Consider the following 288,358-nt stretch of genomic DNA (forward strand, 5'->3'; position numbering starts at 1 on the left):
ATTCAGCTCACTCATTTAATATGCTGTAAAAACTGAAAGCACTGGGGGTTGAGGCAGGAGGATCAAAAGTCTAATGTCAGCTGAGCTACATGAGGTCTTACTAAAAGCAAAAATACGAACAAAAATGTTTCTCATAATTTAGGATCAAATATGTTCTGTTCTTTGAACCAGGAATTTGCTCTATTTTATTCTAGCACGCTAATCAGAAATGCAGGGGTGTAGTCAAACACGACCGTGCACACCTGTTGTCTCGGCACTCGGGAGGCTACGGCAGGATGATACAGAATTTGAGGCCAGGACTTAAAGGCATGGCTTAGCAGCTTAAGTCTCTTGCTATTCTTTCGGAGGTCCTGGGTTCAGTTCCCAGCACCCACATGGCAGCTCACAACCATCGGGTACTCCTGTTCCAAAGTATCCGGTGACACCTTCTGGTCTTTGCAGACACCAGGTACATTCATACATAATAAATTCCAGGCCAACCTAGGTTACATAGTAGAGACCTGCCTCAAAAAATTATTTTTGACAGGCGAACCTACATGTCTGGCCACATTCCCACTTAGACCTGTGAACCTTGGACAGGGTATGTAACCTGAGTTAACTGAAAAACAGTAAAACTGAAAATGAGAAGTGTTTTTTATGACCTTGTTTTTCTCTCCCTCTCCTCTCCTGTCCCTCTCCAGTTCCCTCTCTCCCACTCTCTTCCTCCCCCCTCCCTTTATCCCTCCCTCTTCTCTCCTTTCTTCCCCTACCCCCCATACAGAACGTTAGCAATTAAGAATGCTGGCTGCTCTCACGGAGTACCCGAGTTCTGTTCCTAGGACCCATGTTAGCGTACTCTCAACCACCTGTAATTCCAGCTCCCGGGAAATCTAACCTCTGGCCATCGTGGGTATATACACATATAAAATAAATAAAACCTCTTTTAAAAGGAAAAGAATGGCTGGGCGGTGGTGGCGCACGCCTTTGATCCCATCACTCGGGAGGCAGAGCCAGGTGGATCTCTGTGAGTTCGAGGCCAGCCTGGTCTACAGAGTGAGATCCAGGACAGGCTCCAAAGCTACACAGAGAAACCCTGTCTCGAAAAACCAAGAATAAATAAAGTAAAAGAACAAATAAAAGAAATTGGAAGTTTTATCTACATGATACTAAAAATTCAACATATTGGGCTGGAGAGATGGCTCAGAGGTTAAGAGCACTGACTGCTCTTTCAGAGGTTCTGAGTTCAATTCCCAGCAACCACGTGGTGGCTCACAACCATCTGTAATGAGATCTGGCGCCCTCTTCTGGTGTGCAGACATACCTGCAGGAAGAACACTGTATACAATAAATAAATCTTCAAAAAAATTCAGTATATCAAAAAGTCCAAGCCAGGCGGTGGTGGCGCACGCCTTTAATCCCAGCACTCGGGAGGCAGAGGCAGGCGGATCTCTGTGAGTTCGAGGCCAGCCTGGTCTCCAAAGTGAGTTCCAGGAAAGGCACAAAGCTACACAGAGAAACCCTGTCTCGAAAAACAAAAACAAACAAACAAACAAAAGTCCATACTATAGCCAACTCACTGCTTTAGAACTAATTTATAGACTTAATCACTTGTATCAGGAAAAAAAATAAAAGCTAAATGTTCTACCTCAAGAAGCATAAATGCAAGCATTACCCAAAACAAGCAGAAACCAAGGGAACAGAGTTCAAGATGGAAATCAATGAAACAGAAATCAGGAAATGAGTTAGAAAAATCAATTAAATAAAAAGTTGACTTACTGTATCAATAAAACTGGTGGATGGATGGACAGACAGAATATGAAATCAAAGACATCACTAACCTTACAGTAACAAGTTGTTGGGATTGCCACAGCCAACACTGTTCCAGTAAGAAGAATAAAATGGAGTGAGCAAGTGTCATGGAAGGCACAAACTAACTTAAGAGAAAGAATTGCCCATGTGCGTTTCTCTTACAACTATAACAAACTACCTCAAATTTAGTGACTTAAAACAATATGAACATAGCAGATTTCAGTCGTAAGGTTGGAAGTCCAGTCTCCTGAAAGGTTTGGCATTCCACTAGAGTGGGCAGAACTGCATTGCCCTGGTAGGCTGCAGGACCCATGTTTCCTTGCCTCCAGCTTCTGGGGGACGGGGTGTCTGCATTCCTTGGCTCATAAACACCTCCAGCTACAGAGCAAGCCAAGGCAGGCCACATCACTCTGACTATGCTCCATCTTTCATTTGGCAGGATCTCCTGAATAGTTCAGGATATCCTTTCATTCAAAGTCCTTGATTTAATTAACATCTGCCAAATCTCTTGCTAGATAGAGGAATATTTGTGGTCTCTAGAAAGTAGGACATGAATCTCTGTAGGAGGTCATTATTTTCCCGACCACATCTTACAACATGAATTAACATTTTCAAAACCTAGGGTTCAGCTTGTACCTCAGAGGTAAAAGTATATGTTTGGTAGGCACAAGGCCTTGCTTTTAGTCCCCTGCATCGAAGAAACAATTTTTCTAATTATCTATACACAAAGGAAATGTGTATAGAGGACTTGTGGATTCTTCCAAACATTTAATAAGAAATAGGGGACTGGAAAGATTGCTTAGTGTGGTTAGGAGCATTGACTGCTCTTCCAAAGGACCCAGGTTCAATTCCCAGCACCCTCATGGAAGCTTACAACTGTCTAGAACTCCAATTCCAGGGGATCCAACACAGACAGACAGACATGCAGGCAAACCACTAATGTACATAAAATAAAAAGAAATAGGACCAACCTTCCATGATTATTTCTGGAAATGGAAAAGGAAGGAACACTTGACGTCATCTATAAGGCTATTAGCATCCTAACACTAATACCAGACAGGGACCATAAGAATGCTACAGGACAAATATGATTCTTTTGAATATAGGCACAAAATACAGACCAAAAACCAAACCTGACTTACAGCAGTATACAAGATTGGTTTGACATTTTCAAAGTAAGTTAGCATGTCATTTTATTAGAGTAAAGGGTTAAACACAAATTTGATAGAAGAAAATAGTATCTAATCACACAGACACATAGACACAAATAAATAACTATTAAACTCCAAACACAGAGAATGAGTCTCCAATAATGTGACTGCTGCTAGAACAAAACTCAGCACTGCTTATAGGATGATGTCAGAGCTCATAAATGTTGCATGTTATCCATGGCATCAGCTAGCACGGGAAGTTATTAGACATATGAAGAAACTGATGAAATCACCAAATTGATGCCAGTCATGAGCGCTTTGGATTTTTTTTTCTCACCAAAACATATAAATATCAAGTTTTGGATGGTCAAGGTAAAGAGCAGAATAAATTCCTAACTGAGTGTTGGGGTGCCTGCCCATAATCTTAGCACTTGGGAAGCAGAGGCACAAGTATTGTGAGTTTGAGGTCAGCCTGCGCTACATCATGAGACTCTGTCTCAGAAAGAGAAGGCAGGTAGGTCTTGCTGTGTAGTTCTGGCTGGACTAGTAGCCCAACATTCCCTGAACATGCAGCAATCCTCTTTGGTCTCTGTACTGCTGGGGTGACAGGCATGTGCCATCTTATCCACCCCACTTGTCTAAGCCTAAAAACTGTAAACTGGAAACCATACCATAAACTGCCTTCTATGGTGCACTGAACTCCTCTGAGTGTTTTTCAAGACACAGCTCCTACCTGTTAATGCTTTCTTGGTTCTAAAAACTCAAAAGTTTCTACCTTAATGTTAGAGTCTTAAGAAAGATCAGAGAGTTTTCTAATAGTAAATTTTAGAGGGCTGAAGATATACCTCAGCTGGTAGAATATTTTCCCAGTGTCTATAAGGCCCTCGGTTCAATCCTTGATATCACATAAACCTGTGCACACCTGTAATTCTGGTACTAGTGAAGTGGAGACAGGAGGATCAGAAATGTAAAGCAATCCTTGGCTACAGAGCAAATTTAAGGCCAGATCGGGCAAAAGACCCTGTCTTAAAATTAAATGAATACGTGTATCAAATAAACCAATAAATAAATGTAGAGTAAAATGTTTAAAATTCTAAATATCCTTTCTCTTCTTGGACCAAGCCTAGAGTCTGAATGAGAGCAGGTAAACTATTACTAGAAACCCATTCTCTTTTTTTGGACCAGGGCTCAAACTCACTATGTACCAGAACTCCTGATATGTTTGCCTCTACCTCCTAACTGCTGAGCTTACAGGCAGATGTGTGACACCATGCCCAGCCACATTCTATTTCATTTCAACTCATTATTTGTCATGATAATCCCTTTTTCTACATGAGCAGTATACGACCTAGGAATTAAGAAACTTCGCAGTACTACCATGATTTACCATCTCTTCAGTTACTTCTCTCACACTTAACATGGAATACTTACCCTCTCAAAATGAATTTTCAAAGTAAACTAAAGTAAATTCAGGTTGGTTCACAGCCCATCCCCTGTCTCATTCCTTAAGGAACAAATGGGAAAGGGTTGTGATAAATGCTGCTTATAAGGCCAAATGATCCAAGATATTTGTACAGAAGTGTGCGTGTGTTCAGTTATACATAGACATAGGATGAATGTAGTTCTGTATTTAAGTAACACTTTTGGAGAATACTACAGTCAGAGTCCTCACATGGACCAAAGTTATGATCAGAAGTACAGTAAGGTGTTAATGTTGTAGGTAGGACCTGAGCGTTGGGACTCAAGTAAAGCCCAAGGAAACAGTTTACACCTGGAAAGGAAACTGCTTTGGCTCCAAAGATGAGAGCAGAAGGCAGTCATTTATGTGACCTGGTCTGACACATCTGTCTACTACTACATCTGTCCACTGAATGGACAGTAGCTTGAGTGGACCAACTTCAACCAGGATGGATTGCTCTTTAGAACAAGACATGTAGAGGAGGTCATTGCTGCTAATGTGTACTTGAGTGATTTTTTTCTTTCTTTTTGATACAGGGTTTCTCAGTGTAGCCCTGGCTGTCGTACAACTCACTCTGTAGACCAGGCTGGCCTCGAACTCCAGATATATACCTGCCTCTGCCTTACAATTAAAGGCATGCACCATAGCTGCCTGAATAATTTTTTTCAATGACCAAAATCCTATTTTGAAATTTTATCCCTTCTTTCAGAAGCCTACCGTTATGATCTATGGTATGTCTTATTTTCTGAATGCTTCCCTTTCTCTTAACTCTCAGGCTTAAAGTTTATATAAAATATTTTTTAATAAGTGGGGTGTGGTGGTGCACACTTGAGAGACAGAATCGGATGAATCTTTGTGAGTTAAATCCCAGCCTGGTCTGTATAGTGAGTTTCAGGACCACCAGGACTACACAATGAGAGCTCAGTGTATACTGATTTTAAAAACAAAAAGCAAACAAGCAACAACAGAAACTCAACTCTGCTTCATACTGACGAGTCCTGAAATTCTTCGCTGCATCAAGCCAAGGGGCCAGTTTTCCCTGAGTTGAGGTCCGTAAGAGACAAGCGAACCCAGGCTGTGACCCAACTACACGGAGCTTTGTCGCTGTCTGTTTCCAAAGCTGACACCTCTTTCAAGCTCATCCAGGGTCCTTCGGAAGCATTGTTGCCTCGGGAGCCCCTTACAGATAAGGCTATTTATACTTGTGAACCATTAAATAAATCAAATGTTCTCTTCAAACAACAAAAAAGACACCTTCTTAAATGCAAAGGTAAGCTCCATTAAATACCTATTAGTGGTGGTACCTTTGTTTGCTTTCTTGTTTTTAAAGGCAATGTTAGTATAATATATACTTGGTGATTATAATCTTATACTATTTTCCTTTTAATTTGTTCCCTTTCTTAAAACTGTTCCTTTATGGTTTGCTATACTATCAGTATGTAACTGTCAGTATATTCTTACAGTCTTTAGGATCTCATTCGTAAACTCGAAAGTTAAAATGATGAAGGAAGCCATCATACAAAAATAGACAGCCTTTGACACACTAACAGCACAAGGAGGAGCTTGGGACATTGTTAAAGGGTCGGACAACGCAGGCAATATATCCTCAGCCCTCTAAAATGTACATATTCAAACTAAACCTACGTCAGGCTCTTGCTTAAACTTGGTTGCTTTCTAACAGCACGGTCAAAAACAGCTCTCCTACTTTTGACATTAAATCTGGCACTAGCCAAACCTTCTGTCTGATGTAGCATCTAGTGGTTGGATGTCCAGAGTAATGACATCCTTTCTTACAGATTCCCATCAATGAGGACTGTTGACCAGCCCCCTGGCCAGGAAGGCTAAGTCTCTGAGGGTTGAAGGATATTCCAAAGACCTGCGTGGAGTACCAGCGGACTCCAGGCTTTGAGCTCAAGTACAGTGAAAACTGTTTACCATCTAGAGGTGGTGGGACCCAGGAGAACAGAGCCTAAAAAGGAGGCAGACTAAAGTCTCATGCAATAGCCACATTTATTCAGAAATCAGGCAATTTATACTCTAAGGGTCATGAAAATTCACCTAAGTTCTCATGAGCTCAAGCTCTATACAATCACAAGGACAAGCTGCACATGGCAAAACATGTTTTTCCATACAGCCATGGACACAAATGACACCCCTGTCTGCTATACCTGGGAGGGGCACGGAAGGACATTCCAAGGACAATTCCACGTTCCTGAAGATCACAAGACTCTTGTCTTTTTTTAGGGGGGAAGGGGGCGCAGTTCTCAACAAGCACTGAGAATTCCCCTCACACAACTCCATTCCTACATAAACAAAACACTTCTCGTTTTTATTAGCAAAGCAAACAAAACATGAGGTGACGTTTACAGTTAGCTTACGCACACACAAGTACAGTGAGGAAAGACACCTAGTGTTATGTCTTAGCATTTTTGGTCACGTGGAAGAGCCAAGAAGAATACTCCCCCCAGGCCCCCAGGCCTTTGCCTTTCCGAGGTGATGTGACATGCCAGGACACTCCCTTCATGCACTTGTTTTCATTATGTAATTAGCTTATGTAATTCTTTCTAGAAAGCCACCACGTGAGAAGAACATTCTTTACACTGCCCAACCATAGTTCACAGTAAGTTCACAGCTTTCTTATACTCACTTCCACAGAGGACCCTCTCATTTCCAAGCTCTTCATTTGTAAGCGTCACAGCTCTGGAGAGGAAAGTGTACTGGCCATCAGAAGCCAGGCTATTCCTATAGCTCAGAAGGGAAAGGTATCCTGGCCGTCGGAAGCCAGGCTATACCTGTAAGTGTCACAGCTCTGGGGAGAACGGTATCCTGGCACACCTGTGTGACTTTCATAGTAAAAGTAAACCAAGCAGGGAGCTCCGTAGTGACACTTACCCAGTAGACGAGGAGAGACAGGTGGTTAGAGCAGGTAGAGGAGAAAATAGCTGGAGAAGTGCAAGTGTCATGGTAAGTAGATCTGCACATGAGGTGGACCCTGAAAGGCATTGTGGGAGCATGCCCACACGGGGCGGGGGGGGGCAGCCTAAAGGGCATAGAAGATTCTTCCTTAAGTCCCCTGAAGCTGTGGAGAGTGTGGGTATTAAGCCTGGGTGATATATTTGGTGGGGGTTGATGAGGCTGGTAAGGCTGTCACCCTACCCTGACAATAGGGGGAACAAGAAGCTGTAGGTCCCTAAAACTCCATCAGGACTAAATAGGTGGCCCCAGTGTCCAGAAGGAGAGAGATGGATCTCCCTGATTCTGTGATGTCTACCTGAGACTCCCAGTGAGAGATGGCAGTGGTCAGGCCAAAGGAGCCCGGGCCCACTCAGTCATCCATGGTCAGATCTAGTAAGTCAGCTGACAGGCCATCTGGGCTTGATGTCCTCACACCACGAGGGACATAGGGACAGTCAACACCCCAATGTCCTTCTTGATGGCATCTTGGACATGGTCTAGGTGGTTTATGAGGGATCAGACAGGCCTGGACCCATTGAACCTCCTGACTGCATTTTAAACAAGGACCCGGAGGTTCTCAGGCTTTAGGAGGTCAAGGAACCTGGGAAGTTGCTGTGGCCACTCAAAAGGCCTTCACTAGCATCGGGTATTTTTGTTTTCAGGCTTTTTCATCTCTCCCATGGTACACCTTAAAGGCACCACTAAGCCTTCTCTAGGTGTTTAAGTTTGGTCCTAATATTAGGGAAACTCTGGGAGAAGAAGTAGGTCATAAGGAGTTGTTTTCCATCTGGGTCTCAGGATCCAGACTGGTATACTGTAAGAAGGCCTTTGTAAGGTGGTGTAAGAATTGAGTTGAAGCCGGGCGGTGGTGGCACATGCCTTTAATCCCAGCACTCGGGAGGCAGAGCCAGGCGGATCTCTGTGAGTTCGAGGCCAGCCTGGGCTACCAAGTGAGTCCCAGGAAAGGCGCAAAGCTACGCAGAGAAACCCTGTCTCGGGGAAAAAAAAAAAAAAGAATTGAGTTGGGTTTTCATGTTTGTCCTGGGTGACTGCTGTGGGATGTTCTGTATGGCAAATGCGTTGCTCTGATTGGTCAATAAATAAAACACTGATTGGCCAGTGGCTAGGCAGGAAGTATAGGCGGGACTAACAGAGAGGAGAAAAGAAAGAACAGGAAAGCAGAAGGAGTCACTGCCAGCCACCGCCAGGACAAGCAGCATGTGAAGATGCCGGTAAGCCACAAGCCACGTGGCAAGGTATAGATTTATGGAAATGGATTAATTTAAGCTATAAGAACAGTTAGCAAGAAGCCTGCTACGGCCATACAGTTTGTAAGCAATGTAAGTCTCTGTGTTTACTTGGTTGGGTCTGAGCGGCTGTGGGAATGGCGGGTGACACAGATTCATCCTGACTGTGGGCCAGGCAGGAAAACTCTAGTTACAGGTAACCCTCTTGGATTTTTTCATAATTTACCTCTGTAAGGGTGGCCAGCCAGGAAGCCAGTTGCAAACTGATCCCTAGCAAGGCTGCCCCCCCTGAGGTACTGTAATTTCATTCAGAGTCCTGGTCAGGGGCTGACTCAGCGCTGACTGGGTGGGCAGCCTGTTGCTGAGAAGGGAGAAAGAAAGAGAAACCAGAGAGGATAGAGAGGAAGAGAAGGGACTGTGGGTTGGGGCGTGTTGGTGTGATCAAAAGTAGTGGGAGAATCATCTGGTTTGGGCCTCACAGCCAGGAGGAGTTATTACCGATGTATAGATTTTTAACTATCAATCCTGGTTTTATGAGTTTTACATTAACCCCTTTGCTTTTTGTTTGTTTGTTTTTCGAGACAGGGTTTCTCTGTGTAGCTTTGCGCCTTCCCTGGAACTCACTTTGTAGACCAGGCTGGCCTTGAACTCACAGAGATCTGCCTGCCTCTGCCTCCGGAGTGCTGGGATTAAAGGCATGCGCCACCATCCAGCTAAATTAACCCCTTTGTTACAGATTTTACAAGGTTTTAATCATACCCAATATGCTTACAAATCTTGAGGTACAGGAAGTTTACATAATAGTTTTACAAATCTTGAGATAAGATTTATACCCTAGCAAAAGTTTTAGAGAGTTAAACCAAAGCCCGAAGCCTATGAGATGTGTAGCAGTGGTCCCCACTGGGAATGGTCTGTCCCTTTGTTTTGTTTTGCTCTCCTTTCTCTGTCACACAGCAGATGGCATGCCTGATAAGGGAAAGAGATTTTGGAAGAAACCTTTAAACAAGCATGCTTGGGTCTAAGGAAGGAGAACCATACCCTTACTCAAGTGGGACAGCTTAAAACAGCAGTCTAATGCCACTCATACCTAAAAGACACCCGAGTCCCTGTAAAACTGAATCTGGTAAGCTGAGAACAAAGAAGGCTTAGAGTTAGGAAACTTTTGAGTCCTGGCTATAGACAGAGGATGCTGCAGGAGGAAACAGAGAGAAGCCCCAGCCAGTGAAGAGTGTGAGCATTGTCAGTGCATGCTGCCGCTGGCCTACTCCTTCGCTTTCTCTTCCTCCTGCTAGGTCTCGCTCCTAGCTCCCGCTTTTGCAACAAACTTACAGATCCATCTGCGGTAACTTAAAGGAAAGGACATTTACACGGTGTGCATGGGGACGGGGTGGTGTGGGGGTGGTGTGGAGTAGACAAAACAAACAGGGCTTAGAGCTGACAAATAGGAAATGTGGAATCTCTTTCCATTTCACACACAGTATTTATAAAGGTCCCAAATAATATTAGGATCTAAGATGCCATTAGGTGGCCCTTTGGACTGATTATCTAAGGGGTACTGAAGCCGAAATTGGCTGTTAAAGTGAATAGATTTGGGGCCCTTCAGGTAGCATGTCAGGTGGACATGCTGGAGGTTTTCCAGGAGGCATCTCAAGAGGGAATGAGAAGGTATGGAAGACACGTTCCCATGGATGAGAGAGGGGAAGGAAAATGTCACTGCGGCCTGTAGTGGTGGGCCTCCCCAGGACTCAGGGAGGAATGAAGAAGGACCAAGCCAATCAGTGGGTCCTCACCACACTCAACAGGGGTCAGGGGCTTAGCCTGGCTAAGTCAGCAGAGAGACTTGGTGCCTGGTACCAGGGCTTTTGTAGAGGTGAGAAGGTGAGAACGAATGCCCCTCTGGGAGAGGGCCTCCTCCGCAGGAAAGGGTCGGGGAATGGGGGTCACAAAAGCCACAAGGGCCTAAAGGAGCTGTGGGATTAGAGGCAGCTCCTGGGGGAGGGTAGGAGAAGAGGGCAGGAAGGGGCGCGATAGCCTGGTTCGGCCTAAGGAAATTGCAGGATTGCAGCTCCAAGGGGTGATGGGATGGGGTCAGGTGAAGAGGGCCAGCCGTAGCCCTCAAGACCGTGGCTGGGGTTACCTCCACCTCCAATAGTACCAGAGGGGTGCAGACACTCAATGTTCACTTCTTCAGACTCAGGGCAACATTGACACTGACCAAAGGGGAGACTTACCTAATTGCTGCTGGTGGACAGGGTGCTGAGCTACAGGTGAGCCAGGTGAGTCTGTCGCAGGTGGACTGGAGATGTGGGATAGGGTCCCAGTACAGCTTAGACCATCAGCAGGAACACAGGCACTGGGAGAGCCCATCCAAGTCACAGCATCAACTGTAAGCATTACAGCTCAGGTGGGAAGGTATCCTGGCAGCCGGGAGCCAAGGAATACCACAAAGTCACACCACAAAACAAACCTCACGCAAGAGATTTATTGGGAGGGAAAACCAGGACGGTGGCTGCCTCTGCTTGGGTGAGGAACAGGAGCAAACTGAACAGGATACAGGGCTTATATAGAGTTTCTTGGGGAGGGGGGTGGGGTGGAGCTTTCCAGGATGGAGAGTGGTGGGATTTCACACCCAGAGACTGGGCTTTTAACTCTGTAGAGTGGGGGCGGGGACCAGCAGTTAGGGCAGTTAGAGTGTTCTGTGGGTGGAACCTGACAGTTAGAGGTCCTCAGGGGAGGGGCCTGGTCACTCATGTGGCTCAAGGGGCTTATAATTCATCCTTTGTCACATCTCCCTTAGACCAAGCAGGTTGAGACATTTGATTCTTGGAACGCAGTAAAGAAAAGGGGCCGACAGAATCCCATCAACAGAGCAAAAGACTTGGTAATAGAGCAAGGCCTGAGTGTGTGTGTGTGCACAGGTGGGTGTGTATGGGGAAGAGTAGCAGCTGAATGACTATGTAGAAACAGCCCTTGTCCCTAAAACATCCATGCCAGCTTACCCCTCAAATGTCAACATCCAGTACTACATGTTTGAAATAATAAGGATTTATTACATTTAAAAATTTTGCATGTGTATATGTATGTATGTGGGCACATGCCACAGGGCCCAAGTGGAAGTCAAAGCATAACTAGTCCACCATGTGAGTCGCAGCAATCAAATTTACTTCATCGTGCATGGCAACAAGCACCTTTACCCAATGAGATATCTCACTGGCCCCAAAATAAGGAGAAATTATTTTCGAGTTAGATAGAGACGCATCAAGATGGATTTCAGGTGAAATGTTAGTAACAGCCACCCATAACAGGAAAAGCTGGGACAGGCAATCTAGAAACAATCTAAGGAACAAAGGAAAGTCTTTATAAACTTTTAAAGGAGAGAGTCTCGCATTCGAGACAGAGCCTTACTACAAAGCGAACAGGCTTTGGGACTAGTACACTTTGTGGCTAGTATATGCTAGGTACTGGGTAACATATAAGGTCAGAAGTCAGGGTGCCTGGGATCTGGTTGGCAGATAGCTGATCCTGATGCCCTGTTCTGTTTGAAAGTCTGTCCGCTATATATGAGGTCAGAATCTTCCCAGGGGTGTGGCAGGTCCCCTCTACAACAGCAACATCTGTGATCTGAAAGTTTCTCGATGCATCCTAGATCCTATCAAGATAACAGTCAATACTAGCCATCACAGAACGCTAATGAATACAGATTAACAAAACACCCAACAGGGCTGGGGATGAAGCGTACTATGGTGCTTGCCTAGCCTTGAGGAAGCTCTAAGTTCTATCCTTATAGCAATATATGGAGGTTCTAGGTTCTCTACTTATTGTCTGTGACGTTTTTTGTTGTTCTCAGTTCTGAGATCAAACCCAGGGTCTTTTATATGCCAGGTAAGTGCTATACTTCTGAACTGCATCCCAAGCCCATCTATCTCCTTGTAGGTAAGCCCCTCTGTGGGAGCCCGTTCTGGGGTTCCTCGTGGCTTTACCCAGCAGGTCTGCATAGAGAGGATGATTGGACCACAGGCCTGAGTGCAGGTGTCTGAGATGGTCTGCACTCAGCTGTGCTGGGGGAGGTCTTTTGCTCCACCCCTTGGCGTCTCTATAAATACCTTGGGGCAGAGATGGTCGGGGCCCAATGGAAAATGTTCCAGGCCCTCTCGAGGCTATCTTTTATTTTCTATCTGTTTATCTCCACATTCTAAATCCTTCTATCTAATATCTCCTGCTGTTCGCACTCAAGAAAATTCTGGGGAACTGTGGGGTTGGTGGGTAAACGCCCACACCCCTCCAGCCACACAAGTGGCCAGGCCCCTTCCCCGAGGACCTCTAACTGCCAGGTTTCATCCACACAACATTCTAACTGATGGATCTTGCCCCCACCCTACAGAGTAAAAAGCCCAACTTCTGGACCTGGAATCCCACCACTCTCCACCCTGGAAAGTTCCACCCTGAAAAGTCCCACCCCACCCCCTCCCCAAGAAACTCTATAATCAACCCTGCCTTCTGCTCACTTCCCTGCTGTTTCTTGTCCCAGCAGAGGCAGCCACCGTCCTGGTTTTCCCTCCCAATAAATCTCTTGTGTGAGGTTTGTTGTGTGGTGCAACTTTGTAGTATTCCTTGGCTCCCCGGCTGCCAGGATACTTTTCCACCTGAGCTGTAATGCTTACAAACTTGCTGTGTCTCTACTTTCCAAATGACTCACGATATGGAACATCCTTTCATGAACACATAGGGGATTCATATATGCTCTCATTTGCTTTCCCATTCTTTTCTTTTCTTTAATTTTTTTAAAAAAGATTTATTTGTTATGCATACAGTGTTCTGTCTGCACGTATGCATGCAGGCCAGAAGAGGGCACCAGATCTCATTACACATGCTTGTGAGCCACCATGTAGTTGCTGGGAATTGAACTCAGGAGCTCTGGAAGAACAGCTAGTGCTCTTAACCATCGAGCCATCTCTCCAGCCCCCTTTTCTTTATTTTTTTTAATTTGAGACAGGGTTTCTCTGTGTAGTTTCGGTGCCTGTCCTGGATCTTGCTCTATAGATCAGGCTGGCCTCGAACTCACAGAAATCTGCCCGGCTCTGCCTCCTGAGTGCTGGGATTAAAAGTGTGTGCCACTGCCGCCCTGGCCTCATTTTTTTTCTTATCCTTAAGTTGTAACAGTTTTTTGTATATTCTAGGTATGAGTCCCTTATCAGATATATAATTTATAAATATTTCTCCAATTTGTGATTTTACTTTTGACTTTATTTCTGTGTCCTTTAAAGGATAAGTTTTTAATTTTGATGAAATACAAATTAACACTTCCTTCCCTTTTATCATTTGTGCTTTTGATGTCTTATCTAAGACTTTTTTCTTTACTCTATGGATAAGGTGAAGTTCTTTTCTATTTTCAGTGGTTCTGTAGCTCCAGTCTTACATTTCTGTCTACAATCCATTTGGGGTTGACTTTCCTGAAGGGTGTGAAGTATCTAACTGCTCTGTATGTGGGCAGCCAACTGTTCCAGCACCACTGCTTGAAGAAGAAAAAACAAAAAAAACCCTCCTTGTGCCAGTGAGATGACTCAGGGAGAAAGGCTCTTTGCCAGGTCTCGATGACCTGAGTTTGATCCTGAGGACTCATACCATGGAAGTAGAAAACTGACTCCTTCAAGTTGTCCTCCGACTACCTCATACCATTGCACATATACAACCACACAGGCACACACAGAGAGACACAAGATAGATAGATAGATAGATAGATAGATAGATAGATAGATAGATGATAGATAGATACATACATACATAGATGATAGATAGATAGATAGATAGATAGATGACAGATGGATAAACGATAGATGATAGATGGATAAATGATAGATGATAGATGGATGGACAGATGGATAGATGGATAATAGATGGATAGATGGATGGACAGATGGATAATAGATGGATAGATGATAGATAGATAGATAGATAGATAGATAGATAGATAGATAGATAACTGTAAAGCAACAACAACTATCCTTTTCCTCGTTGAATCACCTCAGCATCTTTGTTGGAAATCAGTTTACAATAACCACAATGGTTTATGCTGTGGGATGTTCTGTATGTCCTGTGGGAGCCCTTCTTGGGTTCTTTGTGGCGTTACCCAGCAGGTCCGCATAGAGGATGATTAGGACCATGGGCCTGAGTGCAGGTGTCTGAGATGGTCTGCACTTGGCTGTGCTGGGGGATGGTCTGTATGTCGAATTGCTCTGATAGGTCAATAAATAAAACCTGATTGGCCGTGGCTAGGCAGGAAGTATAGGTGGGACTAACAGAGAGGAGAAATAAAAGGACAGGAAGGCAGAAGGACTGACAGCCAGATGCCGCCAGCACAAGAAGCATGTGAAGATGCTGGTAAGCCACAAGCCACGTGGCAAGGTATAGATTTCTAGAAATGGGTTACTTTAAGATATAAGAAAAGTTAGCAAGAAGCCTGCCACGGCCATACAGTTTGTATGCAATATAAGTCTCTGTGTTTACTTGGTTGGGTCTGAGCGGCTGTGGGACTGGCGGGTGACAAAGATTTGTCCTGACTGTGAGCAAGGCAGGAAAACTCTGGCAACAGGTTTATATTTGGATTTGACCTAGCACATTCTGATAATTAGTACTTTATCTTTGTTGGTTTGTCTACTAACATTACCATACATTACATTTGCTGTTTATTTGAATATCATCAGAAACTGTTACTCTTGGATTATACAGTCTGTGTTTATTTAGGTTTACAATCACCATGCTTGTGCTCTCTTAATACCTTCTTGTATTTGAGAACTTCTAGTACTGCAGTGTGTGTGTGAATGCCTGCCCGTGCACGCACCGAGAGCACACGGGGGACAACTTTCTGGAGTTGGGTCTCTCCTTCCACAATGTGGATTCCTAGATGGAACTAACTCAGTTTATCAGACTGTAAGTGCCTGTACCCACTGAGCCATGTCATAGGCCCTGTTTCTTGAGGACTTCTATCTAGAATAATTTCCTTCCTTCCTTCCTTCCTTCCTTCCTTCCTTCCTTCCTTCCTTCCTTCCTTCCTTCCTTCCTTCCCTTTCTTTTTGTCTAGAGGACACAGTTGAGTATTTTTATAACAGGCACCTACAAATTGCTTTTGCTAAACACCACCGACTTTCCACTTGGGCCCTCAAACTAACTGAAGGCAGAAGGAAAGCTTGGCTTCTTGGTCATCATTTTGTTTCTGTCTCCCTTATCTTGAGTTTGTTCCCCTCAGCATTTCATGTAGGCACGTTAATCGTTTTGAGATCATCTAGTTAAGGCTGGTTAGTCCTAACTTGACCTAACCTGTCTCAGTTACTGCTCTATTACTGTGAAGAGACACCATGACAAAGGCAACTTACAAAACCAAGCGTTACATTGGGGGCCTGCTCACGGTGTCAGAGGGTGAGTCCAATACCATAGTGCTGGCGAGTGTGGCAGCTGGCAGGCAGGCATGGTGCTGGAGCAGCAGCTGAGAGCTCACATCTGATCTGCAAGTTGAAGGCAGAGAGAGAGAGAGAGAGAGAGAGAGAGAGAGAGAGAGAGAGAGAGAGAGAGAGAGAATGAAACTGAACCTGGCCCAGGCTTTTGAAACCTCTAAGTCCACCCCCAGTGACACATTTCCTCCAGCAAGGCCACACCTCCTAATTTTTCCCAAACAGATCCACTGACTAGGGATAAGCATAGAAACGTATGAGCCTAAGGGGGTCATTCTTATTCAGACCACCACACCTTCCCAAAGGCAAATGTCTGGAGCCTAAGTTGGGAACCACATAGTATCAAAGAATGAATATTAGGCCATCAAGATGGCTCAGTGTAGGTAGAGGCACTTGCTACCAAAACAAAAGACTTGAGTTTGACCCTATATATGCACTTGATGGAAGGAGAGAACTGACTCCCACAAGTTGTCTTCTGACCTCTGCACTTGGGCCGTGGTATGTGCACACGCACGTGTACATGCAAGCACACATACAAAAATAACTGTTAAAAAAAAACTTAAAAAGAGGGGCTGGAGAGTTGGCTGGAAAGTTACAAGTACTGGCTGCTCTTCCAGAGGACCTGGGTTTGACTCCCAGTATCCACATGGTAGCCCACAATCATCTGTAACTCCAGTTTCAAGGGATCCACTGTCCTCTTCTGGCCTCTGTGAACACTAGCCATGCATATGGTTCACAGATACACATGTAGACAAAACGCTTCTACAGATAAAATTTAAAAAGATATGATATTTATTTGTTCTTTTTGAAAAACTTATGAATGTATGCTCTAGTTCTTAGGGAATCTTTTTTTTTTTTTTTTTTTTTTTTTGTGGGGGAGGTGGTTTCAAGACAGGGTCTCTCTTTGTAGTTTTGGTGCCTGTCCTGGATCTCGCTCTGTAGACCAGGCTGGCCTCAAACTCACATAGATCTGCCTGGCTCTGCCTCCCGAGTGCTGGGATTAAAGGCACGCTCTACCACCACCTGGTGAGAATTTAATTTTTAGTGTTTCACTAGAAATATTTTCCATGGTAATAATTCTTTCCAGTCAAGTCCTGAGACCATAACATTGGCCAACAGAAGAATAGAGTCTTTTAACTCATCCATCCTTCAATGGCCACACCTACAGCATTTTTTTTTTTAAACTGGCCTGTTAAGCATCCTTGAAACCTTATCAACCTCAGTCATGCTCTCCTGAGTGGGCCTCCCTGCCTCGGCACCAATGATGCCAGTTCTGGTGGTCCATTTCCACAACTCCAGGTCCACCATCTCACCTGGTGTATTCTGCACATCCAGGCTGTGCCAACTGCCTCCGTTTTCATGCATGAGGGAAGGACGCAGCGTGGCATCCCACAGTAGCAGTGCTGGTCCGCTGATTTCAAGGGGCCAGCGCCTACATGGATGGAAGCCAAGAAAGGACAAAGCTGGAAAACTCAGGAGTCCCTCTCTGCTTCCTGGTTGCAAAGGCTCTGCTCTGCCACATGTTCACCACCACGATAGACCAACACTGATGAAACTGAACTAAAACACCTCTAATTCCCCTTTGTCTTCTTTTGGGGGGCTGGAGATCAAGCTGCCATTTTTCCTATTTAGTTTTCTCAGGCATGTTGGGACAGTGACACTACATACAACCGATTAGCATATGGAGGAAGAGTTGTACCTCTTCTAGCTTTATACTTCATTTCCTTCTCAGGGAAGCATTTGACTCACAGTTTAACCAAAGAATAGAGCTGGGTGTGTATAGCTCATTGGTAGAATGTGAATTTAACAGGCACAGGTCTTGGGTGTTGCATTAGGACAAAGTATCGTTTTCAGAAGAACTGTTTTTGAAGATGTATACAAAAAGTATTAACAAAGTATCGTCTGCTGGAGTTTTTTAAAATAATTTATTTGTTTTTATTTTATGTGCTTTGGTGTTTAGACTGCATGTGTGTCTGTGTCCAATCTTGGAATTATAGCCAGTTGCGAGCTGCCATGTGGTTGCTGGGAACTGAACCCCAGTCCTCTGGAAGAACAGTCTGTGCTCTTAACCACTAAGCCCCTCTGTTGGAGTTTTAACAGACTAATAATCTATAGTGGAAGGCCTGCTGGTCTCAGGATTTGAGAAAAATTAAAAACAAATTGATAATAATCAGTACACTATATATTGTATTACATTTTCAGTTTATTATATTTTACTTTTTATACTTAAAGGGCCATAATTATACACTCTAAGTGTTCATTAAATATAAATTTAATGCTGCATAGTTCTCAGAAATCTTATTGTTACTGTTTAGGAAATATAAAAAGGTCTGCTTATTTACTTTATATAACTATATGATAAGTCCTTATTCCCCTTGGGAATTTGGTTTGCTTTGGATAAAGGTCCATGTGTCCTTAGACTTAAGAATACATTCTAAAGCTGAATTGTGATGTCGAACACCTTTAATCCCAGCACTCGGGAGGCAGAGGCAGGCAGATGTCTGTGAGTTCCAGGCCAGCCTGGTCTACAGAGTGTGTTCCAGGACAGGCTCCAAAGCTACACAGAGAAACCCTGTCTTGGAAAAAAAAAAAAAAAAAAACAGCAACAAAAAAGAATGCAGTCTACATTTTTCACTCACCTCTTTAGATTTTACATTAGGGTTGAAGCCAAAGGTTAGCAAACAGTGAAGTATTGTTTGTCCTGTTTGGTCCAGTTGTACATGTAGCTTCCAATGCCATCACAGACAGGGATAACAGGCCCAACCCAACAGCAAACTCAGACAATCCTGACTAAATATCATTAGCACCAATATGATACTAATCCATTTATTTATTTATTTATTAGTTTTTCAAGACAGGGTTTCTCAGTATATAGCTCTGGTTGTCCTGGAACTCGCTCTGTAGACCAGGCTGGCCTTGAACTCACGGAGATCTGCCTGTCTTTGCCTCCCGAGTGCTGGGAATAAAGGCATGCACCACCACCATCTGTCAATCCTTTTTATTTTTAAAATAAATTTTATTAAATTATAAGAGCAAGTTTTTGTTATGTGTTCTTCTGTGTTTAAATTAATTTAATCATGCTAAACACATTGTTTCTGAAATGCAACAATCCATCAATAATTGGAAAAAACACTATATATATATATACTAAATATCAGCAATAATCAAAGTTAAAACATATAACACTAATATGTAGTATATACTTCCTTAGTGCTGATATGAACAATTTTATCTCTTAGCTGCAAAAAACCTGAAAATCACAAAACAAACAAACAAAACACCCAGACATAAGTATGATCATTAATTACTCGAGGAATTATATTGAGATTTTTTTTTCTTTCCTGGATTTTAATCTACAATTAGTAGGGGTGTCGTTCCATATTTATTTTTATGAAATAACAAATTAGTTTTAAGAGCATGCTTCAGCTTGGATTTGTTTGGCAGATTAAGTACTTTCTCCCACGAAGACTCATTATTCATGCTACAAATGGGAAGGTTAGGAGGCGAGGAAGAACGTTTACTGTCTATTTGACCATATCAAAGCTTTCTTTCTTGAAGGTTGTAATCCAAGGCTATCAGGCAGCTTCAGCTAAACAGCCCACAAGTGAAAGCGTTTCAGTAGACAGGTCACAGGGCGAACAGAACCTCTCCTGCTGTCTAATGCATCTCTCATCTTGTGAAGTGAGGTAGATCAAGGTTTCCACAGACTGTTAGGCAAGAGCTAAGATAAAAGCCGGCCACAAGTTGGAGCGCGATCCAGCCGGTGACACAAGCAGGTCAACCAGGCCTAGGAAAGTAAAGCAGAAGCAGAAGCAGGGTGACGGAAACCATGTTTTCCAAAGACTGTGAAAACTGATCGAGATGGATAGAAAAGAGAGTCCTACAAAAATTCTGATTAAATCAGTTGGAGCTAAAAGAATCACACCAAGGGAAAACATAAGAGACCTTTGTAGAATCCAATAAAGAAGTGCTGTGTAGTCTGATTTCTAGTGATCTCAAAGACATGTTGCACTCTGTGTGTGTGTGTGTGTGTGTGTGTGTGTGTGTGTGTGTGTGTGTGTAATGTGAAATGCCTTGCTCATGCTAGGAAAATGCTCTACCACTGATCTACATCTCTAGCCCTTTTGATAGAGGCTAACATTAGATCCTGTGGTCAGGTCCTTTGATTCTCTTCCTTAAATATATGCACCACCCATCAGTACCTTAAATGCACTCAGGTATTTGCACAAGTGCTCAGCCAGAAAGCATGAGAATGGGTGTAAATCTGTCTCTATTATCAGGAAACAACCCAGGGCACATGACCTGCCAGCAATAAATCAGCAGAACCCTATTTGTCTCCACTCAGGAACAGCAGGAATCAGCCCATTCGCAAAGGCTCTACCTATGGCTCTTTCTACGCGTAGGAAAACATTCATCACCTTTCTTGGGACCAGTGGGATTACCAGCCTTGACTTCTGATAAATGAATAAACAAACCTTAGCCCTAGTGGAAACTGTTTCTTCCACAGCTAATTTTACCTGGGAACTTCTAATGGATTACCCATACTTGCTTATTTGTTTTTTTTTTTCTCACGTGTCTGTCTTCTCATAGATCAGGGCTAATGAGGAGCTCCTAAGAGTGTTCTCCATGAAGGCATTTCAAATACTATTTGCCTTGTTAGTTGGGACTAATACCTCACTTGCAGAGAGGCTTGTCAGTGGGTTTGGTTATTGCTTTGTTAGGACAAGGGATCGAATATCTCATGACAGCTACTGTCTTAGTTAGGGTTTCTGTTGCTGTGAAGAGACACCCTGACCATGGCAACTCTTATAAAGAAAACATTGAACTGAGGTGGCAGCTTACAGTTCAGAGGTTCAGTCCATTATCATGGTGGGGAGCATGGCAGCATGCAGGCAGACATGGTGCTGGAGTAGCTAAGAGTCCTACATCTTGCCGGTGATAGGAAGTCGACTGAGACACTGGGCGGCATCCTGAGCATAGGAAACCTCAAAGCCCGCCCCTTCATACTCACTTCGACACAGCCACATCTACTTACAGTGCCACTCCCTATGAGATGGGGGCGGGGTCAGTTACATTCAAACTACCACGACTCGTGTAGGAGGGGGAATAAAGGACAAGTTATGACTATGCCAAGAGATACAATTTCTTGTGATCTTACTACTAAATGTCATAACATTGGCAGTAAAAACCACTGGTATTTTTTGTATTTCTACTTCATGATTATGCACAATTCTACACAATTTTTGAGAACGCAGTGATATTGAAATAAGAAAATAAAACTCAAGAAAATGGCATGCATAAGGAAGACATTTGTAATTTATGCATATTTAAGTCCTAGAGTATTGAATTGCAAATAGACTAGTTTCACCACATACGATCTATATATAAAGCTCATACAGATATTATGTTTTATTCCTGTATAATTATATACCCCATTAATCTAAAAGGTATTCATCTGAAAGCCTTCTTGCAATATAACCAAGAAATAGGAAGTGTACATGTAGGGGATCTGTGACAAATAAAATGAAAAGGTGTAATATTAGTGGTAATGATAATAAACTTGACCCAGAAGACATTTACCTTTCAGATTTTCAGTCAGTTCCCGTCTTCCTTGTGCTCAACAGCATGGAAACACCACTGTACGAAGAAAGGCAAGCAGCTGGTAACAAGTGTGACATTAGCAGAAGGGGGCCGGGGAGATGGCCCAGCAGTTAAGAGCACTGGCCGGCTCTTTCAAAGGACCTGCATTTAATTCCCAGCATCCACACCGCAGTTCACAACTGTCTGTAACTCCAATTCCAGAGGAATCTCATACAGATATACATGCAGGCAAAACCCCAATGCATATTAAATAAATAAACAAATCTTAAAAAAGAGAGAGACTTGAGTTTGAATCCCCCCCGAACGCAGTCGAGCTGGAGGTGGTAGTGTGTAATCCCAGCGCTCCTATGGTGAGAGGAGGGTGAGATGGCAGTATCCCCAAAAGCCTGTGGGTCAGCTAGCCTGGTGTAGGCAGCAGCAAACAAAAAAGAAACCCTGTCTCCAACAAGGTGAGAGGCAGAGGGCCAACGACACCAGAGCTAGCTTCTGCCTCCGCATGTTCGGTGTGGTAACGCCCGCCACCCCCCCGACACACACACACACGTAAAAAAATAAAATCTTTAAAAAAAGGTCTTGATCCCATCCTGCTCACCATTTCTTGTTCAGCTGGTTCATTCTGGTGGGAGCCAGCTGCCGCATCTGGAACCGCTCTATAAAGAGATCCATGTGGCTGCTGAAGACTTCTAGACAACAGCTAGGCCCGCAGTCCCAACAGCCTCCAAGGAACAGAATAGGCTCCGGAAAGTGATGAGTGTCCTCAGTCACCCTCGGAGATGACGTCTGCCCTGATATATGGGTTGTGGTCTTGTGATACACCAAGCCACAATACTCAGCCCGGGCCTGCCCAGATTCTGGGTCCACGGTCAAGTCAATGATCTTTAGCTACTAAGCTCTGTTGTCATTTGCAATACAGCAATGGAAAATCAATACAGAAGGTGAGGTGTAAAACAGATGGATGACTTAAGAAGAAAGGATTTTGGAAAGGACTTTTGCTGTTTATAGGTCATAGAAATTTGAGTGTTTTATATGCTGAGGAAAGCAAGGAAAATTTGAAAACAAAGCAAAAAGAAACGATCTTTGGAAGAGCAGAAGGAGACAAGAGGGATCCATCACTCTTCTCCCAGAAGTGTGCTCTGTGGCTGCACTGTCCATAGCCTGAGAGGCCCAGCTTCCGAAGCCAGCTGGGCAGAGCATGCCTGTGACCTCAGCGAGTGGGATCCTGGCACTTGAAGAGGTGGGATTACAAGTTGGAGACCATCCTGGGTGTCATAGTGAGACCTTGTTGGGAGGAAAGGGAGGCAGGGAAGGAAAGAAGGATGGATGGACAGATAGACTTACTTCAGGTTCCTCCTCAGAGTAACTGAATTGGAACCTGGCAACTCACATGTACTGACCCAGAGCCCAAGAGAACAGAATAGATTCAGCCAGCAGAAAGGGAATTTCTGTCTGAGACTATATGAACTAGGAAAGGAGGTAGAGATTGTCGCTGTTTGACTTTTTACTCTTTTTTGAGGGCCCATCACCCAGCTCCCACGTAAACCACACACAGGGCTTATACTTAATTATAAATGCCCACTCTTAGTTTGGCTTAGTTTCTGCCAGCTTTACTTATCTTAACTTATCTTGTTTACCTTTTGCCTCTGGGCTTTTCCCATTCTCTTACTTCTGTAAATCTTACTCTTACTCCGTGGCTTGCTGTGTAGCTGGGTGGCTGGCCCCTGGAGTCCACATCCTTCTTTAGCTCCTAGATCTCTTTCCCCCCAGATTTCTTTTTTCTTTTTTGAACATAAAAACAGGTTATAATTCAAAAGTCCAGGGTTATTTGAAACTGGAAAATATTTTCTCTGTAGAAAATAGTGAAAATGATAACATTCCCAATAAGCCCTTTTAAACCAAATAATAGCTGAATTATACATAAATATTGATTAAATTCTGGGATACAGAAGTGACCTATCTTCATCTGTTCAGAGAGCTATGTTTTACTTAAGATTTGTAAGTGAGATTCCTATTCATCTTCCCCTTCACTGTTTGATATACGGCAGACATTTTTCTATAGGCTAATCCATAATCTAAAAAGATTTTAGCCTCCCCTCCTGAAAGTACAGCCAGCATATTCTTTCATCAGCTTGATACAGTACAAATTCTTATCTTAATAGTGAAATGTTTCACTAAAGCTTGTCCAGTGACTGGGCAAAACCAAAACTTATTATAAGCCACAGTCATCCTAGGGTCCTTCCTGCTAGGTAGCCTCCATGGATCTGTGGGTTGCAGTCTGATTGTCCTTTGCTTTATGTCTAGTAGCCACTTATGAGTGAGTACATACCATGTTTGTCCTTCTGAGTCTGGGTTATTTCACCCAGGATGCTATTTTCTAGCTCCATCCATTTGCCTGCAAATTTCATGATGTCACTGTTTTTCTCTGCTGAGTAGTACTCCATTGTGTATATGTACCACATTTTCTTAATCCATTCTTCAGTTGACGGGCATCTAGGTTGTTTCCAGGTTCTGGCTATTATGAATAATGCTATAAACATAGTTGAGCATGTATTTTTGTGGTATGATTGAGCATTCTTTGGGTATATGCCCAAGAGTGGTATGGCTTGGTCTTGAGGTAGATCGATTCCCAATTTTCTGAGAAAGCACCATACTGATTTCCACGATGGTTGTACAAGTTTGCACTCCCACCAACAGTGGAGGAGTGTTCTCCCTTGCTCCACATCCTCTCCAACATTGACTGTCACTAGTGTTTTTAATCATAGCCATTCTAACAGGTGTAAGGTAATATCTCAGAGTCGTTTTGATTTGCATTTCTCTGATGATTAAGGATGTTGAGCATTTCCTTAAATGTCTTTCAGTCATTTGAGATTCTTCTTTTGAGAATTCTCTGTTTAGCTCTGTAGCCCATTTTTAATTGGATTGTTCAGTATTTTGATGTCTAGTTTCTTGAGTTCTTTATATACTTTGGAGATCAGTCCTCTGTCAGATGTGGGTTGGTGAAGATCTTTTTCCATTCTGTAGGCTGTCTTTTTGTATTATTGACCGTGTCTCTTTTTTTTAAGATTTATTTATTTATTCATTCATTCATTCATTCATTCCTTTATTTATTATGTATACAGTGTTCTGCCTGCATGCCAGAAGAGGGTGCCCTATCTCACTACAGATGGTTGTGAACCACCATGTGGTTGCTGGGAATTGAACTCAGTACCTCTGGAAGAACAGCCAGTGCTCTTAACCACTGAGCCATCTCTCCAGCCCCGACCATGATTTCTGCCCTCCCTACAAAAGTGTCTCAGTTTCAAGAGGTCCCATTTATTAATTGTTGCTCTCAGTGTCTGTGCTACTGGTGTTATATTTAGGAAGTGATCTCCGGTGCCAATTAGTTGAAGAGTACTTTCTACTTTCTCTTCTATCAAGTTCAGTGTAACTGGATTTATGTCGAGGTCTTTGATCCACGTGGACTTGAGTTTTGTGCACAGTGACATATATGGATCTATTTTCAATCTTCTATGTGTTGACATCCAGTAATGTTAGCACCATTTGTTGAAGATATTTTCTTTTTTACATTGTATAGTTTTGGCTTCTTTGTCAAAAATCAGGTGTTCATATGTGTGCAGATTAATGTCAGGGCCTTCAATTCGATTCCATTGGTCCATATGTCAGTTTTTATACCAATACCAAGCTCTTTTTATTACTATAGCTCTATAGTAGAGCTGGAGGTCAGGGATGGTGATGCTTCCAGAGGTTGCTTTATTGTATGGGATTCTTTCTGCTATCCTGGGTTTTTGGTTTTTCCATATGAAGTTGAGTATTTTTCTTTCCGAGTCTGTGAAGAATTGTGTTGGTATTTTGATGGGGATTGCATTGAACCTGTAGATTGCTTTTGGTAAGATTGCCATTTTTTACTATGTTAATCCTACCTATCCATAAGCATGGGAGATCTTTCCATTTTCTGATATCTTCTTCAATTACTTTCTTCAGAGACTTAGTAAGTTCTTGTCATAAAAATCCTTCACTTGTTTAGTTAGTGTTACCCCAAGGTATTTTATACTATATGTGGCTATTGTAAAGGGTGGTGTTTCCCTGATTTCTTTCTTAGCCCTTTTATCATTTTTATATAGGAGGGCTACTTATTTATTTATTTTTTTTTAGTTGATCTTGTATCCTGCCACTTTACTGAAAGAGTTTATCAGCTGTAGGAGTTCCCTGGTAGAATTTTTGAGGTCACTTATGTATACTATCATATCATCTGTAAATAGTGAAAGTTTGACTTCTTCCTTTCCAATTTCTATCCTTTTGATCTCCTTTTGTTGTCTTATTGCTCTAGCTAGAACTTCAAGTACTATATTGAATAAATATGGGGAGAGTGGACAGCCTTGTCTTGTCCTGATTTTTGTGGAATCACTTTGAGTTTCTCTCTGTTTAATTTGATGGTGGCTGTTGGCTTACTGTAAATTGCCTTTATTATGTTTAGGTATGTTCCTTGCATTCCTGATCTAAGACCTTTATCATGAAGGGGTGTTGGATTTTGTCAAAGACTTTTTAAGCATCTAATGAGATGATTATGTGTTTTTTTCTTTCAGTTTGTTTATATGGTATATTACATTGACAGATTTTCATATGTTAAACATACTTGCATCCCTGGGATAAAGTCTACTTGGTCATGGTAGATAATTTTTTTTTTGATGTGTTCTTGGATTCAGTTTGTAAATATTTTGTTGAGTATTTTTGCATCAATGCTCATGAGGGAGATTGGTCTGTAATTCTCTTTCTTTGTTGCATCTTTGTGTAGTTTGGGTATCAGGGTAACTGTAGCCTCATAAAAAGAGTCCTTCCCCCTCAGATTTCTCCCTCAGTATATTCTCTCTGCCTGCCAGCCCCTGTAGATGTAACCAACCATCTTATTAAAATAAGAAACACAGAACCAATGTAAAAGAGAAAGCCGAGAAGTCAGAGCTCAGAGCTAAAATCTTACCTCCTGCAGTGTTCCTAGCTTCCCTGAAAGAGAGCTACTTCCTGTGTGTCTGTCTTTAAATAGTCTTTCTGTTCTGCCTTCTCATTGGTTGTAAACCCAAACACATGACTGCCTGTAAGTACCGCCCTCCAGGTCTTAAAGGCGTATGTCTCCAATGCTGGCTGTATCCCTGAACACACAGAGATCTACCTAGCTCTTCTATCAAGTGCTGGGATTAAAGGCATGCACCACTACTACCACCACCACCACCACCACCACCACCACCACACTCTTGCTATGGCTCTAATAGCTCTGACCCCCGGGCAACTTTATTTATTAACATACAATGAAAATCACATTTCAGTACAAATAAAATACCACCATATTTCCCCTTTTCTATTTTAATAAAAAGAAAAAAGGCAAAAGGTCACAACTAAAGAAAAACTATATACAAAAGTACAATAACTATATATAATATATACAAGTAACAAATACCTAAATGATGTCTAGTCCATTTGTATTTGACAAATCAGAGAAAATAATTCCCTTATCTATCCTATTTTGGTAAGTCCAAAATGTATCTAATTCACTTTCTATCCTAATTAATCTTCAACTATAACTAACTAATCTTCAAGTCCCTCAGAGTCCCATCCTTAACCTTCATTCTCCTAAAAGATAAAAACAAAAACCTTTCCCCAAGACTAATTTGGTGACCACTCAAAATAATGCCTTCTAATATTTCTCTCAGAAACATGTGCTAGTTTATGATTTGTTTCTGAGATTGGAGGGATATTAATCTGAGTATTCCATTGTTGCAACAAGTCTCGACCCCACAGGTTCATTGGGGATGTTCCTTTTTGGCAAGTTATTATCTGATTAAATGAAAAGGCATGTGTTACTGGTACAAGTTAGTTTAAATTGGATGTTCATGCTGGTTGATGAACTATCACCTCCTCTAATTAAGAGGTCTCTCTTGTTCAAATCTCTTTATCAATTTTGATGGTACCCACAGCTTATCTTCTCCTGTAGAAACAAAAGCAAAACCTCGTCCCCAATGTAATAAACCGCACCTATCTTTTCTCCTGCCTTGCTATTGGCCGTTCAGTTCTTTTTTAGAACATCAGGTGTTTTAGACAGGCACAGTAATACAGCTTCACAGAGTTAAACAAATGCAACATAAACAGAAGTAACACATCTTAAAATAATGTTCCCCAACAAGAGATATTAATAAATCAATTCCTTGGGCTGGAGAGACGGCTCAGCGGTTAAGAGTACTGGATGCTCTTCCAGAGGTCCTGAGTTCAATTCTCAGAAACCACGTGGTGACTCACAACCATCTGTAATGAGATCTGGCACCCTCTTCTGGCAGACAGGCATACATGCAGACAGGACATTGTATACATAATAAATAAATAAGAGGAAAAAGGAGAGAACTTGGCCACAGAGATGCTTCCATTCTGTATGAAATGTGAATTCATTTAGCATCCAAAGCTTGAAATGGGTGGCAATGAGTTACAATAGCTACTAGAGTGAAAGAGGGAAATGATGTAAGAAGATAAATAAATACTTTACAAAAAATGTCATGGAAGCCCATTTGGTCTGAAGCTGGGACTTGCTAGGTACTGTTAGGTGCTTTTGCTTTGCTTTGGTGTTGCTCAGTAGTCTGGGTTTTTTTTTGTTTTTTGTTTTTGTTTTTTTTTTTTTTAAGGAAAGGTGAATAGTAGAATTACAACAAGGGTGAGATATTAGAGAAATAGAAAGCTATTTTCAGAAACTAGAATAAAAGGAAACTGGGTTCCAGAGGCAAGGGACAACTACTCCAGCATGTCTTTCTTTTACAGCCTAGAAAGAGCCCAAACCAAGGGCTGGGGCAAGAGCTAACTTCATAAAATTGACCACCAACTGTCCAGTTGCTTCCTGAGAGGAAAACAAATTGCTCTCTGCCCCCTGAGCCCCAGGAGGCCCCACAACTCTTAGAAAAAGGCAGTCCTCTGTTCTCTTGAAGTCACAACACACAAGCAGAATATTAGTGTGGCCATGTCTTTGTGAGCATCCTGTCAAACCAGGTTGGAAGGGAACCCTCTCCCCTGCTTCCTGTAGCTCCAACCTGCCCGGGGCTGCTCTCACATACCTCCAACAGGGACTGCGCTCGCTTCCATTCACTTCTCTTTCACAGTTTGAGACCTGAGGTTCTGGACCCTGAGAGCTTGGGCCCAGGAGGAGAAGAAAGGAAAGAGAGGACACACAGTTCTGATGTGACCTACACCGAAGTCAATGTCAGCAGCTCTTTGGCTTTGCGAGGGCCAAGGTCAGCTCGGCCGTGGGGCTTCTTCAGGTCTGAGGCTGTTTACCCAGCTGCTTAGACTGTGCTCACTCATTTTCCTCACCAGCAACTGCTTCTCCTCCATTCACACAAACCCTCCCTGTGCGGGGCGAGCGGTCTCTAACCAATGGCAGAAATCCTCTAAGGTTGACGGGGGCTGATGTCCCCCGCCTGGGGCTTCATGCTTCATCTATGACGGCCTTGCACTTGGACTGGTTTCAGAGGACACAGTCCCTTCAAGGCAGAAGCATCTCTCTTGCTTGACACCCGCTCTGTGACCACTGGTTCCTGGGTGCCAGTGCCCAGAAGCTCCATTCTTCTCTTACCACTGCAACACCCACGGGCATCAGGTCGTTCCCTTTGGTCTCGCAACACAGATATACCAGGAACACTCCGGGGAGCTTCCCTCCTCCAGCACTGCACTGGGACTGCAGAGGCCTCCTGAACAAACCGCCTCTCCTGTGTGCACACGGCCACTGTTGGATTTATAGACTCCCATCATGTCATCCGGTCAACCCCACTATGTATTTATATGTGAACATACATGCACGTCTGTTCCTCTTGAGAACCTTGACAACAAAAATACCACCTCTTTGTCGACATAAAATATTATACTAAATTTTGGATTAGGGCATAAAATTGCATATAAAATATCATCATCATCATTATTTTTCCCTAGAACTCATTACGTAGACCAGGATAGTGGAAGGCACACCTGGCTCATTTTCTTACAAACTCCATAGAAAAACTATTTCCAGGACTAAGTATTTTCACGTATGATCTTTTTGAATAGTAATTGTGGTGGTTTGAATAAGAATGGCTCCTAAAGGCTGACATAAATACTTGGTCCCCCCATTGGTGGCACTGTTAGGGAAAGATTAAGAGGTGTGTCTTTGTTGGAGAAGGTGTGTGACAGGAGGGTGGGGGGTGGGGTTTGAGCTTTCAAATGCCCACACCATTCTTAGGTACCTCTACCTCGTGCTTGTGGATCAGACGTAAGCTCTCAGCTACTGCTCCATTGCCTTGCCTGACAGCAAGCTGCCATGATGGTCATGGACTCACCCTCAGAAACTGTGATCCCCCAGTAAACTCTTCCTTTTATAAGCTGTCCTGATCATGGTGTCTTCACAGCAATAGAAGAGTAACTGAGTCAGTAATAAAATAAGCATTCAAAATTTTAGATGCTCCAGGCGGTGGTGGTGGTGGCGGCGGCGGCGGCGGCGGCGGCGGCGGCGGCGGCGGCGGCGGCGGCGGCGGCGGCGGCGGCGCACGCCTTTAATTCCAGCACTCGGGAGGCAGAGGCAGGCGGATATTTGTGAGTTTGAGGCCAGCCTGGTCTACAAAGTGAGTTCCAGGAAAGGCACAAAGCTACACAGTGAAACCCTGTTTTAAAAAACCAACCAAAAAAAAAAAATAGATGCTGAATATACACCTCTAACATTAGAATTTTAAAAGCAAATAACAAGTGACTGGAGAGATGGCTTAATGGTTAAGAAAGAGCATTTATTGCTCAATCACGAGGACCTGGGTTTGGGTCCCAATACCCATGTAAGGTGGCTTACAGATTCCTGTAACCCAGCTCTGAAGTATCCCATGCCTTCTTCTGGCCTCTGCAGGCACTCACATGCACTTACAAAGACACATACATATGCGCATATATGTATAAATTCAATTAAAAAAACTCCTTTATAAAGCAAATAATGACCCAAGAAACGTATGAGATCTTTAATACTAAAATTCATAGAAAAGTCGGAATCTTCCTCAGCTGCCCTTTCTGGCCCTTCCCACCACCTATAATATTGTCCACTAATATCAAAAATCCATCTTCTTTTTCTATATCATCTCTATAAGTCTATCATTCATGTAAAAATCAATGTTAAATAACCACATCATTCCTTGAAGTCTATCATCTGTTGGTATATCAGTTCTTTAAAAATTAAATGGGGCTGGAGAGATGGCTCAGCTGTTAAAGGCTAGGCTCACAACCAAAATATAAAAATTAAATGTAGAATTAATATATAATCCAATAAATTCTACTCCAGTGACACACCCAAGAGGATTGAAATCAATGACTTAAAATGATTTAAATACTCATGCTCACAACATCACCTTTCAAAACACCCTAAATGGGGAAGCAACCTAAGCGCCACCGAGATGAATGGGTGAGAAGGTAGTCTGGGAGGATGGTCATCTTCATTAGCTACTCTATGAGGTTTTGAACCACTATCCAAACTCGCCTCTCTGAGTGTCAGTGTTGAGTGTCTCCAGAAGGTTTAACGAGCAAGGAAGACCTGCCCTGCAAGTGGGCAGCACCATTCCTTCAGCTTTGGTCACTCCCCTCTGTTTTCCAACCGTGGGCAGAGTATGAGCAGCTCCCACGAGTGCCTGCTGGTATGTCCTTCCGGCCATGATGGACTGTGGCCTTAAACTGCGAGAAAACAAGCCATTCCTCTCTACTGGTGCTTCTGTCATGTCCTTTCATAGGTGTGAGGAAAATTATAGTATCTGTTATAATACAATGGGATATGACTCCACAGTAAAGAGGAAGGACATTCTCATACAGTTTCAACCTCAAAGACAGAAGTGAAACAAGTCAGGCATGCAGGACACTCTGCGGCTGAAGGTACACGGTAGTCAGATTCCTAAAGACGGAAGTGAAACATGTCAGGCATGCAAGGCATTGTGTAACTGTAGATACACAGCAGTCAGATTCCTTCCCCCCCCCCCCCCCCCCCCGAGACAGGGTTTCTCTGTGTAGCTTTGCGCCTTTCCTGGAACTCACTCTGTAGCCCAGGCTGGCCTCAAATTCACAGGAATCCACCTGCCTCTGCCTCCCTAGTGCTGGGATTAAAGGCATGGGCCACCACTGCCCGGCAGCAGTCAGATTCCTAAAGACAGAAGTGAAATGGTGGTTGCCAGAGGCTGAGACGAGGAGTGTTAGTCACTGTTCAGCACTTCACCTTTGAAAGCTGAAAGTGTGTGGAAATGGTGGTGGTGCTTATATAACCTAACAATGTGAATATACTTCACGATGCTGAATCGGACACCTAAAAGTAGTTAAAATCGCGAATTTTAGTTACTTGTATTTCACAGTAAGTAAGCATATCAAAACCAGTTCATGAGGGCTTTGGGATGTGGCACACTGGTAGAGTGCGTGGACATGCACAAAGTCCTGGGTTCAGTCACCACAGCAAGGGGGAAAAAGACTGCTCATGTAAAGCTCTAACAGTTTCCCAGTCAAGGGAAACTATCACCGTTTTATGTATAACTAATAAATACAACTGAAACTTAATAACCTGGAGGGCACAGTGGTCCATTCCTGCAACCCCAGCACGGGGGAGAGCGAGGCAAGAGGATCATAAATTTGATGTCTGTCTGGGCTACGCAGAGCGACATCAACACAAAACCCAAAGTCCGACACCTTTCAGCAACAACAAAAGTCCCAACCTCTCAAATAAAACCTTAACAGCAGAAATTGACCCACTTTATAAAACCACTTACAAATAATACAAGAACTTCATTTACCAAATGTCTGTTAGATTGGACTTAAAGATTAACTATTAATTTATAATGCTTAAGTCAGCATGGGCTGGATGAAAGGAACAGACACGCTGACCAATAGAAAATAACAGAGTTGTGCAACAGACCCTTCAAAACATGGTCAATTGATTCTGAACAATCGTGTGAGGGCAATTCAACAGGAAAGGGCTAATCATCTCAGTTAATAGTTCTGGAGCAACTGGATCCAACGTGAAACATGTACCTTCCTCCGAGTTCTAATCTTCATAAGAAAGTTTGCTTAAGCCAATGCCACGTTGAATGCAAACTTTAAAATCTTAAAAGAGGGGGCCGAGGAGATGGCTAATGGTTAAAGTGCTTGCTGCACAAACGTGAGTTCAATTTCAAGAACTCACATATAAAAGCTCAGTGTGGTGCACATGCTTATAATTCCGGCACCAAGGAGGCAGAGGCAGGCAGATTCCTAGGGTTTCCTGGCCCTTTACCCTAGCTTATTCTGCTTGGCAATTTCCACACTAATGAGGAACCATGGATCAAAACAACCACAAAAACAACTCAAAAGATAGATAGAATTGATTAATAGATACATAGATGATAGATTGCTGTGGAATATTCTTTTGCACCGTGTGAAGATATGTCGCTGTGATTGGTTTAATCCAAAGCTAAATGGCCAATACCTAGGTAGGATTTTTGGGGCAGAGAGAATGCTGGGAAGAAGAAGGGAGGAGTTGTCAGCCAGATGGAGAGGGGGCAAGACATGAAGGAAGACAAGTCAATGTCATGAGTCATGTGGCAACAAATAGATGAATAGAAATGAGTTAATTTAAGTTATATGAACTAGTGGGACAAGCCTAAGCTATTGGCCGAGGTTTTATGATTAATAGTAAGTCTCTGTGTCGTGATTTGGTAGCTGACTGGTGGGACAGAAACATCCACCTACAATAGATAGATAGATAGATAGATAGATAGATAGATAGATAGATGAAAAATCCACCTACGATACATAGATAGACAGAAAAAAGAAAAGAAAATAGCTCCCGAGGAAAGAAAACTAATATTGCATTCATCCTATGCCTCTACACATGCATGAATGCTCACTAACACATATAAGCATGTGTATATACAAGAATGAACACACATACACAAATACACTATTCTATGCGACAGGTTCCAGATTAAAAGGAATATAATGTTTGATTTTATTTACATGACATTATGTTGTGTGATGAAACTTTTCCTGGGAAGATGCAGTACGCATGTACATACTCCAGATAGGGAACTCATGACAGACAAAAGTACAGATACCATCAAAATAAAACCCAATGAGTTTTATTAGGGTTACTTACAGACATATGGGTGAGGGGTTACTTATAGGAGCAGAAATGACTCAAAGACAGCTGCAGTACCAAAGCCCACCCCACAAAGCTGGGAACATGGAGCCTACTGCACAGCCTGCAGGCAGCCCAGCTCGTTTGAGAGCGTCCACTTGTCTCGGTTGGTCTGATCCTCTCTCCCAGACAGCTCAGCTGGTTTCTGCTTCTTCCAGGCAGCTGGTCTGGTCTCAGAATCTTCACTGCAACTCAGCTTTCTGAGTCTTGGCAGTTTGGCTCATCAGAAGTTAAAATTATCTTCCATTGGAGGGGACTCTCAGCTTCTGTTGCTTGCTCTGGCAGGGGAATCTGGTCAGTTTCAGGGACTTCCCGAAATTCTTTTCAGTTGTTACCTTCCTGCCTAAGGAACTTCCAGCAGCATAGGATGTTTCAACCTTAGAGGAAATTGTTATACAACACACTCCAGGAAATGTGATTTAAGGTGGAAAACAGATCAGTAGCTGCCAGAGGTTAAATTTAGGGGAGGAAACAACCATATTGGACAGCAGGTGGCAAGTTTGGGGTTGATGAAACTACTCTACATCTTGACTGTAGATCATGATTCCATGACTACACATTATCCAAAATTCATAAAATTAATTTCACTGTATTGTGCATATATATGTACACACACATATACACACTCACACACACAGAGACAGTTTTGTTTTTGAGAAAGGGTCTCACTATGTAACCTGGTTGGCCTGGAACTCACTATTTAGACCAGGCTGGCCTTCAACTGAGAGATCTGCCTGCCCCTGCCTCTGGAATTAAAGGTATGTGCCACCACACCTGACACTATAGAGAATTTCTGTATACGTATTTGTCTTCCCATTTAAACTTAAAATTAATAATTAGACTTGCAAATTTTTAGATAGCTTCAAATTCATAAAATTCTATTATTTCAAAGGAGTTCAGGAATTTATCAGTTCAACAATTTAGAAATATAGACTAAGTATGGTAGTTCACACCCATAATCTCTGAACTGGTGGGGCAGAGAAAGACTGTCATAAATTTGGGGCCAGTCTGGTCTTCAGTGTGAGATCCTGCAGGTTTTAAGTCCTGGAAAAATCTCCAATGCTAGAGGGTAGAGATAGGTGGATCCTTGGAGCTTGATGGCCATTTATCCTAGCTGAATTGGTTAGCTCCTGTTTTAGTAAAAGACCCCATCTCCAAAAAAAGATGAAGAGTGATTGAGGATGGTATCCAACTTCAATTCACACACACACACACACACACACACACACACACACACACACCATACAGATGAACACACACAAAGAAAAACATATCACATTACAGGCAAGGTGCCTGTAATTCCAGCCCTTAGAGTCTGAGGTAGGAAGATCATGAATTCAAGCATAGGCTGCTTTGAATTGTGAGGCCTGGTCTTAAAATATTAAAAAACAAAATAAAACATACGTCTGTTAAGATTATCATTTATCTTTTCCCTCAAATAATTACAACGATAGGATCTGTTGGGACCTGTAGTGCCGGCAGCTGTCCCCAGCAGTGTTATGTGAGCCATGTCCTTGATTCAAACAGAAACTACAATCTAAGCTGTGGGTGGTGGCCTGCACACCCCCCCCCCCAAAAAAAAAAAACTGCACTCAAAAGGCCGAGGCTGGAGGATTACCAACTTGAGACAGTCCTGGGCTACCAGGTGAGACCCAGCTTCAAAAACTAAGAGGGGTTCTGGCAGGATGCTCAGTGGGGAAGGCAGCGTGGGCAAGCATGGCACCCTGAGTTTGATCCCTGGGGTCCTCACATACAAGCAGAGGACCTGTCCACACAGGCTGCCATCTGGCTTCCACAGGTGCATCGTAACTCAATAAATTTGTGTTTAAAAAGCACACAAAACAACAACAAATTCCAACCAACCAATGCCTGGCAGGGCACTAGTGGCCCTTAGCCAGGTGTCTTGTTAAGTAGCCATGATACCCCATAGGAGCACTCACTGGGCTGAGGGGCGGTGGGCTCCCTAACAATCCCATTAAGATCCCTGGGCTCTCTAACTTGAGGACAGATTCAGTGCCATCCCACCTCCATTCCTTTTTTCCTCAAGCCTCCCTGTAAGTTACACCAAGGACTACTGGAAAAGCAAATGTTTGTAAGAATACACTGGGTGCCAGCCATGGTTCTTCATGTATATCAACCCAAAGATTACCCGAGTCAACTATTCCCATTTTATAGGTGGGGAAATTGAGGTACAGAAATGCAAGTAACTCGCCCAGTATTTTCCAATCCGTAAGTGGTGGAGCTTATGTTCAAGAGTCTATCTTCCTCTGGAGTCCAGCCATTCTAATGAACTATCTCAGAAAAGAAGTGTTTAACAATCACAATAATCCTAAATATGTATATTATTACCCTGTTTTTTTTTGTTGTTGTTTTTGTTTGTTTGTTTGTTTTTTGAGACAGGGTTTCTCTGCGTAGCTTTGCGCCTTTCCTGGAGCTCACTTGGTAGCCCAGCCTGGCCTCAAACTCACAGAGATCCGCCTGGCTCTGCCTCCCGAGTGCTGGGATTAAAGGCGTGCGCCACCACCTCCCGGCCATTATTACCCTGTTTTAAAGACATGAACACTGAGGCACAGGGTAAATACCCAAGGTTACATGGCTAGTACGTTTCAGAGCCAGGATTTACATGTTTCCTTCTGAGATAAGTAACTGAGACCGGCTACAAATTGGAGATCATCCTGCTTCAGCTTCCTGAGGGCTGGGATCACCAAGTTTGATGGCAGCCTGAGCTACAGAGAGGGACCGTGTCTCTAAAAACTACAGTGCACCTCCTGCGCAACCTCAGCATAGGGCTTCTGCTCCAGACACGGTGTCCCAGGCCTGCCACAGGGAGGATGATCCGGGCACTGAGGTTTTCTTAAGTGCCCTTCTGAGGGATCAGGGAGTAATGAAAAGGGAATGGGACCGAATCCCGGGAAGGAAAGTGCACCCCAAGAGCCCCCGGAGCCCGCTGACACCACCTACAGAGACCTCCGGCACCAGAGGACAGCACATGCACCTTGCTAGACCTGAACAGCAGCCTCTGCAAGTTCAGGACATTGCAGCCTTCTTCCAGACAAGAGTCTGTCTCCTGTGCACAGAGCTCAGCTCAGCTAACCACATGTTGGACCCATGAACTGCTGCCTGTGAGAATAAAAGTCAGGGTCACAGCAACAAAAAACAAATATCCAATATAATTAACCTAAGAAATGTCAAGTAATATTTAAAATATTCTAACACACACTATATAAAATGTCATTGGATATATTATTTATATATGTTTGCTTCTAGAATATATTAATGAAGTGTGCTATTTAGGGAAATTTGAATGTTTTCATTAGCATATATCAATTATTCATAAAGAGTTTCATGATGATATTTCTTGCATGTATGTACTATATTATGGTCATATTAAAAATATGGACTCCTTCATGGATTGTGTACATCCTTGTGCAGGGGCCATGTTACTCTTATTTGTTGTTTGAATTTTAGTATTTGTACTTCTGAAGCAGGCACAGCACTATTTCTGCCATATTTATACATATATGCCATTTTCCTTTGTTCTTATCACCCTCTCCCCAGCATCCCTTCCCCATCCTCCACGCCCTCTTGCTGGTCCCCTCCCTCCCCGCACACAGTTCCTCTTTCTGCTCTGATGGCAAAGGTGTTATTCTGCTCACAGATACACAGACACTGTCCCAATCACTTTCTTTTTTCTTTTTGAGAAAGGGTTATGTAGTCTTGGCTATCCTGGAGTTCACTATGTAGACCAGGCTGGTCTCGAACTCACAGAGGTCCACCTGCCTTTACCTCCTGAGCACTGGGATTAAAATCGTGTGCTACCACATTTGGCCTCCAGTCATTTTCTTAGGAAATTTTTAGAACAAAAGATTGAAAATCTCCCTTAAATATTATTCTCCATGTCTGAGGAAAAAAAATACTTCTCCACTGAGAAATTTATTAGTGTAGCTGTATTCATGCTTTTTTTTTTTAGGTACTTCTAAATTTTTCAGATGTCATATCAGAAATTTCTGGGTCAAATATATTAATGGGAGGATATTTAAAATATATTTGACCTTACCAGGGGTTCTAAGTATAGCTACAACGTATTTCACACTGAAAGCTCATAAACTAGTTTAGTAAGTGGCTGGGGTGAAATCTTTACTGAGTTTATTACCATGCTGTTTGTTAGTACATTCAACATCATGAACGCTCTGTGCTGTGGGGTACACATGGGGCTGCTTCTCTGTACTCCTTCAATAACTGCAGTGCTAACGGGCAAGAACACACCAAGAAACAAGTGTGTTGTAACTGCAGAGAACCAAGAGCTTTTCATCTTGAGACCCTGTTTGCTTTTAGTGATACTGACCCTAAAACTTTCCCCGTAAACAAGACACTTAGCTGCATTTTCAGAAATGCACATACACCAAGTAACTCCTTCTAGTGAAACCAGCTTCTCTTTTATACTCCTGGACATTCCACAAGGACACATATGAACATCTTATCCCAGGGCATTTGTTAAGCACCTTGAATGGCTCGGAGAAGAACTGGGATATATAAAATGTTATCATGAAGAAAATACAGGGATAGGGGCTGGAAACATGGCCCAGCAGGTAAGAGCACCCGCCGCTCTTACAGAGGACCTGAGTTCAAATCCCAGCAGCCTGTCAGGTGGCTCACAATTGCCTGTTAAAGCCAGCCCTCGGGGATTTGAGACGCTACACAGGAACTGCATGCATGTGCACATGCTTGCATGTGAACACACACACACACACACACATTAAAAAGAAAAGCAAAACTCAGCAGCACACATTTGTAATCTCAGTGCTAGGGAGGTAGAGGCAGGAGGATCAGGAGTTCAAAGTCAGCCTTGGCTACATTGTGAGGATAGCCTGTTCTTACATAAGATCCTGTCTAAAAAAAAAAAACAAAACCAAGTAAAATAAGCAAAAAGAGATGAGAGAAAATAAGAAATCTTTGAAGAAGAAATGTGTCAGAAACCAACAAAGGCGATGAAAAGTTGGGAGAGATAAAATTGAAAAGGCAGTATCTGTAGAAAACAAGGTGAAAATAGAACAAAATATAATTGGAAAGCAAGAGAAATTTATTATAAACTGAGAATAACAGATGCTAATAGAGAATTTTTGGACATGACCAGAAGATAAAATATCATTTTATTTTTTTAGATATGGTCTTGCTATGTTGCCCAGGCTATTGTTTAACTAGAGGTCCTTCTCCCTCTCCCTCTTGAGTGCTGAGATATCAGGTATGTGCCGGCACACCTAGATGAAAAGAGCATACTCAAGAAATTCAGTAATATCAAAACAAGCACCAGTGAGAATGAATATATATATATATAGTCTACTCTATAGCACACCAAGCAGATATCCTTTGTACCAAAAAAAAAAAAAAAAAAGAAAAGAAAAAGAAAAAAAAAAAGAAAGAAAGAAAGAAAAGAAAATCACAGTTTGGACCTCTACAGCTTTGGAGCAAACCTATGCCTCTGTGTAAGATGCAATGGCTGATCATGACCTAACACTAAATGACTACATGGAGTTTCTTTTTTTTTTGGAATGGACCAAGCCCAAAATTTACATGTATAAACACAGCAACAACCACACCATTGAAATAGTGTGTAGGATGTTGTACATAAGCAAGAATAAAGAGAAACACACAACAGGAATTCTCTCAGTCCACATCTGCAGCTTTATAAGGAGGTTCATACTACAGATGGAGTCGGGAAGGAAAAATTCAAGGCCTGGTTTACAAATGGTTCTGTATGATATGATGGCGCCAGCCGAGGGAGACCGCTATGTTACCACAACCCTCAGGAGAGGTGGCAGTAGAGAGAAATTCTGCTAAGGAGAATTTGACTGTCCCCATTGTCAGGAGTAAAGCATGGTCAGAGTGTGGATGTGTGTCGATTCATGGGTAGTTTCTAACCTTCAAGCTACATGATCAGGAACTCAGAGGAGATTGGAAAACTGATGCAAGAAGTTAAGAACCAGGTATTGGATGGATCTTCTAAGAACGGGCAGGGGAGAGGGTTATAAAGCAACTCCACCTAGAGCATCATATGAAGGGGAAGCTTGTAAGGAGAGAACAAAGCAGATGTCATTCACTTTCTTCAGTCACCCTGGGGCTTTCTCGGTGGACTCATGTGCAAAGAGGTCACATCGTCTGAAGCAGAGACTTTGCATGGGCTCAGTCACATGATCCTCTCACCAAGGATAACCTTGTAGCTTTGTGAGATACATTACGAGATACATTACTAGAGCTGGACCTCTAACCGGCCAACAGCACAAACAACACTGGGTATGGCATGTTTCCTTGGATGAGCAAGCCAGCTGCCTCAAGAGAGTTTGATTATATCAACCATTTCCTCCCAGCATGGAAGGAAGATATTTTCAGGGAAATGGGCACACAGTCTGGAAATGCGTTTGCCTTCACTGCATCATAGAACACCTCCGTTGGTAGCACTCCCCATGGACTCATTGTTAGCATTTTCACTGTATTCTGAACAACAGTGCTTCGGATTAATAAACCGATCTCATGTCAAAAGGAAAGTAGCAATCTACTCATCAGTCGTGGAATCCACTAATCAGACAACATCCTTCATCTCTAGGAAGCAACTGCCCTAACAGAATAGTACGATGCTTATGGAGACCTGGTTCCCTCAGAAAACATCTTGAAAGAGTAGGATGCTTACAGTTGGTTTGTCTATTGAGATAAGATCTTACTCTATAGGCCAGGCTGGCCTTTAACTCACAGTAGTAATCCCGCTGCAGCCTCCTGAGTGGTGGGATTATCCATGTGAATCACCATGCCTGGCTGGGCATGATGCTGCCTTGCAAGATGCACTGGACGTTTTAAAACACGGGTCAAACTATGGTGCAGTCCTTCCCATTGCCAGAATATAGGAATCAAGAGAAAAGGGAGAGGAGTGGGGGGAAAGTTCTAGCTGTGAGACCATACAGACCCGGAACATTTCCCAGGAACACACGCATACAGCAGGATGCAGAGGTATGAGCCTGGTACCCCAGCACCAGAGGGACAAAGGATTCATTGGCCAGTCGGTCTAAGAGCTGAATCAGAGAGCTCCAGGTTCAGTGGGAGACCTTATCTCAAAAAAGGTGACGAGCGATTGAGGAGGGCACCCGATGTTGACCTCTGGTCTCTATAAGCATGCGCACACAAGAACAGAGCCCACGTGCCCACACAGAGAGGGGGCGGGGGTCGCGACCCACAGGTTGAGAACCACCGGTGTGGGTTTTCGTCCAACGAATGGCACCCTTCTAAGAAGAGACTGGGGGCGTAGGCACAGACATAAGAAGAGATTAGGATACCGGCACACACGCATACAAAGATGGCCCTGTGGAGGTGGGACCAAAAGAGATGGCTATCTGCAAGCAAAGAGCACAGGCCTCCCAAGGACCAGCCCTGCCGACAGCCCCGTCTTTACTTGGAGCCTCCAGTATTATGGGAAAATACATTTCTACTCTGTAAAACACAGAGCCTCTAACACTTACCTTGAAAAATCAATGCAACTGCTAACATATAACATTTATACTCATCTAAATTAGAATCTCCATGTTGCAAACATAAAGTAAGGTAACCGACCAAGCAAAACCCCACATAAATCAACATTTTAAATGTTTTTTTCAGATCTTGTGTAATCCAGAGCCTTGTGCACGCTACGCAAGTGCCCCACCTCTTAGCTATAAATACCCCACAGCCCGTTCTGCTGTACTTTGAATCCCTTCTCTCAGAGGCTTGTAGCCTATCTCCCTCTGAATTACCCCAATTAATCTCTAATTCCCAATGATAAAAAAGATGGCGTTTCCCATTTCGGTTATTAGCTTATTAGCTCTTGTTGCTTAGTAAGTAATACATCAATACAAGAGTCTCCCCTTAGCTGGGGTTTTTCTTTCTTATTTCAATTACCCTCAGACAATAGAGTTCAATATATTAAGGATTTCATGAACAATTATCTCATAAGTTTTCAGTTGCTGTCCCACTCTGAGCATTATGATAAAAATTTGCTTCTTCCTGCTCTGTCCCAGCTGGGTAGAGATTTCCCAAACAGTCTTACAGGACACCCCAACTGCAAGTCATAGAGCTAGCTGTCCTAGCTTCAGATCAACTGTTCTAAGTACGAAGTGCCCGAACTCGGATCCTCTTTACTTAAGCCTGACGCTAAGCTTCTATGGCCCCATCAGTCCACCCAAGTAAGGCAGAAGGCAGGGCTCTGTGAAGGGATGAATTTCCTCTACTACTCTCTGCAGGGTGCAGCTTTACTGATGGCGATTCACCGACTGCCATGCTAGGGTGGTCTCTTGATCAGAGCGATGGCATGCTAACTCTGGTTGTGGGGTACCGGCTCGATTGATCGGGGAGGTGGGACCAGAACTTAAAGGACCAGTGTCAGGATCTAGCACGGGATGCATGTCTCCAGCAGGCTGGAGGAAATAAACGAGACCTGGGGGGAAATGGTGTTCAGGGCAGAAGCAAGCTCGTTCGCCCTGAGCAGCATCCGTTTTATAACAAGCCACTGCAGAGCCCCGGTGAGGCCCAGAGCACGCCTCTGGAATGAAAACACCATCAGACCCTGCAAAGGTTTCGTCACGTCGGAATTATGTAAGCCAGAGCAGGGCACCGAACCTTCCCGGAGGTTCCGTCGTCTCGCTTCCCCTAGCAGGGAAGGGTGACAGTCCCCGCTGCGCGCTGGGGCGGGAGGGGCGCGTGCCCGAGCGCCCAGGCGTTTTTGCAGGCGCGGGCCATCGCGTGCCCTCCGGGATTCCCGGCCGCGGCCTGGGGAGTCGGGGGAAAGCTCCGGGCTGGGGAGGCGGCGGCGGCGGCGGCGGCGGCGGCCGTGCCGCGAACTCGCCACCGGTGGCCGGGCCGCGCGCTCCCCGCGTTTGAAGTCTCCGGCGCGGCCGCTGGTTGGCCGGCGCGGGTCACGTGCGCGCGGGGCAAGGAGTTTCCCCGACAGCTGGAGGCTGCGTGGGATCCGGCGGCGGCGGCGGCGGCGGCGGCAGCAGCGGTGGCGGCGGCGGCGGCGGCGGCGGCTGCAGCTCGCGGCGCGCGGCGCGGCCTTCCCGCCCCCTCGCCTCCGCGCTTCCGCCGGCCCCCTTCTCACCGCGGCGCTGACAGACCGGCCGGCCGCGGCTCCGCGCGCGCTGTCGGCAGCGAGCATGGGCGACAAGAAGAGCCCGACCCGGTACGAGCTCCCGCCGGCGGGGGCGGCCGCGGCCGGAGGCTGGATGGCTGGGGGTGGGTGGGGGTGGGTGGTGGGGGTGGTGGACGGACAGGGTAGCCGGGGGTGGGTGGAGGGGACGGCGCCGCGCGCTCGGCTGCCCACAATGGGCCGCGATGGCGGCCGGGGTCAGCGGCCGCGCTCCCCTCCCCCGCGCGGCGCTGGGCGGGCGGGCGAGCGAGCGAGCCGAGCGGGCGGGCGGGGAGGGGAGAGGAGAGAGGAGGGGGGGGAGAGGCGGGGGTCGCGGGCCGGGCGGGGCGGGGCACGGGGCCGGGCGCGGCCTGCCGCTGACCCCGCGCTGCGTCGTGTCCGGTTGTGTCCTGCAGGCCGAAGCGGCAGCCGAAGCCCGCCTCGGATGAGGGCTACTGGGACTGCAGCGTCTGCACCTTCCGGAACAGCGCCGAGGCCTTCAAGTGCATGATGTGCGATGTGCGGAAGGGCACCTCCACCCGGTGAGTCCCGCGCGCCCGCGGACGGCGACACCCCCCCACCCCTTACCCCACCCCGCGCCCGCTTCCCCAACCTCCCCCCATCCCATCCCACCCCATCCCACCCCCGCGTCACGCGGGGGACATCGGGGCGCCCCAGCCGGGCGGCGGCCGCGGTTGGGGCGCGACCCAGCTTCAAGCCGTGGCTTGGCGGCGAGGGGTCGGCGGTGGCGGTGGTGGTGGCGGCGCCCGCTACGCCCGCTGCGGGCTGGGGTGGGGTGGGGGGGAATGAATTATTCAAGGGGGTCGCTGGCGGCGGCGGCTGCTGCTGCTGCTGCTGCTGCTGCTGCTGCGATTCTTGTGCGTGGCCGGTGCGGTGTCCCCTTCCCCAGCCTGGCACGAAGACGTTGGCCGCATTGTTGTTAGTGTGCGGGTGTGGGTGTGTGTGGAGGGGGATGGGGGTGTGGAGGAAAGGCTACGATGTCTGTCATTCGACCCTCCGGGGTGGGGAGGGGGGAAAGAAAGTGTCTCGTTGTCCGATCGTAAGAGGTTAAACTTTCTTAGGAATGGATGTCCGGAAGGATCCAGGCCAAGGTTTTGCGTCTTGGTTTTTTTTTTTTGTTTGTTTGTTTTGTTCCATTTCTGTAATAGTTTACAGTGAAGTAGTTGGGAGGCGAACCCGGGACCACATTTTTACTTCCGAGGAGCTGAATAGCTGGGGGCAAACGTGATTACATGATCTTTGCCTGTTTGGAGCCCTAAATTTGTTGTATGGTAGACATAAGAGTATTATAGTTGTCTTTAAAAAAAAAAAACAAACACCTAAAATCTAGGAAATTCCAGTGGCATTCTTGATCTGTCTGTACTTGGTCATAGGTCCTTTGCAGGAGGGTAGCCTTTGAATTCACTTCTTAGAGTCTTGTGATTTGTAGCAATATTAGGTAAGGTATTTATTTTGATACTATGAAGCCTATTAAAATACACATTACCACAATAAGAATACTTGGAAGTTTCTTGTTGCTTGAAAAAGAGGGCCTATATAATTTTGACATACTCTGAGTAGTCAGTTCAAGTTATTTCTAAAAGTGAGGTATCTTGGTTTTGGATGCGATTTATAAAATTTAATTAAAATTTTAAGTGTAGAGGCATGTCAGAATTTTATTGTCTCCACAATATGAGTTGCTTTTGACATACCTGCCTTGTAAATCTCAATAGGCTTTTACTGTGAACTCATTTGTATTAGATACAATATTTTCACCATTTCATGATGTTTATTAAAAAGCAAGTTTTAAAATACCTTGTAAGTTAAAAGAAAGATTCTAAAACGAGAAACTGTTTGCTGTTTTTGAACTCACGTTTTAAGTGTTGTAAAACGCAGGGTGTATCTTTATGTCTATATAAGGACGGGAACGGCTTAGCATGGGATTGTATATCCACATATTTGTAAATAAGCGATATGTAGAACATTTGACTTTCCTTGGAAATAGTGACAGTGACTATAATCCTGATCTCAGCCACGCTGTTGCTGCTTTTTGGTTTGTTTCCCCTCTATTCTTTTGTAGCTGTTAGAACAATACTGGAATTAGAAGAGCCTGTTTGTTTATTTGCAGAGACAGTAAGGAAGGGGGGAAGTTGGTGTCCTTCTTGCACAGCTCGTCTTGGGGTTAGAGGAACCCTGAGAAATTAGAGTAGGTTGGGACACTCAGAAGAGAGGCAGCAGGCTGAATCCCTGGCTTCTGGAAGAAGAGACTAGCACACAGGGCAGCTGGCCCAGGACAGAGGAGTGGCCTACGTTAGAAGAGGCCTGAGGCCAACCTGGGGGCCCCTGACTTTTTTTTTTTTTTACACCAGTATATCTGAGTTCTTGTAGATCCACTTTTTAGTGGTGGAAACATTACTTGAGGAGGACTCACTGAAGTGTTGTCATGTGGATTGAAACTGAAGAGGCTCTGGGCAACTCACCAGAAGTCTAAGGGACACTCTGTTCCCAAAAGTAAGTGCTCTGCACTGTGACCCTCTCAGCTTCCGCCTTCCTCATTGTCTCTTCTCTTTTGGCTCTGGCCCTAAGATGACTCTTAAGAGCTCTCATTTCTCTGTTATCGGTTACCTGTCCTTCTGCTGTTTCTGAAACTGAGAGTGGAATCCACGTTTGGATAGAACAGTAGAACAGGGCGTCGTTAATAAGTAGATACTGATTTCATGCAGAGTATTTCCTTGTCGGAACAATAGGAAAACATGATTCAAGGACTGCAGAACACAGATGAAAAGCCACCGTTTCAGTGGTTGGGAGGAGTTGTCCCCCCCCCAATTAGCATGTTTATTAGCAGTTAGAGTAATTTAAAGAATAAGGCTGGCGAGAAGCAGGAGTGGGTAGCTCCAGAGCATAGGGATGCAACTTGGTAACAACTTGTTTGTGTGACCTTAGCCAGTACTTGGATCCCTTGGGTCAGAAAGACCTCTGAACTGAATCTGTCTTAGTTGCCAGATGTGAGGCCAAGCCTAAGCCATTCTAGACATCTGAAACATCTTTTTTTTTTTTTTTAAAGTGGGAAGATGGGTTCGTAGTGTTTCTTTAAAGATTTTACTGGAATGGATATATACTTATATATGTAGTTAGATATATTTTTTGTTTTGTTTGGAGATAGGTTTTTTCTGTGTAGCCCTGGCTGTCCTGAAACTCCCTCTGTAGACCAGGCTGGCCTCAAACTCAGAGATCCACCTGGCTCTGCCTCCAGAGTGCTGGGATTAAAGGCATAAGCCACCACTGCCGGGCTAATATGTAATTTTTTTAAGCAACTGATTCAGATGAGTATTTTCTTTGGCTCCATCTTTGGTAGGTTGCATCATTCTACAGAATGTGTTATATACATAGCAAGTATGTCAGAATAAAATGGGATTGGACATAGCTTATGCCGTTTCTATCCTTGAATTGCATTTTGTATTTGATGGCTTTAGTTTAAATTTGTTTAGTCCTTTAACAAAAATCTAGACTGAACAAGAAGATAGTGCAAGGATCGTAAACTTCTGTATTATGCTTTTATCTAAACAGTGATAGATGTCAGAAAGACAGGGTTCTTTTGAGTAAGCCTTGCCCTGTAGTTCAGGCTAACCTTGAACCCACAGCATTCCTCTTCCCTCAGCCTCCTTAGTACTGGGATTACAGGTCTGAGCCATCCCAGACAGACAGGGAATATTTTAAAGGAAACAAACCCCCAAAACAGGCGAGGTGCCGCCTAGTCTCCTGTATAGCTGGCTCTTGTTTGGAAGTAAGTATCCTAAATAAGAGCATGTGAGACTTTAGGAAATGAACTGTTCAGTGTTGTAGAAGGGAAAGTATTTCGTATTGCTTATGAAGGTATTAATTGCTTGCTGGATGATTGAATGAAGATGAGTATCTTCATGTGGGAATGGAAAATTCTTTCCTTCCTTCCTTCCTTCCTTCCTTCCTTCCTTCCTTTCGAAAGGGGAAGTGGGTGTTGAACTTCAGGCCTCAGGCATGGTACTTCAGTACTCTTGATTTGAAGCCACACACCCAGTCTTGGAAAATTACTTTCTCGATTAATTTGGATAGCAGATAGTTACAAATAAAAGTGACAAAGTTGTTTGCTTTGGTTTTGAGCTGTTGTCTGAACGATAGCTGGTAAGTCATCCTAGCCCTACATGGCATTCAAGCATAACCGGTAACATAAATTTTCAGGATAGGTGTCTGCTTGGGCTCATTTTGGGGAGTAAATTTTCAGGATAGGTGTCTGCTTGGTCTCATTTTGGGGAGATGTGGGAAAGGTGGTGTAGTGGAAAAACTGCTAATCCTTATGGTGGGCAGGCAGGAGTCTGGTAACTTCATGTCTCATCTGAACCACGTCGGCATTCAGCAAAGTTTCTTTAGAGTCTTTGGTTATACAGAATCTCAGTGAGGTACTCACTCTAGTGAGGAGATTTTAGTCTTTTGTTAGTGTTTTTGTGGATGGGAAACACTTTGGGCTATATATAATTTTATAAGTGAGGGACGGGAGAGGTGGTTCATCAATTAAGAGCACTGAGTGCTCTTCCAAAGGACCTGCGTTCCATTCCCAGAACTCACTTGGCAGCTCACAACCATCTGTAACTCCAGTCCTAGAAGCTCTGATGGTCTCTTCTGGTTTTTGTCAGTAACAGGTACATGTATGATATATAGACATAAATGCAGGCAAAACACTCATACACATAAAATAAATGAATAATTAAAATAAATTCTTTATGTGAGGTCATATTAATAATATCTTTCGTGTGAACTAAAGAGATGAAAATTACCTATTAAAATGTATTTATACTTTATAGCTAACACAGTATTATGGTTAGAATTTCACTGTTGGTAAAAAGTTATTTCAGCTTCTATGAAGTAGGAATAAATTGTAAAGTACAGATTTTGAAGAAACTAAAGCAGCCAACTATTACCAGGTCAAAATCTTTAAGTGTACCTATTATCTGTCACTGGCTTTCTATTCATTACTTTGAGGTTTGGTACCAATTTTTCTAGACACTTGGTGTAGAGATAAGGGAAGCAAAACAAGGGCCATCTAATTGTCTAGGTTTTCTTTTGAAATACAGTTCCTGATCCTCCACAACTTGATGAACACGTCTACTTATTATTTAGGGACTTAGTCTCAAGGGTTTATCCTCTGTTTATCTTGGGTTAAAGAACTCATACAAGTTCATTGTTTATAGGGAGATTGTGAAGGGGATTAAGTGTTTGGATTGTACCTAGTAATGATTTTCAGAGTGGAAGGAGGAACCTTCTTGTTCTAAAAGTGCTCTTTACAGTAGTTCATCTGTGACGTCCAAGGTGTTTTCACAACAGCACTGAGCTGTGTTCTTTTCCCTGTTAACTGTGTGGTGAGCAGTGCAGAGACAGTGGTATGTGTGGGTACTCACTTTAGTGTGAGTCAGAGCAGAAGAACTGCCTGCCATTGTATTCGGGGTACCCTTCCCCACCAGCCACTGGAAATCGCCCTGCTTCACCTGAGAGTGTCCTTGCTGAAGCAGGGTAACAGGCCAGTTCTGCTAAGTTTTTCCTCTTAGTAGTCTAACAAAATGGGAAGTACGCATATAGCACTTGTGCTCCAGGCCAAGTGTGGTGGTTGGAGACAAAGGGGAGACACTTGTGTTGTTTCCACTTGAAAGGCTACCCGGAAGACCAGAATTAGTTAGATGTGAGTCTTTGACGGGTATTTTCTGAAAGTAAATGCAGTGAGTCTGTCACATTCAAGAGAAAAATTGGTGGTATTTGCATCAGTGATATAAACCACGTGAAAACTATACTTTTAAAACCCATAATCAAAATAATGAGCTTTGGTGCTCTGAACACTTAGAAGTTTTTGTATATCTCCCTTTTACTTTTTGCTTTTCTCCGTATGTTTTTTTCTGGTAAAATTGGTGATGATATCAGTGAATGTAATTTCTGACATTTTCATGAACTATCTCCACATTTGGAAGATCTGTATAACTTAGTGAGCCGTTATTTCCTGATAACCAATGCAGCGTGTGGCGTTAAAGAGCCATGCATGGATAATCAAAGTACAAGGTAGAAAGGTCTTGAAGGAAATATCTTGAAAACTTAGTTGATATGGTTTTAGGCTTTCCATTGCAACTAAACTTTAAGAAACAACTACGGGGGCTGGAGAGATGGCTCAGGGCTTAGGAACATGGACTGTTCTTCCAGAGGACCCAGGTTCAATTCCCAGCACCTATATGGCAGCTCACAACTCTGTAACTTCAGTTGCAGGGGATCTGATATCCTCACACAGACATGGGGGCAAAACACCAATCCTTGCTCCCCCCCCAAAAAAAAAAATAAAAAAATAAAAAGGGAAAAGAAACAGCTGCTTGGAAAGAAGACTCTCCACAACTGCTTGAAAGAGCAGAGTTGAGGCTGGGTGTGGTGGTCCATGCTGGCACTTCTGTGTCTGGGGGGTAGCAGTAGAACCAGGAACATGGCAGGTTTGAGGTCAGCCTGGGCTATGAAGGAAGGCACTTTTTTTTTTTTTAAGAAAAGAAACAATTCTTTTTCTTCTTTTACATACCTGTTAGAGCCTAAGTATATTTCATGTTCTTGGACCAAGATAACATAGTACTAGAAATTAAATGCATAAATAGGTACGACAGAACACTTCGGTTAGGCAGGTGTGGGAATCTTGCCAAAAAGAGCACTGTACATAAACTTATCTTTATTTTGGAAAATGCAGAGATTCTTTGCCCTTATAAAGAATATGTCATTTAATTAAAATGTGATGTGTTTTAAGATGAACTAGCAAACACGCATTTGTGTGTTTTCTGAACATGGAAAGCAAGCTGTCATGGGTGGTAAAGCCAGGGCTCCGTCACCGAGCTTGCTCTGTTTTTATTGCTAGTACGATATACATAGACGAGAACACAGAAACAGGGCGAAAGAGATGGCCCAGAGCTTAGGAGAACTTGGCTGATCTTCCAGAGGATCATGGTTCGACTTCCAGCACCAGTGTGGCTGCTTGTCAGGGATCCACTGACCTCTTCTGATCTCTTTGGGCATTGCCTGCTTGTGGTGCATATATGTTCATGCAGGCCAACACCGATACACATAAAATAAAAATAAATACATCTTGACAAAATCCACAGAAACATAGCTTTTGAGAGCTTGAAGAGATCCGGAGACAAAAAAACAGAACTGCTGGTCCACAGCTTTACAGGCCTGTGTTACTCTGCATAGAGTAGGCTGACTTGAGCAGGTACTCTTTCTGCTTCCTAGTTAGTCTGATAACTGATGATCTCTTATTGCTAAAACTTGCTAACGACTTCAGTCTTTTAAGTGTCACCTTCTTGGTCTTTGGTGCTGGTGCTTTTGCTTTTGAATTAAAATATTCCTTCTTTGATATCACCAACACTCCTTTTTCCTAGTAATTCTCTGAAATTAATTTTTGCCCAGTCACATCTGACTTTTCTGTATTCCTTACCTTGTATGTGGCATAAACGTTTTCTAGTACCTAAGCTCGAAACCAGCATCATCTAACTTGCTGTTCCTCCTCACATACAACCTTCATGGGTTGTCTCTCAGATCCTTTTTCCGGTTTCTGTCATTACAGTTTAGAATCCTGTACCATTTCTTTCATGAAATAACGAGAGAGCAGGCTAATTGATCTCTTCCTCCAAATGCTGCATACGTCTTTTAGAAAACCTACATAATACTGGTTCTTGTATGCTAAAAAAAAATAGTGCTCAGGGTCTGTGCTGTTCTTGGGCAATCCTATTTCTAGTCGCCTCAGATAGAGACGGTGACTGACCATAGAAGCAGTTCTACAGCAACCAGCTTGGTGAACCAGTGAGTTTAATTGGGGTTACTTAGAAGAGGAGCATGCACCACCCACGAAGAATCTCCCTTCCGCAAGTTGTTTGTTTATTTTCACAGAGGAGAAGGGGGCCTTGTGTACCTTCTTAAATGCCTGTACTGTCTCTCCCACCGATTTCAAGATGGCACTGGCTGCAGAACAGAGTTCCTCAGCATTCTACTTTGTCCTCTGGCTCTTTCTCACTCGTTGTGGCCCCTTTTCCACATGTCCCTGAGCCAACATCTAAGATTATTTTCTCTTATTTAGGGTGGAGCGTGGTGCTGTTATGCATGGTAAGAGTCCCTTGTCCTCAGCACTTTGCCTGGTTATGAGTCTCTAGTAATCTCTGACCTTACAAAAAGAAGTTTTTCTGACCAAGGCCAACAGCAGTCATAATCCACAGGCATAAACATAAAAGGCGGTTTGATGGGGGCACATAATACTCATTTAGCCAAAACCACAGTGCTAACTTCCCCAGTCGGCTCTATGACCTCCCCAGCCCTGGGCTCTTAGCCTGACAATAAATAAATAGTTCCTTCCAATGGAGCAGGCCTTGGAAGGTGTCAAGTGTGCTATCAGTCAGGACACTATTGCATCAGTGGGCACGTCTTGCATGGCATACTCAGGGTGTTAACATGAAGGGTACGTTGCTGAGTAAGACCATTGGCAACAATTCTTCAGCCTTTGTAGTACCTTTCTGTACTACAAATCATAGCTAGCAGGGAGTATGCTTTGAGCTCAGCTTATCCTGATTTCTCCTTGTCCTGCAACCGAAGTTCATTGTTGTTGGTTTTTTACTGATTTTTTTTTGGGGGGGGCCCTGCCACCCAGCTCCCAAGTAAATCACACACAGAGGCTTAGTCTTACTTATAAATGCCCAGCCTTAGCTTGGCTTAGTTTCTTGCCAGCTTTCCTTAACTTACCCTGTCTAACTTTTGCCTCTGGGCTTTTCCCGTTCTCTTACATCTGTAAATCTTACTCTGTTGCTGGTTGTGTAGCTGGGTGACTGGCCCTGATGCCCTCCTCCTCCTCTGGCTCCTCCTAGATTTCCCTCTCCAGATTTCTCCCTCTATATATCCTCTCTGCCTGCCAGCCCCGCCTATCCTCTCTCCTACCTTGCTATTGGTCATTCAGTTCTTTGTTAGACCATCAGGTGTTTTACACAGGCACAGTATCACGGCTTCACAGAGTTAAACAAATGCAACATAAACAAAGGAACACACCTTGAAATAATATTCTACTACAGTTCATGATATCTTCACTAAGAGTCTTACCATCTAGTTTAGCGTACAACCTACAGAACCAGCACTACCCTTTTTGGTTTGTGTAGCCTCAGTGATCTTCCTAGCCAACTCTTGAAGAGGCAATTCATTCTTGGCACTGGAATTTTCATTCAGTAACCTTATGGCTTCCACAGGCTTTTTGTTTTGTTTTTGTTTTTCATTCATACAGAGTACCTTCATGCAAATTCATAACCATTGTTTTAACATTTATAGGCACGGGCAGTTGTAGGATTTTTTCTAGTCACCTTGTTGGCTGTTATTGGCACCTGACCCAGCCATAAAACTCAAGAATTTTACAGTGTCCCTGGCCTGTGTACCTTATGTGAATTGGTTTTCTCATTCATGCTCTTTTAGTTGCTCTTACATGTTTTCAGGATTCTGTTCTGAATCTGTGTGACATTCAGGGTTAGCTTTCTGTCATGGAAGTAAGGCAAGTGCCAGTGGGTTTCCAGCAGCAGAAGAATACTCCAACTAGGAAGAAAACATTGGCAGCAGGGTTCAGTGCAGTATGAAAGGTCCCATCACTTCAATGGTTGTTTTCCCCAAAGAGTAGTTTTGGATAGAGCAGCTTCATAGATAACATGACTTATTTTTCTCTGATCCACGGTTACGGATGAGCTTCCTGTGCCTTGTGCATCCCATGGCTTGCCCAGCCTGCTTTCTTACAGAACACAGGACCATCAGCCCGGGATAGTCCCGCTCACAATGGGCTGGGCCCTCCCTCATCCATCACAAATTAAGAACATGCCCCACAGGTTTGCCTACAGCCCAATCTTATGGAAGCATTTTCTCATTTGAGGCTCCCTCCTCTCCAGTGACTCTAGCTTGTGTCAAGTTGCCCTAAAACTAGTTAGTGCAAACATCCTAATCAATCCTTGGAGGTGTCACTGAAGAATTATCAGCTGGCACAGCTAAAGAACACTTTCCCCTCTCCCCACTCTGACTCCCATACTGAAACTCGTGAGTGTGTGCTTGTGCTGTGTAATTATTCCCAGTGAATCATCAAAATGCAGGAAAATTCTTGAGATGTTTATCTGCTCTGTAGGGCAGAGATTGTTTTATTTACTTCAACCCTTTCAAGCTAGGAAAGTACCTGGAGCATTGTAGATATTTAAATGTTTCCAATTAACATTCCTTTAATTTTTTTTATTTCTTGTTGCCTGATGAGTTTTCCAAAAAATTTTAAGATCATATTTGAAAAGGTTTTAACAGATTATTTTGTCCATAAATTTCTATTGTCTTGTAATTATTTTAAGGATAACATTGTATAGAATACCTTTGTGTTTAAAAAATTATTTGAGTCAGGCGGTGGTGGAGCACGCCTTTAATCCCAGCACTTGGAAGGCAGAGCCAGACGGATCTCTGTGAGTTTGAGGCCAGCCTGGTCTACAAAGCGAGTTCCAGGAGAGGCGCAAAGCTACACAGAGAAACCCTGTCTCGAAAAACCAAAAAAATAAAAATAAAAATAAAAAAATAAATTATTTGACTTATTGGTGTGTGCTCGCACACACACACACACACACACACACACACACACACACACACACACACACTGCCCACACGGAGGTTAGAGAAGACCCTTGAGAACTGGTTCTTTCTGACACTTGCTGAGCCATCCTGCAGGTTCCCCTAGCGTTTGAAGGGAGCTGTGGAAAGTTATGGCTTTTTATGATCTCATTGGCAATTTCTTGGGTCTTATTACTCAGTTATTGAAAATTATGTAGTCTAGAGCGTGACAGCACACGCCTTTAATCCTAGCACCTGGAAGGCAGAGGCAGAAGGCTCCGTAAGTTTGAGGCCAGCCTGGTCTACATAGCATGTTCCAGGTCAGCCAGAGCTACATGGAGAGACCCTGTCTCAAACAACAACAAACAAGTAACCGGTCCCAAACCTAACAACCAAACAAAAAATCATGTAGTCTAAAAATGATGAGCTTTTATTGACAACAGTAAATTGATGAGATTTTATGAAATGGATTATGTTCCTTGACTAAATTTTAAGTTCTTTGTTGAGTGGCTTCTTCAGTTTAAGATATTTGTCCACTGGGGGGATGAGGGTGTTGATGAAAAGCTAAAATGTGGAACTGGAGAGATGGCAGCAGTTAAGAGCGCTTGTTGCCCTTGCAGAGGACCCGGGTTCCATTCCAGGCACCCACATGGCGGTTCACAGCCATCCGTGGCTCCAGTTCCAGGGGCTCTGAGGTCCTTCGCTGACCTTCTTGGCACTAAGCCCTTACGAGGTGCAGCTACGCACATGCTGGCCAAACACACAGCCTGAGCAGTGAGTGGAGGCTTGCACTGCTCAGGGAGCCCGGGCAGCAGCTTCTTGTGGCCAGGTAAGTCTTTAAACCATTCCTTCTGCAGGAGGAGTTAGTTCAGTCAAAGCATTTCTCCTCCTAATTGGTGCTTTACTGTGGCCACAGCCCTTCCCAGGTAGCTTCCATCTGCCTCTGTCTAGGCTCTGTGGCTGGGAAGGAGGAGTCACAGCATGGCACTGGAAGTCTGACTGCTGCTTGGTCTCTCCATTCTCTCTTCTTTGGTAGAGTCTCCAAAACCAGCTGAGACTTCACACGTGCTCTTTCCTTCAGGGTTCGATAGAGTGCCCTTACACTTGGTGGGGTGCAGCGCTGGGGTGTCACGCTGTCGTCATTCAAAGCTTTTTTCCCCGTTTTTGAGACAGGGTTTCTCTGTGTAGCCCTGGCTCTCCCGGATCTCGCTCTGTAGACCAGGCTGGCCTCGAACTCACAGAGATCTGCCTGACTCTCCGAAGTACTTGGATTAAAGGCATACACTGCTACCACCCTGCTCATTCAAAGATTTTAAACCAAAAGTTTCATCTAAATCCTTGAATGAAACGTTTGGTTTAAAACTTAAACTTCCCTTAAATTATTCCATTTAAAGCTTGTAATGAAATATGTCATTGTGATTTTTAAATAAAGTATTCACTTAACCAAATATTTGTTGAACATCTAGTGTTTTATTTGATTCTTACAATTTCTGTTCTTATTGTTACATAAGCTGTTCTGTGATTGACAATCATCTGCTTTAAAAGATTCTGCAGACATTTGATGATACTGTTTACTTTGGAAAATTGTAGAACTATAATTTTAGGGTTGGAAGGGATCTTTCAAGAGCCTTGAGTGCATGTAAATACTAGTGGTTGCTTGATAGCCTAGGAGGGCTCAAGTCTTCAGAGTGAAGGTTGTCAGAGGTTTGTGGTAGGATTTTGGTGTTTGAGTTCTTAAATGAGTTCAGGCCCCTGTTGTGCCCAGGCCCTTTTTGGGATTTTCAGCTACATTTGTAGTGTTTGTAGTGTTGTCCTAAAGAACTGATTGGCAGTCTTTGGAACCTGGTAGAATGAAGTCTTCAGTGTTGATGTTTATTTGTGTTGTGTTTGCACTTGAGGCTCCAGTCTACGGTGGTAGAGGAGGAGGTGATGGTGGGGAGGTAGGCCAGGCCAATAGCTCTTTCATTTGAGATTAAAGTATCTGGAGCTTCGGGGCCTTTTCTAGCTAGTCATGGTAAAATGTAAACTCCCTAGCAAGCATCTTAAGGGTTTCTTCTTGTAATTTTGCTCATACCTAGATGTAGCTGTATTTCTTGGTAACTTCTAACACAAAACGTGCTTCCTATAAATAGGAAACAAAGAGCAGGACGTGAATGTATGTGTCTGTAATACTAGCTCATGGGAAGCTGAGGGCAGATTGCTTTGGACCAATCACAGCCACCTAGTTTAGATAAAACATGACCACTTGTTTGGGTTATGTCAGTGACTGACAGACACATAATGCTTTTGATTTTTCAAGATGGTTTCTTTATGTAGCCTGGCTGTCTCTCTGTAGACCAGGCTGGTCTCAAATTCAGAGATCACTGCCTCTGCTGGGATTAAAGGCCTGTGCCTCCATGCTCAGCTCACTTAAGAAATTCTTGTCTCTTAGCAGAAGTTTTAGCAAGTCTTTGAATCAGCAGGGGAGTGTTTCTGATCTGGCCGAGGTGGAAAATGTCAAAGGCTTTTCAAAGGTCACTGGGGCTTGTGGTAGGATGCATACTTGTTTTTAATTTTTACATGTCTCCAATATAATAACAAAAAGCAAAAATTCAGAGGACTTGAATTTTCAGAGTTCCCTGCAGTTAGCACATGGTGTTTAAGTTATAAACTCTTGGGCTCTACTCTGGGATGTGAAAGTTTTTGTTGTTGTTTTGTTTTTGCTTTTTCCTGTTGTAAGCTTTTTAAATTTGTTTTCATTTTTACCATTTTTTTTTTTTTTTTACTTTTTTAGTATCAGTTTTTCTCAGTTTTGAAATGGAGATTATAAAAATACTCTCCTCGGTTTTAAATGAAAGTAATCACTGTAAAGTTCTTAGCTCAGTGCCTGTTCTGAAAAGTGTTAGCTAAAGCAGCCGGAGATGCAAGTGCTGATACATTAGATCCTGATATCAGACACTTAGATTCCAGTGTGCTCAAGGACAATATTGGAACGTCAGAGTTTAGTGGTTCCTAATAAAATCATTTCCCATAAATTGCTTCAGTGATTTTTTTTTAATCCACCTGCCTACCTTCCTCCTTTGCTTATACTTCCTTTTCTCCTTCCTCCCACTTGGGTGTGTTTGGGGGGGGGGATTAGAGTAAGAATATATGAATATCTGAATAAATGCGTTTTCTGTATAGTGATGTCGATTGTCACAGAAGCATCCTGACCAGAACAGAAAATTTAACATTTTACTCTCTACCCAGTACTCCAGTACTGCATGTGATAAACAGTGTGTGCTGAAGTATTGAGCAGCTAATGGGAAAGCATTGTCTGCTAAAATGATAATTGTGTTCTGGAGGATGTGGGGTTTGTTTTACTCTACTTTCCTAGACTGTTTTCTTCTTAAGGGAGTCATTGGTCCAAGAGTCACGTTTGGTATAAATCCCTCCTTGCCGTTTATCTCCTAAGACGTCTTGGTGTTGAGTAAAGGTGGTAAGTGGTGTAGTGTAATCAATTTAGTAAGTGTTGGTCACTAATGATTGTAGTGTTAATTGAAATTCTCACCGCCTGGCTGTGTCTTACCTAGAAACTGAAAATGCTTAACTGAACTGTAGAGACCTTAGTTATTTATCTGATTGTAGTATCATAACCTTAAACTGCTTTCCACTTTCTAAGGAACATTTCTTTCATTTTGAGTCACGTGAGATACCTTTTATTTCCCCCATTTTACTGGGTAAAAGAACTTAATTTTTTGTGGTTTATTTTTCAGCACTTTATGTTTTCTTTCACCGTCAATACAGTGTTTGGTTCTTGTTTCATCACACGTGTTTGTTGACTCCTAACTCCCGAGGACCATTAGGGGAAGTGATTGCAGCAATCTAGGCAGGAGTTAGACTACTGCGTGAACAAAGGCTGCTAGTGCAGAGGGAAGTGAACGGCTCTTACGTACATTCAGGGGAACTTACAGGACTGGGTTGTTAACTGGGTGTGGTTATAGGGCAGAAAATTGGGTTATGTGGAAGGAGGAGTCTCAAATGTACTCTGGCTTACTTATGCTATTGGATAAGTAGACTTTTCCATACAAGAAGTGTCATGAAGGTAATAGTTTACTCTGAGCTTCATTAAATCTAGGTGCCTAGAGGAAGTCTGAACAGGTAGCTCTTCAGTACAGTTAGATATGTGGAGAAAAGCTTAGCAAAGAGAAGCTATCAATACATATTTATTAATCATTGGCATGCATGACGGAGTAGAAGCCGAGGAAGTGGATGAGGAAGCTGCGAGAGAGTAGACTGCGTGAGTGAGAAAAGAGCCGTAGGAAAACCTTGGAGAACCGTCCGTCACTAGTCCTCTCCCTCCAGTGGGAGAAGATGAGCATTGTACAGAGAAGCACAAAAGAACTGGAGGGGGGAAGAACTAACGAGGAAGACACTCTTGAGGATGTCGTGTTGCGGAAGCAGGGAAAAGAGCGTTTCCCCTGAAGTTTTATGTGTTATATACATATATAACATAGTGATATCGATTTTTAAAACCATACTAATTTTGGAGGAGGGAAAACCCGATATTTTTAAATGTAGTTTTTACTTGTAGTTACAGAATGTAATGTAATTAAAATCTCCCAAACTTTGGGTTGACTCTGGTGTCAAGGATTTTTTTTTAAATTGTAAAGAATGTATGGGAACTTTGAAATGCATGGACAGTTGTGTCGCTAATTGTGAGGGGAGCGTATATGGCTGGAGGAAGCTCCCCCGTCATCTTTTTTAGGAGGGCGATTCAGCACCCTGTTGATGAGCTCACCAAATAGATAATCACACTGTTTATAAGTGTGTCCATCTGTAGAGTTCCAGCTGTCTTGGAGGGACATTGGGTTTGATTCAGGTTCTTCGAGTGCTGAGTAACAGTTACTTAGAGCATAAGCAGTATAGAAAACAGCTTTAGATCTGAAGATGAGTGAGTTCCTGGTAAGGTCTGAAAATGCTGAAGTTTTGAAATGCTGTTGTGAGGCTAATGGCAGAGTTGGGAAGAGGAGTAAGGTATACCTTACACTCCTGGACCTAAGCTGAAATAATCATAGATACGATATGCGATAACAAGGGACAGTATTGGGAACATAAAGATAAAGGAGAGGAAGCTTCTTTTGAGATGGCTTTTTAATTTTTTTTTTCAGTGCTGGGTCTTGAACCCGGACTTGAACAAAACAGGCAAATTCTCTGCAAATGAATTAAATTCTCAGTCTTATGTGCACCTTTACTGCACTTGTGTGTTTATTTGTCTCTGTGTGGGGTTTAGAGAACAATTTTCGGGAGTTGGTTTTCTTCTACTGCTGAGTTCTTGGGATGCAATTCCAATCATCGGACTTAGCAGTACATGGCTTTAGTGGGCCATCTCCGCAGTCTTTATATGCACTTTTAAAGTGAGAGTGGAGTTACCTTAAACTTGAATGATTAGAATGAGCCTGGAAAAATGTAAAAGGAATTACTACTTAAGCCACGCTCATTGCTAATAAAGAAAGAACTGCTTCCCTTTCAAAAGAAGGAAAAGGAGGTGCTCAGAACCACTCTTCAGCTGTCAAAGTAGCTAATACTTTTAACTTAAGACTATGCTGAATTCGTGGTAGCAAAATTTGCCACTGTTTTATAAAGTCATTTTTACACAGGAAATGTGCAGTTGTATTTTATAGGTTGTTATTAATTGCTCAGTGGTTAAGAGCACTTGTTGCTCTTAGACCAGAGTTTGATTTCCAGCACCCACGTGGCACCTCACTCGTGTCTGTAACTCCAGGTTCAGGGACCAGGCACACGCTCAGTGCACTATGTACATGCAGGCAAAGCACGAATGCACATAAAATAAAAATAACACAAATCATTAAAACAGGAATTGATGTGAAAAACTTTGCACAATTGAGATTGATCAGAATAGTTTTAATATTATAACTGCTATTTTTCTCTTCTTTCTTGTCACAAAGCTGTAATCAAGTTGTCGGCTAGAGTTGCAGTCATTTCAGGGCCCACCACAGTTTGCAGTGAGAATCAGTTGTTGTTGGCAGGATTTCTATTCAAAGGGAAGCTCATTAGGGAAACCCAGAGTGTCCGGAAGGAAAGGCAGTTGTCAGGCTAGAGCAGGAGCCCGGGGACCGGGGCGAACCAGCCCTTTTAACAACAACTTGCTCACGTGTTAGCTGTGAAATGTCACTCAAGAGAATGGACTTAGATTGACCTCATATTTTCACTTCAGGATTTGTTGGCAACTGCTGTTATAAGATCCTGTCTTATAAATTAGGCATTGGGATATGAAAACAGCTTGCAACAATGTTTCTGGCAACCTTTAATGTCTGAATAGCTTCCATTACTAAGGCAAATGTAATGTAATGTCTTGTAGTTGTGTATTGGAATGATATTGATAGTGATTTATGTAGTAAAAATTCAGTGTGTGTGTGTGTGTGTGTGTGTGTGTGTGTGTGTGTGTGTGTGTGTGAGAGAGAGAGAGAGAGAGAGAGAGAGACAGACAGACAGACAGACAGACAGACAGACATAGAGACAGTGCTGGCGATGGAACCCAAGGCATCACACATAATAGGCAAGTGCTCCAGCACGGAGCTGTAGCCTGCTGCCCTTACCCTACGGAGCCTCTTACTCTGACTGCTGGACATTGACTCCAGGCGTGTGTGCACATTAGGCAAGTACTCTACAACTGAACTACGTACACCACCACTCAGCCTCATTTTCTTTCCCATATAGAGTCTTATTGTGTAGCCCAGAATGACTTTAAACTCACTGTAGCCCAAGGTGGCTCAAACCAATGGTGATCCTTCTGCCTCAGCTTCAAGAGTGCTGGGATTACAGGTGCAAACCAACCATGCCTGGGGCTTATGTTACTTGAGACAGTCATTTGTTTAGTCCAGATGGCCCCAAACTCAGGATCCTCCTGCCTCCGCCCCTTGATTATTGTTATTACAAATGTGCTTCACCCTGTCCAGCTGGCTACCACATTCTTTTTTTGTGGGTTTGTTTTGTTTTGAGGCAGGGTCTCTCTACATAGCTAGGGCTGTCCTGGAACTCACTATGTAGACCAGGCTGGCCTTGAACTCAGAGATTGGTGTGTCTCTGCCTCTGCCTCTGAGTACTGAGATTAAAGGCCTGTACTACTATGCCCAGCTTTAACTACCACATTCTAATCTAGACTTCTTTTTTAAGTTCAGGTTGATTCTATGAGGTAACTGTTGCTGGAGGGCTTTTCTCCAGGCTCCACCAAGCCCCGCGGTCCCATAATCCACGTATAAAATAATCACTCAGACGCTTATATTACTTATAAACTGTATGGCCGTGGCAGGCTTTTTGCTAACTATTCTTTTATCTTAAATTAACCCATTTCTATAAATCTGTACCTTGCCACGTGGCTGGTGGCTTACCAGCATCTTTACATGCTGATTTTCCTGGCGGTGGCTGCAGTGTCTCCCCTCCTTCTTCCTGTTTCCCCAATTCTCCTCTCTCTTTGTCCTGCCTATACTTCCTGCCTGATCACTGGCCATCAGTGTCTTATTTATATAGAGTGATATCCACAGCAGGTAACTTTTACTGATGAAATGTTTGGTTCTGTTTTGAATACTAAGAAATAACTTTTGGTTGATGCACATTATAATCACAAGAGTTCCAACAGACTAATTTTGAGTAGCGTATCCTGATCTCTAGAATTAAAAACAAAATCTGCTTGAAGGCATAGAGCTCAGTGGTAAAACACTGGCCTAGTGTGGGAGGTCCTGGGTTCAAGTCCCATTGCCACACACACAAAAGTAATCCATTGTAGTTGAGTTTGTGGAATAACAACAATAAAATGTGCTTTCACTCCCAATGTGCAAATCACCCTTTTGGTTATATTAAAATATTTTGAATGTGCCTTAATTCTTTTATTTTAAAAATGTATTTAATTATATTTTAAGCTCATAAGACTTAAGTTTAAATGGAGACAATATTTTCTTTAAATAAAAATTGGATAATATTTGATTTGGAACGATATATTCTAACTCATTCTGTTAAGGAAAAAATTTAGATAATTGCTCCTGTAATCGAAATGAATACATGCAAACTCCTTGTGCTGTATACTGCCCAGTGTGATTTGAAGTTAAGTGAGAGTGCAGGTATCTAAAAATGTTGATTTAGATGGCTTTTAAAAATACTAACCTGAGCTGGGTGTGATAGCGCACGCCTTTAATCCCAGTACTTGGGAGGCAAAGACAGGTGGATCTCTGAGTTCAAGGCCAGCCTGGTCTACAGACAGCCAGGGCTACACAGAGAAACCCTGACTCGAAAACAAACAAAGAAGTCTTTATATTATAAATCAAAATGGAGCTCTGCTGTCTGTGTCATTACTAAATATATGAAGCTGGGTACTTGAAAAAGAGAAGAGGTTTGCTGGGCTCACAGTGTGGTAGACTGTCCAGCCTCTGGGGAGGGCACCGTGGTGATGGGACAGACGCGGAGAGGGCAGCTGGCAAGGCAGGGAAGGAGCACTCAGGCGCAGGCGTCCTGCTTCGCCCACGGCCTGCCCCGGAGCAGCCTTCCTCTCTCTCTCTGTCTCGTGACTGCTGAAGGCTCTACAGCACTCGGTGTCACCACACTGAAGGGGGATGTTTGGGGGGGACACTCAGACTATATCCACACTGGCAGTGTAGATATCCCATGCCTATGATACCCAATTTGAATGGATTAGTCATTTAAAAAAATCATTCATAATTATTGTACTTTAGACTTAGATTTGTAGAAAATGGATATAATTTACCCAGAGAAATGTGCATGTTAAAATAAAATGTGAATCTAGCAAAAAATCTTAGCAAGGTGCTATCAGACTTTGATATTTGTGCCGTGTACGAAATACTTCATAACAATATTGAAATGTAAGCTCTTCATATTCCAGATTTGTTTCTGTGGAGAAATGATTTTATATTATAATTTTACAGATGAAACAGGAGAAACCTGTACAGTTTCTTTAGTTTATTTCCATGGAAGGAAGGACAGTGAAGCCACAAGACTCCATCTAGAAGACGGACTGGTGTAGGAAGCTCAGTGGGTAGAATGCTTGCCTAGCATTCATGAACCCCTGGGTTCCGTCTTCCAACATGGCGCACACCTGTAATTCCAACATTTTGGAGGTGAAGGCAGGCATATCAGAAGTTCAAGCCTAACCTGGGCTATACAAAATCTTATTTCAAAAAGGAACTTTAGAAAGACCTGGAAGGTAGGGATGGATTGTCAGTAGTACAATGGTAAGAGTGCTGAAGTGCATCCGGATCTAGTGCTACTGGTGTAGGGCTTGAGTCCGTCTCTGCCGTAACAAGTTACAGAAGGAGTGTGTGCAGTTAAAGGCAGCAGCACACCCTTGCATACATTTGCGAGTGAGATAAAATTCTCACTGGAGGTCTCGTTGCTTTGCGTTTGCAGTTTGTACATGGCCTTAGGTGTTTTCTTTTTCTCCCTCCCTCCCTCCCTCCCTCCCTCCCTCCCTTCCTCCCTCCTTGGAACTGAGGACTAACTCAGGGCAAGCACTTTAGCACTGAGCTAAATCCCCAACCCTAGTCTTTTTGAGGCAGGGTCTCTCACTGGCCTGGCACTTTCCACGTAAGCTAGGGTAGCTAGCCATCAAACTCAAGAGTCCACCTGTCTCTGCCTCCCTGCCACCAGGACTCCAGTGCGAACCACCACAAGCAGATTTTTAAACGTTGAGACAGGGTCCCACTGTATCCCTGGTGTCCTGGAACTGACTGTATAAACCAGGCTGGTCTTGAACTCAGATCCACCTGACACTGCCTCCAAGTGCTGGGATTAAAGGTGTGCATCACCTTTAGCGACAGCCAGCTGTTTTACATGGATTATACAGATTGAACTCAGATCCTTATATTTGTAAGGCAAGCATGTTAACTACTAAGGACTTTCTTCTTCCTTTTGATTAGAATTTTTCTTTAAATGACAGACATGTTGGTACAAGTATTTAAGCCCCCTCAAAAAGAAACAACAACAACAACAAAAGTAAAAAAAATTGTTGTTTTTCAATGACTACTTTTATGCTTGCTTATAGGTACCAATAGTAATTTTAATCTGAAGTCTAATGATTGCTGTCCACCCATGACAGCTGTGTAAATTTTAGTATAAACGCAAACATGGTGGCCTGATAATCCTAAGAAATAGCAGATTTTGATCAACTGTTTATTGTTATGCTGGCATTGCAAAAGGATGGTGGTGGTTCAGTGAAACGCAAGTTTCATAGCTAGTTTTTTTTTGAGTTGTTAAAATAAAGCTGCCATTATAGTGGACATTTAAAAATGAAATCATTTAAATATTTGTATTTTCCTTGTATTTATGACTTTGCCAAACAGTCAAATACTGTTTTTGATTTGTTTTTACTTCGGTGAGTACATGTTTAGCTCTGTGGTGCATTTACATCTGTTTCTCCTGTAGCTCTACATGAGTTAATAATCTCAAATAAAATTAAATAATCTTCTTATTCTGCTAGAGAAGAAAAAAACTGGATCACTTACCAGTAACTGGAGTTCTCCTATTGGGTAATCTCCACAGATCCACATTCTGTGAAGCTCTTGTGAATGCCTCGAGGACCAAGGGACCGTTGCAATCCCATCTCGGGAAGGTAAGTGAGTGCCTGCAGCATGTCTCTAGTCTCTAAGCCTGCCCCAGCTTTCTTCCATATGTATGCGTCTGTGCTGCATGCCCTCAGTTCCCGTGGACGCGCTTCACGAGGACCTCGAGATGGACAGAAGGAAGGGGTGGATCTGTGAGGGAAAAGACCCAATAGGATAGCTCAAGTTACTGGTAAGTAATCCGGTTTTCACAAACTTGAGATTTTTGTCTCTTGAATTTCTTCTCTTTAAGAGATTAATAGAAAGGGAGTTGTTTTGGATAACGTTTTTTGTATGTTATGAAAGCTCTTATGGATAATATGGCAAACTATTAATAGATATATGCATAAGTATGGCAGTGGTTCCAAAGTGTTATTTATGTAACTTTCTAAAAATTATATGTTTTAGGTAAATAGTGTAATCTAAAGTAATACAGGAAGCTGCATATTGAGTTCTTTCATGAATTCATTTTAGTATTGCTTTTAGTGAAATACTTGAACTGTATACTTTTACACAAATAATTTGGTCAAGTTGTTTTGGCACAGTATTTCAGAATAGATTGTGTTTGTTTGTTTGAGATAGGTGCTCACTGTATAGACTAGGCAGACTTTGATCTCACAGATATCTACCTCTCTGTGTCTCTCAGGTGCTGAGATTAAAAGTTTGTGCCCCTATGACTGACATTAAGTTGTAATCAACTAGCACTTACCCTTTTTTTCTTTCTTAACTTTGTATACACCAAGTAGACTCTGAACCACTGAGCTACATCTCCAGTCTGACCAGCACTTTTAAAAAAGAAGTTTTTAAGCTTTAGTATTTGTTGTTGAAACTGACTCTTGGATAGACCAGGCTGGCTTCAAACTTCCTGGGTAGCTGAAGCTAACCTTGAACTCCTGATTCTTCTGGTTCCACCTCTGGAGTGTGAGGATAGCACAGGTGTACCACCATGCCTGGCTGACCAGCACATATTAAATGACAAAGTTTTCATTGGGTCTCTTGATTTCATTCAAGGTACATCTGAAGCATGATCTTGGGAATGCTGCAGTTACCTTTCCATGTCCTTGTCTGTAATTAAGACCTCTGTCTGTTTACACACGTGCATGCACACACACACACACGCACACTCACGCGCACGCACACGCACACACGCACAGACAGACACACAGACACACAGGCAGACCTACAGGCAGTCAGACAGACACACAGCTTTAGGGCAACTTAACAGTACAATTATTTTTGGTCTCTTTTGTTTTGCACTATTCTCTAAGGGCATTTTTAGAGTCTGAGTAATGTGTTGCATGAATTCCTAAATTGTCTTATAATAAAAATCTGGAGCCAGATATTGGGGTAAATGCTGAAAGATCAGAGAGAGAAAGGAACAAGCCACTAGAGAAACTTCTCACCACTACTGAATCCTCAGGCTGAGTAGAAAGCGAGATCCTATCTCGACAAATTCTCAGACTGTATGCCTCTGAGTCTTCAGCGGAAAAGACTCTAGTTCCTGTCTCTGATCCTCAGGCAAGCTTTATTTGATACACAATATACTTCTATAGCTGTTTTATAAATTTTCATTTATTTCTGGGTATTTAAAGGCCTGCCCTAATTCCATTTCATTCTCTTCATGTAGTCTTAATTTCTTCAATTGGAAACTTTGCTCATTGCTCTCATTTGGAAAGTTTCAAGGTTTTGGCCAGTACTGTTCCAGTTCTCTTCCCTACTCTTCCTTCTGTGCTTGAAAGCTGAAACACTTCTGCCCCTTACCAGTCTTTATTGGCACATGCGGGCCTTCTCTGTCACTCATTCCTCCACAGGTAATATACCTTGACATTTAGAGGCCTGCTCTCTCACTGGGTCTTGGGGCACACTGATTAGGTTAGGATGACCAGCATGTATTGGTGTAATTATTAAGGCCACTCCACGTAGTTAAAAGGAAGATTTATTTAGTGGGTGACTTACAAATGAAGGAATAGGTAGATTGTGGGGGTCTGGGGAAGGTGTATCGCAGTCCAGCGGTGTTCTCTGGAGCTCTGCTCAGTCAACCTCCACCATCTAGGGTCCAGGAACAAAAGGAGCGCTCGCCCATCCAGGTCTCGGGTCTCCAGACGCCTCCCTTGCCCTGCCTTGTAGGCATGACAGTTGCCAGAGTCTCAATGGGGGTTGGAACTTCCAGATCCAAGCTGGAATGGCTACCCACTACATCTCCCCCTTTTTGTCTAAATAAGAAGGTTCTAAGCTAGTACAAGACTATATACAAAGGAATGGTTATCAAATATTGTCCAGGAATAATGAGGGATAATGACCTAGATAAGATGGAACTACAACCAATGCAAACTATCAAGCAAGAAACACATACTAACATCCAGAGTATAGAGCATAGGTAAACGGCATGTTATAAAGATCCTTCCAAAAGGTGTCCTATCCTAAAGAACCTGAATCTAATACTTAATATGTTCTATCTAAGATATTATATATACTAAGTTGTAACTATAACTGCTAGTCTTCAATCCCATCAAAGACCTGAGAAGGAGCATAATGGTACCTGAGAAATGGAAGATGGATTCAAGCAACTTTAGGGAGTCTTGCAAGAGTAGACAGAGACAGCTGGCAGCCTGGACAGTCACCTAATGTTTCTCAGCATTGTTGGTGCATTCAAAATGGCTACAGGCCTAGAGTATCTGACAGACCATCTTCAGAAGCAGGAATTCTGAAAGACCATCTTACCCTGTCTTGGCAGAGTACAGTGGTCGCTTTCTTTGTGTCCCGCTTGTCCAGGAAGGACAGCATTGCATTCGTACTGTCAGCCGTCAAGGCAAGGGCAGTTCTTTGCCCAGTAGGCCATTTTGTGCCAAGAAGACAAACTTCCAAATAGAAATGTCTTAGAAGCCCAACATTCTCTCGGGATCAAATTGGCGCAGCCAGGAGCACTTGTGTCTCATGTCAACAGAATTCTAAGTTATTTAAATGCCATATTCTCTAGGTCTATGAAGTGTTTGAAGATTACCTGTCCATCTGACCTATGTATCTGTAATAACAGATAAAATAAAAATCTGGATAACCTAACTAATGTAAATATAGAGATGACAGGCATAGGTGACTATAAATCTATAAGTCTTATCTACTGAAATAACCTAAGAACTAAGGCTTCATGTAAACAAGGTAAACAGTCTATAAGCAAATGTATGGTGAAGAACAATGACTTCAAAATTGTGACAATACACAAGATATTTATAACAGAGGTAGGAATATATAGTGCGATATGCAATATGACAATAATCTTAAATATATATCAATATACCGAATATCCTAAACAGAAGTAGAACATACATAAAGTATGACAGATATAAATTTACATTTGTATCAATATAAAAATATTTCAAATAAGAGTAGAAATATATGTACATTATAACAAATATAGTTCTGTATTTGTATCAATATACAAATTATCTTAAACAGGAATATAAAAATAGTTTACATTTGTATCAACATATAAGAATCCATAATAGTACAAGTTACAGTGAAATTTATCTAAGGTTGCTATGTTACTAAATTTGTTTACTAGTATATACAATGATCTACCATAATATCTTATACCTATCTTCCGGTCTCTCTGTCTGTCCAGTAGTAGGCTGACAAGTGTGAGCCTCTCTGCCAGCTTTTTGTGTGGGTGTCAGGGATCGAACTCAAGGCCTCATGCTTTCGCGGCAAGCACTTTATCAGCTGAGCTCTCTCCCCAGTCCGTGATAGCATCAATTTTTACCTGTGTTTTCTCTGTGGCAGAGTGGAAACTTGGTGATACTGTCTTTACTTTTTGGAATGTGTTTAGTGAAGGACCAGGAGCACATAGTAGACACTCTAATCAGTAGCTAATGTTAGACTGTAGATTGAGCTGAATCATTTCTGTGGTTGCAGTTACCTGTATCACACTGTTTAGCCCTTATCACATGTTAACTCTTGGCTGATGATTATTATGTGTCTGTGTAGCCTGGGCTGACCTTGAAAACACAAAGTTCCTGCTTCCTTCTGCTTCCTAAATGCTAGGATTACAGCTGGGCTGTCACGTGCAACACTTTTTTTAAATACTTACAACTTTGTTGAATGCTTTTTGAGATCAAGGGTAAGATTTTACCATCATCTCATGTGATTCCTAAAATCAGTAACTAATACAAAAATACCCACTGAAAAAATGAGTTTTCTACATAAATGTATTATGGCGGACCAGTCCCTACACTTATTTACCCCAGGAGCTCTTGGGGATTGAGGGATAAGAAACATGGATAGAAATAGAGAGTGGAGAGAAAACACAGGATATCCTCTGATGGGCCTGGATCCTTATTCACTGGCCCAGAACTTTATTCCAAAGGTCTGTTTATAACAATGCCAAGGGGTGGAGCAAAAGACCTCCCCTTTGCTAGTTACAGTAACCTGGCACCAGGCCCATGGTCTAATCAACCTCTTATGAGTCCTGCTGGGTACAGCCACAATGTATGAATGTATTTACCAGTTTTTTGTATATGAAACATTTGTTTATTGGCCGTATAAGTCCTGTGTGAAATATATCTTTCTCTGGAAAACACTTTTTTTCCTTTAAAAACTGGTACACTGAAATTCTCTCCAGTATAATATTAACTTCTATGGCATATTAAAAAAAGAGAATATGGGCCGGGCGGTGGTGGCACACGCCTTTAATCTTAGCACTTGGGAGGCAGAGGTAGGTGGATTTCTGAGTTTAAGGCCAGCCTGGTCTACAAAGCGAGTTCCAGGACAGCTAGGACTGTTACACAGAGAAACCCTGTCTCGAAAAACCAACACACAGAAAGAAAGAAAGAAAGAAAGAGAGAGAGAGAGAGAGAGAGAGAGAGAGAGAGAGAGAGAGAGAGAGAGAAAGAGAAAGAGAGAAAGAGAGAAAGAATGTGGCTTCCTGTCATGGCATCATTGAATAGCAGTAGGCCATGATTCTGTGCTACTTCATGGCTGAGTTTTAACAAGACCACAAAGGTGATGACGACCACCAGCAAGTTGAGGCCCGGGTGGCATGATGGACGCCTCATCAAACAGACGTGTGGGCCATGATTCCAGAGTATGGGGAGCCTCTATGAGGTGCGCACCAAGGAGCTACTAAAGGTGTCCAAGGATACGTGAGCACACGAGTCGGATGGACATGCTCACTGGTGCCAGGAGGAAACAGGAGGAGCTGAGGAACCGCTGGCAGCCAAGAGGAAAGGTGCTGCTAAGAAGGACCCATCACACTTTGTCCCCTCCCTCAAAACAGTTATGCTACAAAGGAGAGAGGGAGAGGGGCCAGGCATGGTGCACACCTTTAACCCAGCACTGTGGAGGAAGAGGCAGGTGATCTTTGAGTTTGAGGCCAGCCTGGTCTACATGGCAATTTCCAGGCTAGCTAGGAAATTAACAGAATGTATAATTTTGAGAATATTTATTATAGGACTTTAACTGTAAGACTGAACTAAGTTACAGAGGCAGTATACGTCATTTCTGAGGTTTACATGTCTTAGAGGAGTATTGCTTGACTTGCTGAAATGCTTACTTTTTAAAAATACCAGTTCAATTAAGAAGTAAGTGAAGGCTGGAGAGATGGCTCAGTGCTTAAGAGCACTGGCTGCTCTTCCAGAGGTCCTGAATTCAATTCTCAGCAACCACATGGTGGCTCACAACCATCTGTAATAAGATCTAGTGCCTTCTTCTGGCCTGCAGACAGAATACTGTATACATAATAAATAAGTTTTTTTTTTTAAAAAAAAGTAAATGAAATTTCATTTTGAGGACACTAAAGGATGAAATGTTTTTTGGCAGATTTGAGTGTCTCCTTTAAATGATCATGAGAGAACCAGTTCAGATTCAGTTATTAGATGAGACAAGATGAAGAACAGTCAGATGACCTGATTATGATTTTGAATTTGCTGCAACACATCTGTGTAAAATCCTGTTGAATCTCAGCGTGACATGGTGAAAGCGTAGTGGTTATACCGACAGCATCTTTCTTAGAAGACATGTCAAAGTACTTGAATGTGAGGCAGATACTGGGCAGGATATATGGGAGGGCCAGGGAGGACCAGGAAGAGCAGAGAAAGAACAGGTGTTCATTTGAATCCCCATCTAAACAGTGGGAAGTTCACTTGACTTTCAACACATATCTGGCTTTGAAATTAAAACGAAACTTGAGAAGAAAATATTTTAATAAGAATCTTACTGTGCTATAGCTTCTGTAATCTTAAAATGGGGCAATAGAACATATTCTCTGCATGCCTTGATGCGGACACACACAATGAGGCGACATGTGGCTGGAAAGTCAGGGAGCCGCTTAACAAGTGACACTTTTGTTGCTGTTAAAGAAGAGCATTGTAATGGAGACCTTTTCAAAGAACATTTTTACTTAAATGTTTATTAAAATATACCAACTCGGTTTTTTTTTAATTAACATTGCAGCATATGTTATGTAAGAAACAATTAATAGAATCAGCATGTAAAGAATTAGAATCTTGAGACTGATGACAAGAGTGTAAAATACCTACATAAATAAGCAAGTTAGACACAAATGAAGAGAGAAGTTGTACATTTCAACTCCAAACAGCACGGGGAGGTGGAGGTAAAATATGCCAAAGGAAAGCTAAGGTACTGTGGAGGGAAGAGACACTCCAACTCTTACCTCATTGGACTCTAAGAAGAAAGAGTGGAAATGATAGAAAGGCAGTATTGAAAATTTGCTGAAAATTTCAAGAAGTAAAAAGAATAGTGTGGGAAGTTGAGTCAGGATGATAGTGTGAATCTCAAGATTTTTAGACCAGCATGGGCAACATAGAGTGAAAAAAGAAAAAAATGTGGAAATTATAAAATACTTGTGAAATGATATACCAGATCTATGTCAAAACTTGAAGACTGCAAGAAAAATAGTATTTGGAGGTAGTTATACCTGTAAATACATGAATTAAAATATTGAAAACAAACAAGATAGCTATTCAACTAAAAAAACCCTACAAAATCTCATACAATAAAAAGAAAGGAGAGGAAGTAATAGGAGAATAGTTTGATGAAGTAGGGGATTATCAGCAAGAATAAAAACAGCCTCATGATCCATCAGATTCTGGAAATAGTCTAGAAACACCGATAAGACATTACTAGTAAGGTTTAAAAAGAATATCACTACACGTGTAACAGGCTTTATATATAAGAAACGGCTACTAAATTACATGTGTATACATTTTATTTTTATTTAATCTTATCTATTTGTTTTTTTCACCATGTGGACCAGGCTAGTCTCAGAGTCACAGAACTCTACCTGCCACACACCTGGCTTTTTTATTTTTTTAATTTTGTGTATATGCGCCGGGCAGTGGTGGCACTCGCCTTTAATCCCAGCACTTGGGAGGCAGAGGCAGGCAGATCTGTGTGAGTTTGAGGCCAGCCTGGACTACAGAGTGAGTTCCAGGAAAGGTGCAAAGCTACATAGAGAAACCCTGTCTTGAAAAAAAAGGAAAAAATTTGTGTGTATGGGTATTTCCCATGCATGCCTGTATGTATGCCTGCATGCATGTTTGTGCAGCATGTATGGGCAGTGCCTTTGCAGGCTAGAAGAGTTCATAGGATCCCACAGAACTGGTTACAGATGCTTGTCAGTTGCTGTGTGTGTGCTGGGAATTGGACCCGAGTTCTCTGAAAAATCAGTCAGTGCTCTTAACAACTGAGCCGTCTCTGAAGCCCTTAATTTTTTTTTTTTTTATTAAGTTTTGAAGATCAACATTCAAAGCAATGAGTTTTATTTTTGCATTTCCATATCTGTGTATCTTTATTTATTTGGTTTTTAGAGACTGGGTCTCATCGATAGCCCAGACTCTGGTATGGAACTTGTTGTATATCAGAGGCTGGCCCCTCAGGTTTGCAGCAGTCTTTCTGTTGGAGTCTTTCTGCTGGAGCCCTCTGAATGCCGAAGTTGGTAGTGTTTTTGTTTCTTGTTTTGTTTTATTCAGTCAGTCCAAGGGAGGAGAAGAGTCACCATATTACAAGATAGTTAGAAAACAGGAAAGTAAGTGCCTGAGGATGGCATAGCATTTCAGTGGGGGGCCCCCAACTCTTAACTCTGTAAGGATTACAGATGGGTAGGCTGTACCCACTCAAACACAGCGGTGTCGTGGTTGGCAAGAGGTACATAAGGAAGGGTCTTGGCTGCAAGTGGTGGCCACCCCTGTAGTCCTTCGGAGGTAGAAGGTCACCCTTCCCCAGTGGGAGGTGTCCTGCGTTGACCCTGTCTCCAACAACAACAACAAACAAGCAAGGATGAAGGTCTTGCTAGCCATGGTAACTCACCCCTGTAATTCCGAGTGCTTCCTTTATAGACATGGGCCGCTACACCCAGACTGTGCATAAATTTTAAATTGAAGGTGAATTCATATTGAAGGACAAGTCTTTACAAAGTAGACTTTATATTGAAAAAGACAAAGAAATTGAAAACCTTTCAATCAGTAGAAGCTGTCGTGCATTTCCCCAAGAGAAAGGTTTAAAAACAAGATAACTTTTACATATGATACTGTTATGACAAGATAAACTGGTCAATCCCGTGGGTTTTACTGTCTTTAAGCCATTTTGTCATGATGTCGTTTCCATAAGCCACACAGCCTTAGAAGGCCAATCTGCTTTCTGTCTGTAGATAGGCTCGCCTTGTCTAGACAGTTGGCTCAGTCACACTATTTGTTGGCTCTTCTGTGGGAGCCTGTTCTCGGGTTCCTCGTGGCTTCACCCAGCAGGTCCACATGGAGGATGATTAGGACCACGGGCCTGAGTGCAGGTGTCTGAAATGGTCTGCACTTGGCTGTGCTGGAGGAGGAGGTCTTTTGCTCCACCCCTTGGCATCTCTATAAAAACCCTGGGGCAGAGACAGTCAGGGCTCGTTGGAAAAGGTTCCAGGCCCTCTCGAGGCTATCCTTTATTTTCTCTCTGTTTATCTCCGTAAGATTCTCTGCAATAAATCCTTCTATCTAATATTTCCTGCTGCTCGCACTCAAGAAAACTCTGGGGAGCTGTGGGGTTGGTGGGTAAACGCCCCACACTCTTCCTAACATATGAGCCATCTATGTTGTACATGTCAGTACATGTACAACATAGTCCTTTTTATTGTTGTGCAGAAAGGTCTTGCTGTGTTTTAGTAGGCTAGCCTGGAGCCTGCAGCCATCCTGCCTCTCAGCCTTTTGAATCATGAACTCAAGCTTATACCCAGCTATTTTGGTTACTTTTTCCCCCACCAAATAATACTATCAGTTATATGTGGATATCGCCATATATTGTTTATTCATCAGTTGACAGATACTTGGACTGTTTTTACTTCATGACTATTGTAAATAGTCATGCTAGGAACATTGTATGCAGTTTTGTTTGAGGGGGTTATGTAGTGTGTGTGTGTGTGTGTGTGTGTGTGTGTGTGTGAGAGAGAGAGAGAGAGAGAGAGAGAGAGAGAGAGAGAGAGAGATAGTCAGTCTCATGTTGCCCAGACTAGTCTGTAACTCCTTACCCCCCTGCCCCCACCTCCTTAGCGCTGAAATCCCAGGCATGTGTTACCACACCTGGCTTTGGGCTTTTATTCTGATTGTGTTACTGGAGATCAAACCTAGGACCTTGTGTTTGCTAAGTAAGCACTCTATTAGGGAGTGACATCTCAGACCTTGTATGTTAGCTTTTGAATGTTTACATGGAATGGAATTTCTAGGCTGCATTAAGAGCTCCAGCCTTAACCTTTTGTGGAACTGCTTAGATGTTTTCCAAAGCAGCAACTCCATTTTGCTCCCTACCAATAATGTGTGAGAGCTAGTTTGTGTGAAGTAGTACTGGAAAGAATGGGGTTGTTGTTGTTTAGCAAAGCAGAGTTGGAATTTATTATACATTTCAAACATATATTTTACAAACGTTAATAGAGGGTGCTGAGGAAGAAAGGGAGACACAGTGAAAGCATGGACATGGGCTCCTGAGAAGGAGTGTGTGTGCCTTGTTGGCTTTACCCTGGTCACATGTTATTCTGGTGGGCTCTGAAGCTCTTAGCTTTAAAGGAAACCAAAAGGAGGTTTCCATTATAATAGGATTACTGTTGATAGGTTAAATAGTAGATGACAGGGTACTGTATTTATACCATTTCTGTCCTCCCTTTCCTCTCTCCAATTCCTCCTGTGTGTGTCCTCCCAACTCCCCTGAAATTCATGGCCTTCTAGTCTCTAATTATTGTTCGTACGCACACATGCACAGGCACACACACACACATTTATAAATTCAACCTTGCTGAGTCTCTTTATTATTGCTCATATGTACATGTGTTTAGGGATGACCACTTGGGATGAAGTCACATGTTAGGAGGCTTATCAGTGGAGAATGCTAAATCTCCCTCTTTCAGCAGCCATCAATTGCTTATAGCTCTTTATATGGGGGTCAGGCCTCGTGAGATTTCCCTATCCACGATGGAGTGTCAGCTGGTGGTATTATTTTTCAGGTCTTGTTTAGGTGACTATATATCTATATATAGTGGGTACAGCTTCCATGTCATAGAAGATGCTGTTTTCAGCAGACATTCTTGTTCTTTGGCTCTAGAACCTCTTTGCCCCACTTTCCATTATGATCCATGAGCCTTAGCTACATGTTGGAGACTTATTATTGGGGCTTAGTACTCCACCCACTGTCAGTCACTCTCTGCGTTCTGATCAGCTCTGGCTTTCTGTAATGCTCTTCATCTTGTGCACAGAGAAGCTGCTTTGATGAGGGTGGGGTGAGGGCTACACTTCTCTTCAGGGATAAGGATTAGTGTTTAGAATGCAGTTAGCAATTACATTGGTTTAGGAAAGTAGTACCTCATAGGGAGTGGGCTGGGTTTACCCAGGCATTAATAGGTTTTTTGTTTGTTTTGGTTGTTGTTGTTTGTTTTAAACAATCTCACTGTGTAACTCTGACTGACCTGGAACTTGTGTAGACCAGACTGGTCTCAAAGTCACAGAGCCCTGTCTGCGTCCTGAATGCTGAGATTAAATGCATGTGCCACCATGCCTGGCCCAGAAAGCACAGTTTTGATACTGGTGTCTGTACTGTGTCCTGGAGTTCATCTAGGTCATTCTCATTGGCAGCTATTTCTATAGGACGAGTAGGTTTGGAGAGAAGAACCTGTCTTGATCTTTTATATTGGTGGTGATTTTGCAGTTAGATCTGGGCATGGACTTACCTGAGTGTGATATGGACAGAGCAGGTTAGGACCGAGAGAGGATGTGCAAACAGGCTGGGTCTGGAGCTGGAGATGGCTTGGGTGGTATGGAAGTCAAGTAGACGGAGGGAGCTGGGCTGGGGTACAGGATATGATACAGCTTGTGCTTCCTGGTCCATGCCTTGGGTATGGGGTAGATCTGCCTGGGTGGAAAGGTTGGATGTGGTGTGGGAGAGTCCTGTGGTTTGGGGGATAGTTAGGGAGGATTCTGCCCTAAGACTAGAATTCCTTTTTGATGTAGGCAAAGAAGTCTCGACTAGACTAGACTGGTGCAGTGCTTGTGGGACCTAGTCTAGATCTGATGGGTTGCTTAAAAGTAGTGGGTGGGGAGGTCAGGAGAACTTACCTGCTTAGTTAGACCTTGGAGGAAATTGTAGGAAGTCTGGTTTCCAAGTGGGGTGGTTGGAAGCTGAGCAGAAGGGACCTGTGGGATATTGCTTGGCTGTGGTGCAGATGAGGGGTAGTCAGACTAAGCACCAGATGTAGGATCCAGGCTGGACCCTGCTTGAGAACATGGGAAGACAATGGGGTCAATAAGCATAATTTCAGATACCTTTAAAGAACAAAACCCAGTTTTGTACAGACTGATTCAGAGAACAGAGGGGATCAGCCTTTGTTTAATAAAACAAATATTACCCTGAAACCTAGGCTAAAAAGAACACCCAAAGGGAACTACATTATGTCCAAACTCACTTATGGACACACATGAAATTTTAAATGTAATAAGAATGTAAGGATTGTTTAACATTTGAAAATTACTTATGTAACTTTTAAGAAAACAAAAATTCTAAGTTTAGTAAAAGCATATTATAAAGATTTAATACTCTCATACTAGATGTTAATATATACAAGTTACTTCCGAGAACTGGTTGGACAGTGCGATCCCAGCTATTAACACTGTGACTAGACTGCAGGTGCCTGCAGGAGCCCATTGTCACTTCATAGTACGTTCTCCTGAGGGGACCTAGAATTGGTGGTACAGGTAAGTGAATATGTATTTCAAAGTTTAAAAAGATAACCGTTACAAACTAAAGCAGTGAGCCTTTTGTAATCAGTGAAGAGTGCTTTCAGAGTCAAAGGCCAGGCGTCATGAGGTCCAGTGGAATCTAAACTCGCTCCTGCTAGAGTGGGACGTCTGACAGACGTGCTGTGGAGGAGCGGGAAGTTCCGGGCACAGCTGGTGGGACGGGTGCCAGGCCTTCGCCCCGGGCAGTCTCGCTGGCACTCTAGAGCAGTGGGCTCAACCTCTGGGGTCTCAGCCCTTTTGGGGGTTAAATGACCCTTTCATAGTCACCTTAGACCATCGGAGAACACAGATTTATTTACAGTATGATTCATAACAGTAGCAAAATTGCAGTTATGAAGTAGCAGTGAAAATAATGTTATGGTTGGGGTCACCACAAGATGAGGAGCTGCATATTAAACGGTCGCAGCATTAGGAAGGTGAGAACCCCTGCCCTTAAATTTTTCAGAGAAATGAACATGTTATTTATATCAATAAGAGATTCAATCTCCTAGATAGAAGGCCCTCATTTAAACCAGCAACATCCATTTAGAAAATAGAACTATCTTCATTATAGAAAGTTTTATCAAGCTCCCCAAATTTCATTAAAGAATATAAAATTAGACAGGAATAAAAGAATATATCATTTCTATAGGTAGGAACTTTATTTAAGGTTTATATGAAAACAAATTTTACTGAAATTACTTCTGAATTGTGTATACGTAGCTTCAGATAGTAATCATACGTTGTTTTTTTTTTTCTAGTGCTGTTCGTAAAATGACTTTTCTGTGAAAAATGTATGGCACAAAAATGATCATGACAGTTCTGGAAACAGAGTGGGACTCACAATGTTAGTTTAAGCCGAAACTGGTGGTCCTCTATAGTCCCAGCACCTTAGGGGGGTGCAAGAATGTTCTCGGGAATACTGGAGATGGTGTCTCAAAACCAAAATTGTGTAGCCGGGTGGTGGTGGCGCACGCCTTTAGTCCCAGCACTTGGGAGGCAGAGGCAGGCGGATCTGTGTGAGTTCGAGGCCAGCCTGGTCTACCAATTTGAGTTCCAGGAAAAGCGCAAAACTGCACAGAGAAACCCTGTCTCGAAAAACAAAAAAAAAAAAACCAAAAACCAAAATTGTGGCTTTTAAGCTGAACTGCTACAGAGCAATAAAAATAAATAATGCAACAAATGATGAATGTTTTACACAATGTTGAATAAAAGCATAAATTACCCAATTTCATTTTTAGGAAGTTCATGGATGGTATGAATGATAAGATTTTTTTTAACAATTCTTATCTTGGAAACATGGTACTGATGAGGAAAGATCACCAGGGAATGTTATGGTGTATGAGAAATGTCAATAACCTGGTATGAAGTAAGTCATATAGGGTGTGTGTATGTGTTTAAAAATCAAGCTGCAAAATATGTACTTTATGTAAGCTATGCCCCAATTAAAATAATTACAATATTTGAAATAGTTAATATTTATAGAGAAAAAAATCAGAATAGAGGCCAGAAATGGTTTCATTAATATTAAGAAGTTGACAAATGACAGAAATGGTATTTCCTGCTAATGAGAAAAGAAAAAAAATAGACTATTAAATTATCTTTACATATGGAGGGAAACCAGGTCTGTACTTCAGACTACATAAAAATAGATTCCAGTTGAATTCAGTAACAATCACCAAAAACTCCTTTTTTCTTTCTTTTTTCTGTGTTGCCCTGACTGTCCTGAGACTTGCTTCATGGAACAGTCTGGCCTCAAACTCAGAGAGCTGCCTGCCTCTGCCTCCCAGTGCTGGGATTAAAGGCATGTGCCACCACCGCCTGTCTTTCTTATTTTAGTTTGAAACAGTATCTTACTAGATTTCAGGCTGCTATGGACTTGCTTGTAGCCCTGGCTGACTCTTATCCTCCTGGTTTATCTTACTGAGTACTGGGTTTAAACACTGTGTGTGTATGTGTGCAGGCATGTGTATACACGTGCCAGAGGTTAACATGGGGAAGCTATTTTGATCACTCTTCACCTCAGCCTTTGAGAGTTTCTTACTGATCTGGAAGCTCACTGATTCTGTGAGGCTGGCTGGCTGTGAGCTCCCTGTCTCCCCTGCCTCTAACTCTGGGTGACAGCTGCACTTGGATATGCCCAACCTTTGGAATCCTGTGGAGGCCCACAGAGGTTTCCTAGTGAGATCTGAGCTTACTTTACCCAGCAGGGCTGCATTAGAGGATTGCTTGGCCATGTGTGTGGTTACTAGGTGATTGGAAAGGGTCTGCACTTGGTTGTGCTAGGGGGAGGTCTTTTGCTTTACCCCTTGGCATTCCTATAAAAAGAAGAGACAGAAGGGGGCCGGTGGATAATGATCCAGGCCCTCCCGAGGCTATCCTGTGTTTCTGTTTCTCTCCCCTCTATCTTTCTGTCTAAATAAATATTTCTCACTCTTCCTTTCTCAAAAGCACCCTGGGGAAAAAATGGGAGTGGGCACCCCACAGAGAAATGGAAAGGCCTCCCACAGAATCCAAACTCAGGTCAGAATCCAATTGAACTATCTCCCCAGCCCCCCACCCCAGACATTGTTAAAAAGGGGCGTATAACAAGGAATATGTTATTTTGAGATATGGTAAGTCTACTTTAACAAGTCAAAACAATAAGGAACCATTCAGGATAAGTGATTTTGCTCCCCCAGAAGAGAAAACAAAGACATCATAAAGCCAAATGAAATGCACTGGCCAGCTGGGAGCAGCCCTGCATGTGGTCCTTAGTAGTTGGTGGGTTTACCTGCCAACAGCAGGTGAGAGGTCCGTTACTGTCTTTCCTTTGGAGCATTGCTGAGAGAACAACTGAAGGAGTCGTTTGGATTCCTGATTTCTGAGTGGTTAATGCATGGCTGCCAGGGCCAGGTGCTTGTGCAGCATCGTGGTAGTCCAGGCTAGCCTTAAACATGCACGCTGCTCCCACCTGAGCTGCTTGGGATGCAGGCCTGAGACACGAGTGTGTTATTTTAAAGGAGCTCTGTTTAGTTCACAGGGGGGTTGGAGGTTGAATGTGTGTGATCAGATGGCCCCATCTATTCTTTTGGGGAGGGCTTCATGTCAGGTAGCGCAATAATGGTAGGGACATGAACAGAAGCCATCATGTGGCAAAATCAAAAGTCAGTGCAGGAAAGACTGGCCTTGACTGGCCTTGGTCTCTTTTTAAACCCACCTCTCACCGTGTGTGTGTGTGTGTGTGTGTGTGTGTGTGTGTGTGTGTGTGTGTGTATGTATGTGTATGCGTGCGTGCGTGTGCCTGCCTATATAGATTCATGTATGTACAGGTACTTGTGGGAGTTTGGAGGTCTGACATTACTCGCTGATGTTTTTCCTCAGGAGCTATCTACTTCGTTTCTTTGAGGAAACAGGTCTTTTTTTAAAAAAATTATTTATTTATTTATTTATTTTTAATGCCAAATGCTGTTTATTGAAGGAGGGAGGAGGTCTTAAATACAGGCTTATAGCACAATGGGAGAACCCTGGAGGGCAGAAGTTCACTACCAATGTTTTACAATCTTGCATCTAAGCTATTAACACCCATTATGCAGGATACACAGACAAGGCACTTCCCTTCAGCATTCAGTGTGGGGCGTTTACCCACCACCCCCACAGCTTCCCAGAGTTTTCTTGAGTGCGAGCAGCAGGAAATATTAGATAGAAGGATTTATAGCGGAGAATCTTGCGGAGAGAAACAGATAGAAAATAAAGGATAGCCTCGAGAGGGCCTGGAACCTATTCCAACGGGCCCCGACTGTCTCTGGCCCAGGGTTTTTATAGGGACGCCAAGGGGTGGAGCAAAAGACCTCCTCCCCCAGCACAGCCAAGTGCAGGCCATCTCAGACACCTGCACTCAGGCCCGTGGTCCTGATCATCCTCTATTCAGACCTGCTGGGTAAAGCCACGAGGAACCCCAGAACGGGCTCCCACAGGTCCCCCCTTCTTAATATATAAAAAAATAACTATTAATGGCTTACAGCAATCTCCATAGCTGTTACACCTCCCAGTATGGGAGTAGAGGATGATACAGATGGCATTTCTCTTTTGAATTAGGTCCAAGGTGACCACAGCAGTCTTAGCTGCCTCAAGCCCTTTCTAAACCAAAACTCTTAAGGCGACTACAAACTTAAAGAATCCCTTAGCTTCATCATTACCATTAACAGGTTAACATAAATATTGCTATACATAGTCACAATTCTCTCAATCTTACAACTCAAAGCAAACTCTTAACAGAACCATTAGAATTAGCATATATGGTGCTATATATAGTTAACAATTTTCTCCGTCTTACAACTTTAACTCAGTCATTTGAATTTTCTTGTTAACAGAACATAGGAAAAACTTCGATGTATTCACATCAAACTTAAACATTTCCTCAATTCCACAAAGCCAGGGTGCATTAATATCAATAGGTTTCTGCAAACATAATTCAATCTCATAGCTCCTCCTTTTCTTTATAATTTTTAAGCAAAATCTCAAGTCTAGTTAGAAAACCCAAACTTTTCTGTTTAAACAGTTCCATTTGTAACACAAAACCAGTTCCATAAGTAATTCCATTTTTACATAAACAGTTCCACAAAACAATTCATAAATCTCCAGTTAATAAAGCATATATGCATACACAAAATTGCATCTTGATTCTAAGTAGAAATACATTTCTTCATTTAAACAGTTCCATTTTTAACCCAATTCCAGAAAACCGTTCCTAGGTCATTACTATAAGTAAGCTCAAAATTGTCCCATTGCAATGAAATCTCTATTGTTCATTTCACTTAAGTACCAAAATTCAAATGATAAATATTGGTACTAGCCTTCCAAATTTGAAGAAATCCATAACCAAAATGTTTTTGTAATTTTATCTCATTTTAAGTTCAAAAAGTTCAAACAAGAAATAAATTCTGGTATCAGGCTTTCACTTCCAAATATGAAGAGACGTTTTTCAACCAAAACTTTTTGCAGTTAATTTTTGTTCAAACAAGCGTCTCTGCAACTTTTGTTCTCAAAGACAGACCTTTTTAGTATAGTATTATTTTAAACCGCACCGTTTTTGCTGTTAGCTCAGGTTTTTCTGTGCTGCGTTGATATTCCATGGATCTCAGCTGCAGATGCCTTGTGCTGGTTCTGGCGTCCACCATTCTTAGCTTCTTAGCGGCTTCTGGATCTTTTGAAACCATTCAGACTGCCTACCTTGCAGTCTACTAGGACACTATCTCCTGTGTCTCAGGTGTTTTCACCATATACATTAATAGACTCACACTTAACATTTACACTTTACAAACCCACATAAAACATGTGCTTAAGCATAAACTCACTCAACATTTACACATTTTTACAAACTCACATATTAACATCTACTTATTTATACTTTAAGGAAACTACAGAACTACTTTAGCAAATATATTTCTTATTCTCATATACTTATATTCATTCCATCTTATTTCTATTTAAACTTACATTTACAACTAGCATCTTACAAGCTTATTACTACATGTCTTAAGACTACCTTAGATACTTCTTACAAGCTTATATTCTTAAAGGAACTCTATAGATCTATTTTACAAACTTATATAGGCTACCATTAGCATATATCTAACTTAGCAAACACCTAAAGATTTCTTAACACAGATATAACAAGACAGAATTTCTACAAACTCACATATCTTATTTTTCTACTTCTTACTCTTAATTATTATCACTATCTCTATTATAAAAATTCTCTTAACTAGACAGGAAGTATGTACATCATTTCTAAAGTTTACAGTTTATAGTCAGTTTTGTTATAAAGCACTGGGATTTAGTGAGTGTTGTCATTATAGAGTTGTGATACTTGTTGCTAGGGTACTGTAACATTCTCCGGACAAAGCCACACCCCAAAGTTTCGAGTCGGCCTTTTCGAACCGGCAGAGATGCACTGTCAGTGGTAAATGGTTTTTAACTAGAGACTGTCCCTTCACCCAAATTCATAATAGCTCTCCTAAGAACTTCAATTCAAACAAACGTTTCTATCACAGCAGTACTTTTGGTTTGTTCTACCGAAAAACTTTACGCTGAGGGTGAAATTACTGTATTTAGCTTCTGTAAAGCTCTTCGCCAATACTGCACAGCTATTAGGTGATATAAGGTATTTTTCTAAAGCTAGTAAAGCCAAAAGCAGCACAGCTCTGAACTCTTATTTCCTCACTGTTTGCATTAAACCAGTGACAAAACCTCAGAAGCACTAATCGAGCCACTTTCATTCTGGTTCCTTTATAGGAACGTCATTGGAGCTGACTTTTCTTAGTTCCACACTCCTTACCAAACGCTGCGGTAACCACCGAGCTTCATTCTCCTCTTGCGAAAAAACACAAACATGTCCTCAACCCCATATTAACACAGGATCGGGACCCTTCCATAATCCTGAGCAGGGATCTTTCCATTTCACTTGAGTTTCAGGATTTAGTATTTTCACTTCATTAGCTTTAACTCCTGATGTTATTAGCAGCGGTGATATTTAGCATTGATTTCTTATAAGGAACTTTCAGGTAAAGCAACTCTTTTGTAAGACAGCTAGATTTTCTGAAGTTTGTTTCCCATCTATAAAGCAGTCATTTCTTTTCTGAATGCCTGTTTTCCTTGTCTCCTTATTAGATTTGCAAAGGAATTACTCATTGCAGGCAGTTTGTTCAAAAGACAAAGAACTTTAATTTCAATAAGTTTTTTCATATCTAAGACAACGTTCAGTGTATAAACTGCTTTCCCTTGTTTTAAGGATTTTAAAGTGGCTTATTTGCTCTTATAGGTAGCTTTTTGTCATCCAACTACCATAAAAACTTTTCACAGCTATTAGGGTAAATAAGGCATTTTACCAATGGAGCCCCAAACTGCAAAGCGCCTAGTTCTGTATCCTTTCAGTTTTTCATTGCAACTGACACTTAAGCTCTTAGATGACTTTCCTCCTTATTCTTTTAAAGGCTGTATTTTAAGTTTACCATGAACGTATTTTTGAGCTGACAAAAGTGTTTCAGGGCAATGTCGCCATCTTTAGCGAAAAAACTACCTTTCCCAGAATGTATTTCCCTTATATCATGGAATAATATCAGTCCCTTATATCAGTTTCTTATATCATTTCCCATATATCATTCATTTCCCATAGTTCTTTTAGTCAACTGGTTCTCTTTTACTAGACTTGCTTACAAATTCTTGCCCGGGAGGTTTGAACAAAGTTTTTTGCTTTTGCAATGGGAGATTTGAACAAGCATTTTACATTTTCAGCTATGGCACATTGGGAGGTTTCTATTCTCTCCTTTCAGCTGGCTTTAACAGGTGTTTCAACTTCATCAGACACTGGCCCCCGAATCAGAACCACACCTGCCTCGTTAGCCGGCATTGAGGCTGGCATTTCTGATAGCAACTTTGCTTGTGCTTGCCTTAGCCAGTCAGTGGAAAAACAAGATCATTTACAACAGCTTTTCCATAGCTCTTTCAGAGAGATTTTCTCCCACTGATCTTATTCTCATTTTGCTTGTTCCTTCCCCTCCAGATGCAGAGCTTCAGGTATCTGTCTGCGGCTCTGTACCTCTGCTAGCTGCTTTTGGAGGTAGGGGCTTTTTTTTTCTCCCCCTGAATCTGCCTCAAATTCTAGCAGCTTTGTCAGGTCATGCATTTCCTGGGGAGGTATCTGTCCCTTCTGTTTCTTCAGAGTCTTTCTCCCAGACAGTTCCCAGTTTGGTCTCACTTTATCCCCTCTTCCCCAGAAACAGTTTCCGACACTACAGTGGCGGCTTTCCCTGCTACTGAAGGTAGGGGCTTTAGTCCGTTTCTGTTTTCGGGGTCTGTGGGGTTTGCGTACAGACTGAAAATCCAACAAGGGAGGTTTTTGCCATCTCTAAACTCCCATTAGAACAGGTGCTTTGCCTCATCAGGCCTTCACCTGGCCCAGTCCCCCAGTGGGTTTTTGCTTGTCTGGGTGCTCAAGGACAGAGTTTATGCCAGAGGCAATCACCCCTCAGGGCTACACTCCCTCATCTCAGGGAGTCAGTTGAAACAAAGCTTTCTCAAAGAGGTGCTTTTTCTGACAGAAAAGAAAGCTTTACTCCTGGACAGTTCTGTTCTGCCCTGGCTGGGCTCTTTTTCCAGACAGCGTTCTGACTCGGCAGCACGACTGCTTCAGACAGTTCAGCTTTACTGTTTGCCCAGAAAGGTCCTTTCTCTGATAGGAAAGCTTTTCCAGATTCCTTTTTGCATTTGTGGACCTATCAACCCCGGGACTTGTAGGAAAGCAGTTAACTGTGCCATTCCCACCGGCTTTAGCTTTTTTTGTTCATTAGCAATCTTCCCCTGGGTCCTGCACCTTCCTGCCTCAGCTCTGTGCTCCAGGAAGTTTACAACTGCAGGAACCCTAGTATCACTGAAATGCACTCCAACTCAGAGACGCTGGCCAATCGCCTCTGGGTTTTTGCTCAGAAGCGAGGATACAATGCTAACAGTTTCAGGGAATCTTTGCATAGGACGATTAGGAGCACCTTTTCATTCTGAAATGCTCACTCAGACAAAACCTTTGATGCCTCAGCCCGGCTGTAACTGTGAAGCTTGGCTTTTTGCTTTTCTCTGGTAAAGTTTCCTGCCCTTTTGGGCGCTCTCTAGCTCTTCACCCTTGCTCTCCCCAAGCGTTTCCCTCAGGGTACTCTGACCCACTGTCTTTTACTAGCTTGAAGAGACAGAGCTTAGAAGAGGTTTTTAGGAACTTGTTCCAGCCTCCTGCATTGCAGGGAGGATTGTTAAAGCTTGAAAACTTAGAGAGGTTTTGCGGTCTTAAATTTGTTGTTTTCCCTTAGAGCTAATCACAGGTGGTCCCCATACTAATATCTTCAGGTGATTCTAATTTTTGTCCTTTCTCAGAAGGACAAATTTAGTTTTTAAGTTTAAGAGCTTTTGAGAAAGATTAAGGCTTTTTAGAGATTTTTCCCCCCAAATTTTCCAAGAAAAGCTTTATAGTTTAAGAGAAAGATTTTTTTTTCCCCAGGAGAAAGACCAACTTTTCCCAAAACTTCCCAACTTTAAACTTTGACTTCTTACACCCCCATTTTTGCCTCAGGGAGAAATTACTTTCTCCTGCCACTTGGACTTAACATTTCAGCTGTCCCCAGGTCAAAAGCTTCCATAGGAAACTTTTTCTTCTCCATAAGCTTAAAGAAGAGTTTTTTTACTACCCGTAAAGCCCAAAGAAAGATTTTTTCCCCAGTTTGCTTTCAAAGCCCCCAAAGTTAGAAAATTGAAGAGCTTTTCTGTCTAGTTGCCTTACTTATTTTTTCCTACACAATCTTACACTTCTAAGTTTTTCCTAAACTATATTACTACCCTATTCCTTATACTTATCACAGATAGAAATTGAGAAAGGGATAGAAGATAGAAAATTGACAGAAGAGAATTTCGCTGCAGCATCGGACATCCTTCCAGTCCGCTTTCCTTTTCTCTCGAGGATAAAACCCCTGCCTCACCAAAAAATATATAAAAATATATTTTTTTTCATAACACCGGCATGCCTTTCCACTGGCAGGGCTGACTCAGCACTTTCACCAAAAACTCTGTATTAAAACTATTATTTTCCTTTATCTTTAGTCCCTATTACTTTGTCTTAAGTCCCTGTTCATTTGTCTTTAGTCCCCCCTTTTTTTGTTCCCCTTTTTTTCTTCAGTCCCTTTTTTCCCCTTTCTTTAGTCCCTTTTCCCCTTTCTTTAGTCCCTTTTTCCCTTTCTTTAGTCCCTTTTTTTCTTTAGTCCCTTTTTTTTTTCTTTAGTCCCTTTTTTCCCCTTTTTCTTTAGTTCCTTTTTTCTTTAGTCCCTGTTCACGGCGCCATTCTGTGGGGCGTTTACCCACCACCCCCACAGCTTCCCAGAGTTTTCTTGAGTGCGAGCAGCAGGAAATATTAGATAGAAGGATTTATAGCGGAGAATCTTGCGGAGAGAAACAGATAGAAAATAAAGGATAGCCTCGAGAGGGCCTGGAACCTATTCCAACGGGCCCCGACTGTCTCTGGCCCAGGGTTTTTATAGGGACGCCAAGGGGTGGAGCAAAAGACCTCCTCCCCCAGCACAGCCAAGTGCAGGCCATCTCAGACACCTGCACTCAGGCCCGTGGTCCTGATCATCCTCTATTCAGACCTGCTGGGTAAAGCCACGAGGAACCCCAGAACGGGCTCCCACAATTCAGGAGGGTGGAACCCGGCAGAGAATTAGCATAGGGAGGATATCAAGGTCAAGGTCAGCAAGCAAGGCAACAGTTACCCAAAACGGGGGCCAGGGCCCTACAGGTCCCCCTTTTACTAAAAAATGAGCTTCTGACTTGAGTTGCATGGGACGTCAGCAGGTCACCTTACCCGTCATGGAGACGCCTGCCCAGGCCACACAGGCGCTCTGTCTTAGGTTGGTGAGCGCCCCCCAGGCATTAGAGACAGGTCTTATTAGGACATGGGGGTTTGCTGATTAGATTAGGCTAGCTGGCCAGTGAGCCACAGCATCTGCCTGTCTCTTCAGTGCTGGGATTGCAAATGTAAACACCACACCAGGCTTTTTATGTCGGTGTCAGGATTTGAACTCAGAGCCTCATGCTTGTGTAGTAAATAATTTACTGAGTTAATTTCCCAGTTACACTCATTTGTGCGAGAACTAAGTCTCCCTGAGTGACCAACGTTAATCTCTGTAGAGGGTGGTGGCTCAATGACCTAATCACCTTCCACTCTGCCCCACTTAGTGTTTCTAACCCCTCCTAAGGTGACGACATTGTGGACTGAGTTTCTAACACAGGAACCTTGGGGTACACTATCTTATGTTTGAGATGGTCTCATGTATCTCATGTAATATACAGACCTTAACCTTTTTTTTTTTTAAATTAAAAAAAATTTTTTTGAGACAAGGTCTCATTTGTAGCCCTGGCTGAGCTCTGTGTTGGCCAGGCTGGTGTAACTCACATTCATCTGCCTACGTCATGAGTGCTGAGATCAAAGGTGTATGCCGTCATGCCTAGTTGACCTCATTTTCTATGAAGATGACTCCGCAGTTTTGATCCTCTAGCCTCCATTTCTCAAGTGCTGGCGTGACCATCAGCTTCTGCTGACATTCTGAAGCCATATCAAAGCGACACTAACATACCTTAACATTCTTACAGCCAGCAGACAGGGAGTTGAGATTCAGAACCGACACTCCAGGGTTCACTCTGCCCCTTGCCCTTCAGTGCTTAGCAAATGGAGAAGGCTATTAATGCAAGAAAAGGGGAGCTGCAGAATGAAGAATACACTGGTGTAATTTACCACAGCAAAGGTACGGTAATGATCACCTCTGGGTGGATTTGAGAAGTGAGGGAGATCTGGGAAGGGAAACTAGTTTTGTAGACAGCATGTTTTCTCCTCTAAAAATTTAGTTTATTTTTGAAAAAGAAACACAACAAAGATTGCGCTTTATAGTTCTAATTTTCATTTATCCTCAATATTGGTCTATGGTAGAAAAATAAAGCAACACCCTGGTGTATCACTTTAGATTAGCCTAGTTCTGAGAGAGCAGCAGGCAGGCACTCAAAGCTCCAGAAAAGAACCGAGTCGGTCCAGCCTCTCTTTAAATGCCTGAGCATTTTATAGAGAGGAAGGTGACACAGGGGATTCACTCCTTTGCCAGATGTAGACCTCCCTTTTCCCTCCTGTTTCTCGGTCCCTGCCTCTTTTCTTGCAAATACAAACTGTAGCAGTAACTCACTCATGCCTCTGTAGAGTGGTAGTGGTAGATGTCAGGATTTGAGGTTTGGGAAACAGGCAATAACATATCGATAGTGATTTCACTTTCTAGTCTTTTACAAAACACCAAAGAATAAGTTCTGTAGTGACCAGAGATTGTACTTGATCTGCCATTGTATCTCCAAAAACTATCACATATTTTAATTTGTAAGATGGAGTCTCACTGTGTAGTCCAGGCTTGCGTCAGACTCTGGTATATTCTAAACTAACCTCAAGTATGGGGTCCTCTTGTCTCATCACCTTGAGTGCATTGACGATAAATGTGTGCTATCATAGCTAACTGCAGCCTAGTGTCTTGTGCTTATTAGAGCCTTAGATATTTGCATGAATACTGATACAGTTTCATACTTCACTCTGAAATTAACTATCACCTCTGGTCAAAGATCTCCTTAAGCTCTTTGGAACATTTTCTATTGGTTTCCTTTTTCTTTTGATGGCTGAGTCTAAGGTAGTTTTACATAAATCCTTGACTTGTTTTGTGTCAAAACACTGACAAGTAATATTTTAATCTATAAGAATTTCTGGTTCTCAAAAATTCATTTTATTTTTACTTTTCTGAGTTGGATTTGTTTGTTTGTTTATCGTATTTCAGCTTTTGAGACAAGGTCTCCCTATATATCTCTGACTGTACTGGAACTCACTCTGTAGACCAGGCTACCCTCAAACTTATACAAATCCACCTGTCTCTTCCTTCCAAGTGTTGGTATTAAAAAAGCATTTACCACCACACCCAGCTGAATTCATTTTTAAAAATTAGTAGAATTTTTGGATAGTTGAATTGTTTCATTGTTATGTGTCCACTGTCTTTGAATCAGTGCAGTCTTATAAAACTGCCTGTGTCCTGTATTTGATAGTGAAATTGATTCCTACAGGCCACGTTCTTTTCAAGTTGTCAAGTGGACCATGAACTATTTCCAGATGATATTAACATTTATAATATGAGAAATAAGCTCCTTTCAAATCTGTCATTGTGTCTTATAAAAACAATGCTATTATTTTTGTTTTTATAGGTAGAACAGTGTGGGTTTGGTTGTTTTGTTTTGTTTTTTGTTTCTTGTGTTTTGTTTTTCGAGACAGGGTTTCTCTGTGTCATTTTGGTGCCTGTCCTGGATCTTGCTCTGTAGACCAGGCCGACCTCGAACTCACAGAGATCTGCCTGGCTCTGCCTCCCGAGTGCTGGGATTAAAGGCATGTACCACCACCGCCCAGCAGAAGGTTGTATTTTTATGGGTGGTGAACAAGAGCTAAAAGATGTAAAATCCTCAAAAGAACAAAATTTATCTAAAAGTTAAAAGCTAAGGAGGGGTAAATTGAATAAATCCTAATGAACAGTGTTTACCTCATTTTGTGAGGATTAACCCTGGACTTTCAGTTGAGAAGATCCCAAGTAAAGCGTAGGGTGATGCTAGGTAGATACAGTTAGGTAGATGTAGTTAAACTTGGCAACCCTCTTGCATGTGTACATAGTGCTTCTTTATTCCTGTCGTTACTGTCTTGAGTGTGTGCAGGAAGCCAGCAGTTCACTTTGAGTGCCTTACTCTATCACTCTGCACCCTGGTTTTTCAAGGGTCTCACTGAACCAGCTGATTCGGCTAGCTGGCCAGCAAGAGCCAGGGGTCCTGTCTGCCTTCCAGCTGCTGGGTTACTGGTGTGCACCACTACCCCAGGCTTTTCACAGTAGGTTCTGGGGATCAAATTCAGGTCCTCATGCTTACCTGGCAGGCACTTTACTGACTGCACCATCTCTCCAGGTCTGTTATTGTTGTTACTGTTAGTAGTTTTTTAAAGAATTGTAAATTTTTCGGGGGGCAGAGGCAGGAGGATCTCTGTGAGTTCGAGGCCGGCCTGGACTACAGAGCGAGTTCTAGGAAAGGCACAAAGCTACAAAGAGAAACCCTGTCTCAAAAAACAAAACAAAAAAAGGTAAATTTTAATTAAAAAATTATCTTCATGACACATGAAAAATCTATAGAAACCCTTGATCTCACCCAAAGCATTAATAAATATAGATATGTCCCAAGTTTTTCATTTTAAAAGATTCCATTAAAAATGGTAAAAAAAAAATGAGGACCACAAGCATTAATATTGCTCTTGAGAGGCAGCAAAATCCTCACACCACCAGAGCATAGGTGTTATAAGGTTCCTACTCTATCCAGAATTTATAGCTTAATTCCTACACCAAACAGGAAAGAATGAGACTTTAATGGACCAGCCATGGTAAACGGTCCATAGACAGTACTCCTGAGTGGTTTCCACATCAAGTTCAGGTGACAGTGAATGCTTCTGTCCCATTGGCCTTCTGGAGTCATACCTGTTTTCCCTTTCTGTCCTTTTCATCACATCCGGCATATTTAGATTTCAATATGTCATATTTTATACAAAATATTTGTTCACTCTTACTCTGCTTTGAGTCTCTTAGAGTGTTGAGATGAGATGGAGAAATGAGCAGCACCATTGTGTGCATGTTGCTAATGCTTTGTTTACCATTATATTCTCTAAGCATGTTTCTCAAGCAGTAGGTTCTCCATAAATATTTGCTTAATCTATGAATTGATTATATCACAGAAGGAAAAAAAGGTGAAAAATGTGAAAGGGAAAAATTAAAGAAAACATAAAAACCAGGCTGAATGTGCTTGTTAAAAATATCAATGTCTACCATACAAGCTTAGCTATTAGCCAAGATTCAAAATTAAATTAAACACTAAAATGCAGCTATACGCTTGGTGTTTATAATAGAAAAACTCTAGAGAAAAATTGCTGAGGTATTTGAAAGTTAAATTCATAGTTAAAATACAACACTAAGCAAATAAAAACAAAAAAGTAATTAGAATTGTTAGAAAAAGCTAAATTAAAAGCATTAAACGTGAGATGAGATAAAGAAGCACTTTTTAATCATCAGGCATGTAGTTGGTAATATGGAGAACTACTAATGCTTATCTTTATGTTTGAGTCGTTTACACTCCGTTTCCTTTGGAAATGGGGTCTCGAAATGTCATCAGGCTGGGTTCAGACTTGGGAGTTGGAGTGCTCCTCTCACTACTGCATCCCCGTGCAGTGTCACAGTCCCACAGTAGTGGACCTGCAAACACACCCTCTTCACTTTTGTTTATTTATCTGTCATTTAGATATGATTGAGTGCTTCATCTACATATATGTCTGCGCACAATTAGTGCCTGCTATCTCTGGATGTCAGAAGAAGCATCAGATTACCTCTGATGGTATAGTTGAGAGCCACCATATGGATGCTGGCAACCACACTCAGGTTCTCTGGAAGAATAACAGTACTCTTAATCACTGAGTCAACCTTCTCTAGCCCCAAATCTTTATTTTTAAAAGGTGGAACATGTGGGCTGTTGTTTCAGTGGGTAAAAACCCTGTCCAGCAGACATGATGACCTGTACTCAGACGGGAGAAGAAGAGGACCAGCTGCCCAGCAGACATGATGACCTGTACTCAGACGGGAGAAGAAGAGGACCAGCTGCCCAGCAGACATGATGACCTGCACTCAGATGGGGGAAGAAGAGGACCAGCTGCCCAGCAACCATGATGACCTGCACTCAGACGGGGGAAGAAGAGGACCAGCTGTCCAAGTGTTCCTCTAGCTACTGCACATGTGCTGCCGTGGCATACATGCACATACATCACCAATAAATAAATAAGTGTAAAAAGAAGTAAATTGTGGGAAAAGATGGAGCATGAAAATATGCAGTGTGTAAACTATAGAAATGGAGGGAGAAACAGATTCAGTTATGGAGTGCTTTAAATATAAGCAGTAATGAAAGACAATTTTTTTTAGTTCATACCATATCAAAGGCATAAACAGTAAGATTTGGAGAATCTGAATCATAAAATAGCACAGCTGATAAAGTATTGTACCAGGCTCTTTATTAGACCAATCAGGTGCCTTAGACAGGCAAGGTGAAACAAATGCAACGCATCTTTATATAATTAAACACACATCCTTACATCATTAAACAAATGCAGCGTAAACAAGTGTAACACACCTTTATACAGTAAAAGTACTATTCTGCAGCATAAACAAATAAAAAACATCTTTGCATGGTTAGTTAAATATTCCACAGCATAGTATGCTACAGTAAAGAGAAAATGTAATGTCATTTCAGTTTGCCACAGAATATTTTCAAAAATAGACAACACATTGTCATTAGAAAGAAAGCTAAAAACATTTGTGTGTGCGTGCACACATGCATGTGTAAGAGGACACTCTTTAGTGTCTCATTCCTTGGACATTGTCTATGTCTACCTACTTTTTTTTTTTAAGAAAGGGTCTCTTGGTGTCCTAGATAGATGAGACAACTGTCCAGCAAGCCCTAGAGATTTACCTGTCGGGGCTGGAGAGATGGCTCAGTGATTAAGAGCACTGACTGTTCTTCCAGAGGTCCTGAGTTCAATTCCCAGCACCCACATGGTGGCTCACAACCATCTGTAATGAGATCTGATGCCCTCTTCTGGCCTGCATGCATACATGCAGATTTACCTGTCAATGACACCTCAGGACTGAGATTACGAGTGTGTTTCACCATGTCTGGCCCTTTTGACGTGGGTTCTGGGGAAGGAACATAGGTCTGTGTGCTACTAGTTGACCTGCCTCCCCAGCCCTGAAAAACAGTTCTTAGTAGGTATGTTATCAACTGTATACTGTACAATGAGATTTTAAGTTAATAACAGATGCAAGAGCTAGAAAGCAAACCTTAAAACCAAGATCTCAGCTTCTGGAATTAAGAAACGTGGGTCTGTAAGATGATTCAGTGGGTGGAGGTGCTTGCTGCACAGGCTTGACCCACCTGAGTTTGATCCCCGGATGGTCCCACTGTGGAAAGAAAGAACCGACTTCTGGAGTTGTTCTCTGAACTCCACACACAAACTGTGGCACGTGCCCACCTGTACTTAAGCATGCACATGATGTGCACACACTCCTGCTCCACAGTAATAATAAAAATATTTTCAAAAACTAAAGAAGAAATGTAAAATCATTTCCCTAGGCTGGGGAAATAGTTAAGCTGGCAGAGTGCTTGCCTGGACTGTACAGTTCTGGATTAGATCTCCAGCGTCATGTAAACGGGTGCATGAGTATAATTCCAAGACACAGGAGAATCTTAAGTCCAAGGTCATCTCCTGCTACCTAGCAAGTTAGGCCATACTGGGGTCCATAAAACTCTTCTCTCAGACAAAACAAAAAATCCTAAAAAAGTCTTAGCTCAGAGATCTATTACAGACTGCCATCTGTGCATTGTCTAGAAAATCCAATAAAATTAAGTATGTAAAAGACATATAGGATATAAAATGACAAGAGAAACCTAAGAAGAGATAAGAAAAAGTAATGAAAATTTAGTTAAGTAAAACTAAAGCCTTTTCTTTTTCTAAAAAAAACAAACAAAAAAACCATTTATTTATTATGTATAATATGTATAATAATTATGTATACATTGTTCTGCCTGCAGGTCAGAAGAAGGCACCAAATTTCATTACAGATGGTTGTGAGCCACCATGTAGTTGCTGGGAATTGAACTCAGGACCTCTGGAGAAGAAGTCAGTGCTCTTAACCTCTGCGCCATCTCCCCAGTCCTCAGCTAAAGCCTTTCCTTTCACTAGAAGAGAATTAAGTGGGGCTGGGGAGGTGGCTCAGTCAGTGAAGGGCTTGCCAGCACTTGGGAGGCAGAGGCAGGCGGATCTCTGTGAGTTTGAGGCCAGCCTGGTCTACAAAGTGATTTCCAAGATAGCCAGGGCTAACAGAGAAACCCTATCTGGAAAAACCAAAATAAAAAAATATAAGGGCCTGAGCTCAATTGCTAGCACTCACAAAAACCAGGCACCATAGTGCATACTTGCAATCCTGTGTGCAAAGACAGACAAGTAAATCTCTAGGGCAGTGGTTCTCGACCTTCCTAACGCTGCAAAACCTTTATGTTCCTCATGTTGTGGTGACCCCAACCATGAAATTTTTTTTGTTGCTGCTTCATAACTGTAATTTTGTTACTGTATGAGTCGTAATGTAAATATCTGTGTTTTCCGATGGTCTTAGGTGGCCCCTGAGAAAGGGTCGTTTGACTCTAAGTGGTCGTAACCCACACATTGAGAACCACTGCTCTAGGGCTTGCTCACCGGCCAGTCTAGCCTAACTGGTGAATCCCCAGGTCCCTGAGAGACCTTATCTGAAAAATTAAGGTTGGCAGCTCCTCAGGAGCAACACCTAGATTGACCTCTATCTTCCACATGCACACACGTGCACGTGAACCCGATACGCACATGTACAGTACAGTACACCTCCAAGGCAGGTTTTCCTAGCTATAGTTTGAAGGTACTGTAAGCAGAGTCAGGGCTACAAAAGGAAAGTCGTATCAGTGTGAATGACGCAAATGCCTATCAGGGAACAGTTGGTACAGCTAGTAAACCAGAAAATACAAGCTCAGTGTGATGGCACATGTCTAAATCCCAGTACTCAGGAGGCTGGGTTAGGAAAGATTGTGAGTTCAAGGCCAGCCTGAGCCATAGGGAAAGGAGGCCAGGAGAATGGTGTGTGTGTGTGTGTGTGTGTGTCTGTCTGTCTGTCTGTCTGTCTGTCTCTCTCTCTCTCTCTCTCTCTCTCTCTCTCTCTCTCTCTCTCTCTTTTGGTTAGGAAAATATGAATTACTCAAAATGACCCAACAAGAGACTGAAACCTTAAACCTACCAGGCCCAGGTAACTTTGTGAGGGACTTCTTTAATATTCTTACAGAACTTAGAGGTGTCCCTGCTGGTGGAGGTGTGAGTGAGGTGGCCCTGAAGATTTGAGAGTGGGAGAGCTGGCCCCACAGTCTGTCTTCACCCCTTCACCCCTCCCCACCGACTGTAGGCCAGAAGTGGCTGTGGCACTTGGGAGAGCAGCAGGCCCTGCACCTAGCCTGGGCAGCACAGTGGAGCTGACCCTGTTGACAGGGTGCAGGCAGTCTGCTGCCACCCTTCACCTGCACTTGGAGGGGTGGGAGGGGGAGAGATGACCTCCCCCTTTCCCACTTCTCCCTGCCTGCAACTGAGCCTGTTGACGGGTGGGAGGAGGGCTGGCCCAGGGGTCATGAGAGCAGGAAGACTGACCCACCCCTCTCCTCTACCATGTGGTAGCATGGGTGAGGGAAGAAAATGCTCTTCCCTCCCCTTTCCCCTTGCCACCTGTGGTGGGTGCAAGAGCTGGCCCTGCCCCTGCCCAGCTGCAGCACACAGGAGGGAGAGCAGGGCACCTTGCCTGAGCAGCACACTAGAGCTGACCTTGTTGGCGGGGAGGGGGAGTGCAGGGGAGCCCAGCCTGTGGGAGGGAGTGTGGTGGTATTGTGTTCTCCAAAATATTGTGTACCTTAATAAATTTACCTGGGGTCAGAGAACAGACAGCCACTAGATACAAAGGCTAGAAAATGGTGGCACTCACACCTTTAATCCTAGCATTCCAGAGATAGAAATCCCTCTGGATCTCTGTGAGTTCAAGGCCACATTGGAAACAGCCAAGCATGGTGACACGCCTTTAATCCCAGAAAGCCAGCCTTTAATCCCAGGGAGTGGTGGTAGAAAATAGAAAGCTATATAAGGCGTGAGGACCAGAAACTAGGAGCATTTGGCTGGTTAGGCATTTGGCTGGTAGAGCATTTGGCTGGTTAAGGTTTTGGCTGGTTAAGCATTTGGCTGGTTAAGCCTGTGGCTGGTTAAGCTTCAGGCTTTTGAGCAGCAATTCAGCTGAGACCCATTCGAGATGAGGACTCAGAGGCCTCCAGTCTGAGGAGACAAAACCAGTTGAGGATCCGGCAAGGTGAGATAGCTGTGGCTTGCTCTGTCTCTCTGATCTACCAGCATGGACCCCAATAACTCGACTCAGGTTTGATTTTATTAATAAGAACTTTTAAGATTCATGCTACAAGGGAGAGCAGGAGAGCGGCTCCTGCCCCCTCCCTTGAATGCCATGGGGTAGCAAGGGTAAGGGAAACATGCCCCTCTCCCCCTCCCGGGCTTGTGGTCCATGAAAGTGAAAGAGCTGGTCCTGCCTCTCACAAGTGAAGCAATCCTGAGAGCTGGTCCTGCCTCTCACAAGTGAAGCAATCCTGAGAGCTGGTCCTGCCTCTCACAAGTGAAGCAATCCTGAGAGCTGGCCCTGCACCTTGCCTGGGCAAAACAGTGGAGCTGGCCCAGGTGGTGTGCTGAGCTGGACTGGAAGGTGTGAGGGCAGGAGAACTGGCTCAGCTCCTTGCTGTCTGCTGCATTGGGTGAGCTAGCTGGGGCAGAGTGCTCCAGAGCTCGCCCAGGTGGTGACGATGAGGGAAAGCTGGCAGGCTGACCAGCCCAGCTACCATCCAGGCCTCACCTCCGAACTGCTGGAGCATGTGAAGGGACGGAACCTGCAGATCCAAAGCCACAGGATCTCCCTGACAAAGGGCAACAATGGGATATCCAAGAGGAGTCCCCGTGAAGGCACAATATTTACTGATAGTGCAGCAGAAGCTGGAGGCCTCAAACCAGACCAATGACTCATTGCAATGAACACTTACAAGTAAAGGTGTATGGACTAAAGGGCCACACTACTTTAAGGTGTTTGTTTTGTTTTTACTTTTAATTTTGGGGTGGGGGTTGCAAAGGCAGAGGGCAGAAGGGAGGGGACTGGAAGATGAGTGGGATCAGGATGCATGCTGTGAAATCTACAAAGAATCAATAAAAAGTTAAAATAGTTTTTTTTTTCATGGAACTATTTGGTAAATAAGCTGACTGAAAAGAAAGACAAAGTTGAAATTTTTTATTGTTTTTCTAAAGCTTTAATATTCTATGTTAAAGTTGCCATGGAGACTAAACCAGTTAAAATGAATATACTGCTTAGAATATGTCTGGCATACAGAAAGGGCTCAATAAATGAGTGCCACAGAAATAACAGCACCAGAGCAGACACAGTGCACATAGAACATTTAAGCTGGGCTGTGTCTAGGTAGAATATTCTGTGACTGCCAACCTATAGTAATTATTTTAAATACAATTTGTATATTAGTAAGGGAAAAATTACAGGTTTTGAGATGATTTAGTTGAACATTCATTCTGGTGGGAGGAAAACCAACTTAGTAATGTGTTAGCAAAAGTAAAACCACAGTCAAGAATGTGCTTATGGGGACATGGTAGAGATTAATTGAAGGAATGCTCTTATCCTGTTACTTTAACTACGGTGAATGTGCTGAAAGTTGCAGAAACCAAAGAAGTGTGATACAGAAGAAAGCCTGGCACTTTGGTAGGGTGTCCAGAGCACTGATGGACATTCAGGAACCCCTCCTCCCTAAGGACAACCTGCCTTGGTGAAGTGGTGCTCATTTCGGGAACTCCCTTCGGGTGATGTCATGCAGCCTCTTCAGTTCGTCTAGTAGTGAGGCCAAGTCATCGCTGTTGTGGTCGCGAGGGGCTAGGGAGCTCCTTGGACACTGGTCCTCCCTTCCCCCTTCAGAGTGCTACAGGCAGCTTTCAAAGCCACTGTCCTTCGCTATCCAGTTTCTGTTTCCCGGCTTATAGCTGTGACATGAGAGAATTGCTTCACAAGATAACAGGTGCTGCTGGGTGGTGGTGCTGCACGCCTTGAATTTCAGCATTTGGGAAGCAGAAACAGGAGGATCTCTGTGAGTTTGGGCCAACTTAATAATGTGTTAGCAAAATTGGTCTACAGAGTGAGTTCCAGGACAGCTAGGGCTACCCTGTCTTGAAAGACCAGAAAACAAAACAAAAATAAACAACAAAACCAAACAGTGCTGAGATCTTTATTTTTGGCAGCTTTCTTTCTTTCTTCCCTCCCTCCCTCCCTCCCTCCCTCCCTCCCTCCCTCCCTCCCTCTCTCCCTTCTTTCTTCCTTCTCTTTTTTTTGCATATATACATGGTATGCTTGTATGTGTGTGTATGTATATCAAAGGTTTACGTGTATGGTTGTGCATGGAAGTGTGTATGCATGAGTTTAGAGGCCTGTAGTTGGTATTGTCTTCCTCAGTTGCTCTCTACTTTGTTTTGGGGGGAGGGCAGGCTCCCCCTCTGAACTTAGAGCTCTCTCTGACTTGGGCTAGTCTAGCCGACAAGCTTGTCCTGGGCACCCCCATTCCCTGCCTCCCAAGTGCTGGGATTACAGGCACCTGCCACGCCTGCCGGGCTTTGTGTGGGTTCTGCGTATTCAGATTTTGGTCCTTATATTTTCATGGCAAGCACTTTACCCACTGAGCTTGTTTCCCGACCCATTAGTTCTTCCAGATTATGATAGACATTAAGTTATAAGTAGCTTGAAGGGCTCAAGTTGTTAATGGGTGACTGAAATTGCCAGAAGCAGATATGCTGAGAGGTGGTAACTGACAAGACAGGAGGCAGGAGAGCCACCGGCTAGAATGACACAGCCTTCTGGAAATGCTATTTCAAGTCTGGGCAGATGGCCCCGCACACCCTAATGAGTCCAGAGAGACTTCTTGTGTGAGGTTCCAAACAGTGCCTGTGAGTCATCAGAAGCACATGGCATTCTGCATGTGGAAGGGTGAACTTCAGAATTTGACAGACTTGGAGCTGACTGAGACTCGGAAAGTGATCATTACAGACTTTTCACACAAAGCAGAATTTAAAATTCAGTAAATAAATAAAGGTAGAAAGCTCCATATAATCTGTTGCGTATATGTCACTTAAGGTGGTTCTCAACCTGTGGGTCACCACCCCTTTTGGGTTCACGTATCAGATATTTACATTACAATTCATAACAGTAGCAAAATTACAGTTATGAATTAGCAATGAAATTATTTTATGGTTGGGGGTCACCACAACGTGAGAAACTTGTATTTTAGGGTCACAGTATTAGGAAGGTTGAGAACCACCAACTTAAGGTATCCTTAAATTAATAGCTTTTATGTAATTAAGACAACGAAGCAATAAGATGGTTGGTCAACTAGAGAATCAATTCTGTCCAAATACTTCATTTATCTGTAACTGAAATCTTAGTATATTAATTTAAAAAGTAATGTATAGGGTTACATCATGTCATCATTCTGATGTGGACTGGACTTAGAGTATTTCCCTTCATGTTCTGTCCCCTCTTCTGTCCTTCCCCTTGTCACTCTGTCCCTCCCGTTAGTCTCCTTTGTTTCTCCTGCTTTTTATATCATTTGTACATTCATGATTTTAGTTACATCTAACTTGTAATTGTTGGTAAAAGCACACTGTGTGTAACTGGACAATGTACTACCTAGTGTATAGCCCTTACCTGCACAAATCTCCTCATATAGTCCACATGCATGTGTACATAGTGATAGCTGCCCTGTGTAAGACAGTGAAGTTGATCGCAAATTTCTTAGGCATTCTGGGTAAGGTCTCAGGTTACTTATTCCTGCTGGCTGGCTGGCTGATTGCTGTTTCATATTTATGCATTTGTTAGTTTAAACCAAGCATCTATATTTTAGTACTGTGTGCTAAAATAATTTTTCTTTAGCAGACTGTAGATAGGAAGCAGGAAATTTGCTTAAAACCACCACTTCCTTTTCGTTATCTGATCTTGAAGTCGCTTAACTTGACAAGAGCCCTGGTGGTTCTTCACTGGCTTTAGAGAAGCCAGAACTTGCTTGAACTGGGCATACACAGACATACAATCACACACATGTAAATAAAAATAAATCTTAAAAATTTCAGAGCTTTTGCATTTGATGTCAAAATGTTATATATCATTTCTGTTATGTAATAATTTATATGGCATAATTTTTTAGTTATATGTAGATGCAGATTAACAGGTAGATCTCACTTTATGATGACTTGACATAACAGTTTATTGACATGCTATGGGTTATCTCCTGTAACCGCATTGCAGTTGTGAGCACTTGTTTGTACATAGAGACACATGCATGTCTAGCCCTAGACAGCTAAGCTGGGACATTACTGGTTTAGGGCAGCAAGGGTCAGGCACCTAAGAGTTCTGGCTTCCATCCTGTCCCCAGAACCCTTGCATTGACAGTAGACTTGAAGGATTTGAAGTGGACGATTTTCAAATTATTTATTATAAAACATTTCAAATTATTTGTAAAATAGAATAATTAAGCATCTTTTTGGGTTTTTTCTGAGACAGGGTTTCTTTGTGTAGTTTTGGTGCCTGTCCTGGATCTCGCTCTGTAGACCAGGCTGGCCTCGAACTCACAGAGATCCTCCTGGTTCTGCCTCCCAAGTGCTGGGATTAAAGGTGTGCGCCACCTCCACCTGGCCTATAATTAAGCATCTTAAAATAGATTAAATTTGTGAAAAATAACACCCTATCCTCAAGATCCACTCCAGGCTGCAGACCCCTCTGTCAGATACAGCCTCCCACAGCCTGACCCCTGGCCTTTCCCTCTATTTTCTCAACTAACTGCTTACAGATGTTCCTGAGAGTGCTTTAGGCATCCACCTATCTTTTGCATATGGCAGCTTCCTATGCTTTAACTGCCCTGCTTGTCTGTTAGACTCCGCCCAGGGCCTAGTTTGAAAATCCTCTTTTCAGGAACACTTTCCTAGGTGTATTTCTTCTTTGACTTTCAGGTGTTAAAGTGTTATTTATGTTCCTTGCCTTTCATATTTATTCACAAATACTTGGGCATATGCTGTGTTAGAAACCATTACTGGACCCTTCCGTTTCTTCTGAATTGCAGCTCATTGATGTAGAAACCACACCGTCTTCATTAGTCCCTCTTCAGTTTAGTGCAGTACTTTGCAGGTAGAAGGCTTAAATTGAATTGAGATCTTGACAGTTGAACTTCATCGTTTTTAAATAGACTAATAAAAATCATATGTGTACTGTTCTTTTAATTTCTAAAAGTAAAATGTGTTAAATATTTATAAAATCGGGCCAGTGGGACAGCTCAGGAGTAAGAGTGCTTGCTTCTGAGCCCTGACAATCCAGAGTCGGTCCCCAGGATCCACAGGATAAAAGAGAGAACCTCTCCCACGGATTGTCCTCTGACCTTCATAGACACCATGGCATGTGCACGTGCACAAACACAAATAAATGTAACAAAGAATGTCATAGAAATATTTATAAAACAGTAAAGACAAATTTGAAAATTAAATGATCTTAGAAACATAGAAACTGTTGTAGCCTAAAATGTTTTTGAGCTTCTGCCAACCTCCGCACATTAGTCGGCTCCCCAGAGCAAGTGATCCAGGTGCATTGATGAGCTTTGTTCTCATTGCTCTGCTTCTTCCTTTCTTTCTTTTTTTTAAATTTATTTACTTTTATTTTATGTGCATTGGTATTTTGCCTGCAGATAAGTCTGTGAGAGTGTCAGATCTTGGAGTTACAGACAGTTGTTAGCTGCCATGTGTGGGTGCTGGGATTTGAACCCGGGACTTTTGGGAGAACAGCCATTGCCCTTAACCACTGAGCCATCTCTCCAGCCCCCTGCTTTTTTTTCTTTCTGTTGTGTTCCTTCTCATTTATTGATTTTTTGTTTTGTTTTGTTTTTCAAGGCAGGGTTTCTCTGTGTAACAGTTCTGGCTGTCCTAGAACTCGCTTTGTAAACCAGGCTGTCCTCAAACTCACAGAGATTCTGCCTGTTTTTGCCTTCCAAATGCTGGGATTAAAGACATGCACCACCACCACCTGGCTCATTCAGAATTTTTTAGTAAACAGATTCATGATTTTTTTTTGCAACAAACTGCTTTAGAACATTTTCTCAATTTCAGTAAGTCATAAGTTTGCTTTAGTTTTTAGCTGATATTTCAGGCTCTAGATTACTTTGAGGTTATAGTTAATTTCTGCTGAGGCAGTCATGGTAGTCCATGCCTACAACCCAGTCTCTTTTATATATATATATTATTTTACAATACCATTCAGTTCTACATATCAGCCATGGGTTCCCCTATTCTCCCCCTCCTACCCCCTCCCCTTATTCCCAGCCTACCCCCCATTCCCACCTCCTCCAGGACAAGTCCTCCCCCGAGGACTGCAATCAACCTGGTAGACTCAGTCCAGAAAGGTCCAGTCCCTTCCTCCCAGACTGAGCCAAGTGTCCCTGCATAAGCTCCAGGTTTCAGACAGCTAACTCATGCAATGAGCACAGGACTTGGTCCCACTGCCTAGTTGCCTCCCAAACTGATCAAGTCAATCAACTGTCTCACCTATTCAGAGGGCCTGATCCAGCTGGGGGCCCCTCAACCTTTGTTCATAGTTCATGTGTTTCCACAACCCAGTCTCTTAAGAGATTGAGACAGGAGGATGGTTAGTTCCAGGTTAGTCAGTTTAGCCAAAACCTGGGGAGGAGGAAGGACAGGGTGGGGACGAAATCCGGAAAGAATGCTAACTGAGGCCGCACTCATCTGATGGCTTGGCCTTGGGGGCACTTCCTTGCGAGAAGGCTGACCCACACTGGCCTTTGTTGACGGGACTGTCTTGATTCCTTGCCATGTGTGCATCTCCATAAGGCTGCGAAGCAAGTCCTTTAGACAGAGCAGCTGGCTCCCCAGAGCAAGTGAGCCAGATGAGTAAGACAGAAGTGACCCAGACTTAGTGGTCCCCTTTGTCATTTCATTAGTCATTTGTTCATTTGAGCTGTTTTAAGGTGGGGGTGGTGTACAGTGGTGGGGATGGCATCAGATGTGCGGCTCACTGGGCACTGTTTCAGAGGGACTGGTCACTGGGGGAATGAAGTGAAAAATGAACGCAGCAGTGCCTGACACCTCCTGTGGAGCTGGGAAAGCCAGGTTAGAGTAAGGAGAAGACAAGCAGCTTGGGCGTGTTCTTGAGTCAGGACTTTGGAGTATAGCATTGCCACGTTGTTCAAAGATGACCATGAAGGAGAGACTAAGGTCTTGGGGAGATGCATCCCTAAGTCAGTCTCTGGTACTGTTTGGACACATTTGCTCAAGCTTTTCATGGACTCAGTTGCCTTAAAATCCAGGGTAACATTCAAGAATAATTGTTTCTTTAATGTTTGTTAATGTGTATTGTAAGACAGCATATAAAGTATTTATTTTCAAGATGCACATACTTTTTATTTAAAAATTTTCATACAATATATTTCAATTATGTTTTCCCATCGTTAACTTAACATCCCCCCAGCAACCAAACCAAACCAAGCCAAACCAAACCAAACCAAACCAAACATGTTCATTCTGTGTTGGCCAAATATTCTTGGACATTGGAGGTTTTAGTGATGGCAGCAGATGTCTTGTTGGGACATTGTCTCCACCATTATATGATGGCTACATTTAGGATATTTTCACATACGTATGTATTTTAGGAATATATACAGTTTTTTCAAAAGGCTTTTAGTGTTAGCTGTCCCTCCACATATTCCCTCCTTTATCCTGCTCTCCCAACCCCCTTTCTATTCCTTCTAGTTTTCCCCTTGTCTCTCCATAACACTATATTATTTCCTCTTTCTTGTAAGATCCTGTCTTCCCTGGCTGCTTACTACGTATCTAACCTCTGTGGTTATTTGGATTATAATGCACATATAAAAACCTTAAAAGCTAACATCAACATATAAGGGAAACCATTCAGTATTTATCTTTTGAGGCTCATGTTGCCTCACTCAGGATGATTTTTGTCTAGCTCTATCCATTTGCCTGAACATTTTATAATTTCATTTTTTAACAGCTGAGTAATGTTCCACTGTGTAAATATTCCATATTTTCATTATCATTCATCAGTTGATGGACGTCTATGCTGTTTCCAGTTTCTTGTTACTAAGCGCAGCAGTGAACATGGTTGAGCAAGTATCTGTAGTAGGATGAAGTGTGCTTTGGGTTATATACCCAGAGTGATGGAGCTGGATCTTGAGGTAGGTAGGTTGATTTTCATCTTCCTGAAAAACAGCCACATTGATTCCCATAGTGCCTGTACAAATTTGCGCTCCCACAAGCAATGAATGAGTGTTCCCCTTAACCTCATATCCTTATCAGCATGAGCTGCCATTTGTTTTCTTGATCTTGGCCATTCTGACTGGGGTCAGATGAAATTCCAAAGTAGTTTTCACTTGCATTTCCCTGATGGCTAAGGATGCTGAACATTACTTTATACATTTCTCAGTCATTTGTGTTTCAACTTTTGAGAACTTTCTGTTTAGTTCTACACCCTGTTTTTAATTGGATTTAATTTAATTTAATTACTTGTTTTCTTGATGTTCATTTTTTTAGTTATTTATATATTTTAGAAACTAACCCTCTCTCAGAAGTATAATGATGTTTTCTCATTTTATAGGGTGCTGTTCTGTATGAATGATGGTGTCCTTTGCCATTTTCAGTTTCATGAGGTCCTGTTTATTAATTGTTGGTCTTAGTGGCTGTGTTATCAGCATCCTATTCAGAAAATCATTTCCTTGCCAGTGAGTTCAAGCCCATTCTCCATTTTCTTTTCTATCAGGTAGGGTTTCTGGTCTTCTATTGAGTGCTGTATAAAACTTTTGCTCCTTTTAGTTACCATTTTAAAAAGAGAAATTAGATCTCTTCCTCCAGTGTTGGGGATCAAACAAAGGTCCTTCGATTTGCTAGGGCAGTTCTTATCACTGGCTACATTCCAACACCATGAAAGGAGATGAGGGTGTTGCTCAGTGTTAGAGTGCTTGCCAAGATGTGCAAAGTCCAGGCTTTGATTCCAAACACCATATACATGCATGCACGGGCACGCGCGCACACGCACGCACACACACACACACAAATAAATAATAGACTAATAAATAAAATTCTAGGCAGTCTTACTTCAGTGTCAAACTGTTGGACATTATGCCATTGTACTCCAGGTATCTCAGTCTTCTAATAGTATCCTTGGAACGTACTGAATATGGAAGTATATCACGTTCTGGTAAATTAAAAAAAAATTACATTTAAGCCAAATAGTAGTATTACAGGAAAGTAGTAGGTCTGGAGAAGGAGTGCTTTTCATTCAGTTCTTTGTAGAGCTCATGAATTTGAATTAGAGATCACATCCCTATTTAGCGTATTTCTTTTCCTAATTTCTGCACTGTATTTTCTGCGTTGTCTAGCTAAACTATAGATTTCTGAATTGATAACAGTCAGAGGATGTTGAGATAATCCTAGCCATTTAGGTTAAAGTTGGTCTAGAAATCTAGAAATGAAGGTAATGTCTAATTGAAGGTGTTTATCGTAGTCTCATACATTATGGGTGTGTGTGTGTGTGTTTTGCCTACATGTATGTCTTTGCACCATCTGCATGCCTGGTGCCCATGGCAACCAGAAGAAGGCATTGGATCCCCTGGAACTGGAGATAATAGGCTTTCCCCCATCACTGAGTTATTAGTTAATTAGGTTTCTAGTACCAGGTGTGGTATTCCTCTTGTTGAGTAGGTTATAAGTCTTAAGTAGAGAGCTGTTGGTTACTGCCAGTGTACACGTACCACTATTTCAGCCTCTTATTTAGTTATCATGCCATGCTGGTCATTGTGGTTCTAATAGGTGTTATAACTGGGTAGGCCTGTTGGTTGCTTTCCTCCTTTGGGAGCTTGTATGGTGCCTTCAGGTCACTTCCAGTAGAGACCTCTGTGGCAGAGAGGGAGAGAGAGCGAGAGAGCGAGGGAGCGAGAGAGCGAGAGCGAGAGCGAGAGCGAGAGAGAGAGAGAGAGAGAGAGAGAGAGAGAGAGAGAGCGAGAGAGCGAGCACATTTCAAAAGGCATGAGTCTTTTGAAACATCCAAGCTCCCCCCACAACCTCCAGTGACACCTTGGCAAAGAAACAGATTCCAAGTTTATGTTAGAGAGGAAGATTCCTTCGTGGGATGGCCTGAGAGCAGCCTGATGAATACTTTCCCTGACCACTGTTGGGGCGTTCCTTCTTTAAAGACAGTCTTGCTAAAGACAGCTGCCCTTAAATTCTAATCCTCCTGCCTCTGCCTCCCACATACTGGAGTTCAGCCATACAACACTGTGCCTAGCCAAGGAGTGTGTTTGATTTTTGTTGGGCACATGAAGTAGTGATTATATTGGAATGTTGGGTGTATAGGACCAAATTTTAGTGTGTGTGTGTGTGTGTGTGTGTGTGTGTGTGTGTATATATATATAGTGTGTATATATGGATAGATAGATAGATATGGATATATATAGGTTTATCTATCTATCTATCTATAGTAAGATACATAGTAAGAGACAGAGATACATAGTAATTTTCTATATAGGGAAAACACATAAAACTGAGCCTTCCTAAAGCAGAATGTAAACTAGAAACCAACACAAATGTCAAGTACTCTTGATATAATGGGGTTAAATGACCATGTTTTGAGAGGACAGTTTTCCTTTAAAAAGAGAATGACAGAAGACTCAGAATAAAAGGACTGTTTCATTCATCCTTCAGGTCTTTATTGAGTGCCTGTCTGTCTCTTAACTTGGTACCAGTATTTTGAAAATGAAATGAGCTTGTGAGTATGCATAAAATTATATGTTAATGTGGTGGTTTGAATAAGAATGGCCCCCATAGACTCATATATTTGAATGTTCAGTCACCAGGAGTTGCACTATTTGAGAAGGATTAGGAGGTGTGGCTTTGTTGGAGGAGGTGTGTTCTTGGTGGAGGATGTGTGTCACTGTGGGTGGACTTTGAGGTTCAAAAGCTCATGTCACACTCATTCTCTCTCCCTCTTGTGCCTCTGTGCCATCCTGCCACCACTGCACCAGGGTGTAACTCTCAGCTGCTGCCCCGGCCAGCACCATGCTTACCACCGTGATGATAGGCTGACCCTATGGAACTGTAAGCAAGCCCCCAGTTAAATACGTTCTTTTATAAGAGTTGTCAGGGGCTGGAGAGATATCTCAAGGTTAAGAGCACTGGCTGCTTTTCCAGGTCTTGAGTTCAGTTCCCAGCAACCACATGGTGGCTCATAACCATCTATAGTGGGATTTGATGCCCTCTTCTGGTGTAAAGGTGTACATGCAGATAGATAAATAAAGGTATACATGCAGATAAATGAATAAATCTTTTAAAAACAAGTTGTCTCTGTCATGGTGTCTTTTCAAAATAGAATTTAGTTAATGGGGTTGCTCACTGTTGAGGCAGAATCTCCCTGTGTAAACTAGATGGAAATCAGACTCATAATGAGTAGCTCAGAACATTGTGTGCTGGGGTTACAGGCATGTGCCATCATACCTGTCTTGATTGTTTATTTTCTTATGTATTTATTAGCCAGAATTATGTAAAATTTAACACAATTTAAGTGTGACATTTCATTTTATAACAAAGTACACAAATGTATTAGTTACTTTTCTTGTAAGAAAACAGTTGAAGTAACTTGAGGAAGGAAATACTTTGGTTCTCAGCTTGGGAGGATGTCCATGAGGGCAGGAAGTTTGGTGAGTGTGGTTCTGGTTGTGGTGGGAGCATGGTGTCTGGTCACTGCATCTGCAGCTGAGGAGAGAGATGAATGCTGGTGCACAGTGTGCTTTCTCTCTTGTTCCCTTTGGTTCAGCTCGGGACCCCAGGCCGTTGGCAGGTCTCTCCTTCTGTTAGACCTCTCTGGAAACACCCTCAGACATGCTTAGACGTGAGACTCCTGGGTGATTGTAAATCAAATGAAGCTGCAGTTGTTACTGACAAGTACTTCTATAGGAAAGGCTGTTAAAACTGAAATAAAGCACCCTTTAAGGAATGACTAGTAGCTTATAGGAAAAGTACTACACGAGAGGAATCTGAAAGAGGATGTATGTCATACCAAGTAGTTAAAGAATTTGGGGGTAAGATAATAATGTCATACTCCTGTTGGTTTATCCTACAGAAAGTTAACTTGTTTGGGCTATGTCTCAGTGGTAGAGCACTTGTCTGACAGGCAAAGGGCCTGAGTTTAATCCCCTGGGCTGCAAACAAACAAACAAACAAGAACAAACCAAGCATCTCAGAAGAGAGGCCTGCTTGATGATGTAGTGATAGGTCCTAACAATTACCTTTTCCTGCAGTTGGTCACAGAGTAGAAGTAGTATAGAATTGCCTGTCTCCCTCCCCACCCCGCCCCCATGGCCAAGAGTTTTTGGGGGCGGAGGAGATATTTTCCTGGATAGCAAATTGTAAGGACCAATTATGACATCAGGTTATGATCAAGCAGAGTCTGAGAAGATGCACCCAGTAGACAGGTACACATATACACTCATCCAGAGTGCCAGAAAAAGAGGATGTAGTACCACCATGGAATATTTGTTGATGGTGTTTGAAGCTACAAACTTACATAAAATTGCTCTTTGAATGTGTCTGCATGAAAAGAGGAGTGAAAGACAGAGATAAGTAAGCTGTTTACTGGAGAGGCCAGGAGGAGGAAAAGAATGTGAGTCGGGGCCTAGAGAGATTGCTTAAGAGCACTTGTTACATTTGCAGAATACCAAGGTTCAATCCCCAATACCTACCCCATACATAGTGGCTCACAACCATCCATAACCCCATTTCCAGGGAATCCAACAGGCATGTGCTTGGTTTACAAACATGCATGCAGTCTAAACATTCACACACATAAAGTAAAATAAATGTCTTTTTTTTAAAAAAAAAAGAATGTCAGTTATTGTAGTTATGGTAAAAACATGTTAATAACTACAGTCATTCTCTTTGTCCATAACAGATATATCCCAGGGTTCCCTCCCACTGGATGCCTGATATCTAGTTAGTACTAAATCCTCTCTGTAGTGTGTGTGTGTGTGTGTGTGTGTGTGTATGTACATGTATGTGCACACAGAGAGTGCCACTCTTACAAAGTTTAATTTATAATTAGGCACAATAAGAGAGTATCAGTAATAATAAAATAGATCAGTTTTTATATGGTGAAATAAAAGTAATATGAATATGGTCTCACAATACTTTGTTTCTGAAATTTTTCATGTAACATTTTTGAGATTTGCTTGGACTTAACCACGGACAGTGAAGAACTACTATAGTGTCCCGATTCACAGAGAGCAAATGTGATAAAGGCTGAAAGGTGTGCTTTGCTTTTGGCATAGTTCACAGTTTTAGTATGTATAATTTTTGTGGTAGAATTAAAATCTAAAATAATGTAGTTAACTGAGAGGAGAGTAGCTGAAATTTTGGGGTCCAGCATTTGGCTAGGGTACACAGGCTATAGGTTCAGTCCTAGGGACTGCTAGAATAAATCAAAGTAGGCAAACAAAAGTTGAAAATTGAGAGTTACAGTGAGAGAAATAACTGCCTAATGCCTCAGAAATGTTAACAATTTTATTAGTGTCCAGGTGTAGCTCAGTGCAGTGTTTCCCATCATTCACAAAGCCGTGGGTTCAGTTTTCAGGGAAAAAAAAGAGAATGAATTCTTACATTTAATTGTGTATTTGTGTGTGTGTATGTGTGCGCGCGCGCGCGCGCGCGCACGTGCTTAACAGTGAATTCTCCACTCCCTCTTCTGTGCTGAAGATGGGACCCAGGGTCTTATTACCCTTGCCTCTAAGCAAGTGCTCTCACACTGAGCTAAATCTCTAACCCTAGGGGCGAATTCTTATTCAAGATAGTTTTTTTGGTAGTCCTGGAAACGTTTTTTCTTTCTTACTGAGCAGTTTTCTTATACCAGAAAAATTTTAATTACTGGATAAAACAAGACAAGTAGGGAAGCTAGAAATTTCCAGTAATATTCACTAAACTTCTGCTCTGTGCCATTTATAAACCTTCACCACTGAGCTAAGTAAAAATGATCCTCCTGATACGCTGGCATTCCCAAGAATGAGTGTGGTTCTGGCATACAGATGCACTAATGCTTGTTTTGTCCTTAAATTGGGTCTAGTTGTCCTTTCCAACAGTTTGAGTTCTTTTCAACTGTTCCGTTTAAGGACTGCTGTTTTATGTTTTATGCTTTCCTTAAGGTCTGCAGACAAGAACACTTGCTTTAAAAACATCACGTTGTGTCTTTTGGACTCTTACTGTCTAATTATGTACAACATGGGGATTTCCCTATGTCTTAGACTAGTTTGCTATTTCATTTTTCTAGAAATAATTTCATATTTATTTATCATTTTTTTCCAACTACATCCTTTTTGTTCATTTGGTTTTGATTTTGGTTTTTCGAGACAGAATTTTTCTGTGTAGCACTGGCTGGCCTGGAACTCACAGAGATCTGCCTGCCTCTGCCTCCTGAGTGCTGGGAATAAAGATGCGATGCCACTGCCCGGCCTCAGCTAACCTTAAAAGTGGTTAAAAAATACAAAGACACAGCTGGGCGGTGGTCTACAAAGTGAGTTCCAGGAAAGGTGCAAAACTATGCAGAGAAACCCCGTCTCGAAAAACCAAAAAAAAAAAATAAAATAAAATAAAAAAATACAAAGACACTAAGACAGTGCAAATTAACCAAGCAGGATTATGTAGTTGTAAAATAACTCAGTGCTGTTATATCAATTTCAAGGGAATATAAAAGAAGACTAAAGGCGAATCAACTCTTGTTTGGACAGGAGTTGAGAAGAGACAAGGACTTTTTAGCCTGGCCATGTTGGAACTGTGTAGCCGAGGCTGGCCTTGAACTCACAGAGATCCTTCTTCCTCTGGGAGAAGAGACAGGTGCTCCCATGACCGGCTAGTGTCATCATTTTTGTAGTCTCTGTTCTCTCTATCCTTTAGGTTTCTTGAATATGATGAAAGTCAGAGTGTTACCTTTCCATAGAGATAAAGAGAAGGAAATGGACAAATGAAGGTGCTCCACAGTTATTAGATGAGTCAGGAGGTTGATGGCAGAAATTGAGACCACACCTGCGATGATAATGCTGAAGTAGACCGTGGCAGGGAACTCTTGGACTGTAAGTCTTCAAATGACAGTATCCTATTTTTCTCACACTCATGAAATCTTAAGTGAACAATGCGTTTCTTTTTAAAAATATTTAAAACTTTATTATAAAGAACTTGCAAATAAAATAAACATCAAACATCAGACTCCAAGTATATGCATCTCAGCACACATCTCTACAGTTAGAGTGGTCCACTTCTACTGCCTTCTTTCTGTTTGTCCCCTCCCATTCTCTGATAATCCGTTTGTTTTCTCACATGTTTCACACTTTAAATACCCGTCGATTGCTTTTGTGAAATGTAGTTTTTCTTTAAAACCATACTCTTATCTCTTTTTTGGAGACAAGTTCTTACTCTGTAACCCTGGCTGGCCTGGAACTCGGGATCTTCCTGTGGCAACCTCCCAATGTTGATCCAGTGCTGGTTATAGATGCTAAACCCATGGCTTCCTTGTGGTCATCAGCATCCCCATCCTACCCCCTTTTGTGAGCGCCTCTCACACTTTACTTTCTAATTCCCAAAAGCAACTTGGGAAGGAAAGAGTATCTTACAAGCTGCAGTCCATCAAGAGAAGCCAGGGCAGAAGCTCAGGGCAGAAGCTTGAAGCAGAAACTGCAGAGGAATGCTGCTTACTTGTTTATTTCCCTGGCTTGCTCAGCTAGTTTTCTTATGCAGGCCAGGCCCATTTGCCCAGGGATGGCACTGCCCACATGGGCTGGGCCCTCCTACATCAGGCAATCGAGAAAATGCCTCCTAGTCATCAGTCAGTCTGGTGGAAGCAGTTTCCCCAGTTAAGCTTCCCTCCTCTTTGATGACTCTAATTTGTCTCAAATTGACAAAAACTAACCATTGCAACTCCCTTTTTATATTATGGTAAATCAGCAGACCTGCTCTGTATTATTATACACATGCCTTCATTTATACACATGAACATACAGATCTTTAAAAATGTATTTTAGGGATAGGGATGTAGCTCAAATGTAAAGTGTGTAGTATGCACAAAGCCCTAGTTTGATCTCCAGTACTACATGAACTTGGCATGGTGGTACATGTCTATAATCCTAGCACTCAGGAGAATGGGGCGTTCCAGGTCATCCTTAACTACATAGTAAATTTGAGACCATCATGGGATACATGGAGCCCCATTCTAAGTAAAAGAAAACGTTTATTTCATAATGACATCCCTTTACTTCCTGAGTAAACTGTTTCCACCACTAAAAGACCCTACTCTCTCATTCAGCAGATTGCTCTCATCAAGTAAAAGAGAGCTCACACTTTCTTAGGGTCACTGGACAGACAATGCATGCATGGTGGAGTTGTACCTCTCTAGACATCCTAAAGAACTATCAGAAACTGCCCCCACTGCTGTTAGTGGAGATTTAAAGCTCATTCAGCATCTGAAGAGCAGTAGAGAATTTCATTTCAGTTAATAAATTTGTTCCCTCCCACTCTCTCCTTTTCATTTAAAGTTGAATCAGTCCTAGAATTTTGGGGTAAAGTTATAGTCTTCAAATGAAATGTAATCATTATTATTTATAACAGGAATAAAACAATGGAGTATTATATAATATACATTTAGAAAAGCCTACGATAAAAGAAGAAAGAAATAAAACTACTCAGAAAGCTTTTAAGAATGAATTTTATTATATGACAGTTTCTTACGTATTAATGCAATCTGGTGACTCTCACCCTGTATCTTCTCTTACGTTCCTGGTACCCGGTTTAAACCCCGACTTCTCCCTACAAACCCCTTTCCTACATTCATACTTTTGTTTGTTTGTTTGTTTTGTGACACAGTGAGTTTAACCAGGGCCTTCTGGGTTTGGACTCTGTTGGAGTCTGGCGAGCTTTCTAATGGGTAAACAATGGAAGGCAATGACTCGGTATCCCACAGGAGCTATTGGTAATCAGTAGTTCAGCAGTGATGGGTAGGGCTCCGTGAGCCCCTCCCCATCCATGACTGACTGTTAAGAGGCCCAACCTCGTACAGATCTAGTGGAGGTTCCCACGGCTGCTCTGGGATCACAATTGCGATGGCTGTATCGTGCCTAGGACATAGCATATCTCAGCCCTTCTCCTTGTCTTCTGCTCGTCCATTCTTTCTACTCCCTTGTCTGAACTGTTCCCTGAGCCTTGCATGGGATACGATCAATGTCCTGATTAGGGTTGAGCGGTCAACTGTCACTTTTTCTCAGCACTTTGAAAAGCCATGAGTCTCTTTTAAGGAATAGCATTTTTGAAGGCAAGGAATACTACAGAAAATATATTGATGACTAAAAATAGAAGACACAGGATACAGAGCTGATAGTTATAATTGCTTCTCAGAGCACTGGTTCTACAATTCTGCTTGCCTATGGCCAGCTTCACTCAAGTTTATAAAACTGGCAAGCTCCATGATAAAATAGCTGACAGTAACTTAAAGAAGAGGTTTACATGGCCCATGGCTTCATAGTACAGTCCATCACCACATGGGATGTACCATAGCTTGGGCTGTTCTTCACATCTGGCAGATCAGGGAGCAGAACTGCCAGAACCAGAAACCAGTGTCACCCTGAAGGCCTTCCGCAGTGGTCCAGTCCACTTCTGTTTAAAGGTGCCATTGTCTCCCAAAACAACACTGCCAGCTAGAGACCAGTTGTCCAAACCCATGATGAGCCAGTGGGAGACATTTCACATTCCATGGCATTTCGCATGCCTAAGATCAAGTGTATTGGTTCTCTTTAGAGAAGGCCATGCTTGTCCACCCAGACCTACCAGTTCTTTTCTTATATGATTGGCAGCTCCTTATCCCTGTTTATCCAGGGAGTTCATTGTTCCACTTCTGGATTGCTGGACTGTAGTAGAGATCTACTATTATTCATTAACAGCCTGATATAGTCTATTTCTTTCCTGACAAATTCAACTAGTTCTCTGTTGGATTTGCCTCCTGGACTGCAATATTCTCAAGTATTTTATTCTTCCCATTGAGAGTGTAGTACTTTAGGAATATTCTAGATTGATAGTTCATTTAAAAGGGAGGATCTAATTCAATTTTATGGATTTATGATGTAAATTATACCTTACTAATAGATGCTTTTACAGTGATTAACCTGCATGTCATCACCTGCCCCCACAAGGAATAATTATTATAGGGATGTTCTAGGAAGAGAATAAATAAGACTTAAAAGAATAAAAAAGACAGAGTAGCAACTATCTTGTAAGATTTGTGAGTTGAACAGTTAGCATTGTTTTCCTGGTGCATGAAAGTGGGAGTGTGACATTTTGAAACAGTGTCATCTAGCTGATGGGAGTTAGCCTGTCACAAAGTTACTCAGTACAGCATAACGGTTGGATTCTTAAGAGTGTTCACAGTGTGCACTGTGATCGCTGATGTACCTAGTGAAAGGGAAAGGATCGACTCAGGACCCCGAGACCCAGTTCTCAGCACAAAGGAGACTGATTGACCCCAGGAGGACAGTGGGCAGGAATAAGAGACAAAGACAGGGTAGAGGAAGAGACAGACACGCACACAGGAGCATGGCAATTTATAACACTGTTAGGTTGGGGTGTTTAATTTTAATTGGGCGTGTTAATTAGGTGAGCCAAAGGGAGCTTTTGATTCCTAAATCTTGGTCGTCAGCCTCAGGAGGAGGAAGTGGCGAAATCAGGAGTGGACCTTGGTGGCTGGCTTTAGGAATGAAATCTAACGTTTTTTTAGCACGGCGGAGGGCATGGGAGAGAAGGGCAAAGCCTGCCAGAGCCATGTTTGCCATGCTTAGGCTGACCAGAGTTCCTTCACCTAGGAGAACTAGGTAGCTTTATTTTTCTCTAAAGGTAACACCAAATACAGTTGACATTAATGTGATATTTAGAGTGACAATAATAAGGCACTTGAATTGCTAATGGCTGGAAATGTCAGGATTTCCACTCTTTAGAGATTAATTTTTACTTGTATGTGTTTTTTGTGTATGTATGCATACCATGCATACATGCATGCGAGTGTGTGTGTGTGTGTGTGTGTGTGTGTGCGCGCGCGCGCTATCTAAGTTATCTAAGGAGTCCAGAAGAGGACCCCGGAACCTGGGAACCTGGGGGTACAGTAGCTTTGCACTACCGTGTGTGTGCTAGGAACTGAGCCTGGGTCCTCTGCAAGAGCTGAATCATCTTCCCAGCCCCAGGATTTCCTCTTTAAATTTATTGCAATAGTATTTTTGTATATTCATTTGTATTAAATTTTGAGGTAAAAGTAATGACAATACAAAACATAGTATATGAATGTGATAAAGCTGTAATTTCATGGAGAGACCCAGAGCTTTATAAAGCCCTGTAATGACCGTTTCTTAGCTACATTTTCTGTTTTAGAGAGTTTGAAATGACTCACTATTTATTAGACATTAACCTGATCAAACATATTCCAGCCATGCCATACCTTTCAGCTTTTTCTTTCCATATTTGGGTATAACTGAGAAAGATAAAGAAATAATTATTTCCCTTACTTTCACATTGTGTCTTTACCCTTATGTATCAAGTAGAGTTGATCCTGGCCAGTAAGCTTAGAGGCAGTACGCCATTTCTTAAGGATGTATGTCAGAAGATGATATGCAGGTCACACTGATTTGATAATATGCATTATATCAGCTATCTAGATGTCACACTGTATCAATGTACATTATTATGTGTCAGTAAAAACCCTAAATTATTGTTCACTCCTCAGCATTTATTCTCGGTGTCCAGTAGTAATGTAGTAGCTGCCCCGTGGGGCTCACACCCATGCTTCCCTTTACTGGTGCTGTTTCTAGCTTAGATGGGGAAGCATGAAATCAACACTATCCCTTCTTTCCTAACAGTGTGTTTCTTAAACTTTGTACAAAGCACTTACCTAGATTTAAGAGTCTGTATTTTTTTTGTTTTTATTTTGTCTTGGATTCCGCTCTTTTAATCTGTTTTCATTGCTGTTATAAAATACCATAGAAATACTGTACAGTGGGAACCTTACAAATAATAAATTTGTTTCCTCCACCTTGGACATTTGGGAACTACAAGTCAAGGTGCTGGCAGTGAGGGATGTCTGATGCAGGGTTCCTTTTTTGTGTGCTGTGACATTCTGTGGTGGTGAAAGGCCGTCATGGCTCCCTGGAGCCTTCATCTGGGCTCTGTCCTTCGGGCCTAATCATCACCTCACATACTAGTTCTAGTCATGTTTGGGATTATGTCTCAGTACAAAAATCTGAGGAGACATAACATTCAGACCATAGCACTCACCCATGGAATATTGGCTACATGTAGTCAGGAATTTTATTTCTTGCTTAAAGAGTATCTTTGGTTAGAAGTGATGAGGGCACACCTTGATTTTACTCTCCAGACAGTCTGAAGTCCATTGCTGCTTCTTTATTTTGGACATTTTTACTTATTTGTTTATTTTCTCTTTCTCAGTTTATTTTTCTGTGGCATTTTTAAAAAGAATGCCTTTCTTCCTGATCTATTAAAGGAGATAACAAACAGCTTTCTTGTCTGGTAGAACCTTTTTGCTTTAGACTGATATCTATACTCTTCCTTAAGTTTGTTTCTCCAGTGCCCTGTTTCTCACAGATAACTAATACTCCTGAACTTACTTCCGGGTGCCATCTGTGCAGCATTCTTCATTCCGCTGATGCTCTCAGCAGTCTGGAACTTTCTACTGTAACAGTCTCAGGATTCCCTACATGTCTTATGTTTCTTGAAGCTTCTTTTCAGAAAGGTCTCTAGGTCTCTTGTCTAACAGTTTCCTCTGAGATTGAAACAGTCTGTCCTGTAGGGAAGCTCCTTAAACAGGAAGGTAAACAACTCAAAAGAACTAGTGGATCTAGTCAGCTTCAGGGATTTCCTGACTAGTTCTAATCATATTTGGGATTATGTCTCAGTACAAAAATCTGAGGAGACACAACATTCAGACCATAGCACTCACCCACGGAATATTGGCTACATGTAGTCAGGAATTTTATTTCCTTTTTGCGTGTTATACTGTGCTCGCATACATGCACATACACCATGGGCTGGGATCTACAGATGAAGGAAAGCTTGTTTGTTTTTTGTTTTTTCTTTCTGAGGTCACAGGAGGATGTCTAGTGTTCTCAGCATTGCATCCCACCCACCCCCACAATTGTGTAATCCCCCCCCACACACACACAATTGTGTAATCTCGATTAATGCTATACATTCCAAGCTCTTTGGTTTTTTTTTTTTTTTTTAAATAGGATTTTCTAGTCAATGGGTTTTTTTTTTTTAAATAAAATTTTCTAGTCAATAAAGATACCATCATTTATAAACCACAGGTTAAAGTATGATTTTGTTTTGCCCATATTTCTCCACTTCCTGTCTTCCTCCTCCTCCTTTACCTTTCTTTCTTTTTTAGGAACTTAGAGATTGTGTTCTCTGAATCTTGCCTCAGTTGCCCAAACTCTGTCAAAGTTGGAGGGTTTTTGATCCGTGTTGATAGGGTACTTGCTCATTCTAGATCCAAAGGAAAAGCCAGGCATGTGCCCTGAAATAAGTCCTGCAGTAGGTTTTTAATAAGTACCTTTAAAATGTGGAAGTCAGAAAATCTCAGAGTTGAGCATATTCCAGCATCAGAAATGCATAGGGAGATTGTAAGCAGAGACAGAGGCATCTCAGTGATTTCAGTAATGAGTTTGAGAGTACACATACAGTCAGTGACTGAATTAAAGAGCCTAGAGAAGGAACGAGCAGAATTTACTATGGAGACTTAGCTCTTGTGCTCAGGAGGAAGGACGGGGTAAAACACCTTCTTGGGGCCTGGGAGTGCCTTAGCTTATACTTGGCATGTGTGAGGCCATGTGCTTCAGCCTCAGCACTGATAACAGCAGAAACTAGAGTATGAACTTTTGTGTTAAATGTCTAAGATTCATGTTTATTATCATATGTGCCTTCTTATTTCCATAGACATACATTTTAAATAATGTCATGTGTTCCTTTATATATAGTTTACATCTTGGACTTAAAATTTTAACTGTTATGATTGTTTGCTCTATTTTGTTGAGCAGGCATGAAAATCTATATTTTACAGATGAGAAATTTTATACTTGAAATCTTCATAAAATATATTCTCATAACATGCTATTCTTTTTATAAAAATGTGTATCTTTAAGTTATAATAAAAGCCTTTCTCTTTACTGTACATACAGGAAACCTCGACCCGTCTCCCAGCTGGTTGCACAGCAGGTTACTCAGCAGTTTGTGCCCCCTACCCAGTCAAAGAAAGAAAAGAAAGACAAAGTAGAAAAAGAAAAAAGTGAAAAGGAAGCAACTAGCAAAAAGAACTGTCACAAAAAAACCAGGTAAGAACATGTTTTATGGTTTGAAAGAATAAAAATAACCATTTAATATTCTATTTAAACTTTGATCATATTTCTATACACAAAGTGAAATTGAATATTTTATCTCAATATAAAATATCACAAAATTTTTCTGATCTTGAAAGTTATGTTGGAAATCAGAAAAGGTCAAAATACAAGCTTAAATGTGAAGAGGCTTTCCTTGTTTAGTAGATATTTAGAAGACATTTATGTCTATTCTTTTTCCTTTATAAAGAAAAAAAAAAGAGGTACTTGAGATTCAGGAAAGTGCTGTTCAGAATCATGAGTGGATAGTTGCATGACCTTTGACCAATGATCATGGTTGTGGATCTTGTCATAACCGTCAGTGTACAGCAGTGGAGTGAGAGGTTAGCCTAGCCTTAGCTTTATTTTATTTTATTATTTTAAAGATTTATTTATTTCATTGTTTTATGTGTACGAGTGCTAAGCCTGCATGTATGTATGTGCACTGTGTGCATGCCTGGTGCCTGCAAAGGTCAGAAGAGAATTTCGCATCCCCTTGGACTGGAGTTAAGGACGCTGTGAACTGACACACGGGTGCTAGGAATCAATCCGGGTTCTCTTACCACTGAGCCATCCCTCCAGCCCCCTGCCTTAGTGTTTATCAACTGCCTTTGTGGTACAGTCATGTCTTTGTTGCCCTAAAACATCTGTTGGAATAAAATTATTAAGCTACCTGCAAACTTGAGTATGATTTTAAAGCGTGGTTAAACCATTACATCCAGGCTGTCAGCCATCTGTTAGGTTGAAAGTTCATGAGTGATTTTGTTTGGTTAATGTTAATGTGTATTAAAATATTTTGTGATACTTTTATTACTTTTGTTTGGTTATTTATTATGTACTCAGAAATTTGATACCGAGAAAAGCTTGCCTAAAATCTCATCTTTTTTTGTGTGTGTTTAGACCAAGATTAAAAAATGTGGATCGGAGTAGCGCCCAGCATTTGGAAGTCACTGTTGGAGATCTAACAGTCATTATTACAGACTTTAAGGAGAAAGCTAAGTCAGCGCCCGCCTCCAGTGCTGCCGCTGGGGATCAGCACAGCCAGAGCAGCTGCAGCTCTGACAACACCGAGCGGGGCGTGTCCCGGTCCTCCTCGCCTCGAGGGGAAGCCTCGTCCCTGAACGGAGAGTCGCACTAAACATTCTTGCTCCTCTTAGTCTCGCCTGTCCTCCCATGGAAATACAGATTATGCCAAGAACTACCACATTTTCATGACAGACACATTCATGCATAACCATAATTTGAGTTTTACATGAAATATGAATTTTTCCAGGACTTATTAGATTTTATCGCAGTGTAAGCTACCAAACATTTCCAGACTTAACGTTTTGGTCTCTGCTGTTAAATGCCATGAAAATGTGGTTGAATTATTCATTATGCAGTGTTACTGGTAAGTCTATTTTCACTTATAGTTCAGTGAATTCTAACACATAATTATTGAATTCTCTACTATTGGCATGTAATGAGTTTAAATTTTTTATTACATAGTGCAAGCTGCCTAAATATGTATTATTTGAGAATTGTGAAACAAATAGTTATATGTATGCAAGTCAGAGATCAACTTAATCAACTATTGCTGCAACAGGATTTTCTTAATGGTTATCCTCTTAATGCACCTGCTGGTACTTGGTGTGGTTAAATAGGAAAGTTGTTATTAAATAAAGAATTTGTATGAACCTTTGCCAATGTTTTTGACATGTTTTTACTAAATTATTGTTTCTGAGTTATGTTTTATCCATTTTTGCAGTTTTTATTTGTTAGTTTGCTTATTTTTCAAAGCATCAATTTATTGTAATGTTTACTAGCAGAATTGTAAACAATAAAACATGGATTGTTTAGCTTTCTAATTCAGGTTTAGTGCTATTGTCATTGAACACTGGTTTTTCCTGTATTCTCTAAGACATTAAAGTTAAGGAAGTATAAGCATCTGGCAGAAACCGAAAAGAACTTGCCATACTTGGAAAAGCTTTAACTTGATGATAGTTTATCACTGTTTCCTCGTTCCAAACCTAGCCACAGTCATAGACATGTGAATCTAATTAATATAAACATGGTAACTATTGCACAGAACTGGGAGGTTAATCTTAAATCAGTTTAATTGGCCTTTTGCTAAATATAACAACTCGTATGAAAACCATAGTACCCTAGTTCCAGATACAGCCTTCAATTTATGCATTTATCAGTATCTTGAAATAAAAAGTATCTACAGCCCCACTCACTTATGTACAATTTCCAATAAAATATTTTTTATGACTTCAGATTTTGCATTTTGTTTACAACTAAATGAAATGAAGTGTGTTATGTTGTATTTGAAAATCCATTTTAGAAACCTCATCCTACATCTTAAATTCTATTCTTTTGTTTTCTCTAGCCATTTGCTTAATATATATCTACCTATAGGGGGCTTCTGAAATGTAAATCAACCTAAAGACAAGACCTTACTTGAATATAACCTATCACATAAAACATGCCATGATAACGTTTGAAGGAAAAATAAAACTGTGGACCCTGAAAGTTGTGATATTTGGTTTCTCATGGTAATGTAACTCTGTTCAATTGCAGTACTTTTTATTGACACAGTGGTACTCTTGTAACCTGCTAGTTGTGAATACAGTTTATTGCATACAGTAAAAGTCTGTGATGAAAACATTCAGATACCTCATTCTTTAGTGTTGCTAAATGAAGATGTAAAACTTGTTTTATTCTAAGATACTTCCAATGGGATACCAACTATCTGGCTATGTTCATTTCAAACATGTTATTGTTTTTCATGTATAAATGTCTAGTATATCCAATTTTAAATACTTGTGATGGGGAAATACTCTAGTTCCTATGACAAAATAATGATCATATATTTTCATAAAAATATGTTTAATTTCTCTGCGAGAAAGAACAGCATGAGAGGAGGTGAGGTGTTACCTGAGTAGGTTACACTCACCTGTTTGTGGGTGGAAGGCACAGTGGCGTGGAGAGTGAGTGCTGCTGCCTGCTGCTCGAGTCTCCTCTTGAGCAAACGAGTACATTCTCAAGCTTACTTCCCTTCTGTACATCGGGGGTAACAACGGCCATATCTGATGAATGTGGTTCTAGGGAGCATTAAATGTTAACCCATGTAAGATTCTTAACATCTCTCTAACACACTGGTAAATGTGAGCCTTTACTATCATTATAGGTAAAATGCCATTAAAATACATTTTTATAACCACATTATTTTAATGCTTAATAATAATCTAAGAGAACAGTGTTGTCAATGTTTGCTCTGGTTCCAGAAAGACTGTCTCTATGACTGGAGACCCGAATCCTCTACACTATGAGACTGGAGAAATGAACTGTGCTATCTAGTGTGGCATTTTGTTTTCCTTTCATCTTCCTTTATTTCAGTCTACCTCAAATATACCTTCATATCAGGAAGACATGCAAATTCTATTAGTACATGCACTTAATGTTAAAATATGCAAGACTATTCAGAGCCAGGGCTTAGGGTATATTTGTAGCTGTTTGGTAAATTTGTAATATAGTTTCATTAGTGTATTCTTTTATATTTTTTGGATTATTTTATGTGTATGAGTGTTTTGCTTGAATATGTATGTGTGCACCATGTGCATGCCTGGTGCCCACAGAGGTTGGAAGAGGGCTTTGGATTCCCTGGAACTGGAGTTACAGACAATTATGTGCTCCTGTGTGGGTGCTGGTAATCACACTCTGGTCCTCTGCAAGAGCAGCAGGTGCTCTTAACCACTGAGCCATCTATCCAGCTCTGTCAGCAGTGGGTTCTTTGAACCAAATTCTACACTAAAAGAATGTGAGATATTTTTCAGAGTTTATTACCTTAGAGATAAGCAAAAATGAAGGTGTACTTTGAAGCACACGGGAGTATACACTCTTACAACTTTTTGTAAGATGGATGACTTAATGGCTTAAAGGTTTTAATTAAGGTTTAATTAAAGGCTTTGTTAAGTGCTTTCCTAAAATTATAGTGGTAATAGACCAGATGAAGCATAGTAATAGAAGAAATAAACTCAACTAAGTTGATGGCATATGTCAGCTTTCTTTTAGGTGTAAATCCTCAGTGCCTGAAAGGATGTCCTTCTGTCATAGCGTATACATTAATGGTAAACGACTGAGTTGCTTGTTAGGCTTTCTTGGCACCTCACCTCTTTTTTGGAACCTTTGTAAGGATCTGATGTGGGAACTAGTCACAGAAAGGAACCTTGGCTGCGTGGTTTCACAGTGAAGTAAAAACCAGAATGTGTGTGAGAGGCAAGGACAGCAGTGAATAGCAATGCCCCGACCTCATGCTGTCCACCCTCTCAACCACCATGCAGAAGCCTGGAACAAAGAAGGCGGCAAAGCTGTACGGAAAAATCAGTGACAGAAACGGCCAAAGGCAGGCAGTGAGAGGACCGGAAAACAAGGACGTTACTGATGGTTTTCAAAATCAGAAGGCAAGGAGGGCTTCTGCCCGACCTCAAGAGTGACAGAAAGCAAGCTCTTCTAACAGCAGCGGAAGGGAAGCGTTGGCCTGGAAGACAGTGAGACAGGAACAAAGGAAAGGGGCGGAAAGAGCGGCAGGGTGGCCAGGCTTCAGACTACACCTCCAGTATCCCAGTCTCTGGGGACATGTTAGTGACACGCAGTGCTAAGTCATCTTCATAATTAGTCATCAGCAGTTTCCCCGGCACGTGCTCTTAAGTAGGGCAGCGCTGTGTTTAATAATTTAGAGTGGTTTTTCATCACGCCGGTTCACTGTAAGCTACTGCAGACAAGTTTTCTTCATGTGAATAATTTTCAGAACACACATAGCTAATAGCCCAGACGATTTAAATGTTAGCATTCCAGTGTACTAATTAGGCTTAGTGTAGATCATCCTGTCTCTATGAGCTGGGCCAATTCCTGACCATTTGAAATACTATGAGAAGACCAGATACTTCACTGGAAAATGGAAGAGTTCTGGAAGGTGTCAGTATTTGGAGACGTTCCCTATGTTTTCTGTGTCGTGTGAGTGTGTGTGTGTGTATGTGTGTGTGTGTGTGTAAAGTATGTTTGTGCAAGGACTGCCAGTGTCATTCCCCAGAAGCTACCCACCAGGTTTTGTTGTTTTGTTTTTAATTTTTTTAAAAAAAAATTTAAAAAATTTTTAATTTAAAAAAAAAAAATGTTTGAGACAAGGCCTCTCTATGTCTCCCTGGCTGTCCTGGAACTCACTGTCGATACCAGGCTGCCCTTGAGCTCATGGACAAAGAGGTCTGCCTGCCGCTGTCTCCTAAGTGCTGGGATGATAGGTGTGTGCCTGTGTTTGTCTGGTTTTCTTTTATATGTATGTGTACTCATGTACCATGGTGTGAGATCCTCTGGGACTGGAGTTACAGACAATTGTAAACCACCATTTAAGTGCTGAGACTCGAACCCGGGTCCTCTGCAGGAGCAGTAAGATCAGCTCTTACCCACTGACCTTACTTTCTAGCCCCCTATCTTGTTTTTTTGAGTCAAAGTTTCTTAGGGGTCTGTAACTACCAGCTCGGCTAGGCTGGCTGACTAGTGAGCCCACGGGACTGCTTGTCTCCACTGCCAGCCCTGGGTTACCAGTGTGGCTCACTGAATTTTTTCTTTTTCTTTTCTTTCTTTTTTTATTTTTAGCTGTAGGTTCAGGAGATTCAAATGAATCCCCGTCCATTCTCTCAGTACAAGCGCCTTTTCACCTCAGCTCCCCGGCTCTACGTTCTGCGTCTTTTCACAGGCCACAGCTTACCATCCAGTACTTGCCTGAATTTTTCTGATCTAGATTTTTGTCACATCGGTATTATTTAGTTGAGGAAATTTATTAAATATATTTTGGCTTTTAGTTACTGTTTCAAGGTTTGGTTACAAAGAGGCTATAAAAATTCACATTTTTGAGATCTATAAATGCAGGATACCCCTGTAACAATAAAAAACAAAATATGTATAAGACACAGAAATAGGGGAAGGAGTCCCTGGAACCTTCTTCTGAGAAAATTCCCCTAGGCCTGAGACATCACTGCAAGTCTGCACTAGAGTGTTGGGCCTCATTTTGGTGCTTGTGGTTCACCACGTGTGACCAGTTGTTTGAACTAGCTGTGGTTTGTTACTCCAGCTTGGATTGTCAAAACTTTACCCTTGTAAGCAATGTAATTTGAGAGGAATCATTTTCTTCTAATTTATTGAATGTGTTTACTTTTATGCGTATGGTTGTTTTGCCTGCATGTGTAGGTGCACACGCGTGCAGTGCCCGAGGAGGCCAGAGAGGCCGTTGGATCCCCTGGGACTGGAGGAATAGGTGGCCGAGAGTCACCGTGTGGGTGCTGGAAACCAGACCCAGGTCCTCTGCAAGAACTGAGTTCTCTTAACCCCCTAGCCATTTTTCCCCTTAATTTTTGAAAGGAAGGTCTCATTTCTTTTTTTGTGAAGGTATTGAAGAGAGCTACTGCATTACTGTCCAATTAGAAATCTTACTCAGATTGATTTCAGCTAGTTTACCTCATCTGAGAAATCAGTTTGCCATTTTCTTGCAGGCAATTCAGATTGTTAATTGATTATTCTCAATTTTTGATGGAGTTGTAAGAAATTTTAGCTAAAATTGGCTGTTTTAATAATTTATGTAGGACTCAATGGTTGTTTATAGTCTAACATATATATATATATATATATATATATATAACCAATTCTGACTTTATGCATTTCTTTTGTTCTTTTAAACTGCCTCAACTCCTGTGGATAAATAGGACTTAAAGTTAGTAATTAAAAATATTTTTATGTGTATGCTTATGTGGTTGTGGGCACTCATGTGTGCCTGGAGCCTGTGGGGGTCAGAAGAGAGCGCTGGATCCCTTGTTCCTGCACTGGAGCTACAGAGGCTTGTGAACCATCACGTGGGTGCTGGGACCTGAGCCCAGCCATCCCTCTGCAAGAGCAACAACTCTCGATCACTGAGCCGTCTCTCCAGCTCCTTTATACTAGTAATTAAAAATTGTTTTATTCCTAAGTGCGAGGATAAGGCAAAGGTAAACTTGGGGCGAGAATCTGGTGCCTCTGCTTCCTTTCCCTGCAGTTTCTGAGGAGTGACTCCCAGGGCCTGAGGTTGAATCTTTTCACCTGATGACTCGTAGAAGGAAGCTAGCTACCTTCTGGTCATCACCTTTCTGTGAACTTTTAATAGGAAAATTCAAAAGCTAAATTGAGGACCAAGGTTTAATAATTGGGGCTTCCCCTGTGTGTTGTTCTCATTATTCCCTCCCTTTACTTCATAACTGTAGCAGCAATGAGATGGCCCCGAGCCTGCTTGAGGGTGGGGGAATTAAGCAAAAATGGGACTATCTGGACAGCAGGAAACTAGCTTGGGAGGATCGAGAAGCAAGGAAGACTAAAACAGTGAGCACGTCTTCACATGGAGCAAGTTGAGTTTTCAGAAACAAAGCACAGTGATAGCGTCAGGCCCAGGAGGGCTAATGTACAGAATAAAGAGGATATATCTAGTACCGAATGAGATAGTCTGAGGGATACTCAACTTTTTCTTGCTTTTGAGACAGGGTCAATCTCTGTAGCTGTCCTGGATCTTGCTGTGTTGACAAGGATGGCCTTGAATTCATACAGCCTTCCCATGGCTGGCACCAAAGTCATACTTCACCACATCCAGCCAAATGTTTGTTTTTAATTTTGTACTTTGTTTGGAGACAGGGTCTTGCTTTATCACCCAGCTGGCCCGGACCTTGTAAACCTCCCATTTCAGCTTCTGCAATGCTAATAATGGAGGTGTGCGCTCCCACAGATAGCTAAGAATCATTTTCTCTTTATTAAAATACTGATATGTCGATATGAAAAGAATATGGGGGAACAGAGGCAGTGATGCACACCTGTAACCCTAGCCAGCACTTGGGAGGCCTGGGCAAGAGGATTTCTCCGGTAGGATTGCTTTTTTCTTTTCAAATAAACACAGAAGGAAATAATAGACAGGACTGTATACATATTTGAGTGGCCAAAGAGAGGGCTGAATGGAAAGAACGAGAGGAGAGAACACCAACATTTAAAACTGTTTTTAATTATGTGTGTGTGTATCTGTGGGCATGTGAAGTCCAGAAGAGCGTACGAGGTCCCCTGAAACTGGAATCACAGGTGGTTGTGAGCTGCCCAAAATGGGTACTGGGAACAGAATGCAAGAACACTATGAACTCAACCTCTGAGTCATCTTTCTAGCCCCATACCTTCTAAAATAGAAGTTGTAAAATTTGGTGTAAGTCCACAGTCTGTTTTCTATCTCAGAGATCTTTTGTGTAGTTTTAGAAAAAGAAAACAACAAATTACCACTTTCAAATTTCATTTTCTGTCTTTGCCTACAGTATTAGCACCTCAAATATGCCTAATTTTAAATTTCATTTTCTTCACTCACATTTGTTCTTTTGAGTTGAATTTGGATTTTCGAAGCCTGTCACTGGAAAGTTAAAGATCCTTGTTCTAGAGATGGATTTGGAACACATACATACAGTAAATGAAAGAAATCCACTTGATGTTCAAATGGGTAAAGTTGTTTTCAGTAACGAAAGTCAGTTTTGGAATTTAAAAATGTAGTGAGTGAATCCTGGCCAGTGACTCCTCCCCTTTCCAGCTAACCAGGACTTGGTGTGTAGGTGTATAAAGGTTTTTATTTTTAGAAGGAACTTAAAAGATGCCATGGCATGGTCTTGAACCCCTGTGTCAAGCACGTGATTATTCTGGATGCTATAGATTGTTGGCTGCCTTCCCTTTATAGTATTCCATGGCTTTAACAATCTGAGTCAAGAGATCACTCCTCATTTTTCCCACATGTAGTTTCTTCTTGGGGGAAAAAAAAGCTGTTCTTACCAACCTTGTTTTTTCTTTCTTTCTTTCTTTTTTTTTTTCCTTTTTTAAAATGGGGCCACACTCTGTAGCCCAGTTTGATCTGGAACTCACTATGTTGACTAGGCTGGCCTTGAGTTTATGGCAGCACCCCTCTCTCTGCCTCCAGGGTGCAGGAATTACATATGCAAATCGTCAAGCCAGCTCTACTGGCTTGGGTACTCACTCCTACTCTAGCTAGTACCACCACATCCTCCCATTTTCCGTTCTCATTAGTGCCCTTGTAATTTTCTGTACTTTTAAAAACCTTTATTTCTCTAAGAATTGTAAGGTGTATTAGAAAGATGTAGTACTCTCTGCGTTTTTACTGGCCTGTCTCCCTTTTGAGGGCAGGACACTCCTTTTATTCCTGAATACTGTGCATCTGAGCCTCTTATCTGGCATGTAGAAAATATGCAATAAATATTTATTGAATGAACAAATGTATGCTTTCTTTGTCTTCACACATCTTGACAGTTCACTGGATTTCTTTTTTATTTTTTTTAGGTAAGGCAAGAAGTTTAATCCTTAAATTGAGGAAACAGCCCACGGTTCATCTAGTGACTCCCTATGGTTGCAGAGCCAGCATTTGGTGTGGGATTGAAAGCTGCTGTGCCCACACATTGTCCTTTGTGGACAAACTTCTCAGTGACCCAGATGCAACTTAAACAATTCAATAGTGTGGTTTTTCTCATGAATGTGTGTGTGTGTGTGTGTGTGTGTGTGTGTGTGTGTGTGTGTGTGTTTTAAGCATGTTTTTAAGGATGCATGCATTTTAAGTGTATGCTTTTAAGTGTGTGTATATTTTTAAATGTGTGCATTTTACCTGTATTTTAAATGTTTGTGTTTTAAGTGTGTGCATTGCTAAGTGTGCATTTAAAAGTATTTAGCTATTTAAATGTGTTATTTAAGTGTGTGTTTAAATGTATTTTTGTGTGCATTTAAAGTAGATTTTAAAGTGTGTGTTTAAGCCTCAATTTTGGCTCTGAATCCACTTTCTCCAATCTCTGTTCCAACCTTCACTGCAGCCAGAATTGCTCTCTAAAATGCAAATGTGATCATGTTACTTCCTTCCTTAAAAAAGCCTTCACACAGATCAAGTTCAAACTCCCAGGAGTTTGCTGAGGCAAGGCACTGTAACTGCTATCCTTCTCTGCAGTCTTATCACTCCTCGGGTCCACTCTTGCATTCACTTATCTTGGCATCACACTTCTCACAGTCTCCTGAATACAAGAGCTGGTTTCATTGCTCACTCGGTCTAGAATTCCTTCCCTTACTCAGGCCACCCTTGCTAAGAAATCTCAACTATACAGGAAGGCACAACTAACTGACTGAACTTTTGGGCGTGTCCAAAACCTTACAGATGGCTATCCTGTCCGTGTAAAACAGCCCTTTTCGAAAGGGAATAAGAGAATTTATTCTGAGCCAATTTAGTGACCTGTGCGGCGGCAGGGAAATGGGGGGTGAGGGGGAACGTGGATTCAGGTTGCCTGGAATAACATGTTCCGACATGGAAGCATTTACATTATAGTAACAGAATAAAAGAAAGTCAGAAGTTAAAGCATTTTTCAGACACCGGTTGGATCACCAGGTTGATGATTAGCAAACTAAGGAAAAACTGACAGATTTTAGATCTTTAACTGATGACATTCTTAGGTTTCCAACTGGTGGAAACCAGGGGTCCGCTAGTTTTGAGTCATGAGGATATTAGGTCAGGCACGGGTGCTCCACGAATGCTTTATTCAAGGACTAAAGGTATCTAAGAATAATCATGAAGTTTAAGCTAGTCATTTTGCCTTGTAAAGTCGCCACCGCAGGGCTCCCGCACCGGCAGGCGTACTGGAGGTGCACATGCTCGCGGAGTGAATGCTGGGCGTGGAAGCAGCTGAGGAAGTCGGGGGAGGAGGAGGAAGGGAGACTCCGTGGGGAGAACACCAATTTTGCTTTGGGTACGCAAATGAGTTTGTAAGCAAAGTCCAAAAACGTAAAAGGTAGGACCCCTGCCTCCCAGCCTGTTGTGTGGAGGGGCAGGAGCAGTTAGAGCGGCCAGACTACCGCCGCACGAAGAGGCCGCACGAAGCACAGACGATCTAGACCCGAGGTTGAGGTCCGTGGGGAGCAGGATGGGGCGAGGAAGAGCTAGCGAGTGCGGAAAACCACGTTGTCTTTTCAATCACGCAGCGATTATCTTAGAATTCAAGCTGCACAGCGTCACAAACCACGCAGTGGGAAGAGTCGCAGATTTAGGTCAAGGGCCTGGAGCCCCGTTCCTTTCGCCACACCTCTCCGCAGCTCAGAGCTGGACAACCTCTAAAGAGGCGCCAGCGTCCATCTCCGGCCTCTGCGCGGTGGCCGGGCCCGCTCCTCGGTGCAAGTTCGCTTCCGGAAGCGCGGCCCAGCCAGCCGGGGCCGGGAGTTGGGGCGTGGCGCAGAGGCGGGACTCGGAGGGACTAGGGGCGTGGCGGGACGCAGAGGCGGGGATAGGGGCGTGGCAGACCGCGGAGGCGGGCGTGGGGGCGTGGCACGACAAGATAAGGGGCGTGGCGTAAGGGGGCAGGGCTTGGGGCGGGGCGGGGCGGAGTGGGACCTGGCGGGGATTGGGAGGAGGGGCGGGGTGGGGCGGGAACCGGGCTGGTCACGCTGCGGCTGCGCGTTGGGGCTCCTCGCAGTTCGCCCGGGCGGGCACGGCGACGGCGGGGCGGCGGTGACGGCGGCGGAGGCGGCGGCGGGGGCGGTAGCGCGGGCCGGGATGCGGCGCTACCTGCGGGTCGTAGGGCTGTGCCTGGCCTGCGGCTTCTGCTCGCTGCTGTACGCCTTCAGCCAGCTCGCAGTGTCCCTGGAGGAAGGAGCGGCCGGAGGACGCAGGCCGCAGGCCGCGGCGATGGTTTCCTGGCTGGCGGACGGCGAACGCGGCGGCCCCGGGAGAGGCGCGGGCAGCGCGGGCTCGGGCCGGCCGGGCAGGTACGGGCCGCAGTGTCGGGCGCGGGGGTTTGGGAGTCCGCGGGGCGGGGCGCGCCGCTCCCACCACCGAGCACTTTCTGTTTGGCTTCGGACCCAGTGTTTAGAGCAGTTAGAAATTGAATTAATTTGCAACTTTCTAAAAGGCTCGTTGGAAGTAAGTGGTGGCCCACAAAAATCCTGATTACAGTGCGGCTAGTGGGAATTCCCTCCCGTTTCCATGGAGTTGAAGCTGAGCTATTTAAGAATCAGGCTGGCGCCCTTGTTGAGTCCCCCCACCTCCCAGGTGCCTGAATTTTCATCCTAAATCTTAGCATTTTCATCAGCAGCAGTGGTGGTTAAGATAAATCTAGCCGAGGCGTAAAGCGTGCTATGAATTTTTGTTTTGGAAAATACTCGGTTTATCCGGAAACTTAAAGGAAGTTCAGAAACAGGAACGATACTTAATATGCTCATATTTTATGGGAGGGGTGGAATGAAGATATCATTCTTTAAAAAACTGGATATTTATGACACAGCATAATGGTTTGATGGATTTGCATAAATCACTGCCAGGGTTAGAATTATGAAATTTAAATGGAAAACTGTGTTGACAGTGCACTTAACAGTCTGAGCGTTTCGCACTGCCTTGAGGGGTACCTGTATTTTTGGACAATTCTGAGACCAACATATTGGAGAGTAGAAGACTGGGAGGGGATTATGAAAAGTACCATCCACTTAGAGCTGTTGTGTAGCCTCTGAGAGTTGATGGCCACTTCCAGAGGGAAGGAGGTACAAACGAAAAGCAGCATGGGCATTGGGAGTTACTGTTTTATGATTTGATTGTAGTCAGAGAAATGTGGGATCTAGGTATGTCCTCAGGCGTATTCTCAATATATTCCATTGTCCACATCTTTAAAAAAGTATTAATTGCTCAGAATTACATAACAAGAAGTTCTTGGAGTGTGTGTGTGGGGAATCGTTCCAACTCCATAAAGTAAAACTTTTTAAATGGTAAGAATAGTATTTCAGAGAAATCTTTTCTCCATTAGTGTATACTATTTGAAACGATTATGTCAGGCCAGGCTTGGTGGCCCACACCTGTATTCTCAGCCCTCAGGAGGTGAGGCAGGAGGATGGAAGATTCAGTTCCAGTCTGGTTTTCATAGTGAGTTCCAGGCCAGCCTTGGCCTACATAGTGAGATGTAGTGGGTAGCCATTCCAGTTTTGATCTGGAAGGTCCAACCCCCATTGAGGTTCTGGTAACTATCACGCCCGCCTACATAGTGAGACCCAGGTTCAACAGACCATGGGCTGGCTACGTACCCCAGGGGTGAAGGGCTGTGTTCCTCCCTCCAGCGTTTTAGTAGAGACTGCGTTACGTTTTAGCTAAAGACAAACCTGTGCCCTCTGTCTCTCAACTGGTGCAGGATCCCTCGATCACCTTGTTACTTGGTTGTGTATTCATTTCTCTACTATAAAATGTAGATAATAAATTTTCAGCTACGCTTGGGGTATAATCAACAGATAAAAGTTGTGTGTATTTAATCCTGACAACTTGGTGTTTTGGTGCCCATTCAGAGATGATTGTCACTTCCTCCTTTTCGGATTGGCTGGACATCAAGTTCATTTTTTTGCTGAATACTATCGACACTGGTGGGATACCCTGGGGTTTTAAACCCTGGGAAGACTGAGGCTTTTGAGTCCTGGACTTGACCTCTGACACATACAGGCGGTGTTGACTTCCTCATTAGATAGGGGCCATTTGTGAGGATTGCATCAATAGTTACATGGATTACTTGGCATGGTACCTGGCACAGTAAAACTGTAGCCAGTATGGTGATTGTTTTAATTTTAAAGTGTAAGGCCCCCCTTTTTTCCCCTCTTTCTTTTTTCTTTTTTCTTTTTTTTTTTTTTTACTTTGAGGAAAAATTCTGTTCTCTGGGACCCAGTAAGAAACCTGCTATACTAGAAGACTTGACAGTGAATTCCAGGAACCTGTGTTTGAACCATAGGCTGTTATCAAGATTCGAATACACAGTGAGAACCACTGATACAGTTGAGAGATTTGATCATTATTTTTGCAATACTATTTTCCCCTCCTCCCCCGAATCTGACTTTGAAGGAGAGGGGGATGGGGCATTGAACACCAGAGAAAAGTTGAAATCTCCTTACTCCGCCTCATAAATGAGGTGTGTAACACCAGTGCCACACCTTGTGTTTTAGTAGTGGTATTGACTTCACATCTTTGTTGAGTGTTATCTGGGCTGCTATATATAGCCAAACTCTTCTGACTGGATTGATTGGGAATGGCAGGAGTCAGTTATTTCTTACACCTTCTTTCTGTGTTCTCACATAGCCAGAGCCTCTTTCACATGGCCAGTAATGTCATTCTAGGGGCACTGCCCTCTGTTCTAGTCACCAAAGGCCTGAGCACCCCGACATCAGTTTTCACATCAAAGATAATTTTTTGGTGGTGGAGGGGGGGTATATACAAAAAGTCCACATACTTAGCATAATATTTAATAAAAGCTAGTGATTAATATGTGCCTTTGGAGATACTCATTTGACTAAAAGGTGTACTTTTAGCTTAGAGTTTTTTTGTTTTGTTTTTGGCTTTTCGAGATAGGCTTTCTCTTTTTAGCCTTGGCTGTTCTAGAACTCTGTATCCAAGTGCTGGGATTAAAGGCGACTACTGTCCCCTGGTTTAGATATTTTATTCTAAATATTAAACACTGTTACCCATGTTATGTCTGTTGAAATTCTTTTCCTTGAATAATGACTTAAGTTTTGTTTGGAAAGTGTATGTTGCATGAATTTTAAAATTTTTGTTTTCAGGTTGGCTATTTTTTTTCTTTTCATTTTTTAAATCTTCATTATGCACAGAACAACTTTTGTTCCAGAGTTCCTCCTCCCACACATTTTTTAAAAAAACATTTAAATCTGTAATCTAGATTTACTTTTTGTCAAAGGAAGAGAGTGTTCTGTGATCACTTTTGTAGCCGGAAGTTTCTCTGCTCCTACCTGGCCCTGGGTCTGTTGGGACTAATTTCTCCCACCCGAGTCCTACAGCCACTTGGTCCCAAGTAAACACACAAAGGCTTATGTTAATTACAAACTGTATGGCCTATGGATCAGGCTTCTTGATAGCTAGCTCTTATAACTTAACTCAACCCATTTCTGTTAATCTGTATGTGCCACGTGGCCGTGACATTACCAGTCAACTGGCATCTTATTGCTCCTTGGGTGGTGGGCTGGCGTCTCCCCGACTCCACCTTTCTTAGTCTTCTCTTCAGTTTGAATGTACCCCCTAACTTTATCCTGCCCTGCCATAGGCCAATGCAGCTGTATTTATCAACCATTCAGAGCAACACATATTCACAGCATACAGAAAGACACCCCACAGCACTCTTCTGAGGTAGTGAGACAATTGTTTCAGGATCATCTGCATGTGTAACTGCCCTTTCCTCACTTTCTGAGTGGTCATGAAATTAGAGACCTAAGATGGGAGGATCTGATGGAGAGCTAGAAGCTAAGTGGTCTAGATGCAAAGCACTTGCAGGTGAGTTGCCCGGGCAGATTGCAGAGCCCAATAACTTGCCCATATTCTGAGAATAATCTCCTCTAACAGGCTGGAATTGTGGTCTCTTGCATGTCACAGGTGCCCATGGTTTGAGATTGTTGCCTCGTAGCCCTGTGCTCAGCCCTGCACATTCTTAGAGTGGATTTGCCTGAAATTTTCCTTGACTCTTTATAGAGTAAGGAAAACTTATGTTGTATATAAATTTTACGGAAGTCTTGTGATTATTTTGGACATTTTGAAATGAAAACAAACAAACAGACCATTTTTAGTTTAATTAATACAGAAGACTGTTGTGTCCTCCATGGCTTGGTCCTGGAAACCTGACTGGAGGTGTGAGGGAATGAAGAAAGGACAGACATACAGACATGTACAGAAAAGCTGGGGGCCCGAGGGGATGTGTGCTCTGATGGAGGGGGACCACAGCGCACAGGAAAGAGTTATCCGGGAGCGGTGCCTGTAGTGGGTGTCTGTAGTGGACAATTCATAGGCCGTAAACCTCAGGGAGGGGGAAGCTGCAAGCGGCTGGCAAGCGGCTGGTAGTTTTGCACACACTGGTCAGTTGCACCTGTCTACACGGTCAGTAATCACACCGGGGCCAGAGGGAGGCTTTGTCGACCCTCTGAGCCTCGTGGGGGTGGGTGTGGGTGTGAGGGGGAGAGCCTTTGAGGTTCCCAGGGTCTGAGGCATGGGGTCCTTGACATGTCAATGATTGACATTCACTCAAGACTTCCTCTGCTCTTTGTGTAGTCACTCAGGGTCTCCTCAGCACCCCACAGAAGACATCTTGGATTTAAATCTGCCTCAAGTTTGAGAGGTGTTGCTGTGAGAGCATATTGTTAAGTGCTTTTGCTGCTGTTGGTGTCTGTCTTGGGCACGGTCTCACTGTAACCCACACCAGCCTTCAACTCCTAGACTCAGATTCTCCTATTTCAGCCTCCCACGTGGCTAATACCACACTTTTGTTCTGTTTTGAACCCTGGCTGTCCTGGAGCTCTGGGCGGTCACCTGCCTCTGCCTTTGCATGCTGGATGAAGGTAATGCACCACCACCAGCCAGTCCGGCTCTATGCTCTTTTAAATGCAGAGAATGAAATGTCCTTTTAAAAAAGATGCGTTCTTGCTGGGCAGTGGTGGCGCACGCCTTTAATCCCAGCACTTGGGAGGCAGAGGCAGACGGATCTCTGTGAGTTCGAGGCCAGCCTGGGCTACCAAGTAAGTTCCAGGAAAAGCGCAAAGCTACACAGCGAAACCCTGTCTCGAAAAACCAAAAAAAAAAAAAAAAAAAGATGCGTTCTTTTTTATTTTATGTGTATGAGTGGCTTGTCTTCATGTGTGTTGTGCACCACATACATGCCTGCTGCCCTCAGGCCATAAGGGGGTTAGATTCCCCGGAGAGTTGAGCTGCAGATGAGCCCGGGTCCTCTGGAAGAGCAGCCGGGTGCTTTTCATCATGGAACCATCTCTCCAGCCCCTTGGGTTTATTTTTTTGAGACAGGGTTTTGGTGTAGCATAAGCTACCTTAAACTTTCCACCTCAGCCTTCCAAGTGCTAGGATTGCAGGTGTGTGCCACAGTCCCAGAGTGTAATTTTGAAAAATTTATAACTACTGACAGTTTTGAAAATGTTTTTAAAATGAATTTATTTTATGTAAATGAGTGCTCTCTCTGTATGTACGCCTTTGTGCCAGAAGAGGGCATCAGGTCCCACTACAGATTGCTATGAGCTACCTATGTGGTTGCTGGGAATTGAACTCGGGACCTCTGGAAGAGCAGCCAGTGCTCTTAACCACTGAGCCATCTTTCTAGCCCTGAAAATATGTATTTTTTCTAAATTAGTTTTCTCCTTAAACATTTTTGTTCTGAAATAAATACTAATTCTTGGCAAGTTTAGAGATAGCCCATGTATCTCTCACCCTCTTTCCTAATAGTAACATCTTACATAGAGTATCTTTTTTTTTAACGATTTATTTATTTATTATGTATACAGTGTTCTATCTGCAGGCCAGAAGAGGGCACCAGATCTCATTGTAGATGGTTGTGAGCCACCATGTGGTTGCTGGGAATTGAACCCGAGTCCTCTGGAAGAGCAGTCAGTGCTCTTAACCTCTGAGCCATCTCTCCAGTCCCTAGAGTGAGTATCTTTATATCCATTGTAGTCTACAGAATGCACTCAGACAACGTGTTTAGTGAAATTTTCTCTCTCTCTCTCTGTGTGTGTGTGTGTGTGTGTGTGTGTGTGTGTGTGTGTGTGTGTAGTTTGGAGCATTTTAGTCACATATAAAGTCCTGTGACTTTCCCGACCCCTTTGATTAGTTTACTTATATTCAGCCGCCTAGGAATTTGTGTATGAAGCCTTAGGAACCTTGGTAACAAGTCACAGTAGCACACTTAGGACCTCACTGTATTTACTGATAACCTAGCCTCTTCCCTCACAGTTTCACATCTGCTGATGACTTGGAGTTACTGCTCTGAGTGTTGAACCTCTGGTATACCTTGTGAGCAGTTGTAAGCTGGGCAAGCTCCTTTGCTTTCCAAGATTTTCGAATCTCAGTTTGCGTGTAGGCAGGACATTGACAGAAGAGCTGATTTCTAACTTTATATTGATCACTCCCTTTACTTATTGCGATTAGTAACACTGCAGTCTGTAGAAACACACTTCCATTTCTCTCCTTCCTCCACAGGGTCTTGCTATAGAGCCCATGCTTGCCTCAGACTCACAATCTTCATCCCTCAGCCTCTTGAATGCTGGCATTGCAGGTGTTTGCCATGATCCCTCCCCTAAAAAAGTGGGAGAATGGATATTTGAATTCTACTTCTTGTCAGGATATCTCTAGTATTTTCTTTTTTCTGGATTTATCTTTATTTATGTGTCTATATGTGCGTTTGTGTGAGTGTTTGCATGTGTGTTGAGGTCAGAGGGTGTTAGATCCCCTGGAACTGGAGTAATAGGCAGTTTGAACTGCCTGATATGGATGCTGGGAACCAAACTCTGTCCTCTGCAAGAGCAGCCGATCCTCTTAACTGCTAAAGCATCTCTACAGCCCTCTGGTTTTTCCATGATGGTAGGTGGTGTGTGTATTCTTTCTATGTGTGTTCTTACAGATCCAATAAATAGATTTTTCCTTGTGTGTGTAGTTTATGCCTGTGTGTGTTTTTGATCGTGTGTGTGTGTGTGTGTGTGTGTGTGTGTGTGTGTGTACCAAAGGTTGACTCCGCTGGTATTTGGTGTCTTCTCTATCACCTACTGAGACAGGTCTCTCACTGCTTCTGGACAGCAGGTCCCGGGGATCATCCCGACTCTACCCATATAGCACTGCCATCTTGGATTTTTATGTGGGTGATGGGGATCTCAGCTCAGGCCTTATGCTTGTTTTTCAAGCACTTCACTGAATCTTTAAATACTGTGTTTTTCAACATGGTGTTACAACCAAGAAACAGCCTAAAAACTTGGCTCTTCCCGTCTCCATATGTATGCAGTAGCTCTTAGTAGAGTGTAATGACTACCTGACCAAGAACCCTGTATCCAGGAGTAGTAACTGCCCACTCCGTTTCTTAGTCCTGTGACCCTCGACTCCCACAAATCTGTTGTCTTCATGGATTTTCTTGCCCAGAACATTTCCTACAAACGAGTCATACTAAGTGTGAGCTTCTGAGTTTGACCTCTTTCATTTAGGTTGTGTTTTTAGGGTTCATCCGTGGTTTGTGTAATATTTTACTACTATGATACTATTTTATTAAATGGATCTGACGCATTTTGTTCATTAGTTGATAAGCATTTGGGTGGTTTTCTACTGTTTGGCTGTTATGAATAATGGTGCTATGAACAGACATTTATATTTCCGTTCGTTGTTGTTTCGGGGCAGGGTCTCTTGTAGCTAAGACTGGCCTCAAGCTCACTGTATGGCCTAGAGTGACCTCCTTCTCCCTCTTGTCTCTCCACACTCTGCCATATACATCTTTCCTATGAGCATAGGTGTTTTTAGTGCTGTTGAGTTAGGAGTATTGGGAGTGGAAGTTGTGGGCTGTGGTTGCTGAAACCATTAGGTTTTTGTTTTTTGTTTTTTTCTAAACTTGTGTGTGCACTGTAGTAACTCTGTGGAGGTCACAGGACAACCTGCAGCAGCTGGTTCTCTCCTTCCATGTGGGTTTCCGAGATTGAACTTAGGTCATCATAAACAGCAACAAACCTTCCACCTGTGGAGCTATCTTGCTGGTCCCTAAATTTGTATTTTTAAAGGGAATCATGACTTATGTCAGGCTTCCTTGCTTTTCTGCAGTTTATAAGCTAACACTAAACAGTAACTGTTTCTTAAACATTCCAGGCCTGTGGCTCTGCCTCTGCATTGGACATCTCGTTCTAACACCAAGGCTGAAGAAGTTCTTACCCTGGGTGTGCTCAGTCTCGTGGAAAGTTGAGTGAGAGGGCTGGGGATGTACCGTGGATCTAGGTAGGGTTAGTCTCCAGCATCATGTTACTTTGGCCAAAGCAGGTAGCTGTAGATGTAACCGTCTTGTTAAATAAGAAACAGAGCCAGTGCAGAGATGAAAGCCCAAGAGGTCAGAACTAAGAGCTAAAAACCTTACCCTTCACTGCTGCTGCTGTTCTCTTCAGTCAAGAGACCTATATCCTCTGTATCTGTCTTTATATAGACTTTATATAGACTTTCTGTTCTGCCTTCTCATTGGTTGTAAACCCAACCACATGACCTCATCACTGCCCATCTATACAGACCTCCAGGTTGGTATTGAGATTAAAGGTGTGTGTCTCCATGCTGGCTGTATCCTTGAACACACAGAGATCTGCCTAGCTCTGCCTCACAAGTGCTGGGATTAAAGGCATGAGCCACCACTGCCCAGCTTCTGCTATGGCTTGCTATTAGCCCTGACCCCTAGGCAACTTTATTTATTAACATACAAATAAAATCACATTTCAGTACAAATAAAATACCACCATAAGTAGTTTAAGGCCAAAGTCGGTGAACAGTGTAATTCGGGTTCCCTTTAGAGGTGGGCAAGTCAATGGAGATGAGGAGGATTCACTTACATGTAGTTCAGGGTGTGAGTGAATAATTACGAGCAGTAAGCAACACATATAAGAACTTCGTTTGTTTGTTTGTTTGTTTGTTTCGAGACAGGGTTTCTCTGTGTTGTTTTGGTGCTTGTCCTGGACCTCGCTCTGTAGACCAGGCTGGCCTCGAACTCACAGAGATCTGCCTGGCTCTGCTTCCTGAGTGCTGGGATTAAGGGCGTGTGCCACCACTGCCTGGCAGGCAGATATCTTAAAAGTGTGGGTAGTAAGGACATACAAATATTAGCAATGATGAGTGATTTGTTAGGCTTTGAACATTTTTAAATTGTGCTTGGTGACCATGGATCCATTGAAACATCCAAACTTAAGAATCAAAACTGTTCTGGGCATGAGCACCCACCTTTAATCTTAACACACTGGAGGCAGAGGCAGGCACATCTCTGTGAGATAACAAGTTCCAGGCCAGCAGCCAGGACTACATAGTGAGACCTTGTTTCTTAAAAGAAAGAAAGAAGGAAAAAAAAGAACCTTAGGTTGTTACTGTAAATAAACAGCATTTATTGTATGAGCATTTTTATCAATAACTTTTTTTGAGGGGGTGAATGGGTGCAAGAAACAGCCCGCATACCTTATGCGTACATGGCACGCCCGTGGTAGCACTTTTGATAACTGAAGAGTTCCTGCCTCAGCCCCGGAGTGCTAAGGATTCCTTATAGGCTTTCCCTCCACACCTTAGTCCCATGTGGACTCTTACTTGATAGACACTGTTTTCATTCAGGTTTGGCTTTGAGGCTTAGTTACATTTTCAGCCACTGTGGCCTCTTGCTCTGCTGATGCTTGATTAGCCAGGCTGAGGATAGGATCCTGCATCTGCATTTCTAGTAAGGGACCTTAGGACCAGGCAGATTTAGGAAATAATGCACAAATTGTTTGTTATGTAAAATGGAGTAAAAGCTGCAGTAGAAAATTACATTGTTATACCCAACTTTACAAAGTAATTTTTATTGAAAAAATTGAGATTTCCGTTTTCATTTCTCTCTTACCTTGTTGTGCAGTTTGACAGAGGAAATGGAATAATAGGGTTAGTCGTCGTCTGTCTGTCCGTCCGTCCGTCCCTGTCTCCCCCCCCCCCCCCCCCCCCCGCGCCAAGAACAAAGGTACATGCTAGGTGTTGTAAATAAACTGTGTTAAAATAACACTGGGAATGTCTTTATTTGAAAAGTTTGTTGTGAGGCATAAACGGATGTGCAAGCACCTGAATGTGAAAGATGTATATGTGTTATTTGTTAGGGTACCACTGAGTTTGGCTGCCTATAATAAGCAATGTTATATTTTAAACACAAATAATTATCCCTAGTAGGGACAAATGAAGTTTCTAGTCAAGAGGCAAGCATTACTGTTAAGTATGCATTTACTTTCTTGACTAATCTTTTTAAAAATTAAAATATACAACTTTGTAGACTTTGATGTATCTCTCAAAGGAAAACCAAAGAGCAGTATGACTTTTCTTAGTGATTTTAAAACCCCAGTGTTATATTTATGCAATAGCATAGAGAATTTCATAGCCAGTATTTAAAAACTCACCAGTCAGACCCTGGCCAGAGTCTTATTTCATCACTAGTCTGGTGTGCATCTCTTCAAGACATGGCATTATGCCTTCAGGTGGAGGACTCCTGTCTTGCGTCATGGATCGTAGAAGTTTCTGGGAAGTCAGACATAAGAGTTTTGAAAGTCTGAAATTTCCTGGACCTTTTGATATTAGAATAGCAACTTTGAATTGACTCCATGGAGAACAGAGCTCCGTGGGGCTGAGAGCTGGAGTGTCCTAGGTTAGTGACGTGGTGCATCAGGCCTGCAGGGTAGTGAGTGAGTGTCAGATGGTGCTTCGGAAGGCAATGACAGTGAAAAGCATTTGTGCAACTTGAGATCCTTTTTTACTTTTAACCCCAGCCTTACGAAAGCCCACAGGTCTCCTCACCTCAGCTTTGGTAGTATATTGAAACAGAATGCAGGGTGAAACAGTCATGACTATCAGCACAGTGTCTTGTTTTTCAGCTTGAAACACCATATGAGTAGTTTGAGTTGATTAATTTGAATGTATTTAATGATCTTTTCCCATTACACCTGCATTTGTGACTTTTTACGTTTGTGGTGAACGGAACATGTAGGCTAAATGAATTTTCTAGGATAGTGTGCATAGTCTGTGAAGAAAAAAGATAAGATGTATTAATGTCTTGTATATGCCATCAGAGCGGAGGAGATTTTAATGTATCCAGAGAGTTCCTGACCAGAAAAAATTCCAGTTGTAGGATAGTCTCACCTAATAAGATTAAAGGTTTTATTTAACACTGTGCCCTAAGTAAAGCAGAAATCAGTTTTGTAAAAATGCTTCGATTTTCCATAGCAGTTGGATTTGCAGTTGCTGTAAAATTGAACATAAAGTTACTGTGGTATTCGGTAGATTCCTTGGTAGTGCCCAGTCTAACCACTCACACAGGCCTGTTATCTCTTCTCACCGTCAGGTGTAAAGGTTCCTCTCTGTGTTACTGGAATCCCTATTGGATGCTGCCCTCTGCTGTTTGTGGAATGAACTGCTTTTGGGAAGCGGCTTTTAGGTAGGCCCTTACTATTTAATTGGTAGATCAGCGTAGGTAAGATTAGATAGTAGATGAACAAACCTTTCACTGTAATAAAACATAGCAGTGTTTCTTTTCCTGTAATTCAATATCATATAACTAAATAATTGATATTCTGGTTGGATTTTCTATTTCTTTATCTCATCTTTTAGTTATTACTAAATTTTAATACATATTACATGTAAATGCTTTAAATTTTTCTTAATGTTATTAAGATAAAGTGTAAATTTTAGGGGAATTTATGATTGAACTTTACTAATAAATTGATAAGTAGGTATGGTCTAGTTTGCTTTCTGTCTGTGATAACAATAATCTGAAGAAATGCAGCTTCTGAGGAAAGGGTTTGCTTGGTTTACACTTCCAGGTCACAGTTCATTCCTAAGGGAAGTCAAGGGAGGAACTCAAGGCAGGAACCATGGAGGAATACTGTCTGCTGGCTGGCTGGCTGGCTTGCTCAGCTCTCCTTTCTATAGAACCCAGGCCCACCTACCTCAGGATGGCACCGCCCACAATGGGCTGGACACTGCCACATCAATCATTACGACAATCTCTCCCAAACATGCCCGTGTTCCATTCTGATCCAGGTAGTTCTTCTCTTGGATAACTCTTAAGCTGTGTCAGCTTGACAATCACATTTATGTAAGACAAGATGATAAAAGGCTTCCACTAGACGTTTTCAGATAACATGAACATTGTGTATGTATGAGTGCATGTGCACTGATGTATGTGTATATACATGTATGTATACATTTGTCAGTTACCTAATTTAAAGGTAGGGGCTTCACTACTGGGTATTAAAAGTCCAGCATTTTAAATACTGGGGCTGATGACATGGTCCATCTGGTAAAGACACTTGCTGCCAAGCCTGCCATTGAGTGGAGGAAGGTAACTGCCAAGCCTGCCATTGAGTGGAGGAAGGTAAGTGACTCCTACAGATGATCCTTTGGCCTCAGGTGTAGACTGTGTGTGCATACCCGCCCCAAACAAATAAAATGTGATAAAACCAAAAAGCTAATGTACCAAAAACACATTCTGTAGGAGATGTGACAGCTGAAGAAAGACTGTGTTAGCGTTAGCCTAGAGGTTTGTGGGGACGAGGAGGGGAAGAACATCCCACTGAAGAGTAAAGGAAGGCCATCATTTACTGACTGTTTAAGTCCCTGCGTGAGGAAGAAGGCGTTGGACCAGAGCCTGTGCTGTCCCTGCCTTCAGGGAAACAGTCAAGTGCTGGTAGGAAGGGGTGAGGGTCGCTCTCCTGAGACGGGAGTGCTGGAGCTCGTGGGAGTGACCCGACGTGCCCATTTCAGGAGCAGCAACATTTGAGGCTGGAGCTCGTGGGAGTGACCCGACGTGCCCATTTCAGGAGCAGCAACATTTGAGGCTCCTCTGTTTCTACACCTCTTTATGGTTAATTTAAATTCTCGTTCTGTTTGCCAGTGACCTTGCTGGTTACCACGTTCTTTTTTTTCCCCCGTAATTAAAAAAAAGTAAAATATAATTACATCATTTCCTCCCCTCTGTAACTCCCCTCCTATCCCTCCCTGCTCTACCTCAAATTTATGGCCTCTTTGTCTTTAATTATTTTACACACACACACACACACACACACACACACACACGCACACGCACGCACGCACGCACGCACGCACGCACGCGCACACACACGCACACACGTACACACACCCTGTTGAGTCCATTGAGTAGCTTGTGTGCATGTTTTGAGAAGTGACCACTTGGTGCTGGAGAGTCAGTTAGAGGGCTCGTCCCTGGGGAAGACTTAATTTTCCCCTTCAACAGGTGTTCATTGCCTGCAATACAAGCTGCTTCTTTAATATTTGTAATAGTATGCATAAAGTCTCAGGTTCTCAACTGTGCATTCTTTAAGCAAGTGGAAAGGGTTAGTTGATAGCAGATTTTCTCTCTGTATATGTCTGTGTGTGATAGATTTCCACCTGTCAAAAAGGTCCCAGACTGACATGTGGCTTATCAGCTCCAGTAATTGTCATGTTTCGGCCTTTCAATTAGCTTGAGTCCACAGGCATGTACTATGACATCAGGCTCTTAAATTTGAGATGTTACACTTCTTTTACACTTTCTGTTTGTAATATTGTCATCTGTTTACACTACGTGAATACAAAAAGAGAAACCATTTTGCAGTATGTCAATATTCTGTAACGTATCTTAAACTCAGTTTCTTCTCCCTCCCTCCCTCCCTCCCTCTCTCCCTCCCCCCTTCTTCCCTCCCCCCTCCCCCCCTCTTTAAATGTCTACAAGTGTGCCTAGTGCTCACAAAGGCCAGAAGGGGTGTCAGATCCCTTGGATCTGGAGTTACAGGAGGTTGTGAGCTATCTAACATGGGTGACGAGGACAGAACTTTGGTCCTGGAAGAGCGAACAAGTGCTCTTAACTGCTGAGCCCTCTCTCCAGCCTTTAAACTCACTTTTTTACGTAGCGCTAAATCCTCCTCCATCCAGTGACCCTACATCAGACAGACAGTGGACAATGCAGATGCCGCGTCATTTCGCTCTGTGTTAGTTTTGTGTGTGGGTGATGATGTATGTTCTGTGATTCTGCATGCAGGTGCATGTGTCACGCCATGGTAGAGGTCAGAGCGTAGTCTCGGGTGCTGGTCTACCTTATGAAGCAGGCTGTGTATACAGTAGAGACATTCTGGGGATTCTGCAGTCTGCTTCCAAGGAGGAGGTTACGGTCTCTCCTTCCACTGGGGTTCGGGGTTGAACTCGGCTTGTCAGGTTTGCCTTCAAGCGTTTCTACCCGCTGAGCCAGTCCACCGGGCCCATCTTCTGTGTCGTGATACTTGTGTTTTGTAGAATGACCCTTAGTTGGGATCTGTCTGTGTCCCTGTGAATGGATCAAGGCTTGCTGTGTTTAGACTCTTGCTCATGCTGTCCTAAGGAGTCAGCTGGTACCATAAACGTGGCATTGTTGGCCAAGTTTTATCACATGGTTACGGCACTGGCCTTGCACTTCCGCTCGGTAGTAATCTGTAGGTCCACTTGGAAGTATGTGTGGCGAATACCCTGGCAAAGTAGTGATTGTGGTGATTCTCTTTGTGTTTGTTGACAGAGTTTGAAGAGTTTTTCCCCTCTGCCTTTTACTTAGGTTCACTCATGGATTCAATTTTTAATTTTTTTTTTTTTGTTTTGTTTTGTTTTTCGAGACAGGGTTTCTCTGTGTAGCTTTGCGCCTTTCCTGGGACTCACTTGGTAGCCCAGGCTGGCCTCGAACTCACAGAGATCCACCTGCCTCTGCCTCCCGAGTGCTGGGATTAATCAATTTTTAATTTTATTATGTTGGTCATTAGTGTCATACTTTTTTGGTTTTGTTGTTGGTGGTGGTGGAGACTGAACTCAGAGTGAGTTGGGCAGGAGCTTTAGCACTGAGGTACACCCCAGCTCTCCCTTTCTTTGTGAGCCTCGGGCTCCTCAGGTTCTAGAGGGCTTTGGGAATGAGAGCGGATCTGTGGAAGACCCTCAGGCGCTGCTCAGGTTAGGAAAGGCATGGCTGTTTGCCCTGCTTCGGGCCCTTGACAGGTGCTTGGCCACTGAGTTTGGGAAGGACTCAACAGTGATGGCAGTTGCTAAAGTGAGGTCGTTCCTCACATAGTTACTTCCATTTCCTGTCGCTGTGATAAAATATCCCTACATAAACAATTTAAGGGAGAAAGGGTTTATTTGGTTTCCACATTCCAGGTTATAGTCTGTTGTTGTGGGAGGTCAGGATGGCAGAAACCCGTCACACACCCGGTCAGGAACAGACAGCAGTGACTTGCTTGTTGGTGTTAGTGCTTGGCTTGTTCTGCCTGTTACTGAGTCGGACCCAGTTCCTGAATTGGTGCTGCCCATGTTAGGGTGGGTCTTCCCAGGGCGGTAAACCCAGCTAAGAAACTCTAACAGGGCATGCCCATAGGCCAACCTACCCTAAACCGTTTTTCCTCATCGAGACTCCCTTCCCTTTTCATTGTCCATCATGTCAAGGTGACAATCAAAATCGACCACTACAACGCAGACAACCTTCTAGTCAGTAGCTTACGACTACTGTAGTACTACAGTAGTAATTGTAGCTGCCCCTAGAATTACTTGAGGGATGTTGGAAGGATCTTTGATAAAAAATGAAGCTGGGTAGGAAGCCTGCCGGAGGGAGCCTGCACCACAGTCTAGCCCTCTGTAGTCCAGGGCTCCTCTCTGGATGACTAAGCTGCTGCCCCTCTGTGTGAGTGGGCTGAGGGATCCTGCTGGGCCGCGCTCCCACCTGAGGCCGTTCTGTGAGGTGTCCCTCTACTCACAGGCGGCTGCTGCTGGGCTTCCCTCCGAAGTTATGCTTTACTGATTTAGAAGAGCCCACAGGTGCTCTTTAAATTACCTAAAGATTTCTTGTTGTCTTGCGGGAAAGTAGGTGTGATTTCAGAATTCTTTTTGGGTAAGATTCCTTATCTCTGCAGGGATTTTAGTTAAGATAAAGCACATTTTAACAGCCCACGATGAAGATCCTAACATTCAATTGGCCAGAATGACTGGAATGGCTGATTCCCTGTGAATGCTTAGGAACTTAGTCATCAGTTCTTGCAGTCTGGAAGCTTCCTTTAGATCTCTTCTGATCTGCAGTTGTACTTTCTGTCCTTGGAGTGGAGGGGTCAGTGGTGGGTGGAGACATCTTCAGTGCTTGTTGCATCTTGTTGGCTTGGGTATTGGAGTCTGCAGAATGCTGTGGAGAGATGTCACAGTGGAACTGGCAGACCCACAGCTAAACTGTCCTCACTAACGTATTTGGGGGATTGAATAGATTGTTTTTGTTTTCACTTTGTTGTTGCTTTTGTGACAGGATCTTGCAGAGCCCAGGCTGGCATCAAACTTGCTTTATAGCTATGAGTGACCCTGGACTACTGATCCGTCTGCCTCTGCTTCCCAGGTCCTGGTATTACAGTCATGACTGGCCCTTGAGGCTGCTTTTAGGCAGATTTTTTTTTTTTCCTTTCTTGCGGAACATTTTTCTTTTTTCCTAAGGTTTCTTTTTTCCTAAGGTGTATTGTGTTTCTTAACATTGTCGGCAGAGAGTTCTGGGCAGAGCAACATGTGACTGTTATAGGTCAGTTCATAGCTGCTCTTGACTTCTGACTTTGGGGTGTACTCTTCTTGTTGACCAGTTAAGCAACCTGAACCTATTGGAGAGTATTATTATTATTATTATTATTATTATTATTATTATTATTATTATTTTCCAGAGATAGTCTTGTTATGGAGCCAAACTGGATTCTCTTGCCTCTGCCTTCCGAGTGTTAAGATTACAGGCTTACACCACCTTGCCTGGTTGTGATGTTTTAATTTTCTCAGACTTACTTTATGTGTGTGAGTGTTTTGCCTGCTTATATGTCTGCACCACATGCATGTCTGGTGCCTGCAAAAGTCAGAACAGGGTATCAGGTGCCCTGGCACTGGAGTTACAGATGGTTGTGAACCAGCTTGTGGACAGTGACAGTTGAGACCATGTAGGAAACCAGAAATTCTGGATGGCCTTGTTAAAAATACTGAAATAAAGATACAATCTTCTCTTGGTTGGTGACTCAGACTTCTACTCCTAAGAACTTGAGAGGTTAAGGAAGGAAGATTGCCAGCCCCAGCATCTGCTTGATCCTCTGCAAGAGCAATAGGTGCTCTTAACCACGGAACCATCTGCCCATCCCCAGGCTGATGTTCTGATGAAGACTGTTTTAGAACCACTGTGAGGAGTAGGATCTGAATACAGTTAACAGGAAGATGAGATAGCATTCTCTAGAATTGTGTGCCTCGCTTGCCTTCGCTGTATTTTGTGGCCTCTGCTGTTTTGAGATGAACTGAATTCATGTTTCCCTGTCGGCGTGAGTGGTGCCCATACAGTTTCCCTGTTAGGAAATGAAGGCCTTAACGATACGAGGGCCAGGGATTCAGGGAGTGGATGGGGAGAAGGCGCCATTTCTGTCCAGTGCCTTCAGTGGAGCAGTGTGGGGAGCTCATGCCCACACCAAAGGGAGGAAAGGGCTCCTCAGCCTGAACGCCACTGCTCGGTTAGGGGTGACAGGAGATCTTTCCTTCCAAAAAGCCCTATCGGTGTGTGTGAGGGCCTTTCAGAAATGTTTACACATCTTGGTGAGTACTTGGTAAGTGGAACTGAATGTGTGCCTCTGAGAAAAGTTACACAAACAGATGTCTAGTGATAAGCTTGGCTTAAGACAGGATGTAATACTGAAATATGTGTGGATGAAATTGTAGCTGACTTGCTATAGTGATTGTGGGTTGGAGGAAGCATGTAAAGGGATTTTAAATGGCATTAGGAGAAGTTTCAAAAAATATTTCAATGGAAGGCCTTCCGATTACTTAGGCTTCCTTTCTTGACACCCAGTATGATGATGAGTAAAGTTAGTTATGTGTTCTTGGGACGGTTGCCTCACGAGGTGTGTTGCTTGTGGAAAACTGGTTGAGAGTATAGGCATAAATGATTGGATGATGGAGTCAGCACTGTAATATTTATTGATTTTTTTTTTTTACATTTAAAAAAGTTGTAAACCTCTGTTTTTAAACATGGTAGAAATATCATTCAGTAGTAAATCCATGCTGACCTGTTGGAATGTGCTCTTCTTTGTTGACAGGTACAGTCTGAAAACGCAGCCCACGGAGAAAATGCACCTTGCTGTTGTTGCCTGTGGTGAAAGACTGGAAGAAACTCTGACTATGTTGAAGTCCGCTCTCATTTTCAGCATCAAGCCACTGCAGGTCCATATTTTTGCTGAAGACCAACTACATGATAGCTTTAAAGACAGAGTAAGTACCCGACACCCAGTGACGATCGCAGAGGTGACTATCTAAAGTTTGCTCTAGTAGAACTCTCCATTCCGCACCCTTCCCTCTTAGGGAGAGTGAGTTCCAGGAATCTAGATACAATGTAAAGAAAGATTGGATTTTGAAGAAGAATAGGCAACCTCAAGTCTTCTGCCTAGTATGAAGAGTCTATTTACTTACTCTGTTACATGGTAGTTCTTCATCTATAAGGAGGGGCTCTTGTTTTTTTTTCTATCTATGGTCAGGCCATTTTCAATATAAGACTACCTCATGGTTTAAAATGGCCATTTAAACTCCAACCATCACAGCCATATTGTATCCAATTTGAGAAGGAAGAATGAAGAAGGAAAAATGCTTTTTTCCTTTAAGGGCACTGTGCATTAATAGTTGTGACTTTTCTTCTACTTTTACTTTGAGTTTCGTCATTTGATCATAGCTAGCTGTTAGAGTTGAGAAAAGACTATCCGCTCAGGGCAGCCTAACCTGCTTAACAACAAATGCCCGTGAGGAATTAGGAGTCCATTTCAAAGAGGAGACAGATCCTGTATGCAAAGGAAGATGACCTGCATCTCCCAGCCATGTGTTCCGAGGAGTAGAGATGATTCTTGTGTGATGTGTCCCCATCCCATCTCACCCCACTCACGTCTCTGCTGAGTCTAGCTTTCAAGCTGCTATGGATTTCTGTGTTTGATGTTGTTTGTTGTTTTGCACTTTTAGGGGGCCCACCCTCCAGCTCCCAAATAAATTACATGCGGAGGCTTATCCTTACTTATAAAATGTCTTGGCTTATAGTTAAGAAACAATCTAGATAATGAGAATAAGATGATAAAGAATGAATAAAAAAAAAAAAAAAACCCAAAGATGACCAGAAATATTTTAAAGTGTAGGTAAACCTTTTATATCTCTTAGAAACAAGCTTGGCTTGTTTCTTGCCAGCTTTCCTTAACTTAAATTATCCTGTCTACCTTTTGCCTCTGGACTTTTACCTTTGTTTATTTCTATATACCTTTTATTACTTCTTACTTTTTGGCTTGCTGTGTAGCTGGGTGGCTGACCCCTGATGTCCTCCTTCTTCTATGGCTGCTTCTTCCTTTTTTTTCTCCTCCCAGATTTCTCCTTCAGTATATTCTCTCTGCCTGCCAGCCCTGCCTATCTTTTCTCTTGCCTTGCTATTGGCCATTCAGTTCTTTATTAGACCATCAGGTGTTTTAGACAGGCACAGTAACACAGCTCCACAGAGTTAACCTAATGCAACATAAAAGTAACACACCTTAAAATAATATTCTACAACATATCTATATGTGAAGATTCTCTGTTTTCCGAGTTAAATTAATTTATTTCCATGTTGAAAGAAAAATACCATTTGTACCTTTTTAGTTTTTGGCCAAGAGCCTTAATTCTAAGAGATATAAAAGGTTTACCTACACTTTAAAATATTTCTGGTCATCTTTGGGTTTTTTTTTATTCATTCTTTATCATCTTATTCTCGTTATCTAGATTGTTTCTTAAACTAGAATTTTCTTTTGTTGGTATTTTGTTGTTCTTCTGAGACAGGGTCTCAACTGTGTAATCGAAGCTGGCTTTGAACTCCTGTTGATCCCCCTGCCCCAGTTTCCTGAGTGCAGGGATTACATAGGACTGTAATATCTTTTCAAGTTAAACATTTGGCTCTGATTTTGATGAAAGAATATCAGATGTTTGATGGACCAAATTGCAAAATATTCCAATATTAAATGAGGAATGTCAAAGATTTCATTTTGAAGTTAGTACTGCAAAGATCTTTGAAGTGATCTGGATCTGTAATTTGAAAGAGAAATGAAATGGCTGTTTTTTTAAAATAATTAACAGGGACGCCAAAGCAGAGTGTTGCAACAAAAGCATTCTCAAACTATGTTGGAAGATGCTTATGCTTTCAGAAGTACTTGAGCACAGTTGTAACTCAAAGGGAGATTTTCTGTCTGGTGTAAACTATACCCCATCTCCCCCAGTCATTTCTGTTGGTGTAAATTATACCCTATCTCCCCTGGTCATTTCTGTTGGTGTAAACTATACCCCATATCCCCCCGGTCATTTCTGTCTGGTGTAAACTATACCCCATCTCCCCCTGGTCATTTCTCTATGCTCTTTGGGTAATTTGAACCAAAAATTCTAAAGCTGGGCTTGTTGCCCTGTGCTCATCATTGCAGTTAGTTAGGAGGCGGAGGCAGGAGCCTGGGATTTGAGACTTGCCTCTGGAGTCTCAGTCTTGTTTTAGCTACAGGAGCCTGAGTCTGTCGGGAGGCTGTGCTGTTGAAGCAGCAGTGGTAGATTATATTTAACCGAGTCTGGACCAAGGCAGTGTTTCCAAGTGAGTTCAGGACATTAAAGAGGAATACTCATTGTAGATTTTTTAAAAATGTATTTTGGGTGTCTAATGGTTTTTAAAATTGGCACTGGGTAAGTATGTATCAGAATAGTTTATTAGGAATACCAGGACACGTCTAAACGTTACATAAGTGGACTAAATTAGTGTTATATTAGTCTGACCCTTAATATGAACATTTTTTGTATAATATATACTATGGTAATTGAGTGTTTAATTTTTCTGATTGTAATTTGTTGAGGATTGAGAAAATTCACGTGAGTGAAAGGAAGGGCAATCAAACTTGGACTGTTGGGCTTAGTGACAAGCATCTGTGTGGGCGCTCAGCCACTTTCGGCCTGGAATTCACTTTTTTTTTTGGCAGGGAGGGAGGCAGTCTGGCTACCGAGCAAGCCCTGGTTGCCCTCTTGTCCCCTCCCAGCACTGTGCTAGGGACCTGAGCCCAGATTCTCACTCTGTGCTCTATGGACTGATCCATCTCAGTGGCCCTGAACAGTGACTTAAAACCTCCATTCTGCCTTAGATCTTACGGTGAAGTGTAGCATACCATTAAGACTTTCAGATTTGAAATGGGAACAGAGGAAGTAATGGAAAAGAACCTTTTAACTGTGTGACTTAAAATGTGGTGTAAGTTTTAGCATTTTTGTTTTGGGGCTTTTGTTTTATGACGTCACAGAGAAGTTGAAAGTAAAACAAATCTACATTGGTTTGTGTTTTTAACTTTAATTCCTGTTTGTATTTTTAGCTTGACAGCTGGTCATTTCTGCAAAGATTTAACTATACGCTGTACCCCATCACCTTCCCGAGCGACAGCGCCGTGGAGTGGAAGAAGCTCTTTAAGCCGTGTGCTTCCCAGAGGCTCTTCTTGCCGGTGAGCGGTCCCTCCCAGTGTTTTCTTTTCCTATTTTAAATTTGAAACTAAATTTTATACAGACGATGTCTTAGAGACGCCGTGACCATGGCAACTCTTATGAAGGAAAACATTTAACAGGGACTGGCTCACGGGTTCAGAGGTTTAGTCCATTGTTGCCTTGATGGGAAGCGTGGCGGAGTGCCGGCAGACGTGGTGCTGGAGAGGGAGCTGAGAATTCTGCATCTGGATTGACGGCAGCGGGAAGAGAGACACTGGTCCTGGCTTGAGCATTTGAAACTCAAAGCCTACTTCCAGTGACACACTTCCTCCAACAAGGCCACACCTCCTAATAGTGCACTCCCTGGGGACCAAGCATTCAAATCTATGAGCCTGTGGAGGTGTTCCTGTTCAAACCTCCACAGAAGAGTTTCTGAATAATCACATATAAACCTCATTAAGTAAACAAAGACACATGTCAATATGAGAAAAAAGTTTCCATAGAACAAGTCAGGGCTATAATAAGGACCTAAAAGGTGAAAAGTTGGGGGCTTCAGATTTAGCTCAGTGGTAGAGCTGATCCTGAACACTGAGAAACAGAGGTTTTTTTTGTTTTTGTTTTTTGTAATTTCTGTTAAAACAGCATTTCTTACACATAGTTGCTGTGAGCTGTTTTAACCGTGGGAAGGAATGCTGGTCAGGTCTCAGTAGAGAGTGTGACCTGCAGGCTCCGGCTGCATGTGCAGTTTGGGAGGTCACCGATGACATTTCTGTCTTAGGCCCAGTTAGCTTCCCTTTCCTGGGTGATACTTGAGTCATACAGCTGTAAGGCAGGAGAGCTCAGACATGGGAGCCGTTTGCTTACTAGAGCTCTTCTTCGGTGATCTTGGTAAAGTCTAAAGATACCTGAAGTTTGAATTGATTTCACTTAAAATTTAAAATTCACAGTTTTTCCAACTCTTAATGTTTAAAATTCTTGTAGGATATAGTAGCTAGACAGTGATGGTGCACGCCTCTAATCCCAGCACTCAGGAAGAGGCAGTGCATCTTCAAGTTCAAGGCCAGCCTGGTCTACAGAATGAGTTCCAGGACAGCCAGGGCTACACAGAGAACTCCTGTTTTGAAAAGCAGTCAACAAACAACATTTAGCTGTTCCACTTAAAATAAATGGATGGATGGATGGATGGATGGATGGATGAGATAGATGGGATAGATAGATAGATAGATAGATAGATAGATAGATAGATAGATAGAGCAAGCTTATGGTAGTACAAATGTTGATGTTAACAGTGTAAGTTCTGCCAGGAGTGGTGCACACCTTTAGTGCCAGCATTTGAGGCAGAGGCAGGAGGGATCTTTGGGGTTTCAAGGCCAGCTTGGCCTACATAGATACAGGATAGCCAGAGCTACAGAATAGACTGTGTTTCCAAAAAAAAAAAAAAAGGTGTAAGTCCCTGGAAAATTTATAGGGAAGAACCTTCAGTTCCTGCTGCTTGTTAAGAGGTCAAAGCAGCTGAGTAAATTAGGAATATAGTTTACCATCCCCAAACATATCCACTATACATTTAAGTTGTGATTATTTTTATTTGAGTATTTCTTGAATATTTATTGTTTTATATCTATGTATGCACATGTATATGTGTGTGTGTACATGTGGGTGCCTTTGGAGGTCAGAAGAGGACATTGGATTCCCTGGAGCTGGAGTTAAAGGTGGTTGTGAGTTGCTAGATGTGGATGCTGGGAACTGAACTCAGACTCTCTGGGAGAGCAGGAATCAGTCTTAACCATTGAGCCATCTCTTCAGCCCAGTTGTTTGAGTTTTTGTTTGTTTTGAGATGGTCTCCTGTAACTTAGACTGGTCTGAAACTGGAGGTGATCCTCCTGCCTCAGCCTTCTGTGTGTTGGGTCACAAGGTCAGGTTTCATGTTAGGATTCTGATGGTCAGATTGGCTTCAACAGAGACCTTTGAGGCTATGCTTAAAAAAATTTATATCCCAGAATCTTTGTCAATTTTCCTTTCTGCTGTTAAAACACACAAATGAGGAAAAACCTAAGATGTTTTAGACTTTGTAAGCTTTTAATATGAACATTATTATTATTATTTTTAGGCAGGGTCTCATTATTTAGTCCTGGTTGATATGGAACTCTGTATGTAGACCTGGCTTGTCTTGAACTTGGGGATCCAGCTGCCCCTGCCTTCTGGGTGCTGGGATTGAAGGTGGACACCACCATGCCTGGCTTTATGTGAGTCTTACATGGAGTTACTGCAGTGTACAGCTGTTTCATATGTGAGTCTGGGTAGTTTCTCCTGGTCAGCTTAAGTGTCAAGGTGCATGGGGATATATTGGAAAGATACAGGCTTCCTGTTTCCATGAAGCTTATTGTCTGATGGAAGAGGTAGACATTAGACAGGTGGTTACACACGTTCGTTACTGAAAATAGTGCCTGATGAAAGTGCTGCTTGTACTTACTAAGTTTTATTGCTCATGTTTTAACTGAATTTACTGGATCATTTTCATGCTCTTGGGTTAGAGTCCTGCATGGAATTTAAGCACTAAATTATTTGAAACTTTTACTTGTCCTTATACTTTACTGTTACTTGATCTTTTTAACAAGATTTAAGTAAATTGATGCTTTTATCTCCTAATGACAAACTTTTGCTGAGATTCCTTTCCTTTGAAGTAGAAGAAAGCACTAATGTGCCCTGTACCCGTACCTTCTGTGCCCAAGGAACCCCAGGAAGACATAGACACAGTCACTAATGTGCCCTGTATCTGTACCTTCTGTTCTCAAAGAACCCCAGGAGAACCTAGATAGTCACCAATGTGCCCTGTATCCATACCTTCTATGCCAAAGGAACCCCAGGAGAACCTAGACATAGTCACTATGAGATTGTGTATGTTGGTGTTGAGCTTGAAGCTGTTTGATTTTATTCATGTTTCTCTCTCTCTCTCTACACACACACACACACACACACACACACACACACACACACACACACATTTTCTTTTCTTTCTTTTTTTTTTTTGTGGTGCTGGGGAACAATCCAGGTCTCACACATGTGAGGTAAGTAACCTACCACTGAGCTGTACTTGAAGCCTTTTTACTTACTGTAATAGAGTCCCCCCAAATTACTCAGGCTGGCCTTGAATTCAGTATCCTCTTATATCTGCTTCTTGACTAGTTGGGGGTTATAGGGCCCATAGCACCAGGCCCGGTTTTGAAGTTCTAAGTAGTGTCTTTGTAGTTTTCTTCGAATGTTCATCTGTACAGATGGTGTATTCTGGCATACTCAGTTCTGTGATCCAGCATTCCTTGGGAGGCTGAGGCAGGAAGAGCCTAGGGATCTCCAGTCCAGCCTGGGCTATATATTGAATTCCAGGGTGTTAGTTTGGGTTCTCTAGAGGAATCTAACTGATAGAATAACTCTGTGAGTTCAAGGCCGGCCTGGTCTACAGAGCGAGATCCGTACGCAAAGCTACACAGAGAAAACCAAAATAATAATAATAATAATAATAATAAAAAATCTGTGTATATTAAAAGGGAATGTATTAGAGTGGCTTCTCCCTGTCACCTGGCAAGTCCAACAATGGCCGTCTTCTGACAGAAAGGCCAAGAATCCAGTAGTTGTTCAGTCGAGAAGGCTGGATGTCTCAGCTGGTCTTGAGTCTGTATTGGAATTCCAAAGAAGTAGGTTTAGTGCCTGTAAAGTAATATGCCTCAGCAGCAGGACAGATGAACTTGCCAACAAGAGTGAGTGCAGGCAAACAAAACACAAAAGCTTCCTTCTGCGTCCTTTTATGTAGGCTACCTCTAGAAGGTAGGGCTCAGATTTAGGGTTAGTCTTTCACCCTCAAGTGGTCCAATCAAAAACTATCCCTCTCGGGTGTGCCTAGCTGCTTTGGTTTTAGTTGATTCCAGATGCAGTCAGATTGACAACCGAGATGAACCATCACACAGGGCCAACTAGGACTCTATAACAAGATTCAAAAACAAAACAAAACCCACAAAAACCATCAACACCCCTAAGAACAATTTCCACCCTTCCCGACAGCGGGGAGATACAGCCTTGCTTATTTCCTCTAACTGTGGTCTCTGAGGAAGGGGACTTCCCCAGTAAGGTTCAGCCATCACTGTCAGGTATTCTCCCTATTCGCTACTAAACTAGCCCGTGGCAGCTTGAGAGAGGAGTGGGGATTTCAGGAAAGGTAACAGATTTGCAGAGTAGCAGAAGGAGGATCAAATCTTGTTCTCATTGTGTCTTAACTAAAATGTTTCAGGCACATCAGCCGTATATGAATAGGGGTTAGCCATGAATACAGCCATTATGGAGTTATAAACTTGCATAGAACATTATGAGACTATTTCTTTCACTTTTGATAACTTGATCACATGGTCCTCCAGTGTGTGAACTCGGTGGATGATGTCATGTTGCACATGCCAAAAGGTTGGACACTCCTGCTAGGTTAACCTAATCATTGAGTTTTATGGATATACCAGGATAGGCAACAAATTTAAATTTGCAAGAGTCATATTTTAAAAGTTTGTAAGGAAAAACGAAAGCTTGTCTTTGAAAAATCTTCATGGAGGGCTTTACAATTTTACGAAGTGGAGATTTACAATTTTACAAGTATAACAGAGTCAATCTCAGTTTTGAAATAAAAGTCTGCTTCTCTCTGTTCTTCCTGAGTGTGTGGTTTTGATATGTTGACGGTGTGTCTAGAAACAGGAGCAGAGACTGGAGCAGATATCTTGGGCCCAGTTTGTCCTTGCACTTGGTAGTGGTCCTGGAGTGATGCAGTGCCAGTGTTCAGTGGAGGGGACGGGTCTGGGAGACCTTCAGTTACATTGCCTTATTTGTGTTTGTATTTACCTGCTGTTAAGACTCAGGGTATGAATCCACCTTAACTTAGTGTATTCTGTAACTTGAAAAATGGTTTTCTCCTGACTTTTCATATTCTTTTTATTCTCACTGTAAGTGTTGAAGTTTTTTTTTTTTTTTTAAATTAGGGTTTGTTTTTCTAACCTTTAAAAAGGTGAAAAAAATTAGCAAAGTATATATGCATGTATCAAAAATGACGAATTTCAGAAAAATTACTTTAAAACATTGTAAATTTTTAAATAATTTCTGTTACTATGCTTTTATTAAATAGATATATTTATAACTAATTATTTAAATATCTCTCCTCATAGTTAATCCTGAAAGAAGTTGATTCACTGTTGTATGTTGACACTGATATCCTTTTTTTACGACCTGTCGATGATATTTGGTCATTACTAAAGAAATTTAATTCCACACAAATTGCTGCGATGGCACCAGAGCATGAGGAACCTCGAATTGGATGGTATAATCGCTTTGCTCGGCATCCGTACTATGGGAAGACGGGCGTGAACTCTGGAGTGATGCTGATGAACTTGACGCGGATGAGGAGGAAGTACTTTAAGGTAACTGGATGATGACAGCGGTCGATTGCAGTTCCCCTTTCTCCTGAAATCATTTAAGACCTAAACTACACTGGGGGGCTGGAGAGATGTCCAGTGATTAGGAACTCTTATACTAGACAGTGAGGAGATTTTAGCATCCATCTCAGGCAGCTCATTACTGCCTGCAATTCCAGCTCCAGGGGATCTAAGTCCCTCTTCTGTGTTTTGTGGGTGTGTGCGTATCACACTATATTCTATTATATCCATCAGGTAAACTTTTTCTTTTTAGCTTTCCATTTTATGAGTCTTTACAAAGATCTTGATATTTATTTTTTATTTTTTCAAATTTTTGGAGACAGAGTTTCTCTGTGTAATAGTCCTAGCTGTCCTGGAACTTGCTCTACAGACCAGGCTGGCCTCGAACTCAGAGAGATCCATCTGCCTCTGCCTCCCAAGTGCTGGGGTTAAAGGCATGCGACACCACTACCCGGCCAATCTTGATTTTTTAATTCAGTTTGTCTCCCAGAACTGAGTGCAACCAGTGCTCTGTTGATGTATTAGTCAGGGTTCTCTAGAGAAACAGAACTGATAGAGCAGATGACTGTTTTGTTTGCATATTGAATATTTACCTTCATGGACCATAAGCTTTCTTATGTGGAACCAGCGTAACAACAGGATGACTCTTCCTCCTGTTAGACTGTGCTTGGTGATGTCATGCCAGAAGATGGTGCTGTAAGATTATCTGCTAAGAATTATGGGACTTCTCACTGGCTGCCTTTGAGCCTTGTAGAATTATGAGTTTAGTATTACAAAAACACTGGAAATAATTTTGATTTTTAAAATTGGGCTGTATAGCTCAAGTTCATGACTGCTCTTTTTTTACTTAACGCCCACTCTCAGCCACTCGAGTAGATCCTGTCTCATCCTTGCCCTTCTTCTTTCTGGAATGTCTGAAGTCAGGTAGAGATGTGGATATGAGGGGTTAAATAATATCTAAACTTTGAATTTTTTCCTTTTTATAAAGATTTTTTTATATTTTTATTTATGTTTGTTCCTGACTATATGTATACCATGTTTGTATAGGCCAGAAGGCTCTCAGATCCCCTTGAACTGGAGTTATAGGTAGTTGTTAGCTACTGGGAATTGAACTCCAACCCTCTGCAAGAGCAGCATGTGCTCTTATCTACTGAGCCATCCCTCTAGCCTGATGGCTTTACAAAGAAAGAGATGAGTGGATTGAGCATATATAAAACTGAGTGGGTGGAACTGACTGCATTCACTGTCCGAGTGTTCACACAGTTATGCTGATGGGCACAATCCCATTGTTCTTTAGTATTGTACAGGAGCTTGCTTACCTCCTAATAAATAAATCACTCATGGAAGCTTATTCTTACTTATGAATGCCCGCCCGGCTTTAGCTTGACTTGTTTCTTGCTAGCTTTCCTTAACTTAAATTATCCCATCTACCTTTTGCCTCTGGACTTTTCCCGTTCTCTTACTCTGTAAATCTTACTCTTTCTCCGTGGCTTGCTGTGTAGCTGGGTGGCTGGCCCCTGGAGTCCTTCTCTGGCTACTTCTCTTTTTTCTCTGTCAGATTTCTTCTTCTGTATATTCTCTCTCCCTGCCAGCCCTGCGTATCCTTTCTCCTGACTTGCTATTGGCCGTTCAGTTCTTTATTAGACCATTAGGTGTTTTAGACAGGCACAGTAACACAGCTCCACATAGTTAAACAAATGCAACATAAACAAAAGTAACACACCTTAAAATAATATTCTACAACAGATGGTCTTATTTTTAAATATATTTCCTCATGTATATTTTTCTACAGAGTTTTTCCATCTATCTGTAGCAGATGTTGCCTTGGTTCCCCTGTTCCATAACTTTGGCACAGATTATAAATTTCTTATCTTTATTATTTGACTTGCAGTCACTTTCCAGATTGTCCCATACAGATCCATGAATGTTGCATCATGGTTATTATTACATTAAAACCAGAAGAGTGCCTGTTTATAATAAAGGCCATATTTAAATTGTTTATTTGTGTGGCTTACACTCTGTTCATGCCATTATGATTGTGCAGTTCCAATCTGCTACATTATAGTAGCATTTAAAAAATTAAAACAATAAAAATTCTTTGTTCTATGTGTCTCTCACTGCTCGGTAAGCAGCGATACTGTGTTGGTTAAGCTGTTGATAATTTGGATTTTGTGTCCTGATCATATTTACAATGTTGAATCTTTTGTTGTTTTTTGCATATGTATGCATGTGTGTTATATATACATGTTATATGTTTGCATGTGTGCATGCACAAGCATTCAAAGGCCTAAAGTTGATGTTTAGTGTCTTCCTGAGAGCTCACAATCATGACTAGGCTTCCTTGCTCCCGAGATCCTCTGTGCTTCCAAGTGCTGGGGTGACAGGTAGCTGCCACACTTGCTTGGCTTTTATCTACCTCCTGGGGATGTCAAGTCTGGTCTTTATGCTTGTGTAACAAGCCTGGTACCCACTAAGCCATCTACCCAGTTCTTTCTCTTATCGTTGTGAGCCTGGTCTTCAATGGCTGAGCCATCTGTCCAGCCTTTTTCTTTTTTGAGACAGGGTCTCTGTATGGCCTTATGTGGCTTAGGGGTAACCTCAGATTTCCAGTAATCCTCCTACCTCAGCTTCCCAAATACTAGGATTACTAGTATGTGCTATGACACTCAGATCTTTTCTTTATTAGAAAATGATGAGTGTGTTACTTAACATCTCTTATTTATTAGAAAAACAAAAAATACTTTAAATTGAGATCAGAGTTCTTTTCTTATATGTATTCTATACCGTGCCATGTGTTACATTGTGGAGGGTGTTTTGATCTGTTTTTTTTTTTTTTCTAACTGATGAGTGCGGGGTTTATCTTTTGTTGTTCTGGGAACTCTTCCTTGGGGAGATAAATGTCCACCTCTGTCTTAAAGTGACTCTGATGACAAAGCACTGCACAGTGATGTCACCAAAATCAAACTTGGTGAACCAGAATTTGTTTAGCTTTCTTACAAAGCATAGTTGTAGAGTTCGTTTGTTTTTCCCAGAGTGAATGACTCCTAACAGTTGTACCACCAGCAAGTCTCACCCAGCACAGATGACAGTTTCCTCATAGCTACACATGTCAGGGTCCCCCTTCAGGGAACCTTTCCCCTCCTGTATGCGCTAAGACCTCCCAAGACCACAAGGTTGGGTGCAGAATTGCATGTAGATGGCTCAGAGCTGAGGGAGTGAGCAGAGGAAATCTCAGCTAAGGGCTGATGCTGTCCCTGTCTTCTGGTCTGTGATGGACATTGACAAGGCTGATTGTGACAGTCTGTGGCAAGTGATCACAGCTGCTCTAAAGATGAAGGCTCTTAGGACAGCAGGCATCCTGCTCCATCACTCTCTACCTTCTTCCCTAAGTCAGGATCTCACTGACCCTTGGCTGGGTGATTTTCCTGTTTCCTGCCCCTGTCCAGCGCTGTGGGCATGGCCTTTGTACATTGATACTGAGGATCTGAACTAAGGCTCTCATTCTTGAGCAACAAGTGCTCTTACATGCTGAGACATCTCCCCAGCTCCTTGAAAATCTTTTAATATAATTTGTAGTCATTTCTGTTTCCTGTTTTGAATATCTGCTTTACATATATATATTTCTGTATTAGTTATATGTACGCACATTTACATATTAATTATATATGTGCACACATATATGTGTATTCATGCACATGTACACACATACACGTGTACGTTTTATAATGAAGACTGTGTCCTTAAAATGGACTCAGGTTTAGTGTCTATGTCTTTGTGGTAGATGGTAAGAAGTGCTCACAGTGTCTGGCACCTATTTTTTTTTTTTAAACCAGGACCACTGTTTCTTTTACAATTAGAAGTTTAAAGAAATTATTGGAAATTAGTAAATAAAACACAAGTAAAATTTTAACTCTGGAAAACTGTTCTTCCCCAGCATTTAGGAGGCACAGAGAAGCAAGAGGTTTTAGGCCACGAGTTTGAGGCCAGCCTGGATTACATAAGATTGTGTATTGAAAAAAGAAAAAAGAGCAATAAGCTTGTCAAAAATAGATTGGAGTGAGTTGGAATTAAAGAGCAAAGAATGAAAACTTAATGAATTTTGTGTCCTTGTGGTCCAGGAGTTCCCCCACCGTCTGAGGGGAATGCGTGACAAGACCCTCGGTGACTGCCTCAGTGACAGGCTGGGCTGCTGTGTGAACAGATGTCCCCTTACCCCAGATAGGGCGCCAGTGATGTCCTCAGCGACCTTGCCTTACAGAATAGGAATAGGAATAGGAATAGGAATAGGACAATAGGAATAGGAATAGGAATAAATAGGAATAGGAATACCTTTCAAAGATGGGTGTGATGGTGCAGTCTGTAATCTTCGCATTCCAGAGGCAGAGGCAGGAAGATCATGAGCTCTGCACTACATAGCAAAACCTTGTCCCCCCAAAACAAAACAGAAAGCACTTCTCCTGGTCCTTACCTTAAGTGAAGACGGGGGTGAGCTGTCCTCCACGCCTCTCTTTCATTTGTCTCAGTTATCACTGCTGTCTGCTCTCGTGCTGCCGCCCTTCTCACGCTGGCAGCCCCCCTCAGATGTGGGGGTCAGTGACACATGCTTCTGCAGCAGAGGGCTCTCCTTTCTCTTTGTGGCTTTGTGATGGTTGCTAAGGGAAGAACGGGGACTGTCATGCTGCTGCTTAACCCTGAATGCTAAGATTCTTCAATGCTTTATCGACAGAATGACATGACAACCGCCCGGCTGCAGTGGGGTGACATACTCATGCCATTGCTTAAAAAATACAAACTGAACATCACATGGGGTGACCAGGACCTATTAAATATCATGTTCTTCCATAATCCAGGTAACCATCTAAATTCCTTTTATTATTTGCATTTGTAAAAACAATTACATTAAAAATCCGAAAGCAAGAACCATGGGGCTGGGCCTAGCTCCCTGGGGGAGTGCTTGCTTAGCATATACAGTGCCCTCAGTTCAGTTCTTGGTACCGTGGGAAACACATTTCTTTGATTTTTGCTTATATTAATGGTTGTCGGTATTTTCATTTGAGGCAGAATAAGACTTGAATGGTGATTTGGCTGGAGAAATCTAAGTACCAAGTTTAATTTTTAGCCGAAATGTTTGCAAGTGTTAGTTCTGCCAGTTCCGTTGTGCTTTACCGCTTTCCTGTCGTTGGCCCTCTTCGTTGTAGAAAGCCTTTTTGTCTTCTCGTGCCAGTGGAACTACCGACCAGACCACTGCATCTATGGGAGCAACTGCCGAGGAGCAGAGGAGGAAGGGGTCTTCATTCTTCATGGAAACAGAGGTGTTTACCATGACGACAAGCAGCCAGCCTTCAGAGCCGTGTATGAAGCACTGAGAAATGTAAGCTTGCCTTCCCTGAAGTTGTCACTGGGATTTGCAGCATTGTGAAGATTGCAAGTGTAGTGTAAAGGGTTTCCTTATCCTTCATTGTGGAGTCATGAGCTCCCAAAAGTTGGCTTTGTGGTTTGTCATGGTTCTCTCTCTGTACGTTTATGAATGTGAATTGCAGATTATACCCTCTTGACCCCTAAAAACTGCAGTGTTTTTTTTTAGTAAGGATGTTTCTTTATTAACCATTATACAGTTATTAACTCAGGTCTGTCCTCCATGTGTTCTAATCTTATCAGACCTTCTCAGTAGCTCAGCCTCCTCCACAGCTGTGATGCTGTGTTCACAGTTCACATTGTCCTCCGCAGCTGTGATGCTGTGTCCACAGTTCACATTGTCCTCCACAGCTGTGATGCTGTGTCCACAGTTCACATTGTCCTCCACAGCTGTGATGCTATGTTCACAGGTCACATTGTCCTCCACAGCTGTGATGCTGTGTCCACAGTTCACATCCTCCACAGCTGTGATGCTGTGTCCACAGTTCACATTAGCTGACCACAGCTGTGATGCTGTGTCCACAGTTCACATTAGCTGACCACAGCTGTGATGCTGTGTCCACAGTTCACATTGTCCTCCACAGCTGTGATGCTGTGTCCACAGTTCACATTAGCTGACCACAGCTGTGATGCTGTGTCCACAGTTCACATTGTCCTCCACAGCTGTGATGCTGTGTCCACAGTTCACATTGTCCTCCACAGCTGTGATGCTGTGTCCACAGTTCACATTAGCTGACCACAGCTGTGATGCTGTGTCCACAGTTCACATTGTCCTCCACAGCTGTGATGCTGTGTCCACAGTTCACATTATCCTCCACAGCTGTGATGCTGTGTCCTCAGTTCACATCCTCCACAGCTGTGATGCTGTGTCCACAGTTCACATTATCCTCCACAGCTGTGATGCTGTGTCCACAGTTCACATTGTCCTCCACAGCTGTGATGCTGTGTCCACAGTTCACATTATCCTCCACAGCTGTGATGCTGTGTCCACAGTTCACATCTGGGATCCAGCATTGTACCACTTACTGGTTTAAGTGTAATCACTATGGACATTGGAGGGTTCTTACCCCTCCTCTTATTTCTATTTCCTGGAGGAAATTGATGCTGCAGGTGTTTCTGATTTGTCCATTGGGAGCCTCTTTGGCTACCTCTTGTACACTTTTGACATGTTCTCATTTTCTTAGACTACCTTTTTGTTTCCTGCTTTAACAGAATAGTCGAGGTTTATTTAATCCTTTGCTTGGGTAGCTCTGCAGGTAGCCGTCTGACAGAGGTGCTTTGTTCTCTTTAATGGGTGTCCTCTGGATGTTAGGTACATTTATTGCTTTGTTTCTGTATTAGTCAGGGTTCTCCAGAAGAAGAGAACAGAGGAGGGTGGGGGAGGGGAGGAGGTGGGGAAGGGGTATAGGACACAAATGAATTTCTATCTTGGCTGTCCTTGGAAGGTGCCACCACTTGTGGCCTGTTTGCTGGGTTCTCATTATTTACTAGTGACTTTGAGTTTTGGGCTTGTATAACTTCATTGATAGCAGGAGAAATATTAAAACTGAACTATAATCACTTGTGACAGAGTGTACTTGGACTGAGAAGGGCTAGCACTCTATTCTGGTAAGGTTATTTGAAGTGGGCCCTGAAAAATGAGGGGCAGTTTGCTAGATGAGTGGGCAAGCCTGGGCTGTGCCTTTATGTCTGGAGAGCCTAGGCCTTGACTGATGGTGATAGGAGGCCGAGGTGGGGTGAAGGTGGGTATGTGCCTTGTTGATGTGAATTGAAACATGTTCAGCACACCAGTGTTCCTCAAGTGCAATTGTAGACACGCGCTCCTGGCACCACAGGCTGTGCTTTACATGTGTTCTTTGTGAATTTTCTCAGGTTTGTTCACTAAACTTATTTAGTTAGTCAGTAATCTGGTTTATAAAAATACGATGTATGCATGGAAGAAGTGTACATTTTAGTGTTAACTTTCACGTTAATGTTGCAGGTCTTTTGTGCTTTCAGAAATCAGTATCATTTTAATAATGCCTTACTATAGATTATCAGAAACAGATAAAAATGAAGAAAGGTACTTTTGGGTTTCTAGAACTTTTAGTACTTATAAAAATGCAATTTTGTTTCCTTTGAGCATTTAAAAAAATCTGTTGTTAGAGAATTAAATCTCCCTAGTTTTAGTTGATATTTTTTTCTTTTGCCTTATATACCATTTAAAATTTCAGTAATAGTTTAAAATTGATTAATTACATGTAATTTTAGAAATAGGTTTTCAATTTCATTTGATTTCAAATACTGAATTAATGAGTGTTATGTTTGTGTCAGGTCTTTACTAACTACAGCTTATATATGTCTGTTTTCTGCCTTAATGAAGTTATTCGGACTTTTCTAGTGCTCCTGCTTTGTGTTCTATCTTTCTTATCTATAGTTCAGCAAGGGTGCAGCTTTATAAAATCGTGAGGGTGTTTCCATCAGTTTCAGAGAGAGGCCTAACCAGGGACTGCCGCGAACAGCAGACTAAGGCTCCGAGCCCTCCGAGCCGTGGGCACAGCTGTGCCTGCTGCAGTCAGCCCTGACACTGTGCCCATCTGTGAACTAGTGCTGCCCAACAGGAGAACTACTGTGTACAGTTAAAGCCGGATGAGAACATCTGTAAGGCGTTCTCTGAGTCGTCCAAGTTGGCTTCCATGCTGCCTGTGCTCCACCTCTGCTCACTTACCTCACGCTAGCACAGCTGTTTACAGAGACACCTCAAACCCTCCACTGTACCTTGTACTCAGGATCTGTTGTATTTTGAACAGTAGTTTTCCGTACTTTTAAGGTATACTGTATTCTTTGAAAATGCCTCAAATGCCCAATTGTGATTGTCATAGGGTCACAATTTATTTACCTCTTAGTAGCAGACAGTCTTACATACAGCAAGACCTTTCTAAACATTGTGTGTGGGGGTACTGTCTGGAAAGGGCTTCTCAGAGAAGACACTTGACCTGAGGCCTAGGAAAGGTAAGAACCAGTCAGGCACTGCAGTGTAGAGCAAGGCCTGCAGTCAGATAAGGACATGAGAGGCCTCCAAGAAAGAGATGCCCGCGTGCAGGCTGTGGGACACAGCTGTGCACCCTACAGACTGGCATGCAGTGTGGTGGCTTTGGCTTTTTTTGTTTTGTTTCTTTGAGACAGGGTTTCTCTGTGTAGCTTTGGCCGTCCTGGAACTCACTCTGTAGACCAGGTTGGCCTTAAACTCACAGAGATCTGCCTGCCTGTCTCCTGAGTGCAGGGATTACAGGCGTGTGCCACCACACCTGGGAAGGCAGTTTGAGAGGCAGCCCATTATTTCAGTCTAGTAAAATAGCAATAGTAGCTTTCCTTCTACACCTGTGACCTCTCCTGCTGTGGTCTTCTGAGAGGTTTTATTTTCCAGTACTAGATGTTAATCCTTCCCTGTGGTGGAACCTTAGATCCTCTTAGTGCGTAGTTGGTTACCCCATAATAGTCATGCTGCTATTGCCCCGGTGGGTGGGTCTTGCCTAGCAGGTCAGCAATTGGTAACATTTCTCCCCGTCAGTCTGCACAGCACCTTTGAGCTCCCCTGAAGCTCAGCCAGCAGGGAGGTAGCTTCCAGTTCAGTCCCAGCTTGATCTGGGGCTTTGGTTTCTTCCCGTGGTGAAATCACCCCTCAGGGATAATCTTGGTTAATTTTTTTCTCAGATTTTAAGTTAAATTTCCTTATGATTTTGGTTTTTATTAATTTTATAGACTTTAATGTAAAATGTTTTATTTTCAAGACCCATCCATCTTTTAAATAGAAAACAGTTGAAAATAATAAAGATATACATATTAAGTTATTTCTGCTTACTTCTACAGTGTATTAAAGTGTATCACTTGGAGATTTATATGTTGTGCATTATAGATGGGAGCTGGTCAAAAACACACTTTGAAATTATTAGGACTATCAGTTTTTAACTGATGTGTTTCCTGGTTTACTTGAGAGACATTCATGTGCAATTAGAGCCCTTGTGAAAAGTATGTGGTATTTAGCAGTTCTCATGTGTGTTTATCCTTGGGTCCCCTTGTACAGTTTGTTAACAAACTTTGCGTTATAGTAAGAAATGCCTGAGATTTGTCAGTTTATGTGTAGGGAGATTGGATTTTTGCTCACAGTTTCAGAAATTTCAGTTTCTAGTCACCTGGTCCCATTACCTGCAGTAAAACATTCCATCACGGTGGGAACAGAGCTGAGGAAGCAAGCAATGGAACTAAGGTGGTTGCAGTCCTGTGTCCCCTTGTAAGGAATGTCCCCAGTGATTTCACTTCCTTCCATTAGACCCCACCTCCTAAAGATACCACCACTTCCCAATATCACCATGATAGGGACCAGTCCAACATGTGGATCTTCTGAAGACACACAGCCAAACTATAATAAGTGCTGAGTTTCTTTGGAAAGTGAAACATTGCGCTCTTCCTGCTCTGTGGCTGTCCTGTTCATGTCTAGGCCAGCTTTGGCACTGTCACTGAGGGCTCGCTTTCCAGGGATGGAGGTGGAGTGCATGGAAAGTCTGCCCCCTTTTCTTTCAATGAGTGTAGCTTTTATTAGTTCCTCCCAGATGCCGTTAGCAAGGGTTAGCCGTTGTACACCAGTTTCTCTGCCTCTCTTCTGCTCCTGAATGGCTCTTCCCATTGCCCCTTTCTCGTTTTCCCTGTCTTCACAGATTTGCCGTCACTGACTCCGCCTTTCTCTACCATTCACTGAAAATATCTGTTGATTGTGTACTCCATGTGAAAAAGTAGATGGAAGTTGTTAACTTTTAAGTGATTGAAGCATTTCCTTGGAAAATAGTTAAACTTTTGTATGTATTGTTTTTCTAGTGTTCTTTTGAAGATGATGCCGTCCGTTCCTTATTAAAACCTTTAGAACTGGAATTACAGAAGACAGTTCACACGTACTGTGGAAAAACGTACAAAGTATTTATCAAGCAGTTGACGAAAAGCATAAGAAACCGATACAACACACCGCCAAAGGAAAGGTGATCTGCTGGAGAGCAGCAGAGGAGATGTGAAGGAATCGGACTGGAGAAGGAGTTCAGAAGGCGTTTCTGTCTCCAGAATAATCAATCGTCTTCTGAAGAAGTTAAAAGAGTGTTATATTCATGCCATGAAGAATAAGTTAAACTCTTGTCCAGTAAGAAGACAAGTTTGGTCTGATGTTTGTAACATTACTTGGTGTCATTCCAGTGTTAATGAAAACATTGAACAGTGTGGCCAGTGGAGCTGTGTTGGCTCTTGAATCAAGTAAGTAAGAACAGTGGGGGGATGGATGGAGAAAATGTACCTCGAACACAGTGAAGACACTCAAGCTGTGAGTATAGCAATAATCGTATGTCAGCACTAACCTCACTTTAAAGTGTGGGAAAAAAGTTTACAGGAGCAGAGAAGTTCTGTTTCTCAAGAAATGTGATATAACCAATGTAACCATTGACAATCTATGTACCCACATACATTTCATCTCTCTGCTACAATATTTTGTGACAATCATGTTTAAAATTATTTGTAGATTTTTAAGTAAGCTGCACATTTAAAAATTAGCTGTATGAGAAAGAGGGAGAAGTAGTGAAAACTTGGGGAGGTGTTTGTATGTGGTGTGTGTGTGTGTGTGTGTGTGTGTGTGTGTGTATTGAGAAAAAAAATTAAGTGTTTTCGTTTTGTATGTTTTAAACTGTCTTGCCAAACCTAAGCTCTTAGATATTTGGGGACATTTTAAAAATCACTTTAAGTGAAAAATTTCAGCTTTACTGGGCATTCTGGAAGCAAACTATATTATATTGATAATAAAGTGAGGATCTAAACCGCAACACTAACAGGATGGTGGAAAATGCAACGGACCAAATGTATAAGCCTGTGAGATTAAAGAGTGGTCCATTTAGACTTTCCTTCTACCTCAAAGTGCATTCCAGGATCCTTTGGAAGAGACAAATGCACAGCCTTACTTTAGATTAGGTGGCTGTGGGTTTTTATATCTAGCTGTAGAAAAAGTGGTTTCACTTTGGGTAATGTGCATATTTCCTGTTTTGAACATCATTGAAGACAGTTGCCTTTTGAAAATCTGGAAGATGAGAAACATTACTCCATGTCCTTCTTGTCTTGACAGCTAATGTTGCTGTGGGTTCGGAGTGGGTAGCATGTGCTGTGCTGGGGCACATTGTCTCATCCTGCCCATCGCTCCTAGGTTATTGTCTTCTTCTCTTGGGTTTTAACACTTGTTTGGAGAAAGGGAAATTATGAAGGAACTGTATCACTTGTGAAGATCCTGCATCCTCTGCAGTGGACTATTCAAAAGAAGTGGTCATTACAGTTGTCCCAACTCAGCCAGGGACAGACTGAGAGAAGGATTAAAAACAACAAAAGTATTGGTCCCTTTCTGTGCCCAGAGGAGGGATTGCTAGGCAGCTCAGTACTCTAGAACAGATTGGCTGAGAGAGCAGCAGCCATGATTCCTTAGCAGAGTGTCATGGTGAAGTAAGAACCTGTGAACTGTATTAACGTTTAACATGTTAGGTAGAAAAATGAGAGGTCTCCTCTGAAGTTTGGCTGATAATCTGAGGGAGCTTGCTAAAAACAAATAGCCTGTGTCTACTGTAACTAGGAGTCTTCAAGAATGTTTTAATTCAAAGAGACTAATTTTTAAATGAAGATAAAGAGATAAATTTTTTAAATGAAGATATTAAGTATTATGTGGACTAGGGCTATAGCTCCACAGTGAGAGTGCTTGCCTAGTGAGCTTAGGCCCAGCACTACAAAAGTAGTAAAAATGACAAGAAACTGAGAGTCTCACAGTGGTCCTCATGGTTCCAATCTGTTACCTATCAGCATCTTGCCACGCTTACTTCATTCATTTCCTTTTCTTCTATTAAAGTCTCAGGCATCATTGTAGGTCCCTGCAGTGAATGTTTCAGTAATTACAGTAACTACATCAGACCTGGCAAAAGTGGCAGCTGCCCTTTGGTCTCATTCTTAGCCAATCCTTAAACAAATTTCCCAGCTTGTCTTAGATGTGCATGTGACATGGTGGTTCTGTTTTTCATGAGTTCCTCAGGAGGTTTGAGATCAGATAGTTTGGGAACTCCTGGAAATGATTTGCCATCTTTAAGGTTGAAGCTGAGGTCACAGTTATTGGTACAGTTGCTAAATTCAAAGTGCCATTTTTTGGATAGAGGGAGCAGTTGGGGTTATTGACAAGATAGGAATTGATATGAGTAAGTTCCTTAAGATTTTATTTTTTTCAGTACCTGGAGACACTCAACCCCATGGGCTTCAGTGTGATTGGTTGAGGTGGTATAGAGGAAGGATGCTAAAATGCATGGAAACTTCATTTGTATAAAAAGATTTTGGAAAACCTCTAGAAAGTATATTCTAAGAAGATGCAGTTTTCCCATGTGCAGAAGAGCTCAGAGCTGTGTCGTCGCTTGTCGTGGACACTCCGTACTCCTTGTCTCCAGTGCAGTGACAAGAAGATTGGCAGCTGGGCCTGGGTAGTGCCTAAGAAGGGCGGCTTGGGAGGGCGACTGGAGGGCTGGTGCAGCTACACCAGTGTGTTGACGGAGGCTGGTTTACTGAGGGCCAGCTCCTGAGGCCGATGCCTTTTGTCTTGTCCTCCAGTGTAGACTTGCTGATGGTATGTGGAAGGCCCGTATTTTACGGACGAGAAAGTGGAGAAGAGAAGGAAGATGTAAATGAATAGTTAAGAAGAAAGGAAAGAGAGAGAGAGAGGGGTAAAAGAATGACGAACGGCTGAGTAAGAAGAGAGATGGAATGGCAGTGGGGAAGTGGAGAAGGAGACATGGAGGAAACGTACAAATATGGGCTCTCCCTGCCGAGGCCACTGCTTGCTGTGTACCGACAGAGCTGGGACAGGTGCCTGGATTCTTTGGGTGGGGACAGCAGAACCAACCTTGTTTGGTTTGTTGATACCAGACATGTTTCTTGGTCACTTTGCTCAATGGTCTTTTAGGAGTAAATGTCCAACATCCTTTGTTCTCTCCCTGGGTCCCATTTTGTGAGCTGGGACCTATGGAAACACACAGACTTTCTATTCAGGGTCCTTCATCATCTCCAAGGGAAGGCTGTGTGAAGGGAACTGCTTCGTTGTGTCGACATCTGGTGTAGCAGTTTTCCCTGGCACTGTAAGTGGGAGGCCAGTAGGGGACTCACCACCCTGCCTTGGGTGTTGGCTGGCAGAATGGGCAATCTAGTTAATCCTCAGTGGGGGTACTCTCAGTTGAACTATTGTGAGTGGATTCAAGAAGATGGGAGATGGTAGAAACAGTAAGAGCAAAACCTTAAAGAATATTCATTGTCAAGACAGAGTTGGCTCAGTGGTTATGAGCACATATTCCCAGCACCCACATGGTAGTCCACTAATGTCTGTAACTCCAATTCCAAGGCATCCATCACTCACTTCTGACCTCTGTGGACACCAGACACACATGTGGTGCATGTATATACACACAGGCAAAGAACACACATAAAATAATCTAAAAAAATTCAAAGTACTCATTCTCCTTTTCAGTTGCTTACATTGTCACAAGTAATACAGGCACAGTTGGAGATGTTTTAGAAAGCCCATTGAGCTGTGTTCTCAAGAAGAAAAATAGATGTGCAATATGTCAGGTGTGGGGCCAGGTATCCATTTGTTAGGTGTAATTTCAAGTGTCTTAAGTAGTAGCTGCCTTACTACATTTTAATATTTAATGGAGGTGACTAAGGTGACTGCTATCGGGGTAGTCATCCTTTTCTCCATTGCCAAAGCAGCCCTTCTTGTCTTTGAAATCCTGGCTAACTTGTTCTGATGTTTGTTGTTTTTTAATTCATTGAAGATGAAAGTAGATTTAAAAAAACAAAGTGATAGAGATTTAAGACAGTTGTCTAAAAGCTGTTATAAGGATTAAAACTGGGCATGGTAGCACATGACCTGTTACCCAACACTTGGGAAAGTGAGGTACTTTCAAGGCCAGTATGGCCTTTCTTGAAATCTTGTCTCAAAAAGAAAAAAAAAAAGAAAAGAAAAAGCTAGAAGTATGTGCTATTCAAATATATAATTAGAGAATTATGAGAAAATGTATAATAGCATAGTGGCCTGGGCAATCTACAGTTGATTACATATCAGTGACAGTTTACTTTTGAAAACCTGTCACCTCAGCCCAGCTAATAATTGCAAGTATCTGCTGGGATTTCCTTAGGTTTTTCTATAAATTGATGTTTCAAACAACCAGGAGCTTTGTAGAGAATTTCTCTTAGTAATACTGTGAATTAAAATACCAACTATTTTACTACCAAACTCGAGAACTGTTTGGAGCCTTTGACCTGTGTAGGTTATGTATGCAGTTGAGCTATGAGAGCATATTCACACCATGACAGCTCCTAAAAGTTCATTAAGAGAATGTGATGACCTATATGCCATTTAAAAACTCAATTGTTTCACTGTGATAGCTCAGTAGGGATACTTCCATTTGAACTGTTACAGTGGATTTTTTTTCCACTATAATAGCTGTTTTCAACTTTTGTATAAAATCTTTTCAGGGAATACCGAAGTGATATAAAATAATCCATAGCTTGTGGCATTGCTGTAGACTGTGTTGTCCATTCAGAATTGAGCAGGACATGCCTTCATAGTACATGAATCACCATTGACATTTGAGAGCTGGATCAGCAGTGTTGTGAGCACTGTATGAGGTCTGTGAGCTGGAATTCAGAACCTGGGCACGGGTGCAGGTGTTTACTTTGGCCAGGCATTTGCTGTGCTGAGTAGAGTTGTCTGAAGCTGCAGGAAGACACCGTGATGAACCTTGCTGTGTAGACAGCATCGTGAGAACTGTGCTGTGTAGACAGCATCGTGATGAACCTTGCTGTGTAGACATTACTGCCTCGAAACTGCTTTTTACCTTAAACTATTTTGGTTTTATAATAATGTGAATATCTTTCAGTTACTTTTGTATCTTGAAATTCTTAAAGGGGAGTATAAAATTATAGATTTGGGGTCTAGTTTACCAGTATTGGAAGATGCCTTATTCTGTTTTGGAGGGATTCAGCTCAGGTTTTTCTTGAGAAACTGTATTGCTGTTACTAAATATGTACTCAATAAATATTGGATTTTCTCATGTGTCTTTAATTATTTTACCAGGCAAAACCATTTTACAGGCTGAGTAGATGGCTCAGCAGTTGGGCACTTGGTATTCTTGCAGAGGACCCAAGTTCCATTCCTAAATTAAGGTCCCCATCACCTGAGAGTCAGGCATGCTGATGCACACCTACAACCCTAGTGCTGGTGAGGGTTACAGGTAGATCCTGTCGCTCGCTGGCCAGCTAGTCTAGCCAGTGAATTCTAGGTTCAGGGAGACCTTGTCTTAAAAGCTGTCTGGGCAGTCGTGACGCACACCTTTAATCCCAGCACTCGGGAGGCAGAGCCAGGTGGATCTCTGTGAGTTCAAGGCCAGCCTGGGCTACCAAGTGAGTTCCCTCCAGGAAAGGCGAAAAGCTACACAGAGAAACACTGTCTCGAAAAACCAAAAAAAAAAAAAAAAAGCCTGGCCATGCTGGCATACAGCTTTAATTCCAAGACTTGGGAGACAGATGCAGGTGGGTCTCTGTGATGCTAACCTGGTCTCTAATTCTAGGCCACTAGGGCTACACATTGAGACCTGGTATCAAAACAGTGTAGCATGACAGGGGAGGGCACCCAACATGAACCTTTTGTCTGCAAATGTGCATGGACATGTATACCACAGATACACACAGCATTAAGAAAATTCCATGTTCAGCCTCCTGCACTGAAAGGAAAAATAAATGAGAACTATTGGTGAAATTATTAAGGCCACTCCACGTGGTTAAAAGGGAGGTTTATTTAGTGGCGTAACTTACAAATGAGTAAGTTACTTACAAATGAGTAACTTACAAATGAGTAAGCAGTCCGGCGGAACCAAGAGAGGCGGCGGATCCAGATCTTGGGTCCTCAGGGTCCTGGGTCCTCAGGGTCCTCTCTCGGCTCCGCCTTGTAGGCGTGACAGTTACCGAAGCATCAATGGGGGTTGGAACTTCCAGACCAAAGCTGGAATGGCTACCCACTACAGAGAACAACAGTTAGAATCTTGAGGTTGGGCTGTTTGATGAAGTAATCTTTGAAGGGTCAGTTCCTGATTGGCTAATTATGCAAAGGCAAGACATCCATTGCCCAGCACCTTGTCTCCATGGCTACTCTTACCCGATGATGCTGTTCTCAGGACTCCAGTGCCACAGCAGATGGTCCAGGTGGCAGATGACAATTAGAGGGAGCTTTTCCTTGGTCTCCTTGTTACAGCAATTTTTCTAAAACACTTGGCAAAGGGAATGAAACTCACCTGGTTGGCTCAGACGATGAAGGTTTGCCCCTAGATTTAAGAATGGCTTCCCTTTGAAGAGGCCCCTGAGAGCAACCGTGAGCTCTGGGCGAAGTCGCTAGGATAGGAGGCTAGGGTTTGGGGAGTAGCTACTGGGTGGGCACACACCCTATTTTATTTTACTGGTGAGTGTTTCCTATCATTTTAATGGCATGCTAAAAGCCAGGTCCACAGCCGGGTACTCAGACTCTGCCAGGGACAGAGTTTGATTTAGCAAGCCTGTGATCTATATGATCTAAGCCTTCAGCTTCCTGTGTTTTATTTCTTACACAGCACAGGTCGGTTGACTGTTTTCTCGAGTGTCATAATGTAAGGGAGTTTGAGAGATTGTTAAGTTGATGACTTCTGAAAAGATTTGAAACGTTCCTTAAGATTGGTGATGAAGGTGACTGGAGAGATGGCTGCTCTTCCAGAGGACCTGGGTTTGATACCCAGCACCCACATGGTGGCTCACCATTCATCACTACAGTTTCAGGAGTTATGACACCCTCTTCTGTCCCCTATGGTTATTGCATACACATGGTACACAGACAATACATGCAGGTAAACAAGCATAAAATCTAAAAACATTTAAATAAATTGGTGATGAAAATATTAGTAACATTTCTTTTTAATTACTTTGTAAGCTGTGAAATAGCCCTTGAAATTGAAAAAGAGAATTAGTATAAAAAGCAGGAAAAAAAATGGGAAACTCTGTTATTCGTGTACATTCAGAACACGAGGTGCGTGCCCTCCTGGGTGTGTGTTTTACTTTGCTTCTTGGTTGTGGGATTGAACTCAAAGTATGTGCTTCAGTTCTGGAATTGGGCAGTGTACATGTGTGAGACAGACATGGTCGTAAAAACTCCTGTGCGTTCATACATTGTCTTTCACATGCATGACATTGGATTTTCCTCATTTTTATAGCTTCCTGTCATTTCCAGGTAGTGTCTTTAATATTAGTATACAAACTGGTGGGCCACCACAGTGTTAGGGATTGAATTTAGCTTTCTGGAGGAGGTAGTAATTAGCCAGTTCTCTCACTTATCTAGTTAGAGCTGACTTAGTTTAGGGAACATTAGTTTGTGCGTAGAGCTGTAGTTTACTTCAGGTGCACCAGTAAATGTTAAATTGTTCTACATTGAAAGTAAAGTTTACTTGATAAGTTTTAATAAGTTGCTGTAACCATATTTTGCAAAAGTGGCCTGTTACTTCCATTCTTTTACCCTTCCCTTTTTTTTAAACATTTTTTTACACTTAAAATTTTTCTACGCTTACACATACACACACATGCCACCATCATGTGCGGAAATTAGAGAACACCTCGCTAGAGTCTATTCTCTCCACTGTGTGGGTCTTAGGTTCAAACCCTGACAGGTGGTCAGATATAGTGGTAAGTGCCTTTACCTGCTTAGCCTTCTCACTGCCCCGTTTATTTGCTCAGGAATTAAGGCCAACAGTTTACAACTGGGACCTTCTAAAACTAAGAAAGCTTCTGTACAACTAACGAAACAAGCAAGTGAAAAGTATCCCACGGCATGGGAGAGAATCCTTGCCAGTTACATGTTTGACAGAGGATTAATATCCAGAATATACAAATAGCTCAAAAAGCAGTCAAGAAAACAAGTGACCCAGTTAAAAAAATGGGCTAGGAATCTAAACAGTTCTTAACAGAAGAGATAAAAATGGCCTAGAAATACTTCAAACGGTGTTCATCATCCTTAGCAATTAGGGAAATGCAAGTTAAAACAACTTTTGAGAGTTCATCTCACCCTAGTCAGAATGGCTAAGATCACCCAAACAACTGTCAACAAATACTGGTGAGATTGTGAAGAAAATAACTCTCATTCATTGTTGGTTGGAGTGCACATTTGTGCAGCCACTGTGGAATCAGTGTGGAGAATCCTCAAAAGAGAAAAAGGAGTAAGAATCTACCATATGACCCGGCTCTATCACTCCTAAGCATATGCCCCAAGGACTTGACATGCTCCGTAGGTATGTGCTCAGCCATGTTCATTTGCTGCCCTATTCGTAATAACCAGGAAGTGGAAACTACCTAAATGTCAACAGATAAATGGATGATGAAAATGTGATAGATGTACACAATGGAATACTTGAAATTTGTGGGTAAGTGGCTGGAACTAGAGAAGATCATACTGAAGGAAATAAAGGCAAGTATGTGTTCTCCCTCGTCTGAGTTTCCTAATTTCAAATCTTCAAATGTGAGTATACAATGTGGAGTAACTGAGAAACCAGGAAAATATAAAGGGACCGTAGGGTGGGGAGAGGGGGTCAAGCATTGGGAGGGGAACAGCTGGGTATAAGTGATATGAAGTGAGAAACAATAGTGGGGGGAGGGAGGGATGTCAGTACAGAAAGAGATAGAAGTGACTGCAAGGTTGAGAAGGCCTCAAGGAATCATGTCTACCTAAAATTATACACAGTGTGTGTGTGCGCGCGCATCTGTGTATATCAGTTTCCCAGTGTAGGTGCTGGGATCTGGTCTTCACAATAGAGCAGTAAGCACTCTTTTTTGTTGTTGTTTCTGGTTTTGTTTTTTTGAGACAGTTTCTCTGTGTAGCCTCCAGCTGTTCTGAAACTCCCTATGTAGACCAGGCTGGCCTCGAACTCACAGAGATCCACCTGCTTCTACCTCCTGAGTGCTGAGATTAAAAGTGTAAGTAAGTGAATACTCTTAACCACTGAAGCTACCTCTTTACCCTCCTCTCTATTAAGGGTTTTTAAGAGTAGATAGCCAATATGAGAAATATTTATCTGGTTTGGTAGAAGTTCTATATCACCAAATTTTTAAGCTAGTAGTCAAATGCTCAGTGGTCTCTTGGATGCTATTAAACCTTAGAGTTTGAGTTTGTATTCTCTCTCTCTCCCTCTATCTTTCTCTATCCTCTTCCCCCTCCCTCTCTTTATCTTGATAATTTATGATTAGTATAAGTGAATCACATTTCCCTAGCTACTCTGTTTCTTTACTTTTTAGTTTTATTAGAATTCCCTGATGAATATAATGCTATTATTAGCCCCAAATCATAAAATATGCTCCCCAGCAGCTATTAACTGTCAACATCTCTGAGGTCCATCCTTGGGGGCCCCAACCCCTTTAATTGGCTTGATCTTGTGAAGGTCTGGTGGAGGTAATTACTGCTGCTGTGATTTCATGACTACAGCATTCATGTCCTGTCTAGAAGACAGCAGTTCACAGCACAGCTCCCTCTGTTCCAGCCTTTACATTATTTCTACCTGTCCTGCAGCTTTCCATGCACCTTGGAGGGAGTATGTGCAGCTGAGGACTCACAGCCACTTATTCTTGGGAATTTGAACAGTAACAAGTCTGTATTAACAGCTATCCATGCAGTAAGATGATTCTTTAACCAAGGCCAGGAGCAGTTCATTCCTGTAGATATAAATATTTAGAAGAGGTAAACAACTTGTCTTAGTTACTCTCCTGTCACTGTGGTAAACACTATGGGTAAGACAACTTACAAAAGAGCATTTAATTTGAGGGCTCACAGTTCCAGAGTATTAGTATCGTCCATGACAGTAATAGCAGGGAGCATGGCAGTGGGCAGGCATGGCACTGGAGCAGTAGCTGAGAGCTGACATCTGATCTACAGCAGGAGGCAGAGGGAGACACTGGGAATGGCAGGGCTTTTGAAACATCAAAAGGCTGTCCACAGTGGGGCAAGCCTCCATAAGGCCACAACTCCTAATCCTTCCCAAACAGTTCCACTAACTGGGGAAACAAATGTTCACATCTATGAGCCTATGGGAGCCATTCTCATTCAGACCACAGTGGCCATTTAGAAAAGAATAGAAAGTTTCCCCTAGAGCCCATGGCTTCCCTAGCAATGGGCTTTGACCATGTGTACAGGACTAGGCATGGATTCCTTGCTATAAAGCAGACCTCAAATCCAATCAAGAGAGTGACTGGTTACCCTCCACAAACAGTCTTGCCACTACTGCACCAGTGGCACATACTGCCTGATGGGTCAGTATTATGCAGGGTCTGGTACTGGACAAGCCTATTGGTAGTTTTTCCCCCCAGACTCATGCATAGCACCTTTCACCACTGTCAAGGAGAGAGCTACCTAGTCAGTTCAGGATTGAACCAAAGTGCAACCAAAGTGTGTGATATATTCAGAAGTAGGGTCTTACCATGTACTTATGATGGGTGCCCAAGTACATTGGCAATAATCAGTATTGGGTTGGGTGTTTCTGGGACCTCCCTGACCACTAACTTGTAGAGTAACCTATGCCTGACACTGATTTTTTTTATTATTATTTAATTACCCACATCTGGGAGCAGCATGGCTCACTAATGTAGGTTGGGCATCTTTGTTCAAACTCCTTTAAAAAATGGCACACACCCACACACAAATACAAATTATCTTACAAACTAATGAGTTTCACGAGGCTTCTTCATACGTTCTTAGGTTTGGTTAATCTACCTCCTATCCTCATTTCTCTTACCCTATTGGCCTCCCTATTAGTAAACCTTTGATACCTATGTCCCCCCAAACTCTGCCTTTTATGTCACATGTGTTCTACTATTCTTCATCTTACATTTTTTATTTGGGTTGCAAGATCATAAATTCCCAAGTACCTTCTTTGATGCGTACTTCATGATTAAGCCTTGCTTTGGTCCCTCCCCCTCCCCATCACTGTGACCCGTTTGAGCCCTTCTTCTCCCAGCATTCCCCTTTCTACTTCCGTTTCACTTTGCATCTCCCCACCACCCATGGTCCTTTCTGGTTTCCTGTCTTCTACACCTACTCTAAGTTAACACAGAAAACGGAAGGTTTGAGTCTGGCATCGACATATTCCAGAGGACGTGTAACGGTTGTCTTTGTGACATGGCTACTCTTCAGAGCAGCTAGGAAATGGAACCAGCCTGGATATCGATCAGCTGATGAGTGGGTAAAGAAATGTGATACATGCCCACAATGGAATAATACTCAACTATAAAGAATTAAATTTGCGGGTAAATTATGGAACTGGGAAAAACTATACTGGCTGTCTTAAGTACATGAGAAGACTCATAACCTAGAGATGACCAGGAAAAAAATCAACGTGGTGAATCCTTCTCTCATTAGTTCATAGTTTCCTTCCCACAATTCACCACCTTGGGATAGCCCCTCTCAATTCATCATTCTTGAAATACCATAGAAACTCTGGCCTTTCTGCCTATCCAGTCTATATCCTCCTACATGAGGGCCTCCAAGGACACGAGAGGTAGGAATTTGCAACAGGATTTGTCCTTCCCCCATGACTTGTCTTTTGTCGGTTGACAGGAGGGAAGGGCAGAGTAAAAGTGTTTCCTCTACAGCTTATCTGTTGGGGTTCAGTCCTGGAAGTAGCCACCAGGAGGGTGACAGGGTGGGGACTGATTGTAAGGAGGTTCTGCCAATTATAAGAGGACTCTTCGGAAGTGGTGAGTGGGAGGACCAAGAAAGCTAGCTACTAACTAGCTGTCCCGAAGAGCTGGCGTGGGTGGACAGTTCGGAACTTCCTGGGAAACCTGAGAAGTCCCGTCACATCCCACCAGAAAGGAGGAGCTTGCGGCCAGGTCTTAGGACACCACTGTCTGTGTGCTGCTGCCTCCTCTGGAGTTGTGGCATTCAGAGGGGACCGAAGCAGAAGAGTTGGATGTGGAATGGAAAGCCAGGACCAAATAGAACCTGCAGGGGATTCTGTCTCAGGTCGTCACTGTATCTGACTGAAAATCCCTCCCCAGAGTATGGGGTGGAATTTGTTTTCTGTGTTAGCAAAGTTGGAGAAAGAACGTGAGCGAAGGAAGCTAGGAGGAGAGGAGAGGACAGGGGGAGGGAGGGAGGGAGAGAGAGAGAGAGGGAGAGAGAGTGTCTGTAGACTTTAAAATGCTGGACATTATCAGTATGATTTTTTTTTTTTTTTTTTAGTATAACTCTTAATGTCTCCATCTTCTCCCGTTTAGAAGCAGTGATGGGTGGATCTCTCACTTTTCCTGATCATTCAGCAGCTACACTGGGGACTCCCTATTCCGTGCTTGTGATGAACTGCGGTAGTTAGTCACGTGAAAGACAGCAAGGCAGCATACTGGAGTTGCTGAGTTGTAACTTACCACAGCCCCAAGTAAGCTCATTGAAAGTGGCCGTATTTGGGCCTCAGGGGATGATGGCTCAGTGGGTAAATGAAGCTTGATGGCTGGTGTTCAGATATTCAGCACCCACTAAAGCCAGAGGCAGTGCTGCAAGTCTAATTCAAGCTTGCCCTTGTGGGGAAATGGCAAGTGCAGCAGTGTTTCCCAACCTGTGGGTCTCGACCCCTTTGGGGGTTAAAGGACCCTTTACAGGGGTTGCCTAAGACCACTGGAAGATACAGATGTTTATATATTTGTTTTGTTTTGGTTTTGGTTTTTGGTTTTTCGAGACAGGGTTTCTCTGCGTAGTTTTACGCCTTTCCTGGAGCTCACTTGGTAGCCCAGGCTGGCCTCGAACTCACAGCAATCCGCCTGGCTCTGCCTCCCGAGTGCTGGAATTAAAGGCGTGCGCCACCACCGCCCGGCCCAGATATTTATATTATGATCCATAACTAGCAAAATTACAGTTACGAAGTAGCAACGGAAGTAATTTTATGGCTGGGAGTCCCCACCACATGAGGAGCTGTATTAAAGAGTCGCAGGATTGGGAATGTTGAGATCCACGGATCTAGAGGCTTGTGACCCAGGTGGCCTGGCTTACTCAGTGATGAAGAGACCCTGTTTGAAGATGGAAAGGTGAGGAGTGGAACCAGAAGCTTGTTCTCTGACCTCTACACATGCCACTCATGCCGTGTATGTCTGCACCCATATAGATGAACAAACATGCAGAAACTTACACCCGTCTGTCTCACACATAAGTAAATAAAGTAAATACATCTATTATGTTTTTTTCTGAGGTACTACTGCAAAGTTAAGGGGGGGGGGAGACAATTCCTCTAGGGACAGGAGTGACAATACTGTGCTGATCTTAGGAACATCACTGCCATCCAGGACTGCAGCACAAGAGCACCAGGAGACCAAAGCAGAAGAGCAAAAACCCTGTTCCCAGACACCTGGGAAGTGGCCCACTGGGGACCTCTCGGGTATACGTGGAGGACAATAAAGGATATTGATGCTCAGACTCTAAGGCCAGAAAATGGTGGCTAGGGGTGGCAGCTTAATTGAGATTGTGACTGAAGGTATCCCATCGCAGCTTACTTAACAGTACTCATTTGTATTTTGCTTAGCATTGTGATCATCTAGGAAGCACAGACCATACTTCAGCCATAATATACCCAGTGTCTGGAATATTGAACTTCATTGTGACAGTGCTGGCATTAAAGAACCACAGTATATCCAATAAGACTGGGTGGGCAGGAGAAACTGAGGACCAAGGCCAGGTCAGCAACAGTGCTAACCTCTTTCTGGAAAGAACTGTAGAGTTAGGTACTTGGAAGTGTGTGGTGGTATTGTGTTCCCCAAAATATTGTGCACCCTAATAAACTTATGTGGGGTCAGAGACAGAACAGCCACTAGATACAAAGGCTAGAAAATGGTGGCACTCACACCTTTAATCCTAGCATTTCAGAGGTAGAAATCCCTCTGGATCTCTGTGAATCCAAGGCCACATTGGAAACAGCCAGGCATGGTGACACACGCCTTTAATCTCAGAAAGTAAGCCTTTAATCCCAGGGAGTGATGGTAGAAAGGAAAGATATATAAGGTGTGAAGACCAGAAATGAGGCATATTGGCCTGGTTAAGCATTTGGCTAGTTAAGCTTTCAGGCTTCTAGCAGCAGTTCAACTGAGACCCATTCTGGATGAGGACTCAGAGGTCTCCAGTCTGAGGAAACAAGAACAGCTGAGGATCTGGCGAGGTGAGGTAGCTGTGGCTTGTTCTGGTTCTCTGATCTTCCAGTTCACCCCAATACCTGGCTCAGGTTTGATTTTATCAAGAACTCTTTAAGATTCATGCTACAGAAATGTTGCAAAGATTAACTGGCAATAACAGCACCTGGTGAACATAAATATCTCTCACTGAATAAAGGAAAGGATGTAGGAACATGAAATCAGAAAAATTAGGAGTGTCGTGAATGCACTGTGCAGAATTGCCTAGAAATTATCCGTTAAGTTAGCTTTGTGCTGGTTGTTTGACTAGAACCTTTGAAAGAGTGGGAGAGTGTCAGGGTGATGGAGGCAGATACTGAAATGGGGTATTTAATGAAGCAAGTATTTCCAATTAGTCAGGGTTAAGGAAACAACTTGGGATCTCACAGTAGTGGGCAGTCATTACCCAATCCTAACCTACTCGGAGGTAGAGGGTTCCGGAACTTAGCATCATCTAGCAGCTAGGAGGAGCCTGGCAGGGAGCCCTTGATGGAGCCCTTGCTGTCTGATCCCAGACCTCACACCTGGGGAGGAGATTGGAGGAGGGTGGAGTTGGGTAGGGGGCACACAGGAGCTGCCCAGCCCAAGTGCCTTTAAACAGCTAGATAGTGTGTGCTTGTGTTGAGATTTAAAAAATGAATGACAGGTACTGGGAACTGAACCCAGGTCTTATGCAAAGAGCAGCATGTACATAGCCACTGAGCCCTCTCTCCAGCCCTAAGTTGCAGTTTCAAGAGGTTCATTTCACCTAGGTCTAACAAGTGTCTCCCAAGTCTTTTCTGCTGCATCTATCCACAGCACTGCTGTTTTTCAGTAGTTAGCACAGCCTTCAGGAAACGCCAAAGACCTTTGTTTAAAATCCAGACTGAACCAAGCATGGGGCACACACCTGTAATCTGTCCTTGGGAGGGGGAGACAGCCTGCATTGCTTAGCAAGAGCTCACAAACAAAACACAATAACGGAACTTCACAACACCAAGAAAGCTAAAGAATAAAACTAAAGCTGGGAATCTAAAAGACATCGGGGGAAGAGAAAGAACGGTGGCCCTGGCCACCATCGGTGCTGAAGAGGAAGCCGTGCACAGGGAGGTGCAGAGGGCGACGGTGATGGTAAGGGAAAGCAGGGGTGCACGCGGATGCTGAGAGAGGAGACACAGGCAGTGTCGTGTTGGCAGTGACGTGAGGAGACACTGGAGGAACTCATGGACTCGTGGAGTGGAGCCGGTAATGATGCTCAGTGGGTGTGAACCCTCAGTTCTGCCAACAGAGAAGAGCACTGGGGGTTGTCGGCAAGGTGGCGTGACTGTGTTTAACACTCAGACGTGGTTAGGATGGAGCCGGCTGGTCCAGCACACTGGCACATGCCTGTCTTCCCAGCACTCAAGGCAGAAGCAGTGGTATCTAGATGTAATTCTGGATGGTTTTATTAAATAAGAAACACAGAGCCAAATGCAGTTAAAAGCCCCAGAGGTCCAAGAGCAGTAGCCAAGAGCTGAGACCAAGCCTGCCTTCTTATCCCTCGCTGCCACTGCCGTCCTTCCCTGAGAAAGAGAACTACTTCCTGTGTATCTGTCTTTTTATTGACTCTCTGTTCTGCCTTCTCATTGGTTGTAAACCCAACCACATGACGTCCTCGTCACTGCCTGTCTATACAGACCTCCAGGTCTCTATGGTTGGTATTGAAATTAAAGACGTGTGTCTCCAAGCTGACTATGTCCTTGAACACACAGACTCTGCCTGCCATATGATCAGATTAAAGGCGTGTGCCACCACCGCCCGACTTCTGCTACGGCTTGCTATTAGCTCTGACCCACAGGCAACTTTATTTATTAACATACAAATAAAATCACACACATTTCAGCACAAATAAAATATCACCATAGTATCATGGAGCCTGTGTGGGCTATACAGTGAGACCCTATTCCCAGAATGCCAAAGGAACAGCAAAAAAAGAGAGGATGCCGTGATAAAATTTATATAATGTGCACTTGACTTCAGCTCTCCACTCCAGAATCCAGTTGGAGGAGTGATTCCCTTCTGCCATGGTGTCACTAAATGATACTTTAAAAATAAATTATTCTCCAATCAGCTTAGGTGAAAATCTCAGGTGGGGTGGAAAACAGGTAAAGACCAAACACTGCCATGGTTCTGAAAGTGTTCCTCCCATCGGTGTGGAGCAGGTGCAGCCAGGTAACAGAAATAGTAGGAAGCCTTGAATGGCTGAAGTACTGTGACATTATCCAGTTGCGTATTTCTATCTTCACTTTTCTCTTTCTGTATCCAGGTAAAGGACATAGTAATGGGGTACCCATTGTGCATTCTAAGTTCACGATGGAGCCCCAAAGGTAGCAAATGAAGAGTAAGCCATGTTTTGGAATTCATAACAAAGAAGCCAGATCACTAACAGTGACACAGATGTCCCCCCTACGTGTGTGTGTGTGTGTGTGTGTGTGTGTGTGTGTGTATGAGAAAGATCTTGCAGGAGGACCCTTCCCTAGATAAGCACTGCCTAATTAAGAATAATTGAATTATAGCTCCTACCCATGAAGCTGCTATCATTTGTCTTGTTGATAGTAACTGCAGAACACACCCACGGTTGGATTAATTAACTGGCAGTTATCAGAGGAGGAATATCAGCTTGAGAAGGGCTGGCGGGGCTGATAGCATCTCCGTGTGACACCCTTGCTGCTGTGTGATATACCTTTGATCAGCTGACTGACCCACACCGACACCCCCCCCCCCCATGTCTCGTGTACTGGTCTCCATCCTGCTTTGATCATGCAGAAGCAAAAGTGACAGCCTACTTTGCCCCATGTGACCCAGCACGTCACCTATGACAACCAGAGGAAAACAGACGTAGCCAGGTCGCTCACACTGGGGTGGCCCTGCTAGCAAACCCAGACTGTCTGCTGCGAAGAGTCTTCTACCTCCTAGTTGCCCTGCTGTGAAGGAATGCCTCAGCCCTTGACTGTCTCAACCGTGGGAGGAAGCAGTTGCTCTCCCTTGTGGACAGACGGACATCAGCTTGGTTCTCAGGGGAAGGGTGTAGCTTTTTGGTTTAAGCCCTTTTAGGTGTTTGGTCAGCCACTTCTGAAGTATGATACTCTTGCCCTCTTGGAAAAGATACTTTTTTCTTTCTTTCTTTCTTTTTTTTTTTTGGTTTTTCGAGACAGAGTTTCTCTGTGTAGCTTTGCGCCTTTCCTGGAACTCACTTGGTAGACCAGGCTGGCCTCAAACTCACAGAGATCCGCCTGCCTCTGCCTCCCAAGTGCTGGGATTAAAGGCGTGCGCCACCACCGCCCCGCACTTTTTTCTTTTTTAAATGCTTCTCTCCCTGAGCCTTACGTTGACAATCATCTCAGAAGCAACTGTGGAAAAGCCCTAGGGTTTTCTCAGTGCCTTTGCAATGTTCCTTTGCAAGTTCCTTTGGCTGGTGGGGGATAGCCTCTGAACCCTGACTTCTGACTCTTCCAAGCAGGTGCCTATTGCTCCTTTACCTCAGTGCCAGGTAGACCTTGACGCCGGGGCTGTCACCTCTATATCCTCCTTGCACGATCCCTTCCATCTTTGAAGTTCACTCTGTGGCTGGCTGTCCATCTGTGCACCTGTGTGTGTCTGTCCAGGCACAGCGAGTGCACGTCTTGTGTGTCTGTGGAGCAGCCTCCAGCAGCCCAGCCCCCCCCCCCATGTCATAGTCTGTGCTATACGCTCTGCACTCCCTCATTGGCTATGTGGTGTGTTTCTGCATGACCATCGTCAGCTGGAATTCCCGGATTAGATGGTGCACTTCAGTCTGTGAATAGAGTTGGTTTTCCAGTGCAAGCCTGATAATCGTCACCTGGTCGTTGAAGCTGGAGTATGGTATACTTCTGGTTTGCACAAGTATGTAACTGCATTATAGAGATGCAGAATAACTTGGAGGCATAAGGTGGTTTTTTTTTTTTTTTTTTTTTTTTTTTTTGGTTTTTCGAGACAGGGTTTCTCTGTGTAGCTTTGCGCCTTTCCTGGAACTCACTTGGTAGCCCAAGCTGGCCTTGAACTCACAGAGATCCGCCTGGCTCTGCCTCCCGAGTGCTGGGATTAAAGGCGTGCGCCACCACCGCCCGGCATAAGGTGGTTTTTTAATAATTTATTCTAAATCCCATTTTCTGCCCTCCAAACAATACCTTGGGAAGCTCTCATCATTTTCTATTATTATTATTATTATTATTATTATTATTATTATTATTATTTCTCACTTTAGAACAGTTACAAACTCCATTCTCATACCTGAAGAAAATTCTCCCTCAGTGCTGGTAGGGCTCGCCACTCGTCTGTTTTCTTCCTCAAACACAGGGAAGGGATGAGAAGAAAGGGCAAGCCCTCCAGCCCTCTCTGGCTGAGAATTCAATTTCTTTTGGCTGTCCCCGTGAAGCAGAGGCAATCCTCCAGCAGAGGGCACATGCTGCCTGGCTCTGCAGTCCTCAGCACGGAGGTCCCTGCCTGGGAGTACTCAGGATTAAGCTCTTCATTCTCTTGTGGCCCAGATCTCACTGGCTGCTGCTGCCAGGATGCAAACCAGGCACTTTCTGCCTGAATGCAGGAGAGTCCTGCTAAGCAGACTGCCATGTGGTGCTGGCCCAGACTCCCTCAGGGATTTCCTCCTCTGTGCTTGTCCTTTCTGAAACTCAAGTTACAATCCCATCTCTGCTATGTGGTATCTAGAGAGCAGAACATTAACCCAGTTATCCAGTGATGATGCTCAGAGGGAATTTGGGAAGTGCCTGGGGTCAGAAGACATTGTCAGTGTTGGGCTCCTGTGGTTGAATCCCAGTAGGTCTGTAACCAAACAAGTACACATTCCTATACTCCCTGCCACTTGCCACGGGAGCCTGGGCCCTGCCTGGGACTCGGCCAACAAGATACCCATTACCAGCTGGGGCTCCCTGAGGCTGAATCAACTGTGAGCCAAATTAGTCTTATTTCTTGATGACTTGTGCCGTTTGCAACAGAAATTTGAGGACCATTCTAATTTTCCTGTAACAGAAGCTCTTTCCAGAATGTGTGTAAGGTCCACACTCCAATGGCGGGGAAGGAGAAGGGTCACAGGAGGCTGGGAGGAGCCATGGGTAAATAAGACATTCTTTATTCACTCCAGGCAAAAGCAGCCAAGACAGGCAGACATAGGCAGGCACTCAGGCACACAGGGACACAGGGGCAAACACAGGCAAGCATAGAGATCCATGCAAACTGGCACACTGACTCATGGAGGAAGGCTCACAGGCCTAAAGATAGACATACAAGCAGACTGCTGATAGCAAAGGTCCAGGTCTCTGGCCCCAGGCCATATTTATACAGAACCCACATAAAAGTGACATTCTGCCAGGAATAGTTATATATAATAGTTGCATCACTGTTTACCTTGGGGGATCCCTGGACACCCAGTGTCAACCATTTCGTGCTGATTCATAGTCCCCTGATGCCCGGTGTCAGTCACATTTTAGCTGACTGCTACAGGATACCCAAGTTGGTGCCATGTTGTCTAAACATAAACAGCTTTTAGGGCCTGGTGTCTACCTGGGTGTTCTTATTGACAACTGTAGAGTGTCGGCTGTTTTGTTGTTAATAAAAGTAATTCTAAAATCCTTAATTTTCCTAAAATTCGTGGTATCTAAATTTCATTCTATAAGATCCAGTTTGGTGGAAATGACAAATTTCAGAAGTCCTTCAGAAGTATTTGTATATTACTTCAGTTTCAATTTTATTTTCAGTGGTGCGTGCGTGCATGCGTGTGCGTGTGTTACTCCATTGCCGTAAACTCATTTCCAGATTTTTCACTTTGGAGCCACTGTATATTTCTTCTTTAAAAATATTTTTCTTTACTTTTGAGATTATAATTACATCGTTTTCCCCTTCCCTTTCCTCTCTCCAAACCCCTCTCTATACCCCTCTGTGTTCTATTTCAAATTCCTGGTATACGTTTCTTTTGTGCATTCCTTTTTTTTTTTTTTTTTTTTTGTTTTGTTTTGTTTTTCGAGACAGGGTTTCTCTGTGTAGCTTTGCGCCTTTCCTGGGACTCACTTGGTAGTCCAGGCTGGCCTCGAACTCACAGAGATCCACCTGGCTCTGCCTCCCAAGTGCTGGGATTAAAGGCGTGCGCCACCATCGCCCGGCAATGTGCATTCCTTTTTTAAGCTGATGTTTCCAGCAGTGGAAGTCTTTGAGGGCCTGTTTTTATACCTGCTGACTTTTGCTCCTGGAGTCCTGTTGGCCCAAGTTGTATTTTACAGTCTGGGCTTAGGAGGTCTCGTTTGCCTGATAATTTATCTGTGAACATTTTGTTTTAGAATTTTGGAGACTAAGTTGTTAATCACAATGGCATGTGCGGTGGTCTGAATGAGAACGGCCCCCAGAGGCTCATACATTTGAGTGTGTGGTCACCAGGGAGTGGCGCTGTTTGAAAGTCTTAGGAGATGTGTCCTTGTTGGGGGAAGGTGTCAGTGGAGGTGGGTTTTGAGGTTTTCAAAAGCCCAGGCCAGGCCCAGCATCTCTCTCTTCCTACTGCTTACAGATCCAGATGAGACATTTTTATATTTTAAGGCACAACAGACCTGGGACAGGACAGGCATATGTCCTTGCTCTTGAGCAGACGGCCCCTCTCCAGCCTCCTGTTGGACTGAATGTGAGAACATTTAAAATTCAGAATCCCTTCCTTATGCAAGGTCACAACTTCTTTATTATCCCCAAGTACCCGGCCACTCCCAAGATAATGGAATCAGCAATCTGAGACCCACTGAACTTTGAGTGCCTGTGGTAGTTTGAATGTAATTGGCCCCATGAGCTCATAGGGAGTGGCACTATTAGGAGGTGTGGCCTTGTTGGAGTAGCTATGGCCTCGTTGGAGGAAGTGTGTCACTGTGGGGGTGGGTCTTGAGGTTTCCTGTACTCAAGATACTGCCCAGTATCTGAGTCCTGTTGCCTTCTGATCAAGAAGTAGCCAGCACCATGTCTGCCTACACACCGTCATGCTCCCTGCCATGATGACAATGAACTGAACCTCTGACTGTAAGCCGCCACCTCAATTCAATGTTTTCCTTTATAAATGTTGCCATGGTCATGTAGTGCTGACCCCTCTGTGAACAGGACCTGTGCACTCTGTCCCGCGCTGACCCCTCTGTGAAGGGGACCAGTGTACTCTGTCCCACTTTGTGTCTTCTGTGACGTGGCCAACACAATATGCACATATTCATTTTCTGCTTTATTTTTCTGTTCTCCTATAACACAGGCTTCATGAACAGGGATTGTGACTATCTTGCTCTTAATTGAAAATTCAATTTATCCTTTCATAATTTTGTACTGGTATGTAGTGTATTTTGATCAGCAACAACCTGTTATCTTCTCGTATTTCTTTTTCCCTCTTATTGACTCATTTCATCTAAACTAGTGTGTGTGTGTGTGTGTGTGTGTGTGTGTGTGTGAAAGAGAGAAAGAAAGAGGGATTTTAATTAGGACCGCTTGTATTTCCAGCAAGCTCTCCATACATTTTTTTTTTTCATGTTGATGATCACAATACATGTAAAATTGTGCCTGACTTCATCTGAAAACCCTGGAACAGAGAAGTGAAATGACTTGGCCAAGGTTATGGAGGCACCAGTGATGTGTGATACAGGACCAGGTCGGCAACCAAGGTCCATTCCTTAGTACTGGGACACTGTTTCTTTCATTAGTTTCTGAGAAGCCAAGGTGAGGAGGTGCACTGTAAAAGTGGTTTGATTAAATGGTAATAATGTTCACATCATTAACTTCAAATTGCATTTACTTTTAATACTATTAGGTGACTATATAGAATTAAGAATTTTATTGAGTCAGCATGTCATGCTAATGTGTCCAAGCCCTATAGATTATACTTTGTGCTAAGTTTTGTCATGTTCCTGAGAAGTGGATAGTTCATTTATTTTGGGAAGTGTATTGTGAATTCTCATCCTAGTTGTAAAGACTGTCAAAAGCTGTTCCTTTCTTGGGCTACAACATGGCTCAGTGGGTAAAGACACCCGCTGCCAGTCCTTACACCTGAGTTCAGTCCCTGGGACCTACGTGGTGGGAGAAGAGGACCAGCTCTTCTTCAGGTTGTCTTCTGATCTACACATGTACTCAGGTATCCACACACACACACACACACACACACAGACACACACACAGACACACACACACATACACATACCCTTACAGAGACACACAAACATACACATAGATAACAGACATATATAGACACACAAATTCACAGAGATACACAAATGTACACACACATGCAGAGATGCACAAACACACAGACACACAGAGATTGACAAACACACACTCACAGAGACACACACACAAACTTACACACATGACACAGACACACATACACTTACAAAGACACAGACATTTCCTCATGCTGGGTCTGTTTTCTGAGGCCTCCTAGATATAATCCTTTGTGTCCTTTAGACAAAGGCATATTAGCTGAAGACAAATATAATATCACAAAATATTACGTGGCAGGTACCATGCCCCAAAGTTGGAATATAACGTAATGCTGATTGCAGGGAGGTGTCCTGTGTCTGGAACAGTGAAGGGCCCAGTTGTTAATGGAGGAGACCTGCAACTTGGAGACTTGGGGGTCATCACCATGGGAGCAGAAGGTGAGTTGTGTTAAATTAGCGTATCTGTCCTGAGTTCAGTCCCTGGGACCTACGTGGTGGAATAAGAGGACCAGCTCTTCTTCAAGTTGTCTTCTGATCTCCACATGTACACAGGTGTACACGCACACACGCACACGCACACGCACACGCACACAGAGGCACCTGTGTATGTGGGTATTATGAAGCATGCGGATGGACTATCATGTGCTAATAGCTTTAGAATTTGTGTCTGGTCATTGGAGCCTCGAGAGGAAAGGTAGACTAAGTAGAGGATAAACTCTGTTGTTAATTTGAAAAAAGATGTGTCTGCTCATGGAAACACACTGCCCAGTTTCTTAGGAATTGAACTATAATTCTGTTGCTGACAAGTGCGGTCTGGAACTGAAATTCAAAAATATCCATTGCCGTGTCTAAAGTTTTTTTTTTTTTTTTTGGCTATTAAAATGGTGACATTTAAATTTATACATAAACTCGAAACCGAAGCCGGTCCTGTCAAATCTGACAGGTCTAATCAGTTACCCTGCAATGCAAACAGTAACCTAATAGCAAGATGATAATCGTGCCTTGATGCAGGTGTTACTAATTAGCTGCCGTGGGCTCGGGCTGCAGTGGGTTTTTACCCTCACCTATGCATGAGGTTTGTGCAGGATGCAAATGGGGAGCTAAGCCACGGTGTGTCAGCGCCGTCCATGGCCTGCAGGTGGACCTTGAGACAAAGAAGCTGAATCGTGGGCAGGCTGCTGGTCAAGGCTCAGTCTGACCCTGGCTCTCCTTTATAAGGTTAGGTTTCTCTCACACCAGACGCTAAGCTTGTCCAGACTCTAGCTAAGTGACTGGGTGAGAAGATGGGAGACATTTCTCCTTTGCTGGGAGCTGCATTGCCCTGGGAAGAACAGCGGTAATTATTAGGGAATTATTAGGAATTAGCGTTTTTTTATTAATTCTTTGAGAATTTCAAACATAAATATGGTGCATTTTAATCATAGTCACTCCTGCTCTTCCCACTAAGTCCTTCTAGATCCATCCTCAACCACCCTCCAGCTTTTACAGAACGTCTACTCAGTGTGTAGTAGAAATGGAGTAAACGGTTACTGAGTGCAAAATCGTCGTCGTTGGAGAGTCATGGAAATTCTTTCATAAATGTTTGTCAACTTTTGGGTTTACCTGTGGTGAGGAAATAATTCCCCTTTGTGGGATCACTGTGTAGAGGAGATCCATAACACTCCGGCAGTTTCCCCTGCATTCTCAACCTCCTTCATTGAGCTGGGAGAGAATACTGGTTCTGCTAGCGCCTCATCTGGGATGAGAAAGTAGAAAGCCCAGCAATGAGGAGGAAGATGTCTCTTGGAGAGGATGGATGAGGAGAGCCAGCTGTCAGAGTTGTGTGGGGCAGAGGCGGGAGGCACCGCCCCTAGGTCACTGGCAGTCGCCTGAGAAGTTTCCCCTAGAGTTTAGGGGCTTCAACTAAAGCCACACTCACTGCTTCGGTGAAGAACAGAGTTTCAGGAATAATCATTGTGGAGTAGAGTTAAGGTTTAGTAAAGATATTTTAATATAAATTGAAGCATGAAAGTTAAGAGGAGAGGTGTTATAGAGACAGACCCAGAGCATAGGGTGGGCTTCTCAAGGCAGAGTTGGAGCTCCTGGGTTTTTGCTAATACCACATATAGAATTTTGGTGGGGTTTGAATTTGCTATCATTAATTGATTGCTGAGAAACCTAAATAAGATCACAGGCAGGTTCTAGAGAGGCACAGGACAGCACCCTCAGGCATGCAGGAAGGCAGGACATCTTTACTGTATAGAGATTTAAAAGACATTCAGGAGTCAGAGAAGGAATGAGGGCCACCCAAGGTCACACATATTCACACATACATGTATACCCCCCACACGTACAGATACGTGTATCTGCACATACATCTGCACACACACACACACACACACACACACACACACACACACACACACACACGCCTCTTGCAAGGACATAGCAAACACTAGGTGTATCATAAAATCAAAATACCAGAAGTCATTTGATATATGTTTATATATTTTTGGAAAGTGGAATGACTGTCTTACTTAGGTTTGGGACTGAGGATGTGTATATCTCAGTGAGAGAATACTCCCTAGTGTCTTCAAGGCCGTGGGCTGGAGTCCTGCCTTCACGCACACTCTAGCCCTTTCCACTTGTAAGCCCGGCTCGGTGTTACTCTCAAGCAAGCAAGGAGACACAAGGACTGTTCACTGTGGTTTCTGAAGAGCGTGGCTTTGAACAGAAAGGTTTATCTGGTCTGTGTTAGTCAATAAAAAGTAGCTGAAAGTCACCTTCAGGACTTCTTTTAAAAGTAACTAATCTTTTCACACCACAGGGCCTTGAATCAATGGTTGCAGATCAATATTTTCTATATTTGGTTATTGTTTCCTTCACCTTACACACTCTGGGCTGAAAAATCAACACACTGTAGACTGAGACAATCAATGGGGAGCATTTAGAGAACACTGGATAGGACACATGTCCTTTTGGAAATCACATACAAAGGAAATTATGTCCACACTTTCTCAGAGGAATCCTAGGGTAATTACGAGATGGATTTGTGATCCAGGAGACTTCTCCTCAATTACAGGAGGGCTGTCGATGTGTTTACTTGGCAGCAAGCAGGCTCTCTCAGAGACCCAAGGTGGTCTCTGTTGGAATAATTGGCTCTGGTGAGTCCGGACTCTGAGTCTACAAACTGCTTCTCATCTCTGGCCCCTTTGGCCTTCATTGTCTGCAATAGTTAGAGTTACAGCTTTGGAAAAATCTGATTTTCATCAGTCTCAAGGAGTAGGCTTGAACTCTCTCAGTGGAGCTGGCTGAATCATTACCCAAAGCCAGCATGTGGGTCCCCGCTGTCAAGTCCCCGCTTCCACAACTGAGGTGCCCAGCACAAGGGAACCCAGCAGTCGGACAGGAAGGGGTGGAGCTTCCTCAGTTCCCCTTGGTCTGTAGGTCAGCATACGGAGGCTGTGGGAGGGGCTGGTGTGCTGGGGATGGGGAGATGGCATTAACCCATGTGGGTGAGACAGCTGAAAGGTGGGGTTCACATTTATGTTTTGTGACTATTAAAGATGGTTATTGAAGATGGCGCTCCTACGTGGCCATTTGCAGATTAGTTGATGTAGTTATTTAATCTTAAAAACAAGTTTAAAGTTAAACGTATCCCGACCTTTCTCTGTACTCTTCAGCTAGCGTCCGCGCTAGCTCAGACTGCCGCATTCTAGGCAAGGGCTGGGGAAATCACCTTTTCATTCACTCATTCATTGACTCATTGTGCGTGTTTGTCCAATGGCAGCAGCAGTTTGTGGTCCCTTGAAGATTTTATAATGCAGCTAGGGATGGGATTATCCTGGTTCTGTCCTAGTTTGGATGGCTATAACAAAACGCCACCTGGAGGGCTCGAGGACAGAAAGGAGTTTTCATTCAGGGATGGAGGTTGGGGAGTCTGGATCACCACGGTATGGGCCAATTCCTTCCTGGTGCAGCACTTCACTGGGTTCCTGCTGTGTCCTGTCTGGACACTTTATTTACTGGTGTTTCCTCTTTCAGGAGCTCAAATGTCATCACGGGAGACTGAACTCAAGACCTATCTAAGCTATCATTTCCCATACACGGTGGAGAGCTAAACTAGGTCCACTGTTGTGTTGCTATTTTATACGGGGTTGGGGTGGGGTGGAGTGGGTGGGGTGGGGGTGGGGGAGTGTTCTGATAATCTTATGCTGGAACCGCTTTGATTTCTTTCTCTGTGTCATCTGTCTGTCTTGTCTCTGTCTGTCTCTCTCTGTTAAGCTTTGTTGTTGCTTTTATTTATGTGAGTGTTTTGAGGTGCTAAGTGCACATGTGTGAGTGTACCCTAGGAGGTCAGAGAAGGGTACTATTCCCTGGAGCTGGAGTTGTGGGTGGTTGTGAGCTGCCCTGAGTAGGGACCAAACTCAGGGCCTCTAGAAGAGCAGCGTGTACTCTTAACCTCAGAGCGTCTCTCCAGCCCCTTGTTTTTACTCTTGACTAAAACTTAAAATTGCCATAGAATCACAGATCAATCCTTCCTTTCTTTCTTATACCCCTCCCCCCCATTCTTTTGCAACACAGTCGGAGACTAGGAGTTCACCATATAAGTTGTTGCTTGGGTCTGTGGTCTTTGAATTGTAACTTTCAATCCTGGGCACGTGGGGTGTAAAGTTTTTATGTGTCCGTGAGCTTGAGACTTTAGGACGCTATAAGGTGGGTCATCCCTTTTTAGAACTCCAGTTCTGGGGCTGCAGATGTTGCACACTGGCAGAGCTTACCTTGCCTTCTCAAGGCCCTGGGTTTGGTTCATACCCACCCCCCGCCACAACCTCTAGGGTAAGCCTTTGGAGACCATGGCATCTAAGAAATAACCAATTCTTCTACTTATGTTTCACCTTTTTGTGACACGTTTAGAGGGAAGAATTATGCAGCCAATGGGCATGCATGTTTGAACTTGGAAAGCTAAAGCTAAACTGTACACCCCAGGGGAGTATTTGAAAGTGACCTCCCCCTGCTGTGGGATGGTCTGTATGTCAAATGCTCTGGTTGGTCAATAAATAAAACACTGATTGGTCAGTGGCCAGGCAGGAAGTATAGGCGGGACTAACAGAGAAGAGAACTGAGAGAACAGGAAGGCGGAAGGAGTCACTCCCAGCCGCTGCCACAACAAGCAGCATGTGAAGATGCCGGTAAGCCATGAGCCACGTGGCAAGGTATAGATTTATGGAAATGGGTTAATTTAAGCTATAAGAACAGTTAGCAAGAAGCCTGCCACGGCCATACAGTTTGTAAGCAATATAAATCTCTGTGATTATTTGGTTGGGTCTGAGCAGCTGTGGGACTGGCGGGTGACAAAGATTTGTCCTGACTGTGGGCAAGGCAGGAAAACTCTAGCTACATCCCCTCTACCCCCCACCTTTGCCAAATCATTGTCTGCTCACTCTTTAGCCCCACCAATCTTGCTCCAAAACTTCTGCTCATAGCAGTCACCATGCTGCCTCTGACATCCCCTTACCTGAGGGCTCATAGTTAATATTAAAAATATTAACACTGTAGACATGTTTTATAACCTGGAAGGGGAAGGGATAAACCTCGCTAGCATTCATTCACACAGCACTGTGAGTGAATTCAAGGTCGGAAGGGGACTGTCTCTCTTAAAGGGTGGAAGGAGACACACTGTAGTTGTGACTATTGCCTGGAATCCATCTTCAGTGACAGAGCAGGGAGGAAGTCTTGAGGTGAGGGCAAGCAGGAAAAGAGCAAAACCTTCCTTCTTCCATGTCCTTCTATAGGCTTCCAGCAGAGGGTATGGCCCAGATTAAAGGTGTGTCTTCCTGCCTTAAGATCCGGATCAGAGATGTGCCTTCCTGCCTCAAAGGTCCAGACTTGAAGTGGATTCACCGACTTCAAACCAAGCATAGGATCTTGCACAGGTGTGCCCTGCATTTCTAGATTGTAGTTCATTCCAGATATAGTCAAGCTGACAACCAAGAACAGCCACCACAGGACCCACCACTTTCTTCTGGCCTCTTTGGGCACGGTATACATGTGATGCACTGACATACATACATACAGGTAAAACACATTAAAAACAAAGAAGAGGCACCTATAGTAGTCAAGCTATGGAGTCAGCCTAGCTGTTCATTGACAGTTGAATAGTTAAAGAAAATGCTGTCTGTCTATCTATCTATCTATCTATCTATCTATCTATCTATCTATCTGTCTCGTAGAATATTTAAGCCACATAAAAATAATTTATTGTCATTGGTGCAGTATAGGTGGAACTTTAGTGTTCAGTGAAACCAAGTCCTTACAGAGACCAGTATTACATGCCCTCACTCATATGTGGAAGCTAAAACAGTTGATTTTGTATACATAAAGAGTAAAATAGTGGACATTAGTGGTTAGAAATGTTCAGGTAGTAGTGGTAGAGGGAGGCTGGCTAACAGGTGCTACTGTAGAATTAGAGGAAGGATGTGATTTTTCTTATGACAGTTGAATGGCTGTAGCTTACAACTGTCATATATATATATATATATATATATATATATATATATATATAAAATAAAGAACAAGAACAGAAAAGCTCAGTGTTTTCTAACACAAAGAAACAACAATGCTTCAGGAGAAAAAACATTAAGGACTTTGATTTGATCACTGTACATTGGATCACACTGCATCCCATGAATATGTACAAATAAAAATGAAAAAAAGCATCAACTTCAACAACAGGACCAATGGGATCCTTAGCAGTGGCACACATATTTTCTTTCAAAAGATTTTTATTTTATTCATGTGTTTTGCCTGCATGTGTATTATGTGTACCACACACATTCCTGGTGCCTACAGAGGTCAAAAGAGGTCATCAGATTTCCTGGATTTGGAGTTATGGGTGGTTGTGAACCAACATGTGGGTTCTGGGAGTGGAGCGTAGGTCCTCAGCAAGAACAAGTTCTCTTAACCACTGAGACATCTTTCCAGCCCAACACATATTTTCATGTGCCCCCCCCCCTCCCCCGGTGCTGACATTGTGTTCTCTCACTCTGGCCAGGAGATGCTGAGGGGTGAGCTGCAAGCTCTAGATATTTTCTTTTATTTCCTTCATCCTCAAATAATGCTGTTTCTATGGCGTGACTCAGCAAGCGTCCCTGGTCTCATTTGCAGAGATGATCTTTTCATTATGGTAAGCTGTACAACTGTTTTGAAGAAAGCACGTCTGACTTCTTTTTGTCCTTTTTCATTTGAAGTGTATACACTGAAGCTTAGCTGTCAGTCTTGGCTGCTTATTGCAGCCATTATAGATGTGGTGCTATGTCCATATAAAATAAATCAAGTCCCTGCTGGCTAGCTCTCATAGTACTGTAAGACAGTATTCAGACTGCTGGGGCAAGGGGGAAGCCATAAATAGTCTTACACAATTGTGAACCCTGGGAGCTGTAATAATGACAAGATATTACCCATAGGTGCGGTAGTGGCATGCATGTTACCTAGACAACCAACCGCTTTCTGATTGGACTTAAGCCACTACACAGGAGGAAACACATGCCTGGTGCTGCAAATTTGGCCAAGAACCCATGGTGGTAGAGCTCACAGGCCCCAAGGGTAAACCTATTACCATCACCAAGAAATGAACAGTCTTCCTCCTCATAACTTCTGTGTTTATTAAGATTCCTTGGCACTCTGTTATGGGCTGCACTGAATGAAGAGTTGTGCTTTGTGATTCAAAGTCCCCATCCCTAATTGAGTTATGGATACTTGATGGCTTCTGGGGGATTAAGAGTTAAGGTAGAAGAAAGATAGGTCATTTGGGGTTATGTCTTTGAAGGCTATCTTCCTGATTCCATCCCTGTCTCCTCTGCTTCCTGGTCACCATGAAGTGAACAGACATGCTATCCTGCATGCTCCCACCATGATGTTCTGCCTGTCATGGCTCCACAGGGGTTGGGCCTTATGGCTGTAGATAGAAACCTTTGAAACCATTAGCTGAATTAACCTCTGTTGTTGGAGGGCTTCTCTCCAGGTTCCCCAAGCCCCGCAGTCCCACAATCCACGTATAAAACAATCACTCAGACGCTTATATCACTTATAAACTGTATGGCCATGGCAGGCTTCTTGCTAACTGTTCTTTTATCTTAAATTAACCCATTTTTATAAATCTATACCTTGCCACGTGGCTGGTGGCTTACCAGAGTCTCTACATGCTGCTTGTCCTGGCGGTGGCTGCAGTGTCTCTCCCCTCAGCCTTCCGCATCCCAGAATTCTCCTCTCTCCTTGTCCCACCTACTTCCTGCCTAGTCACTGGCCATCAGTGTTTTATTTATATAGAACAATATCCACAGCAAACCTCTCCTCCTAAGTTAACCACCTTGGGTGTTTGCTACAGGCATCAGAGCTGAGTGGCAAGATAACCAAACTGACAGCCCCTATTGGAAGCTCACCCTGGCCAGTGCGTTCTGTTGCATGCTGCTAAGACACTTGGTCTGAACGAACTTCTCATAAGCACAGCTTGTGGGAAAGTTGAACCAAACTTCTTCATTGTGATTGTTTGGCCAAAAATGGCCCCAATAGATTACATATATTTGAATGCTTTGTCCCCAGTTGGTGAGACTGTTTAGGAAGGATTATGAGGTCTGGCCTTGTTGGAGTAGGTGTGTCACTGGGGGATGAGCTTTGAGGTTTCAAAAACCCATGTCATTCCCACTTAGCTCCCTCTGCCTTGTGCTTGGGGAGCAAGATGTAAGCTCTCAGCTACTGCTCCAGCACCCTGCCTGCCTGCCTGCTGCCATGCTCCCCGCCATGATGATCATTCCAGATCTAACTCTCTGGAATGGTGAAACTCAAGTTAAATGCTTTCTTTTATAAATTATCCTGGTCCAGCAATAAAAAGAATTAAGCAAGGTACTCATAAAGTTAGTCTCTTTGCTGTAAACACACTTCTGTGAAGTTGAAAGTTGCATTTACAAGGCACAGGATTCCCTAACTGCATCCCATCAACTGCATACCCTTTAGTTTCCTAAATATTGGAATGAAATCTATGAAGTTGTTTTAGTTTAGGAAAAAATGAAGTAGCAGCCATTTTCTTAGATCTTATTATTAGCATCCTTTTCTCTCTCAATATTTTGGAAATACTTGTAATTTTAAAAGGCACAGTTACCACTTGTTGTTACTTTCATCTCCAATGATAAGAATGAAAACTTAATAAAATGCCAACTGAAATTAATATTGGAAGGAAGTGGCCACAGGAAGCTGCCTGTGGGCACTGCTGCACAGGTCTCTGCCACAATAGTGACCCAGAATCCGAGGGTTGATGTTATCAAGACATTCTGAGACATGCTGGGGCAGTCCTTAACCAATGGGCTCCACTTCTCCCCCTGGTCATAACATCCAAGGTCTGCACCAGCTTGCTGTGAGATGGTCTTTCTGTATACTGTGAATATGTGTTGCTACTACTGGTTAATAAAGAAGCTGTGCTGGCCTATGGCAACACAGATATAGCCCGGCAGGAAATCCAAGAGAGATACAGGGAGAAGAAAGGCAGAGTTGGGGAGACTCTGGGAGCTGCAGGGGGAGCAAGATGTAATATAACACAAGTAAAACCACGAGACACATGGCAATACATAGATTAATAGAAATGGGTTAGTTTAAGATGCAATAGCTAGTTAGCAATAAGCCCGAGCCATAGACCAAACAGTTTGTAATTAATATAAGACTCCGAGTGATTATTTTATAAGCTGCTGTGGGCTGGGTGGGACACGGAAAAGTTTCCAGTTATACCAGCAAGGTTAGAAAGCAAGTATATAGACCTAAAGAACACTTTTTTTGTTTGTTTGTTTGTTTTTTGTCTTTCGAGACAGGGTTTCTCTGTGTAGCTTTGGAGCCTGCCTTGGAACTCACTCTGTAGACCAGGCTAGCCTCTCAAATTCACCGAGAGGCCTGCCTCTGCCTCCTGGGTGCTGGGATTAAAGGTGTGTGCCACCGCTGCCCGGCTTAAAGAACACTTCTTATTCATAGTTGAAAGAGTACTTGTGTCTCACTGTTTGCTCTGCAAACAGACTGTTAAATAAAGAGTTATACGCTGAGTTTAGTTAGGAAGGAAAATCAGTGAATTGTTTTAGGAAAGCAAGGCTATACTTACATCACTTGCTTTTAGTTCCCACAGCTGGGCAATGTTCAGAGAGCGAAAGTGAGAGACCTAAATGGGATGTCTCCAAATCCCTCTCTCGGGGCTCAGGGAACCCTGTTAGAAGAGGAGGTGGAAAGAGCTTGAGAGCCAGGGGCGTGGAGAACGCCCAGGAAACAATAAGGTGCTCTAAACACGGCAGGACTAATACATGTGTGAACTCACAGAGACTGAAGAGCATGTCCAAGGACTGCACATGTCTGGGTCAGATGGGGTCCCAGCACTGAGAGGGGAAGGGAAGTGGACACCCTAACCCAGAAACTCTCTCCAGTTGATGACTGCTCACAAATGAACAATCAGATTTCTCCAAAGGAGTCTACCTGGGGACGCAAACCACTCTGCGGGCAGGCTCCATGCCCAGCAGTAGATGACAAACCCAAAATGGACTCAGTGGTGTTTTTGGAGGTTCATTGTCTCATAATCCTTTGTCAGCATTTTTTTAACCTTACGGGTCCCTTGCTTATATATTATGGTTTCCGTTTTTTTGTTTTTACGCGATTTCTGTGTGTGCATATCTGTGTGTCTCTCTGTGTGTGTTCCTTTTGTTTTTTCTTTGGCTCTTTTCTTCTGTTTGTTTGGTTTTAGTCTATATTATTATTAATAATTATGAATTATTATTATTATTATTATTATTATTGATGAGAAGGGTTGTAGATTTGAGTATGAGGTGGGGTGGGGGAGGGGTCTGGGAGAAGTGAGGGAAACCACACTCAGAATATACTGTATGAAAAAATCTATTTTCAATATCATTTTTTTTCTAGAATAGTTCAAAGGTGCTGTTTCTTCTGGAATATTCTTTGAGCATGTTTTCCCTGTTCAGTAGTTCCCTTCATATTTGTAACTATTTCAGCATCTGTGATGGTGCTAATTTCATGGAACTTAAATGCAATACAGAGGAGAGAATTCTAATTAGGGTGAGAGACTTTATTACAAAATGTGTGCTATGGCTGTATGAAATGAATAAATCAAAACATTATAAACTGGTACTTAGATTTCAAATTTACTTTTATCTGACATTTCAGGACATTTGTGTAAACTATCAGGAAAAAAATAAGATAAAAATATGTACTAAAATTCGTTCCACGACAAATCAATCTTGCATATTCCTTTATCACGTAGGAACTTGCTTTGGAAAATGCAGTTATTTCCTAGAACCCCGCGGTGCTTCACTAAGGGACCAACTCTTCCCATGTATGAGCAGCAGGTGGCACTGTGTCCCCCCTTTTTGTGGGCCTTGGTAAGGGGCTGGGACATGCAACTTCTGCAGAGCAGAGCTGACGAGGAAAGCAGCTCTAGAACTTTGTGAGCAGCTGAAGTAAGAAGATCCTGCACATTTAGAATTTTTACCTCCTGTCATGAAGGTGTTGGTACCCTTCATCACAGCTTTGCATGGGTTAAGGGGCTCATCTCTGTAAAGGCACTGGGCGGCTCTCAGGAGAACGAACCCACGGAAGGGCGAAAACACCGAGAAATGAACACCCCTCCCTTTCCTTCTCAAATGTCTGTGTTTATTAAGATTTCTCGGTGCTCTGTCAAGGGATGCACTGGCTGAGGAGTCATGCTTTGAACAAAATTTGAAGTCTGGGTTCAAAGGTGACTGGCTATATTCAATCAAAACGACTTTCTACGTACTGGCTACAAACAACCAAAGCTTTTATTTTGCATTGTCAAGATTGTGTTGACTGTGTCCATGCTCACAGCAATCTCTTTGCTTTAGCATTTCAGTTTCAGTCTGCCCTTTTAGCTAAATTTGCACGCGTTGGCTTTGGCAAGCAGATATGGTTAGCTTTTAAAAGAAATTTTCGAGGCATGCTTTTGTAGTGGGGGCAACAATGTCTGTTAAGTACAACAACCATGCTTTCAGCTAGATGGGATCTTAGGCTCACCCAGATGCAGAGGAGGGTCTGCCCCCTGCTTCTGGGTGATGAATATAAGAATACACTTGGTGCTGTGCTCTGTTTTATGCTAAAACAGGTCCTGGCTATAAATGTCAAAATTCATTTGTTCCACTGGCATGCCGATCATGAATTTTGGCTACAGGCAGTCATGACATGGCCATACAAGCAGCCCTCTGGTTTCCTGCCAGAGTCCCTGGTACCGTTCTGTTTGTCCCTGCTTCCTTCTATTCATTCTGCATTTGACAGTGGTCCCACTGGGCCCAACTTTGTCTCTTCTTCTCTAGACTGTGAGGTCACTGGGGAAGAAGCCCTTTGCTTCACGCATGGCTGTGTTCTCTGTGTCTTCATAGTGGCTGACATCTCTTGAGCATGTGAATGTGTTGGCTGAATGAATGAGCTTTTGATGGAGACAGCCGGGAACGTAGCCAGGCTGTGTGTCATGGAAAGCTGTTCTTGGGCTCCGAACACAGAGGTGTGCTGGATCAGAGATAATCAAAGGAGGGGCTGTGTCAGCAGAGAGGAAAAACCCTCTATGTGGTGAGAATGAGGAGGGTATGTACATTCAGAGACCCATGTATGGCAGGGAATCCATCCATATGACCGAGCCACAACTTATATTTAGATGGATGGTCCTGGCAGACCATTGCCGTGGCAACTTGTACTTTTGGGGCTTCTAAGGTGCCACATAAACTGTTTTGACATTATATTCTTAGGACGGAACTCACATTACAGATAACCTGGTAAACCAGTGAAAGGAGGGGCTCCCCCAAAGTCTATTTCTACAACCATGGTTCATATAGAGAACAAAGGAAAAATCACAAATAACCGCCAATGAGCCTCAAAATGTCTCATTTCAAACAAGTATATTTCTTGTATCTCAAAGTGTTTTCTGGGCATTTGGCGGTTTCAGATTTCCTCATACACAGAGTGGGAAGACATTGGCAGTCAGGAAATAAATCTGCTGGAGATTTCGTACTTCTTCGTTTTGAGTAAAGCCAAGAGAAACGTGGCTGCAAGCACCAGTCTTTCCAAGTGAGCAAGAGATGCAGTGACAGTCTCCCTTGGGTTATACAAGAACTTGGGAGGTGGGGTTGGGGAGCTTTTGCTTTATAGGGAGAGTGGTCTAGCCCCCATACAGCATGGTCACAGCTGACAAGTGCATCGTCCAAGTCAGTGCTCAGAGGCAGGCAGCCCTGGACTTCTGGGCCAAGTCCAGGCATTGCTTATCCCTGCAAGTCCAGTACTTAGAGACCTGATATGAAGGAGGCTTGACTTCCTTGATTCTTGCCTTTCCTGTAGCATAAGTGAAACATGATAGATAGATAGATAGATAGATAGATAGATAGATAGGTAGATAGATAGATAGATAGATAGATAGATAGATAGACAGATAGAACGAACACATGCAAGATCACCTGTTCCACATGTAGGGTGGGAACAACAACTGCTTCTCTTCTACCTCTCCCAGGCAGATGTGGTCAGTCATAATCAGGTGAACCAGGCGTGTAGAAGCGCTTCACCACTGGACATGCTGCCTGGTGGGAGGTCCACAGCCGTGGGCACAATGAGCTCTGTGCAAAGTACCGTATAGAGATTGGACATTGTCTCTCTCTAAAATTTCTTCCTCTTACATTATACGCTCATCTCCTTGCATTGAGAATTAAGTGAACTGGTGGTTCTCACCTGTATTTAGTGGATGTGCTGCCCTTAAATGCATTCCTTTGAGTCTTAGACTCACATTTGGATGGGTGAGATGCCACCATTCTGAGAGCAGAGTCCAGCTGAACCAATGTGCCACTTGCCCCAAACTCTTGGTAGTTCCGGGGCATGTTTGCACCAAAGCATGGCTCGGAGGTGTTGCCTGTATTATTTAGTGGCCCGTTCCCTTGTCTCTTCCCTTTTGATTTTTCCCTCTTCCTCCTAACTTGTGCTTAAAATGAACTTGAATATAACGCGACTCCTTGTGTTAGAGAGAATCAGAGAATTTGAAATACACCATGGACTCAGGTCCATGGCTGCTACTTACATGCTATGGGAATTTGACAAAACATTTGACCTTTCTGTGTAGACTCGGAGTTTGAAGTGCCCACGTCACAGTCCGATGTGTCGTCATACGTGTGGAAAGGCCTGTGTCAGCTGATTGACAGGAGCTACCTGCTGTGTCCCATTATGATCGTTAGTCTCCTGTTCTTCATCCAAGAATGTGCTGACGACGAAAAGCAAGTTAGCTTTCGAGTCCGTGGGAAGGTTTCCTCTAAAGGAGAGGTTATTTTGAGTCTCTTCTTCTGACTGGGTTCCCAGTCAGGAGCTGGGCTGAGAGACCCCTCATTAGAACATTGTATGAGCGCCACCTCCCCTAGGCCCTTCTTCCTGAGGAAGGGAGGATTGGATGGGGTCCTGGGTCAAAGGAGTTCCAAGGAACAGCTGGGCTCCAAGGCAAAGCTTTTAGATGCTGGGGCAGCTGCTCACATCTGGGGATCTCCACTCTTCCTTTTCTGTTTGTCATTGAGGTTTGTGTCATTCAACAGGTTGTGGCTACAGCCAGGATGGTCCAACTGGAAGAATTCATGCCATTCAGTGCCTCAGAACTTAACCTCTGGACCAAGACATGTGTGAGCAAGATCTGTCAATAAAACTATGACAGCATGCCCCAGGACAATGCCAAGGGCTCACACTGCCCACGAGTATGGCTTACAGAAGATTTTGCTCTAGGTAGCTTTCTCTCTGTCCGTCCCCCCCCCCCAGACAGAGTTTCTGTATAGCCCTGGCTATCCTGGAACTCCCCCTGTAGTCCAGGCTGGCCTTGAAACTCACAGAGATTTGCCTGCCTCTGCCTCCTGAGTGCTGGGATTAAAGGTGTGTACCACCACCACTTGACGGTTCTTTTTCTTTACATCGTCTTCCCAGAGACTGGTGAAATTATAAGAGCTGAGAAGACAAGAGGTATGGACCCACAGGAAGGGCTACCAGCTCCGGGTTAAGTCCTGGTGCACAGTTTAGCAGAGCTGTTGACAGGTACTTAGAATACTCATCGGGAGACTGACTGTTCCTGCCATCTCCTCCCCTGGGAACTGGCTGGCTGGAGCATGAGGGTGCTGGTGGCAAGCTGGCTATCTCGAGATCCTTATTCACACTTCATCCATCACAAGTTGATGTGGGCATCCAGACTGAATAGTAATGTGCAAGAACCAACAAGAATCGAACCCAGACAGTGCAACTCAGCTCAGCAGTTTCTAAGGACCATCTCAATCCTTACAGCCATCCTTCGGTAGCAGGGATTATTCCATTTTGGAGGTGAGGGAGCTGAGCTGTAGGTAGTTGCCCAGCCTACACAGCCAGTATGGGGCAGATCCATACTGTGGGTCACAGGCTCTGTCCTAAGAGAGCTAGCTGCCCAAGAGAGACTGCAGGGCACACCCTGCTGCACAAACACTGTAATGAAGACACACACAGAGTCAGGAGCACCCTGCGGTGCAAGGCTGAGTGAGTAGTGAGTGGATAATACCTTGAACCTCCTCATGGTCTGCACTGGTGTCCACCAGCTTGCAGGAAGCCTGCTCCCTCACTTCCTGCTTTGACGGTAGTCCAGTCTGTCGGTGTCAATTGGTTCTCTGTGACCCTTCTCCTCCCCTAATGTTGGAAACTGTAGGGAACTGGGCTGTATTCTCTGTAGCTGACTAGCAGGAAATAGGCAGAAGCCGAGGAAACTTCAGAAAGTCAAATGTAGGGAGGCAGATACCAAGAATTTCCAGCATCCTGTGTGTGAATATTTTCACAGATTTCTCTAGGACTTCCTTCTGACTGATCTCCACTGAAATTCATTTTGGAAATGGGTTTGAAATGTTTGGCCACTTTCCTAGGTAGGCTTACACAAACAATGTATTAGAATAGCAGTAAAAAAATGAATGCTTAGGCAGAATTGTGTCAACTAACAGGATTTTGTTTGTCTCAAACATTTACATACTTGCTTCTTTTTTTTCCCCTCTTCGAATAAGAGATGAATCAGATTGGTTGAAGACAACTGCTGTTTAAATGAAAGCCTGCCAGCCAGCTGGATTATTTGAAAGATTTACCTGTCCTTAATGTAGGACTGACTTAAATAAGAAAATCAGAGGATTGAGTCCAAGAATTCATTCTTTAAAAGTACCTCAGGTATTTTTTTTTAAATGCCAACTGAAGTTTGAGAACTACTACCTGATTATTAAATGCAACTTAGAGGGGTTAATAAGCCCTGTGGCCTATATAAAGACATGGTCCATCCATTTCAAGGACATGCATTTATTCTGTGGTAGACAGGAAAGGTCAGAGAAGTCCAGCTGTATGGTGTAAGCATTCCAGGAATTCTGAAGTCTCCGGCTTGACCTTCAAGGTCTGAGGTTCTACCATGAGTCCACACAATAAACTCCCTGAGAGAAATTTTGGAGAGGAATTCTGTGTGTTCTGAGGTGGTAGGAGTGTGCTTCTACACCAGATCAATATGAGCCCTAAATTCAAGAGTGATTGAGCAAGGTGAGCAGGGACGTAGGGATCAAGAGCCGTAGGAATGTGCTACCAGGTCCCGGGCTGAGGTTGGTGCATCCTTGTTGGGTGTCAGACACCAAGGTGAACTCAAAAGTCCAGGAAAGGGCCAGGCTGCCCTTTTATGGAAATTGTGGTTAGGCCAGAACCTTTCCTCGCAGTGGAAGAACACAGGGATACCCTGCTGTGATGGGAAACCACAGAGGGTTGTGATTTGCATGTGTCCACAGGCGTCCGTTCAGCTCATTGAGCTGATAAAATGGATTTTCTCACTGCATTGACTGCTTGTCACACAAAATTGCAGAGCTGATAGGCTGGCTCAGCGTCTTGCAGATATGGCCACAAACTCCAATGACTCGATCACATCCTAAAAAATAAATTTTAGAAACTAACTTTGTATTACGCTGCTGGCTCCCAGCCATGTGAAAGGAGGTTGGGGAGTGCTAGGAACAAAGTTCTTACCTACAGATGACAAACGTGTGCTGTAGATCAGTTTTAGGTAACAGACAACGTGATTGAACTTGGCATGCTTTGACCGAGAATCACAGCAACAATAACTAAAGACATTGCAAATGTAGTCTCTGCTTTGCATTCGGCAGGTCAGCAGTTTGTTTCTTTCCTCTCTGCTTTAACTGTCTTCACATTTTGGAGTTACTGTAAAATTAACTGAAGGTTGGGACCAAATTTAAAGGGGTCTTCAGCACTCATCAAGCAAATGGTTTTTCCATAAAACAGTGTTCCTGCTTGAACTGCTAGAAACTATTTGCAGTTTTCAAAGTCGATGCAGAAAATAAATACACTCTGCTTTCAAGTAGGATATGCATGATGGAAACTACAAATGTTGCTTGCACCACTCATATAGAATTAGAGAAATCCCTGCCATTAGGAAATGTTATCTTATGTAAAAAGTTGATAATAGGATACAAAGATGCTAATATGGGTAGGTGATGAGCTAATAATGGGAAGCTTTTTCATATCAGTGATTTTCATTTGTCACCAGCAAAGCTGCTCTCCCTAATATGATATTATAATACAATCCAGGCAGACAGTCAGTTGGTAAAATTTATGATGCAAAAGAAAAGTCAATAGCATTATAAATCTTATAATATGATTATATTTCAGCTGTCAATGTTCTTGGCTGGGAAATCTCTTTCAGTTCCCCTATCTTGGCCCTATTTACTTTAGTGATACTAAGCAAAGATGAAGAAGATTTAAATCTTTATTTTAAGGATAACTTTAATGAGTGGCTGTTGATTCTATACCGCCCAATGGCTACAGATCAACCACATTGGCCTAGCTAAACTCCTATCCAATTAAGCACACATTAAAATGCAAGTAGTTGGTAGGATAGAACCAGCAGAAGTTAGGTTGGAGGGATGTAACCCATGTTTCCTCTGATACGATGCTTTTAAGCAATAAATGGCTCCCTAAGCCTGAGGGATAGCTTTTGAGTTTCATTAGAGGATTGCCAAAAACCTGTAGCACTTGGAGGTCCTTTTTCCCGATAAAAGTGGCATCTAGCCAGTGAGGACTTTTGAAAAATCATCTCTCTGGAGGTAAGAGGGACTCCAAAGCAATGCAATTTAACAGAACCACAAAGTCATTCACTACAGTCTCTTGGATTTCAGCAAAACCACATACATGTATTCATTAGAATTGGACTGGAGGACTTTCTGGATTGTCAGCACCCTGGAGAAACTCCCAAAGGGACCCGGCAGTCCTTGCAATCAGTCTCCCTCCAGGAATGTGAAACACCAGGTCTCCCTTCTACTTATAAGTCAGGGAAAACTTAGAATCAAAGTGCTGGTCTTAATAGTATAAGGCATACCACGATAGGATGCCAAAGTCTTGTAGCGAGTCCAGCCTCAGTGTTTAATGCAGTGTGTACACATTCATTGTTCAGTATTAACACATAGCTCGAATATAAGAGAGTCGAGTGCAGACAGCTCAGCAAATCTCCAAATTTAAACCAAGGATGGAGAGAAATGCTACCACGAAGAGTGTCTGTGTCCTGGGTCTGAAGTGTAGCGAGACCTTCCACAGTTATGCTGAGACAGGCAGATACTCTAGGCTGTATTTTAAAGAAATTATTCTCTGGGGACAATAATTTAAAGAAATTATTCTTGGGAGACCTTTGTTAGGGTTTCTTTCACTCAGGACACACACTCACACATACCCTTGTCTCCAGTCGGAAGAGTTTAAGTGCTTGCTGAAGTGGAAGGCACAGCTCTTGTTGGCCCTGGAGTATGGAGGAGAAACCTCATGCATTATGTATGTTGGACTAGTTCATCCTACAAGATAGCCACCTGCAGCTGACCCCCCAGGATAACTACTTTCATAGTTCACCCCCATGTAAGCCACTTGCATAACCCAGGGTCAGAGAATGCCTTCATTTTTTTTTTTTCTCTCTCATGAAATAAATATTTGAATTTGGTGAAATTTCTGTGCAAAATTTTCTTTGGGCTCCCAGTTTATCATAATATTCTCCATGTTAAACTTGGACTAAGCTGAGGTCAGAGGCCACATGGTACCATTTTTCTCTCTAGGTGGGAAAGGGTGGTTAGGAACAATGGAAGAAACAATTGTGTTCTTTCTGTGACCTTCCATTGCTCCAAGGATTGACCTCTGACCCGCTTTGATTTCTTGCTTCCATTTTTTCTGCCTGCCCCGGCTGCCCTGACCACCCAAGCTGCTGATGTTTTGTTCCTTGTGTAGTGCTACAGCCCCTAGTATCTGCTTTCCTTGGGTCCTAATCTACCCATTGTGCACCGGGACACCACTTCTAACCCCAGCGTTCCAGGGGTCTCAGATTCCACTTCTGGGCCAGTTTTGTCCAAAAGAATATGACAGGCAGGCCAGAGCAACATCATCAGGTGTGATTAGTATGTTGAGGCCTAGGTTGCCACCAAAGGTTACATGGAAACCCAGGGTCAGGGCTGCAACCTGTGGCCTTGTTGGTGTCCAGGCCTGTGCTACCACCAGAGTCCTGATCTGAGTGGCCTGTGCTTCCACCTGGAGCCATGGTGTCATCTGGGCCCAAGCTGCTGCCGAGGGCTGTGTCTGGGTCCGTGTTTCCACTTCAGCTAGAGTGGGCATTGATGTCTGTGGCCTGTGTCACCCCAGGGGGCCATGGGAACCATACGTGATGAAATCAGAAGACCGTGCTGAGCCAGCCTTGCCCTTCATCTACAGCAAGAGAGCTGACCCGGACCCTCATGGGGGAGCTGTCTTAACGCCCCTCCCCACCAGCCCTCATCCCCACTCCATCCCCCCACCCCCATCTAGGAAAGATGGCCCCACCCCTCACCATGGGTAAGGGAGAACTGACCTGATGTCATGAGCATAGCGGAGCTGCTCTGCCCCTTGCCTGAGGGGGGCAGTCCCGGTGGCCTGGATCGACCAGCTCAACTACCACTCAGGTCCGTAGCCCGGCCTGGGGCTGGCCCGCTCTAACATCTCTCTAACCATCTAGGATCTGCTGGAGCTTGTGAAGGGATTGGGCCTGTGGAGCAATACTGTAGGATTCCACGACTCAGGGTAGTTTTGGGATATCCGAGAGGAGTTTTGGTGAGGATTCACTAGGATGGTGTGCCAGAAGCCAGAGGCCTTGAACCAGACCAACGACTCATGGCGATGGACATTTGCAAGTAAAGCTGGCTGTGACACACCACAGCTCCCAGTGTCACCGGGATGAATTGAAGAGGTGTTGGAGAGGCGGGGAAAATGGGGGAGCGAAGAGGTTTTTGTTTTTGCTTTTTCTTTTTCTCGTTTTCCTTTTTCTATTGTTTGCTTGTTTTGATTTTTTTAAAATTTTCTTTTGGGGGCACTGCAGGGGTGAGGGGAAGAATTGAGGGGACTGGGAGGTGAGCTGAATTAGGGTGCATGATGTGAAATTCCCAAAGATTCATTAAAGAAATTATGTTTTTTTAAAAAAGGGTCGCAGCATTAGGAAGGTTGTGAACCACTAGTTTAGGGGGTGAGAAAGAGGAAAGAGGGGTGTTTGGGAAGAGATTCTTCCAGACACCCGAGCAAGATCAGACTCTGAGCGCTGAGTGTCTGCACACAGCTTTTGCCATCCTCAGATCCAGTCTAGGCAAGCGCTCTCCCACTGAGCTGGGAGCTCCGTCTCTCTGGAACACTGACAGTCTGCCTCTGTTGGGTTCGGGGTGGAGTATTGTGTTAGTGACTTCTCTCTTGGTTATGCAGCCAGCCAGGATAGGGATTTTAACTGAGACTTGTCTGACAGCATAACTCGAGCTCTTAATCATTTTGTGAACCGGTTTATATGTTTTCATGACATGCTTGGAAAATTAGTGAATGAAATGTGCTAGAAGTTCGTCTAGCCTTTCAATATGTTTGTATTTTATCCACTGCACAGAGGAAAAGAAAACACATGCATAATAGCAACACACCCACGGAGCAGTCACAGGGTCTACATCCTTCTCCATGAGGCACAGGTTGACCCTGTGAGGTTTCTGACCCATAGGATGACACTGCATGGTTTCAAAGTGGAGGCCATGAGAAGCCTTCCTGATTCTCCAGCCCGTCAACTACTCCCGTTACTGGGGACTACTTTTTGCAGTCCGGCTGCTGTAAGAAGCCCCTTCTACACAGAGACTGTGTGGAGGCAAAATACCCCTTGCTCAGATAAACCTCCCTGCTAAGAGCCAATAGCAGGCAGCCAAGTGAAAACAATGTCTTGTATATTCCAGCTCAACCAAATCCAGATAACTCCAGTAGTTTTCAGTCAGCGCTATATGACCTGTGTGATTGCTGCCGGCCCACTGAATTAGGAGAGAGTTCATTTATTTTATGTCTCTAAATCTTGAGGTGTCTTGTCACATAGTAATAGATACCAAAACACAAGTCTATGTGACAGAATACTCTGGCAACCAACATTTGTTTAAGGCTCCCAGGCTATGACCTTGTATGCCCGTGAAGAGCTGTTGGGGACCTGAGACCTTCCTGGAAAGCTTTCTAGAGTGATTCAGCCATTCCTGCTGACGACTTGCCTTCCAGCCTTGTGCCAGGCAGTATTCTCAGCTCACGGGGGAAGGAAGACCCTTGTGAGGTGCCATAGGAAGTTGAGTTAAACTGTGAGTGCATACATACATGCATACATACACCTAGACACACAAACACACGCTGTCTGGATGGCCTGGAATGAATACTATGTATGTGACTGGCATTTGAAAGTAGTAAGCCATTGAATTTTTTCTTCCAGAGACATCAGACCACATGATGTTTCAGTGAGTGCCTTCCGCGGGCTTCTGAGTTGTCCCAGTTCATGCCTGTAATTAACATGAGATTTCAGAATACAATACATAAAAGCCAAGGTGTAGCCACCTACGATATTATTAAAAGTGTGCATATAATCATTATCTGGCAATCAGAATATCGGAACAAGACACTTGATTATAATTGGTGCTATGTTTTAAATATTTCTCTCCTTGCCATACTGACTTACTTATATAAAAAGTTTTAAAACTATTTTTTTTTCTAAAAAAAAAAAACCATGACCCGCAGCTTTGTTTTGGTTAAGTCTTTTGGTTTTAATGATAGCACCTATTTATTGAGCGCATGTGTGCCCTTCACTGTGGCAGATCTTTATACAACCCCACAGGGTAGTTATCACTTTGCCCTTATGATGGAGAGACTGCAGCCTAGGGGTTTAAATCATTCGCTCAAGGTTACTCAGTAAATGTAGAGCCAGGGTTGGCTCGCCGGTCCAAATGTGATTCCCAGCCATATTCTCTTTCTCTCTTCCTGTGCCTTTACCTGCTATTGCCCTTCTAAAAGGCTTGTGATTCAAAAGGCAATTTGTAATGAAGAGCCAGAGTGGAATTGGTGTTTTAAAGGCACTGCCTGCCCTTTCAGGTATAAAACATTTTGTTAGCAGCAATAACAGCATAATTATAGCAAATGTCTCTACCTCGACTGTCACCATTGTGCACGGTCTAGGTTATGGGTTCGAAATTTCACTGATTATTGGTGCATAATTGGCTTCCTGTAGATGATAAATGTATTACTGATTGATTATCATGGCTCGGTCATATCTGAAATGTCAAAGTAGAAAATTGAATTGTCTTATTATCGCATGTTCTCATTCAAGCACCAGATAAATATTACAAATGATGATTTTCTACCGAGCACCATATAAAGAATTTATGGAATATTAATAATACTGTTATCCACAACCTTCATGCTTGGTGAATGACCCCAAACTGAAATCATGTTTGACTTTTGAGGAATAAACCTTACAAATGATCTGCTTTGACCTACTCTTTTGCTGCCTAGAGTATTACAGGATAAATATTCCTAAGGACAATCCTTGCCTCTATTAGCAAGAATTGAACATTTATGACTGCTTGATATTGCTTTTCCTTTGCCTCATCCTTTTGCTGCCCATATTTTTAAACTGCCTGGCAAGGTAACCACTGTGCTAAAAATCCCATCTTCCCAGACCACCATAGGGTTGTGAGAGATTGAGGCCCAGTTCCCAGCTCTCAACACGGCTGAAGTTTGATGGATTTAAATAAGCCCCCTGCAAAACCCACTTTCTGTCCTGTTTTTCTGTTTCCTGTTTTCTGCCAGTTCTAAGCTCTCTGCTGTTTCCAGGGTGGGGTCCTATTTCTAGAAACTGGGTAAGAGGAATCTGGAAGGAAAATCTTTGAGAGAGACTCTGGTGAGACATCTCAGCGTGGGAGAGTGAGGCTGCTTGCTGCCCTGATGAGCTTAAAGGAATCTTCAGGTTACTAACTACACCAACTGTTGTCTGTAGACTGAACTGAGCACATAGTCTAGTGTTTGTTAGGTCAATATAGAATATACAGGTATATATATATATATATATATATATATATATATATATATATATATCACTGTGACTACAGTACCCAACAGAAACAAGGGATATATATTTTGTTATAGATTCTGTCAACAGTAGGTGCTCAATAAGTGTTTGTTAGTGATGAAGGAACTACTGTGCTGTAGGCACACCATCACCAGGGTATCATGGGTAATCAAGCTCTTATTTAGGGTGACAGCTCGGAAGGAAATGGAGTCTCTGGGTTACAAAGGAAAGGAAATCAGCGCTCTGATAAGTCATTGACAAGGTGTCTTTTCTGCCCCTCTTGGTTAGTAAAAATCAGAATATATCCTAATTTGAATGTTCCACCTGACTCTTAGAAGTAGTTTTGCCCAGAGTTTGACACATAAGGCAGCCATTTTTCCTTCTTTGTTCACACGTGTGTTTGAAAAGGACATGCCAGGGGTGTGTGTGGCTTATCTTTGACTCATACATATGCAGTAGACACGAACTTGAAATAAGTGGGGCTCTTTCTGTGTTCTTGATCTCTCTCTCTCTCTTTGCTCTGTATGTTTCTCCAGTTATTTCAGTTACAAACATTAAGCACCAAGACATTGTTATTTCCACAGGTAAGCCATACTGTGGAAAACCCAGCTTTGGTTGACTAACCTAAGAGCCATTAGACATTTATAGAAAAGCTCTCTCTCTCTCTCTCTCTCTCTCTCTCTCTCTCTCTCTCTCTCTCTCTCTCTCTCTCTCTGTCTCTGTAGCTGTATGTGAACAAGTGTGCAGCTGCCCTCCAAGGCCAGAAGGCATCCCTAGACCACCTGAAGCTGGAATTACAGGCACTTGTGTACCAGATGTGGGTGCTGGGAACAGAACTCTGGTCCTCTGCAAGAGCAGCAAGTGCTCTTAAATGGCTGAGCCATCTCTCCAGCTCTTAGAATTGATATTTTAAGAATTCACCTCTCCTGCTCTTTGTCCTCTTGCTCTGATAGTTGCCAAGTCAGACAGAGAAGTAGGGAGTACCCAGAGTCTGGTGGGGGTCACCAGAATCTTTGGGAAGGTCATGCCTCCCACAAAATATATCAAAGTTTTCATGGAACAGATGCTTCCTATGGGATTCCAGGGCAGAGTTATTGTGTTTGCATCTATTTCTGTCAACTGACTGCAACTATGGGCAAGCTACTTCACCCCTTTTTTCTCTTAAAAACATCTGGGAAAGAGCCAGAGTGTGGGCTCACAGGGAGGGTTTGGAGGCCCAGCTCAGCTGTTGCCTATACTTTGTTTTGAGTAACTTAGTTGTGACCTGTTTGTACTCCAGCTTCCCCACTAATGAACCAAGAGGCTCTGACAACTGGTTTGCACATCACTCTCTGTATATGCCCTTGAGAAGAATGTGGGTGTGTGATGCATAGACTGTGAGGTTCTAGGATAAGGTTGCCATGGGATTCTGGCATGAGGTTGTCATGTGTGGATCTTTTTCTGTTACTAACTGTATGACTGTGGCCTAATCTTTTGTCTACCTCACTTTTTTGCATCTGTAAAATGGGCATGATTGTTATTATAAGCCCCATGTCAGTGGACTTTTTGAGTATATGAGGAATGGATATATGTGAAATACTTAGAATAATATATTATGGTATTATCAATTCCAAAACAATGTTTTTCCTAAGGAGAAATCTTTCTTACAGGAGAATCTGGTTAGTTACAAGTCCTTAACTGAGGGAACTCTGTTTCTCATCGTTGTCTCTCAGCCTGAATGTTTCACATCTGGGGGAAGCTTTTGTGTGGCCCAACCTACACCATGATAATCATTGAGAGTACAGTGCTAGCAATTCACTTCTGCAGCTGTGGTCAGTCCACCCCAAGGCCTTTCCAGATGTGTAGTCCTTTCCAGCTGAGGATAATGGAGAAGGTCATACCAAGGAAGAGGTAGTGACTGCTCAATTCACACACTGCCTCTGGTTCTTAGATTCTTGATACCTCTTAAATACATTTTGATACCTCTAGAGTATTGACCATCTAGACACTCCCTTTCTTTAAAACACCATTTCTTTTTGCAAGGTGAGCTGGTCCATGTTGGCTTGACCCCTTTGAGTAACACTTACTTCCTTTATGGTTGCTTGTGGCCTTGGACCTTCTCTTGTTCTCTGATTATCTCATCTACTCATCTTTCTAAAAGACTAGGTTCTTGGAGCTGCCTCTATGATATCCCCCAATAAAGCAGCTGCACATTAGTATATTAGATATAGAGCAATTTTTATAATGTAGAAGTTAATTAAACCTCTGGCTGCCATAACAAAACATCACAGACTGAATGGTTTAAACAATATGCATTTATTTTTCATCATTCTGGAAGCTCCAAGTCTAGGATCAAGGTGCTAGCCAGTCTGTTCTCTCTCTCTCTCTCTCTCTCTCTCTCTCTCTCTCTCTCTCTCTCTCTCTCTCTCTCTCTCTCCTTTTCTTTTAATTTATTCTCCTCTCATACAATACATCCCAATCTCAGCCTTCCCTCCTTCCACTTCTCCCAGCACCCCACCCCCAACTCATTTCCCCTAGAGCCACTTCTTTTCTGTTTCCCTTCAGAAAAGAGCAGGCTTCCTAGGGATATCAACACACACAGCATAACAAGGTACAATAAGACCCTCATATCAAGGCTGGATGAGGCAACCCAGTAGGAGGAAAAGGGTCCCAAGAGCAGGCGAAAGAATCAGAGACATCCCCACTCCCACCGTTAGGAATCCCAGAAAAACCCCATGCTAACAACCATAGTATATACACAGAGAGCCTAGAACTGACTCATAGGCTTCGTGATTGCTGCCTCAGTCTCTATGAACCTCTATGAACATTGATCTGCTTAGTTGATATCTATGGGCAGCGTCTCCTGGTGTCCTCGACCCCTCTGGCTTCTACAATCCTTTCTCCCCCTCTTCTGTGGGGTTCCCTGAGCTCTGCCTAATGTTAGGCTGTGGGTCTCTCTATAGCTGCTCCCAGTCTGCTTTCCCTTCACCTCTTCTCAGTGTGTAGATGGCTGCCTGACAACTATGTTCTCACATGATCTTTTTTCCACTGTGTGTGCACATGTCTGGTGTTGATGTGTCTCAGTTTTCTCTCCTTGTAAGGGTCTCCATCAGACAGGATAAGAGCCTATCCTAAGGGTCTCATTTTGTCTTAATTATCTCTTTAAAGACTCTATTTCAAACACAGTCACATTCTTTAGTATTGGGGATTAGGGCTTTGATATATGCATTTTTTGAGAGACACAATTCAGCCTGTAACAGTGTGTGCTTAAAATAGCTCAGTTATGCTGAATGTGAAATGCTGATCAAAACATTAGGAATGTTCTATAAATATGTGTCTCGTATTAGGGAGATTTAATGGAAATTAATTTCAGGATTTATCGAGTTTGACTACCATAATTTCCAGGTGTCCTGCATGTAAGCTGATGATAGCTATGTTGCCTGCCTAATCACAGGTCATGACCCATCTGATATTTTAAAATAGCATTTATTTTATGCAGTTAATTCTCACATGTGTGGGAGACCAATAAGGCTTAGCCACCCACCCAGCTCACCTCCCTCCCTCCAGGTGGCTCCTCAGCAGGTGTGAATCAAATTAGCAATTTGTGATGGAGCTGAATGTAATCAATTACACAATTTGGAGCCATTCAAATATAATTCATTGAATTATATCATGAAGCATTGAAGAAAAAAAAAAAGCAGGAACAAAGGCTTCCCCAGGAAATGCTACGATGAGTGAAATCTTCAGAGCTCTCCAGAGCACATGTGACAGCCAAGGGTCTTTTAACCAGGGCTCAGCATTCTCACTGGAAAGTTGTGACAATTGTGGCCACTCAAATGGGATGAGAAAAGGAAACACAGTACTCTGTGTGGGACAGCAAGGGACCCAAAGACTGCTCTTTTCTTTATGGCAGAAGCCCCAGGATTTAGAGCTATATTAGAAAATGTAGGAACTCATTAAACACTAAAAGTAAACAGTGAGTAAATGAAGACACCAAAAGGACCCCACGGAGTTGGAAAGGGTGGTTTCCATGGACGAAGGCTGTGGTTCTCATTCTGTGTTCTCAATCATCCGGGAGACTTAAAAACACCAGGGTTTGAGAGGAGGTGGGAATGGGGGGGTGGGCTGGGGGAGGGGGAGGGGGGCGAGAGGGGAGAACAGGGGAATCTGTGGCTATTATGTTGAACTGAATGGTGTTGTAAAATAAAAAAAATTAAAAAAAAAAAAGAAAAAAAAAACAAAAAAACAAAACACCAGGGTTAGGCTTCCACACTTGCAGAGTCTGGCCTCCTGGTTTGCATTTGGTGCCTAATGTTGACATTTCTTTTTTTGTGACGTGTACCCTCTTCTAACACAGGTTTAATCAGTACACATCTAACCTTAGGCTATTTCTATTCAGTGACTGATACAGTGTCATATTTTTGTTTATAATTTGTTCCTTCCTCCAATGTGTAGTTTTCAGAGGAGAGAGATTTGTTTTGTTTTGTTTTGTTCCTTGTTGCTTCTCAAGTGCTTAGAACATAGCTTCATAATGGAGTTTTCTTTTTAGGACAAGAGGGAACGCTTGACAAGAGTTCAAAGATAATGCTTCCTTATCTTTTAAAACTTTAGCATACATTGCTTATAAATGATAACAGGGTCATCCTGACATTTTCGTACGCATGTACAATGTTTTCAATCATATTCACATCTCTCTTACCCTCTCTTGTTCCCCCTTCCTGTTTATCTCCTCCTATTCTGACCAGCCCTCTTCTACTTTTCTATCTTTTCCACTGAGTTATTTCTTCAGCGTTTTTTACAAGCATGTTCGTGGGAGTGTGTTGTTTACAGGGACATAAAGAGTAGATTCTTTTAAAGAATTTTTTTGTTCACACTTTATTTTTCCAAGATGGTTCTTCATCCCAATTAGCTCGGGTTTGGAAAGAGCACTCCCAAGTCCCCACTTACTGAGAAACCGATTGCTGAAACACTTCTCCCTTCCTGAATTTCTTCATTTACGTTTTCTTTTCTTTTTGAAACTATAATATAAATCACTTTATTTCTACCTTCCCTTTCTTCCCTCCAACCCTTCCCATATATCCCTTCTGGCTGTCTTTCATGGCCGCTCTTTTCATGAATTGTTATGTGAACATATATATAGGTGTATACACAAATATTCCTCAATACAACCTGCTCAGTCAGGATAATGTTACTCATCTATATGTTTTCAGAGTTTATCGTTTGGTATTGGATAACCAGTTGGTGTACTTTTCCCTGGGGAAGACTATTTCTACAGTCTCAGCATTTCTTAGTTACCTGTAGTTCTTTGTATACGGTTGGGGCCTCGTGGGCTTTCTCCTGTCCACACTGCATGTCTATTGTTGTTCTCGATCAGCTCATGTTCAGGACTGTCACATTGGTGAGAGTGTACGGGAGGAGCTTCTGACATTACTAGGAGACACAACCTCGCAGCAAACTCTCTGATCCTCTGGCTCTTACAATCTTCCTGCCTCCTCTTCCACAATCTTTCCTGAGCCTTAGATGTGGTAGTGTTTTGTAGATGTATCCGTTGAGACTGCGCTTCACAGTTCTGCATTTGGGATTGGCTGTGGTTTTCTGCACTGGTCTCTATCTGTTGCATTGAAAAATTTCCTTGATGGGGGCGAGGATCACACTAACTTGTGGGTATAAAGGTAAATGTTTAGAATGTAGTTAAGGATTATGCTGGTTTAGTAAACTGGTTCTTCCTCCAAGATTCATGACTTCACCAGCTCTGAGTAATTTCCAGTACAAGGCTTGGTTTCCCTCTTGTTGAGTAAGTCTTATGTCCAAGTAGAGAGTTGTTGGTTCCTGCCAATGCATTCATGCCATGCTGGTCATTTGTTGTGGTTCACAGATGTTGTAGCAGGCTAGGACTGTGGGTTGCCTTCTTTCTTTCAAAGCTTGTATGGCACCTTCTGACACTATGAAAGCTAGTCTTTGGGGGCATTCAGGTCAGCAATAGCTCAGGGGTCTCTGGGACCTGTTTCTGAAGTGAATGGTGTCTTCAGCGATAGGGACAAACCTTCCACCTCTGGAGAGTAACCAAGGGCAATAGCAATAGGCTGTATGTTTTGGGAGTCTGTTGGATAGCCCTCGCCAACAACTCAAAAGAGGGTTTCTCATGTCTGTTAATGGATTTTTGTTATGTGGTCTTTGGCTCTTGGAGGGAGCATTGTCAGCTCAGGTGATAAAATATTGTTTAATCTATATATGGATATTTATACACAGAATTATGTGTATTATAGGTTTTTCTAAGATAAAAAATAGGTATGCTTTCTTCTGACTTTTTCAGACATCTTTGCAGTTAATTATTTTATCCCCCTTCCTCCTTATTCTGTATTTATCTCCCTCCCCTCCATAAAGAGCCCCCCTTTCTTATTTTCCTACCAAATCACTTGTACCCAGCTTTTACATTCTGTCTCTCCCCAAAGTCCCTGCCTCACCAATAGTTCTTTTTTACTTTCCTGGTTTCTGTAGTGACTACATGTTATGTATTTGTATTTGAACATTTAGAGCCAGGAGCCTCCAATAAGAGAGAAATTGCAATGTTTGTCTTTCTGGACTTGTGCTATCTCACTCAGTGTGATCATTTCTAGTTCCATCCATTTACCTGCAAATTTCAGGATTTAATTTTTCTTTAGAGCCGAGTAGTATCCCATGGTGTATGCATATGTACCTCATTTTCATTACTTACTCATTGGTTGAAGAACATTTAGGTTGTTTCCAATTCCTAGCTATGGTAATGAAGATGGTTGAGGAAGTGTCTGTGGAGTAGGATGCCATGTCCTTTGGGCATGCGTCAAGGAGTAGTATAGTTGGGTGGTATAGTAGGTTTATTTTTATCCTTTTGAGAATTCTCCACACTGATTTCCATAGTGGCTGCACCAGTTTGCAATTGCACCAACATTCACTGAGGTTCACTTTTCCCCACACCCCCAGCATTGGTTGTTGGTGGTTTTGCCAATCTTTGCCTGTTTGACTGTAGCAAGATGAAATTTCAAAGTTGTTTTGATTTGTATGTCCCTAATTGCTAGGGACAAAGAACATTTTTTAAAGCTATTTCTTAGTTATTTCCCCTCCTTTTTTTGACACCTCTATATTTAAGTCCTACACCCATTTGTCCAATGGGTCATTTTTTTTTTTTTTTGGACTTTTTGTCTTTTAGTTCTTTGTATATTCTGGATATAAATCTTCTGCCAGATGTGTAGCTGGCCCAGATTCTCTCTCGTTCTTGGGCTTCCTCTTCACTTGATTGTTTCTTTAGCTGTGTGGAAGCTTTTTAGTTTTATGAACCTCACTTGTCAGATGTTGACTTTAATTCTCAGGGAAATGGATAGGAAGTCCTTTCCTACACCTGCAATGTGTAGGGCACTGCCTATGTTTTCTTCTAGCAGTTTCAGTGTTCAGGTTTAGGTTTTTGATCCATTTGGGCTTCGTTTTGTGCAAGGTGATAGATAGGGGTCTAATTTCACTATTTTGTATGCAGACATCCAGTTTTTTCAGGTACCATTTATTGAAGATGCATTCATTTATCATATGCTTTGAGATCATTATCAAATATTCTGTGGCTGAAATTATGTTTGCTCATTTTTTGATCTTTGATTTTGTTCCATTGGTCAACACATCTGTTTTTGTGCCAATACTATATTGTTTTTATTACTGGAATGATAATCCAGCATTGTTCAGGATTGGTTTGGCTATCTGGGATCATTTGTGGTTCCATATGAATTTCAGGATAGTTTTTTTTTTCCTATTTCTGCAAAGAATGAAATGGGGATTACATCGAGCCTATAAATAGCTTTTGGTTAAACAGTCTGTTCACAATTTCCCAATCCATGTCCTTTGGCTGTCTTTCCATCTTACAGCATCTTTATTTTTTTCTTTCTTCAGAGGTTTAAAGTCTCTTTGTAGAGGGGACTTTCATTTTCTTGCTGTACGGGCTGGTTTTGTGTGTCAGCTTCACATGAGCTAGAGTCATCAGAGGAAGGAGCTTCAGTTGAGGAAATGCCTCCATGAGATCCAGCTGTAATGGAGGAGGCCCAGCCCATGGTGCGTGGGGCCATCCCTGGGCTGATGGTCCTGGGTTCTCAAAGAAGGTGGGCTGAGCAAGCCATTGGAAGCAAGCCAGTAAGCAGCACCCCTCCATGGCCTCTGCATCAGCTCCTGCTTCCAGGATCCTTCCACTGTTTGAGTTCCTGTCCTGACTTCCTTCAGTGAAGAACAGTAATGTGGAAGTGTACCCCGAATAAACCCTTTCCTCTCCAACTTGCTTTTTTGGTCATGGTGTTTTGTCATAGCAATAGAAACCCTAACTAAGACACTTGCTTATTTCTAGATATTTTATTTTCTTTGTGGCTATCGTGAATGGGAGTGTGTCTATGATCTTCTCTATATGTTTGTTGGTGTATAGGAAAGCTATTGGTTTGTGCAAGTTGATTGTATATTCTGCCACAGTGCTGAATTTGTTTATCATTTCTAGAAGTTTTCCAGTAGAATTTTTGGGATCTCTAATATATAGTGTCATGTCATCTGCAAACAGGGATAATTTGGCTTCTTTCTCTATTTATGTATTAACAATTTTCCTATCCTGCCTTATTGCTCCAGCTAGTACTTCAAGCACAATATTGAAAAGGAGTGGGGATAGTGGACACCCCTGTCTCATTTCTATCTTCAGTGGGGTTGCCTCAAGCTTTCCTCCATTAAGCATGATGTTGGCTGTGGGTTTCTTGTATAAAGCTTTTATTATTATGTTGAGGTATATTCTCTCCAGTTTTACACTCTCTAAAAATTTTATTATGAAGGCATGTTGGAGTTTGTCAAAGGCTTTTTCTACATATATTGAGATGATTGTGTGATTTTTGTCTTTAAGTTCATTTTTTTTTTTTTTTGTGGTTTGTTGCATTTATTGACCTGCACATATTGAACCATCTGTGCTTTCTTGGTCATGATGTATAATCTTTTTGATGTATTTCTGTATTCTGTTTTCAAGCATTTTATTGAACATTTTTGAGTGTTCATTAGGGCTATTGGCCTGTACTCCTCCTCCTCTTTCTTTCTTTGTGTGTGTGTGTGTGTGTGTGTGTGTGTGTGTGTGTGTGTGAGTCTTCACTAGGTTTGGGTATTAGAGTGATGTCAGCTTTAATTTAGAAGGAATTTTGGAGTTGTTCTCCTTCTGTTTCAATTTTTTAATAGTTTCAAAAAGGCTGTAGATCCCCTTTAAAATTCTGTATCATTCTGCTATGGGTTCATCTGGCCCTGGACATTTTTCTTAAACTGGAAGGCTTTTTATTACTATTTCAGACTCTTCATTTGTTATGCATTGGCGTAGGTCATTGACTTCTTGGTTTGGTTTTAGTGGGATGGTTGAATCTAGAAATTCATCAATTTCTTTTAAGTTTCTCAGCTTAATAGAGTACAGGTTTTTAAAATATTCCCTTAAAATAGTCTGAATTTCTTTGGTGCCTGTTGTAATGTTTCCTTGTTCATTTCTGAGTCTGTTGAGTTCTCTTTCTTTTGGTTTAGTTGTGCCAAGGGTCTGTCAATTGTGTTCAACTTCTTAAAGAACCAGCTTTTAGAGTTGTTGATTCTTTGTATTGTTTTCTTTTCTTTTTTAAAAGTTTCACTGACTTCTGATCTGATTTTTATTGCTTTCTGCCATCCACTAGGGATTTGTTTTCCAAAATTTTTGAGTTGCATCATTAAGCCACTTATTTGTGTTCTCTCTGATTTTTAAATGTCTATGTAGGACTGCTTTCAATGTGTCCAGAGGTTTTTGTTGTATTGTGTTTTCATTTTCATTGAGTTTGAATAGGTTTATTTATTTATTTCTTCTTTGATCCACTCATAATTCAGTAATGAGTGATTTAATCTCAATGAGTTTGTGTACTCACAAGAGATATGTTTGATTTCTATTTTAAGCTTTATTGCATTGCATTCAGATAGACTATAGTGAGTGATTTTAATAATTTTGAATTTGTAAAGATTTGTTTTTTGTTCCAGATAGTGGTCTATTTTAGATAAGTGTCCATGTGGCATTGAATAGAATGTATATTTGGGTGTAATATTCCATAGATGCTTGTTAATTCTATTTAATAGATGATGTCAATTAATTCTGATGCTTTTTTGTTTTTTGTTCAGATGACCTCTGTATTAGAGAAATTGGTACATTGAAATCACCTACTGTTACTACATAGATGTTCTTCCATGTCCCTAAATCCCATAGTACTTTTTTTAAATGAAATTGAGTGCCCATTAGTTTGGTGCATATATACTTAATATAGTAATGTCTTCTTGTTTAACTGTTTCCTTGATTAGAATGAAGTATCACTCTTTGTTTATTCTGATTTGTTATAGTTTGAAGGGTATTTTGTTAGATATTATAGCAGTGAGTCCTGATTCCTTCTTGATCCCATTTGATTTGAATACTTTTGTCTATTCTTTTACTTTAAGGCAGTACCTGTCTTTAAGGCTAAGATGTTTCTTTTGGATAACAGATATATGGATTTTGTTTCTTGCTCCATTCAGTTAGCCTGTGTCTTTTGAATGGAGAATTGAGGTCATTTACATTTAATGCTATCATTGAACTGTTTTTGTTAATTGTGGTCATTGTGTTGTTGGTTTTTGGGGTTGTTGTTTGTGTTCTCAGTGGTATTTTGTGTTTTAACAATTCTGGCTTTGTATTTCTTTCCATGGTCTCTCTGCTATGCTCATTCCTCTGTTCAGCCCCAAATATTGCTTCCTATATTTTCTTTAGGTTTGTATTGTTGGATATAAAAATTTTAAAACTGCTTATATTGTGGAAAGTTTTTTTTTCCAATTATGACAGATAGTTTTGCTTGAGTATATTAGCCTAGACTGGTCATTATAGTCAATCTGAATGTATTGCTATAGGTTCTTCTGACTTTCAAAGTTTCTACTGAGAAATCAAATATTATTCTCATGTGTTCCTTTATATGTGATATATTATATCTACATATCAACTTGGTCTCCACAGTCTCATCAGTACCAGCAGAACTTGGACATGGCTGATGTACCTAGACACCTTATAGTGGTTTGAATAAGAATGGCCCCCATAGGCTCATATATTTAACTACTTAGTCACCAGGGAGTAGTACTAGACCTGTCCTCAGTGCATGAGCTGGCTGTTTGAAACCTGGGGCTATTGCAGGGACACTTAGCTCAGCCTGGGAGGAGGGGACTGGACCTGCCTGAACTGAATCTACCAGGTTGAACTCAATCCCCAGGGGAGTCTTTGCCCTGGAGGAGATGGGAATGGGGGGTGAGCTGGAGGGAAGGTGGGGGGAGGGTGGTGGGAGTGGGGAGGACAAGGGAATCGGTGGCTGATATGTAAAATTAAATTAAATTATAAAATAAAAAATACAACATAAATAAAATAAAGGGGTTTGGAGGTGTGGCTTTGTTGGAGGAAGTGTGTCACTGGGAGTGGGCTTTGGGGTTCAAAAGCCCATGGCAAGCCTAGAGTCTCTCTCGGCCTATGGGTCAGGATGTAGCTCTCACCTACTGCTTCTGCACCTGCCTGCATGCTACCATCCTCCCCACAATGATAGCAATGAACTAAACCTCTGAACTGTAAGCCAGCCCCCTATTAACTGCTTTCTTTGTAAGAGTTGCCTTGGTCATGGTGTCTCTTCACAGCAACAGAGCAGTGACGAACACAAAGGATCAAACCTGAAACTTCCCACCTGCCCCTGCCCCCCACAAGCTACCCCTGTCTCAGCCTCCAGAAGACAGTGTGCTGAGGAGCCTCTGGGTTACCTCTTGATTTCACAGCTAGTTCTTAGAGTCTGTTGCATTTCAGTAGCCAACCCTCCTTCAAACTCCAGGATAGCCTCGGAGGCTGCAGACACCTGTAGGGAACAAGTAGAGTTCTAGAGGGACAATCAGCTGGTCTCTAAAGCAAACCCAGCCCTGGCCTGAGTTTTAAAAGATTCGGCTTCTCAGCTTGGTGTTGAGGTCCCTATGTAGGGGCATCTCCAGATGTACCTTGGAATGCATGTGAATTCTCCTGTTTTTCTCCCAGTGCTGTCTCTCAGCTGCCTTGGGTGTCTCTTAAACTCCTGCTTTGACTGCCTGGAAGTTCTTTTTTTTCCATTCTTATCCAACATTTCAAAGGCTGTGTGCAATATCACTTTTCTCTTGCTTTTTCTCTCTCTCTCATTCTCTTGTTCTCTCTCTCACTCTCCCCCCCTCTCTCCCACTCTATTGCTCTCTCTTCTCTCTCACACATGCTGTCACTCTCCTCTCTCTCTCTTGCTTTCTCACTCTCACGTTCTCTCACTCTCTCCAGCTCACTCTTGCTCTCTTTCTGTTTCTCTCTGTCTCACTGTCTCTTTCTGTAACTCTCTGTGTCTCTGTCTCTGTCTCTCCCTTTCTCTCTGCTGGTAGCTAAGCCCAGGGCTTTATACATATACACACAAGGTGATTTTCCTATAACTCACCCACACTCCTGGTCCTGCTCCTATTTTAAAAATTCAATTTAACATCGAATTCCGTGTCCCTGTGGGGGTATGTGCAGTGTGGGAAGGTACCCTAAGAGGGCCTGGGGTCCTCTGGAGATGGAGTTATGAGCAATTGTGAACCACCTGACATGGGTGCTGGGAACCAAATTTGTGTCCTCTGGAAGCAGAGTAAGTGTTCTTACTCGGTGAGCTTTCTCTCTAGTCCCTACCTGTTTTGAAATCTTTCTTAGCTCCCTGGGCTGCAGTCCATGGGCTCTTAGAGCTTTTGATATGTGGTTAATATTGTCCTCATAGTCATTCACCCTTGTTGTCATCCTCCTCCTCCTCTTCCTCTTCCTCCTCTTCTTTCATGTTCTTGAGGAGGCAGGGTCTTATGTAGTTAGTATAGGTGGGCCTGGAACTTGCTCTGCAGGTGAAGATGAGTGTGAATTCCTTATCCCCTCCCACCCCCGCTTTCTTCTCCTAAGTGCTGGGTTTACAAGTGTGTGGCACCATCCTCACCACACGCTGTCTTCGAACTCATGTTTCATGTGCTCTTCAGCTATTCATTCGTGGGCTCATTCCTCTATTCATCTGTGAGGTAGTCAAGGGCAAGGTCAAATTTATTCTGAATTATTCCTAGCGCGTACTGCGTCCTTCTTCAGTGTGTGTATGTGTGTGTGTGTGTGTGTGTGATAGCCTGTGGGAATCACATTATGGTGGTTTGAATGAGAATGGCCCTCAGAGGCTCAAATATTTGAACGCTTAGTCTACAGTTGGTAGAACGATTTGGGGAGGATTAGGAGGTGTGGCCTTGTTGGAGGAGGTGTGTCACTAGGGGTGGGCTTTGAGGTTTCAAAAGCCCACACCCTTCCCAGTGTACTCTCTGCCTCCTGGTTGTGGATCAAGATGTCCGTGTTCAGGTGTTCCTGCTGCCATGGCTTTGCTTCACCTTCATAGGCTGTGACCCTCTGAAACTGTAAGCCCAAATGAAGTAGCATTTTATTTTATAAGTTGCCTTGGTCATGTAGTCTTATCACAGAAATAGAAAAGTATCTAAGACACACATGATCTTGGAGTCTTTCTTTGGAATGTCATGTTCTTGGATCTGGCATATTTTAAAATGTCCTTGAATGCAACCCCATTTTTCCTAAATCCCAAAGGAGTCTTGCCTCCTGAGAACCTAGGTGAACTGACCCTACCACAGTAATACCAGAGTTTGCAGAGGATTTACTAGAAATGCAGGTTCACAGGCTCCATCCTAGACCCCCATGGTAGTTGGAATGTAATTGGCCCCATAGTTCCATAATCCCGTAGGGAGTGGCCTATGAAGATGTGTGACCTTGTTGGGAGAAGTGTGGTCTTCTTGGAACAGGCTAGATGACACGTGCCTTTAAGCCAGACCTTGAGGCTGGAAGGCACACCCAGGGCACACCTTTAATCTGGGCCACACCTTCCATTGGAAGTGTGTCGCTGTGGGGGCGGGCTTTGAGGTCTTTTTCTCAAGCTTCTTAGTTGACTTCCTGTTGTCTGCAAGATGTAGGACACTCGGCAGGCACCCATGTCTGTCTGCCTGCTGACGTGCTCCCTATCACAATGCACTGAACCTCTGGACTGTAGACAAGCCACCACAATTAAATATTTCCTTCATAATAGTTGTCGTGGTCATGGTGTCTCTTCACAGCAATAAAAACCCAAACTAAGACAACCCCTTAAATCAGGAACCCTGGAGGGGTGTTAGTGACCTGTGTTTCATACACTCTTCTAGGGGCTGTGAGCTTGGCAGGCTTGTCTTGCACTCACTGTAGGTATTTCCACAGCTAACCAAGTCAGGGATCTAGAATTGGCAGAGAAATGGTGACGGCTGGGGTGGACAGAGGAGGGAACCCGTTCTGCAGTGCCTTGTTCTAAGACGGGGGCTAAGCTAAAATCTCCCCGGAATAATGTGTGCCGTGCCCTTTTCCTGACTTACTGCTGCTATCCCGACAGATCTTTACATCTTGGCATTCTCTTCAAGTGAGCATCCTCTGAGGGGAAAATATGAAGCTGTACCATTTCCAGATGGATGCAGTTCATAGACAAGTGAGACACTAGCTGAGCACCGGCAGGGCTTTGCGCCTTCCCTGTTGTCAAGGCATCGCAGACTCAGGGCTGTGGAAAGACGGGAGGCGGAACCCGAGCAATGCCGAGCCCCAAGGAGACACGGTGTTGAACTCCTGACAGACGCCAAGACAGGGAAGTGAATGCTTTAGTATCTTATAAATCATTTGGAGGAAATTATGTTTTATTTATGTTCATTTTTGAATGTATTTGAATTTTTATTGCAGATATTTTTCAAAGACATAGGCACTGAGGCTATCCTGGGGGAACATGAACCTCAAAAGGATGTGGCAGGAGCCGGCAGGATTGGCTGAGGAGGTGAAAATTATTCATTTTAAAGAGCAGTCTGAAAGTGGCTTTCAAGGGGACCCCATCGGAATGAAACTCAAAAGTTTTAAATAGTGACGAGGAAACACGCCGGGCTTAAAAAGGCTCCGTGTGAGTCGGTAACAGCGCACAGGTGAAGCAGAGACACTCGGGCTATGGAGGAAGAGTTTTGGGGGAACCACAGGTGAAGCAGAGACACTCGGGCTATGGAGGAAGAGTTTCGGGGGGAACCTCAGTAAAATGGGTCGGTTAATCACGAGAACCAAGTTGCTGGCTGAGTTCGCAACGCTCCCCTTCTCCGGTTTTACCAAGTCTGCACTTAGAGGCACTCATTTTGTCACGCTGCCCCCAGCCAAGGAGGGTCCAGCTCTTTCAGATGGGCTCCGCCCCAGCACAGATCACCAAGGCTGTTGGGTGGGGCGGATGGTGCCACCATTGGCTCTCACGAAAGAAGATCAAAGTAACTGGTGTGTGTGTGTGTGTGTGTGTGTGTGTGTGTGTGTGTGTGTTAGAGAGAGAGAGAGAGAGAGAGAGAGAGAGAGAGAGAGAGAATGAGTCCATTTCATGGGCAGATGAGATTGCTCTCCATGCCTGTGGGGTAGCCAAGGAGATTGGTACTGTTGGGAGTAGGAGGGTTCATTTCTATGACAGGTACATATTTATTCCTTCTTTAAGAATATGCATGTGATTGTAAGAAGTTGGCCATGGGGGAAATACGTGCTCAATAGTCAAGAGTGGTAAGTAGAGGCAAGAAGCGTTTTTTTTTTTTTTTTTTTTTTTTCTCCTTTGTACCACAGACTCAGGGTACAGAAGAGGTCCGAGAATAAAAGGCACAGGCCGGTGCAGGGTGCTGGCACATTCCCCACGTCTAACCTCATAGTGCCCTCTGTTTTGTGACAATGTGATTAAAAACAAAAAACAAAACAAAACAAAAAAAAAAAAAAAACCAATCAGTGCAGGAAGAAAAACAGCACCTTTGGGATGGATGAAAAAGCAAGAGTCAAATGACCTTTTTGTTGGTGAGGACAGTGTTTCAAATTTTAGAAGGCATGCTGGACAACAACCCTACTTATTTATAAATAAATTTATAAATTTATTTATTCATAAATGCTGCCATTTTTTTTATTGTGTGTGTGTGTTAATTATGATACAGAGCCAAGGCTGGAGCATGGTGATTGCATACTGACCAATTCAGCTTGTACTTCTGCTAGGTAGTGGTAGACTGTCATAAGCAACAAACCTGATCTGTACATACATTTGCCCAACTGTCCGAGAGAGTGAGTGCAAAATACAGCTCATAGGAAAGGAAGTTCAAGCCCAGGGTGTGAAGTTAGAAGTTTTTGACTTTAACGCACATTCAGATCGGATGGTGGTATATGCTGGAGGGAGGGGCTCCATGTTAACAAACAAACAAACAAACAATGATATCCAGGCCCCACCCAAGACCAATGAAATCAGAGTTGCTGAGCACTGGGACAGGCAGGGATTGATATTTTCCTTGCAAATTCTCTTGGGGGTTCTAATGAGCTGCTGGGGCTTAGGAATACCGCAGCAAGGTCACGCTTGTCTGCTAGGGACAGGTTCTGAGCCATCAAGTCAGATGAGTGTAGTGTATTCAGAATGACTCAACACAGCCTCTGAGCCAACCTTTTCAAAGGCCGGTTGTTATCGGCAGGAATGTGCTCTGAGGGGCTCATCATTTCTCAGCACAATCCGTGCTTTAGGCTTCTCCGTTTCCTGAAGAGTCTTGTCGCGGATCCCACTTTGAAGACAAATACGTAATTCTCAGAAGGCTTCTCACTTAATAGACCACTACACTCGTGTAGTGTGTGTGCTTTGTGATTCCACTTAAGATGTTTGTTATATATATTATAGTAATAGGAGTGGCAGAGATAGTGTGGAGATGGATAGAAACCTCCGCTGACGGCTCTTTGGTCCTCTCAGAGGACAGCAAGTCATCACTTTGTTTTCAAATAATGCAGTCGGTAATAAGTTTTTGGATGTATGTGAGCTGTAAATCGTTCTGGAAATTGAACTGAAGATACAATATCGTAAATCTCTTCAGTGGTGGGAGAATATTTATAGGTCGAGCAATGCAATCAGTCATGTGGCTATGCTGTGGCTGACATCTGACTGAATGGGACCTGGTACTGAGGATCTATGGCCACTTAGGAAATTCCTCCAGGTTGATGGCCATGTCAGTGGGAGGATTGTTTAATGGGGATAATGAGATGACTCACCCCTGATTGGATGTTTGGGGCAGCGTGGTGGGGAGGGTCAGCCCAGGCAGCTTCCCCGGGAGAGCCCCCAACTCCTGGATCCTGGCTGCTGTGTCCTTTGGCGACGCTTGTTTATTCTGGACGCTCACAATCCTAAGGAAATGCACATTTCATTAGATTTGTTTAGAAACTCATTATCGTCACCGTAAATACTTCTGTGTGGGGAGTAATGGGATAGAACCGGGCAGCCAAGTCCCCGCCAGCTTTGGGAACTGAGCGGTGAAGGCGGTGGTGTGGAACGCGCCTAACATTTTTCTTCTGGGCGATGACAATTATTTAAAAGAAAAAAAAATACCTGTAATCGCTCTTTAATGGTTTTTAGACATTTTACTTTCCTTTGTAGGAAAACACTTTTTCAAATGAAAGCTGATTTGCGATCTCATCATGGAAGCAGACCTTGGATTGAACACGAAACAGTGACTCTTTTTTTTTTTTTGCCTACTTAGCCTCTGGGGACCACCCCACCCCCAAGTTCCCAGACTTTAGCCGCCCTCTCCAAACCCGGGGAGCAAGTGTGGGAGGGTGACGGTGGGAGTGGCTCTGTTCTTTTCTGCTGCCATCAGACTAGGTCGCCCATTGACACGAAAGAACAGGGTTATTATTTCTCATGCCTTCAAGTCCTTCTTTACTCTCCCAACTCTGAATTAACATTTTAAAAAAGGCAACCTTTCCTCTGGTCCTCTACATGTCTTAAAAGGTCCTATATGGCTTTTCTTATCACTTATTACCTCCCATTATATAATCTTTCTTTTGGGGTGCTGAGTATTAAAACCCAGGGTCTTGTCCATGCCAGGCGACCCCTCTGCCACTGACGTAGGTCCTTTGCCCTTGCTTTGGTTTTTGATGTGAGGTTGTCATATGTGGCTCAAGATGGCCTTGAACCTGTGATGTTGCCACCTCTGCTTTCCAGTGTTCAGATTATAGGCATGCTTCAGCGTGCTTAGCTATCATTTAATTAATTGACTTTGTTACCTGACCTCTCCGGCAACACCTTAGCTTCATGGAGGCAAGGCCTTTACAAAGCTGTTCAGTTGATGTATCCCCAACATGTTCTCTTGCAGAGAACACTTCCCAATGCATGTTTATGAGTGAATGCACGTTATGCAGTCTGATTACAGACTAATGAGTTGGTCCCCATGACCTCTTATTCAACCTATGTTTACCTAGGTGTTCAGAAAGCCTTGCTGTTGGGAAGATGAAAACAATCTTACTAGGAATAGACCTGTGGACTAGACTTTATATTCTCTTCATTGAGCCACAATGTAGGCAAAACACAAACCAAGTCAGCAACAGGAATCATAGATTTTAATGCTGTATTTTATATAACAACGTTTTTCTTCTATTAGCACCTGGAAATGATAGTTATTGTACCTACCAAGATTGTATTATTTATTGCAGTAATGAAGAATCATATTAGTTGCTTCCTATTGGGTTTAGCTATCAGAGCAAGGGAAGGAGAGTGGAAGAGAGGAGAGGAAGAGGCAAGAGGGGGGGAAAGAGAGGAGGAGGAGAGGAGGGGAGGAGCGATAGGGGAGAGGCTGGGGAGAGTCTCTTCTCCTGCAGGGCCGGAGCTCTTTTCTTTCTCAGGCTGTTGAAGCCTCATTAGGTCACAGCTGGGAAGAGCTCTCACCATTGCTGGTCTTCGGAGGTTGCTTGTCCCTGTCTGCTTTATGCCTTTGTAATAACTCACAAAATGCTCCTGCCATTGCCCCTTGGACTATACCACACGTTTCCTGCCAGGATACTGCCCAATGGGCTCCGCTCCAGCTCCAACCCTTTCCCCTCATGGTGCACTTCCTGGAGTTCTGATTTCTCCCACGAGACAATGTGCTTCCATTTCTCCATCACTATTCTGGATGCTGGGGTATACAGAGACAAACGACGCCCCCTTTGAATCTAGGTAGCAAAAGGGGTGTTTAGTAAGTGCTCACCAGGTGCTGGGACCTTTTTTTAAAGGCAGTTCGGTGTCATTTTGAGACTGATCCATCCTTAACAGTGGATTTGCTTTTCAAGGTTTCAGATACTTGTCATTAATTAGGTCTGAAAATATTACACAAAAAATCCATAAAAAAATTTGTAAGAGTTAAATAACTTTTATCAGAGCATACTGTTATGGCTATTGTATTTTATTAGTAGTTAAGCTCCCACTATGTCTAATTTATAAATTTAACATTACATATATATGGAGGAAATAAAAATATAGATGTTGGAGGTCAGGCACTATATGTGACTTGGAATGTATGGCCTGTGAATAAGGGAATAGCTTTAATTCATTTATCCCAAAGCATAATTTTTTTTCCAGTGGGGGGTGCTTTTGAGACGGGGTTTCTCTGTGTAACAGCTCTGCCTGTGCTGGCACTCACTCTGTAGACCAGGCTGGCCTCAAATTCACAGAGATCCTCTCGCCTCTGCTTCCCGAGTGCTGGGATTACTGCACCCAGCTTCTAAAGCACAATCTTGTGGTACAGTCTACAGACAGGGAGACGGAATCGTGGAGAGAGTGAGTAACTCACCTGCCATCATGGGTAGGAATCATCAGAACTGGGACTCTATTGCAGGCAGCCTGGCTCATGTGCTCTCTGGTGTCACTGTATCACCTCGTACTAGCTTGGTGTCCTTTGCAGTACCTATCACTAGGAGGTACTGAGAAGGGACTTCTTGGCATGACTTGAGTGGCAGTCCCTTTCATGGAGGGTGGCTATGGCACTGTGTAGGTTCATCAAAATGCTGCCTTTTGTTTGTTTGTTTGTTTGTTCAGCCCCTTTTAAGAATATATTGCCCAGGTGGCAGTGGTGGCACACGCCTTTAATCCCAGCACTCAGGAGGCAGAGCCAGGTGGATCTCTGTGAGTTTGAGGCCAGCCTGGTCTACAGAGTGAGATCCAGGACAGGCACCAAAATTATACAGAGAAACTCTGTCTCAGGAAAAAAAAACCACAAAAAACCAAACCAAACCAAACCAACCAACCAAACAAACAAAAGGAATACACTGGCATTATAGTATTTTGTATTATGTGAAGTTTTCATTCATGGGAACAGTGGGTGAAAAATAGGTTCTCTTCTCTACTTAGCTGAACTGAACATCTGGTCACATGCCTATGTCTTTATCCCAAACCAAATAGGGACAGCCACCCCTGTGACACAGCTATGCTTTGGACAGAGTTTGCAGCAAGTGTTTAGTTACAACAGAATAACCCCCAACTTGTAATCATTAGTGGGATCTCGGGTAAGGGTTCAACACAGCTGTGACTCCTACTGGTGAATCATTCTGTTTGAAATATAATGTACTCAAAAAGCAAAAACTGTAGTTAGAAATCACTGTAATGGCTTTCTTGAAAGCTATCGCTAATTTAGGGCCCAATTAAAACCAGAAATCCAATTATTGCTGAATAACATAATTGCAAGAAAGTAACTTGAATTGCGTGTATGCCAGTAATTAAGGAGGAAGCTTTAAAAACAGAATCCATCTGAACCATTACAAGGACAGGTCAGGATCCTGAACATGGGCTCCAGGGTGGGTCAGAGACGGTGATGCCCCCAAAATTAGTGCTTGCAGGGGCCTAGAAGAGTAGACTAGAGAGTCACGCCTGAGTCCCTATCCTGGGAAGCCTCCAGTACATTGAAAGTGAGCTCTGAAAAAAGCAGACCCAGGGACATAGCCTGTTAGACACTCAGGATGTTAGAGAAAACAGCTGGCATCATAAATGCACCTTTTGTGTTTTTACATTTCAGCCTCTGATCAGAGCACTGGGCATGGGCAGCACTGGCTGGGTACATCCAGTATGTCAGTTACAGGCGAGCTCCCTTGGCTGATGCAAGGTCTGGCTGCTAAGACTGCTATGTCTCTTTTTCTGTCCACATTTTGCAGAGGGTACTAGCAGTATCTATGGTAGAAAGCCCAGGCAGGGGATTCATTTTACTTGCAGAGGCTATCTGGTATGTGAACTCTTTAAATTTTTTTTTTCCTTTCTTTTTTTGGTTTTTTCGAGACAGGGTTTCTCTGTGTAGCTTTGCGCCTTTCCTGGAGCTCACTTGGTAGCCCAGGCTGGCCTCGAACTCACAGAGATCCGCCTGCCTCTGCCTCCCGAGTGCTGGGACTAAAGGCGTGCGCCACCAACGCCCGGCCTTAAATTTTTTTAAATTCATTTTATTTGTATTTATAAAAATATATGTTTAATTTCTAAAAACGGGGGCTGGTTTGCCGCAACATTTTTGTCATTTGCCGTTTTGGTGTTAGGGTCTTGCCTTGCTCCTCAGCCTGGTGCCATGAACTCCTGGACTCAAGAGATCTTTCTGCATCAACCTCCTGAGTAGCTGGGACTACCAGTGTGTGCACCTGGTTGCCTGCGGTCCTCAGATGCCATTTTCCTGGCCACAGAAGTCTGAATTTCTAACTGGTTCCCAGGTGACCCCTGCCTGTTGGTTTGGGGTTGGTAGGGAGCAGAGGAAGCCCTGAGTGAGTGAAGTCCAGAGTGATTGTGTATTGTTGATACGAGTATGGCCATGGTAAGGACTTCAAGACTCATGGGACGTTGGCAGGCCCTAGAGGGATGGCAGGGCTTTCTTTGAGGATCTGAGTATGAGTGTTTTATGAACAAGTGTCCAGTGTGTACAACACTGGCAACTGCAGCTTCCTCCTGGGTGTTTACAGCTGAGATGGTGGTCTACAAAGACCTCCTACTGAAATCAGCTTATCCCTCCCCCGGGCTGTACCTATACACACTCTGAGGTTCTGGGTTGCTGATGTTAGTAGATGCCCTCCATCAGAGTGTACGCACCCACCAGACCCTAGTCTTGTAGGTGTGTGCCCATATATCTGTCTTTCATGATTCCCTCAACACCTCTTGCTGTGGGATATCTTTCTGTACGCTGTGAATATGTGTTGCTCTGATGGGTTGATAGTTTAAGCTGCATTGTCTATAGATGAATAGAAATGGGCTAATTTAAGTTATAAGAGCTAGCTAGCAAGAAGCCTGCCACATGCCATGCAATTGGTAATGAATATAAGCCTCTGTGGTTTACTTGGGGACAAGAGGCTGCAGGACGTGGGTGGGAGAGATTCGTCCTGACCACAGGGCCGGATAGGACCAGAGAAACATCCGACTACAAACCCTAGTCAGGGTTCCAGGACCCAAATTGCTAGGGTTGAGGTAGGAGACCTTACTCTGAACTACCATAGAGTATTTGTATCAGTTGGGTGTTACAAGGGGTTTGGAGTGTGAGAGTGTACTGGGGCAAAGCCTTTTGTGAGAGGAAAAGACGGGATGAGAAGAGAGCAGGGGAATAGTCAGATCAGGACATAGATAGAGCAGTCAGCCTACAGTTAACCAGACACACTGATGTGGAATTCTAGCTTTATTATGAACTGGTTATGCCATCCCCGGGAAGTCATGCCTTGTCTCTTAGCTCCAGTCTGGAAACCATGTGTGACTGATGACAAACATTCCTCCATACATGCCTAGGGTCCATAATGGCGGGAACAGCATGGTGGTGGGCTCACTGAACTGATATCAAATCCCACCCGACAGTGATCAGTTACTCACATAACAGACTTGTCACTGTTATATCTGTGGACACAACATGCCTGCCAGGTCAGTGTTGTTGCTCACACAGCTGAGTCAGACTAGTGACACCGCCACCCCCACGCCATGACCCCTTATAGGCATTGTGAGGGCTAGCCAGCAGAGAGGAAGCTTCCAGCCCAATTCCAGTTTGATTTCTTTGTCTGTCTTACAACAGAGGTATGTGGTGTTTCCAGCACCAGGGCTTACCTTCTAGCTCTCAAGAGAAACAACAGCAAGGGCATGGAGCCTCAAGGACCTCCCTGACCAACAACTCAGGGAGCTCACCTCCCTCATCTGGCACTGAGAACAGCTTTGTTCATTCCTGTCTGATAAATCCATTCAAACTCTTTTTAAAGTTTTCATTTTCAATTTGCTTATCAAGCATCACATTTTCTTTTCCTTTTAGATTTGTTTATTTTATGTATATGAGTGCTCTATCTGCATGTATGCCTTTATGCCAGAAGAGAGCAGCAGATCCCACTATAGATGGTTATGAGCCATCATGTGGGAGCTGGGAATTGAACTCAGGACCTCTGGAAGAGCAGCCCATGCTCTTAACCGCTGAGCCATCTCTCCAGTCCACATCAAATTTTCTTATGGCTTGTCATACATAGTTATCTTGATGTCCCCTCTCCCTGCTTAAGCCTTTTTTCTTTTAACTTTGATAGACACATTCAAAGCTGATTTTCCAATAAGACTGGGTTTGAGCCAAACAAGCATGGCAGTCACTTGGCAAAGCCCCAATTCAGGAAGCTTCACTAACCCAGTTCTTCTTCCAGCTTCTCTAGGGTTTTTCCATGCTAGGCTAAGAGCCCCTCCGATGAACAGAGAGAAAAATACTAGCTATTAATATCTGCTTATGGAATCTAAGTTATGGTTGCTTAAGAAAGCACGTCAAGATGCAAATTCTTTGGGTTGTGTAGACTGCCAGAGGACCTGTCTTAGGAAGCTTCCTCTCAGGTGTGGTTCATTCTAGGTCATAGGTGGGGGTGTGAGGAGATGAGATGAGAACCCAAGATCAGGGACAGGCAAGCAGGACACACATCCTGGAATAACTTTGCCCTCAAAGGCAGTAGGTGCTTAAGGACAGGATTCTGTATATGAAATCTCAGTACTTTTTAATTTTTTAATAAACTTAATTAAAACAAATCTATTAAGAAGATTCCAAAGGAGAAAATAAAGGACTCACCATTTTTTGTGGTGTGTTTTTTTAAAAATTGACACTCTTTATCCATATTTTTTTTTTATGTACATTGGTGTGAAGATGTCAAATCTCCTGGAACTGGAGTTACAGGCAGTTGTGAGCTGCCATATGGGTGCTGGGAATTGAACCCAGGTCCTCTGGAAGAGCAGCCTGTGCTCTTAACCACTGGGCCATCTCTCCAGCCCTTTCTGGTGTTTTTAAAAGAATATATTCCAGGTTTCCAGAGGCTCCTCGGTACCAAGAACCTGCTTAGTATTGCAGCTGACACTTGTCTCATGGTCCCTGATTTTAAAACATTCTGCCTACTAAATGACTTTCTCAAGAACTAACTTGTTATTCATCATCATCAGCAAATGACTGTCAGCCAGAATGTCTGGTGACCGTCTAGGTGATAGAGCCAGATGGGAACACACATCCTTTGGTGTTGGCCTGTGCAGATGTACTGTTGGATTTCCACTAGACAGTCACAAATATATACTTAAGGACCTCCATTTCCACCTTTCCTCGGGTCCATGAATCCCCACAATGCATGTTAGGTTCTTTTATGATACTTCTATATTGTGACTATCTCAGAAATGTTAAAAGGATAGAATGTTAAATTTGGGGCGTTCAGAGTTATATGATGAACTTCAGCTGGCTGCTGGTCAGACATCCCAAAGACAACTGAATTATGAACACTTAAAACCAATCTGTGCTAACCTGTCAGGGGGAATTTATGATTTCATTTCTAGAAATAGGATAAAGAAATGAAATAACGTCTAATTTCCAGTGTGTAAATTAGGGAAATCAACCTCCTCCCGCCTGGTCCTGAACGAACTGCTTCTTATTTGACGTGCTCAAGAGCCTGGTCTTCCCTCTCATACATATTTTGAAGTAATTGCCCTGGTGGAAATCAGAAACAGGCAATGTAATATATTAGTTTTACTCAATGATTCTTGAGAGGTGATACCTCAATTAACAAATCCTCCGGGAAAGATGCAGTGTTGCAAGAAAATATGCTTCAATCTCTTTCATAAATCAGGCCAGACAGAACTGCCTCCAGCCATTGGCAAGACAAATCAACTCAACCCCCCTACCTCTGCCACCAAAACAAAACAACATCAGAACCAAACATTCTGAGTACAGTGGCTCCCAGCCCTACTCACACGCAGGTAAGCAGCGCCACTGGGGGCAAAGTCTATAAAATAGTTGAAAGTTCTGTTTCTCCACATTCATCTTCTGCTTTGCTAGAGAAGACTGCCCTAACTCTTGACGGACAGACTTCTTGTGCCTGCTTTTCATCTCTCTCCTCCAGGAGAAACTGGTCGCACACCGATCTTTATTGATTACTCCATAGAATGTTAATTTAGGGCGAGTGGTTTTTTTTTTTTTTAACTGACATGGTGAATTCAAGGCTTTCATGAACTTTCAGGAACCTAGGAATTTGACTTAGGGTTGGTTTATTTGAGATTATGGCTCCATAATTGTGGGGACAGCATGGCCATAGGTAGCAGACATGGTAGCTACAGCTGGACGCTGAGATCTGTTATATCATGGAAATATGTTCTCCTTCAACCATGGCAGATAGTTTTGCTAGGTACGTTAGTCTGGGTTGGCCTTTATAGTTTTGTAGGACTGGAAGTTCATTGTTTCAGATTCTGGCTTTCCAAGTTTCCATTGAGAAATCAGATGTTATCCAATGACTTTTCTATGTGGTTTGTATGTTTTTTTTTTTTTTTTTGCGGTTCTCAATACTTTTTCTTTCTTCTGTATGTATTGGGTTTTAACTATAATATGCCCTGGAGTTTTTCTTTTCTGGCCTTATCTATTTGGTGGTCTGGGTTCCTTGTGTTCTGTATAGGTGTGTCTTTCCTTAGTTTGGGGGAAGTTTTCTTCTATGATCTTACCATGGACCTAGGATTCTTCCCCCTCATCTAGGACTATGATTTGAAGATTTGGTTTTTCATGGCATCCCACACGTGTTATGATGAGGACACAGCAGGACTGTGAAACCAGCATTAGGCTTTCCTGCTTGGTAGAACCTGTGCACAGGCACAGTCCTGCCTGCCTTCTTCAGATCACTGGCATTCTTTGCCTCTTTCTTTCTCACTCATCTTGTGTTTTTTCTCCCCTATTCTATGATCCAGGGTGTGCAAAGAAACCCAATCACCACCGCGCACGCCTTTAATCCCAGCACACGGGAGGCAGAGGCAGGCGGATCTCTGTGAGTTTGAGGCCAGCCTGGGCTACAGAGTGAGTTCCAGGAAAGGCACAAAGCTACACAGAAAAACCCTGTCTCAAAAAATGACAACAACAACAACAAAAAGAAAGGAAAAGGAACTAAGTCAGAGTGACTGTTCCAGTTTGCCAGGGACTGGGGAGAATTCCTGGGAGGTGAGTTTTCTGTGTAGAGACTGAGTCACCTTACCCATAAGGAAGCAGTATTTCTCCCAACTGGAACTCTGAGAAATTTCTACCAGTGTCATTGGCCTTGGGCATGTCATATTGCCCTTGGGCCCCATGATTAAAGAGTCTCACCCATGCCAGGCCTGTTGGATCATAATCACTCTGGGACCAGGATCTCCTACAATCCAGGGCACTTTCAAACTCTGTTGTCCTGATACGGAAGAAGGATGTTGGTGCAGAAGGCAGGCCACTGTGGTTGAGATGACTTAGATGGATTACTTACATTTTCTAGGCTTCAGTGTTTTCACCAGTGAAACAGAGAAATTGGATTCTTACAGTGAACAATTAATTGGCGGACACACAGATACTTGTTAAGTGCTTTTTGGTTTAAACAGTCCATATCTACCAGCCAACCCAATCAGACACTTTACTTTTGTTGTTTTCTAGTTTGGTTACTTTAGGAGCTGGCTTCCAGTTTTCCCCAAGTGGCTATTATGGAGCATAAGTGTCTAGTGTAGGGAAGACCCTCACTATAGTTGGTATCATTTTTTGTTAGTGGAATGTAAGCCTTTAGGACACTTCCTCACAGGGTTGATCTGGATGTTGCTTTACCTGGTATTGAAGAGCAAGGAGACTCAATGTTGGGAGCTAGAAAGTACTGAATACCACATTTCATAATTTAAATGTATTTGGATTTATTTCTTAAAATCCAGTCTGCATCTTCCTTACACAGAGATCTTTCTTGAGCCTCAGGGCAGAGCCATCAGTTACAAAGAAAAATACCAGCAGGAACATCTTCAAACAAGATACATCAATACAGTTACCATGGTTAAGCAAACCCAACTTTGATTGCTGAGGTAGAATGGTAACAGTTGTTCCAAGCCTGGTTTTCTCTGACGACTGGAATTTTGGCCATCAACAGAGTGACAGTTCTGAGTCTCCAAGGTCTTTGTTGGATTTTTTTTTTTTTTTTGTTGTTGTTCTTTGGTCCCAGCGTTCCATCAGATTTACATGTTGGAGATATAATTAGCCATAGACTGATTGCAAAGAATCAGCCATAATTTAAAAATACGAATTAACATAAAATGGCAAGCATTAAAAGTTAATGTTAACTTGATGCTCATTTATTTTTGCATCCAAATGAGCCTTATTAAGTTACTTAGTCCATCGAAACATCAGGGCTTTTTCTCCTGTGTTAAGTTCTGATAACAATTTCTTGCATGTTAAACTCTGATAATAGCGTCCAATCTGCTGCTGTTGCTAATCACATTTCCGTTTCCTCTGTGACCTGGCTTAAGCTGGCATCACTGTAGTGTAGCAGATTAAAGTTCAGAATCCTTCAAAGTGCTTTCTAATGGAAATACTGTTTCGAATGCCAGGGCTCCATGTCTTTCCTTCACTGCCAGCACATAGTCAATAACTTTGGGCAGGTGGATGGAGTGTGTGTGTAGGCGCGGAATGGATGGAAATGCTGTGGCCATGTGAGAAGGGAGCTTCAATAGTTAAATCAAGCCAATTGCTTTAGAATTATGATGGTTGGATTTCTAATGCATATTCAAGGAAGGCTGAAAAAATGTATGAAATTTAATTGTACCATAAAGCTGTCACCAGAAAATATATACTGAATATCAAGTAGGGCAACACTTCTTCTGGAGAGTTAATCTGTGAAAGTTGAGGAAATTTGAAGAACGTTAGAGTTGAATAAATAATAGGAAGAAATAGTGGAGCCGGAAAGCAAGACAAGCATCCCATAAACTCGGATTTAATGGGTAAAAGACATTTGATATCTTTTTGGCATTAGCAATTTCTCTACTGAATATATATAAAGCCCACGACAAAAGTTTAAAGTGAGACTCTTAACAATATCCATACCAGGGGTTTAAAAATATGTCAATGATATTTAGGTATCCATTAATTATTATGATACCAAATGCATTAGCGTCAATGTAGTGACTTTCCTTCATATAAAACCCATTGTTCCTTTCAGCCAGATGTAAATTGCCTGCTCCCTTTTTTTAATCTGTAGAGGTTGTTTCTCTAACTTTAATGTATCCATCAGTCACTAGAAAAGCTTCTTAAAAATGAAGCTTTTGGGGGACACTTTTTATTGAGGTAAAATCTAAAGTGAAATTAATCATGAACCATTTTCAGTATCTTTTAGCATCTTTCCAGTATTGTGAGACTGTCACCTCATCACCAGGGAGAACTGATGCCCACTAAGCAGTCACCCCCCAGTCTGCCTAGCCTTGCCAGTCACTTGTCTGCTTTCTCTCTCTGTGGATTTACCTCTTCTCTCTTCTTCCTGTAAGGAGATCCGCATGATATGCAAACTTTCCAACCAGAGAAGACTCAACGAAGCTGATTCAGAAATGGAGAGGACAGTCTGAGATCCTGCGTTTGGAATGGCCCCACATGCTGCTGCTGCTATGAAATTTAATTGTACCATACAAGATGGCTTTGGGGATAGAGCTGACACTCCTGGGCGAGTGTGAGGCCGAGCTGACTTCGTAGGATGACCAGCCTACCGAACCACGTATGGGATCAAACAGTTCACTTGCAACAATAACAGTACTCAAAATCCAGGATCCCCAACAGACTTCTTCTTCAAGAGTGTGGGACACATTGGGACATTTGCACTTAAGTATGGTAAATCAGTTTCTCCATTTCTATCAGGGTGTATTAGTTACTTTTGTTGTTGCTGAGACTAAAGCAGCCTAAAGAAGGGCTTGTTTTTGCTCCATCTCATAGTGAGGAAGGCACTGTACAGGGGCATGAGACCGCTGTCACCCTGTCCTCAATAAGGAAGTAAGGACAGAATGCTGGTCTTCGGCTCCCTTTCTCCTTCCCTGCTTTGTCTTAGTTGGGTTTCTATTGCCGTGACACATATCATGACCAAAAGCAGCTCGAGGAGGAAGAGGTTTATTCTGCCTTGCATCTCTCTGGTCACAGTCCAACACCAAGGGAAGTCAGGGCAGGAACTCAAGGGAGGAACTTGGAGGCCGGAACTGAAGCAATGACCTTGGAATAACACTGTTTCCAGGATTGCTCACCATGACTTGTTCAACCTGCTTTCTTATACACCCCAAGACCAGAAGTGGTACCGTCCACAGTGATCTGGGCCCTCCCACACCAACCATCAATCAAGGAAATGCACCACAGGCTTGCCCACAGGGAGACCAGATTTCCTCAATAGAAGTTCCCTCTTCCCAACTGACTGTAGCTGTTTAAAGTCAAGATGACACAAAACCTTCCAGCACACCTTCTTTTTACTCAATTTGGGATTGTAGCCTGTGGATGGTGCTGCTTGCATTCAATGCAGGTCTTTTCTTTTTGGTTAAACCTCTTTGGAAACACGCATTAGACATGGCCAGAGGAGTGTCTTCTAGATGATTCTAAATTTAGTCAAATTGCCAGTGAAGATTAACTATCACACAGGAGTTGGCAAAATGTGACCCAGAGCCAAATCCATCCTCCTGACTACCTAGTAGGAATGGTTTCCACTGTTTTTAAGAATTAAGAACACTCAAAAGATGAATAATATGATAATGAGGAATCATACGAAATTAAAATTTCAGTGCCAATAAATGATTGTCTTAATAAACACATCAAGCTCATTTGTTTATGTATTGCCTGCGGCTGCTTTCAGGCTGTGACAACCCTCAACACAGACCGTATGGTCCACAAATTTCCTGTGTGGTCTGTTCCAGACACAGGTTGTCAATCACCAGGTCCATACATTGATTTCATGATGGAAGTATGGAACAAAGACAGTGGGGTGACCTAGGAAATCTGTGTGCACAGAAAGGCAGACTGACCCCAAGTCCTAATGAAGAGAAAGGCAGAAAAATTTAGGCATACAAACCAGCAGTTGGGCATCATCAGAAAGAAAAAAAAAGTTGGTTCACAGAGATGAGCTTTACAAAGCTGAGCTAATAAAGAAGTTCTTATTTTCTACTCAGAGAGCCAAAAATTAGACCCCGCTTCTGATCAAATATTAGAACCCCTTTTCTTTCTTCTTTTTAAAGCTTCTCTCGGCTGTCTCTGGTGAGCATCCTCACATTTCCACGGCTGTAAAGCCGGATGTGAAAATGTCAAGTGCTTTTTAAGAATGGATTTTACACTTGCCATTTTCAAGTGCGGTGGATTTACACTTCAAAAAGTCAGGCGCGGCTTCATAATTGAATTGCACCTGATCTTTTCAAGTGCCAGGCACTGGAGCTGGGGTCAAGGAGAAACCCAGAACTCGACTCAGTTTTTAGAGGTTGACTCTGTGGTGCTTGTAAACCCTCAAAGGGAGTAAGAGACGACTCCCGGAGAAGAACTGCAGCTAAGGGAGAGACATGTTTGCTTTCTAGACTTAGCTGTTGTTGGAGGACCAGGCTGTTCATTTGTCTAAGTTATTTTTTCGTATTAAGAAAGCAGATTGGAAAACCCAGGACTTATGACTATCGGAGCTATAAGGGCAATCTCAGGAAATGATGGAATAAGCCTTAAATATTGCATCAAGTTTTCATACCTTAAAGCCAGACCAGACACTGCCACTGTGCAAAGCCTGGTGTTGCTCCTAAGAGGTTAAGCTGTGCTCGATCACTCAGGTTCTGCAAACACTAAGCTTCCAGGAGGACGGAGACTCTGGGGTTCTTGTGAACAAAGAAAAACAGACTGTATTTAACCCAGGTGTGTTCAGCCCCTGATCACTGGCAACATGGAGCTAAAGGCAGAATTGTAAACCTCCTTAAAATGTTAGGAGCTTTTTTTTTTTTTTTTTTGAAACTCTTTTATGTAGTCATGCTACATAGCCCGGTCATGCTAGGAAACAGGTTTGCTGCTGTTGCTGCTGCTGTTGCTTCTAGAGACTGCACATGGGGCCTTACATGTACAGAAACACATTTTTTTAAAAAGGACTAAATTAGAAAATACATTGGAAATGTGCTTTTCACTTACTTAAAAGCTGTTGGCCAAATATTTTGGCTAAATTTGTTCTTTGGAGTAAGAAAGTGCAGTGGTGTGTGTGTGTGTGTGTGTGTGTGTGTGTGTGTGTGTGTGATGTGTGATGTGTGTATGTGATGTGTGTGTGTGTGTGTGTGTGTGTGTGTGTGTGTGTATGAACGTAGGCAGGGAAGGTAGGATACTGGATGTGATTTTTTATTCTACTCCACTTTATTTTACAGAGAGAGGGTGTCTCCCTGTGTCTGAAGCTAGGCTAGTGGACAGCAGGCCCTAGCAGTCCTCCTGTCTCTGCCCCCCACCCCCACCCCGACAGCACGGGTGTTGGAGGTGTTCACTCAGCCTTGCTATCCCTGCAGGGGCTGGGGATTCAAATGTAGGTCCTCATGCTTGCTCAGCAAATGGTCTGAAGTGCCGAACCTTCTCTGCAGCCTCTTCTTTGCTTTGTATATTTTAGGGGAGAAAAAGTTTTTTTTTTTTTTTTTTTTTTTTTTTTTTTTTTTTTTTTTTTTTTTTTTTTTTTTTCCCACAGTGCAAAGTCACAGGTAAAGTAGGAAAGTGTTTGCTGTGGCTTCTGTAGGTGAGGGAGCCCGTTTGTCAGCTATGAATGTATGGGGCCCTTATTCCATCTTTTAAACGTGATGAGTGATGTCTGGACCCAGAGGAAGCAACAGGAGAAAGGCCCCCAGGGTTACTGCTGCAGATTCGAGAGACAGTCTCAGTGGTCCACTGCCTTTTCCTCTGTTGTCTCTTAATGTTCCCTGCATGTAGTGGGACAAACTGCAAGGTCTAAGGACATGTATCAGGTACCTAGAGATGTCTTTTGCATCTGTTCCCTTTGTCTAGTGTGGAGTTAGATTCCTGTTCATTTCTGCATGACTATGTGTTAATCATTAAGGGAATGTCTATCTAAAAGTAGGTGATTAAGAGTTGACTAGCCCTCGATTTACTAAACCGGCTCACCTGTCTCAAGGCTAAAGGCATGAGGTTTTTAAGGACATCTGTGAGCTTTCACATGTCCTGTGCTAGGTTTCATGGAGTGGAGAAATCTCCAGTCACTGTCCCGAGCCAGGTGTCACCTTGGATTCCAGGAACAGTAGAGTCTCCCAGACAGATCACCCAATGACAACACTTCCTCTGAGGATCAGTGAGACTGTGAGGCAAGCTGAGGCTGCTCCCAGCCCTGTCATGAAAACAGGATTCTCTTCTCAAGCAATATGGACTTCTCTGGGCACACCTTGCAGAACTACAACTGAGATGATGGTGAAGGAGACACAATTTTACCAATACCACTTAGCCGCACGTATTTCATCCTCTCTAGCCTAATTCTTCCTCCATTGAACCTAAAGCTCCTGTCTGGACCCTGGAGAGCAGGTGAGTGTCATCTCATTTTCTTTGGAATGAGTAGACACACCTGACTTGATGAAAGAACCGCAGTTGGGCCTCTGGCCTAGGTCTCTAGTTGCAAACCTAGTTCTTCACATAGGATCCTAGATGCTCACTGCAAGTTCGTGGGTGTGGTGGTTTGAAAAAGAAAATGGCCCCCAAAGGGAGTGGCACTATTAGGAGGGGTGGCCTTGTTGGAGGAAGTGTAGACTTGTTGGAGGAAGTGTGCCCCTGGAGGTGGGCTCATATATACTCAAGCCACACCCAGTGAGATAGACCACTTCCTTTAGCCTGCAGGATCAAGATGGAGCAACTCTTTCTCCAGCATCATGTCTGCCTGCACGCTGCCATATTCCCTACCAGGAAGATAATGGACTAAACCTGTGAACTGTCAGCTGCCACCTCAGTGAAATATTTTCCTTTATAAGAGTTGCTGTGGTCATGGTATCTCCTCACAACAATAGAAACCCAAACTAAGACAGAAGTTGGCACCAGAAACTGGGATATTGCTGGGATAGAGCAGACCATGTTTTTGTCTGAAGGAATATGGACTTTGGAACTGTGGATTAGAAGAGCAGTTGAATGCTTTAAGTGGTTTTTAATGGGCCGTCCTAGTAGGAGCATGGAAGACAGTGGTGCGGAGGGCGATTTGAATTGTTGGGGGCTGGCTCAGAAGGTTCAGAGGAGAAGAATACTAATACGTGGCCTCAAGATCATTTTGGTGAAGACTGTGGCTGCCTTTTGCCCTTGTCCAAAGAGTCTGCCTGAGGCTAAAGTGAAGAGTTTTGGATTAATTCTGTCGGCAGAGGAAATCTACTAGTGTTCGTGCTTATATTTATAATGAAAAAGAACAATTTGAGAAGAAAAGGAGTGTTGGGGGATATTCAATCACAGTATGAACACCAAATTTGCATTTGCATTAATTAAACAAAATTAACCTTGGGTCCGGAGGCTGAGTTCGCAGCTAGTTAACAGAAAGTAATAACATAGCATCAGAGGGCATCTTGAAGAGATAAAAGTACCAGAAGTAGTTAGGGAGGGATTTGGAGTGGTGAGGCTTTTATGCTTGTTTGGCAGAGTAGAAGGATGCTTGCTGTCTTTCGGAGATACCAGCAAGGAGACAAGTTTAGCTAGGTGCTACCCAACCTCCCTGAGCTAGCAAGTTTTCACACCAACCTTTGAGTTTTGTTTATACATGGAACAATAGAGATGTAGCTAGAGCTACCTTTAGAGGCAGCTGCAGAGCCAGTGCCTCTGGGAACAGAATTCCCACCAGGCTGCAGTCTGAGAGGCCCAGGCTACTGCCAGAGAAGCAGGCCAGTAACTGCGGAGTCACAGTTGCTGGCTGAACTAGCAGTAGATTAAGATGCAGCCACTGTGCTAAAGTTAAAACAATAAAGGAGCACCAAGAAGTGGAATAGAACTAAAGTCTATGTTCAAGGGGATAAACAGAGTAAGAAGTGGAATAGAGGGAGTGGTGACCTCAGGGCAAGATCCCGTCCAGACAAATTTCCAACTTGTGTAGAGGAATTAAAGAAAAGTTTAGAACTGGGTGTGGTGGTGCATGCCTTTAATCCCAGCACTGGGAAGGCAGAGGCTGGTAGATCTCCGAGTTTGAGATCAGCCTGGTGTACAGAGAAGGTTCCAAAACAGAAAGCTGGTAGAGATATAATTAAAAGATCTCTGAGTTCAAGGCCAGCCTGGTCTACAGAGCAAGTTCCAGGACAGCCAGGCTTAGGCAGTGAAGGAAGCAAAGCTGGTGAAGATATCATTGAATGAGGCAGCCATGTTCCAGCCCTAGTAAGCAACAGAACGTGGCAGCTTTGGCCATGTGGTTCTGGCTTCAAGGAGAGAAGAAAGGTATTATGGAACCTTCCTCTGAAACTAAGGAAAGCTGCTGAGGCCAGGCATGTGTCAGAGGTGTGCTGTGGGAGGGTCCTTCTGTACATTATGAATATATGTTGCTCTCATTGGTGGATAATAAAAGCTGATTTGGCCTATAATCAGGCAGAATAAGGCTGAGTGAGAAAGCTAAATGGAGATAAAGGAAGAGGAAGGGTGGAGTCAGCAGATGCCAGCCGGCTGCTGGGCAAGCAGGATGCATATAAAATGAGGTAGCAAGCCATGAGCCATGTGGCTAAACATAGATAAGAATTATGGGTTAATTTAAGTGTAAGAGTTCGTAACAAGCCTGAGCTAATGGCCAAACATTCATAATTAATATAAGCCTCTGTGTGATAATTTGGGAAGCAGCTGCAGAATGGGACAGAGAAAAGCCTGTGTTTAGAGGGGTGTCCCTGAATGGAGGCCTACAGAGGCCATTGTGTGAAGCTGTGAAGGTGAAGCCTGGATTGCCTTGGAAACCCCAAGATGTTGGAGATGCCAGAGCCATGAGACACCTGCCAAGGAAAGCTGCTAACAGGGAGTCGAACCCGTCCAAGAGAAAGAAGTGTGTCACAGTCAACAAAGCTGAAAGGAGTTGGAGATTTGAAGAACATTTTGACATCAGACATAGAGATGCAGAGTTCGGAGTTTGTCCAGCTGGTTTGGTCTTGCTTTGGTCTACCATTTTCTTGCTATGCTCCCTTCCCTACATTTTGGTATGGTAATGTATATCCTGTGCCATTATATGTTAGAAGTATGTGATCTGCTTTTTGACTTTGATTTTACAGGGTATTACATGTTAGGAGATTGCATGAATCTTAGAAGAGACTTTGAACTTCATACTTTTAAATAAGTTTGAGACTGTTACAGACTGTGGGACTTTTGAAGTTGGACTGAATGCATTTTTGCATTATGATATGGCTACACGCCTTAGGGGACCAGGGAGTGGAATGTGGTGGTTTGAAAGAAAATGGTTGTAGCTGGAATTTTCTCTGGTACCGTCTGGCCTTGTCCAGCCCCGTGGTCCTGCAAGCACTTATAAAATAATCATTCAGAGGCTTATATTAATTACCATTTATATGGCCTATGGAAGGCTTCTTGCTAGCTAGCTCTTATAACTTAACCCATTTCTATTAATCTATAAGTTGCCACGTGGCCATGGCATTACCAGTCTGCTGGCATATTGTTGCTCCTTTGGCGGTGGCTGGTGTCTTCCTCTCCTCTCCTTTCTTCTCTCTGTCTATCTGCTTGGATTTCCTGCCTGCCTCTAAGCTGCCTTGCCATAGGCCAGTGCAGCTTTATTTATCAACCAATCAGAGCAACACATATTCACAGCATACAGAAAGACAACCCACAGCAAATGGTCCCCAAAGAGAGTGGCACTATTAGGAGGTGTGGCCTTTCTGGAGTAAGTGTGTCACCGTGGAGGTAGACTCTGAGGTCTCATATATATATACTCAAGCCATGGCCAGTGAGACAGACCACTTCCTGTTGCCTGTGGGATGAAGATGTAACAGCTCCTTCACTGGTACCATGTCTGCCTGCATGCTGCCATGATGATAATGGACTGCTGTGGGATGGTCTGTATGTCAAATGCTCTGATTGGTCAATAAATAAAACACTGATTGGCCAGTGGCCAGGCAGGAAGTATAGGTGGGACTAACAGAGAGGAGAAAAGAAAGAACAGGAAGGCAGAAGGAGACACTGCCAGCCGCCGCCATGACAAGCTGCATGTGAAGATGCCAGTAAGCCACAAGCCACGTGGCAAGGTATAGATTTATGGAAATGGATTAATTTAAGCTATAAGAACAGTTAGCAAGAAGCCTGCCACGGCCATACAGTTTGTAAGTAATATAAGTCTCTGTGTTTACTTGGTTGGGTCTGAGCGGCTGTGGGACTGGTGGGTGACACAGATTCATCCTGACTGTGGGCAAGGCAGGAAAACTCCAGTTACAATGGACTAAATCTCTGAACTCTAAGCTGCCACCTCCATGAAATGTTTTTCTTTATAAGAGTTGCTATGGCCATGGTGTCTCTTCACAGCAATAGAAACCCTAACTAAGACAATGGAGTTCCCTCAAATATCCTGTGGTTCCACAACTCATTAGAAAGAGTCACAAAACTCACTGAAGCCAATGGGACTCAGTGCTATGCCTTATCACAGGGGAAGGACATGGGTCAGAAGCAGTCATCAAAAGACAGAATTTGGAGGCTCCAGGAATCATTATTGTTGAAATGTTTCTTGCAGTATTGCCAACCAGGGAATTTGATTTGGACTACAGTGTCCAGTTAAATTTTTTTTATTTACTAATTTTTTATATTATGTATTTTGCCTGCATGCGTGTATGTGCACCACATGCCTGAGGAGTTCAGAAGAGGTCATTGGATCCCCTGGAACTAGAGTTCCAGATAATTTTAAGCCACTATGTGGGTACTGGAAACTGAACTGGGTCCTCTCCAAGAGCAACAAATGCTCTTAAACCTCTGGGCCATCTTTCCAGTCTCATGATACCTAGTTTTTAGTGTGCCTAGTGTACTTGATTGATTGCCCATGTGGTTGGAGTCAGTTATGAGATCAAGTGATGCCCAAAGTTCCCACCTAGATCATGGTGTGCCTCCAACCAGTCAGTTATGAGATCAGGTGATACCACCTAGATCATGGTTAGCCCCCAACCAGTCAGTTATGAGATCAAATGATACCACGTAGATCATGGTCAGCCCCCCACCAAAGTCTGGCCAGACTCATCTATAAACAGAAACACAACAGAAAAGACTTCCCAGAATGGAGGGCCAAGGCCGGGTTTTGCTTTGGGTAAAGAATATTGTTTTTGTGCAATTTCCTTTCAAAAGGGAAATAAAAGTAATTTTTTAAGAACCATTGTTATCAAAAGATTGAAGTCTTTGTATTATTACTCTTATATATCTCCATAAGCTCTTGGTTTTACATTTGAAATTCAGGAGTGAATGGATAATTAGGGTTCTTTGGTCCCTCACTGTGTTCCTCATCCATATTCCAAAGACAAAGACTATTGTTTGTGTATTTCTTTAGGGAATAGTAAGACTATTTAAGACAGACATTTTCAAAACAACTGATCCCTCCTATAAAACCACAGAGCAGATGCAGTTCTAAATCCACAAGGATTATGTGTTCAGAAGAAAATACAAATCAACTTTATCCTTTTTCATTAGTTACAACTTTTTAAGACTAGTTTTATTGTTTTGGAAACAATAATATATACTTATTACAATGCCTTCAAATGGCAGGGGAAAGAAAGGAAAACTCATTAGGCATTTCATCACGCAGGTACAAACATGTTGATTACCCCTGTTCCTTGTTATCAGTTTTAACATGTTGTAGGTATTGTTTTTATTTGCTTTCTCATCTGTCATCTTCACAAGATCATGAGTTGAGTAAGGGCAGAGGACACAGCTCTTGTGTTTACATCCTAGGGTCTGACTCAGTCCTCAGTGATTTACTTATGGGTGACTGGTGAACATCCACCCTAGGAGCAATCTGTTGCTCATATATGCAAATAAACAGCTCTATAGCATATAATCCATGATGCTAGAACTTGATGTATGCTTTATTTTATTTGTATATTCCAATTGTCTGGAATAGAGTCCAGCCAGTTATCAGCAGCACCTTAGTTCATTCAGCATCCCACCCCCCTTTTTTTGTGTAAATAAAGTTTTATTGGAGCCCATTTGTTTACATATTACCTGGTGCTATTTTTTTTCATATTATAGTGGCAGAGTTGTGCAGCTGTGCAGAGACTCTAGTGTAGATTATGAAGTATTTATGATATGGATTATGATGTGGATTTATAATCAAGCTGATCCCCTGAAACTGGAGTTCCAGATGGTGGTGAGCCACCATATGGATGCTGGGAACAGAACCAGGTCCTCTCCAAGAGCAACAACTGCTTACTACTTAAAAGCAAGTGACCTCTTACTTAGTATATACTCAATAAACATTTGTTGCATGAATACATTTTGTATAAAATTTACTTTACAAGATGCTTTTGATTTCAAATATTCTCAAATGTATCAAACATCTGAGGCACATAATTATCTTAAATAATTGTGTTAATTTTATTTGCATACCATGTGTCTTTGACTATTGCCTCTTATTGTGTTAAATCTGTTTCCTCTTTTTTTCCTACTATACACAGCAATGCTGTGAACATGTCTTTCTTTGTGCATGTGCCTCTATGTCTGAGTAGATTTATAGAGGTGTACCTGTCACATTTTTATATTTTTGCTATCTCTAGGCAACTCATCTCTTAGAAAAGCACCAATGTTGATTTTCACCAGCATCATTTTCCTCGATTCTACCTCCATGTGACATTAAGAGCAAGACTGCTTTTTTCAAATGAGTCAAGTGTGGAAAAAAACGTCAGCTGGCAATCAGTCTCCCCTTAAGCCTCTTTGGTATTGCCGACTGGCCTTGCCACATGATGGAAGACCTAAATGGCTTTCAGTTGCCAAGTTAAGAGCATGGTGGTGCCCTTGATTACATTTACATTTGCTACTAATTCCCACCCCTCGGAACACAGGGTGAATCATTATGATAATGAAGGCTGCTATTTTTAAACAAATGTATGCATGTACATTTTGGAAATAGGAATGTGTGTTCTTCAAAGAGTGAAAAGTGCTAACCTATAATTCATTTGTTCAGTGTAAAACATAGGATCCTCAAGGAAACAGGACTAAAGCTTTGTAAAAAGGGCTCATTCACCTTTAGAAATAATGGGTGGCCAATCCAGTTGTTTGGGTTACTGGCTACAGGTGTGGATTGACAATGATGTTTTTGGAAATGACTCTTATTTAAGAGTTCATGAAACCAGCATCAGAATGCCTGCCATTGTCCTTTACCTTGCCTGGACTAGCTTGTCTGCGTGTTTAGGCATCCTTCTGGTTTACAGGTGTGGAAAACACCTTGCTTCAGGGGTCAGAAGAGCCATTCTGTCCTTAGGCGTTTCTGAAAAGCGGCGGGAAGCTGCAGTGGAGTTGCCTTGGAAGTGCCCATCGAGGGATGGGCGAGCAGGGGGCGGGGGGGAGGGGAGGGTTGAGTTCCCAGAACAGAGTGCTAGCAGCTTACTTTAAATCTGTCAAGAAGATTACTGACCTTCCCTTTGATGCGGCGCAAAAGTGAGCGGATTGAGAAGGACGATTTCAGAGCTCTTAGTCACAGATGGAAGTCGGTATTCGAGAGGAAGAAAGGCTGGTCTTGTGCTGAGCCGAGGGGCCGGATAACTTCATTGTTGCAGCGCTCTGCCCCTCCTAATGACTTCGAGCTGCCAACACAAACAGCCAAGTGTGTAATGGAATCCATGGAGCTGTGAAGCAGGCAGATTGCCGTGAAGAAGTCAAGGAAGGCAAGAGCAGTGTCTTGCTGAGATGATGCCACAGCTCTGGGGCACCCAGCTGTTCTGTCCTCTGGGGCATGGGGACTGGGGCAAAGGACACAATAAAGAAACACAAACAGGGGTCTTGGGGCCAGAAGGCATTCTGAGCCATTGCCACATCCCTGAAGGCTTTGGTTGTCTATAGATGCCAGCGCCTTGGCTTTTGTGAGGACAAAGCCTGTGACACTGGGGAAGATCTGGCATCTTCTCGCAAATGTGCAAATAATGTATAGGAGGGATCATTTTCTGTTTTGGACTTTCAGCTGACTTTCCTTGTCTTAGACCACAGCCACTCAGGCAATTGATCCCTCAAGAGAAAACGATGGCTTACCCAAGAAAATAAACTACCTTTAGGACCACTTTCTGAATTTGATGGGCAGTAAAATCTCTCCTTTTGAACAGTGTGCTTTGAGTCCGGCATCATCATACAACATCTTCATTTCAGTTCTTCTTGTGGCTGTCTACACATCAGAACAGAACAAAGGATGTTAGCAATCACCTGGCAGTTTTTCCAATGGAAACAAAACATTCTGATGTGTACCTGACAGGTGCAAGCTGTATACAAAGCCCAGATTAGCTGGATAATTGCCATCTTTGTTTCTAACTTCCTCCCAGTTTCCTTTACAAATTACAGTTGACAACTAGAACTTGACCAGAGAAGAAAATCCATATGATTGCTGATCGGATCCCTCAGGAATAGGGTATATTTATTTGTTAAGTGACTTCCAAAGGTTATTTGCTGAGAGACAGGGGATAAACTGGGACTTCTAAATGAAGATTATTGACTCACTCCTAGGCTCCCTCCATTAAGAGGATGTCAGTGTAAAAAGCCTCAAGTGGGTTACACTGTAGGTAGAGATGAGACGTCTGGTAGATGGGGATGGCTGGTCAAAATGAGATGCAGGTAGTCCTGAATTATTCAGGTATCTTTTTATTCTGCAAAGAGCTTATCATGGTGGGTAGACCTGAAAGTGGCAGCGTTAATTATTCTGTGGATGCTTTATTGTGATTGATTCGGGTGGAACATCTGCCTTTTGCAGTCCTGGTTTTCCCCAGACTGAAGTTGTGGTAACCTTTTATTTTTTTATTTTTTCCTTCCTCAGTAATGCCTTCCTATAGTAGAAAAGATTCAAAATTACCTTTGGAGGGCAATATGCTTTCAGTTTCAAAACACCCTCTTAGCTTACCATCAAGTGAAGATGAACTCGCTTTCCTGTGCTTGTCAGGCTTTCTGATTTTCACGCAAGGATGCTAACTTTATTAATAGTTTAACTTCATGCTCCAGTACAAGGACCTTTAGTGAAGTGATGGCATGAACTAGCCGTACTCTGGTCATTTATGAGGAGTCTGACATTAAACTGCCATATGCATTATCCCTTAAATGCTCCATCAGTGAAGAATGAGAATATTCATGGAGGACAATGTGGAGACCATGAAATTGAAAAAAAAAGTATTAAAATGTTTTTTCATATAATATATTTTGGTCATATTCTTTCTCTTCCCCAGGCTCCTCCCAGGTCCCCATCTCCCTCCCTACCCAATTATAAATTCTTTCTTGCTCTTAACAACAACAACAACCAAACAAACAAAATAAACAAATACAAAACCCAAACCAAAAAAGCACAAAAAGTATGAGGACACACACCCCAAAAAACCAAAGTAAAACATGGAGTCTGTTTGTGTTGGCTGACTACCACTGAGCATGAGGCCTGCTCTGTGGTATGGTTGGTATACTTAGTGGCACTCCATCAAAGAGAATTGATTTCCCTTCCTTCTCCTAGCAGCTATCAACTCTAAGTAGCTTCTTGTTTAGGGGTGGGACTTAGTGTCCTCTTCCCCTTCTGTGCTGGGGTTTCGTCTGGTTTGAACCTATGCAGGTCCCGTGCATGCTGCCACAGTCTCTGTGAGTCCCTATGTGTATCTGCCCTATTGTGTCTGGAAAGCAGTCTCCTTGGAGTCATCCATTATCTCTGGATCTTACAGTCTTTCCTCCTCTTCCTCATAGACTCCTGAGTGTAACACAAATTGCTAAATGGTCTTATTAATAAAAAAACCCAGAGCCAGATATTGGAATGAAAACCAAGAGATCAGAGGAATAGGAGAAGTCACAGCCAACATCACCTTACCGACTCCTTGGTTTCCAAAAAAAAGCTACTTTCTGTATACCCATGCCTATATGTCTTTCTCTTTTCTTCTACCATCTCACTTCCTCTCTCCGCCCAGCTACATCAACTTCCTGTCTGTCTGTACAGACCTCCTGACCTTTATGGTTAGTGCTGGGATTAAAGGTGTGTGTGACCATACCTGGCTCTGCTCCCCAATGTGGCCTTGAACTTACAAAGATCTGGTTGGCTCTCTTCCTTCCGAATGCTAGGATAAAAGGCATGTGCTACCATGGCGACTGACTTCTATGTTTAATATAGTGGCTGGCTTTTTCCTCTGATCCGAAGATAAGCTTTATTAGGGTACACAATATTTTGGGGGATACTATATATCACCACACCTGAACCTTGAGGTGAAGGATGTGATAACATCCCATTTAGTGTGGAGTGCTCCACAGTCTCTCACTCTCTGCATGTTGTCCAGTGTGAGTCTTTATTAGTTTCCATCTACTGCAAGAAGAAGCTTCTCTGATGAGAGATGAGCAACACACTGATCTATGGGTATAGCAATAGAGGAGGCCATGAAATTTAAATGTTCTTCCAGGAGAACTAAAAATGCCGCTACATTAAGACAGACCTACAGACATGAGTGCACAGATTCATACCATTCCCTGGCAGACTGGCTTTAAAAGAATGTTATCCATTTATTTAATTATTTGCTTTCTGTCTTGATGCTGCTTTTGTTTGCTCCAGACAGTACTAGTTTTAGAACTGAAGTTCTGTACTAGAATATTACTTTAAGGTGTGTTACTTTTGTTATGTTGCATTTGTTTAACTCTGTGAAGCTGTGTTGCTGTTCCTGTCTAAAACACCTGATGGTCTAATAAAGAACTGAACAGCCAATAGCAAGGTAGGAGAAAGGATAGGTGGGGTTGGCAGGCAGAGAGAATATATAGAAGGAGAAAACTGTGAAGGAAAAAAAAGGAGCCAGAGAAGGAGGGCATCAGGGGCCAGCCACCCAGCTACACAGCCAGCAATGAAGTAAGAGTAAGATTTATAGAAGTAAGAGAACGGGAAAAGCCCAGAGGCAAAAGGTAGAAGGGATAATTTAAGTTTAGGAAAGCTGGCTAGAAACTAAGCCAAGCTAAGGCTGAACATTTGTAAGTAAAAATAAGGCTCTGTGTGTGATTTATTTGGGAGCTGGGTGGCAGCCCCCCCCCCCAAAAAAAAAGAGCAAAATACCAACAACATTCTCCTGTCTAACAGAACCTCTTAGTCCCAGACAAATTTGGCTGGTTGGTTGACCTACCAGCCAGTCAAATACTGAAGAACTCACTTGTGCATGTCATTTGAGGCTGTGAAAGTCTTTATATGGTTTCTCAGGAGGCGATTCTCTTTGCTCTTATCTTCTGTTGAACAACTGTGTGTTTAACCCATATAATCAGCTTTTACAGCTTGGGCTAAATGCACACCTTTAGTTTCAAGTTATGTACTATTCCATACCCCTGACCCAAAATATGTGTTATCATAATTATTTGCTTAAATCAGTTATAGGTTGAAAGCAACTGTAAACAAAACTAATATCCCATAAATGTTGGAGGCAGCATGTGGCTGTAGATGATAACATCTGATTGTGGTTCTGAGGGCTGTTCTGGGTCAGTGTAGTGACTTCTTCCCTCCTAAAGCCCAGTTAAGATTTCTGCAGCAGGTCTCCTCCATTTCTTTCTCGTATGGTGTTATCTGTGCTGATCAATCAATTCAGAGCAAAGTCCTTTTTAGGGATAAGCACAACAGACACATACAACACAGTCGTAGACTCTCTCTCTCTCTCTCTCTCACACACACACACACACACACACACACACACAGTCATAAACTCACACATACACACAAACAAACACACACATACAGAGGCACAGCACACAGTCATAGGCACACACACACACACACACACACACACACACAGGCTCAACACACTGGCAGATGACACACATACAAAGACAGGCAACACAGACAGGCCAGTAACCACGAACTATAGACAGAAGACACAGGGAGACAAGTAGAGAATTCGAATTCAGGCTTAATGTTTGTCAATGACTCCAAGAGGAAGGCCCCCCTTCCCATTCCCCCCCCCCACGCCTCTTTCTCTTTCCAATCCTCAGTGGGACACTGACACATTTTTGTGCCACCTCTTTGGTTTACTTAATGCATAATTGACACAGGTTGTTAGGAAACTGTTTAACAGAGTAATGAACGGCAAAACAAAAACGACATCAGATATTTGATGTATTATTTGAAGGCCTCTGGCTGGAGATTTCTTGGGAATCTCTTGGGCCCTTGGGATGAGAAATTAGAAGACAGAGAAATGGGTATGAAGGTGGTTGGGAAGCCTTGCTGTTCACTGTTTGTGGAATGGGTTCTTTCCAATTTGAACATTTCTAGGTTTCACACCTGCTTCTCTTTCTTTTTGTCAAGCTTGAGCTGTGTGAAACCAAAGTAGAAAAGAAAATGTAGATGAGAACAGTTAAACACATTGAAAGTATTTTAATAAGGTGGGGCTGGGTTAAGGCTCAGTCATTCCAGTGCTTGCCACTCAAATTTGAGGACCTGAGTTTAACATGCCCTCCATTGACCTCTACACACACATACAAGTGAACCCGTACATGTGGACTTGTCCACAAGTATGCAAAATAAAAATGGAAATTAAAAAATGAAAACAGGCAAAGCAGTTTTAAAGCTTAAACTTAAGATACTTACCAACTTAAAAATAAGAGAAGGTCACTATTGGTCTGATACCTAGCTGGGTTGGTTGTATGCTTATCTAACATGTACAAAGCCTTGGCTTGACCTTCAGCACCACATAAAACAGGCTTGGTCATGTATCCCTGAAGTGGAGGAAGGAGGATTAGAAGTCCAAGGTCATTTTCAGCTGGAATTGAGTTCTAGCTAGCCTGGGCTACATGGTATTCTTTGTCAAAAACAAAAACAAGCAAAAATAACCCCCAATTAAACCTATCAATGTGTAATACTTTAAAATATTTTAAAACAGCTGAGTGCAAGAATATGTAAAGACAATAAGGACCACACACACACACACACACACACACACACACACACACACCCACCAGATTCATGAGATTTAAAGCAAATTAAATAATGCTGAGTTAAATAAACACAACATGAGATTTACAGTGAGCTAAGCTAGAAATAAAGTATAGAGCTATTTGAAATTGCTTTGAATAACTTTGGTGTAATATTTCATACATGTCGACTGGAAGAGTTGTTTTGGCCTCAAATCTATTTAAATTAAAGACATGAAGGGGGAGACGAGTATGTTCACCTCATTAAACGGTTTCATGTTGAGTCCTTGATCCTCCAAGGAGCCACTCAGTACAGTTTGCCTACAGCGTGAGTTTTTCAAGAAACTCTGAATGAAGAATAGCTGAGTTTAGGAATGTACTGTTTCTAAGAGGTGCCTGGAAGCTGAGAAGGCAGTCTGGAGACACCATGTCTCTGTGTTACCGTCACCCTCTCCCCACAGATTCAGAAAGGCAGAAGCTGATGACTAAAACGTCAGTTTCTGATTATTGTTGGATACTGCAGATTGTTAAAGGTACCCACCCATTCTTGGATTCTTTCCAATTTATGGAATCAGGCTTCCTGCAGCTTCTGCCCATGAATTAGCAGTCTAGTAAGTGTGACAGGTGGCGCCCAAACCCACTAAAGCTTGAGAATCACTGTTCCAAATAACAGCGGTCATGGCCTTAGCGTAGGGGCACAAAGAATTCCTGATGATACCCGGTGTCACACAGAGCACCCGAGAGACACTGGAGGGTCTTTAGTGCTTACATTTGAAAAATCAGCTGTCGTCCAGCTGCACTTGACATAGAGAAGAGAAAATCATGTAAGGGATGCTTATCAAATTTGTAGATAACTTAATAGAAGGAGGGATAACATGATAGATGAGAGCATTAGAGCTCAAAAGGGTCTTGACAGGCTGTGAAATAGGCCTGAAATTAAGATGTTGCAATATAACCAGGATAAACATAAAATCCTTTATTTGGGTTGACAAAAAAATCCACTACACGAGGTCAAGATGGAAGACAGCAACTCGGTAAACATTTAAAAGCGAGGACTTGGGAGATTTTGTTACCTCCGACTATGCTTGCAGCGTCCAGCATGAGGAAGTTAACAAAGTGAAGGACAGTGTGGGGCCTGGACAGATGTGGGAGACAGTCTGGGGAAAAGCAGGGTCTCTGCTCGCTGATACAGGAAGGGGTTGGTGGCCCAGAATCCAGAAGTGGTCAGGCTGAGAGGGACCCTAATTACATTAAGTGAAGGGCAGCTGCACTCTGACCTGGAGAGGGTGGCTTTTTTTTGCATATTTTAAGGACAGCACTGACGGAGCGCAGATGATGCAGTGAAATCTCCAGGAATCTGATGGCTAGGGCCACAGGAGGGAGATGAGGACCAAGGAGACCAAAGGGACTGGGGATGTAGAAAGTCGGTTTAGTTGAATGGTAGGTCAGAAGGCTGGAGATCAGAGAGGAAGGGAGAGGCGAACACACGGAAGTTGTATTGTTCACAACTGTTTCTGGAATTTTGGTAGTGAAAGGGGAAGTGTCTTAGTGAGGGTTTCTATTGCTGTGAAGAGACCCTATGACCCCAGCAACTCTTATAAAGGAGAATGTTTAATTTAGATTGGCTTACAGTTTCAGAGGTTTAGTCCATTATTGTCATGGCAGGAAGCATGGCTGTGTGGAGGCAGACATGGTGCTGGAGAAAGAACGAAGAGCTCTGTATCTGGATCAGCAGGCAGCAGGAAGTAAACTATGCTAGTCAGGTTTGAGCTTCTGAGACTTCCAAGCCCACCCCCAGTGACATACTTCCTCCAGCAAAGCCACACCCACTCGAACATGGCTACCCCTCCTAATGGTGCCACTCCCTGTGAACTGGGAGGGGCCATTTTCTTTCAAACCACCACAGGAAGGAATTGAGTAAGTCTCCAAAAAGATACACAGTGTGATTATAATTTTGTTTTAAGATAGGAAAGTCTTGTGGGTATTTCCCTGGGTGACTGGGTCTATGTTTGCAGATTTGTCTGTTAGTGAACCTAACTTCTAATACAGCCCACCCCAGTATGGACGATGGAAGAATCCCACTGTGTCACAACGTGGGAAGGGTGAAAGAGAGAGCTGGTGGGGGCAGCGTGGGCTTGGAGATCTGGTAGTGAGCATGTGCAATGAAGGAGTAAGTCCTGCTGGGTAGTGAGCATGTGCAATGGCGGAGTAAGTCCTGCCAGGTCCTGGCTGGTGGGGCTCTGGGAGGAGCTGTGAAGTCAATGGCCCAAGGCCACATCCTAACCTCTATAGGACTCTACCAGACTGAGTGTTCAGGCTCGCAGTGATGAAGATTTTTCTCCTTCTAACTGGGAGTTCTCAAGAAGAGAAGCCACTGGGGCCTCACTGGATATAGTCAGAGGCACTCTGGGGGCAGTGTCTGTCTGGGGACCACTCAGCAGACCATCCAAAGGCCAGCTACAATGTTGGATGTAGGCAATTTGCCAGAGCTCCATGAGCATCCCCTCTGTTGGGATTTCTCTCTCCTGAGTGAACTGGAAAGACCCTGTTGTAGGAGCAAGAGACAAAAGTAGACACCTATTAGCCAGAGTGAGTGCTGTCCATCTAAACCTCAAAACCGTCATAAATCTACCATCAGCCAAGGCTGTGGACATGGTTGCTTTTCTGAACTCATGCTTAATAGGATGCACAGATTTGGTGAACCTGTGGAATTCCTGCTACAAAAGACAGACGTAATGCCCTGGGCTTTCAAGGGCAATGGAACTCTGGAGCACTAGCATCCTTCTAAATGTGCTGTTATTAGCCTCTGTGGAGCTGTATTTCTCCCATATGTGAAGGATCAATAAGGACCCTGTTTCTCACCTGCAGTTAAAAGCCTTGGCATTGAGGTTAAGGAAATCCAGCTAGAAGCTGGCTTCCATTACCTCCCAATTATTGTTTGCCTTTGGGCAAAGGACATCATGTTATAGCTGAGCATCATTTTCCTTGGTGTGGTGTGGAAAGATGGTAATACTTACATCATTAATATGTTGTGGAAAATAAACAAGGTATATATATGTATATATATATGATGTATATAATAATATTACTATAAAGTTGAACAGTTATTTTTATTGTTCATATCACATTGCCTTGTGAGTAAGCTCTTTGAAGAAAATTCAGATATAGCCAGAGAGTGCTTGAATTTAGACGTAGTCTCGAAATACTTACTGAGTACTGTGGATGTTGAAAAAGGACTATGCAGTTCTAGAAAGTTCCTTCTCAGTGGAGAGATTTGCTGTGCATGCCTGGAATTGCCATCTCACTTTGAAGGAAGCATGGTCTCCCCGTGAAGGACTTCGGTTTTATTGAATATTGTTCAAGACTGACAGCAATAGCACCCTCCACTGTAAGACTGTGTGAGGTGCAGCTCTGGACCAGGCTCTTACTGGAGTCTCTGTGGATTAGAAAGTCCATCACAACTTGGGCAGTTGGGAAGAGTCAGAAAAGGAACTTTGTTCCTGGGTGAGCACAGGGCAGACCAGAGGCTAATGGCCTGATCCCCAGAGTACTTACAGCAGTTCAGGGTTGCATAGGAAACACACACACACGCACACACACACACACACACACACACACACACACACACACAGGCAGTGATTGGGAGTTTCTATGGCAACGGGTTTTCTGGCACTGGCCAAGGCCTGGTTGATCATGATGTGGAATTAATATCTCAGGATCTCCACCAAGGGCTTGTTGGTACCAAGAATGCTGCTTAGGGGTAGTTTAGTTCTTTTTCATCAAGTATCCATCAATCAGGCCAAGAAAATTATAAGGGAGACTCAGGAGAAGTCAGAAGGGAGGGAGGGAAACAAGATGGAGCAGAAGTAAGATGCACATTTTCAACACAGGTGTGTGTGTGTGTGTGTGTCCGTGTCCATGTGTGTCCATGGCTGTCTCTGTGTGTGTGAGTCATCACTTCATCACAGGTAAAGTGGTGAGCAGGATGGACAGATCTCTCATTTCCTTCCCTTTTGACTGAACTCAGCTAGGTTTGTCTAGCTCCTTCTGAACCAGAATGTGGATTGAGCAGTTTTTATGAGGACAGGCGAGGTTATACTGGCTGGTTGGTAACTTGTAGCAACTGCTTTTTAGATAGGTACGAGTTCAAATTTGGTGCCAAATTTAATCCATGCTCTCTGCCAGGACTGAAGTTTAGATAAACATGACAAAGTAGAACAGCCCTGGAATTAGTCGTTTCCCATTGGAAAAATTTGTATTTATTTTTATTTTAGGTGTGTGGATGTCTTACTTGTGTGTTTGTGCACCACCTGCATGCATACAGTGCCAGCGGAGGCCAGAAGAGCACATGTGATCCCCTGAGATTGGAATTATGGATGCCGGGAACTAAACACTGATTCTCCACAAGAGCAGTCAGTACTCTTAACCACTGAACAGTCTCTCCAGCCCTTTCTAGTTTGTTTTTTTTTTTTTTTTTTTTTTTTTTTTTTTTTTTTAAGCTCTTCTTGTGGTTAGAAGTAACCGGACTGGCCTCCACCATCACTGACAACTTTAAAGAACATTGACTTTTCCCTCTCTCCCAATATTTATTTAGCTTTTATTTTGTGCAACTAGGGGCTGAATGAACAGGTCAATGTGCTTTTAAAACACTTTAAAACATGTCTGCCTGTAGCCATTCACCTTTGCAACTAGCCTGTCTTCTTTGTCTTCACAGAGTTTGACTCACTTTTCTTAGTACTTTTGTATTTCTCCCCCGCAACTGCCACCATAGTGATTAGTCTAGTTTTCACTAGCTGGCTAATGGTTGTCAGAACTGAGTCTCAGCAAGGAATATTTAAGGTTGTAGCAAGGCCTTAAATTCTGAGTTATCTCGTTTAGATCACATGCCTGATGATAATACCCGAATTCCTCAGCTTGAATCCAGAGAGTACCTTCCCTCTCTGTATACGTCTTTTTTTACTGAAAGTGAGAGATCTGCAAACTTAACAAAAGACCCTCAGTCAGAAGCTTGCAGGAAACAAGCAGAGAAGCTACCCATGCTGGGGACTCCCCGCACTGTGGGGGACATGGTAAGGGCCCCACTGCAGAAACTGAGTCAGAACTGAGGCTCAGGAGTTCTCAGGATCCTTCAGCCCGAGTTCTCTCAGCTGAGAGGCGACAGTATTAACATTCTGCTGAAGTACAGGAATTGAAACTCCTTTGTAATTCTTGATTGATCTTCTTTTTTTTTTTTTTTTTTTGAGGCCCCAATTTTAGCTTTTGTAATTTGCCTTAAAAGCAAAGTCTGATGAACTTGATAGCAGGCCCGTCATTGATATTCCTTAATAATGCCACGGCTGGCCGTGATGTCAGTACCAGTAGTCGAAGACAGATGGACAGAGACTAACTATAGCAGTATATAATCGACCTGTCACTAGCAGTCCTATGGTTTGAAGTAATAATGAAAATGTCACTTCGAGTTATCCCATCATTTATTAAGAAGATGTAAATGAAGCCCTCAACACACAGGCTAAGATCCATGGGTGTTCTTTAGCTGTTGGCTGCAGGGTCACTGTTCACAAGCGTGGGACACGGGACACGGGACACACTGCCACTCACCTCTCCCCTAGGCGTTTGCACAGTGGGAGGTCCAAGCTGTCAAAGGAGTTTAGATTTAGAATCGTCATGCTGGGTTCAACTCCAGGGTGGCACATTTACACACTGTGATGCATGACACTGTTTGAGTCTGTTTGCTAGAGTGAAAAAAAAAATAATGAGGGTGACGATGCTTTCCTCAGCATGGTTCTGAAGAGTTATTGTGGGGACCTGTAGAAGTTCTGCATACAAAATCTGGTGACTTATCAAGTATCTGGCTGTGGTTTTTAAAAATTATTACCTTAGCTTATTTGTTTGTCGAGTATGCTCGTGTGCTGTGGTGTGCATATGAGGGTCAGAGGGTCTACCACAGAGGCCCTAGGAGATCAGGTCTTCAGGCTCGAGGGCAAGCAACTTTATCCCCTGAACCAGCTTGACAGCTCTAATGTGTGAGTTTTGTGTATATTCACTTTTATTCCTCACTCAGCCCTACAGGACTCTTCTTCATTTCAGTTTTAGCCATGAGGCGTCAGAGAGGTGAAGGGATCTGTCTACAGTATGTAGTTAACGGCCACGGTGGACTGTGTATATAGCAGACTTGGCACGGGGGCTGCAGTTTCTGCAGTGGGGCCCTTACCATGTCCCCCACAGTGCGGGGAGTCCCCAGCATGGGTAGCTTCTCTGCTTGTTTCCTGCAAGCTTCTGACTGAGGGTCTTCTGTTAAGTTTGCGGATCTCTCACTTTCAGTAAAAAGGGATGTGTACAGAAAGGGAAGGTGCTTTATGGATCCAAGCTGAGGATTATTATCAGGCACGTGATCTAAACGTGATAACTCTGAATTTAAGGCCTTGCTACAACCATAAATAGTCCTTTAAAAGTTCCTTTAACGCGACATAATTGAAACTAATAGAAAATTTGGAAGAATAGTATAGTCATTCCCATAACTCTTTATCCAGACTTCACAGTTCTGAGGTACATATGCGCTGTGACACCAGCTTCATCCTTTGGCTTACGTACCCACAGATGTATGCCCGTGAACCTGACTTTCTTCCTGAATCACTTCAGAGCAGCTAGAGGGCATCAGGTTCACTGTACTGTCCTCTGAAGGACGAAAGCTCCTTCCTGCATGCCATAAATACAAAGATCAAAGTCAAGAACTTCAAAGCTGATGCAGAGCGACTTGACCCACAGCCCACACTCAGCTGTCGCTTTCTCCAAAGGCAGTTGTGTTGGCTTAGTTTGACACAAGGGAGAGTTATCTGAGAGGAGGGAGCCTTGATTGAGAAAAATGATTCCATAAGATCTGGCTGTAGGTCATTTTCTGAATTAGTGATTGATGGGGGAGGGCCCCACCCATGGTGGTTGGGGCCATCCCCTGGGCTGGTGGTCCTGGGTTCTACAAGAAAGCAGGCTGAGCAAACCATGAGGAGCAAGCCAGTAAGCAGCACTCCTCCATGGCCTTTGCCTCAACTGCTGCCTCCAGGTTCCTGCCCTGTTTGAGTTCCTGCCCTCACTTCCTTTTCTGATGAACAGTGATGTGTAAGTGTAAGGCAAATTACATTTTTTTTTTACATTACATTTTACATTACATTTTTTTTTTTTACCCTCTCCAATTTGCTTTTGGTCATGGTGTTTCATCACAGCGAGAAAAACCCTAAGATAGCAGTCCATACAGCCTATTGTCTTTGCCATGAGAGTCTACTGTGGAACAGTTTCTCAGGCTTTAGTATTTCTTTCCTTTACCTTGGCTTTACTTTGTAGAATATCTCTCAGCTCATTTGTCTGGTATTTCCTTATGATTACACCTGGGTTCTACATTTCAGGCAAGCAGCCATGGGAGAAATACTGTGTCTTTGGTGTGTTCTGTTGGGATGCACATGATGCTGGGTTATTCAAATATAGATGATGTTACTTTTTATCATTTAGTTAAGATGGTGTCCCCCAGGTTTCCTACTGAGAGTTATTTTCCTTTATAATTATGAAGTCATTTATGGTGAAATGTTTTGAGACTTCATACAGCGTTTTGCTCCTTGTGGTGGTTTGGATGAGAAATGTCCCCTATAGACACCATCATTTGAAAGCTTTGTCCCCAGTTGGTGGCACTGTTTGGGGAGGTTACAGCATCTGGGAGGTGGTGCCTTGCTGGAGGAAATACATGACTGGTGCTGGGCTTTGAGCGTTCACTGGCGTTCACTTCCTGTTTGTGGTAGGGTCAACAGATCAGCCCACAAAAGACCATTACTCACGAATGCAAAAGCAAGGGTGTTTATTTCTCAAGAGAAGAATTCCTGCATGCAGGGGTCAGCCACAAAACAAAATGGCAACAACCCCCAGAGAAGCTCTTAGGCTCCTTTTATAGACAACCAGGAGGGAATTAGGTCATCTTAAACATGGGTGGCAGCACCCAGATTCTGCTTCAGTTGTGATTGGCATGTATCGCATGCAAGAATGGTCAAATAAAAGTGAGAAACAGGTGAAGGAAATGAAATTGTTTTTTCTAGGCCAGAACGTCCCAGTGATTGAATTGATGAGTAGCAGTTCCATGAACCAAAGTGGAACCAAATCTAATCTACAACTTCCTGTGGCTCCTGGTCCAGGGTCATTGGCTCACAGCCTGGGAACACAGATTGACTGACAGTGACTCCAGGGGCCCAGTAGAGACTGTTTCCCCCGGGCAGCTTTGGGAACTGGACTTGTGGATTACTTGGTAGAGGACTAAGGAAGGTTCATTGACATCCAGTGATAGAGAAAGACATTGTTATATGCATGTTCTGGCCCTGAATGTTTCCCAGGTGATAATCTTTTATTTCTCTTAGTGTGAGTGTTCATCAGATCATACTTTAGTACATTTTAATGGGATATATATGTATATATATATATACATATATATATGAATATATATATGTCTATACATAAGTGAATATATGTGGATATCTATCTATATCTATCTACCTATCTATCATCTATCTATCTATCTATCTACCTATCTATCAATCAATTGTATATATATTAGGGACCACATGTGTGTTAGAGCATGAGTCTACCATGTGATCTCCTGAAAGCTTCAGAGTACGTGAAGACTCTTTGTATGGCAGATGCACAAAAGCCCTGAACGGATAAAAACCGTGGCCAGCATCAGAGCCCCCGCCTCCTAGGAGATCTCTGTTTGGCTTGCTCTGCACATCCCGTGACACCAACCCTGGCTGAGAGCTCGAGAAGCTGCGTGGCAGCCATCGCTGGCCCCATCAGTGAAACAACCGGCTTTCCCCTGCAAACGAGCTGGAGAATGTGCCTGCCCTTCTGAGTTTGGGTGGACTGCACGGTGTCAGGGAAGGGGAGGGGGCCCCCCGGAGTTAGCAAGAGGTGACAGGCAGATGCCCCTTCCACCCGAGGATGACTTTGAACTCCTGCTCCTCCTGCCTTCACTCATGCCGTGTCGGAACAACGGGCTTGTGACACCAGGCCTGGCTTATGCAGTACTGGGGATCAAACCCAGGGTCCTGTGCATGCCAGGCTCTAGCCACTGAGCTACATCCCCAGCCCAAGCCTTGGCTCTCCATTCTGACTCAATCACAGGGGAAAAAACGAAAGAGAGCAGAGGCTGTAGCCACTGTAGCTCAGTCCCAGTACTGACAACCCCCCCCCCCATCCCCAATAAAAACAAAACATGACCTGCCTTTCTTGGGTTTTGATCCAATTGCTATTCTGGGTTGACTCTAAGAACCTGCATGGTCCACAGTGACTTTCAGTAATGGTTTCAGGAGGCAAAAAACTAAATGTTGGAGAATCCTGATCTAGGCAATAGGGTAGACCAGGTAAAACAAGGAAATGGCAGCTGGTGATGTCACATGACAAAGCTCTGTGTCTTTTTGCCTCTGTTTTTTTTTTTTTTTTTTTTTTTTTTTTTTTTTTTTTTTTTTTTTTTTTTTTTTTAACCATCGTAGTTTTGTGGCGGCGAAAGGACCTACCCATCATCTTCCTCTGGGAAGGCAAGTCTGTGCTCCTAGTACTTTACAATTATGGTTTTATGTCAACATCACTGACTTAAGCTGTTTTCATTGTCGCTTTGGAGGAAAACAGTGCTCGTGTAATAGGCAGGAGCCGCCTGAACCCCCTGAAGCTCCCTTTTGGAAATTTAAAAAGCTATTTGTGTGTTTGCGATTTTAAAATACATTGACCTTCGTGAAGTGGCCTCAGCAATTCTTACGGACTTTGTCCCTTTATAACTAGTGGGTTTCTCTGCCATCCCAATTTGTTTTACACCAGTCTGTATTTTCCATGTTTTACTATAAAAAGAACTGATTTTACACAGTGACTCCTTCTAGCCTCCTGCTCAGATCCAAGCGTTGAGATTGTATTCTACTTGCCGTGGACACATAGCTGTGCAATTTATCTGTCCCTTTCTATCCTTAGACCCAGGGAAATATTTGACACATTCCGCGGTAAACCGCTGCTGGACCTGGTGACACACATTTGTAATCACAACCCTAGGGAGGCTGAGGCAGGAGGATCCTGAGTATAAGGCAGCCTGGCCTATGTTGTAAGATTCAGTCACAAATGAAATGAAATGAAATGAGACCAAACCCAAGGGAACTGCAGGCATCAATCAGCATACTCCCCCTAAGTTCCCCCACAGCATTTGCTCGCAGCTACTTCTTTTTCTTGATATGACAGTTCTATGCAAAGAAATTTGCACATTTTACATATATGTTTATATATAAAGCAATATATAATGTAAAAACCTGTTTGCATAGAACATTACTACCACTTGGATGGTCACCTGGTGCCTTTCCCCTGGCAATCCTCCATTGTCTTGTACCAGGATTTTCTTCTTCGGAATGGTACACACTATTTTTTTTTCCACCCAGAATACTACTGTTCTTGAGAGTCATTTTTATCATTGCTTTTTTTTAAATCAATTATTTATTGCTGAGTACTGTTCCTTTCTACAGAGGCACCACAGTCTGTTCATCAGTTTCCTTCTGATGTTTAGGACATTCCCAGTTTTAGGCTAGGATAAGTAAAATTTATTCTTCTAGTCCCAAGCTTTCTACAGGCACATGCTTTGGTTCTCTTGGGTGAGAACATTGTGTAGAATTGCTGGTATACAGGGCATGTCTGATTCACATCCTCACTGACTTTTGGGGGTTGTCAGTCTCTACAGTTTTAATACTGTAAGTAGTTGTGCAGAGAATCTTGTAATATTTTAATTTCCATTTCATTGAGGATTACTGACGTACACTCTTTTGTGTACTTATCAATCATTCATGTATCTTCTCCATTGGAAGCACCTTTTTAAATATATGGCCCATATTTTAATGCGTTTCCTTATTACTGTTTAGGAGTTATTTATATAACTTATATTTTAATGCCTTATTAAATGTATTTTTCAAACATTTTTACCCAGACTGTGTCTTTATCTAGTCCATAAACATTTTTAACACGTATCGTGTAAGGATGTAAAGCATTGGCTCTGTAAGACTGTAAAAACATGCTGATCTGGGGGTTGTAATGTGAGACTAAATCTGCAGAAAGAGGCAGCCACTGAACTGGGGTGAGGAGGATTGAGCCTGGTAAGTAGACTTCAAACTTGGGGGTTTCCTGTGGATCACTTTGATGAGGACAAGAAATAGACACTGCCCAGGCAGTTTTAGGGTAGGGGACCCTGAATGTAAAGTTTTTTCCTGGGATAAAAGTCCATAAAATGTCCCTAGTCCTGCCAACAGATCCATCCTTGCCTGAGTCCAGGGATGCTAGAGATGTTTAAGCCAAATGTCTTTGATTTTGGCCTGGCCAGAGGCCTGGGATGCCATAAGGGAAGCCTGCTTTCTTGTCCTCTGTCCTCGGCTGAATGAACACCCCTCCCTGAATTAAGAATACTACTAAAACTAAAGCAAGAACCTGGGCACCGCGTGGTGGGGCCAAACTGACTGGCCACTCTGTCCCCCTCCACATGCCCCATCCCTGTTTCCGTCCTATAGGAAGCCCCTAGGTGACCAGCTCGATGATATTCTCTTTCCCAGGAGCACTCTTGCCCACAGGAGCTCTCCATTCTTCCTCTTAAGGTTGTACCTATGGATCTATAATAAACTCTAATCTCATCCTCAACCATCTGAGAGTTCTAGTCTTCACAGTCATGATACAAGAACCCAGAGGAAGTTTTGTGTGAGCACTTAACATCCCAAGACCTGAGTTAAAGCTAGCCGAAGGTGAGTGAGAAAGACTCTATCCATCTCAAAGATCCCCATTTTTCCTGTATTTCCTTGGCACACATTTTCTGATTTGGATTTCTCAACATCTCTATGAAGTAGATCATATCCCTAAAATCACAGCTCTGGGGATTTTAGTAAGTTTAACTTAATCAAGTACTCTGGTCCTTAAAAAAGGGCTGTTTGGCTCCTTTGTAATCCTACTATTTTCCCCTTCAATGAACAAAAACGGCACTGCAGGAGCCTGAACGGTTGAGTGGGTTCCTGGAAACCCACCATGAGCTGAGGTTCCTAACACGAGCAGCGGGAAGCTCAAAAGCCCCTGCCTATTCTGAATAAGTGTTTCTAATAACAACACGATGTCTGCCTGACTGTTGGCACAGGGATGTTGATGTCCTGCTCCGAGACTCAGAAGTGCAGGCTTCACAAAGCTCTTGGGCCTTCTGGGGTTTGGATGGAAACTCATACCATCCACTCTTCTGTTTCTCAGACCTTTAGTCTTGGGCAATGATTGGCTCTCCTGTGCTCCAGCTTGCTAATGGCAGACTTTAGTGCTTCTCAACCTTCAGCTGAATGACCAATACATCCAATAAAGCTTCTTCTTGCTTATTACTCCAGCTGACCGTCCTAACACCTGGCATGCATCAGAATATTTCTTTTCCTGTGATTATATTTATAATATATATATATATATATATATATATATATATATATATATTATCTGTTGAGTGGCATGTGAGTGATTGCTGTCTTTTGGCTATTGGGAAAAATACTGCTATGAACATAGGTGTCCATGCATCTGTTGAGGTTCCCGCTTTGGTGCTTTTGAGTGTACATCACAAGTGGAGTGACTGGATCATAGCATAATTCTGTGTTCATTTTAAATGAGGAACTGTCAAACTGCTCTCCACTGTGGTCATTATTCTTTGTGATACTATAATTATCTTACATTTGGCCAGTGGGTACCAGGCTATTTTGGACTGTAATTCATAAATAATTATCAGCTGCATGATTAATTTTATTGTCAGCGTCACTCGGAAAAAGGATGCTCAAAGAGCTGGCAAAATTGTTGGATTGGAAGCATCTATGAGGGTATTTTCGGAAGAGATTAGCATCCTAATTGGTAGATTGAGTAACAAAGGTTGCCCTCAGTAGTGTGGGTGGGCATCATCTGTCTGTTTAGGGCTCCACAGAACAAAAAGGCAGAACAAAGCAAGCTCATTTTATGTTCCTGAGCTGTGACATAGATCTTCTCCTGCCCAGGAACACTAGAGCTCCTGGTTCTGGAGCCTTTGAACACTGGACCAGCATCATCACTCATTCTTAGGTCTTTGGACTTGACTGGTTGTGCAGTTTTCTGTTCTGAAGCCTTTGTACTCATGTTGAACTGTATTACTGCTTCCTGGTTCAGCTTACAGATGGCATGTCATGACACTTCTTGTCTCAACAACTGCATGAGTCAGTTTCTAAAAGAAATCCCTCTTGATATAAAGATACATCTGTATGTATCCTATCAGTCCTGTTTCTTTAGCAAACACTAATTCAGTGATGGAAACATTGGGAAAGGTCGTTTCTGTAAGCCAGATGTGGCCTGGCTCAGCCTTTGTCAGCAGCTGACTAGAGTAAGCAGAATCTCAAGGCTAGTGTGTCTGTATGTTTCTCAGTGGGGAAACTATGGTAGATAGATCTCAATGAGGCATCATGAAAGCACTGTAGACCTTAGCACTGGATACCAAGATTCAAATCCATGCCTTCTATTTATGAGACAGTAGGCAAAGACCTTCACCTTGTCAAGCTTCATTTTCTATTAGCACGTGAACTGTCTGGGAACAAAGACGGTGACTAAGTTCTTCGATTGCTTTGTGCAAAGTATGCTGCTGGGAATGCAGTAGTGAGTTAATAGATGTTACCATCCCTCCATTCTTCTCTCTTCCTTTCTTGGTGTATGTTGTAGTTTGAATGTAATTGGTCCTCGTAATCTCATAGGGAGTGGCACTATTAGGAGGTGTGGCTTTGTTGGAGTGAGTCTGGCATTTTGGAGGAAATGTGTCACTCTGGGGGCAGGCTTTGAGGTTTCCTATGCTCAAAACACCACCCAGTGTCTCAGTTGACTTCCTGTTGCCTGCAAGATGTAGAACTCTCAGCTACCCCTCCAGCACCACATCTGCCTGCATGCCATGCTCCCTGTCATGATGATAATGGACTGAACCTCTGAAACTGTAAGTGAGCCACCCCAATTAAATGTATTCCTTAAAAGAGTTGCTGTGGTCATGATATCGTTTTACAGCAATAGAAATCCTAACTAAGACAGTGTATCTTACCGATCTCTTTCAGTTAGGACTTTCCCCACAAATCTAGAAGCGTTTCTAATAACCTTACTTGAGATGTCCTTTCATTGGATGGTTGGGTGGATTTCTGTCATTCATATTCAAGAATCAAATGAGATCAGTTGAGGATGATATTGGAAAGTCTTAGACAAATGCTAACACACATACCAAATATCTTTTAATTATAGAAGTAACAGGCATCACCATTCTGGTTCTTACATAGTTTCAAATAATTCCACCATAGGGGTCTGTCATTTGAAGAATATCCAGACCTGATAATGCCAAGATGGCCTCATTTTACTTTGCTATATGGATTGAAGCTACGAGTGTGGGACCCTTTTGAGGCCTGCACCCTGATAGCTGTTGAAAAATCTTCTTTCTTGTTGGAGAGGGAGGATGTTCTAGAGCAGCGGTTCTCAACCTTCATAATGCTGGGACCCTTTAATTTAATTCCTCATGTTGTGTTGACCCCCAAGCATGAAATTATTTTCTTTGATACTCCATAACTGTAATTTTGCTACTGTTATGAATTGTAGTGTAAACATCTGATAGGTGACTCGAAGGGTTTGTGACCTATAGGTTGAGAACCACTGTTTTAGAGGAAAAGAATCCAAAGATGTTTGCTTTGGGTGAAGGGAGCGACAATTTAAGAAAGCCAAACCTTTCAGAAATCATTCATGCTTGTGACTTATAGGATATAAAGATGTATTATATGCTCAAATGTATTTAGAAGGAAGCCTATTGATATGAAATAATGCACAAATAAATAGAAAATTCTAAAAATAAGCAACTAATAAGGTTTAAATTGTACATTGTTCAGAGTAGAATGACAGGACCTAGGCCTGCCCTTCTCCATCTTCCCCGGGTGCGAGTCCTCCCTGTGCTCAGCATGCCCACTTGCTCCATGCTCAGTAGGCATCTGGTATCTCAGTAGCTCAGTAGGCACAGCACAAGAACAACAATGGCAGCAGCTTGGATGTACCAAAGGAAGCCATAAAGTGATTCTTCCAAGTGGAAAGATGAAAGTAAAATAAATTAAAATTTCAGAGAGAGAAAAGTATTATATTTATATAACTTTTATTAGAGCATATTGTTATAATTTTCTATTTTCTTATTCACTATTGTTAATATCCCTTCCTGCCTATTATACTAGTTGGGCTATTGTAGGTATGAATATATAGGAAAACTATGATATATAAGGGAAGCACTATTTAGTTTTAGACATCCATTGAGGTGATTGACTTGTGTCTCCTATGATGAGAGCTTACCACATTCATGTGGACACAGGAAGGTACTGATGTGTCCCCTGTGGATGAGGGTTTACCTATGGATGAGAGCTTACAATTTTTTTCCATTGGTCATGTTGGTGAATTTCTTTGGATGACTAGGAATAGAGTTTTTAAATGCTGAGTTGGACATTGCTTCCTATTAGATGTTAGAATTTTGGGGGACATTTTATTACACAAATTAAAATAGAACCAATGTATAGTCATTTTTAGAAGGAATTGCAGCAAGTTTTTTTCAAATGTCTGAAAAGACTAAAATCCCTTACAAGGATTCCTCAAAAATACTGTGTTTTAAACATTTGTCTTAAAAATTTAGTAAGCTATTTACTTTCTATGATAGTCTTTTTTACTTTGGCAAAGAGATGGTGTAAAAGTTGCTTAATGTTTTGCAGAAACTTTATTTTGACAGAAAGTTGCTCTAGTATTTTTAGCATAAGACGAAGATAGACGAGAATAATTTTAAAATTGAATACACTGAAATACGTAAAAAGAGAGACTATTATACACATTTTCTTCAAATATTTATCTTTATTTCAGACACAATTTAGTTATTAATGTAATTGTCTAGACATTTAATATAAAAATGTATAGTATAACTCAAAAATCCATATAAATACATACATACATATATGAACTTAAAAGTAGATTTGTAGATTTTTTTTTAGCCAATATTATTTGGAAAATACATATTAATCACATAAAACAGTGCTTATGAATTTAAAGGTATTTAAAGGGTTCTTACGTATCACACTTCTTTCTCCGCCTCCCCCCCCCCCATAGCTTGCAGTGGGTTCACCAGGAAGCAGCATCATATTCATTTAAATCACTACCATGCTCCCTGGAGCTGCATGCATCCTTGGAGAAAAAACAAGATGGGAAAGGATTCATGATTGTGTTTCTTAATGGATATTTTATTCAACAAAATTCATCATATTTTATTAGCGGAGCACTGCACTAATGATGCGCTAATGATAAAGTCATGAATGTTTTATTGTATGTCTAGTGTATCCCCCACGTGAAGCCCATTCCATGCACCGTCTCATCTTACCCTTCTGCAGAACTGAATATGCATGGCTCGTTCTTATGCATTATCTCATTTTTTTTTACTTGCCATGTGAAATGTGAAGGAGGTATAATGGAGTAGCTCTTTTGTGGCCACTCATTTCGGTAGCTGGAGAAGGCGATTCTACCACAGATAGCCTGGCTTCAAGCTTCCACTCTGGGTTCTTAGGGCAGGTAGCCAGCTACTTGCCATTGAGTCTTTTAAATAGTGTCCTTGTCTCAATTCTCAATTCTAACCCCTGACTCTGCATACCATTCTATGCGGTGAGTCCATTAGTGTATGTTGGGGCCTGAGTCAAGCTGATGCCCTTTAGTTTGGAGGTGATGTGATCTGATACTCAGAGGGCATTGCAACAGCCCATCTCCCAGTTCACCACTGTCAGGAATTTCCCAATGCACAGGCTTTATGATTTATGGTTTTAGAGGGTGTAGTAGGCTTCTTTTAAAAAAAATCTTTGTATTGAAAAATCTTCTGTTTAGGGTTTCCATGAGAAATATTTCCACATTAACTCAACATTTGTTTAAATCATTTATAGCTACACCTTAGAAAACATTGCCAAGTAGCGATGATACCTAGTTCAGTTATCATCAAGATTTATTCTTCTGTGAAGTCTCAAATATATTGATTAGGATGAGGCCATGATGCTTAATTCATCTTAATATTTTAGAAGTGGTGCTTACCAACCCATAGTAAAAACCTGTAAGTCCTTATTGAATACCGCATCGGACTGTTGCATCTCTGTTTGACTTTGTAGAGTGGTGATACTTTCAGGTGCCCACCCTTTTCTGTTTTCACTGGATACACAGCACATTCTCCATCAGCGGTCTCCTTGCCATCCCAACACACCCTCCATTTTCCTCTCTGCGGCGGCCCCTCTGCTCATTCTGAGTCTTTTCCAGGACAGCCTGTGCCAGCTGGGTCCCACCTCTCTTGGATCCTCTCACTGGGGCTATCTGGTTAAGAAGGCAAACCCCACATTTAGGTACACGGATGCGCACATCCTGTCTTAGCTATGCCTGGCAATTTGTTTTTCCCTTTCTCGGTCCCTTTTCGCCCATGAAGAGAGAGCAGTGCTAAAGAACCCGTGCTCTTGGTGTCCATGTCCTACCGTGCCCACACCTGCCCTCTGAGTGTCAGCGGGTCCCGTGTCTTGTTCCTAACAGACAGGATGCTTCCTAGGTTATAGAACACACATGATCTCCTACATGTAGTGATGTCATGCATCCCTGTAGAATCTGCTTTCCTGGAAAGCCCTCTTCTTTGCTGGCCTTGAAGAAAACAAGCTGCCAGGTTGAGAGCTGACAGATGCAGAGGGCCACGTGGCAAAGATTCCAACAGCCGACCGAGGTCTACTAGGAAATGAATGCTGCTAACAGCTGTGAGAGCTTGGAAGATCAGCTGCCCACGACCGAGACTCAGATGGGTACTCAGTCCTCACCCATGCCTTCATTATAGCTCAGCAGGGGACCCATGTCTTCCCTAGACTCTGGCTATGGAATAGTATGTGTGCATTGTCTTAAACTGCCCAGTTTGTGGAAATATTGTCCAACAGCAATAGATAACTAATATAGATAGGAGCTCCCTCATGATTATTGGACAGAGTTAAATAAAATTATGCACGTGAAGCCTCAGTGCACAAGGGATGTGCACAATCTAAAGGTTAGCCTTCCGACTTCCAGAAGCTTCTACTTTTCACTGGTTCTCTGAGGCACTTGCCAGTGTTGGAAGAGATATTTGATTTCATCTTATCTGACTGTTGGTAATTTTTCCCTCACAAGTTTCCTCTTGGTCTTGTCTTTGGTTTTATAGTTCTTTGGACCGGGAGTTCACTCTCAAGGCTTTTTCTTTTTCTTTCTTTCTTTGTGTGTGTGTGTGTGTGTGTGTGTGTGTGTGTGTGTGTGTGTGTGTGTGCTAATCAGGATATAGACTCTTTGAGGCCCTTAATGTTATCAAACTTCTATCCTGATCCTCTGAGACCCTAGCTCCACTCAGTATGCCAATTAAAAGACTCTTTTTATAGGAAGCCAACAAACATATCAACAGTGCTTAACATCACTGGTAACTAGGAAACTACAAATTAAAGAAACATCAAATTCTGTTGCAACAACATAGCTACGATTAAAAGACTATTAATACCAGTTGTTGGCAAGTACTTACTGCACACATCTCTTGTGGGTTCATAATTTTGCAGAACCACTTGAAGAATTGGTAATAGCTGGTGAACCTAAACATACACATACATACCCAACAGGAATGGGTTCTCAGGTCCACAAAAAGACACTCCTGGTCACATCAGCTTGTTCCTATTTGTTCAGAAGACAGATGTTAATGAGTAAATTAGAGGCTAGAGTGATGGCTCAGACGTTAAAAACACTTGCTGCTATTGCAGAGGATTCAGGTTTGGTTCCCAGCACCCGTTCGGGGCAGCTCACTCCAGTGTCAGGAGATCTGACAGCCTCTCCTGGTATACACAGGTCCCTGCATACATGTGGTTCACATACGTTCAGGCACACACACACACATACACAGAAACTTAAGTTCTTTTAGGAGTGAAGTACTCTTTGCCTCATTTCTATAAGGTTCAGCAGCAACCAAAGATTGCCTGTTGCAGTAGATAGCGGGGGTGGGAGGGGGGGGTGGGGTGGTGGTGGTGGTGGTGGTGGTGGTGGTGGTGGTGGTGTGAGCGACAGTTCTGACAGTGAGCACATTCCAGGGTGCTAGGTGTGTTTCGACTGCTGTCGTGCTTTCATGGGTATATATGGCCTGCATAAAAGATGCACGGAGCTCCGTGATTAAAATTCACTCATGTTACAGTGTATGTTAGATGTCAGTAAAAGTATCATGAAACTGAGCATCAGGAATTTTCCGTTCACCAAACCTACAGAGTAATAGATCATTACTGAGGGAAAACTCGGTGGGTAGTTTTGCAAAGTCAATGACTTAGTTTTAGATGCATAGATCCGCTTTTATTCATTTTTATCTGGGACACAACATTTGTCATAGTCTGCTCTGGATGTCAACTTGACACACCTGGGAAGAGGACCCTCCAATAAGGAACTGTCTAGATTAAATTGGCCAAGTCTGTGGGGTGGTTTCTTGATTGCTAATTGTAGGAGGGGCCAGCCCATTGGGGGCCTGCCAGCTCTAGGTGAATGGGCGTGAGCTGTATAAGAAAGGCAGCTGGCTGGGCCAGAGACAGCAAGTCAGTAAGCAGCTGTTCCTGTGCGGTCTCTGCTATGGTTCCTGTACTCGGGTTCCTGCCTTGATTTCTCTCGATGATGGACTGTAACCTGAAAACCAAGTAAGCCTTTTCCTTATCTAAATTGTTTTTGGTCGTGGTGTTCCTCACAGTGATGGGAAATAGAGTAGGGTACTGTCAACGTTTTATTGTTTCCATAGTACAGCAAAAGGTGAGATTTTGAACTGGATTTGGCCCATTTTCTTACCTCTTCCCGGTGCACAGTGCCTGCATTCCTAATGGTCACTATCTTCCCACATCTGTTGGTGGGCTCAGTGACTGGTGTCTGCAATCTTCCTTGGACTTTTGGCTCTTTGAGGGAAATCGGCTTAGTCTAGCTACCTAGCCTCTGTACTTGATATGATATACCCTCTGGGCATCCAGGTAGTTCTTGCTTATTGCCCTGTATTACTCTGTGGGGTTTCTGCTTGCCACACTTTTTAAAAAATTTGTCCTTAGACAACCTCCTACATGTAGACTACGTTCTGAAGGTTACACTTAACTCCTTCCACTACCCCACTAGCCCCCTGCTCCTCTCACCAGGTCTTCATTTCCCTTTCATGTCTTTTTAAAATGTTGCTTTATGAACCACTGAGTTTAAACAGGGCCACTCACATGGGCATGCATGTGACACTGTCCCCTGGAGCATGGGTAGCTCACCACTGACCGCAACATTGAGAACAATGACTTCCTCTCCACCAGCAGCTCTCAACAGCCATGAGCTCCCCTGAATGGGGCCTCATGAGTCACCCTCCTCCTATTACTGAATATTGACTGGCCCCAGTCCTGTGTGGGTCCCGGTAGGCAACGGCAGTTCGTGTAACTTCATGAATGTCTTGACTGCGTAATGCCCATAAGGCAGAGTTTCAGGCCACCTTCCCTATCCTCTGTCTCTTATCCCTTCTGGTCTCTCTTCCTCAATGTTGCCTAAGACGTGGAGCTGCCACACTTCTTACAGAAAGTCTGGGGGCCTTTATATACATGCCTCATATCTGTGGGAACACTGAGGACATGGAAAACCCTTCAGTTTGAGAAAGTCACTTGTAGGTCCCTGATTGACCCATGTGTATTATCTTTGATGCATTATTAACGAGTGGGAAGACCATGTTTAGGACATTTGTGTGGACTGAAACAGAGCAAAGACTGTCTCTGTCTCTCTCATATATCTATCATCTATCTCCTCTGAGATCACTTGTTATTTTTATTGTATGAGTCTTCCTTAAAAAATCTACGTACAGAGCCGGGCGGTGGTGGCGCATGCCTTTAATCCCAGCACTTGGGAGGCAGAGGCAGGTGGATCTCTGTGAGTTCGAGGCCAGCCTGGTCTCCAAAGCAAGTTCCAGGAAAGGCACAAAGCTACACAGAGAAACCCTGTCTCAAAAAACCAAAAAAAAAAAAAAAAAAAAATCTGTGTACAGTTCACAATACTGGAAGGTACTCTGCTTGCTCCCAAAGGATAAATGTAAACACCAGCCCAGCTATAAACCCTTTGATCTACAATGGTGACCTGGCTGCTAGATACACTGGTGCAGTGGTGGCACCAAACTTAACCAACCAATATCTGATTTAATTTAAGGCCTATTCCATGAGAGGGAACCTCTACTCAATCCTGTTCGAGTTACCAAGAACCTGAGGCTACATAGCCCAGGGACCTAGGGTGAAACCAAATTCTACTGTTATGCTTAAGGAACATAGAAATAAAATGATTCCTAATGTCATTCTGATATTCTCATAGATCAGTGTCTTGCTCAGTCATCATCAGAAAAGCTTCCCCTTGCAAGAGATGGGAACACATACAGAGATCCGTAACCAGAAAATATGCAGAGAGTGAGAGACCTTGGAACACACAGTTCTAAATGCGATGTCTCCATAAAATCCTTTTCCCTAGGGTCCAGGGAATTCTTCTGAAGAGGAGGAGGAAGGAGTGTAAGAGCCAGAGGAGATGTAGGATGTACTGGTTGGTTTTGTGTCAACTCAACACAAGCTAGAGTCATCAGAGAGGAAGGAGCCTCAGCTGAGGAAATGCCTCCTTGAGATCCAGCTGTAAGGCATTCCCTCAATTAGTGATCAGTGGGGGAGGGCACAGCCCATGGTGAGTGGCACTATCTCTGGCCTGGTGGTCCTGGGTTCTATAAGAAAGCAGGCTGAGCAAGCCAGGGGAAGCAAGCCAGTAAGCAGCACCTCTCTGTGGCCTCTGTATCTACTCTTGCCTCCAGGATCCTGCCCTGTTTGAATTCCTGTCCTGACTTCCTTCAATAATGAACAGCAATGTGGATGTGTAAACTGAATAAACGCTTTCTTCCCCAACTTGCTCTTTGGTCATCATGTTTCATTGCAGCAAAGGAACCCTGAATAAGACAGGGCCCAAGGAAACAAGACCTTCTCAACACATCAGGATTGAGGCATATATGACCTCACAGAGACTGAGCAGCATACACAGGGTCTGGACTGGTCTGCACCAGATGGGGTCCTAGAGATGAAAGGGAGGAGGAGTAGACACATGCCCTAGCCCTACCCCAGAAGCTATCTCCAATTGATAACACTTGCAAATGAAAATTTAGTTTCCTCCCAGGGAGTCTTAATAGGGAAACACACTACTCTTGAGGGTAGGTTGCATGCCCAGCAGTAGATGGCCAGGAGAAAATGAACCCAGTGGCATCTTTGGAGGTTCCTTGTCTCATAATATTGAGCCAGGGCATTTTTTTAACCTTATAGGTCCTTCACATATATTTTATGGCTTCCAGTTTTGTTCTTGTGTGTCTCTGCATCTGTATATGTTTCTTGTGTTTTTTCTTTGAGTCTTTTCCCTCTGTTTGTTTTTGTTTTATCTTATTGTATTTATTATTTTATTATTTATCCCTTAGATGTATGCTTATTTTCTAATCAGAGGCAGAAAGGAGGTGGATCCAGGTTGGCGGGGAAGTGTGGAGGGACTGGGACGAGTAAGGGGAGGGGAAACCTTAATCAGAATATATTGTACAAAAAAAATCCATTTTCAATAAAAGAAAAAGATCTATGTACTATGGAACCAGGTTCTATCTAGTCTCCAAATATCTTCACTGTGCATCATTCTGTTCATTGACATGTAATCAGAGGCGGGGGAGATGGGGGTAAACTCGGATGCCTTCACTGCCACGGTGGCCCAAGCTCTCTTGGAAGCCCTCTCAAAGGCAGAGGTAGGAGAAACTGCAAACTTAATGCCAGGGAAAGCTCTTCTTAGCTCTGTAGATCTGTTCATTCCGGCTTAGTCCTGTACACTGACGCTTGTTTGTTCGTTCCTGAAACACAGCCTTAATACTGGCGGTATAAGCATTAATATTAATAGCACCCAAAGGGTCCACATGGTTGGGGGGCGGTGGCGGCAGGAGCCCATCCCACCCACTCCATCAACGAGACATCAACTGGGATTTTCACGTCTAGTCTCACTGAGAATATTTTTAACAGTGAAATGAAAACAAAACCATTTCTCGGAGGCACACGCACATCCACCAGGGACCGCTTTGGGATAATCAGAGCCTCCAAGCACCTGCAACAGGACTGACTAATGGGTATAGGGGGCTTTCTTTTCAACTGAGCAGTAACTAGGAAGGAAGGCAGAGCTTTCCTTGGCCTCCCGAGGCATGGAATTCCTTTCCTTGGCACCTCTCTGGGCTTTCGAATGCCCCGATTTACTGCAGCGTGGAAGCAGCCTTCCTGGTGCCCGGAGCCGCTGTTCCATTAGCATGTTGTGCGCATTATTGCTAAGCAACAATTAGCTGTGTGAATCCCGCCTTCTGTGATTTCAATTTGTGTTTCACACACGGGCTGTGCTTTCATCCCTCCCCGCTCTGCAGCCTTTACTTTTCAGCGAGAGCTGTTTCAGGAGAGCCTGTGAGAATAGACTGGGGAGGCAGCAGCGGGTATTCGGGCTTTGGGGGGGATGGTTTTGAAATGTTACTTAGGAAAGAACCGTCTCTAATTAGATCCCAACAAAACGAAAGAAATGCTAAAGGTTGGCGATAAGCTCAAAGTAATTCGATTTGGCCTTAAGGGGAGGCTGATAACTGTGGGATAATTGCAAAAATCCCGAAAGAGAGAAAACTCAAGATCTACTGAAAGAGGAAAAAAATATCTTTTGACAGAAAAATTTCTCTTAACCACTGAGCCATCATCTCTCCAGCCCTAAATTTCTCATGATAATATCAAAAGGAAATGCTTTCCTTCTAATCTCATATGATGCCAAATTCTTTGCTCTGAGTTAGTTATGGGATATTGTGACGACTTAATGCGAACGATAGATCTAGAAGGAGAAACACATAAACAAGTAGAGGAAGCAGGAAAAATACATCAGGCAAAGCCCCAGTGAAGGAGCAACCCGGTTCTCAATCCATCAGAGATGACAAATGGCCATATCCCAGCTTTAATGCTGCTTTTATGAGGATCATTTTCATGAAATTTTCCGATTAGTGAAATGAAATCATTAACATTTAAGAACCCGGTAAACACAAAAGCATACTTATTTCCTTGTCTTTAGAGGAACATTTCTTCAAAATTTACTGTGTTCTGTTAAAGGAAGGAAGGAATCTGTGTTCAAAGCTTGCCAAGGAAATAGGACCTGGAAGTTCTATTCTTCCTATAGTGAGAGGTCTGTTTTCTTGTCTCTGCTTAGGATGTTGAAAAAAGATACTGGGGGACCCCAGTGGGAGGAGCCATAAGGAAGGAGGGTAGATGGTTTCTGGTTCTTTCTTATAGCTCTCAGAAGAGTACACCCACAGAGCTGGCGTGGCTCAGCAGTTAGAATGCTTAATGCTCTTGCAGAGGACCCAGGTATGACTTCCAGCACCCCCATGCTGGCTTAAAGCAATCTGTAACTCTAGTTCCAGGGGACTCTCCTGACCTCCGTGGGTTTCTGCATGCTGGGGTACATGTATATACACACAGGTACACATTATACACACAAAATAACAAATGAATAAACATAGGAAACATACACAAAATAGAAAACTCAGTGGAATGAGAATTCAATTTTGGCATTATAGAGTAAGGATGCATGACTCGTGGATAAACCAAATTTTCCTACAGTGTAAGAAACTCTGAATGAAAACACTCAGTCAAAAACTCTTTGGTGTAGCTATGGTTAATTCACAAACACTTGGTTCTACTTCAAATAGTGACTTCTTAAATTTTTGGCTTTGGTTTAATTGAACAAAACCTGATACCCCAGGACTTCCTTGTGCACACTCCGACGACCACCCAGGGAAGCTGCTATGGAGCCTCTGTGCATCTATTCAGGTAACTAAAAGAATTCTTGTCCTCAAAAATCACACAGTCTAGTGAGCAGGACAAATAGTTAACAGATGAAGTTCTGGGTCATGTTTTAGAATGGAGAGAAGGGTTCTGGAGTTCATTGAGAATGTGCGCGTGCGTGCACGCACACACACGTACATACATGGGCATGTGTGTATGATGCGTGTGTGTGTGTGTGTGTGTGTGTGTGTGTGTGTGTGTGAGAGAGAGAGAGAGAGAGAGAGAGAGAGAGAGAGAGAGAGAGAGAGTGAGAAAGCTTGTGTGTAGAAGTCAGAACAATTTTTATTTGAGTTTGTTTTCTTCTTCCACCACATGAGTTCTGGGGGTCAAAATCAGGTTGCCAGGCAACACAGAGCCATCTTGCTGGTTTTAAGTAACTCATTTGAAACTTGACTATATCATCACCTTCTTCTCCTTTTTCTTCTCCTCCTCCTTCCTCCCCTTCTTCCGTTTCTTCCTCTTGTGTGTGTGTGTGCGCACATGTATGTGCATGCCATGATGCACATGGCCCAACATCTTTTGTAGAGTCAGCTGTCCTCTCAAAAGGCTAGCACACAGCCTACCCTGTTACCCGTTGCGCCATCCCCCTCCCCATAAGAAGATCATTCTGAAGTTAGAACGTCAAGAAAGGGATTCCAAGAGATCATTGGGTAACAGACACACCTGCCAGGGTATCTAGCACTGTGTCCAGGGAAGCAATGTCAGAACTGGGAATAGAGACATTCATTAAGAAAGAGTGGGGATGGGCTAGTGAGCTGAAAGAAGGGCCCCCAAAGTGCTGGGCTGTGAGCCACAGGACCCTTCATAGGACATTGACACAGCACTCGCCACTCCCACATTTGTATCTGAAGGGCTTTTCTGGAGCCTTCTCCATTTGTTGACTGAATCCCAGGCTGAGAAGGGCTTTCAGTTTTCCTCTGCTGACTGGTGTCTTTTCTGTGTTAATCTTGGTTTATCATTCTCCATTCTCCTGGCAGAACTCTAAGTGAATTGGTGTTTGCAGAAGACATTGAATACTGAATCTGTGGAGGGTGGCACCTGGGATTGTTGACATGTATTCCTCTGAGGGGAAAGAAGAGACCTGAACAAAGACTACCCTATGTTTTTAGAGTGTATTACTATGAGAATATATTCATTCACAATAAGAAGTATGAAAGGAAGAGAGTTCCTTCTCTCTTAGAATGGACTTTCAGATGTCTGAAACTGTACCTACTCCTAGAATTGAACAGTGTAACATATATACAATGTCCCACGAAGGCGCTTCTCATGGGACCTAAACCATTTCTCTATCGCCTTGTGTTGCTAGAAGAAAGAGGCTATAACCAGGGTTTCTGGGGCCCAGCTTGGTCCAAGAAGTCCCAACAAGCTAAACTTACCCACCCACCCTCAGTTAAAGAGAAGAATAACAGTGAAAAACAAAGAAGAGGATTTATTCAACCACAGGGAGAAGAACTAACAGGGTCCAGTCATCTTCTCCAAGTCCTCCTTGAGGAACCTGACATGTGGCTCATTTTAATAAGAGGGACTGCTGGAGAGTCAGTTCAGCAGTTAAGAGCACTGGCTGCTCTTCTAGACGACCTGGGTTTGGTTCTAAAGCGATGTCATGGTGGCTCACAACCACCTGTAACTCCAGTTCCAGGGGCTCTGATACTCTCTTCTGACTTCTGTGAGTACCAGCCATGCAAGGGGTGCAGAGAACTACATGCAGGCAAAACACCCATTCATATAAAATAATAAATAATTGACTCTATAAATAGAGGGCGAGAGGCACATATAGCTAAATAGTCTTGGTCCAAGGAATGGTCCTGTCCATCATTAACACACTGGTCTATCCCGCAAGTTGTCAGAATTGTATAAAATCTCTTCCTGGGAGCCAAGGTCCTCTGGCTGGCGCAAGCTTCAGCCTTTTCTTCTCTCAGCATATATCCTGAAGCATCTCCTCTTCCAGGAGCTCATTATTTCAGTAGTCTGATAGCCAAGGGGTGGGGAGGCTTAAGTGTCCTCTTTGCCTGCCAAGACAATCACATGACCAGCTTAGTTTCCTCCTTTGGATTATCTTTTTCTTTTCATAGTCACTTTAAAAATTGAGCCCATTTCTTCTGGGTCCCAGTGGAATAGTTTAGATCACTAGGGAAGTATAGTTATAATGTTAGCAGAATAGAACAAAATAGGCCTCTGGTGATGCACATATTGTACATATGGGGATAGACTAAAATGATGAGAACTGAAAGACCATCCCTAAGATCAGTGAATGCTTATTTCATGTCACAGAGATGAACATCTCTAGGTTGGCGGGCACTCCATGTGGAGGTCTGGTGAGCTGGTGTGTCTTTATGCCATTCTCTAGGACCTTGTAACACTCTTGGTCAGAGTTAGGTAGCATCTGTACATGGGAGTCTAGTTAGACAAGAAAAGACAGCAAGAAGGCAGAGCTGCCATGCCCTCAAAAAACGGCACCCTTCACTTCTGTTAGTTTCATTGGCAAGAGTGTAGTCATTTGGCTACACCTGCTACCAAGGAGGCTGGAGACCACAGTGTGCTTAGGAAGCTGTTTTAGGCAGGGTTCTCTAAAGGAACTGAACTGATAAAATGTGTACACACACACACACACACACACACACACACACACGTATATATAAATATAACATATATGTGTACATATACATTAAAAGGGGATTTAATAGACAGGCTATAGTCTGAGTAGTTCAACAGTGATTGTCTCATGAGGGAAGGGCAGAGAATCTTGAAGTTGTTCCATCCACGAGGCTGGATGTCTTAGCAGTACCTCCGTCTGGCATTGGAGTCCTAGAGGACTCCTAGACTGCTGCTGATCTTCAGTCTGTGTTGGAACCCTGAAGAAGGTTCTAATACAGGTGAAGGAATACCTCAACAACAGGAAAGATTAACTTGCCAGAAAGAGTGAGCACAGACAAACAGCCTGAAGCCTCCTTCTTTTATGTGGACTGCCATGAGAAAGTATGGCCCAGATTTAGGGTGGGTCTTCCCACCTCAAATAATCTGAGGAAAATCCCCCACAGGCATGCCCAGCGGTTTGGACTTTAGTTGACATTCAAGTTTGCGTCACAGAAGCCTTGTGGCTTGGTACAATTCAAGCACAATGGGGGAAGAATGTGTCTTATTAAACAGCAAGCAGTTCCTGCCACATTTCTCCACGCTGCATATATGTGGTTAAATCAGTGGTTCTCAACCTTTCTAATGCTCTGACCCTTTAATACAGTTTCTCTCATGCTGTGGTGATCCTCAACCTGAGACTTACTTTTGTTGCTACTTCATAACTTCAATTTTGTTACTGTTATGAATCTTAATGTAAATATCTGTTTTTTGATGGTCTTAGGCAACTCCTATGAAAGGGTCATTCAACTCACAAAGGGGTTGTGACCCATAGGTTGAGAACCACTGACTTGAGTATTCTTGACTCTCTCCAGGCTCCTTTCATAAGCTAGCAAGGAACCAAGGCCGGAACTCTTAGATGGTTTACTGAGTTTGGGATCTTGTTTAGATTTCTTACAAAGTCCTAATAAGTCTGGTCTTGATGGTTTCTACTCACTGTTTCTCCCAATTGGAATAATGTTAAGAACTGATTTTGCCATATATCACCTGCCTCACAGTTTTATATTGTCTATAGAAAGGGTCGGTACTCTTTGTGGTCATTGCAATGGTTGTGAGGAAAGCTGAGCAGGTGGCGCGCTGCTCTGCCCGCTACGGTTTTAACACATTCCAGTGATTTGTTTCTGTGTTTTGCTACTTAATTCATTTGAGTTCACATACATGCACGCTTATTGAGCCTATCATTTTTCTTCATTACAGATACTGTGACTGATGCTGTTTATGCCTTGATGATACACATGTTTATCCATCATCTGTTAACACAGTGACATACGAGTGTTTGTGTTGCTGGCAGGAGACGTGCTGTGAGTGAGGAATGTACCAATGTAGTGACAATGTCCAGGGGGGAGCATTTCCTGTATTTTGGAGGTCCCCATAGTTCATGCAAGCAGACACATACCTCATGTAAACTGTGGTAGTGTCCAATGAAATCTGGCTTTGGTGGTGGGAGGATTAAGAACTACTTTGTATACAGCATATTTCTAAAATGTTTGAACTTTCTGCCTATTTCTTTGTCTACTCATTTAGTCCTACTAAAATATAAAGAAAGGTGCCGGGCGTTGGTGGCGCACGCCTTTAATCCCAGCACTCGGGAGGCAGAGCCAGGCGGATCTCTGTGAGTTCGAGGCCAGCCTGGGCTACCAAGTGAGCTCCAGGAAAGGCGCAAAGCTACACAGAGAAACCCTGTCTCGAAAAACCAAAAAAAAAAAAAAAAAAAAAAAAAAAAAAAAAATATAAAGAAAGATGACACATGGTAGATGATCAGGGGACAGGAGTGACTAAAGGCAGACATGGACCACTTTTCCACAGACCTTGGTGTTGAGTGGCCAGAAAGCCTTGATATAGAGGAAAAACAGGAGCTCTTGAGAGCCATGGAGGCCGTCTCACTTGGGTGGGCAATAGCTGGGGGAGGGTTCTGAAAAATCAACAGCTACCAAAACCACCTCAGACCAGTGGCTTCTGGGTCCTTTGAATCAAAAACTCCAGGGACCACAGGGAGCATGAGTTTTGGAAGCAGCAGGGTGAGTTTTGGAAAGGTAGGTTCATAGGTGAGAGCTGAAGATGTGAGGCAGCAGAGTTCCGGTGTAGCAAGAGCAGGTTCCACCAGCAGGGATGCAGCCAAGGGCCTCCATAGAGTTAATAAGGCTTTCCTAGGTTGAGGCATGGGGAGTAAGGTGGCCAATCCAGGTGGCCCACGCATGAAGGGTCCATGTACCTCAGTGTTGATCATACCCTCCTGTATAACCTCCAGGCACCTGTGTAAAAGAAGAGACAATATGAAATCAGACCAGAAAGCAGAACCTTCGAACACTTCTGACATTTCTGTCTCTGGAATATAGAAACACAGAGATTTCTGGCTGTTAGCTAATGACAAGACCACTTCAATGACTGTATCCCTAAAACTGCCCAGCCAGTTTCTGTTTTATGTTCCCAT

General features: G+C 42.9%; 2 protein-coding genes and 1 non-coding gene across 8 annotated transcripts; 2 read left to right on the forward strand and 1 right to left on the reverse strand.

The window, feature by feature from the left end:
* Positions 1-37,216: 37,216 nt before the first annotated feature.
* Positions 37,217-37,319, reverse strand: LOC114693092. Its single transcript, XR_003734507.1, has one exon. It is a non-coding gene; the product is annotated as a U6 spliceosomal RNA (small nuclear RNA).
* Positions 37,320-42,810: 5,491 nt separating this feature from the next.
* Yaf2 (YY1 associated factor 2) lies at positions 42,811-120,794 on the forward strand. 3 transcript variants are annotated; one of them, XM_028869271.2, is made up of 4 exons: positions 42,811-43,023; positions 43,386-43,511; positions 118,085-118,237; positions 119,180-120,794. In XM_028869271.2, exons 1-4 carry the CDS (start codon positions 42,998-43,000, stop codon positions 119,415-119,417), a joined length of 543 nt encoding a protein of 180 aa, XP_028725104.1. In that variant the 5' UTR covers positions 42,811-42,997; the 3' UTR covers positions 119,418-120,794. The 3 variants fall into 3 exon arrangements, with proteins under 3 accessions (XP_028725104.1, XP_028725106.1, XP_028725105.1); XM_028869273.2 differs by lacking the exon at positions 42,811-43,023 and adding an exon at positions 64,079-64,210 and having other exon boundaries at positions 43,427-43,511; XM_028869272.2 differs by lacking the exon at positions 42,811-43,023 and adding an exon at positions 64,141-64,210 and having other exon boundaries at positions 43,427-43,511.
* A 9,085-nt stretch (positions 120,795-129,879) lies between these two features.
* Positions 129,880-172,384, forward strand: Gxylt1 (glucoside xylosyltransferase 1). Of its 4 annotated transcripts, none has more exons than XM_028869267.2 (8): positions 129,880-130,108; positions 141,217-141,309; positions 147,974-148,145; positions 151,271-151,396; positions 156,569-156,820; positions 161,562-161,685; positions 162,034-162,206; positions 167,102-172,384. In XM_028869267.2, exons 1-8 carry the CDS (start codon positions 129,897-129,899, stop codon positions 167,261-167,263), a joined length of 1,314 nt encoding a protein of 437 aa, XP_028725100.1. In that variant the 5' UTR covers positions 129,880-129,896; the 3' UTR covers positions 167,264-172,384. The 4 variants fall into 4 exon arrangements, with proteins under 4 accessions (XP_028725100.1, XP_037053312.1, XP_028725102.1 ...); XM_037197417.1 differs by having other exon boundaries at positions 156,659-156,820; XM_028869269.2 differs by having other exon boundaries at positions 162,060-162,206; positions 167,102-167,191.
* The last annotated feature ends 115,974 nt before the right edge of the window (positions 172,385-288,358 follow it).

Source organism: Peromyscus leucopus, chromosome 20 (assembly GCF_004664715.2).
Source record: "Peromyscus leucopus breed LL Stock chromosome 20, UCI_PerLeu_2.1, whole genome shotgun sequence".
In the NCBI taxonomy this organism is placed as follows: domain Eukaryota; kingdom Metazoa; phylum Chordata; class Mammalia; order Rodentia; family Cricetidae; genus Peromyscus; species Peromyscus leucopus.

Excerpts from the sequence above, each read along its gene's own strand:
- Gxylt1 (XM_028869267.2), top strand. The coding sequence starts at position 129,897 with ATGCGGCGCTACCTGCGGGTCGTAGGGCTGTGCCTGGCCTGCGGCTTC. Across the intron at positions 148,146-151,270 it reads ATGATAGCTTTAAAGACAGA|CTTGACAGCTGGTCATTTCT; the intron begins GTAAGTACCCGA and ends TTGTATTTTTAG. Across the intron at positions 162,207-167,101 it reads TGTATGAAGCACTGAGAAAT|TGTTCTTTTGAAGATGATGC; the intron begins GTAAGCTTGCCT and ends TTGTTTTTCTAG.
- Yaf2 (XM_028869271.2), top strand. The coding sequence starts at position 42,998 with ATGGGCGACAAGAAGAGCCCGACCCG. Across the intron at positions 43,024-43,385 it reads GACAAGAAGAGCCCGACCCG|GCCGAAGCGGCAGCCGAAGC; the intron begins GTACGAGCTCCC and ends TGTGTCCTGCAG. Across the intron at positions 118,238-119,179 it reads AACTGTCACAAAAAAACCAG|ACCAAGATTAAAAAATGTGG; the intron begins GTAAGAACATGT and ends GTGTGTGTTTAG.